The sequence below is a fragment of the Tachysurus vachellii genome, chromosome 3 (genome assembly GCF_030014155.1).
Source record: "Tachysurus vachellii isolate PV-2020 chromosome 3, HZAU_Pvac_v1, whole genome shotgun sequence".
Taxonomy (NCBI): Eukaryota; Metazoa; Chordata; class Actinopteri; order Siluriformes; family Bagridae; genus Tachysurus; species Tachysurus vachellii.
Window position 1 is genome coordinate 23,637,020 of NC_083462.1, and position 288,358 is coordinate 23,925,377.

General features: G+C 37.4%; 1 protein-coding gene across 1 annotated transcript; it reads right to left on the minus strand.

Moving 5' to 3' along the window:
* Positions 1-33,584: 33,584 nt before the first annotated feature.
* On the minus strand, positions 33,585-223,990 carry mdga2a (MAM domain containing glycosylphosphatidylinositol anchor 2a). The gene is made up of 17 exons (XM_060866341.1): positions 223,043-223,990; positions 166,112-166,251; positions 143,435-143,609; positions 120,537-120,733; positions 116,282-116,414; positions 115,053-115,322; positions 98,135-98,464; positions 89,332-89,625; positions 77,038-77,307; positions 66,448-66,596; positions 57,717-57,894; positions 47,584-47,604; positions 46,903-47,058; positions 46,010-46,171; positions 42,455-42,588; positions 38,045-38,144; positions 33,585-37,535 (listed from the first exon to the last, which is right to left on the minus strand). The coding sequence occupies exons 1-17, from the start codon at positions 223,125-223,127 to the stop codon at positions 37,447-37,449; spliced, it is 2,883 nt and encodes a 960-aa protein (XP_060722324.1). The 5' UTR covers positions 223,128-223,990; the 3' UTR covers positions 33,585-37,446.
* Positions 223,991-288,358: the final 64,368 nt, after the last annotated feature.

Genomic DNA, 288,358 nt, shown 5'->3' on the forward strand with positions numbered 1-288,358 from the left:
AAACAGACAAAAAAACACAGCACATATGTATACATGTCATGTAGGTCTGTTTACTAAAGAATCTGTTTATATTCCCTGTAAGTATAAAATATTAAAGAAAGAGACATAGAAAGTAAGGTGCGACATATGAAGCAGAGCCATGTGTTGTAAGGACTTCTGAAGTGAAACAGGGAGACGGAATGACAGCCATGGCGAAGCCGTGAGCCATAACGGTGTCCTTTGCTGGGGACAAATCTTGAACTTTTGCAAGGAATGTTATGCTTGGATGAATAGTCACTGCACATTAATACTCAAAAAACATCATTCCAGCTGTGAAGCATGGTGGTGGGAGCATCGAGGTTGGCTCGCAGCTTGCAATTAATGAAATCCAAGGGTTACTTTATAATATGCTTAAGTAATTGTGATGCAACCCCTCCAATATCATTTTAATTGCATAACCTATTAAGATGCTGCTGGATTTCAATTATGTACATAAATTAGTGTCCCAATCAAACCCTAGGAGAAATATAGGAGAAGTTAAATTTTATTTAATGACATGTAATTCATGTACATCAACTTGACATTGTCCCTTAAAAAAATAATTAGCAGGAATCTCAGTCCATCTCTTGATGTGTTGCCAAACTATGTATGTATGTATGTATGTATGTATGTATGTATGTATGTATGTATGTATGTGTGTGTGTGTGTGTGTGTGTATGTATGTATGTATGTATGTATGTATGTATGTATGTATGTATGTATGTATTTATGTATGTATGTATGTATGTATGTATGTATGTATGTATGTATGTATGTATGTATGTATGTATGTATGTATATGTTCCACTCATTAGGATAGGTTTATCTGCTGTGTGCAGTGCTGAGGAATAAGAAGATGTAAGCATTATATACAGTAAAATCGCTTAAATCAACATGATCCATGTAATGAAAGCATGTGTACAGGGAAATGAATCAAGTACTGTGTTGAGAAAATGTTTTACAGCTGTAAGGTTTGTATATTTTATTTTACTCACCAAACTCAATTTGTATTCTTGATTTTTCATTCAACTTTCATTGAAAAACCCAAAGATAAAATATAATTTAACCACAAACTGATGAGAAATGTCCTGCTTATCTTGACTGGCCCATAGCATGGTTCACTTAGCATGCAGTAATTGACTTTTCATGGTAAATTCATATCCTGTCAAGCAGTGCGGATTCAGGAGATTAATGCAACGTGGATAAAAATACCTTTAGCACCTTAAATGACTCAAATAAACCTTCAAGCTGCAAGTTACTTCTCATATCAGGATGCCAGTATACGTAGTTCCCATGAAGTGAGTTATGCTTTCTGCCTTGAAGACATTTGGATAGATTTGTACTGTTTTGTTTGCAATCAGAAATCTACTATGTGCCAAGGAGACCATGGATCCCTAGCTTCCATGCATGGATTTCATCTCATAACAAGCTCAAATATGTGTCTCATCAGCGATGGCTCATGCCACTCTGAGGATCTGCTGATTCTGCTGGGCAAAGATGAGCTCCCTTTCCTAAATCAGGAGACACAGTAGCTTCATAATTAGATTTGCTTTCCATGCAGCTTAGGCACATTCAATCTAATCTATTTATGCATTCCTTTTTCCAGGCTTCATTGAGATTCTATTGCTTCATATTTGCACATGGGCTGTCAAAAACGCCTTTTTTTCCCTAACAATTTTAAGCTCATTCTGCAGGCCAAGATGGGCAATGATTACCCAATAGCCTCATCCTGAATGCAGTGTCCTGGAACTTCACGTGCTCTTCATTTAATGTAATTCTTGGATAGAAGGGGTTTAGAGGAAGCACACATAATCATACATATGACATCTAATGTGGCTAATATTTTACTCCGATATTCCTTTTTAAATTGTTTAACAGTGTGAGTATATTTAAAACTACTGCACTAATCAATGTTTAATGTGTTTTTAATAGCTTACCAAACAATATAATAACATATGCCTTTGAAAATGTCTGGAGATATGCTGATGTTGGACCAGTTTTTAAGGTTTGTAAATTTTAGAGTTAAATACCCTGAAATTAAAGCTAACAATCTGCAGCCTTCACACATTTTCTGTAAGAACATTGAAGTGTGCTGCTACAGACGAGTGATTTTACGGACTAGACTAAGTGATTTGTGAACGTGTGATGGTTTGAGAAATACAGCTTTAAACACAACCCAAATGACAAACTGCATATTTCCATTTTATCAGATCTGAGAAGAGCAGGCACACTGAGGCTAAAATGATGGTTTGCTCTAAATTGTTATGTATCGCTCATGCTGTTCAGGATGTCATCCTTGTTTTACTAAAAAAAAAAAATCATTTTTATACATGAACAGATACTTACTATATTATTACAATTACAACCAAAAGCAGTGTTACATTCTGTCTTTAGATCAGTTTATAATTTTCTATTATAAGTTCATTTAGAAACTACACTGATTATTAAATATAAACTGAATCCAGTTCCTCAACCCCACTTTACTTAAGATAATATAAAGATTTGCTTCATAAACTCTTTTCTTTCCACTATATTACTGCTAGATGAACTGCCATTAGTGACATTAATCTTTTGACTGTAATAGAACCAGATTAAAAGGTTCTTGAGGAGTGAGATCATTTTTAATAACTGAATAAATCAAATCTAGCCTAAATTACACAATTCAACACCAATAATGGATAAAAAAAAGAGAGAATAGTGAAAGAAGTGTAACTTTATTTCTTATATGTATATTTATATAAAGAAACAAATTAATTTAAACTGTCTAATAAATGGTGTGCAAATACGTATTAGACAGATGACCAAAATACTGTAGCATTGCTTTTACAATTTCTAATTCTATTGGCTTGCAAATTTTTCCTGACTAAATCCTTATTCCAAGATGAAATGAAGCAGCCCAGTAGCTTAATGCTTCATGATGAGTATGTTATTTTGTCTTGTTTTTGTGCCACCTTGGTTTCACACGGTAACATGGTTTGGCAAAATGGCCTAGATTTGTGAAAAATACATGAGAGATTGTTATCAGCTGCAGTGAGTCAACAGTGACTGCCAGATATTCCTGCAGTTCCTTTAATGTTGCTGTAAGTCTCTTAGCAGCTGGGTAAATTTTCATCTTGTCCTTTTGTCTATTTTGGGATGTCCTGTTATTGGTAATGTCACCCTCGTGCCTTATTTTCTCCACTTGTTCATAATAGCCTTCATAGTATTTCAAAGTACAGCTGATGTTTTGAAATTTCTTTTGTACCTCTCTCCTGATTGAAACCTTTTCACTGTAAGATCCTGTAACTGCTTTTTAAGCTCTTTGTGGATCATGGCTTCAGTAGTCAGTAGAAACTAAGACCCTAATCTTGGGGTGTTAATTAGAATCATTTCACTGAAAACAAGTTTGTTTTTTCAAGCTATTAGAAATACTTTCAGCTCCAGTACTCAGTATTAGTAAATTTAGATTTTTTAGCTAGGTAGCTCAGCTCAGTGAAATGCATCTTACATTTCCTATATGTTAGATTACACCAAGTTAATTATACAGGAGGCAGGTCTAATAAAAGAGTTTAATTACTCATGAAATACAGGGCAAAGTGTGAGTGGCAAGGAAACTGTCTAATTAACCTGCGTAGCTTTGACTGTAAGAGTGCTGCTTGTGATTGCTATTGGGTTTGTTGTTTTCGAGACCTTCAGTGTCTTGACCTTGTCCACTGCGCTCAAATTCTCATCTAGTTAGGGAACTGGCAGGACTCATTAGGTGAAGCATGTTAAGTGCCAAGTTCTCATGTGACTAACCTTCTTTTATGATAAAGGAAACATTCCACCAGCCAAAGGTCTCCAGTTACTTTTTATCAACTCTATTAACTGTGGGTTATTGTGAATTCAGTAAAATGCTACAATAACTTATTCCTTCTTTAAGATGATACAGATCATTCACATTTTGCTGATCACAAAAAAATGTTCACCCAAGTGATATATTTTCATAGGTCCATCCTGTTCATTATACTGGATGGCAAGACTAAAACATTTTAATGAACTGCACTTACATGCCAGAGATGTTCTAGTTGTTTAGAAAAAAAAAAAAAACACACATGGAAAGTTAATCTGAATAAATCAAAGGCAAGAGAAGTTAACAAAATTGCAAAGAAATATGATCATTTATAGGCATTAAGACAAAAATAAAACTAGGTATGATAGTTATTATAGATAGTAACTAGATATTTGAAGGGATGTGGTGGCCCTGGGGTACTGGTTAAAGTGTTGGAATACTGACCGGAAGGTAAAGAGTTCGAATCCCAGGTCCACCAAGCTGCCACTGCTGGGCCCCTGAGCAAGGCCCTTAACCCTCAATTGCTCAGTTGTATAAATTGAAATAAATTGTAAGTCACTCTGGATAAGGGTGTCTGCTAAATGATGTAAATGTAAATGATGTAAATATAAGGAATAAATAGAAACACTCACTAAATGACTCTGTAATAGCACATATATCAGCAGGAAAGTAAGTTTACACTGTACTATGTTCATAAGTGATTGGTTTATGGAATGGTATGCTTTACTGAAGCACATGATAGGAACCCAGTAATCCATAGCAAGAATCATCAGCATTTCTTTCACAGCCCAGGTTCAGTTATACTTCATAGTAATAGACCAGTGCATACTATATTCATCTCCAGTAACCATTTAATCCTGGTCAGGATTGTATTGGATCCAGAGCCTATCCTGGGAATACTCAGTGTGTGGTGGGGAGCCTGGAAGGGATGCCTGTCCGTTATAGGGCACTACACACACACACACACACACACACACACACACACACACACACACACATTCACACCTAGGAGCAATTTAGCATAGCCAATTTACCTACCAGTATGTTTTGGGAGGTAGGAGGAAGCCAAAGGAAACCCATGTGGACACGAGGAGAACAACTGAGAATCAGCACAGACAGTAACCCAAGCTCAAGAGCGAATTAAGGACTCTGAAGCTGTGAGGTGGCAGCAATACCTGCTGTGCCCTATATAATACAAGAAAAACAGTGAAAACTAATGTAAAAGGATACTGCCATTATGAGTATAACAAAATGAATAAAATTGCACAGTTACCAATTGAATATGGGGAAAAAAACAGCATAAATGTATTTTCAATTGTACTGAAATAATCTAGGTTATCTATTGTAGGAAGCATACATTTTCTTCTATATAATTTTCAGTTTTCCTAAAAATGTTAAATTCCTATAAATATAGGCAGTAGAGTTACAGTTATTTGCTGTGAATGGCATTTTTCCATGTGATTATATGTACAATATGTGATCACACCTGAAAAATAATTATTAGTGTGAATAATTTGGTTTTTGAGCTTAGAACTTTATTTGGTTTGTCTATAAGCCATATATATATCCTGTTGTTTCTTTCCAGAGTAACTGCAGCAGGCTGTACAATAGTCACGTGTTACTGCAGTCTTTCCAGTAGGAGCCATTTTGTATTGGCACACGCTCCTGGCTTACAAACACTCCAGTGACACCTGCTGAGGAAACTGAAGCCACTGGCAAATTGCTAGTCCTCATCAGTCAGAGAAGAAGCTAACACGGACTCCAGGCTAAACCCTAGAGCTTAGTTCTTTATCTTCTAAGCTTCCCTCTACTTTACTTTCAAGAGGAAAAAAATGCAATAAACTCTCATGTCTCATACTTGACATCCCAAACCCTGGACAGATGGTGTTCTGGCGTCCTAACGTCCTAACGCTAGTCTGAGGAATTGTGTCTGGGACTAGATTCCTGCTAAAAGCTAAAGTAAAGATTATTCCCAAAGTGAATGGTGTGGAACAAGGCTTTTGCATTATCACATCCTCTGTTGTGACCTCAGACTTTTCTTACCTGTGGACTGAATAGCAATTATGCTGCCTTGTCCCCACATATGACCCTTTCTTGGTTTGCTGCCTCATTAGTAATATCTTCTCTTCTCTCTCTCTCTCTCTCTCTCTCTCTCTCTCTCTCTCTCTCTCTCTCTCTCTCCTGCTTTTGTTTTAGGTCTCTCATATCTTTCTCGGTTCTTTCACTCTGCCTCTTCCGACATTAAACCTTTTTTTCTTTATCTTGCCCTCTGGATATACACATACTCATGCAGGCAGCCTACACATTGTATATTCCATGCGGTTTAGCCTAGGCTAGAAGATATCCCTTCACTGCTGAGCCAATTTGGATTTAAATTGGATATCCTTCTCCCAAGGTCTTCCAGAATGCCCTTAGTAAAATTGCTAAAGAAAAAGGTGAGACCAGAGTAGCAATACCATATATAGTGGTTTTCTGAAGAGGCATAAAATGTGTCTTAGTAATAATGTAGCATGGTAATGCAGTAATACAGCACTGAATGTTTATTCATCATTAGACCACGTTTATTCTATTCTCTGATACAAATGTGTACAATATATGATAGTATACCCATCTTTTGTTTTGTATTTCTACGCAATCATCTTTTAATGCTATTTCTTTTGTAAAGCATATTGTATATTGTATATGTAACAATTTCTTTCTCACACACTATGTGCCCATTCATGATAAGGACAAGTCTAAGACAGATATTCACAATGACTCGATACAACACCTCCTTCACCTCCTTATAGTCTGTTTCCTTTTCATCAGGTCTCATTCAAAACAGGGTCTCCAAACTCGGATCTACAATTATCCCATTCAGATACAACCAACTGAACAATTGCACAATTAATCTAAATGCTACCTGTGACACCCCAAGCTACATGATGCAATTTAAAACAAATTACACCAGTTAGAGGCAGGTGACAGTGCTTGCAATGCTTACTCAGTCTTCCTCCTCTAATTACGTATTTTTGGCATGTAATTTGTTGTAATTGGAAATGTCATGGATAAATGTGACCCACAAACAAAGTGTGGCTAATTATTGTTGCATCATACAATGGCTGCCATGAGAAAGAAATTAGACATGGATGAAGTGCTTACCCAACACAACATTACACTGAAGAAATACTGGGAGTGGGATCATGGAGATTTAAAAATATTAGTTGAAAAATAAGTGTCACATTTAAAATTTCAGTCGATAATTTCTGTCTTTTACAAAAGCTAAACAAGTTATTATTATTATTATGTATATAATATGTTTGACGTTAAATATGTTTGACGTTACATTGTACTTTCCTCCAGGTTCCAACAGCAGTGAAGTAAGCCAGCTGGAACCATGTGATTGAGGACAAGTAAAACAGCTGCTGGCCCATTTTTTCAATATATTTACAGTAGCACAATGTCACATCCACAGATGGTCTCATCTCTCTTCAGTCATTCTGCAGGTAAATGTAGATGCCCATTATTCAATCCAGTGCTCCAACAGGCATGTAATTACCGCAGGGTCTGCCGAGAGCCACAGTGAACTTGACAACACGCAGAGTAGATAAAGACACAGTACTCAAGCAGAAAACTGCAGGACTGTATGCAGAATACATTGCACCAGTACGATGGTAATGTATACACAGACCTCATTACATGGTAGAGATGAAATGATAGTTGAGAGATGAGTGTAGGATCATGTGTGTCTGGAAATGGTGCTTCATTTGACTCTTTATGGATGGAATTGCAAAGACTCCAATTTGTTCGCTCATCAATTTCCCAGGACTCTGACATTCATTCGAATAGATTTCTTATACATGTCCTAGATGAATTTGTGTGGAAAGACTACAAGAGTGGATATACATTTTAAATACAATGTAATCACTTCTGTAGACACTCTTTTGTCTCACCTTCTATTTCTTTAGCAAACTGAATTTTGTCAGTGCCATAAGCTTGTGTTTTTGTCCTCTCCAATACCTTCTCAAGAACAATACAGAGCTGCCAACATCGTTAGCAAGAACATTAACGTTAACAACAACAAGCAGGCAGAAAAAAACAACAAAAAATTATCCCAAAAACACTACAACAAACTGTACAACCCTGAACAAATATTTCTGTTATTTAGTTGCACAGCATATTAAACTGTTTACAAGTCTAGTGGAATTTATGTTTGTTAGAATTATTTATTTCTAATTATTATTATTATTATTATTATTATTATTATTATTATTATTATTATTATTGTTATAACTACTGGTTTAATCAAACAAAACAGCAAATGTTAATATACAGTATTGTGTATGTAACAGCATTAAAGTATGTATATATATATATATATATATATATATATATATATATATATATATATATATATATATATATTTATATATTCATTCATCAGTACAGCGTTTATCCTACACAGGGTCACAGGAATATCAGAAGTACATCCAAGCGGACTCCAGGCACAAGGCAGGGGGCACACTGGACTGGGTGCCAAACTATCAGGGTTCAATTGCACACACGCTCACACCCATTCATACACTTCAAAGAATTTAGAGATGCCAATCAAGCTACTGTGCCGACCTTTGGACTGGGGAGGAAACTGGACTAGCCAGATTAAACCCCAGAAGCACTCGGAAAACATACAAACTCCACACCTACAGAGCAGAGGCAGGAATCAAACCCTAGAGGTGTGAGTTAAACATGCTAACCACTAAGCCACCCTAGCAACTGTGTTACTAAATGAAAATATTTAATAGAAATGCATTCATTATTGAACAACCTTGCTATTGACAAAGATTTTGTTAAAAAAAACCCACAAAACAGACTTTCAGACGTCTTGCATAAGTAACTAATTGCAGTTTCTGCTTCTTCGTTTCATCCAATACTTTTGACTAAATGATCACAGAGCAGGATTATACTGGTTTTGGTGTTTTATTATAGAGAGAATGCAAGAGTTTTTTTTCCCCAGATGTACACCAAACTGCAGTAAAAATACCGCAGTCCAAATATCTAATGTGACCCCTACTTAATGATTTGCTCCTCAATTATTTTAATCACCACTACCAATAGAAAATGTCTTTCATTTTTCACAGCTTTTCTTCAGTGACTTGGCTTTTTCACTGGACAAATTTTATTCACATTAAGTCTGACAGCTGCTGTAGATAAAAGGTAGAAAAATATAGTTTTAAGTCCTGCCATAGTAAGAAGTCAAAATCTATAAATTGTAGATTTTCACAGGTCTGGCATGGGAAAATGTTTACCCCATTTTCTTTCAATTTATTTTCTGCAGTACACAAGAATAGCTTGTGCTCCACTACCACATAGCTATTGAGCAGGTAAAATGTACTTCAATCAAGACAGGTGAAGCCACCACCATCATAGACCGGCTAAACATGCTTGGAGGAGAGCTCTAACTGCCCTCTTCAGCAGATAGGAGCATGTAGATATCTGTGATTATTCTTCTGATTTTGTTTGAGAGAAACTAGTCAATACTTTTCACCCAGAAATTAGAACGTTTTGCTATTTTGGACTCCCAGGCACAGAAATTCATCCTATTGGTGAAAAAAATAATTATGTGTTTAAAATATATGAATTTTTATTTCAGCATGTTATAAACACTTAACACTTGAACAGTCCTGAACACTTAACTTTATTTTAATTACACGTGATAATGTAAATAAAAATTATGAATCATGTAAGAAATATATGAAAAATAAAATCACATGCACTACTTGTGAAAAATAGTGAAGAAATCACATGTGGAAATAAATGAATCATATTGTTATTGTTTTTTTTATTGCTTTATTGGTTTAAGTGTGTTGACAAACAACGAATTTGGTTCCAGTTGTTTGTGACTCTCAAAAGTACAGACATAAATAACACAATACTATACATATAGCTTGGACTATACAAGACAAGACAAAACAGACTATACAAGACAATACAGATGATGTGAGACAATATAGAAGACAGTACGAGTATTAAATATAAAATATATAAATATAGAGAAATTACAAATAATAAATGAACAAGTGAACCAACCATATGTGAAAAACTCACTCACTCACTCTCACTCATTTTCTACCGCTTATCCGAACTACCTCGGGTCACGGGGTGAAAAACTGCGGTATGTAAAAATATAAGGTGTAAAATTTAAAAGTGAATCGTGATTATTCGACTGTAAAGTTCATTTGACTTTTATGGACATTGCACTGATTTACACATGCTCTTTCAGTGACGAGGTGAATGTTGTGTCCTGTGGGCCTATAAGCTTTAAAATATGTATGTATGTATGAAGAATATATACCCTTGTCCAGTTTCTGTGAGTATGTGTCCACTGTAGCCTCAGATTCCTGCTCTTGGCTGACAGAAATAAACCTGATGTGCCTTTATGCTGCTGTAGCTTCTCTGCCTCAAGGTTTCTTGTGTTGTGCATTCTGAAAGTCTTTTCTACTTATCATTGCTATAAAGAGCAGTTAGTTGAGTTACTGTAGCCTTTCTGTCAGCTTGAACCAGTCTGGCAATTCTCCTCTGCCCTCTCTCATCATCAAGGTGTTTTTCCTTCCAACAGAACTGATGCTCACTGGATGTTTTTTACTTTTTGCATTCATCCGTGTAAACTTTAGAGATTGTTGTGCATGAAAACTGCAGAAGATCAGCAGTTTCTGAAATATTCAAACCAGCCTGTCTGGCACCCTCAGCCATGCTACTTTCAAAGTCACAGAGTTCACAATTTTCCCTTCTTTCTGAATGGTTGATTCCTATGGAAGTGAATGGTTGGTGTGCTTATCTACAGCATGCATTATATAATTAGAAATATAGTATTAAATCTATTTCTGTGCGACTGCATTCTTGCGCTTTACTTTTTTTTTTATCTCTGAATTGTCTGTTTTTTTGTTCAGAGCTGTTTTTAAAGCATATGTGTTGGCATCCACCGCTGTGGTATTGCCGAACAAGGTGTGAATATACGACACATCTGGATTCCAGTGCTGTGATCTCAGAGGACAAACACAGTCATCTGTGCTGATGAGGAGAACAGTCCCTCTAGTGTTGAGCAGCATATGGCCTCTTACACAGACGAATCTTCACCTTTGGGGTGGAGATTATAACCTCTTCTGTGATCTCTGCCTGAAGCACTCTTCTTCTAGTGTTGCAGATTTGCAGGTGGATCCCGTCCTTTGTATTCTAGATAAACACTTTCTTTCCTGTGGTCACCTTTACACTGATAGTATACAGGCGAGTATGGTTCATGAATTTTGTAAAAGCAGTGTTCTAGGGTCAAACAGAATGTCAAATGTTTTTGGTAGCACTTTATTTTTTTAAGTAGTTCAGCGGTAAATCATTATCATAATCTGCTATTGTGTTTTCCTTGGTGAACTTAAGCTACGGTAGATTTGCTTTTTTTAAAGCCATAGACCTCACCAGATCTCTCGCGGTCAAACAGACCAAACAGACAATTTTTAATTGATCTTGCTATCACAAAGGGACTGTTTCTGATGTAACCAAGACAACAATTCTTATGATACTTTTACTCTAGATATAAAAGGAAAACAAGAAGGGATTGTCTAGCTTTCATATCTGACATGATAGTGCCTTCCTTTTATATCCGCTCTCCCCATGTGACTGATGATTCTCTTGATAAGATGCATTGGTGCCATAGAGGAAATGTAGAGGGATAGTGAGAGCGAGAGAGAAATAAGAGAGAGAGAAAGGTGCATGCTGATTTCTCTTTCATTGATGTGCTATGATTCTCTCTCTGAATACCCACTAGGCTCAAGATGAGGAAAAAATGGCAGAATTTTATGGATTATCAATATCTTACTCTACTACAATATGTACTCTACCTACATATGTGGTGTTTCTACTCCTCTGTGTATAGAATTGTCTGCATACTGCCATGTAACAATAAAACATTAGCTGCTGTTGCGAGCGACTACACATAAGTTACGTACTGTAAATGTCATCCCTCGTGTTAAAAGTTCAAGAGTCCATGCCCGGTCACTTCCTCTTTTAGTCTCAGTGGCCACCGTAATTTTCGGTGCCGAGCCGAATAGCGATTTTAGTCTACTTTTTGATGTAGTGCTTTCACCATGGCTTTAAACACTCACTGCTAACCAGATCTTTTACGGATAACTGTTTATGATTTCAGTCGTATTGTGAGGTTGGTATAAGAAGGTAGGTAGGAAGAAAGAGACTAGCTGTGAATTGTATGTTTCGAGATATATCAAACAATTTTGAGTGTAAGTATGTGAAGATAACAAGCTAGGTATCTGAAGCTAACAAGCTAGCAGGCTTTATTTTTTATCTAGTTAACCTTTTTCAGAAATTTAGATTTTATACAGTAGTTTCACTACTGTTATAATGTTACTACAACACATGATTCTTTACGGCTATGACTGCAACGTATCAGGAGACCGGACAGATCTGCATGAGCATAGCTTGTTTCAGATCAGTGAAGATTCAGAGTTACATAGACTGGGTGACAAAACTAGAGAACTGAAGGATAAGGACACTGCTGAGGTGGAATACCTGAAGGCGTGAAGGATGAGTACCTGAGGTATTTTATTTTTTGAGCTCAGGGATAATCATAATAATCTAAGCTAATATTATATAGTTTTATTATTTACTGGTTTATTGGAATTTACTGCTTTATTGGTGATCCAGCAGCAGGATCCTGCACTTTTATCGGGATTAATTCACAGACAGAAAACCAACTTAGCCACTGAGGGGTTAACAGTCCTTAGCCTGGATAAAATAGGAGGCTTGTGTCAAGAAGGACATCCAGCATAAAACATACAGTATACTGTACCAAAATTATATACAGGGATTGGAATGATAGTCTGTGCCGACCATGAACAGGGAGCAACAACATTATTTACTGCTTTATTCTTTGTTAATGAATTGATGTCATACCTGCTTTTTTATGAAACATGAACATGATGTAATGAGATTCTTTTTTTTTGCATTACATATGGGGATAAAATAGACCCCTCTGGAAAACCTACATTTTACTGCAATGTTGCATCTGTGTCCTTGTTTGTCTTATACATATGCAAGCATATGGAAAATGTATACTCTTATAACACTCACCATGCATCTCCACATGGATCACTTCAGATCATCCTGCAGGCTTTACCCCTACATATGTGCTACGTGCAACAGAATGGATTCTCTTGACCATCTTGCATGTTTGATGAATTGCTACTGTGAATCCCAGCACTCTTTCTACACACACTCCCGGGAGCTTTGGCATGACTACATGCTATAGCAGCAAGCCGCCTCCTCTCATCCATCCATATTACTGCAAGATGTACTTAAAGCCGTGGGACCTGCTGTATTGGAATGGACTAAAAAACATTACTGTATGTGTGCATCAGAAGAGCAGGGGATGGAATAGTTATGAGATGTGAATTTTTTATATGGAAATATTTATATGTACAAAATGATTTCATGATATAAACATGAAACAATGTAAAGATAAGATCAGGACAAATGGGCATGCATGGAAAGTTGTATTAAATAAGATGTATATACAGTACAGGTTCACTGCATGGACTATAATGTGTAGTCTATCTATATTTATAGGTGTAGATCTCATATCACTAATAAGAAGCAACAATGAAAGATGAAAGAAACAAAAATTCTTATACATCTTATACATTCTTAATACATATAAAGCATTATAACCGCACAGTTATACCACACTCTGGATCGTTATTTTCTGCTAAGTGGGTTAAATGTTCAGTTGTAAGTTAAACACCACACGTGAGATAACACAAGCACTTTATTAAAATAATATGTAGATTCCTGGTTTGAAAATATACTGTTGCACAATATATGAACAGGTAAAATTAATACTCATAAAAATATTAATACTAATTAAATTTGTCTAAAAATGTATTGGAATCAGCAGCTGAATATTTTTGATATAAAATCTAACTACATACTGTTTAGATAGAAATATTGGCTTTGTCATGTCTTTGCAATGAGGGTGGTTCTATTTGTTGTTGTTGTTGTTTCTTTCACATAAGTCCTTTACAACTGTACTGTACAAAGGTGTCGTTAATTTTCCTGCTAAATAATTGACTATTGAGCTAGATTACCGTAGATACTACTTCGTAGATGTCTGAAAATAGGCTTTCCGATTCAGTGATCATTATCATTTACAGCATTTTAATTATTTTTTATGTTTATTATTTATAAAAGCTGATTGTAATGCCAACTGAAATCAATAAAGGATGCGCATCCTCATATTTACATTTATGGCAATTAGCAGACACCCTTATTCAGAGCGATTTGAATTTTATCTCATTTTTATACAACTGAGCAATTAAGGGTTAAGGGCCTTGCTCAAAAGTGCCAGTTTGGAGTACCTGAGATTTGAACTCACAAAATTTTGAACAGAGGTTCAATGCCTTAACCACCCAAATACCCCCTAATCCTAAACCTGGGGGTAGTTATTGGCTAAGGTGTTGGACCAGGTGAAACCAGGTGTTGGACCCTACCTTTTCCTCCACAGAAACCTGAGTTTCTTCTGTTGTATGTGGAGATCCTGTTTTCCGGATCTAATTTACTTGGTACTGCTTTGATTGGCAGCTTTAGCTGGTTAACTGTTAATGAATCCTTGCTAATCTCTTTTAATCTGCCACAAACGATGAGAATTAATCAGTAATGAAAGCTTTTTGAAATGATCATTTAGGAGGTTTGTTGGTTAGTTTGTTCACAAAAATGATATTTGTGGATCTAATAAAATTAATAAATAAAAATAAATAAATAAATAAATAAATAAATAATCAAACAAACAAACAAACAAACAAACAAATAAATAAATAAATAAATAAATAAAGTCACCAGAACTGAATGTTTTGCAACAATAAAAAAATGCTTAGAAATGTTTAAATAGTTTTTTCCTCATTCTTGAGGGGTCTGTAATTCTGTACTGTAGCATTTGCATTTGGGGGTTATTCTTTAAACAAAATTTACCTAATTTAATCCCTAATTAATAGCATGAAATAGACTAATAGCATGAAAGCTTTGCCACTAGGTTATTTACCATGCTCAGGGTTTAAAACATCACAGTTAGTTTGATAAATTACTGTGCTGTGTGTTTTTAGGGAAAACATCAATGACACTGATAAATAGTCTCCTAACGTTTAGTCTATCTTCACAGTGAGGAACTTTCTCCAGGGCAGAGATATTCTACTCACGTTACATCTATGATCAATGGAGCACTCTGCATTGCACAGATTGAGAGACTAAACTGCCACTTTAAATTATGGGGTAGCCAAAGTTGTAATTATATTCTAATCACTAAATTCAACTAGACCATAACTAAAGATAATGAAGATGACTCGGAACAAATCTCCTGCAACAGAATAATTGTCAAAGATGAGTGATTTTTCATTTGAATTCAACTGAGTACAATTGCAGAAAACATGGAGGCTGCATTATATTTGCCATAAGGGATTGGTTTTGGATTCGAACCAGGGCACATTGTGAAACTGATTAGGTTTATTTTTTGTGTTGATCAAATTAAATCCATCTATAAATATGGATCCATTTATGAAAAACAATCCATTTATATAGAAAGAAAGAAAGAAAGAAAGAAAGAAAGAAAGAAAGAAAGAAAGAAAGAAAGAAAGAAGACATATCAAGAAAGAAAGAAAGAAAGAAAGAAAGAAGACCTATCAAGAAAGAAAAAAAGAAAGAAAAAAGAAAGAAAGATGACCTATCAAGAAAGAAAGAAAGAAAGAAAGAAAGACCAATCTTCTTATTACTGATTCATGAGAGAAACCTTTAACATGGAAGGTTTTGGAGACGTTGCTGTAATATTAGTGGTTTGTTTTCTGTGTAAAGTGGAACACAATCCCTCTAGCATAGTGGAGCATCTAAATAACAGAAGTGTTTGCAAGTAACTAATGTGCTAATGTGCTAATGAAGCCTTCTGATTCTCTTCTTTCTGTGCATTTAGACAGAGGAAAATATTAGAAAACATCTATAAGATAATAACTATAAGAGAAGTAATAACTATAAGAAACTATACTATATATACACGTACACACTCACTCACACACTAGCCACTTTAATAGGAACAACCACACAGCTGTTCATTCATGCAGTTATCCAGGAAGCCCCTCACCATCTTCTCTCCCTCTGTATCACACCTGTCTAGCCAGTTTTCAGTATTTCTTATTCGACAGTCCTAGTGTTAAACTGATAGCTACATATCTTCTGACTATTGATAAAAATGAAACGCACACATGATGCTATGACATGAGCACAATATGCATGAAAAATCACACGTAAGCATTGACTAAAGGTACAGTATGCATTGTATTTCTCTAAAGCAGCAAGGAACTCTACATTACGTTATCCACCGACATGTCATTTTTTTAACATTTGATCAAATTGCAGTAGCAAAACTTAAGCTTCGATACTGTTCAGTAGTCTAAATGTGTCTGAGCTTTTGTAGCTGTAACTATGACAAAAAGTGTTGTAGTAGTTCAGCACATGCTACATTTGGAAGAATTTAAATCTAACAAAAAACGAATTTATAGACACAGCTATAGTGTCAGGAAGAGCTTGGACTTTTTCCCTGCCTGGACACTTATGTTATCCCTTCATTTGGGTCTTTAAAATCTTTGTGAAGACACCCGTTTTTCTGACATACAGTATAGTGAATATCTGGTATCAACCTTTTCTTGTAAAACCCTTCAGGGAAAACATCTCTAACTTCCATAACAGATGTGTATCAGTGCAAACAACCTGATAAATCAGATTAAGCGTTACACTTTCAGGAAATGGTTCTCTATGGTTGTGTGAATAGAGTAGAAATAAAAACGGCACATTTATATCGTATATAGCTTTTTTCTGTGAGGACCTTGTTAACAAATGAATTCATTACGCGTGTAACACTTACAAGCAATTTACTTTTGGTTGTATACTTTTCTCTCCTATATTGATGCTGTAACTCACACCTAATTCTAAAACAAGACAACAAAATGACTTCATTTAAAAAAAATCAATAACTAACGTTGGTTAGATTGTAAGCATTGAAAATCAGTGTTGGCCATTATAAATATAATTTCTTTTTATTTCTTGTAGCCCCAGAAATGTTTGTACAGAACTGCAAATTGCTTTGCTCTCACTAATTTCTCAGCTCTTGCGTATCGTGTAGCTCGACTGTTCATCTAAAACATTACACAACGTAAGCTAGTGCCTCCAGAGGGCCTTGTCATACTTCATGGATCTCTTAACAATGTAGCTCGATATAAGTTTTGCGCACTGAGCTGATGTATTTATCTCAATACCCAGGAGAGTTGCATTACTTTTGAAATTATAGCAAAAAGTTTCAGCAGGCATTGCTTAGATTCTCAACATGTTCCCGTGAACTCCAGGGAAATGGAGACAAAGAAATGGAGGTACAGCTGAATTGTAGACAAACATGTTATAAATCAGAATGAAGTGAAATCATAATCATTATCGTTCACACTCTGTTATAAGGAAATATTTAATATTACCAGACTTTCCTTTTAATTGTTTATTACATTTCTACTTAATTTACTACAGTTTTTGTTTTTCCTACCACATCTGCCACTGCCATTACTTCTTTTCTGTCGAGCTACAAAAAGATCCTCTTCTTAACCTTTTGAAGAGAGAAAAAAACAACAACAGAAAAAAAAAACAACACAATTGTAATCCTAAAGCATGTGAAAAATGGGTGGTAGTGGGGTTCTCAGGAGGCCAGCTGATTATTGTGTCTGTGTTCCACTGGAGGTGGAGAAGAGAAATTAGAGACAGAGCTGTAGGCAGGTTTGGAGGACATGCTGTTCCTTCATAAAGTCGTCTTTTCACTTCCACACTGCCCACTGGTCAAGGGCAACCAGGAACTAGGGAGTATCTATCTCTTTCACGTCGGACGAGCACTCCTACGATGCCAAAAGCTATCAAAGCTTCCCCATCAGCCCTGTTCACCTCTTCACAATGTGTGAAATTTAATTGGACACCTGCATTGGGGAAAAGCACCTGAAATAGCACCAGAAACACACTGTGTAACCAAGAGTTGTGAATGTTTTGCTATTTATTTACTTATTTATTTATTTATTTATTTTATAAAACACAACTGGTGTGCTGGTGGTGGTGGTGGGATATGGCCAGAAGTGAAGTTATTTTTATGACGTTAAAACTGATTATTGTCCAATATCCACACACACAAAATGTTTGGTTTTTCATATAACACTAATTTGGCAATCATTACATCAAAAGAATGACTTACTTTACATTACATGTTATAGAACATCCATGAAACAATATCGTTCCTGTTAGTTCCTGCCATCTCCTGCTGTACAATTTACAGACTATTACAATGTTCTGACACCAGAATCTCCTTCCAGAAGAGATAAATAAATGTCTCTTTACATCAAAACACTGCATATCAGTGACTTTTTTGTTAAATAATTGCATTTTGTAAAGCAATTTATTATTAGGCTTAGATTATGTGGAGTGCTTTGATGTCCACGGATCAGCCCTAACATTAAAACCATATAAAATAACTTTGATTATCTTGTTACAAAGGAAATTGTTAAGGGGTGAGGTACAGTATATTAGGCAGCAAATGAACAAACAGCTATTAAATTTGATGGCAAAATGGGCAACTATAAGGATCTAATGGACAAGGGCCAATTGTGATGGGCCAAAAGTGCTCCAAAAATGGACAACCAGTGAACCAGTGACCGGGTCCAAGGCTCACGGATGTGTGTGGGGAGTAAGAGTTAAATTATCTGCTCCGATCCTACAGAATAGCTACTCTAGCCCAAATTGCTGAAAATGTTAATGCTGACTATGATTAAAAAAAAATGTGTTAAAGCACAAAGGGCATTACAGGCCCTGTCTGATGAATCATGTTTTCTTTATTTACATTATGTGAAATCCCAGGTGTGTGTGCGTGTGTGTTTGTGTCTCATACCTGGTGAAGAGATAGCACTGTAAGAAGAAGGCAAGCTAGGCATTCAGGTGGATATTACATTGACCCTTGCACCTAACATTGTGGCAGACCAGGTACACCACATCATGGCAACTGTATTCCCTTATGGCAGTGGCTATTTTCAGCAGTAAAGTACAATGCCACACTGCAAAAATTGTCCAGGAATGGTTTGAGATGAGAGAGTTCAAGGTGTTGACACGGCCTCCAAATTCCCCAGAACTCAATTTATTCAAACATCTGTGGGATGTGCTGAACAAACAAGTCCGATCCATAGAGAACCCACCTTGCAACTTACAAGACTTAAAGGATCTGCTGCTAACATCTCGGTTTCAGACACCACAGAACACCTCCAAAAGTTTTGTGGAGTCTATGCTCGAGGGGTCAGAGCTGTTTTGGTGGCACAAGGAAACCTACACAATATTAAGCTTGGTGCTCTTATGGTGATGTTTTGCCTGTTCGATGCTTCATGCTTTAGCTTTTACATTTCAGTATGTTTTTTTGATTTACCTCATCCAACAAAATGGAAAATAACAAATGCATGAATCAGTGATTACATACTTTAAGATTTAAAAGCTGAAAGCAATGAATCATACTGTACAAACACAGACCATTACGTTTAAAGCTATGACGATCATTTTATAAGTTTTGAATGTAAAACATATGCTTGTCTGAAACAGCTTTAGTGCTCCACATATTTTCTTTCGCCTTTTGACCCTTGAACAAGGTCTTTGATGATGAGATTCGAGACTGTGTTTGTAATTATACTCTCTTTTAATCGATTAGTTGTGGGAGTTCCTGACCTCGCCATTCTAGACACCAAAGTAGTTTAATTGAGCATAATTCAGCAAACAGTATGAGTGATCAGATTGTTTTGAGTTCAATCAGAGTGTCTTTATGCGTTCTCTTTTTTTTTTTAATTGGAGTGATGCAGTCAAGCACTTTTGATGCACATGCATCACACACAGTATCAGTGCCCAGCATTTGAGAAAATTCAAACTGAAATGTGCAACTGAACCGAACCGAACTTCTCCACGTTCAGACCCATTTTGCTGCCTTTTGAGACATATTCTTCTCACGGCCATGATGATGCTTTGTGAATTATACATTGGCTCTCACATGAGAGTGAAAACAACCTTACGGTAAGAATACAAATGCTACAGGCAGATGCATACCTTGCCTCTCCAGATGATCCACAATCATAATCATTCAGGCATGAAATATTCCCATGTCTACTGTAAACTTGTCTAACAATTAGAGGACATACTATATGAGTTTGACACAACCGGCAAAAGTAATAGTGTATATAAAATAAATAGAAATCTGGGAAAAGCCGGACAAAATAATGTGATTGTAATAAAAATCACGCTTGCCGCAAATGCAGAAATCCATACATAAGAAAGACAATGTGCCTCTGATAATATAAAGCAAAACTTTTCACACTAGCCAAAGACTCAAAAGAAATCAGTTCCTGGGATTCCATCAATGCAATTATTGAATAAATTTTATTAATAACATATTAGGCTCAAATCTCTACAATATTCTAAAGAGTGTTGTTTCTGAATGTTCAAAAAAGAAGACTTGCAAATGATTTATAGCGCCGACATTATTCAAAGGCTTATTTGTTTTCTAGTTGAGGTTTAGCTGAAACCCATTGATTTCCAGGAACCTGTCAAAGAGGCTAATAATTATTAGACCCTAATAATAAATAAAACTCTGGCAATGGTGGCATGTGATTTCTACCCCTGTAAAAAAGAGATCCCCTGACTATGCTTCACAGAAACCTGATTTTCCCCAGACAACCCACAGACACAAACTACTAATATTAGATGATAACATACAGATGAAAACATGCAACTGCAACTGGATATGGATCATAGAAATATAATAGACAATATAGATTATATAGATAAATATTATTAGAGCCCATGATGACATACATGATAGATACACTGTATATGAGTTTTTTTACAACACAAACAGTGTTCTGTTTGTGGCTAAAGACAGCAAGATTTAGGACTGCTGAATATACAGGAACCGCCAAGAGCCATGGAGCGGAACAGAAGACCAGCATCATTTGTCACACAATTGACAAAGGAATATTCTACGTATGACTGCCATCAAACTCACACTGATAAAACTGTGTGGCCTCAAGAATAGTACAGTCCCTGAAAAACCTCAAATCTTGAGGGCTTTTTCACATTAGAATGTGCATGCTAGGTTTTTAATCTATTTTGACGTTGATGTCCATAGAGAGAAGCGAGTCCTCTCTGTTCTCTTTTTCCTGCTTTCACTCTGATACTGTAACTTTGATGTAAGAGAACATGTTTATAGAAGTGAAGCAGTGTTCATAGCCTTTTAGAGACCTGCTCATAAGAAACTTTTAATCATTTGATTATGATGTTAACTTCAAAGGATGCAGGAGATGATGAATAATAAAAATTAAACAATAACGATCCCAGAGTCTGTCACTTCTTCCCGGTGAGCTTTAGATAAAACCAGACCCAAATGCAGGATGTTCTCCATGCTTTTTATAACATAACAAAACCAGAAACGTTACACAACATAATCCAAGTCAATGAAGCGTGACATACAACCCCTGGCAAAAAGTATGGAATCACCCCTCTAAGATGATGTTCATTCAAATGTTTAATTGTGTAGAAAAAAAAACAAGCACATATATGCCACAAAACAAATTTCACTCAACAATCCAAACGTCTGGCTGTATAAAACACTTAAAAAAAAAAAAACAAAGAAAGAACTATAGTCAATTACAACTGTTTTTACAGATCAAACAGAGGAAGAAAAAAATATGGAATCACACAAATCTGAGGAAAATTATATGGAAATCACCAAATAAAAACACTACTAGTACTTTGTTGCACCACCTCTGGCTTTTATAACAGCTTGAATTCTCTGAGGCATGGATTTAACTAATGACAAACAGTATACTTCATCAATCTGTCCCCAGCTTTGTCTTATTGCAGTTGCCAGATCAGCTTTGCAGGTTGGAGCCTTGTCATGGACCATTTTCTTTAATTTCCACCACAGATTTTCAATTGGATTGAGGTCTGGACTATTTGCAGGCCATGCCATTGACATATGTCTTTCCTGTAGGAATGTTTTCACAGATTTTGCCCTATGGCACGATGCATTATCATCCTGAAAAATGATGCTACCATGTAAATCCCATTTCTTTTAGGCGATTTCTTACAGTCCGGTCACAGACATTGACTCCACTTTTTGCCCATTTGTTCCTCATTTGTTTTGTTGTGCATTTTCTGTTTTCAAGGCATATTGCTTTAAGTTTTCTGTCTTGGCGCTTTGATGTCTTTCTTGGTCTACCAGTACGCTTCCCTTTTACAACCTTTCCATTTGATTTGTACTTGGTCCAGATTTTAGACACAGCTGATTAGGAACAACCAACATCTTTTGCAAAGTTCCGTGAATATCCGAGAAGTTTGATAATCCTCTCCTTTGTTTCAACTGACATCACTCGTGTTGGAGCCATGAGTTATGTCAATCTTCTTGGTTCAACACATCACTAATGTGTGCAAGCACTCTTTTTTAACTGCAGACTAATTAGCAGTTGTAATCAGATACAGGTGTTTGTTTTACAAATGCAAAGTGAATGGTGATTCCATATCATTTTCCTCAGATTTGTGTGATTCCATATTTTTTTCTCTGTTTGATCTGTAAAAACAGTTGTAATTGACTATAGTTATCTTTCTTTGTTTTTTTTTTTAAGTGTTTAATACAGCCAGAAGCAGTTTGGATTGTTGAGTGAAAATTGAGTTGAGTACACGATTAAACATTTGAATGAACATCTTCTGAGAGGGGTGATTCCATACTTTTTGCCAGGGGTTGTACAACAATGAGAAACAAAGTCTGATACAACAAGCAGGTATAACTAGAGGAACACATTAGGGATAACAAGACACAGGTGGTAAAACCCATGACCTTGAAGGAGCAGAAAGACCTACCAGCACACCCTCTGGTGGTCTGGCCAGGAATAATCCCAGAAGTTCCTGACACTATCCCAGAAACTGAGATCCCAGGCTTGTTTTAAAGCAGACATAAATAACTTTTGGGGAATGTGAAATTAAATGTGAAAATGCTCACAACCTTTTTTCATTTCTCTAGTGTTTTTGTTTTTGCTTCATGAGCTGTGACCCAGGGAAGAGTAATAGGAATTGGCATTTGCAGGCATCCCGCATGGTTAACCTCCATTTACAATGCCACTTGTATGACATTGCCTTCACAAAGCACTGCCTAAGGTTTTGACATCATGACATGTGACATGTGTGTACGCACATCACTGTATGATGTACAAGACTGTAAAATTCACCTCAAATACAACCTGACAGCTTTGACTCGGAATCACTATTCCAGGAATTTCATGGAAGCTTACGCTTTTAGCTTTTAGTGTAAAAACATCAAGAGTGATTTCTCCCTGCAGATTTATTTTCTCTATTGCCATTTTTAACAGATAACAAAAAAAAAAAATACGATTTTATTTTAAGTTTCTTGCACATTATTATTCATTCTCAAAATGAAACTGGATGCCATTGGTCTATGTAATCCTATACAACTAAAAAATATAACAAGAGGAAGATGATGTATATGAGTGACCTGCTTCTGCTTATCAGTGCAATTGTGACTTGTGAATTTGAATCTAATTCTCCATAGTCCTGTACATTTTATTTGTGATTTCACACGTGAATGAATGGAAAGATCACATTCCTGCCTTTTATTTATTGTTTGTTTCTCATAACACTGATAGGAACAAATTCTTCATTAAGTACATTCTTTTTCTAATAAGCACAAAAGCTGTTCCACATACAGCACTATGAGTGCATAAAAAACACACACTCTACAGTATATGCATCTGCATATGTCATGGGATCCTGTAAATGAATATGTCAGGCATAGCAGGAAACCATTTTTATAACCCAGAATGCAGGCACTGCTTTTTTGCCTGTCAGTATAATTGGACAAGAGAAGTCACCAAGTCATATTATAGCCTTTTTTTTGTTGTTCTTATCAAGTTTCCGCTGCAACAAATTGACTTCCTCTTTCAGTCTGGGATGAGTTTATCACCAAAGGAACAATAAGTATTAAGCAGAGTTAAAGCACCGAAATATATCAGTTCAGCCTGTCACTGCATTGTAATTTCCTGTCATGCCATTGCCAAGAGTGTTGTGGCTCACAGGGTTCTGCATACATCTGAGGCACATACACATGCTGTGAGAGCAAAGCTGGCTAACATCAGAGAGGACTGGCTTACAGACAAGTTACTAAGGTGCTCTCAATGGTGCCTCCCTATGCCAGCTGTGTGCTATTATTTGTGCTAGTGTTGCATGTATTAAGCAATTCATCTAAGAAAAGACTTCATGTGCCATGAAAAAGCCTCTACTGGTGGCAAATTTTTTACAGCATCGTTGGAGCTTACTACTTAAATAAACGTTCTTTGAATAAATTTCAGACATTGTGATTTTCTGACTAAAATTAGATTTATTTTTACAAGTGTTCAAGTACTTACTATCATCTTAGTGGTTGGCATGTGTGCCTCGCACCTCTGGAGTTTGGGGTTTTGATTCATGCCTCTGCCCTGTGTGAAGAGAGTTTTCATGTTCTTCCTGCTTTGGGGGTTTCCTCTGGTACAGATTCCTCCCTCATTCCAAAGACATGTGTTATATGCTGATTGGCATCTCTATTTTTTTTTATAATGTGTACAGGAGTTTGTGTGTGATTGTGCCCTGCAATGGATTGGCCACAAGTTAGACTCCAGGTTCCCAGTGACCTTGTACATGAAAAATAGTAAAAAAAAAAATGAAAGAATGAATGAATGAATGAATGAATGAGTTAATGAACATCTAACTCTATTTAATGGGAATGTTTAAGCCTTAATGTCTCCTACATAAACCCTTTATGAGAACTGCACCTATAGTAAATATCTTCCTCTACTTTTGGCTTTTCCTGTTAGGGGTCACCACAGTGAATCATCTGTTTTCACCTAACTCTATCCTCAGCATCTTCTACTCTCGCACCAATTAACTTCATGTCCTCTTTTAACACATCCATAGCTCTCCTCTTTGGCCTTCCTCTTGACCTCTTACCTGGCAGCTCCATCTCCAACATCCTTCTACCAATATAACCATCACCCTCCTCTGTACATGTCCAAACCATCTCAATCTAGGCAAGTTTGACAAGGCAAGTTTATTTGTATAGCAAATTTCATACACAGAGGTCATTCAAAGTGCTTTACATAGAAATTAGAAAACAGTTTATAAGAGAGAAAAAAAATATATGTAAAATAAGAGACACACAATAAAATCATAATAAAAACAAAGAACAATTAAAAAAAATAAATGTGATTTTGATAAAAATATTTTAAAATATGTTAAAAAGAATAAAACAGGAGTAAAAGTGATTTGGATAAAAAGTGCAGTCAGTGTGAAGCAGCACAGTGCTCAGTGATCTATCCTCTCTGACCTTGTCCCCAAAACAGCCAACCCGAGTCGTCCCTCTGATCTGCTCGTTCCTAATCCTGTCCATCCTCGTCACTCCTAAAGAGAACCTCAACATCCTCATCTCTAATACCTCCATCTCTGCCTCCTGTCTTTTCCTCACTGCTACAGTCTCTAACCCATACAGCATAGCTGGTCTCACTGCTGTCTTGTACACCTTTCCTTTAAACCCAAGTAAATTTTTATAATGACATAAATATTCATACCTGTCAAGCTTCACAGTTTACACACATTGCCCACAAAGACTCAAATTTTTATTGCCATTAATTGCAAACCAACAAAACAAATTGTTTCACAAAAATATTGGCACTCACTGGACTCGGTGAACCTTTTAGCTCCACCAAGTATAACTGGTCAATTCTGCTCACAAGCTACACAGCTTTACAATACAGAATACAGTACAACGTGAAATGATTGACAAATACTCACTCACTCACTCACTCACTCACTCACTCACTCATTCACTCACTCACATCTGTATGTCTAATGACGTAGGTATTAGAAACAAATTCTATAAATATATTTACCATTCTCTCTTGCATCCTGAGTAGCTATTACATAAAATTTCATTTCATGCAGTGTAAAATTCACTACTCATTTATCTTTATTATGATAGAAAGCCTGAATAACTGAAGTAGAGGAGTAAAATTAAATAAACTTCAGTTTTTCTTATTTAATATACCTTTAGTACATACTGTATGTTCACATATGTATTTGTAATTATAATCAAAGTTTTTGAATACAAAATTAAAAAAAGAGGAAAAAAGTTTATGAAAAATACATATTAATGTACACTGTCACCTGCTGACTTTATTAAGAAATAAATGACTTTGTTTGGAAAGACAGCAATCATGGTAAAGGTGAAAGAGTTTCCAGACGTTATCAGGAACAACATTATAAAAATATGCTGGAAGGAACTAGTTGCAGAGCCATAGCAACAACCATAAACATCCCTGTCTGTACAACTAAGTCGATAACATGTAGGTGGAAAGTTCATAGAAACACAACTAAGAGAGGAAGGAGAGCAGTCAGTTGAAGAGATGCAGTATGACCTGAAGCAACATGAACAACAGTTACACAGAAAACATATGCAGTGAACTGAACATCTTCATTCCTGCATCCAACATAAAACAGAGGTACAGTCATGCATGAAATATAGCTGAGTTACACATACACATACATAAAATATGAAAGTGGATACATCATGATATTGTGCTGCTTCTCTGCTAACGGCACTGGGTTATTACTGGGAGAACAACCCTAAAAAAAAACCCAGCCAAAAAAAAAAAATACAAGATTGGTTTCTATTGTGTTTTCAAAACATGGCCAAACATTTTTTTGGAGGATTTTAGAATTGCGAGTCCACCAGAATTATTCTACTAATATCTGAATAATGCAAAACAATTTTACAAAGAGGAATGTTCTAGAACTGAACCACAATGCTGTTAAAAATTAAATTACTTGTAACCTTAGATGACTCAAAGCTTTAATTGCCAATGGTTTGTAGCAAAGTAATAATGTTGTTGATTTGTGATGTTTAAATACTTTTTCCCCACTTAAGTTCTGAGTTTTTACACCAGACTTTGTGTAAGCTTATGAACACATACTTTTCTGTTCACATTTATAAATACAAAGTCAAAAGACTTATACAAAAGACCTAGAAATATTCACAGAAAGTATGTAAAATATTATCTTTTTCAGAGGTCAGTGGACCGGAACATCTGGTAAGAAGATCTTCATTGTGATTATATGGCCAACTGGGAGAGATTGTGAGTGAGCGTAATTCTAAATGTCAAAACAAGGAAAAAAAGGCCTCCAAAAGTAGCTGTATCTGTGTCCCTTCTGTGGGCTCAAATCAACCCAGCAAGTAGAGCCAAGAGGAGTGTGATTCCACAAAACCAGGAGTCCAGGAATCATCATATTTAGACATTTCCTAACTGCAACCCCTTTCCTAGGCCTATCTTGTCGGCTGAGATCCAGGCTGTACCTGTTCCATCCCTAAGCTCTAGGCCTGATCGCCCATGAAAACCCTGCACAAGCACTTGCTGGGTCACCAGCTCCTCTGGTTACATGTGACCCTAGAAACTGGCTCCAGCTGAGTCTCTTGGCCTTAAAATGATTTCTTTAGGTGTGGCGTCTCTCTTCATACTGTTAACCCTAAAATCATATTTTCTTCTGCCTGGCAGCACACCAAATAACCCGTAGTGCCTCTGCTTCTGCCAGCTTCTGCGCCTAGCTTTGAATGATGTCATTATTAATTTTAGTAACCTTGTTTGAACCATTTTTTTTGTTCTGGGTCTGAGATAGTTTTGCTTCTGTGCCTGTTTCTGAAGATGCTTCTGAATGTCTAGCTCTGTCTTTCTGGTGCTTCTAGTTTGAACTCACTTGCCTGCTTCAATCTGACTTTGAGATTTAGACATTTTCCAGTGGGTAAGTTCTATAGCTTGTCTCAGTGCTACTTAATCACATATTTTATCCTTTGTGACTGTTTAAGCCCATTCTGAAACAGCCCTATATGCAATATTGATTGATGCCTTTGATTATGAACCTAAGTGAGATTATATACTGTATGTAGATCATAAGCTTCAGCTTTAGGCTTTGATTACAGCTGGAATTACCTCAGACTTCATTTTTCTCTTTATCTTACATCACAATTATAGTTCATTACTTATTTTTTAATTATATAACTCAGTCTTGGTCTGTGCTCATATATCCAGCACAGGCTCTGACATAAGCAACCCAAAGCAGTGTCTGACCATGTCCCTATCTCATCTCCTGTCTCTAATCCTGTATCACATATCTTATAACATTCCAGTGTCAGATGCATCCCCTAGCCTTTCTTTGTGTCAAGTTTACCCTCTAAGTCTACATTTAATTTGGTTCCTGACATCTCTGAGCTATTCCCAGTGTCAGTACCAGCTACAGGATTTCCATAGCAGCAGTCCCTGAGTCTTCCTCATTTCAGTCTAGGTCCCTCAGTACCTATAGCCACCCCGATTGCAAGCACCAGCATCAGCCCCTGTGTTAACCCCAGCAGTAACCCCCAGTTTTTATGACTGTCCTTGCAACATTCCCTGTCCCTGCTACCAGCTCCAATCCCCAAGATTTCCCTGGCATCAGCACCAGCTGGAGGTTTACCAAGGCATTAGCCAAAGGAACAGGGTTATCCGTAGCATCAGCCCTGGTTACCAGCATCAGTCCAGTCCTTGAGTCTTTCAAAACATCAGCCCTGGAATAATCTGAGATCAAATATAGATGGGAACATTGTTATTCTCATCAGTCCTATCTGTTGCTCACATCACATTTAGCATCTTTAAACACACATTCATTCTCAGAGACGAAGGAGAACAGCAGATTTTTAAATCTGCTCAAAAATCCCTTTATTGAAACATCTCATTTAATGTGACTGACTGTATCTCAATTCATCAATATACAATCATGAAATCTTCCGAAACACTAAAAGAAAATCCTCTTACATTTAATCTAAATTAACACAGCTAACAAGATCATCAGTTCGCTCAGCAGCCACAGGCCTATCATTAGGCAAATTCTCTGATCTGCTACCAAACAGATGTAATGGCACTTACATAGCAACATGAGCTGGCACAAAAGTGCTCCTCTGATGATCCTCTAACGAGCTGCTGTTCAACGTGGGTTGAGGGTGCAAGTGACCAGCAAGAATTTACTGATTTGATACATATGAGAAATGTATTTTCCACTCATCTGCACAGAAAATACTTTATTTATTATTAAAGCCGGACAAAAAATGTTTCCCTTTTTTATTTTGATGCTGAACTTGCTCTGGCTATACAGTACCTTGTAGAATCAATCCTAATGTGTGGCTATGAATGCATATTATTTTGAAAATTGCTTGGTGGATTTTGGGCACAAAATATTCTAGATGCATTATTGGTGACAATTGTCTGTGGGCCTTTGACAGACATTTTGTATGGTATATGGATTAGCTTTGATTGACAGTGCACGCTGTTCAGATGGGCATTGAGATGCATTAGCATTCAGTGACATTTTCTCATGTGCTTAGGAAACAGGATCCGCCGTGTAAATGGAACGCCATCACCAACCACAGCAAGGGAAAAAAGGGGACAAAATGCAAGAGAAAATGACATTGCATACTGGATAGGCTACTACAAGTGCATGTTAATGGGGCTCAGGAGGTCAGCTTTAGATCAACTTAAATACGAACTGAGCGAGATAAGAGAGAAGGGTGTGAAGAGGTGACAAAGAGTGAGGACTTTAAAGTAAAGTTTAAGGAAAGCAGTTATCAGTGGGATAACTGATAACTTCTCACAATGTATAGAAACTGAAACCAAAAACGTTTAGTCAAAGGCAAAAGGATTTAATGATGCTGTAGTCCTTCGATGTAAGAACCAACAGAAATACTCACATAAACACTCAGAAAAAAAATCCAGGCCTGTAAGCGTAGAAATACTTACTTTTTCCCCAAAATGGAGATAGAAAGGATTTTCATGCTTACCTGCACAGATTTTTAGGGTCTCATATTCATTCATGGGGGCACGGTGGCTTAGTGGTTAGCACGTTCGCCTCACACCTCCAGGGTCGGGGTTCGATTCCCGCCTCCACCTTGTGTGTGTGGAGTTTGCATGTTCTCCCCGTGCCTCGGGGGTTTCCTCCGGGTACTCCGGAGTGCCAACCCATCGCATTGGCATCTCTGATAAATTGTCCCTTGTGTGATTGCGTGAGTGAATGAGAGTGTGTGTGTGCCCTGCGATGGGTTGGCACTCCGTCCAGGGTGTATCCTGCCTTGATGCCTGATGACGCCTGAGATAGGCACAGGCTCCCCGTGACCCGAGATAGTTCGGATAAGTGGTAGAAGATGAATGAATGAATTTTCATTCACACACACACACACTCTCATTCACTCACGCAATCACACACTAGGGACAATTTTCCAGAGATGCCAATCAACCTACTATGCATGTCTTTGGACTGGGGGAGGAAACCGGAGTACCCGGAGGAAACCCCCGAGGCACGGGGAGAACATGCAAACTCCACACACACAAGGTGGAGGCGGGAATCGAACCCCGACCCTGGAGGTGTGAGGCAAACGTGCTAACCACTAAGCCACCGTGCCCCCTAGGGTCTCATATTGATTATTAAAATTCATTAAAATGCAAATGAACTTTAAAATTACACAGGCATACAAAACCTCAAGGTGTCTGTAGGAAGAAGGAAGACAGACCTGCATCTTATGAAACAAAGCAAATCTCATGATTCTTGAGGCTTTTGCAACTAACAACAAGAAGCACTAACTCACTCACTCAGTCTGTCTGTCTTTCTGTCTGTCTGTGATATATAAAAGTCTACACACCCCTATTAAAATGGCAGATTTTTGTAAAGAATATGAAAATAAGAACAAATCATTTCATACCTTTTTGCTCACTTAATATGATATTACATCATGTGAAAACAAATTTATTTTTTACAATAACCTGTTTGCGTAAATGTGCACACCTATTTATAACTAGGGTTGTGGCTGATGAATGCTCCAGACACATTCAATTTTCTGTTCAAAAGCATACATTTCTGTGGGATTTCTTCACATTTTCTTGGTTTCATCTGACATGGACCGCAAAGAGTTTTTGAGGCATGCATGCATGGTTTTTCACAATGAAAAACCATATTAAGAGGCATATGAAAATCTTAACACTATAAAGGCCACATCATAAAAGGAGCTGTAGGAATATCTGAAGTACTGCTTACTCTGCATTTAACACCAGTCTCTGTTGGCCAAGTTCACAGAAAACATTGAATCTCACCAGAAACTATATGCCAAAATGTGCTATGGTCTGATGAAGCCTATTCTCAAAGGTATAATGATTTTATCATTCCAAAAGGTATGCTTGGTGCTCATCATACGCATAGTGGTGGTAGCATCATGCTTTAGGGCTGCTTTTCTTCAGTCAGACCGAGGCTTTTGTTTTTATTTTAGTGGTGTACACACTTATGCAACTGCACTGCTGTAAGTTTTTTCCTTTTTCTACTTAAAAAGGTGGTTTGTCTTTCACATTTATTTAGGTTGAAATTTCACCCAGAGTGGGGGAAAGGTTCTGACAAATTTACAGCATTTGGTAGACGACCTTATCCATAGAGACCGACATTTTTATACAGCTGAGCCATTGAGGGTTAAAGGCCTTGCTCAAAGGCCCAAAAGTGGCAGCTTGGTGGACCTGGGAGTCAAACACTCTGACCTTCCAATCGGTAGTCCAACACCTTAAACACTAGGCTACCACATCCTACATATTTCATCTATCATCATGTCAAGTGTTTTAATTTATCTTCTCTTCAAATATAATGGGCAACCGAATGAACGTGCAGGCGATGTAGCGATGTTCCTATTTAAAGGTCCAGACTTCATATAAAAGCAGTCTTCATTTTTGTTTGTAATATTTTCACACATACATAAACTGCAGTTGTAAAATGTCTATACACTATTAAATATCTAATCTCACAGCTTTTAAGCAAACATAATGCAACACTCTACAGAAACCCCAAGACGCTTAGCTTTTCTAAAAATGAGAACAGGATATTTGCCATAAACCATTAGCACGTCAGTGTCTCACCAGCATGAGTCCATATAACACCAGTAGCACCCAATATATGGGCTGTTTCTCACCTGAACAGACATGGTGCATATCTGTGAAAAGATGGAACTATGGAACAAATACCACTGAGCCACAGGGACTTGCAGTTCATCACCACACAGAGGAGAATAAAAGAGTTTGTACAAAAGTAGCCTTCTTTTTTCCTGAAAAACAGTCACTAGGACAGAAAATAGTTCAGTAACCTGAACAGAATATGATCTGGTCTCTGGTGTTAAGCAGGAAAGCACATACACTCACAAGAGCACTTCAGTATATCATTCATATATCAGACAGGACTTATTAGCTTGCATATAAGTAGTAAATTATGCAGTTATTAGGCAACATTATCAGCTTATAATTGTTTCATTTAGCATTTGTATAGATTTTCTTACTTTATATAGTTACGTGGTTATCCTTAAGTCTGGGAATATATATTATCCTTTAATCCAATGTATTACCGGTACATTTTTCACCCTAAAAGTTTATACACAATGTTTATACACCATGTGGTTTAATTTTTTGGTGGCGTCTTCTGCAACACACAAAATTATCTGGAAATGTATTAATTTATTTATTTTGTATAACTGATTATAGCCATCCTAGTATCTTCCAAATATCTATGCATCCATCCATGCATCTATCCATCCATGCATATCCATCTTCTACACTGCTTATACAGTACTACTGGGTCTTAGGGAGCCTGGAGTCTATCCCAGAAGAGTCAAGGTACTAAGGAGGGTATATACTGTACAGTATGCCAGTCTATTGCAGGGCACACTCACACACACACACACACCCACACACACACCCACACACACACACTCACACACGCACACGCACACGCACACATACACACACACCCACACGCACACGCACACGCACACACACACACACCCACACACACACACACGCACACGCACATGCACACGCACACACACACACACACAGACAATTTAGAGATGCCAATCAGCCTACAATGCAGGTGTTTGGACTGGGAAAGGAAACCAGAGTATGTGGAAGAAACCCTTATAGCATGGGGATAACTCTATATGCAAACTCAACACATACATGGTAGAGGTGTGCTCAGATATTTTTTAACCTGATATAAATTTTTTAAATACCGAATGTGTTGCACTATAAAATATATTTTGTTCTAAACATATCCAAACATGAAAACATGACCAGTATCAATATGTGTATAAGTATAAATACAAGCCTGGATGTGCTGTTATAGAAAAATAATCAATTTCTGGTGTTCTTCTCACATCCTGAAGTGTTTTATTACCTACATTTACCTTGTTTTTATTTCATGAATTAAAGCACATTCAGCCTGCACGGTTCTAGAAACAACAGTTATTAAAGATAAGCACTAATATAGGGAAATAATATCATTAAACAAAACACTTTTAATCTGTTGCCAAGTAACTGCTGAATGCACTACTTTAATGCACACGTATCACTTATAAATTAGTCTGATTTTGACACACTAAAGTTTCTCTTTTACAAACAGCATCAAGCACAGGAACAAACACACGGATAAACGTCCGAGGTTCACCAACACAAGTCATCAACACAAACAAAAACAACATTTTTTTTTTTTGTGAAAGAACATTTTTCAAACGCTGATGTAAAATACCTGCTTTTTTTTATTATTGTTTTATCATTAGTTGTAGGGATGGCACAAAGAATCAGTGATAAATCCAAAGAAATACAGTGAAAGGAAGCCTAAACAGAGCACAAAGCAGAGTACAATGATGGTGTGTCAGTACAGGAATTGGACTAGACTCATACACTCATTCATGGAAACTTTTCATTTAATCATTTGTAATATGTTCAGAGAGGCTACCAAAGTGGAAGCAATAGAGGACCAGCTTCTACTATCAATATTAATTGCTGTGAAATAGCATTATTTACTAGATGTGAGCCACAGAATTGAAATCATATTATTTTTAAAAGCCCTTGTGTTAATGACAGATATATTAAGCTATTAACACACCTTGGTATCCTTAGGTGAAGTAATGCGCTACATACTGTACAGTGTTTTGTAACCAGGTGTTCAGGGGAAAAAAGCAAGCTACTGTATGAAGTGATGAGCTGAGATAAATCAGTGAAGGCCAAAAAGGCAAAATATCTCATCTCGAATCTAAATTAAATACATAAGGAGAAAAGCTTAAGAACCTCGCAAACATTTCAACTCTGGTGCGGTACAAATTAGCCAATGGAGTTCCTGTAGCTACTGGGTGCATTTTGCATAATTATGAAGATCAACTGTGAATCTGGACCATAATTTGAAGTGTATTTTAAATGGGATTGTGCAAGCAACATTGAGGTAACAGGTGTCTGGACTACAGTCTTGGATCAGATTTGAGCTTGAGGTTTTACAAGCAATAACTAATCCATATCTTGGCAAACTTCTTCTTCCATATGCTCTGGCTTTTACACTTCATTAGACCGGTATGGCCCATAACACTTTTTCTTTCCTCCATGAATTTTGAAATGGACTTTTATTCATAAAATTAAACAATCTGTAATTTTTACATTTATTTGTACACATATATACATCAAACACCATACCAAATAGGTAGCTGATAGTAGACATGATTAAGCTCTTTAATTATTAAATGTATGTATGGATTATAGAAAGGAAAGGCCATGTAGGAAAGCTGTTTATACAATGAATACAATTAAAATGAGCAAAGGAGTAACACGTTGCCAAAATACTGCAGAAATACTGAGAGCTAAGAGGTTTAGATTATAGTAAGGAATTAAAACCAATTACTCAATTCATTTCAATCTGTAGTTAACACAACTGTTTGTTTTGTCATTTGCTTGGCTATAAAAAGGCTAAGTACATTTTATTGCCTTGAAAGCATATGTTATTAGGGTGTCATTTTGTCAGTTAAGTGGTTCTACATTTTAATAGTTTTTATCTGATGCTTAAAAAAAAGTGCAAATTGACCTGAGCTCTAAAATGGCCTGCACAAGCCATCAGCTAAAGGTTATAGCTTAATATTATTCTTAGTCCCTGATCTATTTGTATGAGTATGAGGATATTTATTTTGATTTAGACTACAGAGCACTACTGTAAGTTGCTCTGGATAAGGGCATCTGTCGAATTGTGTAAAAGTAAATAAAATCCTGTGTCCTGTAATGACAGTCAGTCATTGTGCTCTGGTTTGGTCACATTATCAACATGTATTGTATCTGGTTCCTAGCACACCTATATTACACTGCATATACCAGGACATATATGTGACCGACAACTAACAAAACCAAGACTATGAAGGTCTCAAGTGATCTCAGAACCTTTTGTCCAGTAGTTTGTCTCTGCATTCGAATCCTCCCTCTGTACCGATGGACAATGAAAGCCAAGATGGAAGGTTTAAAACAGGCCTCTTTTAAGACATACCGATGACCAAATACTAGTAATATTTTGAATGTGAGTAATAAAAAGGGTTCTTCTGGTAAGACAAGAGGAAATTCAATTAGAAAATTACATCCTCAAATTTCATATTCTTGGCTTTGCAAATAGAAAGTCACATACATGAATTAAAACTGCCTTTTTAATGTGGAACCTTAAATATTGTGCTTCCTGTATTCATACATAAACATTTCATATAAACCTTGATTAACAGAGCTTCTTTACATATACAGGTTTGTTTACATTTACCAAACCAACTTATTCAATAAGTTCCAACCATTTTGATATTTTCAGCAATGCAAGGGAGACAACAAGAATTAAAGAAAGCTAAAAGTCATAACAGCATTAACAGAAAAATAAGAAACAAGACACAGCTCCTCAAAACATTATTCATAACCAACAATATACGGAAATGTTCTTTTCTTTCTTTCATCCTGTCTTTCTCTTTCTTTCCTTTTTTTTTTTTAGAATGTTTTTAAAAACCAGCTGGTTATGGTTACTTTCAGGTAAATTTCTTCCACAGTTTTTTTTTCACAGTTTGTGTAAAATCAGAGAAACATTCTTGCTAGTGTAATAAAATATTTTATTATTAATATCATCTTTTTTTTTCTTTCAGAATGCACACTGTTCAATAGAAATGGCAGAGGTGTGGGTAGGGATAGTAGGCCTTAACCTGCGCAGGCTCTGCCACCTGCTTTCACCTCCATGGTGTTGTGTTTATTTCTTACTGTTCTAAGGCCCACTTGATGAGAGTCTGTGTAAAGCAATGACATGGCAGGCTGACTATGTCTCCATGTACCTTTCCAACCAGCATCGCAGTAGCCTTCCAGTTCTGAAGACAGCAGAACAGCAAAGTGACACTGAGCACAGTCAAAGATGTTTTTGCTCTTCTGGTAGAGAACATAGTTACCTGTGTTTCGTATGGAACTTTGCTAAATCTGCAAATTACAGGCAGGTCTTTGTGCTGACTTCTGGGACCATCTTCTACCTCCACCGCCATTCAAATCAGCACTTGAAGGAGCAAAATAATCATACAAAATAGCCCAACGGTGACGTTAGAAATTTTGCTTCTTCTGAAGCATTTCTGAAATTCTAGAAATTCTGCTTATTGACGCGTTTGGTGTTAACGGCCAGGATCGCAATTCTGCTCATAATCTGAAGGCACTTTGTATTTCATGGCAGAAAGTGGCTCCAATGTTGTTAATGTTCTTGCCAAAGAGAAAATCTGAGCATTTTCTTAACCTGTTCTTGTATTCCTCCATGGCCTTCCACCTCAGGCATATGCACTTCTTCTTCTCTTCACTCTCTTCTGCCCTCCTTCATCAGGTGCTCATTAGCTCCTTTGTCCTGGTCTCCTACCCTTGGCCTGCCACTAGGGGATGTGAGCACAGTGTTGAAAATCAAAACAGGCCGCTACCCAGGTTGGGATATAAAGCAGATATGAGTATATTTTTTTCCCCCATAGTTTTTCATATGTATTCTAAAGCACCAAGCCAAAAGAAGGTTAAATCATGTGTGTGTACTGTATGAGGGCTGAATGTGGAGAAAAAAAGCTTATAAGATCTAAATATACAATGAAGGACAGGGAGGATGAGACACTGAAAGGTGTTCATAGTAAAGAGCTGGTGGAGACTGCCATCACTTGTCATTTCCCCACCTTTATAATGAGTTTTTTTTTAACTGCCAGCTGGCAAAGTTGTCCTTGTGCTTTACAAACTGTCCTTAGATCTGCGTGGGAGCCCCTCACATGAGCCCTGACTCATGCTACTCCATCAGTAAGCTGCTCTCCTCCAAGTCCTTGGGAGCATCTTACAGCAAAATAGTTTGCAGATTGTAGATAGATACATCAAATCCTTATTACTTTTTTTGTCTTTTTTTTGTTTGTTTTTCCATTTTTCATGATTTTATGTCTGATAATCCATATTGAGACAGTGCTGTTTCCCTCTCAGTCATCTGAAAATGTGAATCTTTGGTGATTATATTGAGGGTACGGGATTGCGGCCTCAGACAGTGCCACCAGTCTCCACCTAGCGAGGTGGTCACCTAAGACCTGGAAACAGTGTAAAAGCCAGGGCGGGGCATAGCGGCCATATATGTGTCACTTGGAACGAAGCCTTAGATCTGATATCTGATGAAAAGAGAAGAAAGCAGGAGAAGGAAGAGGTTAACACTTTTTTTTTTTAAAGGAGATTTAAAAGGACTTAAATAGAGAAATATATTTTTCTTGAACAATTTCAAATTCTAAAACATATATTTAGAGATATTCATGACATTCATTATGTCCTGTATTATTATAAACATTTCCTGCTATGACAAGTATATCGATGAAATGATAAAGATTCCTCTTCCAGCAAATACATAAATGAGGCAGATTTGTCTGGGTTTTTTTTTTAAGAAAAGAAAAGACATTTAGCCACATGGATTTCAGAAAAAGTTCAAACTGAGAAGAACAAAATCCTAATTTCCCTTTCAATAGCTTAATCAATTCCAGACCATTACTTTGTCTCGTCTTCCATTTTATTGCTCCGTTTGTCTGCAAGTGCAATTACAGATCTTCAACAGCTACGACTAATTCTATCATTCACACACTAAAGCAATTCTAAACCATCACTAAAGCAATGTCTCTTTCATACGTACGATTAGATGGAGGGTCAGGACACTCCCCCTCTTCTAGAGTGACATCATCAATTGCAATGTCCCCCTCGATCCCTGGACCTCGGATGCCTTCAAAGATCACCTTTGTAAAGGCAAAAACAAGATGCAGCAAACTGATGTACCTTATAAAGTAACATTTATTAAAAATAAAGTAGGGTTTAAGTTAGAGATGCACTGATACTAGTACTCTGATTCCTGGCATCTGCTTCCATGTGATACTGTGTACAGTAAGCTTTATTTGCTCTTATAGTAAGGAAGAGAGACAAAACAATATGATCTGGTTGTAATGTATTTCATGGCATCGATTCAAATCAAAGCAGACTGTGAACTATGCTCTAAAAAATCTCAAGAGATAGAAGTACAGCATCTTCCTACAGGTGAACTGATTACATGAGAACAATCCTAGCAGCCTAATGTATGAACACACAAGCATGCGCTTTTCAGAGGCACCATTAAAACCAGGGAAACATATACAGAGCAAATAAATATTATTATCACCCATGATTGTTTCATAATAAGCAATGTACCAACTTATGCACCATTATCAGTGTGGATGAGTACCAAAAAACTGAACTAGTACTCAGACTGGAACAAATATCCCAGCAAAGTTTCAATGCATCTGTAGATCTCTTTCGATGTAAATCTAATTCTTTTTATTATAAATTTAAATAATAATTGATGTTTTTTTAAAAATATATTCCATTCACTTTAATTCATGCTAGAAAGAATGCACACAATCCACAATTGCAAAATTCCAGTGTATATCAAAATATCTACCTGCAGATAACTAACTTTATATAGTCATACATAGCACCATGTTGTAGATTTCATTGCATTAGTTATACCAAGGCATTAACATGGAAGTTAGCATTATCAGGAGAACTAGCAGCTAAGCAGCAATTTACTTGACTTCTATTACTGTTTCTATTATTTAACCTGAACCAGGATCCTAAGGCAGGTTTTTCCTGAATATATTAGCGTGAAACTCATACTGATGTAAAACATTTGCAGTGTGTTCATTATGTTCATAATAATTTTATGAAATATAAAATATGTATATGGCTTGAAATATGACCTTGAATGGCTTGAATGACAAAATTAAATTTAATTCTATTTTATTTGTTTAGTGCTTCTAACAATACAACTGTAACAAAGCAGCTTTACAGACATATCTAAATCCAGGATATCTATTTTACATGTGTATATCTGTGACCACTGTACATCATACATATCTACAGCTTTAATCTATCAACATTTAATCGTGTTCATATAGTTAATCTGTACAGAATTTTCAGTTTGAGTCTGTAAATAATTTGAGTTACATGTATGTAAATTTGTTCTTTCCTATTTGTGAAATTTGTAAGTTTATTGTCATGTTATGCTTGTGCTGCTATTTAAGCCTTAGATCTAATCCTCCCTGTTTCTACTGTTAGGGATTTATAAAGAACTCTCTACTCATTGAAAAAACTCTCTACACTACTACTCTACTCTACTCTACTCTACTGTACCATAGTGGACTACCTCTACTCTATTCTACTGTACTAAACTGTACCATACTTTTCTCTATTCTACTTCACCATACTGTACTACACTCTACTCTATTCTACTAGACCATACTGGACTACACTCTACTCTATTCTACTTCACCATACTGTACTATACGCTACTATATTCTATTGGACCATACTGTACTCTACACTATGCTATTCTACTGTACAATACTGTGCTATACTCTATTCTACTGGACCATACTCTACTATACTCTACTCTATTTTACTAGACCATACTGTACTACACTCTACTCTATTCTACTAGACCATACTGTACTACACTCTACTCTATTCTACTAGACCATACTGGACTACACTCTACTCTATACTACTTCACCATACTGTACTATATGCTACTCTATTTTACTAGACCATACTGGACTACACTCTACTCTATTCTACTAGACCATACTGGACTACACTCTACTCTATTCTACTTCACCATACTGTACTATACGCTACTATATTCTATTGGACCATACTGTACTCTACACTATGCTATTGTACTGTACAATACTGTGCTATACTCTATTCTACTGGACCATACTCTACTATACTCTACTCTATTCTACTGCACCATAGTGGACTACACTCTACTTTATACTTATACATGATACTGTGTTACGCTCTACTCTTTTCTACTGTACCATACTGTAATATATTTTACTCTATTCTGCTAGACCATACTGGACTACACACTACGCTATTCTACTGTACAATACTGTGCTCTACACTATTCTACAGGAATACTATACAATACTATACTATACAATACTCTAATCCTATACTCTAATCTATTCTACTTTACCATACTGTAATATACTTTACTCTATTTTACTGGCCCATACTGTACTCTACACTACTCTATTCTACTTTACCATACTGTACTCTACACTACTCTATGCTACTTTACCATACTGTACTCTACACTACTCTATGCTACTTTACCATACTGTACTCTACTCTATGCTACTTTACCATACTGTACTCTACTCTATTCTACTTTACCATACTGAACTCTACACTACTCTATTCTACTTTACCATACTGAACTCTACACTACTCTATTCTACTTTACCATACTGAACTCTACACTACTCTATTCTACTTTACCATACTGAACTCTACACTACTCTATTCTACTTTACCATACTGAACTCTACACTACTCTATTCTACTTTACCATACTGAACTCTACACTACTCTATTCTACTTTACCATACTGAACTCTACACTACTCTTTGCTACTTTACCATACTGTACTCTACACTACTCTATTCTACTTTACCATACTGTACTCTACACTACTCTATTCTACTTTACCATACTGTACTCTACACTACTCTATGCTACTTTACCATACTGTACTCTACTCTATGCTACTTTACCATACTGTACGCTACACTACTCTATGCTACTTTACCATACTGTACTCTACACTCCTATTCTACTCTACTTTATGATACTCTATTCTACTCTATTTTGCACTATTCTTCCTGACATTACTTTCAAATCTGTATTAATAAATGTATCCCTAATGAAGTAGAGGTGCGACCCCTGCGATGATACTGTATAAGGAAGAAACCTTGAGAGGAATCAGACACAAAAAGAAACCCATCCTCATCCTCAAAATAAATAAATCCACACTCCATTGCTGTGCATATCCAAAAGAAAAGCTTTCCGCAAGCTCTGTTAGAATCATGTTCTCATTGAATTTATGTATGTTAAACATGAAATCAGTTTTAATATTGTTATTGTAGCAACAGAAATGATGGCTACTTGCGAGCTTCAGAGCTTGCGAAGCCATAACGCCAAACAAATGCCAAAAATAGTGATTACGTCTGCAGTAACCTGTGCAAAAAACATCTTGAGTACAGTATATCTCACTCAAACCTAAAGGCTTATTGTCCCTGCCTTTGCTTGACACTTCTGCCAGTCTGAGCTTTACTGTCCCTGTGGGCACAACATTGCATTTACAGTGCTGTTTTTTTGGACAGCTTGTAGGATCCTGTGACTTGATCGCCAGGATTGTTGAAGTAGATACAGCCTGGAGTTGCACTAATGGCCACAATTTCATTATAGATTAATGGAAACGGTGAAGTATTTATAAATAAGGTAATACAGACAGTTTTCTTAGTTTGAATTAAATTGAATTAAAGTGGTGTCCAAATAAACTCATAGCAAGCATCAGAAGGATGAAAACATCATATATAACAAAGCAACATGCGATTGAACACTTTGTGTATCTGCACTGTGACAAACACAAAAATACAACATGAAGACCTTGTTGTCTTGCTAAATCTTTGCTGAAGCTACAGAAAATTAAGTTAGGACACTTTTCATTAGGAACTAGGATTTTCTCAAGTTAGAATGCTAGCTTGCACTTCCACATTTATTATGCAGAGTTAAAATAATAACTTTTATTATTATATTTATATATTATAATAACAGTTATTGTCCTAACTTATAGATTGTTACTGAAACAATCATGGTTAATAAATATATAAGATAGAATTTCAAAGTTACATAATCAGGATGTTTCTGTAATAAGGGTTCTGAGGACCAAAACCACAAAATATTTCAGTTACTGATGTGCTGTAGTAATCAAAAATATGATGATAGGATGATCAGAGTGACATTTTGACACTGATCACACAGAAAAATAATCTTTCACTACTGGATACATTGCATTAAACAAGCAAACATGAATGTTTTAAACCTGATGTGCTTCTGGTACATTTAAGAAATATGGAACATGAGCACCCTAGGAATCTTACCCCATGATTTTAGTTAATATAAATTAAATGAAGCTGCTCATGCTGCTGATCAGTCAGTGTGTTACCTGAAAGGAGGAGGTGGGGTGGATGCTGATTTTGGCCTGTTTCCACCGATCGCCCTGATTCCCACTGAGTGACCAGACTGGACCAGCATCCGAGGTAGCTTGACCTTTCTGCTTCATAAACGCATTCAGAGTGCCTGAAGAGAGGTAGATACAATGCAAGTCATTTAAAAAGTATAATGTCACACACAATCTGCATAATTAAGTCCCTAGCCATTAACTGACAATGACAAATGACATTAGTCTTAATCTAACAATATAAAATATAAAAAAAACAAAAAAAAAAACACAACCTTATGCAATATTCATCATTGCACTTTGCAGTGTTATGCACTGTGGAATACACAATGATGCACTATAGAATTTCTATACATCTCACTTCCTACAAAGTGCTCTTCTTTTCATTCTGCAAACACCTCCGTTCTCATTACTTTGCATTTGCAATGAGTGAGAGAGAGAGAAAGTGAGAGAGAGAGAGAGAGAGAGAGAGAGAGAGAGAGAGTGAGAGAGAGAGAGAGAGAGAGAGAGAGAAACTGACAGAGAGAGCAAAAGAGTGAGACAGAGAGTGAAAGACAGAGACAGAGAAAGTGTGTGTGTGTGTGTGAGAGAGAGAGAGATAGAGAGAGAGAGAGAGAGAACAAGAACGAGAATGAGAACAAAAACGAGAGAACGAAAGAGAGCAAGACAGAAAAAGTTAAAGACAGAGTGAAAGACAGAGAGCCTTGTAAGCTTTATCTGTGCTCACACTTGGATGTGACTCACTGTAACACCACGGAGGATGAGCTCCAGAAGACGAATAGCATTAACCGTCCCCTCTAATGGAAGTGCTGTGATCCTTTTGCCTCGTAGGGACAGGCATGCAGTAGTGAGTGTTTGCTTAGATTTAATCGCATAAACAAACTGAGAGAGAGAAAAAGGTCTCCTACAGCAAACTTTGAAGTGTCTCATTAATTAGTTTCAACCTCTTCCAACCTCGGGTAGCATGGTCAACACATTAAAACTATCTCTTCTTCAAGTTACTTCAAGATACTCCAGCCCTTAAGGATAGTTCACTGTGTGTTTATATGCCTGGATGATTCTGGCACACACTAATAACACATTTTCCTGACTTCATTTCCAGAGTGCTTTGGGGATTATAGGTTAACAATAACAAACAACAATAAAAGCGATTACACAAGTGCAAGAGCATGGAATCGGGTAGAAATTTTTCAAACCAGGTCAGGAGACATCAAAAAGAATAGGAAACAGCTCCAAGGTGCAAATTCTTTCAAATTCCATCGCAAAGAAGGAAATTCTTCTGAAAGCACAGAGCAGAATGGGTAGAGAATTGATAGATTTTCCATTCAGTCCAGCAGGACAAATGTGAACGTGTGAGTCTCCAAAATTGGAAATGTCAACCTCAGAAGCCACCACAGCTCTCACTTCAGCCAGGCTGGAGTGCCGTACTTGTGTGTTAAAAAGGTGAATGTTAACTGTTTAAATATTTAACTGAACAAGGTAAGTGTGTATTAAAAATTCATGAAGGTTATAAAATTCCACACACCTCCACACTGGCCCAGTACTTCAGAGTTACACTTGACGCTCACCAAGGCATTGAGTTTTGTACCAGTTAAAGTTTGTAGCTCATTACCTTTCTGTGGTTAATGTTACCACATGTGCATATGTGTTAAAGCAACAATCAAACTTAATTTGCACTGTTCATACATGATACCATTTATGTCCAATTTCTATCTTTACAAGCAAAAATATGTACAATTGAAGGCCGACTCTAAGCACTCATCACTAGGATATGTTATGGTGAACTACAAAGCAAGTCCCTACATACTGCAGTTCTGGACATGAGATTTTGGTAAACAGTGTAAAATTCCTGACCTTATTCCAAAAGAAAAGATGGATGGACCCAAGGTAAGCAGTTCATGTGAGAAAACCCACCAAAATCCCAGTGTTGAAGCTCTTCTGTCATGAAGAATGGGTAAAGTTCTTCCAAGCTGTTATGCAAGACTGATAAAAAGTTCCCGCTAACTTTACTTGCAGTTATTGCTGCTTAGGGGATCACAACAGATACTCAAATCAAAGGTTCCCATACTTTTCCAGTTACAGATTTGTAATGCCGGATCATTTTTCTCAATAATTAAATGAAGAAGTATAATATCTTTGGCTCATCCGTTTGATTGCCTTCACTTTGTTTACTTTTAGGACTTGTGAAAATCTGAGGTTTTGGGTCATATTTATGCAGAAATGTAGGAATTTCCACAGGTTTCACAAATTTTCAAGTGACACTTTATACATTACATCCCAGTTTGTTAGGAAGTCGGGGCGAGAGCATATGGTCATCCTCAATAATGCACCTCTGGAGGAGAGAGGCTTAAGGGCCTTGCTCACAGGCCCAACAGTGGGCGTTTGGCAGTGCTGGGGTTTGAAGCTCTGATGTTTTGTTCAGTAACCCATAGCCTTAACCATGGAGCCACTACTCCTCATGTGTGGCAGCCTGTGAACACCCACTGTCAAAATGTTTGACACACCTATTTTTAGAAACTTCACCCCAGTTAAAAGTCACTCTTAAAATGGTTGTGAAGTTTGCAGAAAGCCACCAAGCCAAGGTTAGAAAAAAAAAACCTAAATAATACAAACAATTCAGAGATGTCAAAGTATTTATTGTCAGAAAAACTAATTTGGCATAACCTGATTTCTCATGTTCAAAATCTAATACGAACACAGACACAACAGCAAGGCTTGTTACTGATTACTATCCCGTTCATATCCTGAGATCACTCTGTGCTGCCTCGGAGTTTAGCATACACCTCGGTTCTTCATGTCTGATGGAGGTCTTCATCACACTAGTGCTTAAGGAGAAATGTTAGAGCTGAAGTACAAGGACACAAGAAAAGGCAATGGCACCACAGACAGCATCGTATACATCACTATTGAAAATTCCCCTAGGACACAACAACATAACAGACATCACAGCAGGTCAGAATCCAGCTACACCTGTTTGATATGTGATGTGTTTCCTCCCTGCCGGGAACACATCTTTCCTTTCAGTACGGAAGAAAGAATGGCAGCAAGGAACGCTTGCGAAAGTGCACTTAGCACTTAAAACAGCCCGGTGGTAAAGGACAATAACAAGCCGCAGTAAGACAGCAACAATTTTGGCATGAAAGAGAAAGACAAGCTGCATTCGCTTCGTTACAACTTTAGTCTATGCGCTTTGACACAATGGCATTACGGCTCTATTAGGAAACACATGTGTCTGCTGTGTTTCTACACATGAGACAGGATTGGATCCAGTGATGTTATCCAGAGTGATTTAGGTCAAGCACGTTGGCTAAAGAATGTGCTGCTACTCCCCCCATTACATGGCATGCCAGAAGCTGACAGAAACTGTCCAGTCCAGCAACTTGTCACAGTAATGGTGCAGTCATGTGGGGATGCTTCAAAAGCCTGTCACTAAATATGTGTCTTTGGTGTCATTCACTTCACCACTCTTTCGCTGGTTAAGCAAATGTTACCTAAACCAGTCAGGGTCGTGTTATAAGAGAGAGCTCTGCTCTGACTTACCGATGTGTTTCCCGTACATGTGGTAATAAAAGCCAAAGCAGTATGCAGGAGGGTTGGTGATGCCGTAAGGATTTTTAGGTGCCACGTTGAAGGTGGGGCTCAGCAATCGGGCCTTGTCCCCTTCTTTACGGGGTCTGGAAGTCTCGATGTACATATAGAATCCTGCCAAATACACAAAACAAGTCACAATTTGCTATTTAACATGCAAAACACCACAGAGACAGTGTGTTACCAGAGCTCAGGAGCAAACCCTAGAGGCACCAATGCTACCAGCTGCACCACCAGGCAACCCCTATTTCCAGTGAAAAAGGAAACAGATTTTTTTTCTATTCCTATATTAATACAGGATAATTAAAAGGCCAGGAAGTCTCTTGAGGGTAATGTACTTTTATATAGTTTTATGTCTGCCACCAGGATGATTAAAGCAAATGTATTATTTATAACATCAGCTGCTACTGCATTCCCATAAAAGCCACAATCACCAGCGTGCCTCCCTCCAGACCTCCTCCTCCTCCTTCTCCCTCCTCTTCTTCCTCTTTCTATCAAAAGCCTCTTTGTGGAAGTGTCAATAAAGGGAGGTCAGACTGAATCTCTGTTGTAACTGGCAAGCCTTTCTCTCTTTGAAGTCACTTTCAAAACCATTATTGCCTGTTAGGGAAATTTTCATTTCAACTTGGAAATTACGCAGTCTAATCTGTGAAGCTGAATTTATGTCCAAATTAAACTGCTGAATCTGGCATTTAGGACTTAACAGAAAGCGGCTGATTGCTTCATTTAAATGCACCGCACCTTACCAGCAAAATAAAAGATGAGGCTTTAATGGCTGCCAAGCCGATGCTTGCTGCACATGTACTGAGGGGTGAATCTTTCCCATGTTCGGTGGTCATACAAACCTTGTTTTGAGCCGCTGCGGTCTCCACTGGGTCCTGTGTTGGGAGTGTATTTAGTGTCCCGTGTGGCGGCGCTATGTCTTGTCCAATCAAAGTTGTCATTCTTGTCCTGAGTGAACATGCAAATGGGTTCCTCCTCAAAGCTGCAGTGGAATTCCCCTAAGCAACGAGAGAAGTGATCAGTCTCATTCGATTCAAAACACACCTGACCAGACATGCTTAAGAAGCTTAAAAGGACTTCAGTGTTGATGATCAGGAGCTTACTTAATCTTGTATAACCTCCTTAACACACTGTCAGCCCCAAATGAAGCACTAAAAGGCCTGTCTCGCCTTTTTTAGGGGCATCGCTATGCTGCTATTGATATTCCGCTTGAGTGGTTTATGATAAATATTCATTGATTTTATTCAAACATAGCTTCGAGCAATGTGGACTGGTGACCTTCAGAGAGGCAGGGGCAGAGCTGTATTTTTATTTATTTATCTATTTTTAAAACCAAGGTATCTCTCAGCACAGATCACTTTGGGCTTTCGGTTAAAAGCAGTCCAAAAGGCCAGGCTGTTGGCCCTTCCCTAATTTCATGCCTGAAGACTTAAACAGGGGAATCATTTCAAATTATTGAAAGAAATTCTTTTAAAAGAATCTACAATATATAAAAAAATAAAAATGGAGAGAGGGATACTTACTCAGATGTGGGTTAATGGGAGCTGTGAAGAAATAAATGGGAAAGGGTTTTAAAAACTGGCATAAAAATAACACGGGAAACTGCTCAATGAAAATCATATACATACAGTACTACATGTCAATCTGCCCGTCATTTTAGACTAATAATGACATTAATACTGGGAAATTATATACATGAAATTATGCAGGGAATAAGAAAATTTTGTCATTAAAGATAACGCTTGAGACATTTGACATTTATTACACCAAGTCTTCCTTATAGTTCACACACAATCGGGGCAACTGCACACTTGCACACTAAACCAACTCAATTAAAGCAACAAGATAAAAAATCAACTCAGCTTTAAATTGCTTGCATTTTTCATTCAAAGTTCAGAACATTATTGACATGCTAAATAACTACAATCATTAATTAATCAATAATGGTTTTTGAAAACCATATTACAAGGACCGTATTAGAAAAGCATATGGGATAAATTAAGAACCGAATTAAATGCAAATTCTATTAGGAACATACAGAACAGAGTACAGCAAGCAGTGTGATTAAAATAGAGCAAATTAAAAATAAAATTTAGAAGTGATATTAATTAAAATTCAATAAAATGGTATAACATTAGCTGTACAAAAAAAAAGTCATTTTTGATTAATATGTTGTTATTCACAAACATAGAATTCATCCCTTATCCCGAAGACCCTGAATTGATAATTCTAATGCTGAATTATACAAATATAATTTTTTTAATAACCTCATGATATTAGCCCCCATTAGCTATTCAGTGCACAAATGAGTAGACATACAGCAGAGAGTGCAGCGTTTGTGCTCTGTGCATTTACAAGGCCATATACTCATGCATTTCAAAGCAGCTGCTTCTTAATATGCAGTTCTCACTAGCAACATAAGAAGGATACATCCATTGAAAACAAGCTAAAGGTCAAGGGTACAAAAATGCAGTTTGTTTCAATAAGTCACTGTAATTTCTTTCGCGGAGTAAATACAATCTAAGCTGTCAAGAAGATGCATGGGCTTTTTCATGATCGATTTCTGCCACGCTGAATAAATGTGGAGCATCAGCTTAACCCCGAAACTTCGTTACCGTGGCATGATTTATGAAATGCTGTAGGTCATGGAAAGAATTGATTTTAATTCACTCGATTAAACTAGCTAATAAGAAATCATTCCTGCAAAGCAAACATGTGTAAAGGAATATTGGTTAAGATCTCTGAGCTGGTCTTGTAGAGCCACAAAACAGTGGAAAGAGAGAGAGAAAGAGAGAGATAGAGAGAGAGAGAGATAGAGAGAGAGAGAGCGAGAGAGAGAGAGAGAGAGAGAGAGAGAGAGAGAGAGAGAGAGAATTTTATGATTTTACTGTATGTGTGCTTTCATGATACAGTACCAAGATTCATGATAAATGATAAATATAATGCAGTCTTTAAAATGCAGATTATTACCATATCTTGAACTTTTCTTGAACACTTAGTAGTGATATGAATGAACTGTCCTGTCCCTACACACACTTTAAGAGCAGGGCAAAAAAAAAAAAAAAAAGAATACATGAAAGGAAATTTGTAAAAGATACTCTGAAAACTGACTACATTTACAGTGGTCGATTTGTTTCGGGTATAGAAATGCTTCCGTAAAATTGTTACAGTACATATCGTTTGATTCGACTTCCTCTATGTGACAATGTAGAGCATATGTACAGCTACCCACACAGACATCACTGCAAACGAACGCGTCTGCCACATTCGACGCAACACAGAACTTTTTCCCACACAGAGGACACATTGTGCATGTGTCACAACAGCAAACTCACACAAACCATAAGCTCAATTTCCTTTCTTTATATATATAAGGATAGACCTGGGAGGTCTGCTGCAGCAAGTCTTATATGTACAAGTTATTGTCTTATATGTTCCAGTTAGTCATTACATATTCATTTACACAGCTGTTTTTAACCAAAACGTAGAGAAACGTTTCGCACTGGTAATACAGAAGCAGGTTATTTAGACTTTTTAAATCCTGCCTTGAAGCAGCGTTAGCACCGTGTGTTAACTGTGTGTACAGTTAGAAATTATGCCTTGTTACAACGTCACTGCTTTTCTAGATTTTGTTCGTTTGTTCTTCCTTGTATAGCCAATACCTTTGTGTTAATTCCATTTTGTATTATTTTATTTTACTTTTAAGTTAAATCTTTGACTATTTTTATAAAGTGGACAGTTCATGCATTGTGTATGAAGAATAAAATTGTAATTTGAATTTGAGATGTTTAGCAACAGATAACCAATAAGAAATGTATGCTTTACAGTCATTACAGTCACAATTCATACTGTGTAAACTCTTTGATTTCTTGCACCTCTGAAGATTTTATATAACCAAAGAGGATTTACGTGGTTGCGTTTTTTTTTTTCTCACTGGTGCGAAAGCGCAAGACTAGCCGTTATTTAAATCAGTTGAACGCTGTATTTATCAAATCAAGGTTGTATTCATCCAAGCAGTTTTTAGGAACATACAGTGTGAACTGTCAGATTATAAATAGCCAGGGTTAACTGTTTAACCCTGGGTAAAATATGAGCAGTGTGAAACATGGAAGAAGATTCTGTTTACAACGACCCAGCGTTCACTACTTCAAGCGTGAGAAGCCCTATAGTTTAATTCAAAATATTTTCTTAGCATTATGTTACTGGTTTGAATCCTAAAAACAATTTATTAGGTGTAAAGACTATAAATATTCAACCATAGAGGAATTCCTGTCCCTGTTGCTAATATCCTGTACAATGTTCCAGTGGAGTTGTGTGCTGAATATAAGGGCCTTTCTCAAACTGGCACTGAATGACCCTTTTTATTCAGAAAAAAAAAAGGATGTAACTACTGAATACGGAAAAGGGCCTGTCGTTATGCAAATGCTTTTTTATGTTAGCAGCGAAAAGCATAGATAAGCAAGGACACAGACTGATAGTGTGACTTATTCTGAGTGTCAGATACGCTGCCTTTTAAAAAGACCATGTGCAAAATAATTTACTTCACATGGACATGGCCTACAGTCCAGTATAACCTTACTGTGATCACGAAAAATGCCGTATGAGCTTTATCTGATGTAGTAATAAGATCCTCAAAACCTCCATTTCATTCAAGCAGCCATCACTTTTGGAAAATTATTAAAAAACAAAAACCCTGTGTTTCAGTAATAACTGTTCCAGTAATCATCTGTATGATTAATCTTCTGAACATCCTTCATTACTGAGTGTAACAAGCTGAAATTATTTTTTACTCATCCTTTGCCTGTACACAAGAATCTCATCAGAATGAAGCTATCTTTGGCTTGCTGGCAGCATCAGAACATGCAATTCAGGCGTGAGTGTGAGACCGTGTGAAGATTATATTGTCCTAGTTATGCTGCAGTTTTTTTTTCAGCTTGTAGAAAGACAGAGGAACTGAATCTTCTTGTACTGTATGAACAGATCTCATAAGAACAGGTCTCCTGAGGCCTAACAGGCAAAGGAATAATGATCCCATAAGGCTGAAAGAAAGAATATTATCTTTATGTGTTTATTCATTGTTATTACACACTTAAAAATTCTTTCTCTTTAAGTACTGCATGCTTAATGGCAACCTGCTGTACATGTCAACAATCATTATAGTGCTTTAATTACTTTACATATTTGCAAGGTAGCGCTGTCTAGGGACAACGCACTTCTGTTTATGTATCTAGAGCATTTAGTAGAAAATGTTTAGCAATAACGTCCTCATGAGTACCTCGGAGTGTGGCTATAGTGTGTAGTGTGAGTGTGTATGTGTCTGCGTGTATGACGTGTTTTCCAATCAACGCACTGTCCTGATTTTATCAACGTGCCGGAAAGCTGCCATTTCATTTTTGTTTACTTCAGCTGTCATTTGAATAATCTGAATAATTAACCTTGGAGCCAGATTAGTGAAAGGTGCTATTTTTAGTAGAAATAATAATGGTAGTAAATACCATTAAGATAAGAGATAAGATAAATGCAAACATCCCAACCCACAACAGAAAGCCTCTGAAATGAAGTGTGACTGGAAATGACATGAGCTGAACATGTATAAGCCGATGTGTGAGGACTCGCAGTGATGTGCTGACTCTTATGTTAACGAACGTATGTGATGAGATGAGATGTTGGCCAGGATTTCTGCCACACAACACATTTCCATCAATGGCCATTATAAGGAGATTATTATGTTTTAAACATTATTATAATTAAAAAAAATAAAGAGATATGATAATCTAATGTTTGCAGCTGCACAGTGCATAGCTCCCTAATAGCATCGCTCTTTCAGCTCTCCCTGATCATATGACAGCTACAGAATGGAGAGGGTGAAGACTCACTGGTTACTCCAAAACATGTGACACCATTTATTCACACTGCTTGTCATGGAGCATCACAGGGATGTGTAACACACTCACAGGAAACTCACATCTCCCTCTTCCACATACATGAGCTCACAGACATAAATGTTCCGATAGTGATTGACAGGACAGACAGACAGACAGTTTGAGACAGAAAGAGAGACAGATAGACAGAGACAAAGATATAGAGAAAAACTGTCTGAGACAGAGTGAGGAAAAGGGGGGGGTACAGAAAGACAGGCAGACAGACAAACAGACAGAAGGAGAAACAGTTTGAGAGAGGGAAAGAGACCAATAAACAGACAGAACGTCTGGAGAGGGTTGACAGGCAGACAGAAGGAGAAAGAGTTTAAGACAGACAGACAGACAGACAGACAGACAGTCAGTATGAGAGAGAGAGCGAGAGAGAGACAGACAGACAGACAGACAGACAAAGTGACAGGGAAAGACAGACAGAATGACAGACAGACAGAGAAGCAGTCTGAGTTGGAGAGAGGGAGAGGGGGCAGACAGACAGACAGACAGACAGACAGAGAAGCAGTCTGAGACAGAGTGAGGGAGAGGGGGCAGACAGACAGACAGTTTGAGAGAGAGAGACAGACAGACAGAGAAACAGTTTAAGACAGACAGACAGACAGACAGTTGAGAGAGACAGACAGACAGACAGACAGACAGACAGACAGTTTGAGAGAGACAGACAGACAGACAGAAAAACAGTTTGAGACAGACAGACAGACAGACAGACAGACAGAGAAACAGTTTGAGAGAGACAGCAAGAGAGAGAGACAGACAGACAGACAGACAATGTGACAGGGAAAGACAGACAGGCAGATTGGACCAAATCCAACACTGCTCTCTTGGACTCCTGGCCATGGATTCAAGTCGCCAGCAATGGCTGGAAAATATCTCAAATGGAAACTGACACAACACCCAAACTGCATCAGACACAAACAAGAGTCTTCCACTGGCCATGGATCATAAATCAAGATAATAATCTAAAGTGCTAATTAGTTCTATCATGATATGCACCTGCATGCTTCCCTCACTGGCTTCGAAAGAGATATAACATAATTGACACCAGCTTCTTGGTTGAACAATAGTGAACAATAAGGTCCTTATCAGAAAGTAAACGAAGGATAATAACCAGCAGCTATCATAACGCTTGCCGTCACCTGGGTGTTAAATGCAAGCATAAACAGAACAATCCGATATGTGACACATTGTGGACATAGGTTTAGAAATTGCACGGTTTTGTTAACTTTTCTAATCTTCTGTGACAAAGGATACTTGTTTTTCTCTGACGTGCCTTTAGGGCACTTCAACCGTGCTATGATATCAGCTCTACTCTCAGCACTGGTCCTTGCTTTTCCCCTAATGTTTACATGAACATTTTACATTTACAGCATTTGGCAGATGCCCTTATCCAGAGTGAATTACAGCAATGCTCTCTAGCAAAAACACATCCTCGTGCTAGCACAAATAGGTCAGGGACTAACAATACGGGGAAAAAAAGGGAAATGTTGTGTTTAATTGCTTCATTAGCCCTGCAATTAATTACTGTGCATGACAACCAAATACAAAGTAAAGATGGACAACAACAGTAGTACTTATTTACTGCATTAAAAACACACACACACACACACACACACACACACAACACTTTTAATTTACATCATTTGGCGGACGCACTTATCCAGAGCGACTTACATTATCTCTTTTTTTTTTGTTTTATTAATTTTTGTATACAGCTGAGCAATTGAGGGTTAAGGGCCTTGCAAAACACACACCCTCACACACCTATTCAAACACTACAGTCATTTCAGAGATGGGAATCAGCCTGCATTTCTTTGGACCAAAGCACAGAGAGAACATACAAACACTCCGACCCCAGAGGTCTGAGGCCAACATGCTATTTACTAACACATGCCCCAAAATCCTCATCATAAACACCTGAAAAAACTGAAATCTTAAAAATAACAACACACTACAGATAGCATAAAGCTCATGCCCGAAAAACAGCATGAGCTCAGTTCACTGTGTGTCACTGCCAGTACAATCAACTGCAACTAATTGCAACCTCCATGTTGTCTCCGCTAATCCAAGCCTTTGTGAACAGCAAGCAGCTCTAACAGCTTCTGTTAGAGTAGTAACCTGTAAGAATGGCTGAGCTGGATAGCTGAGTGTTATCCCTTTGGCATGCAAGGTGCAGAATGGGTTTGCTTTGTATCGTGAGATGCTCATATATTTGCTCAGTGAGGAGTGATACAGAGCTTATTTACGTTATGAGCAAAATGTTAGTGAACATATTAGGGTCATTTAGAGGTGCTAGAAAACATCACTGGATAATGTTAGGTCATATACAGAGGCATAGAATTAGTCAGTCACTAAAATGGTAACAGACATTATTATAATTGTTATGATACAATTATCATATTTTCATTTTATTACCTGCATAGTGTTCCTAGCATCATTTTCATTTTGGATATAATTCATACTTATGGAAATAGTAACAATTGAAATGACATTTATTGAATAAATAGTAACAAGGAAACATGAATCACAACAAAAACAGATCTGGGCACCTTAAATCACATCAATATTTAGTAGGGGCTCCTTTTGCTAAAAATGCCTCTTATAGCCACTGATAAAGCCTTGAATTCTGGCTGCAGGCATTTTTGTCCATTCTTCATCGCAAAACATTTCCAGTTCAGTCAGGTTTCATGGCTGATGAGCATGCACAGCTTTCTTGAAATCAGTCCAAAGATTTTTAATTATGTTTTAGTCTGGGGACTGGGATGGCCATTTTAGAACATTGTATTTGTGTCTGTGCATGAATTACTTTGTAGATTTGGAACAATGCTTTGAATCATTGTCTTGCTGAAACAACCAACCCCTGATTGTTGAACGTTGTTCTTAAGAATCTGCTGATACTGAGTGTAATCCATGCAACCTGCCACCTGGCCTCACAGCCCCATAACAAGATGAACCCTACACCAGATTTTACAGTAAGAAGCAGATTCTTCTCATGAAAAGCTGTTCTTTTTCCACCATGCAAAGCACTTTTGGTTGTGTACAGTAACTCTATCTTAGTTTCATCTGTCCACAGCACATTATTATAAAATAATTCTGGCTTGTCCAGATGAGCTTGTGCATACCTCAAATGACTCTGTTTCTGGCAGTAAGCACAAACATCAGCAGCAAGATGTACAGTACATAAAGCTCTTTGGAGATGGTCTGTGGTTTGTGTGTCACCATTCCAACCGTTCTTCACCTCTGCCTTTTAGATATTCTCAGCCTACCACATATTTCCTTCTACATTTGCATTTCTGGCATTTAGCAGACACTCTTATCCAGAGTGATTTACATTATTTATTTCAATTTATACAACTGAGCAATTGAGGGTTAAGAGCCTTACTCAGGGGCCCAGCAATGGAAGCATTGTTGACCTGGGATTCGAACTCATGACCTGTGTTGTTCCTGTGGCCTTCCACTTTAACTAATATTTCAACTATACATCTAACTGTGGAGACAGAGTCCTTAAACGGAATTATCCTACTTCTTAGGTCATTAGTGAGTTCTTATGAAGTTCCCATTTTGCTACTTTCTATTAATCGGGGAAAAAATACTTACAACAAAACAAACTAACAATTTGCTAACAAATCTCATGATTCTTTGCACCTTAATTGAGCCAAACATATCAATTCTGTGTTGTTAGATAGCCTGAAGTTACTACAGGTATTCAAATTAGTTCAACTGAAAATGTGGCCAAACTTTTGCACAGCAATTATTACACTACACTAAAAATTTCTGTCATTTTTTTCTGAAAACATCCAGCTTTCTCTGGAAACAAAATGACATATCACCATGACCTTTCCTTATAAAGACGGAGCAAATTATTATGCAGCCTCAGAGGGGTGCCCAAACTTTTGCATAAAACTGTATGTGATACGCTAATAATACGCTACTTTCCTTACTAAGTACCATTAGATATTTATATTTCTATACACTCAAGCCACTCCAGTCATAGTGTGCTTTTTCTGTGTCTGTATATCAGTGTATTCTGACTTAACAGTTATAAATACTTCATTCAAAATAACTTCATTCAAAAAAACTATGAAACACCTTCTACAGTATATATACCTGAGAATGAAATAAAATGACAAAAATGATAATCTGCCTTTGGATCATTTCAACAAACATGTTAGACAATTTTTGTGTATTTTTAGATTAGATCCAAGCATATTTTACAGTGAATAATACGTAATAGCCTTAAAATTAGTTTTCCGTCCCGATGACCTGTCCACCCTGTTACTGTACATCAACATGATTTATTTTTCCTTTGAAATTCTTACGAATACGATTGTAATGTTCATTTCTACAATAGAGGAAAATCAATTTTCCCAATCTATTAGCCACAATAAAGCTGAATTAGCAGCACTCCATATTAGTAGCACCTGACAGTAGTGCTAATTACTTATTAATAAATAAATACTTATTGACTTATTGTTACTTATTGACAAATATTTTATTAAATTGTCCACAAATGGATTCCCAGAAAGATAATTATCTTTAGAGCCCACAGCCTGACTACTGTGTAATTTTTATTCCAGATTAACAATTTAGGACTCATATTCAGATTCAATGGCAGGCATATTTGTGTTTTTATTTATCTGAATAATCTTTCAAATAAATTTGGTAATTTACTTGAGGCTTGAGGAGCCAGTGGAGATAGATAGAAAGGATGGAGAAATGACTTCTCTAGTGTAGGATATCAGGACAGCAACAAACAACTTAAACTAGCATCTACTTTCTTTATTTAAATGTTGTTTTCTACACAGAAGTACACAAAATTTGTCATATCGTCGCTGTCGGGCGGAAACCTCGTATGTCCAAATTTTGTCAATTTCATATTTTTTCACATATCGATGCTATTGGTCAGTCCCCACGTGGGTCTATTATTTTTACAAGTTATTAACCAATCTAAAGTCTTGAAAATAGCTTGAGTGCAAATCTCATAACTCCATTGGACACTTCAACTGTCCACCTCTTCCTCACTCCGCGGGAGAGCTTTGCGGCATATTTCTCCTCAAGAAGACTCAACTCAACGAATCAACATGTCTTCTGAGGTAAATGTCTTCAAAACACTGGGCTCAAAGAAGAAAATATCTTGACCCCCGCTAGTTCTGGTGCTCGTCTGAGGACAGGAATTTAGCGCAAGACAATCCACTGCAACGCGGACTAAACCCTGTGCACTGCGTTTTTTTAATTTCCTGAAAAATAACGGTTTTGGAGATACGAGGATTCCGCCCCGCCTGACAGTGACGATATATAAAGCCAAATCTTCAATACAAGCAATTGTGAGTTTCTCCATGATCCCTTTAATAAATCAGATGATCTGACATGGGCTCACGATCTGTATTTTGGTAAAACTTGACTTAAGGTGTGTCTCAATCAGCTCCCTAGTTCAATAGTCAGGGATTCAATAATACAGATGTCTGCCATTTTAAACAAAAGTCCTTCAGTAAAAACAGCCACCAGTAAGATTAACATAATGCGAAAGATACTGTATATAACGAGAGAAACAAGAGACAAATTGTGTGAAATGAGACAGGGTCCACTGATTCACAAACTTAGGCACTAGGGAAACAACTTTAGCGATTCATAAAGATAACTGTCAAAAGACGAAATCCTGACATGTACATAATTTGTAAATGCATTAGTATTAATAGCTGCTTTAGTAACAGCTGTATAACACTCACCACTGTAGGTCACCATCCTGATGGCGGAGTCTCCCTCACCAAAGCGGGTGATAGGGGTCAGGCGCACTTCATAGGCTTCAGGTCTGATGAGCTCTGTCAGGTTATAAGTGATAAGCTCTCCTTTCTGAATGGGGCCTTCAACAGGTATTTCCTGCTCCCACCACCTCTGCTGCCCGATCTGTGAAGCAGCCCAAACATCCATTGATACACATTCTGGCTTTCTGGTGCAAGTCTAATCTAGCTTTAACACATAAAGGAACATAAATTGTGAAAAATGAGATATAAACCAAATACAAATACAAAAAGAAAAAAATCACTGAAGGATTGTCAGAAAAACCTGTAGAAGCCAAGGCACCATTATTACAGCAACTTTGTGCTCTATATAATCAGATGTGCTTCTACAACAAGGAGGATATAAGGTGTATTATTAGACTTTAGTACAACCCACATAAGGTATCCACAGGGACGTTCTTAGACACAGGCAGATTCCTAGGTATATAACTTAGACCTACAAACTCATAGCTCACTATATAAACATATACAGTATACGTGTATGATAATAAACTTCATGTACCCGGAAACACATTCATCATTCGTGACCTGATTAATAACTTTTACAAACTGGCCAGCAATACACTAGACAGAAAACATAAACCTAAAAGACACGTCAAGTGTTTTATGCTTATTAAAAGACGGGAAGACCGGTGAAGTGTGTAAAAGCAGAACAGAGCACTACTCCCTCTTTCTGGTCTCGCTTTAGCAAAGTATTCCTGAGCGTAGATTTGATTACTTAAGTGTTCTTTTTAATTGTAAACCCATTTAAACATATTCAATAATTTATTTTCACATCATTAAATTTAAATAATTATGCCTTTATCTAAATAATACAATTTGGTGGTTCAACAAAAGGGAAGCTTGTTTTATCCGTCAGAGAGCTGACTGAAAGTATTTTACACTGGCGCTAGGCTTGTGCTATAGAAATATTTAATCTTCCCTACACTATATTACACAATGTTCAGTGATGTTTATCTAATTACATTGACTTACTACAATATTTATTTTGAACTTTTTTAAAGCTCCGCTAACCTTTACACATTTTGTAAAGCAATTTAATATCAAGTTATCATTTAAAAATACACAAAAAGAGCTGTCTTCTTTCCGCAAGATGTTTCAATATAAATATAGAATCATTTCAGAGGTTTTTTAAAATGACCAAATATTAACTGAAACCACCTGGAAGCCCCACCCCCTCTATCTCGCCCCCTCTAGCGTAAACGTAAAATGTTGAGTTTACTAATATGAACTGAACTGTGTGGAGACTTTGTTTATCAAGACAGAATAATTTCTTGAATCTATGAACAAGTAACCTACAGATAAACAGACCTAGTAATATTGATACCTACACGTCTTGTTAGTTCTTGTATGTGTTAAAGTAACTTGTTCCTATCTTTATTTAAGATGAGAATATTTTTGAGAACCCCTAGTGGCCAATAGATTAGTTGCAATGATTTGAAGAAAAAAAAAACAGTTCGTCATTTTCTGTACTTATTATTGTTAGGCATACTAAGGACATACAGTACAGCAACACTCAGACATACAGCAACTCGCAGATACAAAGTAAGATGTGGGCGTGTCCAAGAACGTGACAAATTTCGGAAAAGTGGAGCGACTCAGTGCAGCGACCATCAATGAGAAGACAGTAGAGTGCATATGATCCGTATTCAAGAGCACACACTGCTTCTCTTTCGTCTCCTATACTGTACTGTATATGATCGCCAAATACACACTGCTGACTTATATATACAGCCTCCAACAAAACTGATGTGGAATTCTATGGAAGCGCTATAGCCAACCGCTGACAAATGTTATTCCTATAGCAACCATGTAGGACTTGCTTCAGGTGACTTGCACAGATAAAATCAATGCTTGTGTGAAATTTTAACATGTTTTCAGCCCTCAAACTAAAGACTTTATAACTGCAAACAGTTCATATGAGTGCCTGGTTTGGAATCTTTGCTCTAATAACAGTGGGATGAGCTCATGTGATGTAGTTCTTGCTTAAAAAAGTCTACAGACAACAATGTTTGGTACATTATTATATTTTTGTCATGCTTAAAATAAAAATGATAACAAACTTCTGCACGAATCAAACAAAAAGATTTCAAATTGAAACCTATGTATAGTAAGTGCACTAGATTGTATTTAGTATCAATACCTGCTTCCACGGTAATGGATTACAGGAAGCCAATTTGCATTTCAGCCTTTGGGTTAATTTCCTGCTGTTTAAACAGCTGTGCTACATTTGCTGGAGAATAAAACCCCAGACACAGCAGTAACAGAATATGTGTGTCTGAATTTCTACAGTAAAAATGGACATTGATGCCTTTTTGCATGTAAGTACCCACTGATTTACTTGAGATATACTGTACTCAACTGACACTATATTATCCTTAAAAACTATGATGTAAAAACAAGGCTGTCACGACAGCATGAGACCTGTCTCTAGCTAAAGGACATAAAAATACCACATCACTACAAGATCAATTGTTCTAATCAGGCATGGCATACAGTGGTTCATGACACAGCCTAGCAGAGCTCTAACCCTGTAGAGAAAACTCTTTCATTAGGCTACAGCATGCAATGCTGAATGTGACCTGCGGCCGAAGCTGAGCTGTGCCGAGCTGTGCTATCCCATCCCAAAGTTTCATTAACTTCACTTTACTCTCGATAGCAGTGATCTGAACTGACCAGGAAGTGAACATAAACACAGCAAAGTCTACAAGAAAAACAAAACAAAGAAGCACAAAAAGAAATAAGAAATCATTTTTGGAACTACTCTATGAGAAATTTCATGTAATTTAATCAGTGTCTGCGTATGTTTCATTCATTTTTGTTTTAAAACACACACACACAAAAAAAAACAAGGTAACAGCTTTTTTGATTTGATTGGATTGGATTTGATAAAATTTGATTTGATTTTAGCAGAAATTAAAGTAGAAAAATCGTTATTTTCTTTCTGGAATACTGACTCGTTTTAATTGTATCTTTTTGCTTCACCACACAAAGTCTACAAATCAAATATTCATGAATTTAAATATGAAAACATGCCCACTGCAGCACATTTCAGTGCGAAATGACTCAACCTAGAAGTACGAGAGAAGGCTATTTTAAAGGCTGTTCTCAATGTGTACTCTGCAACTTTATACTGCTTTCAAAAACAAAAATAAAAAATGGCATTAACATATGTAGAAATAAACTGTGGGTGATTCAAATATTTTTTTACATTTACAAAAATCATACTGTACAATCAGTACTGTACTATAATATTCAATAATAATAATAATAATAATAATAATAATAATAATAATAATAATAATAATAATAATAATAATAATAATGATATCTATCTACTAATAATGTTATCTTTTATCTTAATAATAAATCAGACTAGAGATTCACAAAGTTAGATTTAAATTCATATAAAGGCAATGTGATTGTGTCATTGTAATGTGATTAAATAAAATCCTAGGAATTAATAACTTTTGCTTAGTTGCATCATGATGAGCAGTTTCCCAGACAAATCTTACAGAACATAATCTCAAATCCCATTGGAAAAAAACTGATCTTTACAAAATGTGATACCAAATATTTGCTACAAACTTATGCCATTTTATGCCACTTATGCAGAACAAGTTACATTTTGTCTCACTCACTCACTCACTCACTCACTCACTCACTCACTCACTCACTCATTTTCTACCGCTTATCCGAACTACCTCCGGTCACGGGGAGCCTGTGCCTATCTCAGGTGTCATTGGGCATCAAGACAGGATACACCCTGGACGGAGTGCCAACCCATCACAGGGCACACACACTCTCATTCACTCACGCACTCACACATAACGGACAATTTTCCAGAGATGCCAATCAACCTACCATGCATGTCTTTGGACCGGGGGAGGAAACTGGAGTACCCGGAGGAAACCCCCGAGGCACGGGGAGAACATGCAAACTCCACACACACAAGGCGGAGGTGGGAATCTAACCCCCACCCCTGGAGGTGTGAGGCAAACGTGCTAACCACTAAGCCACCGTGCCCCCTACATTTTGTCTCATTGTATATAAATGAGCAATTGAGGGTTAAAAGCCTTGTTCAGGGCCCCAGCAGTGGCAGCTTGTTGGACCTGGGATTTGAACTCGCAACCTTCCAATCAGCAATCCAACACCCGAGTTACACCCCCCAACTCACCTTAGGTTGAGTTACTGGGAATTAAATTGGTAATAAAGAGTAAACGTATTTCTCCAGCCAGCCTTAACTCCTGTAGGTCCTTCTTGTAATAAGAGAACATATAAAAGCTAATTTCTTGTTTTCTAAGTGTTTCTGGGTTTGCTTGAAGTTTCACCAAAATCCTAATGACTGTCCTGAATTCATTTAATCTGAATGGGGACAATTTAGATTACATCTTTAAAATGATTATAGGGATGAAGTAATGGATGGTCTGGTCAAAGCGTAATACTTTCCTCGCAGTTCGTAATTTGATCAGGCATGATGGCATCAGTCTGCTTGAGTTATTCCTGCAGTGTAGCACATAATTCAGGAGCCTTTTGCTCATTAGCTCGCTGCATCACTATTATAAGGCGCCGTCGGATTAAACTGAACGTTCTGACCTTTTCTACAGCAACATTCCAAAAACTAAAATAATGTCATATTTATTTTTATCTTTTCCTCTATTTATTAGGCTTGGCACTGAATAAACAGACATTCCAGAGCAGAAAGCTGGTCAGCTCGCAATAATCTACGCTGATACAGTGAAAGCTCTCTGAAATAAACCTCTAATTGAAGTTAAGATGCCAAGGCAGGAGGAGATAACAGCTTTTGTAAGGCTGGGCTCAGGTAAATGGAAAAAGTGTTGTTTTGTTATTGGTAATCGCCCACATAATTCAGTAGCTGCCCTTACCTTCACTTGCCACTCACATCCAATCATGCCTTCCTGCCTGGAATGAGAATTAATTGGATCAGAGTGTTTAAGTGTGTGCACAGCAGTTGGGAGCAGATGGTTGTGTTAAACGCCAAGCTTGGTGCAAGAGCAACACACCATCAAATTTAAATTAAGCCAAATTTTCTATTCCATGTGATTGCAATGGTTTCCTAATACATTCTATTAGTTATCCTACAAATGTTAATCATGCACAAACAGTGCGACATTTAGCCGTAATTAGTCTTAGTGAGATTTATAGGAGCTTATTATTTGGCTCGGTTTCTATCTTCAGATAGCATCTAAGTCATCTCTTTAACTGTCCTAATGACGAAGCGAGTCATTTTTTCCCCAGACTGTCATCCTGTTTTCTTGATGAGCTAGTTCGTAAGAACTTTATAAGAACTCAGAAAAGAGGAATCCGATCAAAGGGAGTGCCAGAGGAATTGGAAAAAAAAGAAAAAAAGAGGAAACTCTAATCAAAGTGCCTTCGCGGAAATGACAGTGCCTGCACCAAACAACTGGTATGTAATTACCGTGGCACATATCGATCCCACTCTCTGAACCTTGCATGTTGACATCCACTAGAGATTGATCAGCGAAAGAGGACGAGAAAGAGGAATGCAAACATTGAGAGGGGCGTGGCCAATGCTGTCAGGAGGAACAGAAAGAAGGAGGTTAAAGCATCAGATAGTCAAGGTGAATCTCACTTTATGAGATCTGCGTCCAAGTCTTTTGAGCGATTTCCTCTTCACGCCTGACTCACGAAAGGAAAGTGGCAGATAACACAAAATCATCCATTACAGAGCTGCAAAGCCCAGCAGCCTTCACTATTAATTCAACGGCTGTGGTGAGGGCAAAATGATAATGATTCTGGGGGAACGGTGAGGAACAGGCTGCACTGGGCTATAAATAGCAGCACATCCCTCCACGTGCAATGCGAGGCTTCTGGTTGCCGTGCTACAGCACAGTGTTGAGTATTGGGGAGTTGGAGACATTTATTTATTTACGAAGCTCCTTCCACTGCACCAGCCCTGCGTTCTCATTCATGTTTAATCATTCCAGCCTGTTAGTGAGGGATGGAGTTAGATTTTTGCTTAAAAGAAAAGGCTTCAATTTCACTTCACATGAACAAAAACATGAAAAAGAGCTCATCTGACATGATGAATTTCTTTACATAAAAAAAGGCTTGCACTGCGTTATAAACAACTACTGACTCAGATGCCTTTGCAACAGCCTGATTATAATTGTCCATTGGCTAAAATCACAGCTTTGACTCACTATTAACTCACCGCAATACTTGTGTTTTGATGTCTCTGCCCCTAAGGTACAACTTCCCTCTTATCTGTTTCACACTACACAATTCTTTCTGGTGCATTACACTGGCGAACAAAACTAAATTTCATGCCAACTATACTTGTAATATTACAGCTTAATGAACACAAATATTTACCTCATGATTATTGCCACCCCGAGAGAACGACAAAGTGTGAGAACTGCAGGAAATTTTTCACACAGAAGTACTTACATAATATCTTGGGTATTCAGCATGTTGAATAAATTAAAAAAAGCAATTTAAAAGATCATTCACGTAAAATAATATTAGATGAAGTAATTATTGCCAAAGGACAAAATTAGATTCATATTTTCATGTCCCTCTGAGATACCAAACCCAATGCATCCGCTCTCCTAACAGAATTAATGCTTATTACTCAAAGCGTTCAATGTTTTATGAGTCGCGTCTACTGCATTAGGATAAATGATTAATAATGCTATTTTGTTGTACTTTCTAAACATTCAGATCCAGACTCCATGTAAAAAAGGGTCTGTTATTATTTGGGTTCCATGAACAGGGTTTGTCAAAAATTTCAGACATGTAATTAATTAAATGTATCAATCTTTCTGGATTGTTACAAGCTCATTATTTTTCATTATTTTTCATTAATAAAATTATTTTGATTTGATTATTTAAATAAACCCAAAGATAAAAAAGCTTTCTACACATATGGTAGATTGGAAGATTGAAGATCTATAACTCATGGTTCAACATTTTTTGTGTGGATAGTTTCTTTGAATTCCTCGCCTGGCCACCTCGGACTGGGGAGTAGCCAGTCACTGAAGCTGGACGTAGACAGCTTTCAGGCAATGCTAAGACACACTTGAGTGCATCTCTCTGATAGATTGTACAATCAAGAGTGCAAAGGGCCCAGAGATCCTTACAGCTTACTGATTACAAGAACTATTTTCACATTTACATTTCATACTAAATAGATAGATAGATAGATAGATAGATAGATAGATAGATAGATAGATAGATAGATAGATAGATAGATAGATAGATAGATAGATAGATATGAAAAGCACATTTCATATAGAGTTTTAAATTATGCTGCCACTTTTCTTTTTCTATATAAGAAATGTTCACTATCGCTCAAGTGTCACTGAGGGATGACAAATATAGCTAGAGAGACAGTCCTCAAACTCAGGACTTCAATCACTGTCATGAGCATATCACAAAGAGAGACAGAGAATGAGAGAAAATTATATATATATATATATATATATATATATATATATATATATATATATATAGAGATATATATATATATAGAGAGAGAGAGAGAGAGAGAGAGAGAGAGAGAGAGAGAGAGAGAAATAGAGAAATAGAGAGGAAAAAATTGTAATTACAGCTATGTTCACTAGGTCAATAGCAGAAGAATGGGATAGATTCATGGGTTTGAAGATTTCTCACTTCTGCTATTCCTGAAAAACTTATTTTTTTTTTTTTTCCAAGCAAAACCATGACTAGTCTAGTATCCTGCAAAAGTAAAACATTCTATTTCTATTACTTTACATGTCAATCAATGTAAATGTTACAGAATCTCTACTATTTACTCACTTCTATGCCAAATATATATTAAAAAAATCTAATAACATGAATTTACTCTCTGATCAATAAAGTATCTGTCTGTCTGTCTGTCTGTGGCACTGTTTCTTTTGTCATAATTGAATGATTATGGGATTATATTTTACATTTCATTCAATTAATTAATGGCAATAAAATAAAATGATCGGTTCTTACAAACGCTATGTTTCTCAATGCTAATGTTAATAGCTGACCTGATGACCCAGCATGACCATGTTTTTTTTTTTATTAGAGACTACAAAGCATTTCTAGAAGTCGCTCGGGATAAAGATGTTTGATAAATACGGTAAACATAATAAAAATATTCAACAGTAAATAATAATAATAATAATAATAATAATAATAATAATAATAATAATAACAACAACAATAACAACAATAATAATAATAATAAACAGTACATATCATATATAATACACCTCATCATATAAGTGTAATCCATGCAAATGCAAGTTATATGATTTGAACTCATTCAAGCCAATGTTTATGTTATATTATGTTTATCTTCTTACATTCACATGTTCACAGAATATTTTTCTGAACTTATGTGATTTTCATGGATACAAAATTTCTTTAGCACATGCGTGTCCTTGTGCAAATGATTTACCAACCAAACGGTTTGTATTCAGCTTGATAAACGAGGCCCATTAATCGTAGCCTGTTCCATGTTTAAAGTGCGTGGCATATGATTAGTGCTCATGAATTAAGCTTGGTTGCTCCTTTTTACCGCTGTTGTGTCTAATTTGCTCACTACATATCAAAACCAGGAGGTTTTATAAAGCATATGAAAATACATCTTCAGCTGTTAATATGATATACAACTGTTTACCTGCCGTATGCCGAGACGATAAGCCATGATACGGTCCACTGTATCAGGGTTCATCTGTGTCCACTGCAGCTTATAGCCATAAACACGAGGCCGGTTCTGCCACAGTGGACTGTAGGTGTCATAGTAGAACTCTGGAGCATAAGCTTTTCCTGTACAAGGACAACAGACAAAGTTTTTTTCATGAACATCCATAGAGCCTTTTGTAACATAATCGCATAAATATTAAGCAATGCAATGTTTATGATAAGCCACTGTAGATTCAGAAAAAACATCTTCAACCAAGCGAGCTCCCAAAGCTTGGACTTTTCTGGTGTCATAACGCCTACTAACTCAACCAGATGTTTTTGCACAGCTCAGTAATCAAAATGCACTAAAAATTGCATTAAGCTTCAATACACTTTTTATCCATTTTTGTTTACTTATTTAATACTGCATTTTGTACCGCAATACATTTCTATCATTCATATCACTATATCAGGTTAGCACGTTCGCCTCACACCTCCAGGGTCGGGGTTCGATTCCCGCCTCCACCTTGTGTGTGTGGAGTTTGCATGTTCTCCCCGTGCCTCGGGGGTTTCCTCCCCGGTCCAAAGACATGCATGGTAAGTTGATTGGCATCTCTGGAAAATTGCCCGTAGTGTGTGATTGGGTGAGTGAATGAGCGTGTGTGTGTGTGCCCTGCGATGGGTTGGCACTCCGTCCAGGGTGTATCCTGCCTTGATGCCCCATGACGCCTGAGATAGGCACAGGCTCCCCGTGACCCGAGGTAGTTCGGATAAGCGGTAGAAGATGAATGAATGAATGAATGAATATCACTATATCATACACACTATTCCTAAGCTATATGTTTGCTTGTTTCTCTGGAAAGCACCTTGTGCTCCTTTTGGCTGTTGTAAGGTGCTCTATAAATAAAATTTGATTGATTGATTGATTGATATGTTTCTCAATTTTGTGTATTTATTTAATTATTGTAATTATTATTGTAATAATTATATTATTATTGTAATTATTCCTTGTACAGCTCCCATTTTATGGCACTACAAATTCCATTTAATTTCCTTATTACTTTATTTTATTTTAATTTAAATTCCATTTTTTACCATTTTTATTTGACTATAAAATAAAACATTTTCACTGCTGTGCATGATTGTGTGACCAATTAAATTATATAATAAATATCTAATTTTATATATTTATAAAATATATACATTTTATATATTTTATAATTTATATCATAAAAAATAATATATAGAAACTTTCATGAAGATAGTAACGACCTATCATCTAACCTTTTAAAAAGGGAAACAGTATTTATTATAGAATGAATCTGCTGTATATATTAGCAGGGAATGAAGTGAAAGTTTCTATGATATGAAGTACTTAATTTATTTAAGTCCATATTTTTATTTAAGTCCATATGCAAGCCCAGTGAATGACGTAATGGTCCTAAGGCTAAAATGGTAATCATATTTTCATTTATTTTAAAAAACTTTGTACCTTCCCAGTGTCATGAATGTACTGTCTGAAAAAACAAACAACCTGTAAATAAGCAGAGGAAACATGGGAGATTTGATTGCTGACTAAACATTTGGTTAGTTTGTGAACCGACAACTTCAAATATTACCACTGATAAACCATTGGCTTCAGTGGGACTTAGCATCGTCAAGCATCTCAGCCTTAGCTGTTAATATCCAGAATCTGACAGCTGATGACTTGGTCAGAGCTTTCAGAGAGTTATTGTGTTCATGACAGGTGCTGACAAAACCACAGACAGAGCTGTAAGGGAAGCGAGTGTGGCCACTGACATGGAGGGATGTGAAGTTGCTGATCTCTGCAAGCAGCCTCATAAACCTGCCAGCGGTGTTTATGTCAGCCATGACTTATTAAGAGTTTGTGGTGGCACTTTTTAATGATCTGCAGATTTAGCCCTACAGCCTGGGAGAAGGGCCATGGCAATCCCATAAGGAACCAGCGTAAACACATCCCAAATGGCACAACAAAACAGTGAGTGAATAAGTGAGTACATAAGTGAGTAAAAGAAATAGAGAAAATTAAAGGAAGAGAAAGAACACAAAATGAGAAAAGATTTATTAAGCTATGACTTTTATTGTGCCTCTTGAAGTACAGCAAAACAGCAGATTTCTGTATTCATGCTTGATGCATTGAGATCTACACTATGCTGTTCTTTTACTGTACAGAATACTGTAAAATAATGACTTTTCTACCACTCGAAATTAACAACTTGTTCAGATCTCAGTTCTACTTGTGAAGGCACTTTGATGATACGTGAGGTACTGTATGAGGAGAACGGCCAGACAGGCGCTTTTCAGTTTGAACTCTCTACAGCCGTGTTGAGCAGAAAAGCATCTCAGAATGTATCAAACAACAAACCTTGCTTTAGATGGGCTACAACAGCTGAAGACCACAAGAAGTTCCTCTCCTGTCAGCTAAGGACAGAGATCTGAAGCTACAGAGTTCACAGGCTGAAAGCAGACAGATGAAGAATGGATTTCTGCTACAACGTACAGACCTTAGGGTCCAAATTTGATCCTGTGGACCCGATCTGCCTTGTGTCAACAGTTCAGGTTGGTGCTGATGGTGGTATAATGTATGCTGTGTGAACTGTATGCCACAGCCAATCTAAATATTGTTGCTGACCATGTGCATCCCTTTATGAGCACAATGTCCCCATGTCATAACGTTTAAATCCAGCAGGTTACTGTGTGTTGACTCAAAGCACAACTCACCTGCTTCTATAAACATGATGATGACCTTAATCCCTAATTTTGTTAATGTCTGTCTGTGTAATCAATTTTGAGCTGCACATGATTTGTACTTTGCTCCAAGTCTACTGTAATGAATAAAGGGATTCTAAAGAAATTCAAGCTGGATTTGTTTGTCTTAGTGGTGAAAAACCATACATAAATCCACAACTGCATACAAAAATCCACAACTAAAATTCCACTACTAATTAGTACAGCTTTCAGCCCTGAGGAACACAAGACCTGAGCGGATCTGGAACAATTGGTATTTTTTAATGATCTGTGTTTTATTCTGTCTGTATAGTGCATCACCACATCTGACCTCAGCCTAACTGTACACTTGTGCATTAACACAGTCAGAAGCAAAGTTACGCTGGCTTTTTAATCTTAACAAACTTGTTAAAACCTCTTTAGTGCGTATGTGCGTATGATATTATTGTTTAATACAATATATCCTGTTAATGAAATGTGAAATGTTTAGAAACATTATTTCCCTTTCAACATTGTGTGTGTGTGTGTGTGTGTGTGTGTGTGTGTGTGGGTTGGGGGGTAGGTGGGTTAATGGACCATGAATTTGAAATGAAAAGATTGTTTTAAAAAGATTAATTGCATTTTTTAGTTCTTAGTAAATGCTTCATTTGTTGTAAAAATTTGTCAGGGAAAACGAATTAATCAAATTCTCAAAAAGCTTATCATTTCTTAAGGCATTGAATGCATCAGTAAGTTACAATAGCATGTTTATCTTTTAGAGCAGACAGTATCATTTCAGATCTCACAGCTTTTGGGCTAAGGATTTTCACCATATCTGTAATAACTTATATATTTCCATCCAAATAATTTACAGTACTTCATACATAAAGTTATGAATATGATGCAACTCCGGGTAACTGAGCTGTCTGCTATAACATAGGTTAAGCCAGAAACCAGTCAAATAAGGACCTGAACAGAAACAGAAATTCAAGTGTGGTTTGTGGCAGGATTAAATAAGAATTTAACAACAACAACAAAAAAAAAATCACTAATATTTAAAGACAACACAGAGTAACACTAAAGTAAGGTGATTAGTGTTAGCCTGGCAGAGCAAAAAGATCGAGAGACTGCGCCTTAAAAGCTTCGTAACGATTTTGGCTCGATCTCAGGCCTGTGTATACCTGAGTCTGGCCTTTCACATGGTCCGCTAATCAGATTCACAGAGTTCTTTTTGATCTTAGATTAAGCAACTGACTGTGGCACATCTCATACATGTTGTCTCATACAAAATCTCATACATATCATACATCTTACTGTTCCTGATGTCAAAGGAGGACAGAGGAAGGAAAGAAGCAGAGGATTTAAAGTTACTGTCCTGATAAGGCGATTTATCATGAAATCAAGGTGAATTATTATTTGCAGAAGAATTGCTGCAAATTTGCTTGTGAGCAATATAAAATACAGTGGGTCTGAGAATTGCACTGTGCTTTATTTTAAATGGAAACGAACAGACGGTTTTAGCATTTAAAAATATTTAAAACACAAAAAAAGGAAATGTTATATATTAAATATCTTTAATATATATTCAATATTTTATCTTAAAATGTATGTCAGCAAATTTGTGATATTGAACATTGAACTGGTTAACAGCTTTGTACAGAAGGTTAGATTTTCCTCATGTCTAATCTCTAATCAAGCATGTGATCAGATGAATTTCAGATAAGGTTTTATTTATTTTTTTTACAAACTTTTGGGGTCCTTGCCAGCTCCAGTATGATTAAAGCAAAAAAGGAGACATAGAAAATATGAAAAAAAAAAAATATTTGAGTTGTCATGCCATTTGTAATGAAAACTGTTCAATTTACATTTAAAAGCAAAATAGAAACATTTGCACCATCTGTCTCAGTCTTATGGACCCTATTAAAATATCAATGTAAGAATTAGTTTTTTCTTAAGTTCTACTTAAGTTCTACTATAGATATCTGATATATCTTTTTTTAATTAAATGTCCACACCCAGCAAAACTTTGCATTGTTTTAAAACTACATCTTCCCCTCAGCTCACTTACTGCGAGTACAAAACAGGAGCCATTATACCTACAGTGAACAGGAGCGGAGCACCTCTTGGGAAGCATTGCCTACAAACTGGGCCAGTTTTTAGGGCTAATCAGTAGCTGGAGTAGACTTCCCTCCCTGGAGTTTGCAGGCTCTGCTAACTCTGGCAGCTGCCTTTGTGTCCAGATGGCAGGGAAGGCAGAGCATGGGGAGAGGAGAGAGCTGCTGAACGGTGGCAAGTCAGCTCTCCACCTTTCCATGGCAAGAAAATAAATGCAGGCTGCTGAGATGGGCTTCAGGCTTTACCTACAGCTTGTAGGAAGGCAGCTCTAAATTATGCCAAGCAGTGCAGAGAGGTCCATGTATTCGGCCCTTAAAGCCAAACACTACTGGAGGAGATGAGGCTTCAGTGGCGCCAGGATCATGTAACAAATGCAGGCCAGCACTGACTCTCGGCTCCTTTGAGCTCTCAGATGACTGCTGTGGACATCAATCCATATCTCTTTCTGTCATGTGGAGCTAGTGTGGAAGACGTGATGGACTCTAAACGGCTGTGATTCTACTCCTTCTTTCTGCCCAGTGTGCTTCATATCAGGACCATTGGCTATGGGGTTTTAAAATGAATTAATTTTCCAATGACCCAGCTATTTCTCCTGCCTAACCATCATGCGTCATTTGGCATTAAGCAATGCACACACAGCTGATGTGAATCTTATTGAAAATATTCTCCATTCATTCATTGCTGTGTGGCTGGATGTGTTTTTTTTTCCATTTCCTTCTATCAATTACCTGGTCCTTGATATAAGGGACGCAAAATGACAAAACTAATTTGTGAGTCTGAATAAAATGGAAAATTGAATAACTTGGCTTGAGGACAGATTAGTGTGTTTGAAAGGGCAATCCGGAGAGAAAGGCTGAAAAGTGCTGTTCCTTGTACTTGTGCCTAGTTTTAGAAACCACATACATATTATTCATCATTCATCCTACATTTCATAAACTAGATTTATTAAACGGCAGAAATGCCGTGCTTTGTGAAACATCTTGATGATCCTTATAAGTTTTACAGATCTACTTTAGCATAGATCTGTGATTGTGACAGTACAAGAAGAGCTGCCTCAGAGTGAAGCATCTTATCATCTTAATCTTAAACTTTCCTCGACTGTCCCAGTTTCCTAAATGTCCTCTGCTTGGAATCTTATCTTCAAATCTGAAAGCTAAAACATCTATTCTCACGTTCTACATAAAAACATTAAAGATTCCCTTTAAGGGACAAACCAAAGATCCAGCCAGAATGCTAGATTTACAAACCAATATCACAGTCTTAATATTTGATGATATTAATATCCAGCCCAGGAACAACAAACACTGAGACAGCTGGCTGCTCAGCTCTTTCAGATTCTCTATTGTTAGTTAAACAGCTTTGTTTGAAAATATTTTTAAATGTTAGCCAGCTTTTGTTTGGGAATTTTCTCTGACATTAGACGGCGAGATCGGAATAACTTTTAGCTAGCTGGCCCAGTAAGATTGTTGTGGGGTGCTGATCATTTTCTACCAGTTTGTGATGTATTTTAATTGAATTTAAACAAATCTGAGACTTGTGAATTTTTTTAACTCCAAAAAAAACAAAAAAAAACTGAATCTGTGCCTGTTCTGAAGTGTCCATGTTCAGCACTGAATTACTTTGTCATGTCTCTTTCAACAGTGGTGATAAATACAGATATAAGAACAGACCTATATGAAAACTGACACTCAGAGCTTTAAGAATTTGTAGCTTTTCATAAATATTCCTGTTTCTGCCAAAACTATTAGGAGATACTATTACTATTACTACTCATAGAGAAGTAAAAGACAAACAAACAAAAAACAGATCTTTTCTTCACACAAATGTTTCCATCTCCAAAGTAAATAGTGATATCGAACCCATTTTTTAGAAGATGTACATGTTTATAAATATCTAAAATTTGAAGCCGTTATATTCAACCAATAAAATTCTGTGTAAGGTTATCCCAACTGAGGTGCAAACGTCTCTCACTGAAAGCCAAAGGTGTCCCGAGATATTTTATGTCAGACCGGCGGCCATAAAATAATTCATTTGTTTATACTGAGCGAAAATGGCCGATAAGCAGATTGAATTAACATTGATTTATTTGATGGAGTTAAAAAAGAATTACGCAAAAATGTGTCAAGATCAGGTCTCTAGCATTTAAGTGGGTAGAATCAAGTATATTTAAACTCTTTGACACCTCCCCTATTACTCGATGTACACAAAACCCCACCCTAGATCCTGCCCCATCCAGAGTTCTTGAGTTAACATTAGCAAGGTCTCTTATAATTACATCACTTTCAAGCTTATTTGAAGCTTTTGAAGCTACATGATAAACCATTCAGCTGCAGGAAAGTCAAGTTAATTCACAATAAAGACACAATATTTGTCTCATATTGACTTAGAATGATCAAGAGTACCTATCCTCTCCTTTGTTTCTTTATAGGTTTGTATCTACTTGATTCCACACCAAGTGTTTTAAACCATTCCAGGCTTTATATTAATTGCATAATTTAGCAGTAGCGATGTAGCTAATTCTGCCTCCTTGATTCCCTTCATCAGTAATAAACTACTCTGTCTTACAAAAGCACTGACAATGCTGACAATATTTATTCCAGGTTGGAAGGAAGTTATTACGGAAATGGTTTCTATTAAGATGGTGACCACTGAGGATCAGTTATGTGTCTTATGCTGGGGACAAACAGTCCACTCCAACACCAAGAACCCATACATACTAAATCACCTATGGGCTTTTACATTTGAAAGCTTCTTGTGGCAAGTTGCAGCTTTGTACCTGCATTATAGCACATTTTATGCAACATTTTAAGCAAATATACTATCATTTAAAATTGCTCTCAGGACAGACACAAACAACAGGATAACTACAGAGAAAACCCTCTGCACCAAGCATCAATTCCCATCACTCCATAGTGATTTTTGCCAATTAGTTTTCTTCTTAAGCTAACTGGTTATCAGGCAATACTCTATTTTATTAGCAAACCTTTGAAGCTTATGCTTCCCAGCTACAATCACATAGAGAAAATAGCATACTGCCGCAAATACATGGCAGCAAGCCGAAACAGCTCATCGTATAATTTAAGGGAACTGTACAACATTCTGGACAATGAAATATAAAAGAAGGACTTTAGTACAGATCTACAACACAATGAAAAGCCACTGAAAGCAGACACAGAAGTGATTGCAAAAGTTGCATTTAGTTAGCAGTTGAAAAGCTGCTGATTTCTAATAAAGTAGGATGACGTTAATAGTGTACATTTAAAAAACAAGAGAGTAAGAAATGAGACAGGACTTTAAAGCCTTGCAGCCTGACAGGGATTAAAGTCAGAAAAATTTTGAAACATAATTGGTTAGAGGAAAAAAAAAAAAAATCCCTGCACAGCAGATTTCAAATGTCACAACTACTGCTGTGCTGTGCTATAGACGTCATTGCAGGAAAGTGTGTTTCTGAATATGAGTAAAAAGGGAAGTGGCTTAAACCCAACCATTAAAAATATGCTGCTTGTTATACCACTAAATTACGCTTCCAAGTAAATAAATGCAGAGATTTTATATATAAAGACATCATTACAGCATGGCAGAATCTGTTAACGTGTAGGTGTTTCTAAAATACAAGTTTTTATAAAGTGTCTCATAATGCACTTTTTATGCAGATAGGCTTTAAATTTTATTATACTACTGGTTTGCATTACATCTGGTAAACATCACTGAACTACACATTAGATACTTTCAATCTGGTTATACATACAGTATATTGTCACAAACACACAGAAAATTAATTATCCTTCTGCACACACTTATTTAAGAAGATCAGTTTCCTGTTGTAATTCATCAAAGCTATGGATAAAAACTGTACAGACATTTCACATGACAGCATCACCAATGCTAGTATAATTTTACTGTATAAACTATAACTGCATAAACTGGATTATTCACTTGCTAAGACAACAAGAAATGTAAATGCATCCTAATATTTCCTATTATGACACAAACGTAACACCTTATGATACATACAACTATTAAAGTGATTAATCTCAAGCTTGAAATTGTTTTGTTCTATTGCCTGCTTAAATCAACTAATTTGGTTTAATACATTTATATTTCTTTGATAATAACGTCCTGGTGAGATGTTTTAGATACATTTACGTTGACGAAAACTGGACATTTTTGAGTTTACGTCTGTTTACTTACATACTTTGTAAGCTTACATTTGGATGGCTGACAGTGTTGGACTCAGGCAAGACCCAGAATACCTGAATTGAAATGTTGTAGTGCATCATTTGACAGCATGCTGGAGGAATAACATACCAGCTTACTGAGTATCCTTATTCTTCTCATTTCTCTGTAATAAAGTGTGAAAATTATTATAACAGCTTCTTTAAGATATTTGCATATCTCCTTAGCTTAGTTTACTTTTTATGCACGTAGTATTCCTGCGTACTTCAGTATTTGCACCTGATTTGCATTAATTAGAACTGCAGCTTGGACAAGTTGATTGCCCAAGTGTCCAAGAAATAAGGGCTTTTCACACTTGAAATTGTGAACCTGGAGTCATTGTAATACTTATAGATGGGGTTAACACTTAGTCCTGGCTATTCATATTCTGACGATTCACACTGTACAGTCCTAAACCTTGGGTTATTTGCATATTTGTGTTGTCAACATCCATGATTGAATAAGTACAGCATAGAGCCAGTTTAAATAACACCTTGTCTCATACTTTCACGTCAAAAAGTAAAAAAACGTCACAATGTACATCCTCCTTGGCTGTTTTAAGCAAGACAAGTTTAGCGGTGTAACACAATGAGGGTCAGGGGTTTTCACACTGGAGTTTGTTGTTAAGCAGCTTACCATAACATTTTAACACCACATTGTTCCATACTTAACATTTTTGGCAGTGCAATGTGGAGTTAACACAGCAACGGCAGGGTTTCATTGTTTCAGGTAAATTATCATCGCTAATCCTGCTTCTAAATTACAAGTGTCAAAAAGTTGTATACAATGTCAGTACAAAACATCATCAGTTCCTAAAATGTATTTAGCATGTATACCGTATGCTGGTAAATGGGACGATGAGAAGGTTCTCACGTTCTCTGACCTGAAAGCATGTGCTATGTATGTGGGCAAACTTATTAAGATATAAAGATATGAGCGCTGTTACAGTACTACTGAAATCACGTCACTGTCTGTGTGAAGTTTATGTGGGTTTCGTCCAGGTTCTTTTCGTTCCTCCCTTCTTCCAAAAAAATAGCAGTAGTTGGCTTAGCTATGTGTGTGTGTGTATGGTGCCGTGCAATGGACTGGCATCCCAGAGTGTATTCTCACCTAATGTCCACCTAAATAGGACCTGATCCACTGCGACATTCATCAGGATAAAGTGTTTACTGATAGTCAGTGAATGAACAGTGGGTGGAGATGATGACTGTTGTGCTGCTTCTCATCATTATTTCACAGACCTATATGATTTCTTGCTGCTGACTGAGAAAGGTACAGTAAATGTTTCTTTAAACCATTTAAACAATGTATGTATTATTTTGAGAGACCTAAAAGAAAAAGCATTTTCTTGATAAAGTTTTGATTTTCTTCTAAAGGCTGGCTAAATCAATTAGACATCTAAATGCTCCTCAAATACACATTTAAAGGTTCAGTTACACACCAATGAAGATCATATGCACAATGAAATTATAGCTCATGAATATACTGTATTCAAGTGTGCACTAAAGAGACAGAAACGTGCTCTTACCAGTGACCAGGAAGGTGCAGCGGCCAGCTCCAGCCTCATTGATGATGTCACAGGTATACTCTCCGTAGCCGTCACGGGTGAGGCTACGCACTGAATACTCAGTTTCATCGCTTGTGTCAAAGTGGCCTGCGTGCAGAAGGCGTGAGCCCAGACGCCACTCGTACCGCAACACTCGTGAAGGGTGAGCACGCAGAACACGGCAGGTCATCGGTACAGGCCGGCTCAGACCCTGACGAACCTCCAAAGACACAGGCTCTACAGCCGGAGGATCTGCGTACAGCCACAGGAAGAGGACTCAGGATGTGACAGCATATGAATAGTGCATCATCACTCCATTTGCACAACACTGAGAGAAATTAGCTGAAGTCTCTGATTTCAGTATCTTTCTTTATAGCGTTTGAATGATCAATGTCTTCTAAACCCATTTAATCAAAAAATTCATAAGTCATCAAACGAGGAAATAACTGAAATGTCATCTGTTTGACCTGTCTGGAAGAATAAAATGACATATGTCATGATTTGTGATGCTTGTCTGCTTAGCAGCACCAGAATAATGCAGGCCATGAAAGAACTCAAAGAGCTTTAGCTAATTAACTTGCCTTTCATGTGCCAATCTGACTTGGACAGAAGTCACAGTGGGAAAAATAATGCAGCTAAAACATTGAAGGGAAGAAGCAACAAATAAGCCGAGCCTTAAATTGTCTGAAATTAATTGCTTCACATCAACATAAGGCGAGACAGAGAGAGTCACTTAAACACTGCTGGAGGACAGTGTAATGCTGATGAGCACAGGACCAAATGCATCTGGAGGGCCATATTTATTTTGCCCCCTATAGTTCAGTTTGGTATATTAATCAATACTCTTTGTGGGGGACGACAATTTGTGAAAGACTGAACAGAGTAAGTGTGTTGTCTTTAATGAAAGCCTCACTGATATCATAATAAACTGGAAAATGCTGGGTGAGTCAAAAATGGTATAAATAATAGATACACATCATAAAGTGCATATTAAAAAAGACCCATATATTTCAAGTAAACTTCTCAATCTACAGATTGAAGTGCTCTAATCATCACATCGAACTGAGAATAGCACTGAAAAATAGCTAAATTAGTTTTAATACCACTGCATAGACATCACACTGAAACCGTAGAAAAGCTGTGACTAAATAAGGACAAATTTTTAACAAGAGTACATGCGAGCCATCTGTTCTTCTGATTATGATGATGCGAAAATATTGACCCTGAGAGAAAAAATGCTTCAAACAACAACATTTCAGAGATGCTGAGAGGCAGAAGTGGAGTTTTGTCACCAGTTTGTGACAAAAAAAAACAGTGTTACTGTGCTTACTATTAGAGAACATTGCGGGATTCATGAATAATAACAATAAGGAAGAATAATAATAGGGAAATGATTTAACAGAAAAGCACACAAGGGTCTTCAACAGTAAGTGTGAAATCTGTAATTATTTGCATGGCTAAAATCTGATTAAAAATGAAAATAGTGTATTTTATAATTTCAATACTGTTTGCAACCTAATAATTACTAATAATAAGGGCAAACAGTTCCAAAAACATTAGATAAAATCAAAAACAGACAGAAAGTCTATAAAACCAGAGAAGACAGTCAGCATACAGTAGCAAACCATTCCAAAACATAAATCCAAAAAATATTTTTTTTTTATTATTGGAGAATTCGGTGTGGGCCGGTTTGAGAAGTGAGGCACGACATGTATGTGAGCTGTGGTAATTGGGGGTAACTGTAGCTAGCAGGAGACCAGGGACCAAGTTTTCTACAAGGGAGCTTGTGTTGAAGATTTTTTGTAGACAGCTGTACCATTTGGCCAGGTCGATACTGTGGATGGGGCCTCTTTCTTATGATTTGAGTGAAATGTAGGTAGGTATGATGTTACAATGGCCAAATGTTTCTGGACACCTGACAATCACACATATACATGGTTCTTCCACAAACTCTTGCAACAAAGCTGGAAACATACAATTGTATAGAATGTCTTTATATGATGTAGCTTTACGTTTCCCTTCAATGGAACTGGGAAGCTCAAACCTGTTCCATCATAATGGAAAAGCCTTCCGAGATGGCAGAGAACGCACTCTGTTTATTTTCTTTATTCTACAAAAGCACAGTGTTTTGTTGTTATTATGTGTGTATACAAATAAAAGTAGATCCTTTACAGATTCGATTGATGTATTGCTCTTGTCTGTACGATCGAAACTGAAAGAGTAATTTAAGTTCTTTTCGGCCTTAACAGGAGATTATGCCACAAAACGCATATATCATTGACTCCAGAGGGTTAAAGAGTGGAGCTTTTTTTTAGATAAGCACTAAGGGGGAATAATCTTCAACAAAATCACATGTTATGATGGTCAGATTCTGACAAACATTTGGCCATATAGTGTACAGTATATACAGTTTATAATGGTGTAAAAAAAATCTATTCATACACACTGCTCAAACTACACTAATAATAAGCGCTTGGTGCAAACCACTTATTTAATTCAATCAGTTTGTGATCATTTCGGTAACACAAGGCACCTTATTTTATTGTGCATAAGTTATTTTTTCACATGATGAACGACACAAATTCATTTTACAATTTGTCGGTTTTACCACAAGTCAGTTCATAATCTTAAATACAACCTTAAATACAACTTAAATGCATAACCTGTAACTCTAATTTAATATTACACCTCAATAAAATATAAACAATTCAGTCCAAGGCTAGCTCCTGACTTTGTTTACAGCACACACATATGCTGACCTTTTCAGCCATTCGACATGGTTGATCATTTCAATATTGCTCTATAAAAATAAAGTCATTAAAATTTACTACACTGGAGCTAATATATTATTTCATACACGTCCAAGGCCATAATGCAAGTCTTGGGAAAGGCACTGAATCTATTCTGCTTTTTTTAATAGATGCTTGGGAGAAAAAATAATTAAAAACAATAATCTTTTAATTCCACTCATTATTTGTTAACAATATGTGATTGGGTCTTTTGATGCGAGTAATTTAGGGTTGTTCACACCTTCAAGCCAAGTCATGCAGTAGATTTTTGACAAAAACAACTAAATAAAAGATATGCTCTTGGCTCAATAAACAGAGAAAAAATTGTAAGAATTTGAATAAGTAATGATTAATGGAACAAGGTGGGGATAATGAATGGGTTGTTCATTGGTTGGTTATCATTTTTTTTAATTGAATCCATCAGCCTTAATCTTTTTGGGCTTCATTATATTTGGCTAATTGGCTAATTCTCTGCAAATCCATAATTGCCCTCATGTAAATCTGCACAGCACTGTGTCTGAGTCTGTGTGTCTGGATTACATGCAAGTAAGCGGCGTGTCAGAACGTGGCCTGTATGGCTGTTGGTGGGTCTGCAATACAAAATACCACAGGTTAAGTTTACTCAAATAGTCGTAGGACACAAATTTCCTTGATTTGTTTAAGCCGTTCATGCTTCATTTTCTGCCAAGTACAAAATGCACAAACAAATTTGCCAAGAGTGGTTTACTTAAAATATTATAGGACTTTCTCTCTCCTGTTTCACAGCATAGGCTTATCTGATTCACAGCATGTTCCAAAGAAGAGAACAGAATGAAGCACTGCAAACAACTGAACTGCTTCGCACTGATGAGCCTCAAATTGGATCCTGGCAGACAAAAAAAAAATACTTCAGCACTCAGGCTTCTTTTAGGAAAAATATTCTCAGCTGGACTGTGTCTATGTTTTATAAAAGTGACTTTTCTTTCCTCAACAAAATGCACTACACCTTGCTGTCTGGGCAGAAAGGATTTTTTTTTCTTTCACATCAAAGCCGTTGACTCGCCGAAGCCATTTCTACATGCCTGTAATGTTTTTTACTTCAGAAAGCTGCGTTTTGGCCCTTGATCGAGTTACTAAAGGCGGCTTTGTGACGTGGCGAGCGTCTGCTTCCCCCGCTGAGCTCACACTACACAGCCAGGGAAAGCAGACTCAGTGGACTGGCACTGAGAGATTCACGGACTGGGGAAGTTTGCCAGCTGAGAAAGTCTCCACTTATTTAGTGGGAAGCTCTGGGTGATGAGCAGAAACAAGGGAGCTGCTCACACGTCTCTGGCGGTGACTCAATCCCATTGCCTGCTAAACAAAACCTGAAAAATTGAAACCTCAGAAGGTTGGCGCAGGTAACCACATACTGTATCCTTTCACATAAGGTTTTCTGTTGTACCTGAAATTGCTGTCTGTCCCTCTTGCACTTTAGATAAATGCTCGCTGAAAAAAAAAGGTGATGGCCACAGCCACAGTAAAATTGTAGGCTTTTGTGCAAACAAAGATAAATCCTGCCAACTCATTTTCCTCTTTTAATGTGATATGGATATAGAGATTGTTTACACTCGCAGGGAGTGACCCGTACTTGCCAGATATTCCTGCAGCTTGTTTAATGTTGCTGTAAGTCTCTTGGCAGCCTCAATGATATTTTGGAGGAACATCCTGTTTTTGGCTCATTTCTCCGCTTGTTGATGACAGTCCTCACAGTTTTCCATTGTACTTAGTAATCTTTCAGAAATGCTTCAGTCCTTAGGTTTGTACCTCTCTCCTAACTGATACCTTTCTACAGTTAGGTCCTGTACATGACTGTTACTGTTTATGGACCACAACTTCAGTAGTCAGATGCAACCAAGAATATCAATCTGAAACAGCTTAACCTTATTTGGGCTTAATCAAAATGGCTTAATCGATGACAGGTCCATCATAGGGGCTTTTTATACCTGGTCACTTCATGCATTTTCTGTAATCGGATAGCTATCCGATCGTAAAAAGACCAGGTCTAAATGCCCTCCGAAACATTTTCGAGACAGATATAAATCCGATCGTTCAAACCACTTCAGGAGGTGGTCTGGGACGCATTTCAGATGAAACTAGACAGGTGTAAATGAATGTGGTTGTTCAAGCCACATACGTCAGCGCTATACAGTACTCCTCCCAAACGGAAGTACGTCACTCGCAAGTGACTCACGAGTTGGGCATCGTGCCAGAAACAGAAATGCGGTAAAATATATTTGCATTTTGGGTGGGAGTAGAAAGATCGGATTGATATCCGATTCGCCAAGACGCATTTATGTGGTCTAATGTAAATGGAACAGTTTTAACAAATCAGATACAGTAGCTATCGGATCAGAGAAAACACATGAAGTGACCAGGTGTAAAAAGGCCCATAATTGCTTCTGAAATTGAGGTTAAATGTGATCGGTTCATTTTGAGCAGTCACGTTCAGTTATTAAAGGTGTGTGCAACCAGGTTTCTGTACCTTTCCTAAAATGTTTCAATTTAATATGCACTTTACTTTACTTTGTCGGTTGCTATATCACATTAAAAGTGGAAAAAGAGCTGAAGTGAAGCAGGTTGGTTTCACCAAAAACCTGTAATGGTAACAGACTTTTTATACCCATTGTATAAAATAATGCCTGGCTATATCAAAAGGAGACAAATCTACATATAAAACAGTTTTTTCACAATAACACAAATGCTTTTATGTCATTTTAATCCAGAAATCTCACTGTGTTCTCACCTGGATGAAACTGTAACTGGATGAAAAATGGGGCCCTTATTTCAAAGGTGTTAATTAAGCCACTCTTTTATAGAGCAACTGGGTCTTGTGAAATCTTTCCTCTTTTATTTTATTGCCCTCTTTAGTTCCCAGGCACTCATTTGGTGTGTGCTTTAGGGCAATCGGTTATTGAATTTGCACAGATACAGGTAAAAAAAGGTCTTTTGTCTTTTCCTTTAGTCAATCAAACTTGCTCAAATACAAGAATGTGAAGCCGTTGAGAGACTGAAGTGACTGCAAGAAGAAAGGTGTTATGTTATGTGTTAAGTTTTTGATTGAATTAGTGAGATTCAACATTCAGACTAGCGTCGACTTGCTACAAGAGTTATAGTGTAAAAATCCGTAAAAATAAAAATGGCAGAATGAAATGCACACATGACTCAAGTTCTACTACAACTTAAATCAGGACAGGATGGGAATAATGACACCATATAAACATAAATTAGAAGAAAAAAATACATATAAAAATGATGTTTAAAGCAAAAATGAAATTAGATTATCAAAGCTCGTCCACATACCTATCTATACAGATACAAATCAGGAAAGGGAGGATAAACAGTAAGCATATTGACCACACACAGAAAGATATACATCAGGTATAACTAATATTACGTGTAATTCTACATAGCTAACCTGTGTGTCTCAAACCTACTCCTCTTACTTGTTACACTAGAGGTCAGATACCGTGTTTTAGAATATATACACTACTATAGAATATATATACTACTCTTATAGAAATTATACTACAAGCAAAGTCAGATCAGGGATTTATCCAATCAGGTTCTTTTGTTTCTGTGAGACTGCAGTGCGATACAAAGGAGTCAGCTGAAGGAGACATTAAAAAATCATTTAAAAGTCATTTGAAACTTGCATCCGTAGACAGTAGGGCTTCGTGTGCATCATGTTAATGACATGAAAATAAAGAAATTTCTAATTTAATCAGCCATTTAGGAAATTCCCAAAACATGTGGTATTTTTAGGATTTAACCAATAAAAAGTATGCTGTATGAGTATTTTCTTGACAACTGAATTCCGTCAACAGTATATAATCAGATTAAATTGAGAGAAAATGCATTGGAGTCACTCTTGAGTGCCAATCAAAATGTCATTAATTTTGCTTAGAGCGCAGTCATTAGTGGCTTAGTAAATATGCGAGGATAATTCGACAGAAATGGAATGGGGTGAAGGATAAAGGGAAAAACCTACCTACCAACCTGAATCATACTGGAAGAGAGAAAGACACTCCATACTGTACACTCTTTCTTAAACAATCACTTAAGTTGGTGCTTAAGGTGTTGGACTTATGATTCAAAGGTTGTGAGTTTGAATTCCCAGGCCAACAAGCTGACATTCCTGGGCCCCTGAGCAAGACCCTTAACCCTCAATTGCTCAGGTGTATAAATATAAAAGTAATTCTGGATAAGGGTGTCTGTCAAATCTCGTAAATCTAGAGTTTTGAAGGTTCGAAGGGGGGCACAGTGGCTTAGTGGTTAGCACGTTTGCCTCACACCTCCAGGGTTGGGGGTTCGATTCCCGCCTCTGCCTTGTGTGTGTGGAGTTTGCATGTTCTCCCCGTGCCTCGGGGGTTTCCTCCGGGTACTCCGGTTTCCTCCCCCGGTCCAAAGACATGCATGGTAGGTTGATTGGCATCTCTGGAAAAATTGTCCGTAGTGCGTGATTGCGTGAGTGAATGAGTGTGTGTCTGCCCTGTGATGGGTTGGCACTCCGTCCAGGGTGTATCCTGTCTTGATGCCCAATGACACCTGAGATAGGTACAGGCTTTTCATTGTTCTTTATATAGATAAAAATATCTCTGATATAATATGCAATTATCTGAAAGTCAAAGTATATGACAAAATCATGATGACAGAAAGACCTTAGAGACATAATACATTTAGGTTGAGTTACAAAAAGCACACTCTTCAACTTGGAGACATAAGAGACTTATTCGCTGATAATTTATAAATCCTTATCTCACCCATCACATTCCCTTAAACTCCTTTATAGCCCATCAAGTCCATATTGCTTTGTATTTTTTCTTTATATTCTTTTCAGGTGACCTCTACATTAATGAATGTACAATAAGCACTGCTTAGAATAAATTAGCTGGCTGTTAATTAGGCGTTAAGCCATGTTTTAAAATGACATCTTAAAATAGGGAAGTGAGGAAATGAATAAGGTCATCGAGGGGCTGCATATGCAAAGCGCACAGAAGACCACCACTTTCTCCTTTCCAAGCATGTGCCTTTGCTGTAGTGTAGTTTTAGTGCGGCTGTTTGGTGCCCTTAGTGGAAATGTAACTCATGGATGAATGTGTAAGACATTCATTCTTTGACTTTAGACAGGAGAATTCAAGTGGAGCTCTCAGTGCCTAGCAGGGCAGCTCTTGAGCTCTTCTCTCTACAAATGCACTCATTTTTTTTTAAATTGTACTTATACCGTGAAGCATCCTACTCCTCTCTGTAGCTATAAAACATGGACGACGAAGAGACGAAGCCTTGGAAGAAGAATGTTATACAAGTCACGTGTGTGTTTCCCTTTAATAGTATAATAAAAATAACTAAAAATAGATTAGATAACCATAGTAATAGTTCCTGAACACTCCTGTGGAAGCCTGTTTCCGTTATGCAGATCAAAATTGACGTCGTGTCTCAGAATTGTGAGTTCGTTTCTCGTAATAATTACATTTTATCTCATAATTCTTGACTTTTTTCTTTCTTTTTTTTTTTTTTACATTTTTGGAACTAACATTTCACGAGTCCATTTTTTTCTCACGACTGTGTATCATATAACACAACTTTATTTTACTTGCAATTATGAGTTTGTATCTCACAATTCTTTTCTCTCTCACTCACTCACTCACTTAATCATTCATCTTCTACCGCTTATCCGAACTACCTCGGGTCAAGGGGAGCCTGTGCCTATCTCAGGCGTCATCGGGCATCAAGGCAGGATACACCCTGGACGGAGTGCCAACCCATCGCAAGGCACACACACACACACTCATTCACACACACATTCACTCACACAATCACACACTACGGACAATTTTCCAGAGATGCCAATCAACCTACCATGCATGTCTTTGTACCGGGGGAGGAAACCGGAGTATCTGGAGGAAACCCCCGAGGCACGGGGAGAACATGCAAACTCCACACACACAAGGCGGAGGCGGGAATCGAACCCCCAACCCTGGAGGTGTGAGGCGAACGTGCTAACCACTAAGCCACCGTGCCCCCAATTCTTTTCTTGATTTATTAATTTATTTTATTTTATTGATTGACTTTTTTCTCACAGTTTAGATTTCCACTACATACTAACAACGTAACTAACTTCAAATAACAAGTGCATGCTAACATCTGCTTTTCCTTGTCTTTACTAGCTGATGCATTTTGTTCTTATATCTTCTTCTTCTACTTTCGGCTTTTTCCGTTAGGGGCGCCACGGCAAATCTCGTCACGTGTTGTTCTTAGCGTATTTATATAGAACAAATGTTTATTGCTGCAGTGCTTTAACCAAAATTCCAGTGGCATATGCGAGGAAAAGAATTTCAGTGTGCTGTATTGTATTGTAGGCTGCCACAATTACACTTAATATGTTTTTCTGCTTGGTAGAAACAGGTTTCCATAATTCTCTTTTGCTCGTCTCTTTGTTGAGTTCTAATTCAAAGTCATCATCTTGAGGCACCTTGACTGTGACCCCACATGGGTAGCCAATTAAAACTCCCTGTTACATTACATTCATATTCTTTCTCATTTTTCTCTTGTTGAGAAAGGTGGAAACAGTAGAAAAAAGGGGATTCCAAGACACTGTGAATAAACACCATGTATAATCACTCATTTCAACCTAATAAGCCTCATTTTGTTATTGGTAATTCTGCACTGGGTGATGAGAGAACCTTTGGGTGATGGTGATTCAAATATCGAGTTTTTACCATTTTTGTCACATTTCACCATTATTAGAAAATAACATTGTTGATGTTCTGGATGCACAGTATCTCATGATTTTTCAAGTTCAAAATAAAAATGGAGATTGATGACGGATTTGTCTAATGCCCAAACTGTTTGCGACCAGGACATCTTGGGAAAGCACTTGATGAGTCTTGCCCTAACAGCAGCATGATGTCTACACCCTGTTGGCACAGTAGGAAATGAAGTGAGCAGCAGACGTGGCTGCTTCGTCTAGGTAGTAGACAGAAAACTCTGCCAGTGCTGGTAGTGACAATGCATCAGCATAATGAAGTGCAGTGAGGAGAGAGATCTGGATGTACTTCAGGCAGATGCATGCCGTTTTCCAAGCTTGAGGTCTGCCATGACAGAAAGTGCTAGTAGCCTGCCATTAAATTATTGTGAATATCACGGACAAAACATACTTTGCATATCTATATGAATACAAATGCAAAAATTTGCTAACACAAATTCTGACCTTCCACCTTTTTTTGACATTTTCTTTGCACCAGAACATGAATTTAACATTGGCAGTGTATACACTGTGGGATGGTGTTAACCGTACGGTTGTTGTGCAATTTTTTTTTATGTTTTATTTGTTTCATTATTCATTTTTTTTCTTCAGAAGGAGGAGGGGGGTTAAGATGTTAATTGTTGTTGACAACCAGATATTCCAGAAAGTCCTCTGTCTTGAGGTGAAAAAAAAAATCTACATTTTTCACATTTTCACAAAAATTCACATTTTTTTTGGTACTTGGTGCTCCTGTTTATTATACCATTTGCCTCGCTGAGGCATTTCCATATGTGCTACTGGCACTTTCATTTTGCTCTGTTTTGGCAACAATATCAGTTATAAGGATAGGAATCTTGTTTTATGAGATTGTTTAATTGTTTAATTAAAAGAAGCCTAGTTTGAGATCTATAAACTCTTGTACAGAGGACATAATTTACATAGGATGCGGTTCCCTTCTGAGTCTGGTTCCTGTCAAGGTTTCTTCCTCATATCATCTCAGGTAGTTTTTCCTTGCCACCGTCACCTCCGGCTTGCTCATTAGGGATAGATGTTAGAGCAATTTTATTTTAAACTTTAAACTTTTTTTTTATTCTGTTTCATTTCTTATGTAAAGCTGCTTTGGCACAATGTGAATTAATTGTTATTAGTGCTATAGAAATAAATGTAATTGAATCAACCAAATACCTCAATGATCACCAAGGCTTGGCCAATCCAGACAAGCAGACTTACATCTGCCTTTATTAATTATCAAAACTCATTACCAAATTGTCATGAAATTGTTGCTAACATCACTGACCAGATGTATAGCAGGAGGTAAAGCAGAGGCAGGTCACTTTGTACTCAACCACTCAGCAAGTATTGTGTGTAGAGATCTGCCGACGTAATTACAGTATAAAACTGTTCAGCTATTTGAACAGCTACTGTTCAAATAAACAGTTTTCCCCATGATGATTTAAAGTGAGTGTAACAGCATTTGCTATTAAAAGTGCACTAATGTTGTCATGCACATAGTCTACACAGCTTGCTCCTTATAATGTAGCATGTTTTAAATGAGGTGCATCAGCAGGCGGTATTAGTTATCTTTGATGGAGTAGGGATGCAGTAGAGAATGGGTTTTGCTCCAGACAATGCATCTGTGCAGCTATAAGTAAAGTCATTTTTTGATGTCATTGCATCAGAATCTCTGTTCTCTGTTGTCAATGGCTGTTATACAATATACTGGGAAACTGCTGTTAGATTCACTCAGCTGCTGTCCTCTGTGGACTATATTTCTGACCTAGCTTGCACCATTGTTCTGGTGTGCCACTAATAAAGAATGAAAATACCGGGACATACTTCTCGATCACTATTGCTTCATGCTGGATGTTCATTAGCTTAACAACATTCATTAGCATTATTATGAGTATCATCTGAGATCTGATGCTGGTATCTGGGGATCTTTTATGAATATGTTGTGTGAGCCGTGTTTTGGGCCAATAGCAGTATCAATATCAAAATCAATGCTTCACTAATTATGAGACTTCAATGTAATTCAATTCAACTTCCCTGTATAGCGGTTTTAAAAATCGACATTTTCTCAAAACAGCTTTACAGAAGCACAAAAACAGAATAAAAATTGTAAAGTTTAAAATTAAGTTACTATTTTATTTCGAAAATTTGTGCCTAATAAGCAAGCCAGTGGCGATGGTGGCAAGGACAAACACCATGAGATAATATGAGGAAGAAACCATATAGAAACCAGGAGAGGAACCAGACTCATAATGAAACCTCATCCTCATTTTGGTGACACTGGACAGTAAATAATGTAACTGCAAATAATATACTTTTTACAACGGTTTATAGTCTAGTTGAATTGTGCAACCAAGAAACCTGCAGAACTAATATGTCAGGGCAATTTCTAAGTTCATAACAGACTTAACACTAATTACTTCCTGCCAAAGTCTTCATATGTTCACTGATGAAGACCTGAACACATACATTATGCAAATCATCCACTGTTTAAGACCCTGTGAATGAGTTTGTTATTATACATGTGAATATACTAGAACAAGCTCATTAATATAAACCTATGATTTAAATTACATCCAGCACTTCTGTCAGAGACAGGACACTTACAGAACATTAATCAACACCTTCAAGCCAATTAGACTCCACAATTCAACAGTGCTGTTTTGTCATAATTAATTTCCTTCAAATGAAATACAATGAAGTCAGGGCACTTACACTGCACTATGAGCTCCACCAAGGCTTCCCGAGGTTTGACGTTGAAGCCGTTATATTGGCTGGTCTGACAGCGGTAGGAGCCACTCATCTCACGAGACACGTTGATGATGCGCAGCACACCATCGTAGCTTTCCATCTGCATGCTTCCGTCTGGCATCGGCACCTCTTTATCAGCCCGTGACCACAGGATGATGGGCTTGGGCTTTCCTGAAACAAGGCATTCCAGCTCCACTGTCTCACCTTCCCGCACCACCAGTGGGGACTTGCCCCTTGGCACGGTCAAATTGGGAGGAACTAAGGAAGAGAACCAGACAGGATGGACTGATACAGGGCTTGAGAAAGCAGACAGGGTGTACATAATAGTCTTTAGCTGATGTGTGGCTGTTTTTTTGTGCAAGACTCAGCAATGCACTAGTGTAAAATTTACGTTCAAAAATGTGTACGATTTAACGCCTTGAGCAGATGAATGCAAAATGACATAAACCACAACAATCTGAACAATATAATAATAACAAAAATATCTGTCATTGATTAACATAAGTTAACATCATTAACATGAAGTGGCATTTGGACAAAGTAAAACTGATCATTTCACAAAAGCAGAAACTCCTATGTAAGATTTAATAAGCATTTAAATAATGTTTCATTTACCATTTAATGATTCAGGAACAAACATGCTGTTTAAAGCTGTATTGGTGTGTTGGATCATGAAGCAAAAGCAAAAGACTAAAGCTAATCTCAGGCTACTTCCAGAGACAAACAGGTGACAGAAGATTAAAAAGAAATTAAAATGTATGTCTGCTGAATTGGTTAAGTGATATTGCTAATAAAAAAATACAACATATAGGTGAGGAAAAATACAAGGGTCAGAAAAAAAATGTTAATAATGAGAAATAAGCAATTTCATAACAGATGTCTACAAAACAATACTGAAAAGAACTGAATTTACACAAACAAACCAGTTTCCATATCCCTGATATTTAATACTGTGTCTTGTTACCTGGATGACCAGCGAGTGTTTTATGTTTTATGATAGTTCTTCATAAGTTCCTTGTTTGCCCTGAGCAGTTAGCCAGCCAGCTGTTCTTCAGAAACATTGCCCAACTCCTGCACATTGTTGTTCAGCATATTTATCCCCTTTACAACAGTCCGCAACTATTATATAAGTTGCAAACATTCACTGATGCTCAGGAAGGAAACATGATACATTAAGATGTAGGGGGTGTAAACTTTTGAAAAGGATAATCAGTGTAAATTATTATTAATGTCTTCTGGGAAACATGTAAATATCTTGTAGCTTCTGAGGGGCAGAAATAAATGAAAAAAATAAGATATTTAAACAAAATAATAATTATTGAAACTAAAACTAAAAATGATTATCTTTAGATTTAGAACAATTACTAAATAAAAACAAAAGATAATTTTTGATCTGTTTATTTCTTACTTTGCAGATTTTTCAAGTGGTATGTAAATGGGGTAAATGGGTAACTTTACTGATAAAGAGCTGTCACATTTTAAGATCTTTTCTTCAGTTCCTTTTGTATTGTTCTCAAATAGCTCTCACTCAAATCTGAAGGACTGGACACTCTCTACTTCTCCATTATCCTGCAAGTCTTGCAAAACAAGAAGAGAATATCTGTGAAATGATCGAAAATTAGCATGAGGCATTGTTACATATGCTGTATTTTTGTGAATATAATTATTCTTTGTTCCTTTACATACTAGATTTAAAAAGTGGAGGAGAACAACATAGAACTGTTTAATGATGGCTATTCCAATTTATTAGCAATGTCCTGAAAACAAGCTGCAATGTACAGCTGTTACACTAATGGAGAACGGCCTGACCTAAGCTCAGCACTAGGCCATTAAGCACTGGCCACCTTTTCTACCAAAAGGCTGTAAATGCATCAACACCGGCTAGCAATTAGGGCTGTTTGGGCTAGCGGCTGCTCTCTCTGGCCCACAGTAATGAAATCCTGCTCCATAACAGCTATTACGAGAAGCCCGAAGGAACCATCATCACTGTAGAGAAGGCTGCTGAAATAGTACCTGAGAGAAAATACAGTAACATATAACTGCATTTCTTCTTTTAGCCAGCATAAACCCTACACCACTGGTGCTCTTCATGCCCTCTTATTACAACCAAATGAGTTTCCAGTTTCTTATCACTTGTTTAGCTTTGCTCTGTTTATCCGTTATGCCCTGGATAAAGTTGTATTCCGATGATTCATTCGTGATCTGTCCTTGGCTAAGGCTACAAAGCAGAGCTCAGAGACAAGAATTTCTTACAAAGTCACACAGTCATACAACAGAACTGCTTATCTTTCTTGGATGTGACTGGAAACTAACCACATTTCTAAAACGTGAAGTTCTTCCAACCGGAAGCAGTTTGCAAGATACAAATTGTTTAAAAGCATAAAACATCACTCAGCTTTCAGCTTCTCTGACAAGCAGAGCCAAGCGGTTTGGATTCAGACCAGCCAAGGAACGCTGTGACAAAGACAATTAAATAAATAAACCTGACATAGGCCTTTGAAATAAGTGGAATGACATCATTTGCTCATTGCCATAGCAACACCGCCTGGCAGTATCTGTCTCTCTACATGCGTGTACTGTACGTGTGTAGGTCTTTGCACTATAAGCTGTACATTGTGTCTTTGTACGTTTTTATGATAATGAGTCTTTCCACTAAAATGCAAGCTTGGATGTATGTGAGCCTGTTTTTAAATGACAATGCAGAGCGACAAACCTTTCTTACAAACATTGTTTAGAAAGAGCTGCAACCCTTGACAGGCTACCAGTGGGGTGGAAAGTGGAAGAATTTGAATTGTGTCAGTAAATAAAAGCTGCCGGCTGAGACATTCGTTCTCAGTGTAACCGTTTGGGTTAATATATGCACACCTCCTGCTTCCCATTTTAATCTTGGATGAGGGTAAACTCAGGGACGCACTGTAAAGGGCATCAGGTTTCTATCTGAAAAATATACCTTATTAAAAATCTTTACCTGCACAAAGCTGCAATAAGCAAATACTGAAGAGAGAGAGAGAGAGAGAGAGAGAGAGAGAGAGAGAGAGAGAGAGAGAGCAATAAAAAAAATGCAGACAGCCTAGAGGAAAATGTATAAAGCAGAAGAAAAATTGATAAACCGTATATTCCTATTGATCTTCTTCTAATATCATGCCTTCAGAATTTCATGAACTCAGCAAAGCCTTAAACAGCTTTATCACTCACCAACCTGTTTGCGTTGGAACAGATTGTACTTTTCTTTCCTTTTTTTTTTTAATTCTATCTGGGTTGCCTGCTAGCCAGAGACTCTGAATAAATAGGATGCTATGGGACACAAGAATAGAACACAACTGATGGTTCAATTATAAGATATAGCATGAATTTGAGGTCTAAAATGCTAGTAACACAACAACTTCCTCTTTTAAGAAGTGTTTCGGGGAAACAGAAACTCTGTGTCGAAAGAAGTTAGCCTCAATTTATAAGACTTAAAAAAAATCATTTAGACTTTGTTTATAATTTCCTTGCTAATTTATCTCTTAGTTAGAGCTTCCAAACATGTGCTCAGGATTCAAAGCAATCAGTAAGAAGCACAGGAATACGCAGCATTACAGCAACAGTGAAAAGAAGTTGTGAGTGAAATCTACAAAGCAGAAAGCCAGCTTAGAGGAATTGATAAAACAGCATACTAAAACGAGAATGACTTTTCCAAGAAGCAATGCTAGAACACACAGACATCTTCATAACCATGTCCTAGCTGAACTGCACAGAACAGAGCGAGTACAGCAGCAGCTCCCTTCCCTAGCTAATTGGACTGCTTGATCAGGACCAGGCTTCACCCTACAGCACTTTATTCCAAGAAAACCTAGTGATGCAGTTCCCTGAACTTACTGCCTAACATTGAGAAAGAGGGTGTAATGGGTAAAAATCAGAGTTCTGTCATGTTGCTGAATAGCACAATAGCCAGCTATGTTCCAGACAGTCATTTAAAAAGGGTACAGCAATTTCTCTTCAGTACTTTGGCGTTCCTTTCTTCCTGTACTTCCTTTAAAGGGCTAAAGTTTCCATTAAAAATAAGATTATGGTTTGTAGTGGACTTTCCCCCTAATACTGATATAAAAAAAGACCAGTGTGGACAGATTCGTGTTTTTTTTGTGTGTCAGGAGAGAAAATGGTGGATAAACTGAGATAAGAACGTTGTTTAAATTATTAGGTTTAAAAAAAGCAAACAGATTGTTTAACTACTGACTTGGATTTTGTTATTAAATTATTAACTTTATTGAACTTAGGTGTTATTGAAGACATATTTAAAAGCTAAAAATCTACCATGTAGTAATGTTGAGCTGGCTTTTGATGCAGACTAGCATTAGTTACTGAAGACTTCACCTCAGACACTGGAGTCATGTTAATGCACTAGAAATAAAGACACGTTTACTGTAGTACAGTATACTGTTAAGAACCTGCAGGATTTCATGATTTTGCTGTTGCAAAAATGAACGCAATATCAAACTCCCAATATATGGAAAAACTTTCAATTTTCTAAAACGACACCAGGTTTCCAGAGATTTGGACAAATTCTCATATGATATCATCGCAATATGAATTGAGCCAAAGCCCTTTTCGATTCATGTGTGCTGAACATGACTACAGACTGCAGAAAATAATTACAAAATAATCGTAGGTTCAGTTTCTCATTCACTGGTAGGAGTTTAAAAGAATAATCCAGTGCTTATAATTTTGTCAATTCAAGTTTTCAAATTTCCAAAAAACACTGAGGACTAAATGTATAACTCATCACATTTCCTGCATGGGTTATCTGTTAATGTGCTGCTGCTGCTGCTGCTGCTGGTGTGTGTCAGACCAGTAAGACATAACAGTTTCTCAGTTAGCAGGTTTCTGCTACAAGTATTCTATTTGGTAAAACTAAAAATAATTAGATAGAATGTTATTCATGAAAGTAAATAAATAAATACATTAATTCATACAAATAATAAATAAATAACTCCGTCCAGGGTGTATCCTGCCTTGATGCCCGATGACGCCTGAGATAGGCACAGGCTCCCCGTGACCCGAGGTAGTTCGGATAAGCGGTAGAAGATGAATGAATGAATGAATGAATGAATAAATAAATAAACAAACAAACAAATAAATAAATAATGTGAATTCATAAGCTTTTGTTACAACACACACTCACCGGCCACTTTATTAGGTACACCTGTCCAACTGCACGTTAACGCAAATTTCTAATCAGCCAATCACATGGCAGCAACTTAATGCATTTAGGCATGTAGAGTGTACGAGTGTCATAATGGGGAAGAAAGGTGATTTAATTGAACATGGCATAGTTGTTGGTGCCAGACGGGCTGGTCTGAGTATTTCAGAAACTGCTGATCTACTGGGATTTTCACGCACAACCATCTCTATGGTTTACAGAGAATGGTCCGAAAAAGAGAAAATATCCAGTGAGCGGCAGTTCTGTGGGCGCAAATGTCTTGTTGATGCCAGAGGTCAGAGGAGAATGGCCAGACTGGTTCGAGCTGATAGAAAGGCAACAGTAACTCAAATAACCACTCGTTACAACCAAGGTATGCAGAAGAGCATCTCTGAACACACAACACGTCGAACCTTGAGGTGGATGGGCTACAGCAGAAGAAGACCACACCGGTACTAGTAAGGTGTACCTAATAAAGTGGCCGGTGAGTGTATGTATGCTTTTTTTATTATTAATATTATCATTCTGGTTATATTGATTTTTATGAGGCTGAATTAGGATATAATTACAATCATAAGGCATGAGAAATCCTGTAACATGCTCAAACCGACCCTATTTATTTAAATTCATTTTTAAAATGAAACAAAAAGATTACTTAGCCTTGCCACTTTTCTGTCTCACCTGTGACAAGTCCTTTGTAACTACTTTCTACTTGCAGATAAATGGAAACAAAACCCAAAGACCTTCAGCTTAATGGCTTTGATTACGACTCTGATGGATTTTGTATTCACTCTAAAGAACGACGGAACCATCATGTTGATTGAACATATAAACGGAGCACGATCTCGGACAGCCTCAATGTCTTTCCTGATCCTTCCTAAGGGCTGCATGTTTAAATATACAGACTCACGCAAAGATTAATTGCCTGGTGGCCAGAAGAAACATGCAGTCTGCTCTCTACAGCTTCATTAAAGCCAGAGAGTAGAATGAAGATTGATTACATTTTACTCCATTCTATAAAAATTGAGCCAACTCTCCCTTTCCATGGGTTTCATCACTCTTTTTTACCATTCTGCTACTCAAGGGGGAAAATCCTCACTACTTGTTTGGATACTTTTCATGAATAAATCATACTGTTCAAATTGAAATTGGATTCACTCCCATATGCATAGGAAATATATTTGCATATATTTTCAAAAAATGTGTTGATAGAATTTGTGCAATATATTAACATATATTTCTATTGAAATATATGTAAACAGTACATTACGGAAAAATGACAGACACACATCTTAACCATAAACAATTTTCAACTAATTTCCAACATCACCACTCAGCCTCTGTCTTTCCTTACCACTTATGAGCAGGCATGGACTAGCGTCGTTAGGATGTGTTCAAACACTGATTATCCTGGGCTCAATCTCACTGCAAACATTTCCACAGCATGAAACCCTGGCAGACCTGCTGCTTAATCGCTGACAAATGCTTTTATTAAGACTCTACTTGGCCCTTCAGTTGCGCCGCTTCAGAAATCCAACATCCAACGCAAAATGGTTTATCCGAAACAGGCTGCAGGGTAAAAACACATAGACTAACAGTTAATACTGTCCTTGGCTCACCCATGATAAACCGAGAACAAACAAATAAGCATCTTAACAGAAACGAAGCATATATATACTTAAAGATTTTAGAGTGTAGAAAATTCTATCATAATTATATAATTTCATTATACCTTTCAATAATCAACGCATTACACTTATGTGCAATCTTGTGTATGTATTTGACAACATAATCTGATTATTTAATCTTAATTCTTCATCTTTAAACTCTTAATGAAAATTTGTTATGTTTGTTATTTGTAGTTTTATGTTTAAATGTCCTGGATGCTGCCTGATGATTCCAATATAAATTGTATACACTGACCTTTCCTTATGCTTATTTATTGTGTATTGTGTTAAATATTTCTTAAATATTTTCGCATATCCCAGTTTATCGCTAACATGAAAAGCTGTATATTTTTATTCCGTTACATATAAGCAGGAGAAGAAAAATAGGCTGGTGAGGGAAGAAGTGTTTACTGATGCTTTATCATAAGTAATAAGAGTTTCACTTATGTTTCCACGCAGCTGTTACACATTTTCCTGTAACACCATAACTCCATCGTGTCACAGAAAACACCTCACGTTCATCTTCACAGCTATATTGTATTGCAAAAACCCCTGTGATTCTATTTATTTTTTAAGCTTGCCAGCATATAATATTGCATGTAGAATTGTGTTCGGGACTGTGTTTAAATCCCTCTCACGTATCCAAACACACAGTCTGTAACTATTTAAATGATAACAGGAACACAAACATGGCAGCTGTGGTTAATAGTGTAGTTTTAGCGAATGGGGGATTATCAAAGGATTACACTCTTTCTGTTACGCAATTATGCTAGAAGGTCAAGACACTGCTGGTGTAAATATGGCATCAAATATGGTGATGTGGATTTGCTTCAGCAAGCAGATAGCTGGTAATGAACAAGAGACTCGTGTATCCTTGTGCATTTCTGAACAGTTGTAAACCATCAGTTCACATTTTTTGTGAGAATATAACTATCTAGGCTTTAGGATGGGTGATTATTAATACTACATATGGCAGCTGAATGCCTTTCTTAAAAACTAATAATATTTGATTAGGTGGCTTCATGTAAGTAAGGTTTCTAATATCATTATTTTACACAGGAATAAAGCAGGAATTGAACCCCAGAGGTGTGTAAGCACCAAGTCACTGCCCCACACCAACAGGTTCTTCAGTTTGTTTCTTTGTAGAATTCAACAACAGAGAATTTTTCTTTCAGAAAGTACTTCAAGTTAAAGCCATTTAGATATCTAGATCCCAAGGAAACATCCAAAGAACCCTTGAGAAGCCCTTTCTCTAAACTTTTCCTGGACTCTGGATATTCTTTTAAGATTTTTTTATATTTTTGAAAACGAGAAAAAGTTAAATCCCTACAAACCAGCTGTAACAATTCACTGAACTGAAGCAGACAGACAACCAGCTGAAGATGGGTGATGAAATTCTGGCTTTCTGGTGGGATTCTTGTAGGTCAGGTAACGCTTCCTTAGCCTGGCTATTGATCTGGTTCACCTCGCACTATTCCAAGATTAGCTTATCAATAATGAACGGAGATACAGTACTTATAGATGGAAGCTTATTGATGGCTTTAAGGAGAGCTAATTAGAGGAAGAAGCTTATTTCTCCTGTCTTTCTTTCTTCCACTTCCTCCATCTCAATACACTTCCTTAATGGTGCACTGCATAAATGGATAAAACTTAAAAAAGTACACAAATGTTCACACTGAAAATATCAGGATGTTAAAAATGCAGTGAATGTATATGAAAATGTATGGAAAAATTTTCTGTCATACCAGAGTACAGCAAAGGACTAAGCGAAGTGCTCTCAGAGAACTTAGCACATATTGGCACAGCAGTTATCCCTTACAGCCTGGAGACGTTAATTACTCTGACATGTGAAGTGCAGTACTAAACGTGTGGGTGGTGATCCAGCAGCTCAAGCCAGCATGTGTGTGTATGTGAGGCTCACCAGTGGTGGAAGAGATGTTGACGTCGATGCTGATCTCGGGGATGCCCCCGCCTCTGAGCGACGCCACACAGGTGTAGGTGCCAAAGTCAGTGAACTTCAGATCGATGATGTCCAGGTTGGTGGTTCCTGGGGAGATGTCAGGGTCAGTCTGGGTAATGACCATGCGCTCAGAGCTGCGCAGAGCTCGGCCGTTCTTCAGCCAGCTGAACTGCAACTCCTCAGGGGGTGTCGCCTCAACCTGGCACGAGATCTTCACTTCACGGCCGATCTGGATGTTATCGTCATTGTGGTACGGGTCAGGCGTGATCCAAAAGCGGCCCTTTTTCAGCGCTGGAAAGAAAACAGAAAGTAAACAGTAATTAGCATGTGAAAGAGTCTCCTGGGTAATATCTGTTTTCTTTTTATTTTGAGCTTAAACGCTTTACAAACTACATGTCTCAACACCACAGGGTTTCTTGAATTGCAGGTGGTGGCAAGAATCTCCAGTTTAAAGACTTTGTACATTTACTGCCAAAGTATTTGACTATTCTGGGACTATCTGTGCCAATTAGCACATGAATATGTACTTCATTAAAAAAAAAAAAAAATTGGATTACGGATCCAACCAAAAGTAAACAACACATCACAAACACATGAACTATTTCAAACTGATTTTGAGATTTGTGGGTTTGTTTTGAATTCATGCTAATCTACAGATATTAATCAATACAGATACATTCAGATACCAATCTAAATTAATTTCCTATGCAGGATGTTTGTGTAGCTTGGATTGTGTGCTTGCCATTTAACACGCAAACAAAAGAACAATCAGAACCTCTGAATCTTTTCATCTGCTCTCCTCTGGCATTATCAGGTAGAAACAAGAAGGAGTGAAAAAGAGGAAAAGTGAACATAAAAACGAGGCGTCAAAGAGAGGAAATTAAAAAAGCAAAGCACAACAGAAGCGAATGACAACTCAAATGCTCAATCTAATGTAATGAGGAGATCTAATGCCTTTGTTTCAAATCGATTCCATCCTGAAAACAGATCTGCTCTCTAATTCATGTTGTAATAATGTTGACATGTCCCTACAGTAGACTTCAATTTGTGTGAGTAATTAATTTCCACCCTGGTCCCATGACACAAAACGATGTCAATGAACCTTAATACAATGAGTGACAATGACCTTTTTCAAATTAAATAAAAGGAATTTGAGACCCTTGTCAGTTGTGTTGTTGGCTGTAGCAGGAAGAGAGCAAAAAAAAATAATCTTTTCAGAACCAACCAGGATTGTGCAATCAGATTAATTCCACTCTGAATTAATAGATACATTATAGTGATATGATGCTGAGATTATTGTCTTTTGTATGTTCAGATAAACCATATTAATTTTGAAAATTGCTGCAAAACTGGTGCAAGTAGAACAAGCACAAAAACGTGCTTTCAAAGAATTTTATATTAAATAAATGTTCAACTTTAATGTTCAAATGTTCACTTGAAGGTTACTGTGCTAGAATGGTATTCACAAAGGCAAGGACACGGTGCTGAAGATATGCAATAAGGTTTTCCACACACTTGCTGTATGCCATGGTAAATTTTGAATGTGAAATGTACAAGATGCTGGCACGCTGGTGTAGAAGGTAGTACCGCTGTCTCAGGGTCCCTAGTTTGCTCCTGAGCTCAATTGACTGCCTACAGTACTGTATGTGGAGTTATTGTGCATGTTTTCATTATGTTTCCTCTGGTACCTTCATTTAACAGGGGCTTTTTATCCGAAGCGCTTAACAAATGGGGAAGTACATTACGAGCAAAGGGGAATGTCAAGCAGTGGACAATACAAGTAGTTCTACAATACAAGATTTTAATTGAATGTAGAGGAGCAAAGTGCACAGAGCTGAGCTAGCGTAAGTGTAGATTATTAGAGGATAGTTAGTTAAGTGTTCACAGAATAGGTGGGTCTTTAACCCCATTTTTAAAGATATTGATAGATTCTGCTGTCTGGATTGAGGTTAGAAGCTCATTCCACCACTGAGAGACAGTCAGTTTGATGCCCCTGCAAAGGGATCTCATGCTTTGCTTAGCAAGTGCTAAGTTAACTGATTGCAGGTTGCAGAAGAGAACATAAACCTTATGGAGAGTGTTGAGGTAGGAGGGAGTTCTTCTAGACTAGGAAGAACTATACTACTGTTTATATTAACGGCATTTGTCAGACACCATTATCCTTACATTCATTCATTCATTTTCTATCGCTTATCCGAACTACCTCGGGTCACGGGGAGCCTGTAATCTCAGGCGTCATCGGGCATCAAGGCAGGATACACCCTGGACGGAGTGCCAACCCATCACAGGGCACACACACACTCTCATTCACTCACGCAATCACACACTACGGACAATTTTCCAGAGATGCCAATCAACCTACCATGCATGTCTTTGGACCGGGGGAGGAAACCGGAGTACCCGGAGGAAACCCCCGAGGCACGGGGAGAACATGCAAACTCCACACACACAAGGCGGAGGCGGGAATCGAACCCCCAACCCTGGAGGTGTGAGGTGAACATGCTAACCACTAAGCCACCGTGCTCTCGACTTACATTTATCTCATATATACTGCTGAGCAATTGAGGGTTAAGGGCCTTGCTCAGGGGCCCAGGAGTGACAGCTTGGTGGCCCTGGGATTCAAACTCACAACCATCTGATCAGTAGTCCAATATATTAACCACCATGTTACCACATCCCACAAGGCTTCATGTACAACATGTAAAACATGTACAGTATGTTGTTTTATTGACTACTCTAAATGTATGTAAATGAGTGTGTCTGGTGTCCTGCTATAGACTGGCATCCCATCCTGACATTATTCCCATCTCAGTGTTCCCAGAAGAAACTCTGGATCTACCACAGCCCAGAAAAACCTGAGATATAGCAGTCACTGAAAATGAAAAAATGAATAAAAATGTGCAAAACAAGAAAAACCAGGAATATTCAACTTAAATTTGTGAAGGTCCACGTAAGCTTAGAATGATTTGTTCTTGTCTGGCACTGCCATTTAACATTACCACTTTTGACTTTGAGCTCCACAGACTCTGAATAGATGAGACATCTGCTTTGAACTTGAAGCAGAGATTGCAGTGCTTCTGTGTTTAATCACCTGTAAAAATTCGCTTTCATTGTTAAAACTTTTTTCATCAGTTTGCTAGAAAAAGAGAGTATATGGGAAAAAAAAGATCTATGAATATCTATGAAAATTCGTCCCTTTCTTGATGAGATGTAAATTTAGGTCATTTTTTCACATAAATGCATATGACTGGCACGGTAGGAAAGTTCTGCTAGTGTTTTTTGAGTACTTGGTTAGATTCACTGAAACACATCACATCCAGACCAATTCAGCATATAACCAGAGACTCTGATCAAAGCACAAGACTGGACGATTGTCAAGACTCCACCATTGTTGATGGCATGGCGGATTGAGTACAGTTGCACCCCACCCAGGGTGCCTCCAACATTGTGCCCCAAGGAAATACAGAAAAGGGATGAATGGATGGATGGATGGATGGATGAATGGATGGATGGATGGATGGATGGATGGATGGATGGATGGATGGATAAATGGTACGAGTTTGATGGATGCATAGGACCATCTCTAGCAGAATTACACCATTCCATTTAGAACACACATTTGCACTCTGACATACAAAAAGCTCTCTGTGCATATAACCTAATAACAAAAGGAATTGTCTGAGTTTGTCTGTTTTGTGCATTACCCTTAATAGATAAACTTAGATGAGCAAAATACAGGATCAAGAAAATAGTTTCATTTAACACCTGCAGTGTCACTGACCACAGCAAGTCACCTTGTGGTTGGGGAACGTGTGCTCAAATTCAATACAGCTAAAGAGAACGCAACAGCAAAGACAGCTGAAAAAAACTCAGAAGTCTCAAACTTATGAAACAAAAAGTTTTTTCTTTTAAAATCTGACTTAATATTACTAGTGGAATTTGATTCATACTAGATATTTTCTACATGTTTGCACCTCTGATCCCAAGTAGCTTTAAACAAAGCTTGTGTAAACACATTTTTTTTGGAAGGAGATCACACTCTGCTTAAACTAATTAACCACAAATGACTGTGGTCGGGGTCTGGAACATACTTAACACTAATCCTATGCTGAAATACTCTTAACAAGCAAGCCAACTATGTGCAAGCTGCTCTGGCTAAATTATGTTAAAGAATAATAAAGTCTAATGAAATCCTGGATTAGGACAAGTTAAAGTATGCCTTTGCTTATAGAAGGATTCTCAATCAAAACCAAACATAACTAATACTTCCTGATTTGGATCCAGTGTTTGTTTCAGGGCAGTATCATCTCTAATCCTGAAATTTAGTGCAAGATTGATGAATCCACAGTCTCTAGTGTTAACACAAATACACAGGGGATTTACTGTTGCTCAAGTAGTGACAAACTTCAAGAAGCAAGACAGCAAAGGGCAAGTACAGGCCTGAATCTATAAGGTAACAGAGAAGTGTAACGCCATCCATCTTTGCAAACATGGAGTCATCGTATCTCATTAAATTTCCATGAATACAGTGAAAAACAGCTCTTTTCTATTTAGTACATTCATACTGTATGTTGTTGCTGTCAAGATGATACACTGGCTTTGCATTTTTTTTAAGCACAAACTCAGAAAGCTTTGAAATGTTTTCAATATTAATGAGTTTATACTGAAATCAATTTTTAACCTTCAATTTTTAACCCACGTAAGCAAATGTTAACACTGATGTTATTCTTAGTCTGTGACCATCACAAAATCAGAATATATATATATATATATATATATATATATATATATATATATATATATATATATATATATATATATATATATACATCAAATGTTTTTGATGTAATTATCAGTTCTGATGTTAATTTGCTGGTTGGTGATTTTTTTTCTGCCACACTCACATTACGAGGTTTGTTACTACTGTGACATTCAACAGAAGAAAATCATTAGAGATAACAGTAAAGTTTCATTGTTTAGCTCCTAAAAAGGAGTCAGAGCTTCTTTTCTCCCTTGCCATTTTCTAGTAACATAAAATGTCCAGTTAATGAGGAAGACCAGTATAGTAGAAGAGCAAACTCTGGCATTAAATTTCCACAGTGCAAGTCAGCTACAGTACATAACACAGGAGTGCTGAGTTACATTCATATATACATTTATTCATTCATTCATTCATCTTCTGCCGCTTATCCTATCTCAGGCATCATCGGGCATCAAGGCAGGATACACCCTGGACGGAGTGCCAACCCATCGCAGGGCACACACACACTCTCATTCACTCACGCAATCACACACTAGGGACAATTTTTCCAGAGATGCCAATCAACCTACCATGCATGTCTTTGGACCAGGGGAGGAAACCGGAGTACCCGGAGGAAACCCCCGAGGCACGGGGAGAACATGCAAACTCCACACACACAAGGCGGAGGCGGGAATCGAACCCCCAACCCTGGAGGTGTGAGACAAACGTGCTAACCACTGAGCCACCGTGGTGCCCCCCTTTCATATATACATTTTATACATTTTTATATTTTTCGAATTACTTTCTTCCCTTTTTCCCAGCTGTATTGAAAACGCAAGTTCTTATTGTTGTTTTATTAAAATTCTATTCTATTATATATTTTTCTTATATTCTATATATACAGTATAGTTTTCTTCTTTTTTTCTTATTGATTCTGGCAACTGACAACAATCATGAAAGGACTAAAGTAGAGTGTGCGATAGAGATGGAATGAGGTACCACTATCAATAAACATAGCATTGTGGCTAATGTAGGAAACTGTAAGTGAAATTAAAAAAAAAAAAAAAAAAAAAAAAAAAAAAAAATAAAATGAGAATATCATTATAATACATTTTGAACATCTGTTATAAGTACATATGTTTTTTAGTTTCAGACTGCATTTAAACCCTTTTTACCAGTACACTGGCGTTCCGTTCTGCTGGTGGAAAGAAACTTTTGGGACATTTTTTATATTTATAACAAATGAATTATTTTCTGGAGACTAAAATAAAATTAGGTCTAATATAAAACAAGTAAGGTCTCCTTTGGTTTTCAGAGTGAGACGGTTGTTTTTCCCCTCTGTTGATAACCTTGCACAGAATTTTAGAGGTTGAATTTAACGCCTTCAAATTTTAGATCTGGGCCGGTGGCAGCAGATTTGGGCTTTTCTCACCAAATCAAAGTTTGATGTTTTTATTTTAGCCAAAGGGAAAATAAAACAGAAAATACTAGCATGATTTCTAACTTCTGATTGGGTGATCTGCCTACAGCCAATGATCTGTTTGCAGCAGCTCCACACAAAAAAATAGCCCCGCCCCCAAAGCACAGAATAGTTTTAACCTATTATACTACAGTCCTCAGCAAATGCCCCAAAGCAGACCAATCTCTCGGCTATTTCAGCCTCTGTCCAGACGGATAGCGGTTTTTGAATAACGTTCGTTCAGTAATATAATCCTCTCATTTAATCATTCCAGGTATCGCACACAACCAAGGCTGCAGTACTTTGTCCTGTGGGATGCATGCTTCTGTTTCCCATGTGGGACATATGCTATGAACAAGCAATAATGTCATCTCAGAGAGCAGAAATGCGTTTGAGATTACCGTTTACTTTTATGTGAGAATATTTTTTAAAATAGAAACCCTTTTCTATAAATATAGTGACACTAGTAAGCTAGGTTTAAGCTCTGAGTCTACTATTATATAAGCCATTGAGATGGTGGCACTGTGGAGTGTGACATGACAAAGAAATTTAATCCTGAACATGGGCAACAGAAAACAGGCTACATTTTTTGGCCTTTTGTTAAAAGAGTTAAATCCCAAATCACAAAAAGAGATGATCAGAACCAGGATTATTAGTCTATAGAAAATCCAACAATAGCATAAATATTAGCATCCAATTGAATCAGCAAATGCTGACTATTACTCTACACACAAAAGAGTTTTGTAAAAGAATCAACAGACTGTATGTACTTAAGTATGAAAAACAACATGGTCGCTATATATTATTGATGACATAGCTTTTGCTGTGTAGACGTTCTTTATTGGTCTGCCTGTAAACTTTCTCAGAAGCTCTGATCTTAACTGAAATATACGCTGCTGCTGAGTCTGCAGAAACGACCTTTAATCTAAACCGCTGGTGACGGCTACGTATAAAAACACCTAGATAAAAAGCATGTGATTAAAAAAAACATGTTCTCAGAATGCATGCAAATGTACCAGTTATCTGCTGATGTGCATAATGTAGTTTAGTTTATGTAGCAGAGATTTAAGTGCTGGGGGCCTGATGAATGAGTCTCATTACCACAGTCCAGTGGTTTGTAACTTAGAAGTGACCTATAAGATAAGCAGAGACTATTTACTAGCATTCATAGAGATAAACACGGCCATATTTTTTGACATGTTGTCGGTGTCAGGTCATTGTTTTATTTTTTTTTACTTTTTTAATATTTCTTGCGCAATTCAAACCATACATCATGAAACCCCTGTGCAGACAGTGGATAATGCATTGAGGCAATTATTTAAGGGTTGTGTGCTCAAATCCTAATACTGGGTTCTTTGTTCAAGAAAATTCACCTGCTCAGTTTGTGTCCAGTCTCAACTGTAAGCCGTAAAGAATACCATTGAAAGTTGATTATTAAATAAAAAGAATATAAAGAAACATTTTGTTGAACCATTGTGTAAAATATGCTGGATTCAATTCAAACTGTGAACTCTGAATTTACAATCTAAAATGATGAAAACACAAGAAAACACCCCCTCAACTCAAGAATTCTACTCAAACTTAGAAAGGTCTCTTCAACCCAGAGTTCATCAAGTGACTTAAAAATCAATAGAGATGCTCAGAGCATCAGCAGTAAACAACGTCTTATACTGTTTGTGCATGTATTTGTTTTAAAAACATTCACTTGTTAAATCTATAACACTTACTATGCAGCTCGATTATTAGCGGAGGTAAATATATGTCTGTCAGTCAGTTAGCTGATGTGCTTGTTGCAGGCATAACAAAAGACAAGCACAGAGGTATTTGGTATATGGCCTTTTTTTTAAATGGCATAATGGTACGTTAGGAATAAATATGATCGTAATAAATAAAAAAATAAATAAACAATAACAACAACAATTATAATAATAATAAACAATAATAACAACAATAATAATAACAGTAATAACAATAACAACAATAATAACAATAATTCTTCTTCTTCTTCTTCTTCTTCTTCTTCTTATTATTATTATTATTATTATTATTATTATTATTATTAATGATTCAATTGGTCTGAACAGAATATTGTTTGCATTGGAGGTGTAAATTAGTGGAGAGTATTGACTATGAAACCATTGTTAACTCCATAATATACTAAATTTAATAAACTTCATAATTCATTACAGTACTCATCTTTAAGTGATTAGTTCTGCCTGCCTTTGGGTCATGGTAAATTACACTCCAAACTGTCATTCCTATGTGACTTTAGGTACATGCACCTTTAGCTAATGAATAATAATTAAGATTATACACACACATATCCGCACAAACACACACACACACACACACACACACACACACACACACACACACACACACACACACACACACACCATCATCATTACAACATGCTAATTATCTCATCTGAAAATGCATCTATCTATAAATTCTCCTGAATTTCTGAGTTAACCGCCAATGTGTTTGAACTTTTGCTTATTCTGAAAATTGCAAAATAAAAATGGAAATAATGTCATTCCTATTAATGTGAAAAGTTTGTCTTTATTATTTTCCCAATTTCAAACCCCTGTTTGAAAATAAGTCCTTTTTTTTTAATCCTGCCTGACACGAGTGCATTGTTTTCTTACATTAAGACAACTCTAACTTACTTTTAATCACAGTCCTAAATCATCACCCCGTTTCTATAGGACCACTTTAAAAATCACTTTAAAAATGTAAGCAGCTGCAGTGCAGTGTTTGGAGTAGAATTGATAGAACACACAGTGATTTTATACCTTCTATATAATCTCTATATAAAAACCTAATCTATAATATAGAAACAAGCCACTCGAGGCTGTATCTAACAGTGATTTAGGGCCTCATTCAGAGCTGGGTTTTGCACACAGAGCTAAGATTTAATACAGAATTTGCACGTGTCAGTATTCAGATTTAAGAACTTGAAGTATTCAGGACATAACTCTGCGTGTCAGTTCTGCTTGATTCGTTACTTCTTTGAACGCAGAGTTTAAGTGCATTATTTTGTGTGATACTGACTTGAACAAAGAGCATTAAGTCCAGCACCACTGTCTGACAGGCTGATGTAACTGCAGTATGTCACACTGATTTATCGCTGTAAACACACACACACACACACACACACACACAAAACCTGGAAATGCATTTGAGGCCGATATTAAATACAAAAATATGACAATTAATTAATAGTATAGATCCTTCAGTGAGTCAGCGCTTGACATATTATTTAGTCTTTTTTATTTTTCATTTCTCACTTCATGTTGCAGCACATCACACCTGATAGCAAAGAAATGCAGTTTCCTTCTTCAGTCCATATTTTCTATTTTTTTCTTCCCCTAGACTTAAACGTGAGAGCTTGTGTGTGCCAGCTATTAAAGCTACAGTACGTTCTCAAATGTCCCTGTTTCAAATGCTTGATCTCAGGAAAAATCTGCCAACCTCAAACTTGTGAACTCACAGGCAGGTAATCTTCTGCCTACTTTGAAGAGAAGTCGACATACATTTGAACATTTGCGTACACGCAAATATCCCTGAATACGTTCGGATGTAACATTTGGAGTCTGAATAGCGTTTGTTGTGATGTGCACTGAATTAAAAGGAAGTTAGTATTGCTTACATATCATTTTGGCCGACGAGTCCTAAGAGAAAATCTGTTGGTGTTAGGGATGGTATAGTCAAACTCTGCTCATCAGACTCATGAGAATAAAGATGGCATGAGTTCACACAGCATGAGAAGTTTTTATTTATAGTGAAAATGATCACTGCATCAATAATAGGACAAACTGTTACTCCATATTTTAGGTGGAGAGAGATGATTTGCTGCGGCGACCCCTTAAGGGAGAAGCCGAAAGAAGAAGATATATATATATATATATATATATATATATATATATATATATATATATATATATATATATATAGTGATACCTCGAGATACGAGTTTAATTCGTTCCTTGACCTTGCTCGTATCTCAAATTGCTTGTATCTCAAAGCAATTTTCCCCATTTAAATGAATTGAAATCCCATTAATCCGTTCCAGCTCGCAAAATTCCACTCCAGTTGTTTTGTTTATGTGTTTTGAATATGAACAATGTACAGTACCTGTATTTATAAATGACAAATATTGTATAAAAACATACAGTAATAAAAGAGAATGTTAAAAAAAAAAAAAAAACTGGTTTTACTTTACGGAAGATGCGCACGGCGGTGTTGAGGGAGGAGTAAACAGGCGGAGGAGGTGTTAGGAGGAATTACACTTTCACTTTCGTTCACTTACTCGCACTCTTAATGCTACTTTACACTTAAATGGAACTTAACTAAACTTCACTTAGAGCGGGGAGAGCAGCAACTAGAAAATAGAATAGACCCCCGTATAACAGAACCATTAATCATGCATAGAGTTAAAAATAGGAAAGAAAAATAATAAATCAATAAATATTTAAATAATTAGAGGGAGAGAAAGAGAAAAATATGTGGAGATTTATGACGTAAACTGGTACAACGAACACAGGTTCCGGCATGGTGGAGTCGGGGTTTTAGGAGGGAGTTTAAATCGCAGCACTAAAAGCGCTAGAGCGGCTCAATGAATGGGAATTTAAATGGTCGGGTAATATGGATGTCGTAACCGGATTGGTGCGCGTCGTGGACAGCTGATTAACAGCACGCTTGATGACGTGGCCTGCCAGAACTAACGCGAAGCTTGATTTCTCTTAACTTAACTGAACTTAATTGCTACAATTTCTGTTTTCTTTACATTAATTTTGCTTAATTTTCTTCATCGCTTTTCTCTTCACTTGTTTTTGCCTTTTTTGTCACTCTTTCCTCACTAACATCTGCCGGTCGTTTTAATAAAAACCTGTCCGGTCGGCATATCAAATGCAGTGTAGTCGCACAAGTTCAAATTTTTTTACGGATCCAACGCTTAAAATGAATCCGAAAATTACAGATCCGCAGATGGTCGGCACCTCACGCAGCCCCTTTGCGACTCTCCATAGGAAATGAATGACTTCCTGTTTATCGGCTGACTGTTGTGTGCAGTGGAAAGGCGGCTTTAACCGAGTGAGACGCGGGAAGCTGAGGCGGGGGAAACAGCACACGTGGTTGTTGGGGATCTTTGTTTCGGCAGCCGCGGCTCGGATGCTCGTATCTCAAAAATTTGCTCGTATCTCAAGCCAAAAATCTGGTCGAATCACAGCTCGTATCTCAAAAAATTAGTATGTCAAAGCACTCGTATCTCGAGGTATCACTGTGTATTAAAATATTTTTTAAAATCATTATTTAAAATATTTTTTTAGTTTTGTTTCTTACGTTAAATGAAACTTTTCTATATTCATACACTCACTCATTTATTTCTTCATTTATTTACTCATTCATTCACTTATTTTCATTAACAGCTTAATCTTGGTGAGGATCGCTGTGGTTCTGAATCATATCCCAGAAAAAACTGTGAAAAGTTAAGATTACACCCTGGATGGGTTGCCAAGGGCACCACGAGACAACTTCTCAGCAAATATGATTAAATGTGCACCCTGAGTAGCAAACTGGCCTGTTTACCTGTTAAAAAGAAATGGATCAACTAGTCTGTCAATGTATTACATAAATAAGAAGAGATAATGCTAATGGACAGAGCTCATTCCATTACAGTGACACAGTAACAGTAATCTAATTTTTTTTAATGGCAAGCCAGTGACGTATCAGTAACTGCAAATTTTCTATTACCCACACTTGCTTTCTCTCTCTTTTTTGATAACCCTAGATTAAGGCAAAGCCATTCTCCTCACGTGACCTTGCATTTTTTCAGCAGGAGCATTTGTGTGTTGACCCCTGGGCTCCCCCTCTTATAATCAGTATGTACAGCTTAGCACACTCCACAGGGACAGATGGCTGTCTCTACTTTACGTGTGACATTAGTCAAGGGTATTCGATGAAAAAAAAAGGAGAAACACTGCTCAACTGCTTCATGTGACCTCAGTCGTTCTGTTGCATCTTTAAGTGTATTGACTAAATGGTATGTACACTGGTCCATGTTGCTTTTGTGTATTGTCTTTTGTGTCATGTCTTGTATTGTTTGTTTGCACTGTCTTTTTGTCTTGCACTGTTTGCACCGGGTTGCACAGATGTACTTTATGTAGCTGGGACTAACTTACTTTAAGTCCTTAGCTTTGTGTTTGTTCTGTCTAGCACCGTGATCCTGGAGAAACGTCTCATTTCACTGTGTACTGTGTCAGCTATATATGGTTGAAATGACAATAGAAGCTTCTTGATTTGTTTCTTGACTAAAAGGCTTTACAGGTCCTTTCTTATCACGTGATTCAAAAAAAAATATCCTTAATTTTTGGAAAAAAGTAAAAAGTAAGGGAGGGTGGGTGGAGCGCAAGGTCTAACCCTATTCCCAGTACAAATAAAATGACAGACGTTCACATACTGATTTCCAAGCTGGACACATTATTTAAACAAATTGATTTCTGGAAGAAAAATTAGGGTTGCTGTTTGTTTTGTCCATTTACTCACAAATCCAAATATACGCAGCAGGAGGCGTCGGCTGTGTTCACTACCATAAATAACAGAGAGTCTCTTCATGGAGACAGCCTGCTGAGTGAGAGACAATCACTGCATTCAATCTGCCTGAAATGACTGATATTCACTTAAAACACGCACCTTACATCTCGTCGAGTCTCCTCGAGGAATCGTTACTCAAGACATGAGCTGAATGTGACTTTGATACAGAACCTTTGATTCCAACTCCGTGGCTCATTTCCCAATATTAGAAAAGAAGAGGGGAAAAAGCCTGTGCTACATTTAAAGGTGTTAAACGAAGCGAGCGATGTTGATAGATCAAACGCATGAATTTTGTGTTTCAGAGACATGATGTACGCCATTTCCAGAACTTTTGATTCTGCGAGCACGAAAATGGTGTGTGCTCCATTTCCTCAAAAGACTGCTGGCACTGGCTGCTGTTTTTTTTTTACTTGAGCTAATTTTATTTGCAAAGGAAAAAAAAAATAGAAAGGCAGAGAAATAGAGAGAGAAGTGAAGAGAAAGCCAAAAATGGCTGTCTGAGATGCCCTCAACTAGCCGAAAATTGCACCAAATTTAACCTGCTTATGGAAGGGAGACTGCCTCCCCTCATCCATGATGGATCATGATGGAGGGACTTTTTGCAAGCCAGAATCATGCTGAGACACTGGAGGAGGGGGCCAAGCTGAAAGTCATCCCAGGCTGTGGGGAAGTGTGCACAGAAAAGCCACCATCTGCTGAGGCGAGATCTGCCCAAACACACACACTCTTGGCAGCTATGCTCCAAGAGGGCTTTTCAAGGGCTGGTGTGATAAACAAGAGAAATAGACATGCACACATATCATATACACATATGGGTGTACGCACACACACACACACACACACACACACACACACACACACAAACACACATGTACACCCATACTATAAACAGAAGTGTAAAGAACACGAGTGTCTGTCCCTTTGAAAGAAATCTCAAACAAAGACCAGTAAACACAGGTTGTGAAGGTTGTGAAGAATTCATACTATGGCCAATTTTGGGCTGCCTCAGTTTGTGGAAAGCGACTGACAAATATTTTACAAATCCCAAGATTTTTTGTTGACAAAAGAACAAGAAAACAAGTTCTTTGTAGCTTATGCATGGTTGAAAATGTTGAGGTGCCATTTAGCACCGCTTGAAACTGCTGAACTGAAATGTGTGTGTGTGTGTGTGTGTGTGTGTGTGTGTATTGTGACAATATATTTATTTCATGAAAATTTCATGTCAATAGCTCCTTTAGAAATAAATGTACTAAGAAAAATGGTGACGTGTTCAATACTTATTTTACCCGCTGTATATATTACAAGCTAGCCTTTGCTCCGCAGACCCATCATCAGTGAGGCCAACAGTGAGAGGGTTCCCATGACCACCCTGTTGCTCGTTGTTCTTCCTTGGAGCACATTTAGTAGGTACTCACTACAGCTCACTGGGAAAACATTAAACAACCTGCTGTTTTGGAGATGCTCTGACCCAGTCTTCATCACAATTTGTTTCTTTATCGCTAATAATAATTATGCTTCTCCATTGTTCCTGCCATCAAGGTTCACTTGCTGCCTAATTTATCCCACTCTGTGATAGGTGCCATTGTAATGAGATAATAAACGTTATTCACTACTTCATCCGTCTGAGATCATCAGTGTGTGTGAGTATGTGTGTGTGTGTGTGTGTGTGTGTGTGTGTGTGTGTGTGTGTGTGTGTGTGTGTATCCCAAATTTTAAGGCTATCAAGTTTCAAACCAAACATGCTCCACCCTCTAAGATAAAATGTGTAATCTTTTCTCTTTTAGTCCATCGGTGGTAGTTTAGTATAATACTTTCCACATGCAAAAAATCTGTCAGCACTGCTGGCCATTATGTAAATCAGATATGTTTGAAAATATCAGAAGATTATTCTGAAAGTAGATTAAGGAATCGTAAGGTCGACTTATTTACATAACCAGATCATCGGTTCTCATCGGGCTCCAGGAAATTCTAAAAAGAGTAAATCTCGGATTGAGGAATAAGAAAGAGAAAGAGTGTGGAGCATCTGCTTTGAAATCTGTACACATCAGTTTAATCTGATTAGATATGTAGCAGAATGAAGTCTTTTTTCTCCTGTAGTGAAGCAAGAGCTAGTCTTCTACTAGTGACTAGAACACAGGTCTCCAGTTCAGTGATTATGCTGACTGACTTCACTTAATTGCTGTAATTGGCCATTTAATAAGTACTTACACAGTAATATGCCACAGGGCTTGCCTTTCCCAGAAATATGAGAGCTATGAAAAGAGCGGTGATACACACAGAATGCATACGATGAGATGCAATATAAAGCCTGCTGCGGCAGACGATTTCCTTCTTTTCATATTTTATGCAAGATTGGATTGTTACAAGATTTGACTCACAATCAGTGCAGACTTCAGGTTGGTTCTGCAGTCACTCTGACTAGCTGAGCTAAAGAATAAGTAAGGTGTCAAGGCAGAGAAAAGGCAATAATTAGATGGCTTGTTGAAGCTAAAAGGAATAAGGAGTAACTTCATATATGGTGCAATGAAATAAAATGGATGAAAGCAAAACGGGTGGTTTTAGATTTGCTTAATCATGGATCGTACTTATCGGACAATATTCAAGATGGCTGCCGCGCATAAGCTGCAGCTGTTCCGAGTGTCCTCAGAAATGCAAGAGCCAATGCAATAACAATGTAAAAAGCAAAGGCAGAACAAAATCAAGTGATGCTGTTCACAACTAACTAAACAAATGAAGCTTTGTATCTCAAATCACATATTATACACTAGCTCTCATGTAGCCTCCAATCCTTCAGAATGCTCTGTGCTCAGTCCTTACAGGATTATGTGATCTCAAAAATGAGCAACATCAAGGAAGCGCTGTGAAATTCAGAGACGCTTGCAATTTCTCAAAATTACCAGACATTGTATGCAGATTTAGGCCAAGGCGCATCACGTGACGTCACATTCAGCCAAACCTCTATTCGATTCATGAGTACAGCTCTCACAGAAAAAGATTACCTGTGTTTTCACTAGTAGGGGACAAAAAAGGAAAATCCTGTGCTTGCAATTTTGTCAATTCAATAATATTCTGACAAAAAAATAAATAAATTACTGCAAATTTTAAAAACAGCAGCAGCAAAAACCAAGCATTTATGGCTGCAAAAAAAATGGTCATCCTGAAAGGCCTGCATCTTGCATCCAGTACCAGTACTTTTCAGTTTAAAGTAAAGAGTTGTCGATTCAGGCCCAGATCCTGACAACAACCACAAAGATGGCAAAAAGTTTTGAACAGTGTCAGACCTCATCATTTCAGACCTCCTCATATTGTTTTACATGAAATTATTTAAAATGGTACAGTTTGTCTTGGGAACCTGATAGGGAGGGATGTTTTAGCATTTGGTGAATGATTTAGTAAATGTCACTTCTAATCCTCCAGATTTACAAATGCTGAGTGTGCAGCTACAGCAGTTCCATATTGGAAACACTACATCATGGATGGATTACAATCATTTCTAAATCTGTGCAGTGAGAAACATTTCTGCACTGGCAATAATCATGTATTTGTGACACGTTATATTTCAGCATGCACTAAATAATCAGTAGGTCACTGAGTAGGTCAGTAAGAGGTCAGTGCTGTATGATTGATCAAACGTGTAGGTTGAAGCCACATCTTTATGTCATCACTGAGTGTATAGAAAATGAGAATGTTTTAATGTTACATTACACAGCGCAGTGAACAGTGTCGATGAGCTGCTAACATTTCTTAATGACAAAGTGCGAGACTCTAGTGATACAATCCTGAGGTTTTTACACAGCTCCAGAAACCGGCATAGATGTGAAGCGTCAGTTTTCTGGATATATTCCATTTTTAAGTTTTCATAATTAACAACATAAAAAAGGACTTGTTAAGAAGTATTTCTTAATTGCCTAAGAATAAAATTTGTTATACAGAGATGAATGCTTCTCTAAATTAAGTAATGCATTATATGGATATTAGCTATAGACTGTCATGTCATGCCTTCTCATGATTTATTGTGGCATGTATTACTATTGTAAAGTAAACGGGTGTGTGTCTATGTACATGCAATTGTTGCAAACCTTTACCTCGCACAATAATGGTGGTTGACTTTTTTGCCGGGTTTCCTACGTTGTTGCTGGCAATGCAGCTATAGATGCCGGCTTCTTCAGAAGAGATGGCTGGTAACGTTAGAGTACCGTCCTTCAAAACACTTTTCTCCGGTAGGTGCTCAGAGACGCTGGTCCACGTCAACGTGGGTGGAGGTTCACCTCCCGTGGCGATACACACCAGAGACACTGTCTGTCCAGGATTCACTACAATCGGATCTTCCACCAGCAGCTTGATGGATGGGGAGGCTGCAGAGGCCAAGAGAAGATGAGCAGTTTACTTAGCTTTCTCAAATAAAGATGCTTTTAATAGCTTAATATTTAGCCCAAATTTGGCCAGAATAACAAATTCTCACGGGTCCAAAAACACGATTTTAAATGTAAATGGATTCAGTGCATAATCCCTGCATTTAGTATGTCCATTTTTAATTTTTTATATAGTGATAAAAAATATAATCCAATCGTGGCACCTGCATGTATTGTCTGTTGTATTTAAATGTGCTCTTTAGATGCAATGTGGGGTCTCAGTAGGGTTGTAACAGGCTATGTTTTCATAAGGCCTTTTTATTATGGCTAATGAATGAAAAGGTCACAACTGTCGGGACAGAACCAGTCAGAGTAAAGCTGATGAATTTGTTTAACTATGTAAAATATGTAAATATAAAGCACAAGCTATTACATAAGCTGTTATTGAATAATTTCAATGACTGACTGTTTGATCTGTTCAATTTTAACCATTTAATAAATAAAGTGAAACAATCTATGTGATACATTCCATAATATATTTCACCAACATAAAGTGGTGTATGTTCTAAATAAAAATAAACAACCAGCTCTACTGCTTTAGGTGGTTTTCACACCGGCACTTTTGCTGTGGTCCAAATCCGAGTGTGATTACTGAGTGTGATCTGCATCCCACAACGTTACACATGTGTTGAGGAAACTAATGATGTTGTCATCGGCTAAACAAACGCACAAGTTATTTTACCTCCTGACTCTCATACGAGCTGTGTTTACATTATTTGGACTCACAGCACAGTTCCAGTGCAACAGAACTCCTTATTATACTCCTTAGCAATTATTCATGCGAACTGTCCTCTGTTTTAGACTAACCTGCCATAAAAATCTTTTGACGCAGCTACATGCCGAGATCATGTCTTTTATCATATCTTGAGATATGTTTTGAGAGACGTGTTAAAGTATCTGACCTGTTTTATTGGTGAGCCTGAAGATGACCCTACGGTCAGGAATGCCGCAGACGTTCCTGACGGAGGCAATGCAGCTGTAGTTGGCATAGTCTTTGGGCCTCAGGTTCTTCAGCTTCAGGATCTTTGTTTCCCCCTGCAGCTCATAGTAAGAGGCAGAAAACAGTGTGCAAATGTGTGTTCCAGTGCAGTCCCTCCCAGAATGCATTGCAGTATGATGAGGCTCAGCAAGTGAAACACAACTCCCTGATTCTGTCACTATTTCTACAAAAACACCCCCCTAAAGTAAAAACAAAGTTAGTTGCAGTTTATTTCACCATTGATAGCAAGTAATAAAATAAATTCAGTTCACACCATTAATTTTTACTCCAATTCTTAACATCGTCACTGGTTACACATACAGTACAGGACTAAACATTTTTTGAAAAATACAAGTGAGTTCATGTTCAGATGTTAATTACCTCATGTCTCCACTTGCAGACGTTTCAAAGATCATTAACTGAATTACAGGAATTGTTTATTTTTAGACAGTCTAATTTAATCTTGAAAAATATGAAAGTGCCACTGATTTTTAATAGCTTTTTCTTCCTCCGCCTTAATGTTATGGACACCAATACAATAATATATCTTGGGGGTTGAAAACAAATTCCTTCTGAGATATTCTTGTTTTACAGTTTATTACTTCTTGGAAAAACATCTGATAATTTATATCTAGGCACAAATCAAGGCAAAAGAGCATCTCTATATCCGTATTCAGTACTGTGCACAAGTCTTAGGCCTTCTGTTTGGGGTATATTGAAGATATTTATATTATGCCTTCTGCATTACTGAATAACTACTGTAAATAATCGCATATATGTGGGTAAATACTCTATTAAATAATATACTGAAGGTCCCTTGGTTTTTGAGCAAAAAAGGTAACTAAAGTATCTTTAAGAAACTGCCATTTTTATTCTGGAGATTTAAGTCACTTCTTAAATCTCCAGAATAAAAATGGCAGTTTCTTAAAGATACTCAATAAGCCTTACCAACCAATTTCCTTATAAACTTTACAAACTGTACCTGAGAGTACTAATGTTAGTTTTTTAAAAGCAGAGAGCTGTCAGGGCAAATATTGAATTTATTTAATTTGGTACCATGTACTTTTTGTTCTAGGTTTTTTTTTTGTATATAGAAAATATTTACTTCACAGCATTTCTTCACATGTGCAAGATTTGTAAGACTTTTGCACAGCACATTATGTCCCACGCCCATAGGCAGGAATTGCTCTAAATTCTAAGAGGTAGATGTGATTAGCAGACTAACTTGAGGCTGTTCAGTGCTGTAATAGACTGAGCAAGAATCTTTATATACTGTCAGAGCTTTTCCATCAGCAAGAGTAAGCAACGTAATCTAGCCGCTGTTCTTTATATTTATCTTTTCACACCCCGAACTGCACCACAATTCCTCTTCTAGCACCTCTCGAAAGGTGCCACCACTTCTCTGGGTACACGAAAGGTATGCATCAAGACTGTTCTATGTTTTAGCCTCTAACTGAGGGAATGAACTGCCTACCAATGTCCAAATAGCTGAATCACTGTCAGACTTTAAATGGCGTCCAAAGACATACCTCTTCATGAAGTACAGAAATTAGAATTAAGTTAAACTAAACTTAAACAAAAAAATTAACAAACTTGTGTTGTGTATGTGCTTTCATGATATATTACCTCTCCAACAGAGTATCTAGACTGATGGTATTCTTAGTGCATGACCTAGTGAACCAGTATCAGGATGAATTTATTGATCGAGAATTTAAAGCACTTCTGTAAGTCACTCTGGATAAAAGCATCTGCCAAATGCCATAAATGTAAATCTAAATCTAAATGTATCGAGTTCACTAAGATCCTGTCAGGCTTTTTTTTTTCACCTCAATTTGACTTTCTATTTCAGAAGAAAATGCGTTAACACATGTGAAATCACAGCCAAAAAGTAATTTCAAAGGAACTTAGCAAAACTTTCTATGTATTCCACATATAAAACATAGTATGTACTATTGCTCTACTCTCCTTTACGCACATTCACTTTTGAAACGTTTTTAAAATGTCAACTTTACAAAAAGGAATGACATTTGCGTACGTGCCAGATTACCAGGTTCATGACACTAAAACACTTGTTCATATTTATCTAAAATTTGAAGAATATCACAATAAATAAGGAAAAACTGGAGAAACCTTATGAATTTTGTGCCTTATTATTAGGTGCTGTGATGAACAGCTAAGACATGCTCACATTCAGGCCCAACCCCTTACACACAGCACACTAATTACACCAGCACACAGTTCTGTGCTGATAGCGTTTAGAGGAAATTAAGCAAACAGAAAACCTTACTAAGAAACTGGAAATCTTTTAATACCATTAATATCACACATTAAACTAACAAATGACTACATGGAAAATAGAAATCTCTCTCCCTCATTCGAAAATAAGACTACTAACTACACTAGTCATCAGCTATCTGTACATACACCAGGGAATCACTTTGCACTAGTTAAGAATACAAACCCTACAGGAGCACATGCACCACATAATCAAAGCCACACCACATGTCTTAGAAATAATGCAAAAAAAAAGCTAAACAACATTAAACTTAACACTCATTCACTGCATGATTCACAAAAAAACAAAGTTCGGTATTATATCTTATACTAATTAATTCAACCAGCATTACAACTACTACACTTCAACCATAATCCCCCCCACCACCACCACCAGCCCAATCCCCCATTCCTGTTAATACAAAGGAATTATTGTTATTGTTGTGTCTAATGTCTCATCTTGTTTATTGTTTTGTCTCATCAACTACCCTGATTGTTACGTCCTACACCCCCCACTAACCACTTAATATACAGTATAAAGTCTCAGTGGCACCCCAAAAAGGGGAATTGGTGAAAAAAGAAATCTAAGCACAACTCAATTTTTTTGCTTTCAAAGCCAATGTCTCTATCAGGCTTTGCCACCGTTTCATGCTTGATGAATGGTCGAGTCTATATTTCAGTTGACTGTAAATGCCTTATGAGCATCACAACAATCAAACCAGTCTGATTTGGAAGCAGGTTTGTGGGAGGTGTCTCTCATCTGCCATCCAACTCATCAGCATAGATTAAAATATCAGACAGATAAGAATGCACCAGGCTTCAGAAATAAGATTATTCATCACTTTCAATTTCCAGTCATCATTCAAGCCTCCAGTGTAATTCTGTTAAAAGAGTATAGCAGCTTTCTTCCAGAAGGCTGCTTGTGGCTGATATCAGAGCATAGTGTCTTTGGCATGCAGACACCAAGCCCCTTATAGGAACCTGACTGTAAAAAAAATATGTTTCCCACAAGATCAGGTGAATGAGAGAGAGAGAGAGAGAGAGAGAGAGAGAGAGAGAGAGAGAGAGAAAGGCAAGGGAAGGGGATGAAAAATGGACAGACACAGACTGATCGCAAAACAGAAAGGTTCGGATTTTAGTTCCAACTGATAGATGGTAAAAGGTCTTCCGATAGGCAGATTAGGGAATATTGGGTAATGCTTAGTACAATTATATTAGGTGGATAGATAATATCACAGGCATGACTCTGGATATTACAATATCCAGCTGTTTGACTCTTCAAGCAGTGCCAGTAAAGCTTTTAGCAATGCCCTAGATGCAGCATTGAGGCCTCTAGTGCTAAATGTCGCCCGTAGTCTCTCATCCCTTTGGCTCTCTCTATGGGTGAAATGGTAAGCTGGCATTTAACGACACAAAAAAAACAACACATGCACAAATGTGCTCTGTTAATCTTTTTTTGTTGTTTTTGGAAAACTCTCAGCAGGGAGGAGGGGTAGAGTTAGCACAGGTACATATGAGAGCTTTCTAATGGAAGTGGCCTGCTACATTTTGCTAATTACCAGTGCTATTCCCATGCTGGGTCCGATATGCCACCTCTAAGTTTCCACAGGTCTTTTTGAAAGCAATGCAAGAGAAGCTCATGGCATGCTGCTCTGTTTCTCCCTTTATCTCTGCCTTATTATCAGCGTTCTTTAATTCTTTGCAGTGAATCTTAATAAGCTGTATGACACCAGTCATACAGTAATGTGGCAAAACAGCATTTTCTGCTGATCTTTGCCAATTCATATATATTTCGATATTATTTAACAGCACGGCCAATAAAACTTTACTTATACTTTTTTAGTTGCAGTTGTCATAAGTTAAGTCTTACTAGCATGTTGAAAGGCCATAAAAAGTTCTCTTACCTGTGTAAAGAAGGGTTCGTATATCTCCACACCCTTATCTGAGCCTTGAGACAGAACATCTCGGCCCCTGTGCCAGCTGTAACGCACTGGAGGGTTGGAGTTGGCCACGCAGCGGAGGAAAACTGTCCTCTCATAGTAGAACTGTTCTTTGGCTTCACCTATACTCTGATGAACCGTCACGACTGGGTCATCTAGATCTGAGGACACATTTAAAAATTTACACTGTGAAAAATAGCATACAAACATATTCTATTTGCATACATTATTATCAGTTGTATTTAAAAAGGTGATAGTTATAATTAGGGTTAAAAATACTGTATAATTACAACATAGAAACGGATAATTACCAGGGCTTCCTGCACTAACAGAAATTAAACAAAAGCATTTTCACAGATTTGGCAAATTAGTTTAAGCCTCAATGTTACTTTTTGAAATAAACATGTTAAAACCAACCAGCTTATTATATATAACATACACCCAAAAATACAAGATTATTTTAGCTTGGCAGAGATAGGATGTTTTATACCCATTTCAGTCCTAGAGACTTTGCATTATAAACAGGATATTCTAGAGGTTCTTATGATTTGAATAAGAAACATTTATGAAAAGTTCCTACAATGGTTCTACGACATATTTAGTTGCACACTGACTATAGTTAACTATTCCATAACTTTTCCTAACTGGAAATATTGTGTGAGCAACATAAGAGATGCCAGTCAAAAAAAAACTAATAATTAAGGGCTCATAATACTTTGTCAGACAACAGAAATGAATATCATTCATATTTCATAGTCTTTTACAACAGTAGGAGGATCTCAGCTGTCCATTAGACAAGGGGGCAGGAAGTAAACTGCAAGTCATGATATGAGAAAGTACACATTTCTTTGTTGTCCGTTCATGGAGGCGCTTCAACCGAGATGAAACGCGGCTATTTCTGCTTCTGCTTCGTCTGAAGAAGATTATAGACTTGCACTATCTAATGGAAAACATTTATCTGAAAACATGAATCAAAGCTTTTAAAATGTACTCAGAGCTTGATTAAAACAGAAAGCTTGGCTTTTCTCCAACTTATTCCCATTACAATTTAAACCTGAATGGGCAACAGAGTTTTCAAATGTAGTCATTGGAAGCCCTTGAAAGAGAAAAGAGGCTCAAACTTGTCAAACTATTTTAATGACTGAGTAGCAGAGATAAACACAAATTCGAGAAAAGTTTCTACTTTCAAGTTGAGGCTTCTTGGTTAAAAACATGGTTTCAAGATTTAGAGGCAACTTGCTTTAAAAGAACAAATGTTCCACCTGGGAAATAATGTAAGACTGTGTATTCTTTGACCATAGTTTGAATGTAGTTTTGATTTAAATTTAAAAAAAGAATTTACTACTACCAAACTCAATTCTGTGGCCAAAGACATGGACGTTAGATTTGCACTGGGTGAAATGGTGAAAGGTAAAATGTTGTAATGGAGCAGATCACTCAGCACTTTCATTGTTTTTTCCGGTGTAGGAAGAAAAAAAAAACATTATAGAAGCTGCCAGATTGCAATTCCATTTTACTTACTCCACCACCACACAAGGACACGGCGCCTTTCTCAATCAGTGACCTGCAATGCTGATGCCTCCAGCTAGGACACTAAGCATTACAGCAGACCTACTATAGTATATTACATCTTCCACAAACAGTCATTCTGCTTCTCAGCACAATTCGATATAACATTTAGTCTGCCTTTAGGCTACATTCACACTGCAGACTTAAATGCTATATTCTGATTTACTGCTCAGATATGTTTTTTATTTTATTTTTATGAAATAATTTTTTATATGGCCTCTATTCCACACTAGCCTGAACATCTTGCGTGACCTGCATGCACAAGAGAATAAAGTTCCAGCTGGACAAAACTGTACCGAAGATGGAAGTTGTATATATTCCAGAGTCACTTACAGAGGTGCTTTGTAGTGGATCTAAAACATATCCTCGTGCTAGTACACATAAGTCTGGGTCTAAAAATTTTGTGTTTTATTTGTTAATGACTGAAATACTGAAACAATACACCTCTTTTTTTGCAAGAACTGCGGCACAAGGTTCAGTGCACCCTGAAGATACGATCGAACTGATACTTGTCGTTCATGTCATTCATCCATTCAGTTCAAGTGTGAGTCTCACTGGTTCAACAAGAGGAAAAGTGGGTGGAGCCATGCAATAAAAAGAATGTAGGAGTTGAGCAATGGAAAATTTTTTTTTTAATCTTCCCAATTTAATCCCAAATTATTTACGTCAAGATGACCTTACACAAAAAAAAAAAAAAAAAAACAAGAAAAAAAAACTACCGAATGTTACTGCAAATGTAGTGATTTTTCCCCTTAAATGTCTTCATTTTTTTTCTTCTTCAGTTCACAAAATATAGGGAAATATATCTGCTCTTGTTATTTGTGATAAAAAGAGAACACTATTTTTCAAGTCTCTGTACATTTGTAGAAGGGCACATTTTATAAAAACAGCAAGGGCTACTGAACAAATAAGTGAACAAATCTAAATAAATAATTTTTGGTGAATGGCACTTAAAGGTGGGGTGCACAATGTTTGAAAAATGCTTCAGAAAACTGAGTCGGGCCGACAAACAAAACAAACGTGTAGCCAATTAGCAGAAAGGGGTGTCTTGTCAATATGCGGCAGAGAGAGTGTTCAGTGCGCATGTCTGACATTAGCCGAAAGCGATTGAAACATTGACATGGCAGATACCTGCCGTTACCTCTGCCTCAGGTTCTAGGTGTTGAACGTCTTCTTCCGCATGAAACGGAGCTAAACCTTTACAGTACAATACACAGTACTACAAAAACACATTTGTATTACCATAGTATTACTCATTGTGTTCATTTATTGATAAAAATATCCCTTCGGCCAGCTGCCCCAGCAGGTTCCGCCATAATAGTTGCCTGGGTTACACATGTATGTGTGGGGGCGGAGCTATCAAAACAGGGGTGACACCCATTTGGGTTAGGGGCGTGTTTGTTTTGGTGATTTCAAATGTCAACATTGGCTTTCAAACATCGTGCACCCCACTTTTAATGAAGGTGTAGATTTTAGTTATATTTTATTTAATGTTGCATATCTCAGTAACATTTATGCAGAATTAAAAAGATCAGATTTCAATGTGATTTTTTTCTGCATACTTTCAGGACTGGAATACATTCATATAAGAAAGAGATGAATACAAGTGTAAGACTAAGACTAAGTGAAACTAAAACTTAATTGTCTTTATTGTCTTGTTATTACCAACACATTTGTTTATTTAGATATTAGTTAGATGTTATTCTACTTATTCTAACACTCATCTTATGGTCATGTTTTTTTTTTTTTTTTTACATTTGCTCATTTGAGCAGTGAATTAACTGAGCAAAATCCTTCATTTACACTCTGCAAAAGACACAATCGATTCCCCCGGCATCGTAACCGTGCTTTAACAAGTCAGAAAAGCAGAGAATATGCGACATTCTGAAATGGAATCAGAAATGATTAGTGTTGACCTTTTCCCCAGTCATGGAGTCCATAACCATCTTAATAAATGTTCTCCAATCATGCCATTACAATTTAGAGAGGAAATACAGAACACGTGGAAAATGTTAATCAGTAAAGGCACCCTTTAATTTAGCATCCCCTTTCAATCCTCCTCAGGGTGAATGAAGATTCCAGCCTAATCAAAGAGCGCAGGGTGCCCACCAGAATGCTGATTCCTCACTTTCATTAAGACACGTTCTGCCCAACAGCCCCTTAATCAAAATCTAGAGGCGGTCAATACTTCATCCAGGATCCATTACAGCTACGCAGGTAGGAGCAATTACCTTTAAGACGAAGGCAACACACAGGGCCGAGCAATTGAGTGGGGCCGTTTTGGCAGAGACGATTGCTTTAAATAAATACACAGATTCAAAGAAAGGAGGAGCTGCAAAGCTTATTGGCACATTTTGTACCATTCCTATCTGCCCTACTGTGTTTGACTGCACAGCCGTCATATGAACAAGTTCTGCCAGAGACAAATTCACACATCCTTATGTGTTGAACATGCCTGCCAATCGGAAAAGTGGACTACATGTACTGTAGGATTTAGAATGTAATCACTGTATTTGAGAGTTTGTAGGAATTGGCCTGCCCTTTAAATATAACCTTTAAATGTTACCATGTGAACAGCTGTGAGGCAACATGCAGTTTGTCAGATGGTTATTTATAGGTCAGCATATGTAAAAGTAATTAAATAGGCCCTGGTAGCTATGAAAATTATGTAAATGTGCAGCATGGTTTACAAAATGCTAGGAATTTCAAACAAAACCCAACCTCCAGAATACATTAGTTTTGCTTATGGAGTCTCCCACAATAGTGTAGTGCAATTATCTATCACGCAAAGCTGTGGTCACACTTGATAGATTTCTGTGCTTAAATTCTGAAGCTGTAAGCAAAGAAGCATGCTTACTTTACTCATAATACCCACACAACAGTAAAAACGCAGGCCACAAATGCCCTTTAATCTACTGTACAGTTTGTGCTAAATATTAAATATACTGTATAGTTACCAAGTAACCAAATACATGTTGACAAATGATGTTTACATACAATAAAACAAATGAAAATAAAACACTACAAATAATTTCTATTGATAATTATAATTTCTAATTCTAATTCTATAACTGTATAAAAATTCTATATTGTCATGACTGTAAATCCTTTGTTCTGCAATCATAATGCTAATATTAATATATATCTTCTACATATATATTCTATATATACTATATCTTCTACTATCACAACTGTAATTCACTTTGCCAATCAAAACTGCCACTGCAAAGAGGCTTGTTAATATATTGACCATTAATGATGGTTTTACTCATTCATTCATTCGTCTTCCTGGTCTGGGTCATGTGGATCTGGAGACTACCTTCTGTCCCTTACTGTTATTTTTGGGAGGTAAACCCTAGCTCAGGACCATCCAAGGACTCTGAAGCTGTGAGACAATAACACTGTGGCAGTAGTGGCTCAAACAGTTTAGGCTCTGTTTCTTTACTCAGAAGGTTGGGGTTCACACTCCAGCACTGCCAACTGATGTGACCTTGATCAAGTTCCTTGACCCTTTCTGCTACAGGAACATCATATCATGACTGATGCTGTGCTCTGACCACAACTTCCTATGCTGGGATATGCAATGAAACTAATTTCACTGTGCTGTAGTGTATATATGACTAAATAAAGACTTAATAACTTTAGATCAACTTACTGACTTTTTAATTATATAGTGTTGTTTAATTATCTGTTTTTTATATCTTTTTTTTTCATTCTTAATAACAGATTCATTATCATTACTGAATGATACATACGTTAAAAGGCTGATTATGAAATGCATGATAGAGCAAATTTAATTTAGGCATATTTAATTTCTGCCCACTGGCTAGTTCTCCCCTGTTGCACAACAGCCAAACTGTGAAGGTGGAGGCTAACACATGATCCTGCTGAGACACTTGAAGCCAGGCACACCATTACTTCAACATCACAGGGCAGTCGAACATGCTTAGAGGAGAGCACTTACTGTCTTTTTTTATTTATTTATATATTTTAAATATGCATGACTGCACAGTTGGATAGTGTCACTCTGATCAACAGGACACAGAGAAAAGACTCTTCCTCCCACCCACAGAGCACAGCAATTATATGTTCTTTGCTTTCTGTCTATGGATGGCTATTAATAAGTGCATCTCATAAATAAAAAGGAAAAATAGTGAAGGTGATTTTTTTTCTTCCTCCTTCACAACAATGAAAAAAAAATTCATTACCACACTGTAAGATAGAGGACATTTTTTTCCCACTATTTTTCATATATTCCAACGCACCACACCGAGCAGGCTGGGGTCTTAATCAAATGCAGTATTCTCTCCCAGTGAATCTACAACAGTCATTATGGAGATAACCCCCATCAAGCTGTCACAGGACTGGAATTAAATTCACCCTGACTGGGTGGCACTAATCACTGTCCCAGCTTGATTACATAAGACACCAGCGACCTGCGTGACATCTGCATTGCAACTTTCCATGTACAAATATTCCCATTAGGCCAAAGATGAGCAATTTGTCTCCAACTCTGAAATGTGGGAATGAACAAATTGTCAATTTCCAGATGTACAGTTAATGAGGCAGCAGATAAGACTGTTTGCGACGATCATAGACCTGCAAAAGGCAGACCGACCTAATTCCCCAGGAGCTATTTACATTGAGATATGGAGGTTAGAGGAAAAGGCTATTACCAGGCACAGTGCTCTGATAGGCAAAACTATGTCATCAGCCCCTCAGCTCAGAGATGTAAAAACAACCCCGCAGCATCGTCTGTGTTCCAAGTGAGGAGCCAAGCTGCAAACATGCCTTTCTCTCAGGGCTAGATGGATGATTTCACATATTAAGACTGGCTGCTGAAATTGTGATTCGGGCAAAGGCAAGATTAAGTGTCTGTTCGCAGCAAGGTTTCGTCGAGCAAGAGCGACTTTTCTAACTTTCAGATACTGCACACCTATCAGTTTGCAAATTAAAGCTGCCACTGCAAAGAGACTTATCATCACGGAAATAGAAAGTTTTATATGGGAACTCGACAGGCTGAAATTCTATAATTCCTTTTGTAATTATGAATCCGGTAAAACGCGAGAACAGAGACAGCGTATCAATATCAATGGTCACCTCAGCATATAATGTAACACCTTGATGTCTGCAATAATACTTCAACACTCTTATCAAAAAACTGTCAAAAGACTGCCAAAAAAAACAAAAAAAAAACAGAAGCTCTGCCCTTAATTCTAGATGTTATTGCATGCGGACGTTTTGTTCCATTATTCATTTGAACAGATTTTCAATTGAATCTTGCTCTTTGATAATTGAAAAATTCTTTAGAAGTTTTCCTCTTCTGCTTTATTCACCTGTGCATGAATTCATCTCTCACAGGACTATGATTCAGAGATATATTGATAAATAGTGATAAAGTGAACAGTGGTAGAGCGAACCAAAGGATATATTACACACAGAGAGAAAACATGAACCTCTGAGTGATCGTGTAAACAGAGTTGATGATATTGGCTGCTGATAAGTTGATCTTAGACCTGCCATGTGGTACAGTCTGATGATAGACAATGCAGCTTTTCAGTATGCATTTATGATGTCTTCTTTTATACATAATACTATAAAAGCGATCTGACCTTAGACTCTGAAACTTGCAGACACTGCACTCTGTCTTTATATAACCTTCAGGTCAAGGAACAGTAGCTGCTGAATGAATCATTGCACTGAAGTAACCTTTGCTATTTAACCAAAGAACAAAAGAAAAAACGATGCTTGCTATAATTCACTTTATCTATAGCTAAATTGTGCTATTGTTTACTGTATACGTTTTTGTGTTTTGAAAGCTGAAATAGATCAAATAATGGAATTTTTTGCTAAAAAAAAAAAAAAACATGCAAGTGAGTAAATTATACTAAACTGTGGTTGGTTAGATAGACACTTTTCATTATTGAAGTCTTTACTTCTAACTAGCCAGCTAGCTAACACGTACAAAATGGGCTGAACATCATAGAACAAAATGTGTATAAAATATGTTTAATTTAGTTTTATAACTAGAGCACTTTTGCCACAAAGAAGCTTTACGGAAATATTTAAATTTTAAATATTTTAATTCCCTAATGAGCAAGCCAGAGGCAACTGTGCTAAGAAAGAATGTACTGCACACACACACACACACACACACACACACTCACACACAGTTCAAGCCACTATGCTGTGAGTAATACTGTAGGCTTTGACCTGTGCTCTTTACAACACATTTACTGCTGCAACCCACATCGCTATAATGATACATAAACATACAGTTAATGGTGCAGCCCTAATTTCCAAGTAGATTTGTAATCCATATTTAAACATGTTCACAAGATGTTTACATAACTGCACTAATTTCCTCAAGCCAGCAGCCAAGAAAGCTTTCAGGTTTTTTTTTTTTTGATATTTCGAATACTGTCTGAAGAAGAGGGGGCACGGTGGCTTAGTGGTTAGCACGTTCGCCTCACACCTCCAGGGTTGGGGGTTCGATTCCCGCCTCCACCTTGTGTGTGTGGAGTTTGCATGTTCTCCCCGTGCCTCGGGGGTTTCCTCCGGGTACTCCGGTTTCCTCCCCCGGTCCAAAGACATGCATGGTAGGTTGATTGGCATCTCTGGAAAATTGTCCGTAGTGTGTGATTGCGTGAGTGAATGAGAGTGTGTGTGTGCCCTGCGACGGGTTGGCACTCCGTCCAGGGTGTATCCTGCCTTGATGCCTGATGACGCCTGAGATAGGCACAGGCTCCCCGTGACCCGAGGTAGTTCGGATAAGCAGTAGAAAATGAGTGAGTGAGTGAGAGTGTCTGAAGAAGAAGGATGTAGCTACATTCTGGATTATGAAGAAATCAATGTGACTTCACTAGATTAACTGTGGTCTATAAGGACTGCAGTGCAATTCTGTTCATTTTTTTAGTTATAATCAAAATTATAGCTACTTATCTGTTCAGTGGTATGTAGGTTTTAGGGCCAAAATATGTGAACACTTGACCGTACACACAAATTTGCATCTTCCCCAAAGTGGTGCCAAAAAGCACACTTTAATGTCTTTGTGTGCATTAATATTACAACTTCCCTTTACATAAACTCAAACCCCATGAACACATTTGGAATGAACTGGAACAATAGCTGCAACCCAGGTCGACTCAACCATCATCAGTGTCTGATTTTAATAAAAAAGCTCATTTAGCTGAATTATCACAAATCCCTACAGCCACACTCCAAAAGCCTTCCCAGAAGTGTGCAGGGTGCAATGGGTCCATCACATCACACACAAAAAAAAATTAAATTGGCAGAAAATGTTTGCCAATGTAATTTATGTGAAAGTGCTTCATATTACATGAACTCGTGGAAAAGCATCACTATATTTCAGAAACAGCAGAAGGCATATTCTACAGAAAGTGGGCAGAAATTATCCCATCTATTTTTCTGATGAAATCTCAAAGCAACATATTATTGCTGTTTTCCTTAGTCTTTTTTTCACTGAAATAAGAGTTCACATCAAAGTTCAGACCTGGCCCAATCATAATATGGTCAATAATGGAGTTTAATATTGTTTTAAAAATCTGTCCTTTCGTGACATACTGTACACACAGAAGAAGTCAATCTATCCTTAAGAACGTGTAGAATACGCGTCTGGTCTTGAATGATGCATATGTTATTTGAAGCAATCTTTACTTCAGTTGGATGTTTTCATTACTCTACTTATTTACTGTAATTATTTTTATTTGAAAAATGCAAATTACTCACTTGCAGATGTTGAGATGAAGGTCAAACCAGCCCTAGTGCATTCGCTTCTCTACGATGTAGTCACTTTTGAATTATAATAAAAATGGCTCTTCCAACGAAAACTTCAAAAGCATTCCGGCTCTGTCACGGACAGAATTAACATTTGCCTTACAGTGGGGTTCCTTAAGCCTGGATTAAGTGTTAATCCAAAATCCTTCGCAGAAAATATCAACAAGGTGGATGCGAGTTAAATTTCCTACACAGTGACTGTGATGAACAGTGAGGAGTGTTGCTATGTTATGCAGGTGAACTTTTTCCAGTCACGACTGGGATGAAGCATTGTTTCCGGAATTACAGGATTGTTTTCAGTCTACTAAGACTGCTCAAAAATAAAATTTCACAAGGTTTTTACAAACATTTTCTAAAAGAATTTTTGTAAAAACCTTGTGAAATTTTATTTTGATTTGTTTACCACATATGCAAATACAGTACTTATTTACTGTGAATACAGTTGGTATAAAGTTACACCACACATTATACCACAGCACAGGGGTATGGCTCTAGGACACCCCGCCACTATATCACTAGGCCCTTTTACTTCTGCCCATCCCCCCTAAAAAATTATTTGATTAATTATTTTTTGATCGCTTCAGTCCCATTTAAAAACGCATTTGAAGCGACAAGCTGCGTCATGTTTCGGCTCCTCCCCTGAACTGAGTCTGCGTGGATTCAGCGCGTTTTTCAATCCGCAGGGACACCGAGCAGAGCGAACATCAGAGAGTACAAGGTGTGTGTGCTTTTATTGATGAATTGCTATGATATTACATCTGCATTGGTGCAGTTCTTGTCATTGCAGTTTACTGGACCAATACACAGTTCGGTTTCTCATCCAATGCGTCTTCGCTGAGTTCAACTTCAGCCCTTATCACAGTGTGATAGTTGTTTTTTCTTCCAACAAAAATGAAGCGATTAACACCCATGAAAACATACTTTAGAAAACGACCATGATTTATTTTAATTGACCTTTTAAAATGTAAAACATTATTGTGTATTTCGGCATTACAAATATGCAGCCATGCACAGAAATGATTAGACACTCATCATTATATTGTCTGAAAGCACTAAATGGCAGAGAGAGAAACATCATTCATTTTTTTACAGTGAAATACAGTACAGGGAATACAATGGAATAGTGGATTGCAATAAGGTTAGCAGTATACAACCCTACCCTGGGGGCTGAGCCCCCCTAAAATGAAAATTCTAGAATCGCCCCTGCCACAGCATGATTAAATTCTCAAATCTGACTAGTCAGTTGGTATACAGTACATTATTTTGTACATTTTGTCTACCTTCCTGGCTCAGAACAATAATCTAATATTTTTAAGTACTTCCTGGTGTAACATTTACAGTATGAAATGGTGTCAGTGCTTTGTAACACTCTAATTTTCCCAACAGGGGCAGGTTTCCTGACAGAAGACTACGCTTTTAGGTTTTTTAGGTACAGGACAGGCTGGTGAGTAACTATTAAGTGTTTTAGTTACTGTAACGAAGTATTCACAAAAATTAACTTGTCTCACAGATGTTTCAAAACATTAAATGTAACTATAGAGTGTAAAAAATTTTTTGAAGGGAATTCACTAATAAAATAAAAATTGGAATTACTGGTATAGGCACATTGCCACAGTCTGTGCTGTTATACACACAGTATCCACTTCAGTGAGGTAGTATTACTGTATACCCTGGTGTCTACCTTCACCACCGAAAGTTTTCTTAAAGGGAAAATTCTACTAAATTCTCATTATCATTTAGGGCACTAGATTATTTAAAACATTTTTCAGATGTATGGAAGAATTAAAAAAAAGAGCCTAATCCTTGAAAGACAGTTGCAGCTGACCAACAAAACAGCTTAAAATGGCAATGATAGACAAAAATGCCTGTATCGATTAAGGTACATTTTGACCAGCAGAGTTGTACACTTAACAATAGTTAGTCAATAGGAAGCAAGATGTTGGTCTGTTGTATCTTTGGCATTCCGGAATATAAATGCAGAGCTGTTTTTTTCAGCAAGACCTATGAAAAGCAGTACACCTGTCATACCTATGACATATGCTGTCATAAGTTGATGCCCGGTAACGTCACAGTAATGTCACAACTGTCATTTATGTTAGTATCATAAGTGTGCTTTGGTTATAATATGACTTAAGGAAGATGTTATTCAATTGTGTTAATGTACTAGAAACATCATGACACATTATGACAATTTGTGACTGAGGCATCATCGGCATTGTACCTTACACTGCTGCACAGTAGGTGTACAGTACCTTCTGCCTACTTGAGTAATAGTATGGATATTAGCCAAGAGATATATTATTAGTGACACGAGATAAGTAACTCCTAATTTAACATTGTATAAAAGACACATGACTCAGATCTAACACAAGCCTGTATTAACCCTGTACCTCTATTAAGCTCCACACTCAGCAGCATACCCATGACACAATAATAACATTTTCCATAGCTAAATTAAAGCAATTCCCTTTTTTTAAGCTATCTTGACAATCTCTGGCAGACACGTGACAAAACAATGAGGTTTTTTTTTCACTGTAGCTAAATTAAATCAAGCCCCTTTTTAATTATCTTGACACTGTATGAAAGACAAATGACACTTTAATAACATTTAGTAGTACAGGATTTTAATTGGACTTCAAACTGTAATTGGATTTCAAATGACACGTAATTGTATATCAGCAAATATAGAACTGGTGCTTATCCTTCATAGACTTTGCTATTGCTTATTTCGGGAAGAAAAACGTATAAAAATGGAGCAAATTACTGAAAATAATATGTGAATTTTATTTAGTAAAAAGTAATGACATCTTCCCAACCATCTAGAATCATGAGTCTTGTACTTGCCACTGGCTATAAATAAATTAACATAAGCAGAAGGCAGCTATAAGCTTCTCGGTAAGTGATCCGATATCAGAGAAAAAAAGATTAGATGCATGATGCACTGATATTAAGCCTACTCAATTTTATGCACTTTGTGTAGAAATATTTTCACTCAAAAACCTGTAAAAACTGCACATATGAATCTAGAATGACTGACAGGTACATGTGTGTTTTGAAACAACTTTACAGTTTTTTTTTCTTTTCAATTGCTAACAAGCATACCTTCAAACAGTCAGCATTACTGACATGAATCTTGGACAAACGGTTCATCTCGTCTCCAAAGCTAACTCAACCCAAAAAACACTTCATCCATGTCTCAAAATAAGCTGATTTGACCATATCACTGGCAACATTTATAACTCAGAAAGCGTAAACTGTTATAACACACTGACCTAAAAACACACTAACAGGAAGCATTACAGAAAAAATGAACTTTTGCTTTCTTTGAAGTTTGAATGATTTTTCACATAAATCGGTATTTCATTATCATATCAGAATAACAGCTTTTTACTTTACTGAATGTACTAAAGTACACGTACTGCATCAAGAACAAATCAGAAAAGCAGCAATTTGCTCGACTATCCTTTATAAAACCTTATCATTCTCTTTGTCTGTGTTTTCAACAGCTTTGAAAGCAGTGTGTTAGCAGTTTGAAAAATGTTTTGCAAGTGGTGGAGTGTGAATGACAAAAGAGTTCATGGGTTTTGCACAATTTGGCCATTGAATGCATTTTTTGTGTAAGCAATGAGAAATGGTTCACAGTTTGCTCGACTTAGATGATGCAACTAACTCCAGCGAACTTACTAACACACTTCCGTTCTCTAATCTCAAAGACAGTAAAGTTGAATCTAATCTAATCTAATTTATCCTTTCCACTGTATTTTGAGTGAAGGAAGCGACTATATTGATGGTCAAATAGACAATAGATAGATGGGTGATACTGTACAGTACTGTATATTAACACCCAAATGAGGATGAGGTTCTCTTCTGATCCTAGTTCCTCTCAAGGTTTCTTACTCATATCATCTCAGTTTTTTCTTTGCCGTTTGTCGTCTCCTCCGCCTAGCTCATTAGGGATATATGTTAGAGATAAATAGTAACTTAATTTTAAACTTGAAAAAAATATTCTGTTTCCATACTTCTGTAAAGCTGCTTTGAGACAATGTAAACATTATATTCACAGAGACATCACTACCTAGAGAAACTTTCACTCTTGTTTGGTGGAGCTAAAGGAGCTTAAAAAACCACAACAGAGTATTAGATATTCTAAATCCAGTCTGTCAGTTAGGTTGTTAAGAAACCAGTGTCAAAGTGTAAACACACCATTCCCTCACTGTTCACTCCTTGTGCCCTGTGACTCCTTGTGACTCTTATTCTCTAGTGGCTTAGCTCCTATCTTCTTCAGTAACAGGTGCCGCTCATTTTTTGATTGGACCGTCTGCAAAGGTTGGCGGGTGCAAAGGGGGGTTGATGGATAGACAGCGCCAATGCAAGCCATCTCCACTCTTCCTCATAGTGATGGAGATGAGGAAATAATGAGGCCCAATAGGCAAGGCAAGTCAGGGGAGTAATGAATCTCTTCTTTTTCCTGAGACAGTGGCGTCTGCCTGGCCTCATCTCCCATACAATTTATCTCGGAGGAAAACAAGCTGGAGCCACAGTGCCCACCGTCCATTAAAGCCAGACAAAATAAATGTCTCACTTCACCTATACCTGACAGTGGAGTATCTGAAAATGAACTTCTTGAACTTCCTATTTGTGGACACTCTTCTTTTTAAAATATTAATGGAGTGGGGAAAAATAAAATTACAAAGAAAAAAACAAATTTCTTTAAGCAGATATAGCATTATTCCACTATGCTGGGTTTATTACATACACCAGATTGCATCAAATTATAATCCATTTTCTCTACCACTACAAACAATGTCACAGGAAGCCTGGATTCCATCCTAGAGGACTTGGGACACAAGGCAGGGAACACCCTGGACAGGGTGCCAACCCATTGCAGGGCATGTTAGTATGCCAGTCAGCCTTGGAGAAAACTCCCAAAGCACAGGGAGAACATGCACCCTCCATGCCCACAGTTAGGAAACAGGAATCAAACCCCTAACTTGTATGTGTGAGGCAAATTTCCTAAACACTAAGCCACTGTTGTCTACCCACTGGTACATCTGATTCTAAAACCTACACACAGAACGCTAAATAAACTTATTTTATTTTGATAACATTACTTACCATTTTGTTCATGGCTCTTTGGGTTTAACCTAAATTAACCCCATAGATAGATTCAGATCCTGGCCCACAGCTCCATGTGTATAAGCTACTATGTGCAAGAAGTTTTGAGATGAGCTGATCAAACACTGGAACACATTACAAAAACAATTAGAGACTCAGGAACATACAGTGCTCCAGGCCTGCTGGGTTCTGCCTCTGACACGTGTGTTTTGCTTGCCATCCTAGAATTGCTGCTTAGGTCCTTGCTGACTTGGAGTGTGTTTATGCATAAAGTCAGTTCTGACTCATTCCACATGAGCTCACTCTAAATAATTGCTGCTAGAATCTCCTAAGGATGAGACTGACACAAAAGCACAAAACTCCAATCTTGTAAATAGTTATGATCAATAGGAGAACCTAAATGAATAAAAATCAAGAATAATCAGGCCAGGAAATGTGACAACTCTGACAAAGCTTTCCTCATTCATTTAAGGAAATTTTACCTTTTGAATAACTGAATAATCCAAGCATTTATGTTAGATTGTTAGGAAATGGTAGTAGGAGATGGATTCCAGTTCGAGTAAAAATGTATTTTTAGTGATGAAATAGATGAAACATTACTAGGAAACAAAGAGCAAGAAATAATGAGGCTAAACAACCACATGTATACGGTACTCATACAGGTGACAACGACTAAAGATCAACCAAGAGTGTTATTCAATATGAGACTTAAATACCTGGGATAATTAGACAACAACATGATTAAGGTGCTCGTGGTCATGTAATATGATAATAATGTGCAGTGAGCATGTGACGTGCAGTGGCTTCCTTGACATTGCAAACAGTGATACTGCCAAAGACTAACGACAGTAAGCATTAAAGCATTTAATTAAAACTGTCTACAGGTAATTATTTTATTTATTATATATATATATATATATATATATATATATATATATATATATATATATATATAAAATTCACCCTTTGTCAATGTGAAAGAAAAAAAAAAGTCATTGTTATTGTCAATTGTCATTTTCTAATCTATCAAGTTTTATACACTACCAAAGTTCCTGAGATGAAACTGCTGTCTCTCAATAACAAGTAAAGTTACTGTGTGCTTTCCTACAGAATTGAAACAGTCAAGAACAATTTAAAATTCAATTCCAGGTCCACTGAATGACTATGAAAAACTGATCATCTAAAAGAACTGCTACTATTCACTGATTTTATTTGCATTTCTTTTAATAATCAGGAAATAAGCCTTTATTCATGGTTTACAAATTGATAAAGGTTTAAGAAGCACAGACCAGAAAGCAGTCTTTCCATGATTAATAATACAAATTACTTCACTTACAATAATAATAAAATAAAATAAAATAATAATCGTTATTGGTCATAAGAATCTCATATGTTTACATTATAAACTATACAGGGGGTCTGTATTATCTCATTTGGAATGATCTTTGACCTCCAATTTAATATTATTGCTACCTATTTTCTGTCATTTCTGTAAAAAACACCATTAGTGACACATTATCAAAGATTGTATGTTTACAATGGAAAACAATGCATCACTTTCACTCTCTCTAGTGTCATTTCCAAAGGTACATGTCAGCCCTGTGTCTGTTACAGATGGTCAATTAAAATAACACTAAGGAAAGACTCCAGAAAATTTGCTTCTTTTTATGACTTCAAAAGATGAATATTTACAAGTACACAATAAAAAGTTGTCGGTCCTGTGTCTCTCAGTCCTGACTTGACTGATCAATGTCCTATATTACCTTAATGATGAAATAAAGTCTGTGATTTTGAATAGCATGTAAAAATAACTAGCTTCATTATGAAGAATTGGACCAACGAGCCTGAGGAGAGTAGCCTGGAGTATACTGTATACTCAGTATACTGAGATCTAGGCTTTGTGAAGCACATAGTGAGGAATACTGAAAGACTGCATTACTGTATATATGTTTGTTTGGATAACACTACTCCCAGCTCTATAACAATCCATGGATCACAAAGGATCTAAAGAAAAAGAGGGTCTCCAGGTCAGCAGATAAGGAAGAGATCAAACAGGTAGAGATTAAACAGGTTACAAGGAAACAAAGATAGTACAGGAAGAAGCTGGTATGCAGAAGGTGCCTCGGCTCTGATAGGCCTTTTGTATTGTTGCAGCACATCTCAGCACACCTAAAGGCTACAGACCTGATGCAATGACATGAAGAAGACCTTTAAGAGGTTGGTCCTCGAGCATTTCTGTTTAGTAGGCACACATTCTGAAGGTATGGAGGTTGCTCTGATCTACATGCTCCACAGAGCTTTCTCATACCTGAACATTGCCAGAACCAATGTCTGGATCATATTCTAGGATTTCAGGTCTCTGTGATTGGTAAACAAATTCCATGCAACAATTGTTGATGCCCCAAGCATCTTCTGGATCACAGACTGTAAGGTTCTGGCCTCAGTTTGTAAAGGCTCCTCACTTTGTGTGTTGGGAGTGGTGGTCAGCAGCCCTGGGTAAGCACCTCAATAAACCAGTCAGGAAAGCCTATAGCATCTCCAGAGTGCTAAATCGCTCAAGGCTGTGACAGAGAAGAAAATATTAACAATTTTAAGAACATTCTGAGCAATTTTACCCTTTCTACTCCATTGCCTGATCTCCACCAGCTCGTTATATCGTGGTGTATGAAGTAGCAGTATTAAGGATCGTGGACAAGCCCACGTTTTGATGGAATGGTGGTGTCTCAGGGTTACTGATCAGAAGGATGTGGTTTTAAGTCACAGCACCACCAGTCCTTTAACCTCATCTGCTCCAGGGGAACTATATCATAGCTGACCCTGTGCTCAGCTTCCTAACAAGCTGAGATATGTGAAGAAAAGTATTTTACTGTGCTATAATGTATATGTGAACAATAAAGGCTTGCTTTTATTTCTGACTGGTATCAGGTCCCACGTGTGTTTTCTATTGTGCCACCCTACTTTAGAATATACAGTAGATAATAGATAATAGCACAGAATGTCTCTACAAAAATAATGATCCAGATGCAATGCACCATTCAACATTTTTATTTCATTTTCTGCTTAATTTTAGGCGCATTATTATTTTTTATTTTTTACAAGGCAATTGTATAATAATCTCATGGCATGCATTCATGGTTCCCAGCATGACAAGCACTGCTTATATGCTATTTTTTCCTCAGTTCTTAATGTGTTTTATTGTGTATTTCCCTACTTTTCCAGTTCTGTATTACTATTTAATTCAAACCTTTTTGAAGATTCAGTTTCCAAATATGTCCATGTTTCACAGCACTGTTTCTGAAAATGTAAACCAAAATCTGGCTTAATGTGAACATGGCAATTATTGTTATGATGTTCTGTGTCTGCACTGTGTATAGGGAAATATGTGAGGTATGTGAAATGAGGTGTGTTAATACTGGGTATTTTATGTTCTGTGTTCTTTTGTCATCCATCCATCCATTTCTATCGAGCTACTGTATGCAGGGTAGCTGAGTCTACTGCACATTAGTGAATATTTTTCCTGTGCAGAGCTCTTGATGTGTTGTATGGGTTATTTTTTTATGTGTTTAGGTGCTGATTAATTTTCTATAACAGTATGCCTCTAATACTCAACCAAGCTGAAAGACATTTCACAGGCAGGTATGAATGTGCTCACTGAAACATCGTTTCTATAGCAACAACTAACTCAAAAGGACTTGTATACCGACTTAAACGCTTTAATTCCAAGAAAAACTAATATTTTTTAAAAGTGCTATTTAACAAAGAGATATGAATGATCCACAACAGCGCTTTGAGGTCAAGCTGTTTCTGCTGACTGCAATGGCTACAGTATGTATTATTTAATCAAAGACTACAATTTATATTAAAACCATAAAGGATTCTTTCAGAAAGGATTTAAATGTGAACTAATAGAAATGGGTGGCTGAGTAGTCGATTGCTGCCTTTGTTTGCGTGCACAGAGTTTGAGAGGACACTGGATATCCTCTGGGCACTCCGGTTTCCTTCCCTAGGCTAAAGGCTCAATGGCGGTTGTTGGCTGATTTGCATCTCATTTTAATTGTCTGTAGTGTGTGAATGGATGTGTGTGCAATTGTGCCCTATAATGGGTTGACACCCCATCCATGGTGTCTTACAGCTTGTGCCCTTTGTCCCCTGGGAGAGACTCTGGGCTGTTCTTGGCCCTGTGTTGGATAAGCGGTACAGAGAATGGATGGATGGACTAAATGTTTATTAAATGTCTTTTAAGGCTTCAATTATGCATAAAATTGTCCATTTGTCTTTAATAAAATTGTCCATTTGTCTTAATGTATTTAATTCTGTATCTATTACAAAAACAATAATAAAAAATAAATTGCTATTTAAACTGATTTGATTATTTTCTGTGTGTGCTCTAGTTATGTCATACTGGTCAACACACTGGTCTATGCTACGGTGAGACCAGAATTTCATCATATTACACATCCGGTTCTGCAAAAAAACGAAGAGCCGAAAGTGCAACCATGTAGATAGTCAATTAAAATGACGCTAGGGAAAGACTGTGGATGTTCATGACCGCAAAAGATTAATCTATATAAATGTGCCATTTCTTTTTTCCACTACTTTAATTTCTAAAGTTTGTGCACAACAACACGGATAAGATGTTAAAACATTGGTCCCCAACTTTTTTTTTTTTTAAATCGAACAGATTGAGTTGCTGCTGTTAGAAGATGTACATCCTGCAGAAATCCTATAGTGTATAGTTGAAGTGGGCTGAACACAGGGCTTCTGTTATTTTCTCTCCGCTGTGCAGGTTTAATGATGGAACATATACCAGGAAAACCATTAAATTTCAAAGATGTTGCTTACACTAGTGAAACCACTTCAATGAATTCGCTGGTCCACTGAAGGAGGAGAGGAGAAATTACCTAGATTAATGTTGTTTACATAAATAACCATTCTGTGAAAATGTCCTACAGTGCAATTGCGCACTGCTTATCTACAAACAGACAGAAGCTGTTTATCTTGAATCTTATAAAAGACTTAAAGACACTTAAGGCGTTGAGTATAAAAAGTAAAAGAAAAAAAAAGAAAAGTGTTCAAGATGGTCTGAAAGTGTATCAGTGAAAGTGTAGGCGATATCAGCACTCCTGCGCCACTGAGAAGAGCAATTCTCATTAATTACTGAGGATTCAGAGATTTTGCACTCACCAGGGCAGCTCTGGGCTCAGAGGCCACTTGGGCAAAGTGTCCAGGGAAATTACCTCAAAAATTCATTCTATTGCGCAATCCATATCCCACCACCAAGCTGCTATAGCAGATCGGGTAGAGCTGGATCAGCAGTGTGCCGATTACTCCCCGGCGGCTTTGCCTGACTGGCTTCAAGGAGCTTCAGTCATAATGCTCATGCTTATCTTGTTCTCTCAGATCTATGAGAAAGGCCCTAGGGCTGGTTTCATTTCGGGTATGAATTCTATTTAGGATGACTTCTTTGTCCTCTTATTCCATAGAATTTGAGCACATAAATCCTTTGGAACAGAAAAAGTTAGCCAATCACATGATGTGAGCAGGAGAAGAAGTGAGAAGATTTTCCATACTGGTTATTTATTAATTTTTGTATTTCTGCTCTGATGACTGCCTCCTCTTGCGCATCTGCACCTAATCTGGTGTCTCACTATCTGTCTATCTAGAAGAGCTTTCACCTAATGGAACTGTCCATCCAACACTGGTAGATTGCACTCACATTTTAGGCACGTTCACAAAGACAGTAAGAGTGCCATAGCAACAAAGGGAAGGTTCAGCAACATTAATGTTTCCAAGCCGTAAATGTTATGTGCTCCAGTGTCCAAAGTAGCAATTACAATGCTAATTAGCAATCAAGGCTTTGCAGCACTAAAGCACTAAAAATAGTGGGAACTAGTAAAGGCCCATCAATTACCTTCACCACTGGGTGACTGCTTCAATGCATCTCTGGGGGGAAAGCTGCATTTCTGCAAGATGTTCAACATAAACCCATAACTAGTGAAAAATACATGGTGTACGAATGCCAAGGTCAAAGGCAAGGCTGAAGTGTAAGTTTAAAACAACAACTTTATCTATTTCTTCAAACTTTTCTATTGCTTCTTCCCAGAAATCTAAAAATAAGCAATACTAGGTGCTGGATCACCATGTGATTGAAATATTGAAACTCGGCTTTCTCAAAACTGATACTTTTGCAAAACAGGCAAGAGGGTGAAAATGGAAGGTGCAATTTTTGCTCTATGACTTCTGTTGCCTATTGTTGCCTGGATATCAATGGAAAAAGATAACAGTTGTTAGACTAAACTAGCAAAAAAGGGGACTGAACTGTTATTTTTACACCCCCATTCCAACAAGTTTATTCTGACCTACTGCACAGCACATTTTCAAAATTGTTTTTCACAACTGACTTGCTAAGTTAGAAACTTCAGTGTGCCTATACACAGGGTTTTATGGTAACCAGTCTTCTGTTAAGTTAGACAAATTCGTTATACGCTAAGGAAAAGATGCTAAATACAGCAATTAATAGGATCATGTAAACCTGTCTAAATCGTATCATTACCTTAAAAATTATTTGTGAAGTGTAAAATTTGACTGGTATTCCTGTCATTTTTATAGTCAAGTTCTTTTACATTTTAGTGTCTTTTTTTATGATTCCTATTATAATGCATTGTACATTAAAATAATATTATTATTTTCATTACAGATTAACAGTGCAACCTGTAAAAGTGCACTACATCAGGTGTATACAGTATCCGTGAGACATGTGTTAATGCATTCACTTCTCTTAGTGGAGATTTTAGCATCAACTTGTACATCAGATTAAATCAGTAGTTTCTTTATTACACAAATAAACCTTAAAACTTAAGAGTGAGCAACTCACAAGAAAAGTTTGTAATAAACATTACAGCTATAAAATTGATGTTCTTCATCCATGTATAGTGTTTTCAGTGATGATTCACTTCTTCAAAGGAACAACTACAGACCAAAAACAAAGTGTATTGGAAAACTGAGTGCCATGGAAATGAAAAGAGGCTGCTGAATTGCATCAGAAGCAAGAAACATGATATTTTGAATGCACTCAGTTCTCAACCACTTAACTGGAGGTGATGTATTTAGGGTCCTGATATTCATCCACAGAAATGCTACTCCACTGGTTCTTGATGATTGGCTTTCAGAGAGTTATTAAGTGCAGTCCAAACATCCACCAAAGCTTCAATTCTAAGTGATTATCCTGAGGATATTTTTTTCTTCTCTCAGTAGTTGATGACAGAAAGCATCACACAGCATGAACGGGTTTGAGTGAAGATTTCACAGAAGCAACTGAATGTAACAAATGCATCGTTTCAGATTTTTTTTACCTGCTTATAATATGCATATAATGTATCATCCCATCATGCCAGCTATAAACATATCAAATATAACACAGCTATAAATAGATAAATCCCTGCCTTCCATAGCATACAGTATGATTTACTTTATTTTTCTAAGCCCATGCCCTGAGGATGGGATTGCAGTCATCCTACAAAAGACCATTCCCATGGGGAGAGAAATGTTTCACCGTAAGATAAAAGTGATCAATCTCTGTGATCAAACTCTATAATGATGCTTCCCTCTAAGGACACTTTAATATATAAGGTGTACATATCATATACTATATATCTTACTAAAACCATATATTTAAAATGTGAAGTGCTGTAATGACTTTTACTGCTTTGTTATCAGCTAAAATCTCATCCATGTGAGAATTAAGCACATATAAAGAAAGACCCTTAACAGCTACAGAGACTACTCAAGATTTTTTAACTTATTTTTATGACACCATCTTATGCTGATTTTTTTGTGCTATAGTACTTTTGGGAAACTTACTGCACTGCAGGCTCTGCACTAGTTTAGTATACCTTTAAATAAAGAATACGACAGAAAAATGCATTGATAAACTGTTTTAAACAGTCTGTTAATGATTCTCACAAGTATAACATACTATAATACACTTAGCTTTTGAATTTATTTGTTGTTCAAACTTTTTTCCCTGACAAATACAATCAACTGTTTCACTGATGGCACCGATGTAGCAAATAAACAAATCGATATGAATTGCAGATGTCGAGAAGTAAGGGCAAAGCCTTTGAGGAAGTGCAATGTGTAACCTAAAGAAGTCAATCAGTAATCAATGCCAGAATAAATGCATGGCTAATGAATATTGCTGCTGTCCATGTTAAGTGCTGTCTTATATGGCTGAAATCCTGAATATACACATACACTAATATATATATATATATATATATATATATATATATATATATATATATATATATATATATATATATATATACACACACACACACACACACACACATACATACTGTAGTCATTGAACGAATACTCACAGTAGACATCCACTCTGATCGACTTAATTGCTGGCGAGCCGAGGCCGTTTTCAGCCTTGCAGTAATAGCGACCACCTTGGTGCCGCTGGATCTTAGCGATGTGAAGTGTCTCATTAAAGACACTTGAATCCTGAAAACGGTCTGAAACACTGCCTGCTGTCTTAGTCCATCGAATCTACCAGAAAAACAGAAATATAAAAACAAATCATCAGACAAACTGAAATCAAGTTTTGCAGTGGTTTCTTTCAAAAATAACCAAGTACCAAGAAGCATTTTACTACAAAGTGGGATATGTGTGCATTGAGTAGGTTTCAGCAAAGCTTCACAATTTTATTTTAATGTAACAGGAGGTAACATGAACCTTGGGGTAAAATGTCCTCTGCTCAACAATTTTAATACAATTCAATAAATGCAGCTAAATGTTAAATTTTAATATTCATATTTTATTAATACCAATGCTATAAAGAAGATTTGTATAGCAATGGGAACCATAAAAAAATGAATATGATTTTTTTCTCAAAGAAATTGTCACCTGTGATTTATTTTAAAATTCATAAAAATAAAAAAAAACAGGTCTGTATGGTGGCATTTTAAGTATGTGGCTAAAATTGGATTTATTTGTTCATATTCATGTTATTCATGTTATGACTTACATGTCATGTAAGTTACAGAAACAACAAATACAGTAACAAACATCTTCCGAGATAGTAACTGCTTTGACAGAAAGCATTCATTATGTAAGGAATCCAAATTTCACCTTAATGTAAACATTCTCACAGCAACTCACTACAAGAGTAACTGTGCGGATGCTACTGCTGTGGCGTCGGTTTTCAAAAGCTTTGTTTTCAGCATTTGAATGTCTCAACAAGCATTCTGAACTTGACCTGTATTCATTATGACAGGAATGTTAGCAGCAGTTCAAGAATATGTCTTTCATACACCAGCTAAAGAAACCGATTGTCTGATCTACTCAGTTTATATACAGTACGGTTATATAAGCTTCGTATGTCAGATGAGATGACATACTAAGTCTTTAACTGACTTTCCATCATTTATTTTTTTCTAGTGCCCCGGTAGTTTTCTTGGTTTGTTAAACATTCAGCTGTCACCTATGTCACAAATTCTGTGCTTCTTACTTACAGCTTGACATGAAAGTTGCAGTGAATGAAGATATATGAATGTGGATGAATGAACTGCCAAAAATTGTTCTGCATCCTGGTGAATTGCTTACACTTTTGTATTGTATAGAGATCAGTATTATCCCATCATCTTTGTTGGTCATAGCTTGCAAAGAGTCAACACTTGTGTTAAACTTAATGTCTTGCTGTAAAGTATAAAATCCACATGTGATTTTATCTAGTAGTGACCCCAAATGGACCCTAGTGACTTCTGACCATCAGGAGGAAATCATTCTGCTTTATTTTGGTAAGATAATCCATCTGCAACTTAAACAGTTCTCAGGTGAATCCCTCCACTCAGTTCATGTCACGGTTCCAAGTTTATTAGAAGCACTGCATGTGTTGTTATTTTGAATCAAGTCCATGTTCTTTGTTTACATTTATATTGTATATATCATTGTCATCTGCCTTGAATTCTGATGATGATTGTTTGATTTCTTCTAATATTCTCACCTTACGCACCTTCTCCCTGCCCCATATAAGCACACCAAAAAAGAGGTCAGGCCAAATATTACTGGCTAATTGGCTAAGCACAGCAGTCAGGTGTCTATCTTCCAGCCTCTAATTAATAGTTAGTACCTTGTGACTACCCAGAAGGTATACAGTACATATGTCTAGCCAATTCCTGGGCCATCTGTTTTCATTTCAACAATGTCATGAGGTTGCTTTTGGATCATTGTTAATGGATGTAATTATTATCCCACTTTTTGGCTTTAAACAAATATTTATTCCGATTGTTGTCAATTGTGTGTTGTGTAGCTAAACAATGCCCTATGGAGGTTTTTTTAAACCACATTTTACCCCACTAAAATGGTTTTAAATCCATTTTATTGTTGAACTGTCAGAAATTGTTTGTGTATAAATAGTCATATAGTCCTCATTTCTCTGTTACTGCACTTCTCCTTTCTTATAGATTGCTTTTTTCTTTTTAGTTCCTTGCTTAGGTCAGTGATTTGCAAAGTGCATCAACCCCTAACCATAACCTTAAACTTAAATTATTCAGACATACTGAGCTATGCATATTTCATATACTTTCAGTCATGAAACTCTCTTCACCCACCACGTTTACGAACATATTTTATTATGCATTTCATTACTTTTCACATCATAGCAGCTTTTATATGTAATCAGAGGAAAGCAAAATTAAAAGAGTAAGAACAAAACAAAAAGGTCTGAGCATTACTGATACCATACTATAGGAGGAAAAAACATTCACCAGTGTTGCAATATTATTTATTATTTCCTTTCTAGCTGAATGGGAAAAGCATGTATTTGTTCTATAAGTTGGTATGAAGCTATTGAACGATAGTCATCCACTTTACTAGCTATTGTTTAGCTAGGGAACTCATAAAAGCTGGCTAGTAAGGATCATGAGGTGTTGGCTTGTTTTTCTGTATTTCTGTATTTGAGACTTAATAACAGTATATCAAACTAGAGTGAGTCATACTGTGATGACTAGCATGCTAACACAGACTGGAGAAAAGCAACAACATCATTTTAGGTACTAAAATACCCAGAGAACAAACAATAAAATACATATTTCATGTAAATCATGTGTAAATCATGTGGTAGCTCAGTGGTTAAGGTGTTCGACTACTGATCGGAAGGTCACTTGTTCGAATCCCAGATCCACCTAGCTGCCACTGCTGGGCCCCTGAGCAAGGCCCTTAACCCTCAATTGCTCAGATGTATAAACTGAAATAAAAATAAAAAAAAAGTAAGTCACTCTGGATAAGAGTGCCTGCTAAATGCTGTAAATGTAAATGTAAAAAAAATCTGAAGTGACCAGACGTGATAATTTTCTTCTTTTCTATATTATCTAGCTAGTTACAGTTATCAGGCTAGTTCATGTAGGTGCATAATATCATCATATATGCACAGAGCCATCTCTGAAGTTTAGCCAGCAGAGTGCTGTGAGATTGCATCGGTTAATGTGATGAAGCCTGTACTAAACAGTGCTTTGTGCGAAACAGGGTGCAGTCCTGAATTCTCTCTGAATGGCACTCACAACTGTGAGATTAAACTGTGCAGTGGAGAACGATGCAGCATAACCCACATTATGAAAATCTTCTTCCGGAAGTAGCTTGGATTTTTTTTCCCCCAGAAAACCTAAAATTTCACAAGATTACATGCTGTGAATTACATGTATGTTAATTATATTCGATGCTGTGAATTTCCAGTTTTTCCAAATTTCTATCATTAATTTGAAAAAGAATGTTGTGTGGCATGCCCATGCTGCCAGTGATCAGGTGAGTGTTGCTCCGATGTCAAACAAGAGTCCTTTAAGCATGCACTTATCTCGACACCACCACAATGGCATGCTAAGCCTTTTGTAGTCTGATGTACAGAATTACAGTGACTGGACTTAATATTTATAAACAATATGCTGTTTGACTGCACACTTCTCTATGTCATTGGGGTTTTTTTCAAGGCATTCTACCTAAGGTTTGCGGAATGAATGGAGCTGCCCGTCCTGAACAGAGGGGAGGATGGGCGGAAAAGCAGAGGCTTGAAATGGTCTGGGGGAAAGACTAAACAAGTGGAGGGTGGGCCTGCATGCCCCCTAGCCAATAAGAGCTTTCACATCTACAGGCACTTTGGAGTCCGCCCAAGTCATTAGTCCCATCTCTCTGGACTTAACAAATTCATGCCCTGCTCAGCAACTGCTGGGCGTTTTGACTGTTTTTCTATTGGAGCAACCTTGGTCATGATGCAGTCTGCACAAATGCCAACATAGTAATCACAGATACGAAAGTAAAAGGCCAAATCGAGTCATAGTCAGACTTCTGTCCAGCTGGTCTCGATGGAAGCATGCATGCATGCGTTTCTGTCCATCTGCTTCAAGTCACACTTGTGCATCTGATTCGCTACAGGAAAATGACAGCCTCGTGATATCTACTCACCTCCATCAAAAAGCGAGGCTGATACCATTTTGGTGCTGCAGTCTGTCCAGCTACTATGAATTCCTGGAATTGTAGTATATCATGGGATGAGGTTAGCAGCCCATGAAATGGAAATTACATTATGTTTTATGTGATTATTACATTCTCATATATCCAGTACCAAATTAGATAGAAATATCACCTTGGATGAAGATACAAAAAAGATGGCTGCAGATGGAAGAGGATGATATTCTGCTCACAAATGTGTGAATCTTTCAGCATTTTTAAGTATATCATGTTGCAGTGTAAAGCAGTGTACAAGAGGCTGAGAGAATGCCAAATCATGCTCTTGACTTGTTTCTTAATAGACTAACATTCATTAATCCTGCCGTCTTGTTTTGATTGAAAAAACTATAAACAACTATTAAGCAATAAACAGAAATGAAACATTGCTCATATCACTGCTTCTTCATATTGTAATCTCCTGAGCACTCAGAAATTATGGATTGTCTGTGCTGCAAATTGCTGAACATCCGTTACATTTGACTTGTGTTTACCACTGTTTTTTTTTTTTTGTTAGTTTTTTTTTTGTTTTGTTTTTAATTTCCAGAATACACTAAGACCCAGCTCGGCAAGTGATCGATTTCCAGCCATAGGGGAGTCAATTACTGTACATTTGAGCCTTATAACATCCTCTATGGAGAACACTATTTCTCTGAATGTGCAGCCTAAATAAATTATGAAATGGAAAGTTTATTGACTTATGTTTGCTGTTTGACTGAACTGTAACCCATCTCCACACAATCACAAAAAAGACTGCTATACTGATTTATATTTTCCATCCATTTCCACTTCCTTTGTGTAAAGTGAGGTGATATATCAAGCAAATATACTTTGGCTATGCCATTAGGTGAATCCTAATACACTGTGATTTTTTAAATGGATATTCAGTTTTTTCCCTCTGTCTACACCAAAATAGGTTTCAAGTCATATTCAGAACACGTCTGGAAAGTAACAAAACTCCATGTGCTCTCTTTACAGTACAGGTTCATTCTAACAGTTCTTTTCTGAGTATAATTAATTAATTTAACAAAAAAAGACCACTAAAAGACAATATATGCAAATTGTCATCCCAATCATAATGTATGTTTCTGCCAAAAGTCTACAATTCAGGTGCCAAATGCTTTTGATAGCAGCTGCTTCTCTATATTCTTTGATGGCTGATGAAAGCCCATCTCCCACCATCCAACCTGACCACGTTTTTAAAAGGGACCATTGAGAGAATCCAGAGTAGCTGCATCACTGGCTGGTGTAATGATGACGTATTATTGTGGGGACAGAGGGGTTGCCATCCCAGTTCCCTCTCTCTCTGGCTTTTTCCCCGCATTAATATGTGTACAGTCCCACAATGCTAAGTCCCACGCTTTTGGGGTTGTGTGTGTACAAGGAATATTAAACATTCTTCCTTTAATGCCTGTATGGATTATTCACATTTTCCTTCTTATCTTCTTTGGGGAAAACTTGCGAGGAATTAATCTAACTCAATTAGCCAGATCCTTACACCGGATTGGGAATTGCACCATCTAGGGCCACAATATCCAGCAGAAGGATATTGATGACAGCTGAACAGATCATCGGAATCTCTCTTCCCTCTATCAGCAAAAGCCAAAAGCTTTGTGGATGACCCAACACACCCATCACATAAACTCTTCACCCACATGCTGTCTGGAAAAAGGTACTGAAGCCTTTGTGCCCTCACAACCAGACTGAGTAACAGTTTCTTTTCTCAAGCCAACAGATTAATTCCCAGAACTAGACTGAACTGGACTGAACACACACAAACTTAACAATCTTAATACTCAATATGCATCTCTGTTTACAACATCGCTTTTTCAGCGCTGTTTATGCTTTATGCACATTACATTTTAACATTTTTTAATGCCTTTTTTTTTCTGCACATCACACTTTAATGCAGCTAACAACTATTTTTTTATAAACAAGAATCCTTTTTTTGCTCAATGGTCCACACAGACTACATCCAGACTATATCCTATATCTGTCCTGTACTGTATTGTATTTTCTGTTTGCACTCTGTCTCTTGTCTTGCTCTGTTTGCACACAATACACTTTATGTGGCTAGGATTACTTACTTTTTAGTCCTTAGCTCTGTGTTGTTTTATGTAGCTTTGTGTTTTTTATCGCATCTTTGCATCTTCAGTTTTAAATACGTTAAAGAAATCAGCGTGCTAATCAAGTCAAAACATGTAACACTATCAGCATTTCAACATCAGCTCAACATTCATCCTGCGGAAATGTATTCAGGTTTAGCCATTAGCTAGCTAAACATACTGAGCTAAACATAGTGCCAGATATTTAGACCATTTTACAATATGCAAACTCTGTTTTGAACTTTTTGATTTTTTGATGGTAATGACAAGTTTTTGCTACAGTCTATATGATAATACTGTATTAAGTGGTACTGTATGTTTCTGAAATAGAATTACTATGAGCTGGCTAACAAGCTAACAAACCTAGCAAGCTTCTAAATCCCTAACTGGTTTTGGCTAAACTAGCTCTCCAGCTAATTTGACAACTTTTTAGCGACTCTTGTACACTTTGGCCCAAACAGTGGAGGGTCCAAGACAGACACAAGTCAGTAAGATGAATAAATCAGTTCTTATTTGGTGTTCATCACATCTTCAGTCATGTAAACAACACTTCCTACACACAGCTAACTATGGAACTTTAATGTCAATTGACTTTAGAATTTTGTTTGTTTAAAATGCCTTCAAATCAGTTTGAGCCAAGAGACAAACAGATGTGTCTGTGAATCACAGTATGCAGATGTCTTGCAAATAGCATCTGCAAGCAAACAGCTTTAACATCTAGTTTGATTTTGAGTAATTCAAAGGTCCATTATCAACTGCTGGTGCTTTTATCACCTAACAGACCTGCCTGATTCATCATGATGCTCCTTCTATACTTGTGACTCAATTTTCTTCTGGTGCAGATGTTCCCACATGAATACTACTGTATATTAACATTTCCCAGAAGGAGCCTATGTCCAAGGTTCACCATTGCTTCAGTGTATTATATCACCTGGATGATAGCTGGTGGTAGCCATAACAGCTGCACTCTAATCATAAAGACCTTCTTGTGTTTATTCCAGTCCTCTCTGTTAACTGGATTTCAGAGTTCAGCCAAGTCTGCATGGTGCGGATTTCATTCTCTCAGGTATAACTCGACACTATGCAGAGAGCTCAGCAAAAGTTACACAAGCACAGTGGAGTTTGTAGAAAATAAATGTCTCTCAGTCACCAGCATTTTCGACCTTGAATTTAAAAAGCATTTTTCTTGTGCGATATCAAGCAAGGAGCATTTTTAAGTCCAGTGCCAGTGTCTGTTTATTGTAGCATACTGAAGCTTCTTTTGAGGGCATACAGCTTGTTGTAGGAGAATCAACAGAAAGAAAAATAAACTTCAAAATAATAGGATGTGCAGGACAAAATGCTATTTTATAAGCTGCTCAATAACGGAAGACTGGCAACATTTTAACAGCATTTTTTTGTTAAACCATTTGTTCTTGTTTTAAATATGATCCATTACAACTATGGCTATTCATTCAGTAAGAAACTGGGAATATACTAAACTCTTATTAGGTGTATTATTTCAATGCTTGCTATCTTATCGTATTCTTTTCTTTTTGTTTTATGTTTCTTTTTTCTTTTGCTTAAAGCATTATATTATGTTTAACACAATTTCTTCTTCATTTTCTTCTTAATTTTGCATCTCTGATATTTTTTTGTCTTAAAGGCAAGTGCTTGTGTTTAAAGGCATTTGACTAAATGCGCGATAGAAAACCTGGCATAGGGGAAATTAACTTCACTTAATAATTGTGAAGGGAAACTAATTGTGATGACATAAGCATGTGCGTAATCAGACTCTGAACGTGTTACACTTTCCCCACATACATATTGCTGGAACCTTTCTATTTAAGTCACCAGTACATTTGTACTGAACAACCTTTCAACACACTTAGTACTACTAGACGTCGCGTGTCACCCAGAAGAGGATGTGTTTCCATTTGATTCTGATTTCCCCTCACGATTTCTTCCCCATATAATCTCCAGTTTCCTCTGGCTTGCTCGTTATAGATCTAAAGCTACATCTGGGTTATGTAATGCTACTTTGTGGCACTGTATACAAATACAGAAAATAAAATACAGTATAATGCTAAAAAGAAATATCAACCACTCTTCCTGTATCATTCACACCCAGAGGTATCTAAAAGTTTAACTTCAAAGATGAAAACGTTGTCAGTAGGACAGCTAATTGAAATGCTGTGCGTGGCTGCATTGATGTTGCCTACACATGCCAAGACACGAACTGTGAGTAAATCTCTTCCACAGCCCACTGAGATTACTCCACACCAAAGGTCACACATTGCTTTTCAAACTACAACTCGGTCCAACCCGCACAAAGAAGGTTTGTGAAACAAAGTGAAGCCAAGAACGCTATAGCAAAACCAAGTAATCAGCGTAACTCAAATTTTCTAAAAGAGTTAAACTAAACAAACAGTCCATCCTTAAATATGCATTAACTGATCCAGGGTTGATTTCTAGATAGAGTGATATCAGGTGAGTACATTAGATAAGAGGAGTAAAATCTAATATATTGATAAACTGTCAAAAAAAAAAAAAAAAGGCTGAGCAATGCATTATATCAGTGGCTCACCAGTGGCATAATATTTTTGAATACACACACTTAGAGGCAGATAGGCTGCTGTATAAATGATAATGTTTTAAATGTTTCCAAAATGCTCTACTGAGTTCATATTGTGTTTACTCCTAATACCGAATAGAAAAAGAATGTGGTTTTTTTTTTGTTTGTTTGTTTTTTTTTTGTATTTGGGAAGTGTGTTTATTTTTAGTTTTTTCATTCTCACTGGAAATAAAGGACAATCACTGCTTACGGATATGTCAGTAGGCTGAAAACGGGTGGAAAAATAGTCCATGAGCCCATGTAAAGATCAAATCTAGGTGGTTTCACTCTCTGTAATAACCTGATGACTAGAATCTAGAAAGAAATCAGCTACAGCCTCACTTCTTCATACCATACTGCCATATGTCTTACAACCACTGGTGGTGCTGTTGGTCTTTATTACACAAAAGATATGGAACCTTAAATTCACTGCTAATTTAATTTTGAGTGTTAGCACTGCTAGCGCATTTATAAGAGCTCCAGCTGTCTGGAACACTGTGTGCAAAGCAAGAACAAAAAAGTGACCATTCACCTATTGGCATGTTGGTTGTTTTTTTTTTATTATTATTATTTTTGTAAATCAGAATACACACCAACACGGAGACAGCATGCAAAACTTCACACAGGCAGTAACCCTATCTCAGGACTGAACCCCAAACCTTGCAGCTCTGAGGCACTTATGCTACCTGATACACCACTGCACCTTAATCAAAGAACAGAGGTTACTACCATTATAAAGTAAAGCTTTATTTCCATTTCCCCCACTATTTTAAGTCTTAATTTGACTGCATATTACCGTATTCAACTGTTTAAAATAAAATAACTGCAATTAACATACTTTAGGAACGCCAAATTGAAACTTGTTAAACAAAACACAGACAAATTAAAAATAGAGACAAAAACAAGGCCAAAAAAAAAAAAAGCATTTCTGGCCAAGCTGCAATTATCAGAGAATAAACACTGACTCTCACACCATTGCCTGCTATTAGTGGGAACATGGCATGGGATTTCACACATTCTTGTCATCAAGAGCCTCAGCATAACTTTGGCTGGCTGAATGTGTTTATAATGAGTGTTTGAAAAGGAGACCATCTGAAAAATTCCAAAATGGCTGTGATGGTCCAGAGAGTGAAAGAGGGAGAAAGAAAGGAGTGTTCGTTCACTGCATAGGCAGCTGCAGAGACTGACTCAACGGCTTTGTAGCCTTGTTTGCTCTTGAGCCAGCAGCACTGAGCTGTGTGAGCTCTACCCTCTGTGTCCACTAATTGCTGTCCGCTGACCCGCTGCTCTCCACTGCTTGAACCTGGCTGACAATTGAAACAGGGACGCAGGGTGTTTACCCAGAGTGCCGCAGTGTTGTTACACTATGCCCTCAAACATTCCATGTAGGGTAGTTGAAGAGAGAAAGAGAGTGAGTGAGTGAGAGAGAGAGAGAGAGAGAGAGAGAGAGAGAGAGAGAGAGAGAGAGAAAACACACAAATGGCCCTTATTCTATCTTCCTTTTCCCTTATTATATGAGTATAGATATGAGTGCCAGGGCTCACATATAAGCTGTTCTGTGCATGCTTTCTGAAATTGCTGTACACATAGAAAACAGAGCCAGTTGGATGATTAATGATTTAAAATTGCTATTTAAAAAAGCCTTGTAAGTGTGTGTGCAATGTGCCATCGTCCTATTGTGCACAGTACATATCTCAGATGGATGATAGTATCGCCGGTGGCTTTAGAGAGATGTAGGCTGTAGCCAGCATGTGAGCAGGGCATTGCTGCAGTCATGCTGAGAGGGAAATAAAGGTGCGTGGGCCAGACATACCTAACACTATTACAGCAGAAAAAATCCAGGAAGCTGGTTACAAGCCAGCTTACTTTTTTTTCCAATTCAGTTTACTTTTTAGCCCTTAGTTCTGTGTTGTCTTATGTAGCTCTGTGTCTTTATATAGCACCGTGTTCCTGGAGGAGCATTTTTTTTCATTTCACTGTTTACCGTATCAGCTATATATTATCAAAATGACAATAAAAACTAACTAAAATTGTCCATTAATAAGGTCAGAAAGTTTTGAAAATGTGAATCTGAAACTGTCTAATGAATACGCTGATCATTATAAAATGTAAATAATGATTTAATGATATAATGTGCATGTGCTCTGTGGTAAACAGCATTAGAGGTAATTGCTGAATTATTTTATAGTGAAGTAGCCCTGGTAAACAGTGTGGCTTTATTAACTAATAATTAGACAGCATTAGCTATTATATGTATATGACTAAAAATAGGTGAAAAGAAAACAAGATACAATATTATTTACATTTAAATATTGATTTATGTATATCATAAAGTTGCAAACACCAATTTTTAAAAATAGTCATTTAAACTGTCTTACTGTATCTGGATATCTAATGGCCAAGATTTTGTGAGAGGTCCCACCTCCTAAAAACATACCAGCAGGTGGATTAATAGCTCTTGGGATGGATTAAAGTTGCTCTTGGGTGTGAACGCTTGTGTGAATGTGTGCAAGTATCGAGCCCTGTGACTGACTATTGCCCTATGCAAGGTCTATTCTCACCTCATGAACAGTGTTCCCAGGAAAGACTCCAGGTCCGGCATGAACATGACCACGGTGAAGCAATTTTATGTTGTTTTCAATTGCTTTTCATGAAATATTTTTTTTAGAATTGTTCAGTCCAACAATTAGAGTTTCAGGACACTAAATAATAAGACTATACCAAACCAAAGTGTTTTTATGCATACAATAGTAAAGATCGTAACGTTGTGTTCAAATGGTGTAAGAATTTTCGTTCTTGTCAGTTACACTCAAACAGCTCTATATAGTTGAAATTACAATAAAAGCTTCTTGACTTGAGAAGACTACAGGGATTCCACTTCTGTCAGCCAAGAACAGGGATCTGTGGCTACAGTGGGTAAAGACTCAGAGTAACTATACTGTACATGGAAAAACATGAACTGTTTTAATGAATCTTGATCCTTGCTATAAAACGCAAGGTCAGAATTTGGCATCAACATGGACCCAACCTGCCGTGTGTAAACACCTTAGGATGGCGGTAGTGGTACAATAATATTTTCTTGGCAAAGATACTAATCAATACTAAACAATACTAATCAAGTATTTCAGTGCCACGGCCTTTGTATAGTTTTTGACCATTTATTTATGACTACAAAGGACACATCTTATAATGGCTACTTCCAGCATGATAATGCATTGTGTCACAAATCGCAAATCTGCTTGTTCCACAAACATGACAATGAGTTTAGTGTACTTCAGTCTTGATCTTTCCCAGTCACCAGATCGGAATTGAGCTCCTGGTTTAGAATTCTAAAAGATTCACATGAATGTGCAGCTGATGAACTTGCAGCAATGATGTGATGCAGTCATGACAACATGGACCAGAATGTCAAAAGAATGCTTTCAACACTGTGTGGAATCCATGTCAAGATGATCTGAGGTTGTTCTTAAAATAAAGTGAAAAACTTTATTTAGTATTAACTGGCTGATAAGGGTCTCTGCACTAGTGTCTGTACTCTGAATATCTTTTGATTGCATGAAGTTCAGGTGAAAATAAATACATTGTACAGACACACACACTGTGGGTGTGTGGGTTGCTGAGATCATGAGGTTCATCTGGTTTCTGAATATAGCAACCACCTTCACAGTGTTTCTTGTCAGTCTGGTCATTGGAAAAAGAGTTTAAATCTCTAAATCTAGCCACTTAAATAAACCCATTTCACCATGCTGTGATCATTTTATCTGGATATTTTAATTTTATAGCATGCTTAATGAAAGATACAGCTATGAAGAAAAAAAAAATGTAAAATTGTAAACTGATACTGTATATCCTTATGGAGCCATGTACTATTTGCAGGAAGAACAAAACCTTTCTGTGGCCAACTTGTCAAATTTGAGCCCAGCAAAACTGAGCTAGACTAGCTCCTACTGTGATTCTAATCAACACCCCTAGCTCTAACTCTATCTGTCCTCAGGAGACCCATAGTTCCTTCCTCTGACCTGCTGCTGGAGTAGTAACATGTCTTCTGATGCCTCGCTGAGCACAACAGAGGACATCTTATAAGAGTTACAGTGTAACCAGGTAATGCAAGGATCATATAATAAAACATGTGACCTGATTAAAAAAGTGTACATATATATAGCGTACAATATATAAACATTTAACATTATTATGTAAGTTATTTTCTTTAAAAAATTAAATTGTTCAATGCAATTTATCCTTCAATTTTTGGTAAAGGGTTTTATTTTATTTATTTATTTATTTTTTTCGGTGTATTGAGGAAAATTCAGTGTATTGAGGAAGGCCACAGCTTGCAGTGAAAGCTGCCACAGGCATTGGCCAAGATCCAGAAGCTCCATCTAAGAGTGACCACCCAAGGGAGTCTGGCTAATTGTGTCAGCATATTGAAATACATGAAAAGAATTAAATGCTGGTAAAAGTGCCAACCACAGCTCTATTTAGAGCACAAATGACCCATGTGCTGATCATGCTACTGATGCTATTATACACGTGTATTCAGTAAAATGGGTCTGTTCCCTCACTACACATAAGAGTGGGAGCACAGGGCAGTCTGAAGAGCTAATTCACTGAGGTTTGATGGATATAATGCATGAATCCCTACTGCATTATTCACTGGCCCAAAAACTACATCTTACCAAATCTGGTTCTATCTTTGGTAATATTCTTCAACATGGGCCTTTTTACTAGACAGGCATTAAAATGGCCCACGGTTATCTGAAGGTGACAAAGTTTGGAGATGTTTCTAAAATTGTTTCTCCATACTAGCTAGATCCATATCTAGATTTATGTTTGACCATTTATGTAGAACAAGTTCCCCAAAGGCAGGAGGTCATTTATGAGTTATGAACTGTTCTGGAAATTATTCCTGTGCCCTACTAACTACAGACCCAACTGTAAAAAGAATCATTTAAAAGTGCCAAGGCTACTAAGTGCCAAGGCTACCAAGGCTTGCAGTCATGTGCCATTTCTTTGCCATCCCACTACATTGAAAGGGCTCTGTCCTGCTGTTGTGCTGTACTGATGAACACTGTCACCATTTCAAGTGCCAGAAAAAAATGAGCAAGACTAGCTCCTACTGTGGTTCTAATCAACTCCAGGAGTGCCCTTGTGGAAGCACCGACTTACTGGTATACAGCAGTAACATGCCTTCTTCTGCCCTGCTAAACACATTAGAGAAAATCAAAAAACCTAATAACCGCAGTCTAACTTTGGAATACCTATGATTTTGAGTATGTCAGAATCATAATCCTCACTTGAGAATTTCTTTACTCAACAGACTGTACCAAGAAATACTTTGGAGATTTGGTCTTTCTTCAGATGGAGATGGCCAATTATAAATAGAAGGTACAGTATGGGCTGATCTATAATTCTGAAAGTAAATGTGTGGCTTTCATACTGACCTCAACACTGGTTGATTAATTTATTACAGTCTTGATTTACAGACATTTTAGTACACATTTTGTTTTGCTCTGTTCTACACATCACTGTTTTATTATTAATGAAACAATAACAAGCAACCTTTAAAAAAAAACACTGTGCTCTATAAAAGGTACTACCTTTTATGCTATGGACTTTGTCTATATTATAATACTGGTATTAAATTTTTGCAAATGAAAAAAAAAACAAAAACACATTACACATAATCTGTATAGAGATTCATAAATGAGAGATGGTTCACCTGCTTTGGTGCAAATGAAACTGTCAAGTTCACTGGAGAGGCAACAGCAAGACCCCCAAAAAGGGAATGGTTCTGCAGGTGGTGGCCACAGACAATTGCTCTCTCATTGATGGGTTTTATAGTACGACAGTAATGGTCTGGGAAGGAATATCTTTGGAGGGTCGCATAGATCTCCATACGCAGTACCCTTACTGCTGTTAGGTACAGGGATAAAATCCTCAGAGCCATCATTAGATCTTACATTGGTGCAGTGGGCCCAGGGTTCCACTTGGTGCATGACAATGCATGGCCTCATGTGGCCAGAGTGTATAGGAGGTTACTAGATGACGAAGGCACTGATGCCATTGTCTGGCCATAATGTTCCCCAGACCTGAATCCAACTGAGAAACTCTGGGACATTATGTAGCACCAGAGATTGTCTAGGATCTCAGTGAAGCCCTGCTCCAGGTCTGGGAGGAGATCCCTAGGACAACATCCACCATCTTGTCAGGAGCATGCCCAGACCTCGTCAAGAGTGCATACAGGCACATGGGGGCCATACACATTACTGACCTACTTAATGAGCTGCCATAATGAAATTTATTTAGGTTGGATCAGCCTTTAAAAAAAAAAAAATTAATTACTTTAATTTTTGGTTTGATTTTGAATTTAGCCCTCCACAGGACGATGTCACTTTGTTCTCAAAGTTTTAGTACATAATGATTTAATGTACAGAAGTAAAGATTTTCTTTATTTGAATATTCAAGATTAAATCTGTGATTTTAGTGATCCCTTAATTTTTTTGAGCAGTGTACACTCAGAACAATACTTTCCTGTAACATCCACACTGTTTAAAAGAATATATTTATAACAAGCTGTATTCAGATTGCAAAGCAACATTCCATGTTTGTTCAGAAATTAATGAAAAAGCACAGTAGTGCAGCTGTTCTCTATGACGTGACTGACTCATGCACTGATCCTTTTTGATTAAACAATGGAACTCATTTTGCCTGCTCATGGCATGTGGGGAGCAAAACATATTTTTTTTCTATGTATTAAAATAAAGGGGGCACGGTGGCTTAGTGGTTAGCACGTTCGCCTCACACCTCCAGGGTCGGGGTTCGATTCCCGCCTCCACCTTGTGTGTGTGGAGTCTGTATGTTCTCCCCGTGCCTCGGGGGTTTCCTCCGGGTACTCCGGTTTCCTCCCCCGGTCCAAAGACATGCATGGTAGGTTGATTGGCATCTCTGGAAAAAATTGTCCGTAGTGTGTGATTGCGTGAGTGAATGAGAGTGTGTGTGTGTGTGTGTGTGCCCTGCGATGGGTTGGCACTCCGTCCAGGGTGTATCCTGCCTTGATGCCCGATGACACCTGAGATAGGCACAGGCTCCCCGTGACCCGAGGTAGTTCGGATAAGCGGTAGAAGATGAATGAATGAATGAATGAATGTATTAAAATAAAACCCAGCATTTATTTTTACTGCAGTACTCATTCAATATTGGAGTGGTGTCCTGAACCGGAAAAAGGTTGTTTCTTTATGCATGTTCAAAAAGAATTGGATTCAAAAGACAATCTAAATGCTTAAAAGAATAATGTTTCATTTTCATATTTAGTGAACAGAGAACAAATACCTAAAATATCCAACTCATACAATTCATTCAATACACCATGGATAGGACACCAGTCCAATATAGGGCACCGTGAACAAACACACACAGAGCAAACATGACAGTGTGTGATAATATAAGTCTAAATTAAATATAGTCAGATGTATTTACTATTTATTATTATAAAATATGTATTTTAACTTCTTATATTAAGTATAATAAATACACATAAAATTATTTATTTTTCATGGCATCATTTACTTTTAAAGCTTTAATGGCAGATCATTTCTAGAAATTATTGCTTAAAATTACCTAAATAATCTGACTATATATTATAGATAATAGATAATAGTCTTAGAATTGGTTTCTTGTAATCTTTTAATAGGAGATCAATATGATTATATTCAAGATATTTCAGCTTGCTGTCATTTTGAGTAGTACACACAGACACACACACACCAATCCACCTACTGGCATGATTTTGTAAGGAAATCAGAGATCCCTCTAGATAACCCACGTAAAACACATAAACCTCTGTACAGACAGTAACCTGAGCTCAGCACTGAACTGGGAATCCTGGAGCTTTGAGCCAGCAATGTTACACAATTCATGCAGCCCTTGTGAAATTAGACAGTCATTGCATGGCCTTGCTATCCATTGCTACTGTCAATTAAAAAAGCAGCCTGCATGCACTGGAAATATGTGCCAGAATGCCATTTTGTTTTAGGAAAACTAGAGAGAAACTTCTGATTTCTGAAGACCATTGACAAAATTTGAAATGAGGACTTCAACACAAACAGCTCAGTGTGTATATGTGTTAAAATAGCAAGTGAAGTGGCACCCATGAATAGAGACTAATGAAAACAACATTGCAATCCCATTAAGCCAAAAACATAACAAGGCTGGCAAAACATGTTAACATGAATTCGCACTTCTTCTAAATGACAAGCCACAAACACAATGTATGATACAGTATATGAAATATATCTTTTTGCCAATAAACGGTGCCTCCCAGTGGAACACCAAGATGTGATCAGTATCACTTCCTAACTGCATTGCTGGTATTGCAGTGAAGAGCCAGAAGCATCTTCTTCTTGCTAATATATCTTCATAATTTGGTTTCCTAAAAAAAAATACTCTTGATCCCACCTACAACCCCTTCTTCAACTTGTAATTAACAGTAGAGATATAAAAACAATAAGCCACCACCATGTGGACTGGAGGAGATAAATCATGTCAAAAATGAAAACAGTGTAGCATCGAAACTAATTCAAAAGGTTTCATCTTTTTTAAATGAAATATGAGTCGATATCTTTAATGCACAAGAAACCAGGGTAAGTGTGTACAAATGAATGGGGTGTATGTTAATTAAAGGCATATTAAATATTAATTAAGGTAAATGGGCAGAGTCAATTCCCAAGACATCATCAGGTCTCATTTCATTTATCTAATCCAACCAATTAAGCTCTGTAGAAAAACAGCCTGTTGGTCAAGTTTGAAAAAGCTTTTTCTCCTGTCTGAACATGCTCTAAATGAATGCATATTTGAGACAGCAGTGTTTGTTTAAAGTTCACTCAGGAATACAGAGTCCACCCAGGGTTGTGGTGTTGGAGTGACGCAGGTTTGCTCCTTGATGCTTGAATGCTGAATGCTTGTTAGAGCAAAAGAAAAGAAATTTGTTTGCAAGATTCAATAAAATGCTATACAGCGTTAATCCGTGTACTGAGGAGTGCAGTTGAATTAGGTCATTTTTCAGATGTTTATTATGATGTTTTGTACCAACACAATATTCACATGATGATACACATTGTGAACTATATATATATCTAATAATAATCTTGAATTTTTTTTATTATATTCATTCTTTATATTATTCCTTATGTTTACCTTCTGCTCTATGTTTATGTTCTGTAAAGCTGCTTTGAGACAATGTCTATTGTAAAAAGCGCTATACAAATAAACATGAATTGAATTGAATGATACAGTCAATAATTTACACTTAAACAACTGTAAAAATATATTGAATTTATATTTAATTAATATTTCTATTATTTTTAAAATAATACGCTGCTATGTTCAAATGCTATGTTAATAACTACAAATATTTTGAAGAAGGATTCTGAAACAAGTTCATTTAATATTAATCTTTAAATTAGATTAATGTTTTTAAACAAATAGAAGGCTATTTCCTTATTTTTGACTCAATTAACCCAAGCTTAAAAGAATCTTATTCTATTGGAAGCTAATATAATTTTGCTTACTTTGAATCATTATTTCTAGAAAGAAGCAAAATTATCTGCAATTTTAAGCTTCTAATTAGCCATTATGTCAAGAAATAGGCTTAATGATCTTATCCTTGTTATAATCTCATAATGAAGAAATCATTGAAAAAAATAATGTTCCTTTGTTCATTACGTCTTTCTTTACTAAGATACATTTGCTGCATGCATTTTTTTCCTGAAAATATTTATATATCAATATTCTTGACTAGGGTTAATATAAGCAAATTGAAATGAATGAATTAGCATCACAAAAAAGTCAAGTATTTTTAGTCTCCAGAAACACCACTGTGTTTAAATTTCTATTTTTTTTTTTCTCAAAGGTTAAATTTACTTTCATCTGACCACAACACAGGGTCAGATGCTGGTGTCTAATAGGTGCCTTTCAAACTTGACAACCAAAAACAACTTGATTAGCTAGATCCATTAGCTACTGAGCCTATTGGTTGATCAAATGAGACCAAATGATTGAAAATTTGAAGAAAAGCATTAATATAGATGGGTTTTAACAGTCTCAGTCTCAGATTTGAACCTGTGGTCAGAAGTGAAGAGGGAGTCTGTATGCACAACCTCAGTAATAAATGAGCTAACAGAGTTGTGTCTGAGCAATTGTCCCAACTCTTTTATAGACATGAGGATCATGAGGATCATGTCTATAAGATAGTTTTACCCTAAAATTACCCCGCATATACATTTACACTCAAAAAATGCCCTTCATTTTATATATACATTTTTATTGAAAAAAAAAAACAATTATAGATTTTTATTTGTAAAGCAATAGCACTATCTTTATTAGGATTTGATTCTGTTGAGTATCCATCAGACATGTCTCTGTAAATGAGCTACTACAGAAACAATGATGTTTTTGGAACCAGCACATTTATATCAACCTATATTCCATGCTACATCAGGAACTACCATCTGAGCTGTGTGTTTATTTAAGATTGGTTTGTGCTGGTTTGTGTAATATACTGCCATAATGCCTCTAATGTGTCTTTCATTGCAGTGAGGACCAGTAATAAAAATAGAAGCACACATGCATGATTCAGGCACTTCAACACAAGACAGAGCTCTGCAGCTTGTGTGATTAGTCACCTGCAGCACCGTTCAGTAGAGGGCAAAAAGAAATAGTAGCATGTGTTATAGCTGTATGATATTGTTGTGATACAGGACAAAGGCAAGCGAGGATCCAAATGCAGTCTATAGTTTAATTATCCAAAACACAAGAAACAGACAAACAGGCAGACAGAACAAGGCAGAACACCGAGCTAACAGGGACATATAAACAAACTTCCAACATGTACAGTAATAACGACCAACACCAGGGAAGTGGACAAACAGAGTATATATAGCTGACAGGAACCAATGACAAAGCAGAGACAATCAGGGACAAAGACAACACACCTGAGGAGATGAATGAGTTCAATCAGTGTCCGTGGGAACAAACGAGTGGGCGGAGCAAACAATTAACAACATGGAAAGACAGCAGACAGAAACGGGGCAAAAACACACAGACTCATCACAGATATATAATTATTTATGTTTAATATATACAGCAGGTAAAATAAGTATTGAACACGTCACCATTTTTCTCAGTAAATTTATTTCTAAAGGTGCTATTGACATGAAAATTTCACCAGATGTTGGTAACAACCCATTCAATCCACACATGCAAAGAAATCCAACCATAGATGTCTGTAAATTAAGTTGTTTAATAATGTTAAATGACACAGGGAAAAAAGTATTGAACACGCTTACTGAAACATATTTAATACTTGACAGCTTCAAGACACCTCCTGTATGGAGAAACAAGTTGCATGCATTGCTGAGGTGTGATTTTGGCCCATTCTTCCACACAGTCAGTCTTCAAATCTTGAAGGTTCCATGGGCCTCTTCTATAAACTCTGATCTTTAGTTCTTTCCATAGATTTTCAATGGGATTCAAGTCAGGTGATTGGCTGGGCCATTCTAGCAGCTTTATTTTCTCTCTCTTAAACCAGTTGAGTGTTTCCTTGGCTGTGTGTTTGGGATCATTGTCTTGCTGAAATGTCCACCCTCATTTCATCGTCATCATCCTGGTAGATGGCAGCAGATTTTAATCAAGAATGTCTCTGTATGCTGAAAAACAGCCCCACACCATGATGTTCCCACCTCCAGACTTTACTGTTGGTATGGTGTTTTTGGGGTGATGTGCAGTGCCATTTCTCCTCCAAACATGGTGTGTATTATGGCATCCAATGAGTTCAATTTTGGTCTCATCTGACCAGACTATATTCTCCCAGTATTTCACAGGCTTGTCCAAGTGTTGTGCAGCAAACTTTAAACGAGCTTCAGCATGTCTTTTCTTCAGCAGTGGAGTCTTGCGTGGTGAGGGTGCATACAGGCCATGGCGGTTGAGCGCATTTCTTATTGATTTCTTTGAAACAACTGTACCTGCTGATTCCAAGTATTTCTGAAGCTGTCCACAAGTGATCCTTGGCTCTTTTACAGCACGTCTGATAATTCTTTTCACTCCTCTGTCATAAATCTTGCGAGGAGCACCTGGTCGTGGCCTGTTTATGGTGAAATGATGTTCTTTCCACTTATGGATTATGGCCCCAACAGTGCTCATTGGAACATTCAAAAGTTTTAAATCCTTCTGTAACCAATGCCATCAGAATGTTTTGCAACAATAAGGTTGCGAAGGTCTTGAGAGAGTTCTTTGCTTTTACCCATCATGAGATGTTTCTTGTGTGATACCTTGGTAATGAGACCCTTTTGTAGGCCATCAGTTTGGACAGAACCAGCTGATATTAATTTGCATTGACAAGGGGCAGGATTGCTTTCTAATTACTGATTGTCTTGGCTTTCCATGCCTTTTTGCACCTCCCTTTCTTCATGTGTTCAATACTTTTTCCCTGTGTCATTTAACATTATTAAACATAACTTAATTTACAGACATCTATGGTTTGATTTCTTTGCATGTGTGGATTGAATGGGTTGTTACCAACATCTGGTGAAAATTTCATGTCAATAACACCTTTAGAAATAAATTTACTGAGAAAAATGGTGACGTGTTCAATACTTATTTGACCCGCTGTAAGTATACATATACATTACCGTATATACATGTAGTCTTCTACACACATACACTTTTCACAGGGAATCTGTAGCCTTGGGGCACAAGATTGGGTGGGGTGTCATACCATTGCTGGGCACAATTGTAAATACACACACACTCTTTCACACTACGGTAAGTTTAGAGATGCAAATCAGCCTACATAGATAGGGGGAAGAAACCAGAGTACCTAGAGGAAAGCCCTGAAGCACAGGGAGAAGATGTAAACTTTACACATGCAGGACAGAGAAGGGAATCAAACCCCCAACCCCAAAGGTGTGGCAAATGGGCCAACCACTAAGTCACTGTTCCCCCATATATATATATATATATACATATATATATATATATATATATATATATATATATATATATATATATATATATATGTATATATATATATATATATATATATATATATACCAGATAGATAGATAGATAGATAGATAGACAGACAAATAGATAGATAGAGAGATAGAGAGATAGATAGATAGATAGATAGATAGATAGATAGATAGATAGATGTGTGTGTGTATTTAATATTTAAATTAGTAAGCAACAACATGATCTGTAAAGACTGTTCCCTCTAACAATGATGTATACCTGTCAACTAGGCTACAGAGGAAGAAACTCTTCTGCTTGACTTAGCTCCAGCAAATGGATTTATTCTGGGTTAGTGGTGTTTATCCGGTTCGTTTTGTGGACACGGTCAACTGGGAAATATGTGAGGAGCCAACCCATTGCACCAGAATGGATTAGAGAATAGAGCTGTTTCTCCCAGCAGCACTCCACATCCCCTGTGGAAACTCAGGAGATGATGAGTACTACGACTATGCCTGGCACATTTAAAACATTCATAAATTAAACTGACACCTCCATTTACCTTAAAGTTTTAATTGCTCCAATTTGGCAATGGGTGGAGATGTGGAAGGGGACAGCTGGGGAAGATTGAGTGCAGATTTACATCCAGAGATTGATTTTGCAGAGCAGAACAGTAAAGACCCTCTAGCACTTGGGTATGTGTTTAGTGTTTTGGAAATGGGGACAAGACAGATACTGTGAGCTGTTTGAGATAAAATATCAAAATATTGCAGACATTACATCCAGAGGGACAGTAACAATTAGAATATCACTAAAGAAAGATGATATGTGTCTGATGAGTAAAGGGGGTTCACCTGTGGCCTCGGGTGTCCAGTCACCAGGCACGTGAGCTCCAGGGTCTCACCCTCCCGGATAGTGTACACTCTCTCTGTGTAGCGCTCCTCCTCCACGTTACATGCATGGCCTGAGTGCACGATCCGGACAGTAGGGGGTGCTAATTACAAAACACAAGCAAAGGGCAAAATGTCAGTAGCGAAATTCCATAAAAATAAAAAAGAGAAATACACAGTAGAGTTAAGCCTGTATGGTTATTACTGGTAAAAGTGTGAGATAGCAAAACAACCACTATAAGCACACATAAGGACACTCAAACCTAATTGAGGCTTATTTTACTCTGATAAATGTCTGAAATTAAATAATCTGGGTTTGTTTGCTATTTTGTAACTTCAACCTGTGTACATACTGTATATTCAGTGCTACTCAAGCCTGTCCTGCAGAAGGAGCCCTTAAAGGTTCTATATAAACAGCATATGTAAGATTTCTATAATCAGATTCTAGATAAAGCCTTCAACAGCATGTATACTTTTCAGAAACATATTCAAGTACACTGTTTTTTTTCTAGTGTACTTGAATATGTTTCTGAAACGTAGACAAGCTAACTGAACCAGCTTAATTCACATGCTAACATCAGTTGATTATATTAAGTTATATTAACACAGTGTTTGTTCCTCCAATATGATCTCAGCATGTATTTTCAGTCCCGAACAAAATCGGACACCAAGCTCACACCTAAGCTGAGAATCATATCCTATCAGTGGTACCATCCTGATGTGATTTCAAAATGTAAACAGTTTACATAAAAAATACATAAATTGATCACGCTTACGCTCCATAATTTAACTGAGAAATTTTCTGGCAAGTCATTTTTGCTTTTAATTTAATTTTTACATTCAAATTAGAATGTTTAAATTAAGCTTAGTGTAAGCCATGAAATCACAGTTTGTTGAGAAACTTAATATTTCTGTGAAACTATATGTACTAGTAAGAAAGTAAGAACCAGCAGTTTCAAGCAAATCCTTAAAGAACCATTAAAAGAAGGTTCTTTCAAAACCAAGGATAACGTTAAAAAAGCATGATTATAACCATTCTTAGATATATGCTGCTATAATATGTAAAAAGAATAAAAAATGAAACTCTTTTCACTGTATTATGCTAATACTAACAGTGCTTTCACATCATGCTGAAATTACAGTAATTACAAGATGACAACTTAAAGCTGTTAATCTCCTTAGACACAGAAATGAGTTTCTATGGAAACCCAAACACCAGGCTTGTCTTATGGATAGAAGCCTAGACAACAATGTGCTATTTTTTATAGGGTTAATACTAGGAAATCATAATTCATGTCTGACACATACAGTTCAAGACCTTATGCACCTAGCTGTCTTCATCTGTGAAAGCCTCGAGCCATTTTTCATGTCAAGTCAGACATATCAGAAAATTCAGTGGCCCCATTCTGATAATTATGAGTTTAACAAAAATGTTAGAAATGTATACAAATCAGTAGCTTGTAAGCACTGTAATTCCAACATAACACAAACACGCTCTTGTCTTCAGATGATACTGAAAGATAACTGTAGAACTGCACTTGGCTTGTTTTCATCCTTAAATATGAAAGACAAAGTTCATGAATATGTAGTAAACATAATTTTACTTCATTTGCACACTGCCTTGTCATGAAATTTCATGGTAATGAATGAAACTGAGAAAAAACTAAAACAAGAAAACATATGCGCAGTGCAGAGAAAAATAAGCTGAACATAAAGTAGATCAAATTCAGAAACAATAAAGACCTGTGATGGATGATAAACAGTCATATTGTGGAACTTAATTATAAAATAATTAATTAGTTAAAGCAGAGGTTCACCAAAGAAATGCTTTACAGTCAAGTCATTGTACAAAAAAATGGACCCCATAATACAAACTTTTTTTTTAATTTTCAGTATGTTATTAACAGTGATGGTCGTTATGATGACAATGACTATGACAATGAAAATGACACATAGACGACAACAATGATGGCAATGACAATAGTGATAATTATCATGATCAAAATGTTAACAACAAGGATTGTAATCATGACAATGATCAGATGATTTTGAGGACAATCGAAAGAGATCTGGATTTGGACTTTATTAAGCTAGAGAGACAGATATGTAGAACAACAGCATGGTATCCCTCCATCACTTTGCCTGTCTGTCAGCTCATTAATTCAGAAAATCTCCAGGAGATGATTAGGGCTTGCTTGAGGTGTGAGAGAGAAACAGGCTGCCTCATGCTCAGGTATAAAAAGTGCTTGATGTGAGATCCATACCGAAGCCTCTTTACACATTCTTTCCGCTGCTGCTAATAAGAGGAACATGATCTTCCCCTTAGGTCTGACGAAGCCGTATGCGTCTTTAGTACAAAGTGACTATCGTACCTCTTAACACCTTTCGTTCTGTTTCCATTCCACGGCTGACTGAATGGAACGCTGCTTTGTTGGTTCACTTCGTTATTGCTACTTCTACAAACAAATAAAATATGAACTTATCCTAACTAACCAGTTCCCCGGGGATGAGGTTCTGCTATGCTTTCTGTGTATCGCACACTTGTATTATCATTTTTCTATTCTAAAGAGCATATAGCATTTAGAAAGAACTCTCGAGTAACGAGCTTCCTGAAGCACACACATAAAATAAAAAAAGATTCTGGGGATTCATATGAAGTCAAAAACATTTTACTGCACTAACCTTCTTAATATTAGTCTCAAGATGATGGCAAATCTGTCTGGGCAGATTGCAAAGCTGCTCGTTATTAATAATCTTTATATGAACCAATACAGGTTTTAGCATTCTCTTGTTTCACTTTATGGTTACGAGCACTCACTAGCCAATACCCTAGTAACCATTGCTATCACCTTAGCTAACTCTATTACTCAAAATTACAAAAAAGTTAGCTAATGTTACTACCTAATTTACCCCATCTGTCAGGGGAGGCTGGTTTGGACCAAAATGCAGCATGCAGACAGAAGTTCAAATTAAAAGTCTATAGTTAATATGAAAGGGCAGATTGAGTAGCAAGAGGCAGGCAGACAACATTTACGGCATTTAGCAGACGCCCTTAACCAGCGCGACTTACATTTTTATCTCACTAAGCAATTGAGGGTTAAGGGCCTTGCTCAGGGGCCCAGCAGTGGCAGCTTGGTGGACGTAGGAATTGAACTCACAACCTTCCGATTGGAATCCCGACACCTTAACCACTAGGCTTCCACATCCCAGCCCCATCCCAGACAACACAACAGTAGTCACAGACAGTAATCCAGCAGCAGGCATAAATCAAAGTCAAACAGTCTAATAACTGTAACCAACAGGCAAACACAGTAACACAGGGCAGGCAGAAATCAAGGTCAAATAACAGTCCAATAATCCAAACCGACTGGAAAACAAAGCAATGCAAAGCAGGCAAAAATCCAGTTCAGAACACAGTCCTATAATCTCTAACCATCAGGTAAACGAACGACATAACTAGGTACTTGTAGTGGCCTGTGGGGGTGTTGAATGCCATCCTGCATTCGTCCCCCTCCCAGAGGAGCACAGGGTTGTAGGCATTGTGCAGGTCCAACTTGGAGAAGATGGTGGCTGCGTGGAGAAGTTTGAAAATGGAAGAAATAAAAGGCAAAGTTTACGAATTCTTGATGGTAATCTATTCAGCCTCTTGACTCCTTTATGGTCAATGCAAGGATGGAGGGTCTTGTCCTTCTTTTGTACAAAGAAGACGGCCCCTGACAGGAGAGGATGATGGGCAGAAGATTCCCGGCAGTGAGGGATTCTTATATGTAGCTGGTCACCTCTTCCATTTTCGGGCCTTGAAGAGGTATGGTTCCAGGCAGAAGGTCAATGGCACAGTCATATGGCCCATAAGGAGGCCGGAAAGAAGCTCTGGCTTTGTTGAAGACCTTCCCAAGTCATGGTAGATCAAGAGAACAGAGCTTAGGATAATAGGAGATCTGTTGGGGGCTGGAACTGGTGTGAAAGGTGTGGGGGTAAGGCAGTGGGTTCTTCAGTCATGTACTCAATCGCTGGTCCAGTCTATGTGAGGGCTGTGCTTCTTGAGCCAGAGCGTGGGGGGACGGGATGACCAAGAAGCTGGCAAGCTAGTTCCTCATCCATGTTCTATAAATAGCTGAGTGTTAAACCAAGTGTCAGAGCAGTAAATTAGTGTGTCTGTCTTCAGGAAATCACATGATCACAAACTGATGGATGTCCCAGTGACAACTTTTACCTTCCCAGATTTTTAGCCTTTGTGTATTTAACAATAAGTACTCAGACAGTATTTCCAGGTGTGGGTTACTTTCAGCTAAGGTACTTATGATGAATACAATGAAAGGCATTTACTTTTCTCCTGCCGGTATAGACGATATACATGGACACTTCTATACTTTACATAAAGTAATAAAATCAGTGTGTTCTTTGAGTGTATTATTTATACTATAGCATGACTGAACGCTCAACTCAGAAGGTGTGCAATTATTTTCTAGAATGACATGGCTCTGCTAGCAGTTCTAGCTGGAACATGTCATTTGGATTGACAGACAACTGCAATTGTTATAAACAGTTTACACTCAACTCTCCATCACAGTTCGGTACAATAGACTTAAAGTTAATAATGCTCATACTCAAGTTCAAACATGGCATTATGTGACTAGAAAAAGAAATTAATAATCTCCCTATCCAGTGTCACACGGATGAGAATATGTTCCTTTTTAAATCTTGTTACTCTCAAGGTTTTTTCCTCATGTTTTCTCATATAGTTTTTCCTTGCCATAGCTGCCCTGGCTTGCTTATTAAGATACATTTCTAAATGTAATTGAAATTTTATATCCAGATTTCTGTAAAACTGCTTTGTCCATTGGGAAAAAGAACAATAGGAATAAAAATATCATGAAATTGAGTGTAAAAGGTTTATATTAACGGCAAAGTTCTAATGTTATCATTCCTATAATAACAGATCGGTTACAATGACTTATACTGAGGATGCTGAACAAAATCTAAACCTAAGAATTATATTTAAAAAAATAAATAATAATAATAATAATAAATAAAATACAAATAAAAAAGTGTTTATTAAACTTTGCAAAGGAAAAAGGCATAACCAATGAAATTGTGACAATATTTATATATATATTTTTATGAAGGAATATTTATGGAGTTGTCAACTGTTTCCAATGTTTATACTATAGCATGGCCAAACTGTCTTTGTGCCACAATAAACTCTCTCTCTCTGACTTTACCCTGGCTCTTAGCATGACTCTCTTTCTTCTTGTGGAACTGCACTAATTGCAATCATCCAGTAGGATTTAATAAGTTGTTCATAAATAAATTAAAGCATGTAACCTAGCAAGTCATGTTGTCAGTTCCCTCATCAGACAAGCAAGATAAGTAGAATACAATACTGTCATGCCAATGCTGGAATCGGCATCCAACTGCACTTTCTAGAACATGCAGTCTACCAACATGGTCACCAAAGACATCTCCATTCTTGAATGTTCTAACTCACCTGATTACTAATCACAGATACTTGGATTACAGTAGTGATCCTATTCGATCTGCAGTATGCACACCAATCATTACCTATGTTTTTAAAGCGTCTGAACAGGTTTCTGAATCTAGTTCTGTATTCTTGTTCCTGAATGTTTTTCCTTTTCATGATGTTTGTACATCACCTTCTTTCATGCAGTTTTCTTCACCTTCTCCACTCGTGTATTGAAACTGGTTGAAGGCTTTCTAAATAAAGTAGTTTTGTACCTGTATTTGCATGCTGACTGACATATAGATCTATAAAAGTCTGTAGAAACACTTCCGTTTGTCAATGAACTGCTTTCAGGTAAATAATTTACACAAAAGTTGGAGTTTGACTGCAAAGGAGAATCTGCTACTGAACCCACGATCGTTCATGTTCAGAAAACTAAAGTCACTAAAGACTAAAGTCAGTTCTGTCTTTTTATATACGCTGATCGGATATGCTGCAGAAATTTTTTTAAGTGCTCACTGCATCTACTGAAATACCTTGCCACCAGTTACCAAGCCCTGCACTAGAGTATTCTCCATTTTCATCATGGTGATGGTGAAACTCTGTCAGAAACTGATGTTAAGTACTGTATACTTTCCTGCATCTCTAAGACATCTCGGGTACACATAATGCATCTGACTTATTTTCTTGTGCTCAAACCCACGCTGGCATTTCCTGATGCAATTGGAAAGTTGTGTCTCTATAGTTTGAAGCATAAAATGGAGTTGAAGAGGTCAATAGAAAATAGGTTACTAATTTCTGCTACATTTTCACACACTTTGTTACTTGGCAATGAGAAAAAATCATCTAAAGCACACAGTGTTGATCCAACGTAGCATAGTTAATAATGGATAATATTTTGTTTTTCTATTTTTAATTTTATGAGATGCAAGCAAACACTACATTACATACCACTTAAAGCTGCCTGAACACCGTAGTCTTGCACACAGGGCATACACATAGAGCGTTATTTTTGTAATCTTGGAATTCTGTGGTCTTTATAAAAATATTTGGTTTTATGCCATTTGTCAATTCTAATCAAACCGTTTCTTCAAAGCATTATAAGCCAAACAACTGCATTTTACTTACAAACAAGGAAAAGTGTTGCCTCTGTGTAGTAGATCCCATCCTTTAAAGAGCCAAAGACACCATGAATCTAAAAAGGAGTTGTTTGAGCCTCATTGAGGCTCGATGTTTGCTCTTGTCTCAATTCACTCTTTAGCATTTCAAGTAAAAGCTGTCAGTTTATTTAGCCATATACATGTTTGGTGGCTTTATTTTTTTTTTCAGTACAGCTATAGGATTAGGCATCTGTTTTAACAACATCGCCCGTTCACTATAGAGAAACCTGTAGAGACCAGAGCCACTAACACAAGTGCACTACACTGTTATGAATAGGAGGTGTGCTGTGAAGTTCACAAATTATAATTAGCATAATTATTTGAAGTCAAACTGAGGTCTTAAATGGTTATAAATCAACAAGAATTATTAGATAAAAATTAGGCTTTGTCACAAAAACACAAAGAAACTTTGATATGTTTAACCCAGTTGATTAATTTGCTTTTTTTTGCTATACATTCTTCATCCTTTAAAAATGGACAAGGATGAATATATACAATAATTGGAATGATAATATCATATTAGCAACCAAAGGCTTTTTAGTATGTGAAATAAAGTCAGAAGTAATTGCAGGCTACAAGGGTCATCAGTCATATTACAAATGCTCACTTTGTTATTTGTTATTCACATACAGATAAATGCCGTATACTGCAATTACAAAAAAGAAGTTAGAGCCAAGGCAATTCATAAGCATTATGAAGAGACAATGGAGACAGCAGAGCCGTGAAAATCAAAGAAAAATGCAATCAACCGAGTGTGACTGAAAGACATACAAACAAAAAAAAAAAATGAACACGAAGAAAGGCTTTAGGAATTAAATGTTTACTGCAGGGTACAGACTTTCTCTGAGGTCTAGGCATAGCCATTTATCTGATAAGGTACTCTAAGGTACGCACTCGTTTTCCTCAAAGTAAACGAGACAGATCACTTAAAATGCAGTGAGATGGAAGATCTGAAGTGTTTCAAATGCTTCTTTATCTTAAAACATACTCAGCAACTGCTATGAATTATTCAGTAAATACAATGAAACTAATAGGAATATGTACTGTAGCTGTGAGAGAAATCTGTACCCACCATTGGCTAGAGGATGTTTAAGGGATTAAGAAGGGGTACAGGAAAAACATTGGAAACTCTCCTTGCTGTTAGTCTGGCAGTGGTCAGGGGAAGAAAGATGTTATTGCCAATACACTAGTCATACCAAGTCAATATACTGATTGCCAGGAGCTACTTAATTTAATGTTATAAAAATAGCAGGCTTTATTGCATTATGATGGCATCCTGCCCAATAAAGTGCTGAAGATTTCCAAAACTCTCCCACCTCTGTGCCAAATTCTTCATTATCTAGTTTGTGGTAGATAGCAAGCTGATAAATAAAAAATATGGGTGTTAGATATACCCATATTAATATACTGTATATATAAATGATTCAATTAGCAAACTGCACACCTGAAACATTTACATATATGATTCCATTTTTAAAAATATATGAAACAAGTGGAAGGTTGATAATTGCATTCCAAAAAGTAAACAGCAGCAAAATGTCTGGCATTATTGTCAGAATGTACAAAGCATAATATCAGCTGTGCGGTCGGAAACTGCTGGCTGGCAGCAGCAATTAAACAAAGCCACCGGTTGGTGGGTATTCTTGTTAATCTGCTGCTGAAAATCCTGAGCTCATCAGAGCAGGAGAGCAAAAACAATTTAATTGCTTTTAAATTAGTATTAGTAGTAATATCTGTGTCGTGTTAGATTCAAAAATTTGTTTTAAGGATATTTTATCTTTTGGGTTCTGAATTTTCATCCTTTTCGCTATGTCAGTGGACATGTTTACCTGGTTCTGACCATTTTTTGATGAAATTATTTGGTGAGAAAGCTCATGTTAAATAATGTCAAACACGCACTGACAGATTTCACAGTAGTTCAGTCAAGAGTTTGTATGCAAAATATGTTAAAGGTGACAGGTTTTGTAATATAATATAATTGGTTTAAATGTTACTGGACATTGTGGCAATGGAATATCATGTAGAAATGATGAAACTGTTATATCACGCAATCCTAGGACACTCATGAAATCATACAATGCTCTGCTTAGAGCTGGTGTCTAAATGATATACTCTGGAACAGGGCATCCAATCTTATCTGCAAAAGGGCTGGTTTGGCTGCAGGTTTTCATATCAACCAAGCAGAAGCCACACATAGTTAGTTAAAGGCCGAGATCAGTTGATTAGACGGATAGAATTAGGTGTGACTCCTGCTTCGATGAAATGAAAACCTGCAGCCACACAAGATTGGACACGTGCCCCGGAAAGAAAATTACATCAACAATGCCCTTTTCTGTTTGTAGGAAATAGACAGCAGGCCACTGGGAGCTAGGAGTGTGCATGGGTATAACCAGATAAAAATTGCCACTCAAACTCTCAAATCACTGTTTGGGTATTTTCACGACGATGAGAAAAAGAAAAGCTAAATATGACAGTAATTTAATATTGTGTCGATAAATGAGGGATGCAGGAGCCACCGTCCTACCTGCGTTTCAATTTTTTTTCTTATTTTATTTTATTAATGTAATGAATTGCAGTGAGAAAATTATATTGCATTACACCTCATTAAAGGCTCTCCTTACCATGACTCTCACAGGACTCCAGCATATGTATGATTAATAAAACCAGGCATTAGGTTGTTAAAATTAATTGACAGCCAACCTCAAAAAACATGTCACACAGCTAGTGGCTAGTGGATACACTTTACTGCCAAATGTTTTTGGACTCATGACTGTCACTTTTCAGAAACATACCACACACATTTGTGTAAAATGTCTTTGCATACTGAAGCATTTCCCTTTACTGGACCTAAGATGCTAGAACCTGTTCCAGCTTGACAGTGCTGCTGTGCACAAATCAAGCTCCATGAATACATGGTTTGCAAAGTTTAGACTGGAAGAACCTGAGCGTCCTGCACAGAGCCCTGACCTCAATCCCACCGAAAACCTTTGAAATTAATATATTACAGAACGATTACATCACAGATCCCCTCACCCAACATCAGACCCTGATCTTACTAACGCTCATGTAGCTGAATGAACTCAAATCCTCACGGCCATACTTCAAAGTCTAGTGAAACCTTCCCAGAAAAGTACGAATCTGGAATGGGATGTTTAAAAATCTCTGCGATTATCAGGTTTGCAAATGAATTTTAGTGTTTATGAAGCTAATATTAACAGATTAAAAATGAAATTGTAATTTATTCTCATTACAAAATTAGCATGGACGATAATGCGAAACAGAACAATCCAAACATTTGCACTGTCGGTATGTAAATCATTTATTGGACGAGGCATACTATCTGTGTGTAACAGTACAATGTATTGGGGACGAGGTGAGAATGGCCCAGGGCATGCAGGGAAGAAGTGAGAATGGTGTCAAGACATGTGAAGACAGGGTGGGGTGGTGTTAGGAATAAATTTAGGACACGCTGGGGCATGGTTGGGATGGTGTCGGGGCACATGGGATGCTCAGGGGTCACATATGTACCATGCTGCTTTGTGTTTTATTTCATGTAAGACAGTCTGTCTTTGTTTATTTGAAGATTATATCCCTTAATTAAAGACAAATTTCTTAAATCTACATAATTGAAAGCTGGGAAAATAGACAGACTGTGTTTAGTAAAATCACATAATGCAGCTTTATTTCAACTAACAAAAATGTTTCAACAGTACTGGAGTCTTGCACTTAGACTAAAATCAATGTCTGATAGTGATTAATGCCTCTTGCACTGGTTAGATTTTATGAAGAAATGCACTTGACCAACCATACTGCTGCTGCAACAATACTCTATCACTTACAAATATTCCCGAGAGCACATCAATCTGACTCAGGACCCAAAATATCCTACTCTCTTAACCGTGTGGGGAAAAAACATGTAGCAAATGGTTAAAATGTTAACGTGAGTGGTGTTTAAATTGGATTTTAAGGAGGTAAAAAGGCATCATTTGTTGTTTCATTTTTCATTATCATTGCTGTCATATGCACGGTTTCTCTGTATGCTCACTTCACTGCTCCACTGCTCATGAATACTTTGTCTGCCTGCACTTCATAGAGTAATGCCAAAACTTACTGATACTGCCCTGTGCATTCAAGTCAGCTAGTCTTGCAAACTTTATTTAAGATACCGTTTATAAGCTATAACGAAAGCATTAAGAATTGACATAAATTATGCACAGTTGGGTTTTTTCTTTGCATTTCTCTACACAAGACCATGGGATACCATTTGTATAGGTTGACATATGTATACCTACCAAAGTGACAGACTGCCCCAATCATACCCAGCAGAGCTCAAGAGCAGTGTTTCTAGAATAATCTACAGTATGCTTACAAAGGTAGGATATGACATAACCCAACATGTTTAAAACTTCTATTTATGCGTGGGAATACGATGTATCTTCCTTTGAATTTCATGAACAATGTTTATTTTACTGTCACTGGGGGCTAACAGTTAATATGGTAACCTGGCTTAACCATCACTAGGCACCAGCCTACACTTTATTATGTACAGTACAACTCAAGCCTATAAATATTCTACACACACACACACACACATTTATCTTACTATCCATGTGACAACCTTTTATTGTCATCAATATTAATGCTTTATTGTGGGTAATGTATGCTCTGTTTCCACAAAACGTAACCCCAACACTGACTTTAGTACCCAATGGGAAACCATTTGGCTCTTTTTCTTTTTTAGACTACAAAGAAATGTCCTCACAAGGTCAGAACTGTCAGATAATACTATCTCTGTGGAGACATTTGGTTCCCACCAAGATATAAACCATGCAACCCTCCAAAATCCACCACATACACACACACACACATACACACACAAACAGCTATCTGCATTTGACTAAGCCATGTGGCTCTTTTGTCCTGCAGAACGTATTTATGTCGCAACACTGACACCAGTAGTCCTGGGTTTATGTTCCTAAAAAAAATTAATTGAACATCTGTAAAGGCGGATAAGATCCTTTTTTGCTTGTCTGAGGTATTAACTACCCTGCCGATAGGCTGAAACTGGCCAGGTCTTTAACAAATGACTGAATACTGATCTAAAAATGTGAATTAACACTGGGAATAGGCTGTCTGTTTCCCCACCGAGATTTGCATGTACTACTGAGTGCCAAGCAACTCTCCAATGACTATCTGGCAAATGTCAGATGCTGAGTGATCATCCCATCAGCGGCTGTACTGCATGCAAGAGGGCTGGATTTGCCCACTGGCTTAGCTTGAGCTATCCATAACCACAGCAGGGGCCAGTGAGGGTGCAATTACTGCCAATACCCCAAGCTCATCATTACTCGTCCCTGGAAAAGGTGGAGATAAATGGAAATGTTTCCATCAAACCAACACTGCACATTCATTCAAACTGAGTCTTATTCCTGGTCTACTCTTGACATGTTTCTCAAACTCATCTAGAAATAGTTTAAAATGATTGTTCAGGTTGCTATAAAGGGGGGCACGGTGGCTTAGTGGTTAGCATGTTCGCATGTTAGCATGTTCGCACGTGGTTAGCATGTTCGATTCCCGCCTCCACCTTGTGTGTGTGGGGGTTTCCTCCGGGTACTCCGGTTTCCTCCCCCGGTCCAAAGACATGCATGGTAGGTTCATTGGCATCTCTGGAAAATTGTCCCTAGTGTGTGATTGCGTGAGTGAATGAGAGTGTGTGTGTGTGTGCCCTGTGATGGGTTGGCACTCTGTATGTATCCTGCCTTGATGCCCAATGACGCCTGAGATATGCACAGGCTCCCCGTGACCTGAGAAGTTCGAATAAGTGGTAGAAAATGAATGAATGAAGGTTGCTATAAAAATGTCATAGATTAACAATAATAAGCCAATAAAACTAATGGCGGCACCTCTATAGAATGTATCACTGTTAAAGTTGTATCAAATCAATCTACATAACATTTTGAAAATAATCTGCTTACCACTAAACCTACAGTATGGGCCAGATTTATAAGATCCTAAAGAAATACTTCTTATTTACATATGCAGTCTAATCAATTGTGCGAGCAGTTAGTGAACATGCTGTGGCTCAATGACTAATAGAGTAAATGTTGTCAAGTACAGTAGGGAGGAATATTTAAAGGTTTGTCCAAAGCTGTAATAAGCTCAGATCTCAAAGAGACTGATAAAAGATTAAAACGAAACTTGCCATACGTGTGCATTATAACATGCCATTTTAAAAGCTAATTAAAGAGAAGATTCATAAACATTAAAATGTATTGTTCATGGTTTTTCTTTGTCTTGGAGGGTTTATTTTTGATTACTGCTTACTTCTGAACTGAATTCCGAATAAACACAAAAGTAACCAAGAAAACTCTTTATATGGTATTTTTTCTCACAGTTGGTTGAAGTATTGTCATAAATCAAATTACTTGAAATCCTGAATTCTTCCACAAAACAGGTTATAGAACAAGACGCGTGTCCTTCAGCAGAAAAAAACATTATATAAAGTCACTTAATACTGGTTGTGGTCTGTATTTTTTTCTGCTGCTGTGAGATTGTATCAAGCTACTTAACCACAATTAATTATTAAACAAGATTTTCTAGTCCAGGATCATTAAAAAAGGTCAGCTACAAATTTTCAAAAGCATTTAGATGATAAACTAGATAAACTACACTGCTTTATTTGGTATTGTATGTATACATTTAATATTTCTCTTGGCAAATGGCTTCAAAATCCCGTTCAGATTAATGCTAAATAAAAAAGTCTTATAAATAATCATTAATTAATGAACCACAACTCAAAGGTTTTGCACTAGTGTGGTTTTACATGGTGACATCGCGGTTCAGGGGATAACACTGCTGCCACACAGCTCTCAAATCCTGACCTCGGGTAACTGTACAGAAAGCTAAAAGTGTGTAAACCCTTACAATTCCCTGTAATTCTGCATACATTTAGATATAATTCTTCCCAAATCTAGATAACGAGAGTGTAATTAAACATTTTACATTTATTTACTGAGCAAAAGTATCCAAAATGAAATATCTGTTTCAGAAAAAGTGTGTGAATATAAATAGTTTTAAGATCGGAGTATTTGGTGATAGGATATTTGAAGTCAGGTGTTTGAATCAATGAGATGGCCTCCTGTGAAGTGGAAGATATACAAATGGAAAAAATCAGCACCACAGTTACTTTGGCAAGGAGTCATCATCCAGTAATAATCACTCCAAAGGCGCAGCAAAGTGGTAGCCCAGGGTAACATTTAAGAGCCTACATGCTGCTTCTGTATAGAGTAGTGTCATAATGTTCAAGAGTCTACCATCAGACAAATACTGAAAAAGAACAGCATTAATGTCAGGATAGCAAGGAGGATGGCACTACTCTTCAAAAAGAGTTTTTTAAACTGCATTTGTACATAATGTAAGAATCCTATCCCAACCATGAAGCATGAGGGTGGTGGTATCATGGTTTGAGAGCTGCTTGGCTGCCTCAAGTCCAGGACAGCTTACATTATTAATGAATATGAATTCTGGATTGTACCAGCAAATTCTACAGGAGAATGTCAGGGTATCTGCCTGTGAACTGAAGCTTAGCCATAAGTAGGTCATGTCGCAAGACATCCTCCCTTAGCAAGTCATAAGCAAGTCTACAAGAATCTGTGGTCAAGAAACAAAGTCCAGACCTTAACCCAATAGAAATGTTGTTGAAGGACCTAAAGAGAGCTGTCTGTGCAAGTCAGCCCACCAAATGTCATTGAGTTGAAACAGTTTTATAAGGATGAATGTGCCAAATCCCTCCAACACATGGTACAGGATTAATCAGGATTGAAGTTGTTGCTGTTCAGTGGGGTGACACCAGTCACTAGAAACAAAGGTTCTTGCAATTTTTCAAAGATATATCATTTTGGATCATTAGTAACAATAATGGTTTGTATCATGTCTTTAACTGAGTTCTCTGGTTTAGTTTTAGGACTTAGATGAAAACCTAATCATATTTCAAGTCACATTTATACAAGAATGCAGAAAATACACAAACCTTCTAGTTCACTGTATGTACAGTATGGAGTTTCTGTTCATGTTCTTTCCAGATTCTCTGGTTTCCTCTCACCTCCCCAAAACTTGCCAGTTGGTGGACTGACTGAGATCAATTGCAAATAAGTACGTGAATGAGTGTGCGCATAGTATAATGCAGCATGAAGGATTCCATTCAGTTATAAATTTTGTAGAGTTTTGTAATTGTTATAGTTTTCACTATATTTTGATCCTGCCTAACATTTAAGAATGTAGGTTATATCCAAAATGGTACAAATCACTGACACAAAATGTGTGTACAAATATGGTTTGTGTAGTACATGTTTTCCTCTGCTTATTCAAATTGGCGTTATTATTTGACAATCTAAAAACGAAAGCCTAAGAAAATACAGAAGAAAAGATTTTCCATTATTTCATGTTTCAGAAGAGAAATGGAGGTGCAGGTGGGAAATTCTACCATTGCCACTGCTGGAATCACAACAACTCTGCCTGGTGATGGACTTTGAGGTCATTCCGCAGTAATGAGCAGTAAACAGTAAAAAAATCAGAATGCTGACATTTTCCATTTCTGTTATTTTGCTGCTACACAAAGTGCTTGAATGCTTCTGCAGTGACCAGCAGAGAGCTTTTTCTTTTCAGCCGGAAAACCAATCGTACCGCTTTTGACTGTTTTTGTGCCTGAAATAATTCTGCTGTCTTTACAAAACCGTCCACCTATAAAACCAATGTAAGAAAGTGAGACAGTAAACAACTTTTAGATTTTTGTTTGTTTCCCCATGTCGATATAAAAATTAGCATCCTGCAGTACAAACACCTTGCTGTGCAGCTACAGGCTAACACTTTTTAGATTGTGTTTTTTAATAAAGTGCACAGCTTGTGGTTTTGTGATTTCAATGAGTATCTCTGGAATTTACGCTTCACTCGTGCACACAAAAAAAATACACAGAGTGTCAAGCAGGGTAGCGTAGCATGCAAGAGCAAATTTGACACTTCACTGACTCTGCTCTGATACAGCAGGTGTGGGGTGAAATGCTTTTTAAAATGGAACTGCGTGAGGTGTTGACATGACCCGTGATGTCAGGCTACATGTGACACCGGGAAGCGACACAGTCGATATAAAATGGCCTTTAAAGGATTTTTTTCATCATACACAGTAATGGCCATAAATGTTTAGCTAACACCAAACACTTGAAATGAGATCACAACCAATAATGCACCTTAGTTTCGATCCTCATATCATCATAAACTGCATCTACAAGCTAAAAACAAAATAACGTGTAATATATGGAGATTATATTCTGCTCTGTCAAGCATGATGACAGAATGATAAGTGTATGTTTACTGATAGAATTAACAGCATTATGGCTCCTGAAGGAAAGCATCAAGTGTCTCTCAAGTTTCTATCCCTTAGTTCATTAAGTTAAGTTCATGCTGTTGGGCATTTTGATATCCTGCACCATAGTCTATCCTGTCCTCATGAGACTCAGCAGGACTGCTGGATATGCAAGATGAGTCTGTGTGTCACTGGCAATATATAAAGAGTCCAAACAGCAGCAGAACCAGTGAGATAAATCACACCCAGTGTTCAAGTATAACATCATGTGATGCAACATTCTATTCAGGATATTAATTCAAGCCATCAAAATGAGTGTCAATTATTTAAAAAAAGGATATCTCATACCCAAAAACCTTTACTCTAACTAATCCCAGTGGTAGGTTGTGCAAATTCTGTTGTCCGCCTTCATCTAGTCCCTGTAGGATTTTACAAAATGAATGCAAAATCAAGCAACTCCATTATATCTGGAGTAGTTTCTGATTTTTCTTTATTTTTCTGCAGATTTGAGCATGCATGAGAATGCAATGAGCCAAACGCAATCAGCCAAAGCTTTCTTCAGTTCACATGCATCAGACATGAGTACAGCTGTCATAGAGAGTAATTACATATGTGTATTCACTTTAAAAGCAGTTTAAAAAAAGAATTCCGTTCTTGCAATTTCACCAAGTTCATCAAGTAGTTTTCTACATGAAAAAGTACAAAAACTCTGCAGGTTCTGTCAAAAGTTTTCAAAAGCTCAACAATCAAGCATTTTCAGCCACAAAAAGCTTCCAGATGGATTGATCGTTTTGGGTCTAAAATATGAAATTATATACATCTGAATTCCGTTAGGATTAAAAATGGGAGGATTTCATCAGGAATGGCATCCGGCATAAAACCTGTGCCAAATCTAATATGCGGACCACGTGATCCGCTGTGGAGACCCCGAACAGGGAGCAGCAAAATGAATGTAAAAGAATGTGGACAAAACAGGCCACAAAGTTCAACACAAGTGAACTTATTAAAAACCTAATATCTAAACAAAACATGATCTGAAATGGCATTTTATTTGGATCATGTCCAAGTCTAGACACAAGTAATGTTTCTTTATCAGCATATCTGCCAAAAAGGTTATGAGTTGACATTACATGTGTCACGTACCACGATCCCAGCACGAACCAGCAGCGTGGCTTATTTATTTGACGAACTGTCAAAATGGATTATTGTGCTCATCTATCTGATACTATCCAGCCAAAAGAAGAGAAAAATACATGCTTTGTAAATGTTTTAGGCTGCCTGGCAATAAAAAGAGCTTATATAAGAAACCAGAAGAAATCTGTGATGGAGGAATTTTCAAATGCCATTTCTATCAAGGTACAGAAACAAGCATGACAGTAGTATTAAGTTTTAATTCATAGGCTGCTGAAGTTAAATACAGATGGGAAAATTGTTAAGGCTCTATTATAATTTGCCTTTAGTCTTTCCTTTGCATAGAAGGTTTTATATGTTTTCTGTAATGCAGTACAGAGAAGCAGATAGAAAAAGAATCAATCGAAGGCACTGTCTGTATTTTTTTCTTCAGTTATAGCTACACATTATTTTGATAATTAATTTTCGGTTATTAGTTTTTAGTTATTTTATTTCAACATCAATTAAAATACCAAACAAAAGGTAAAAAGTAAATTCGTCCAGATATGGACCCATAATCTTAATTATTTGAGCAGTGTGTGTCATCAGAAAAGTATGTTCTTCATTATCTTCATTTCTGTGTTAATCTCATCATGATCGAGTAAATAAAGCACGGGCATGCAAAAGAAATAGAAAATAAATACAATGTCTTATGCCTTTGATTACAGTCAGTCTGCATCCATTAACAGATGTCTACTGCAGTTCCATAATCTGTTTAATAAGCTATTAACACCACTACTTGGGCATTATATTGCAATCACCCCACATTAAAACATCAACGTCAATGAAAGCAAAAAAAAAAAAAACGTTAGCAAGACAGCATAGCTAATGGCTAGCAATCAAGTATGTGAAAGTCAGCCTGATTCATACTACTGCTTAACGGTAGAAATAACTAACTGTCCAACTAATATACATTTTCTACAAATACCTATTCTCGCTTCTCTCACTGTTTGAGGGATATTTTGTCACAAAGACTGTGATACAAGGACAAACAATGCTAACAGTCCAAAATCCAACATCTTAAGATTATCTCTCCAATACAAAGATTCAATGGTAAAAAGGAGGGACAAACGATCAAGGTTTTTTTTTTTCAAACTGATAGTCTGACAATGACAAATATAGACAGTAGAGCAGAGAATAAGGCTCATAATGTGCACTGAGACAATAACACAGTTGCCATGGGAAGCACGGGTGAGGAGGATAAGACTGTGACAGATGGAAATAAGCGGCTGGCTGACATAAATTACGACATATGTGTTTTTTCTTCTGCCTCGATTGTACGTTTGTCTGAATAGAAGAGTAATATATACATGTGAAGCGACAAGGGCTGCCATGCTGGAACGTGATGCAAGTCTATTGTCTGATTAAAAAAGTCATTATATTTAAAAAAAACAAACAAATATAAAATGAAATCTAATCTAAGCATACGTTTGTATCAAAACAGTAACGATAAACTGCAGTGCCTTAATCAGTAAGAGCAAAATAATCATCTTTGATGATGGATACATTTGATGAATCCGAGTAAAACACAACAATTAAAGCAATTCAGTTCTTTCTGCCGATGTTGAAAGTTGTTTGAGCTTCAGTTTACACAGCAGGGATGATTGCAGTGTTGAAAGAATGTAATATTACTGACAAACACAATAATAGTGAGATCCCATGTGTTAATCCATATGACTATGACTGAAAATGTACCATTATAGGCTTTAATGTCAGGGAATAAAGAAATAAAGCAGTGAGAACAAAATCATCCATTTTGTTCTAATCCCCTCTACACTATGATGAATGTGCTCTGGGAAAAGGAAAGCTGTGTGAAATGTTTCTATGACAAAGAATTGTCGTGAGGCTTTAAACGTGTGTAAATCAAACAGAAGGTATTAGCCACTGGCTCACGCAGTCCGTTTTCAGCAAATGCGTGTCACTTTGGAGAAAAGGTCTCTGTAGAGAATGATGGGAGGCCATTATTCAAACATCACTGAGGGGAAAAACAGTGATGGAGAAAAAAAGTACCTGCCAGGACAAATGATAACAAGGAGCTAATTTGAAGGGTGAGAAATGTTGTTTGCAGCTTTTTTCCTAGTGGGGAGTCTTTAGGAGAGGAAGAGTGAGGGGAAGAGAATGTCCCAGAGAAGTAAAAACACCTAAGAAAACATATAGAGAAATCAGAACAATATAATGAGAAAGGAGTAAGCTTTAAATAAATAAGTATGGATGTTGAAAAGAACTGCAGATGACTGAGACATAGAAAAAAAATTACCTTTTTAAACTCAAAACTCACAATCCAGTGCAGGAGTAAAACATCGGTGTGTATTTACACCACCTATATCTGCAGCAGTAGCATCGTACCATTCAGTATCACCATTATTGCTCCCAAAAGTCATAAATAATCAAAGCACTTCAGCCTCCAACAAGAGTTCAATTAAAATGAAAGGTGATGTTGATCAAAAAAAGCAGTTTACAGGGAGTTTAGATTAAGGGAACCTCACCATGCCAACATGCCATTAAAAACAGATTAATGCTGTAATTGCCATGACATTAATTTGCATTTTATAAACAGGTTTAGATACCTCATGTTTGTTTGTTTTTTGAGGTTTTTTCTTTTTGGTGTCTAAACAAGGAAGCAGCGATGGTGCTCTGCTCAACACACGGTGCATCGGTGTCAGAACAACAAAGGTGTGATTGCATAATGACATCTTTTGAGAAATAATTACATCCTCACATACCCAACATAATTACTCAGGTATAATCACAGATGTTGACGAGAACAGTCAAATGGAATAAGGGCGGCGGAGGGAAGACAGAGCGATGCCTAAACAGATTCCGTTTCCTGTTCACAAGCAGCATTTTAAATAATCGAGCTTTTAGTTTAAGTGACCATTAACTGTGACAGCACACTGATGAACTGATGAAATTTCTCTTTAAGATACACATATTTCTCATATCACATTGTGCCAAGCTCAGATCTTGGCAAGCAAGGTACGAATACAATGCAAGGGGATGAATTATGCTTTAGTGCAAAAAAAAAAATCAAGATTGTGCACCCAGTTTGGCACAGGAACAGGATGTAATTTCAGTTAAGATCCATTTTAAGAAGCATTACGGTGAATTATTTCAACACAGTCCTTCAGATTAGAAATGGATAAGTAATACATTAGTGGTACTGAAATCCCAAAGGTGTTATTAATTCCCGTATTGTGTGAAACAGCAAACATTACTTGAACGTAGATTAAATTTTTTGACACGCTTTAGAACATCAGTGTGAACAAACGCTGTGTCTTTCATTCTAAATGATTCTGTTTTGTTTGTTAACTGCAGTAGTCCTAGAAGGACACCGTGTCCCAACGGCAATGTGTTGTGCCTGAAGATATTTTTAACTTATCATAACATAGTATATTGCTCAATTAAGGACAAAAATATTTCAGCTTTATAATTGCAGTAAACATAATTTTGGAAAGACACATGCACAATAAATCAGTGGCTGTTTTGGTGCATTAACAATAGATTTATAAAATCTAGAAGAACTTACAGCATGTGGCCAAAAAAAGCAGATCATAGACTTAATTCATTATTGTGACTGAAGCTGACAAGAGGTTTTTTTTTTTTACCAGTAATATATGAAATGAAATTGTCTGCATCTTCTCAGCCTTGTACTGTAGGTTCATGTACTGTACAGTCACCACAGAACAAATGTCAATATTAACTCCAACACCTTCTTTCCAACCATCTGCACTCTGACGTCTCCAAACTAAAGAGATGAAAGAAAAATCACCTGGTCACCTGGTGGGTGAGTTTGCGCCAATGATGGCTTCAGATTACTTTTCTTGGTTGACATGAGTAGAACTTGATGTGGTGTTCTACTGTTGTAGCTCAACTACCACAATGTTTGATGTGTTGTGTGTTCTGAGAAGCTATTCTGCTCACGATGGTTGTGTTTATTTGAGTTGATATAGACTTCCTGTCAGCTCAAACCAGTCTGGTCATTCTTTTCTGATCTCTCTCATCAACAGTGTAGAACCGTGTTTGAACTTCTGCTCACAGGATGTTTTTTTTTACACATTCTGTCTAAACGCTGCATTATTATTATTATTATTATTAATATTATTATTATTATTATTATTATTATTATTATTATTATGGTCAAAGTCTGTTAAGTAATTAACATGAATAATATTATATATTAGTTGTCATTAGTTTTAATAATCGGCAAATTGATTAAACACAGTAAACAGTTTTTTAGGCAGTTTATTTCTGTCAAAACTAACTAATACGTTGAAATTCTGGAGAATATATTAGTGATCCTCTCGCTTATTTTTGTGTCCTTTGCTTCTTTGTCTTTCTGAAGCAGAAACAATATTACGATGTACCTGCTTTTCAAGAAAAAAAAAAAAACATATTGCATTTCAAGTAAGTATTGGAAACCCAATTCAGGGATACAAAAGAGTGACCAAAATACATTTCATGGGCAATCATAACCAACCTGGTATGGAGTTTGTGACAATATGCACTCTCAAGCAATGAGGTGAGCATGAAAGCATGAAATTGAGTAGCGGGACATTATATAGTTATGCGGTATTGAGAGAGAGAGAAAGAGAGAGAGAGAGAGAGAGAGAGAGAGAGAGAGAGAGAGGATGTACTATTGTCATTATTGTGTCAAATAGTCTGGTTATACGTAATATCGTTATAAATCACATGCCATATTAACAAATGGAGAGAATAGTCTGTTTAAAGCTGGCAGTTCAGCATATCAGTGACTGGTTACAAATGAAAGCTATTAACCATAACAGCAACCAAGAGGAGAAGATAAGTCATCATCATGCTACCACCACCATGCTTGCAGTGGAAATGGGTTTCTTAGGGTCATAATCAGTGTGCAGTGGATTTCTCCTAAAGATATCACTTTTTGAGAATAATAAAATTAAACAACATAAGATAAATTATATTAAAAATCAATCATTGAATTTTCACCTGACTTAAAAACTGAACCCAGGGTTATTCCAGATCTATTAGTCTCTCTTCTGTCTCGCTTGTTTCACCAAGCCTGGTTCTTCTCAGCTAGCAGTTCTTCCATAATATCTGTTAATACACTTGCATGTGCCTATAGCTTGCAAACTGTGTTGAGTTACAGTATGTTTGCATGTTTATGTACTATGATCAATCAGACAATGCACTGTGTTCCTGTAATAAAAAATAATTCTTATCATCAAGCATGATGAACATATTTCTTTATTCCTGGACTATAGAACATATTTCTTTATTCCTGGGTCACTCGTTCTCCTTGTCTGATCTGTGCTTCGCACGCACAATACACAGTCCTAATAAAATTGCACGATTTATTACCGAAATGTTATAAACAGCATTGGCTGAATAAGGACTTTAGAGACAATTTGCTGTTTTAGCATGTCAGAAATGTGAAATTGATCACATGACATAATGACAATTGATCATTATGTCTAAACACAAGACAGATTTACCTTTTAAAGCAGTGCTATGGTAGCAGGTAGCAATGGATTGGTGCCTTATACAAAAAGAACACAGTTTGGTACTGGAAAATAAGGCTATATCTAGAGAAAGGCTAATATGATCCTACTAGAAAGCCTTTGTTCTGAGTGGGGTGCAGTTGAAGCACCAGGAGTTTGGACATGCTGCTGTGGGTCACTGGGCTAATTCAGCTCTGATCCCTGCATGGGAGCTGTGAAGCTGAAAGAAGCAGGCTAATGCATCAAAGGTCTGAGCCTCTGTCGAGTGTGTTCTCGTATGACTGATCACCACATACCTCACTTTAATTTAAAGTCAATGGCATCTATAGATACCTGTCACAACAGAAGAGCTACTAATGCATTTCTACTCCAGTGGAGCCTCTTCAGATACTAGGTTTACTCCTTAAACGTCAGGCTAGTGGAGAAACAAGGAAGAAAGAAAAGAGCTCAGCAATCTTTCAAAAGGCTTTTCCTCCTGTCTAGTATGACAGAAGGGCTATGGATTCATGGACCATTTATTTTTAAGATGAATCAGAACTGTAAAAGTCCACACTGAGCTTTTTCAGAGCGATCCACAGGAGTCATAGTGAACCCCTGAGCCATTCTCTTTTAAGAGAAATAAATTTTTATCTTGAGACTAAAGGTTTCTCAGTGAGGAATTATGCATATCATAAAGAAAGGTGTGAAAATTTAAAGCACTGAAGCTAATTCCTACTTTTTTTTGTGAGGCATAGTGACAGATAGTGGTACAGATATTTATTTTATACAGCAGTTTACAGTTCAACCTAAGCATGAGGAATGATCCAAGATAAATTTATTAGAAAAAAACAGAGTGATTCTCTCACCATCTACTACATGTAGATGTAGATGTAATTTAGATGTAATTTGTCTTTCAGGAAAAAAAGGAAAAAATGAATAATTCATTAAAACATCAGGAATGGCAAAAAGTGTTCAAAATAAGCAGAACAGGAGGCTCTGGGACCCAGAGGGTAGCAATGCTGCCTCACATCTTCCCTGCATCAATCATGAAGGTTTCAGTCTGTGGCAGCAGACAGCTTCACCTGTTCTCCGGGTCCATATGGATTTTCCTCAAAGTTCTCTGGTTTTCTTACATAAACATGGCAGTACTCAAATTTTCCCACAGGTGTGAAAAAGGCTGTAAATTTGTGTGTACATGGTACTGTGTGATGGACTGCCGTCTCATTCAGGATGCATTAATAAAGGATTCCTGCAATAGGCTCTAAATCTAATGTGACCCTTAAGGCTATAAAGCAGTCAGTGTAAATGAATGAATAAACAGAAGATATTTCGATCAAAATCATGCAATCATACAGTTACATGTCAGTGCTTGGATAAAATTGTACTTGTATTTGCTTCATTTGGGAAAATCTTTTATTGAGCACTGCTTACAGAAGTGAATGTTGAAAATATTGAAAAACATGATACTAAAAACATGCTAATGCTGATCGACCTTATTCTAAAAGATACCAAAAAAAAGATACTTCCTTTTTATGTCAAGTGCACACTTAATCTTCAGTCTGTATTTGACGACAGCAAGGACGCCGCTATTCAGACAACCAAGGGAGGTTTATTTCACCATCTGTGCAGCGGCACAGAAAATAAGCCTGTCTGTCTTGTCTCTTGATGGATGGAAGGTCAAGGTTTGCATTGTGTATCACGAAAAATAACTAGACTATCCAGCATTTTATCCATTTCTGGACAGAGTGATCAAGGAGTTGACATGATCAAGGCATGGGCATGTATTCCCTTACATGGCATCCCAGCTGCCAAAATATGGCAGCTCAGTTTTTAGCAGTTGTTAGCTCAGTGATTTAGCTTTAGAGAATATCCTCCATGATGAGATGCCTGCCAGACATGTCAAGGTACAAGATGATGGGAATCTCTGGGTGGGAAAAAAAGAATGAGTTAGCTGTCATCAGCATAAATAAAGTAGGAAAATCCATGTATCACATCACCAAGAGAACAGGTATAGAAAGAAACGATCAGAGGAGCAAGTACTAGGCCTTGAGGGACAGATAGGCTGATTTAAAGATGTAGAGAATGCCACATACGTAGAAGCCAGACCAGTCTGGAGAAAGACAACTGATTGAAAAAAGCGTGCTCAATAGTTATGAAAAAGATACCAGTGGGTACCTACTGATGCCAGAGAGGTTTGGTCTGAGTGTTCTGATAATGTGTAACCTGAAAGTGTTTAGTATACTGGCTGATTTTATGGAACCATTTATGATGCATGTAATGAAGAAGAAGAGGTTATGGAAGACCTCATGCATCGTTAATGGGATGAGGTCCTGCAGATATTAGATGGGATTACTGTGTGCTACTAAAGAGAAATATATTATAAAGCTAAGAGGAGGAATATGGCTTAAGGGAAAGTTAAGGCAGGGGAAATATTGCTAACATTCACTTTGAAGAAAGTGACAAGATCTTTATATTTTAGGGTTGTTGTTAGTGAGAATGGAAAGAGTTCAGAGAGGGAGTTGCTCTTCTAACTTGTATAAGGTCTGTACCTTTGGGATTCCTTTTGCTTCCTATTACAGGCCTTAATTAGCACTGACACAAGCAAAATGGACACGCCAATCCCCAGTGGACATGAATGCAAATGCATGTGAATGCATGTTGTGCCAAGGTATCTCTAGAGCCTTAAAGTTGTGTATGTGTAAGCTTTTTTAGGTCCGTCAGTAACAACTAATCAAGCAAAACTGCAAGGTAGGAGCTGATGCAACACTTCCTGGGTTTATCTGGGATTTATTGTTGTTGTTCTACATTGTGAAATTATGTTACCAATAACACTGAACAGAATACAGCACCTGAATATCTGAATATTCATTAGCCTTAAGTGTTAAACATTTCTAACATAAAATGCTGTAGTGCAAAATTAAATGGTGACCCAATTATCCAGATCAGCATGCAATGATGATAACCTATTGCTACAATAAGTCAAAGACTAGACCAAAATAGCTTTCAAGCTGAGCTGAGATTACACATACTTTACTGATACACACTCTACCATTAATAATCACCTGGATCCATGTTATGTAGGACTTCCTAGCCTTGCAATATATCAGTGTTAAAGAGGGTCATAGATGCTCAACACGTTCAAAATTAAGCCCAACATCAAAGCCTAGTGCAAAAGGATCTTTTGATCTATATTGTATGACTCAGTTGCACTTTCATGTCAGTCCAAAGACAATTATAGCATACATAGTGAAAATGAGTGTAACACAACAAAAGCATGAGCAGAGATACAAAAACCCTGGAACACTCTTGCTGTTCTTGTACTAAGTCATTGTACTAAAACCTTTCTAACATATATATTGTTTCTTCAAATCTGACCTTTATTGATATGCACTAGCTTGAGAATATCATTCATTCAGTCATTCATTTTCTACCGCTTATCCGAACTACCTCGGGTCATGCGGAGCCTGTGCCTATCTCAGGCGTCATAGGGCATCAAGGCAGGATACACCCTGGACGGAGTGCCAACCCATCGCAGGGCACACACACACACACACTCATTCACTCACGCAATCACACACTACGGACAATTTTCCAGAGATGCCAATCAACCTACCATGCATGTCTTTGGACCGGGGGAGGAAACCGGAGTACCCGGAGGAAACCCCCGAGGCACGGGGAGAACATGCAAACTCCACACACACAAGGTAGAGGTGGGAATCGAACCCCGACCCTGGAGGTGTGAGGCGAACGTGCTAACCACTAAGCCACCGTGCCCCCCAGCTTGAGAATATGTTTCTGTTAAAGACTACCAAGAATCTCTGAATGCCTCTCTGGAAACGAACATCTGCTACATTTAAAGTTTTAAATGTAAAATTTCAATTAAATATATTCTATGCCTAGGAAGCCTTTGGATAAACCTTACACAAATCAGAAATGCCAAGTGTCTTTCGGAACAAATATTTCATCATATAATCACATGATATAGAAAAAAAATCTCATTCTTTAACATTGATTGCATTGATGCCAATGGAGCTGAGCAAATCCACAGCAGAGAAGCTGAGTGATTAAGTGGGCTACTGAGAAGCTCTTTGTTTGCAGATTCCATCAGTGCTGCAGCGTGTTTTTCAATGAGTCCTTTTTAACCAGGACACACAGCAGGAGCTAGCTCAATAATAGCCAGCAGACTAGCCCTGAACAGGTTGCAGAGCAGTACCACTGATCTTCAGCATGCAGCTGAGCTCTGCACTTACACAGAAAAATGATCATATGATTAAAAAGTGAAGTGATAATAAAAAGACTGTCAAACAAAATGTGTATGCTACTGTTATAGTTTTATTTAAATTAAATTTTTTTATATCACATTTAAACCAAATTAGAATTTTAGTGGTTCTTGACCCTGTTCCTGAAGAACCCCTGACCTGCACATGCTCCAAACAGACCTGTTTCAATGCATCAGCTAATTAACAGTCCTGAACTAGGTTGAATTGGGTGAGCTAGAGAACAGAAGAATGAGGAAATATGGAAGATAGTGGTACTCCACAATTTAAAAAAAGCTATTCCAGACCATTTCAGAAAAAGACAAATTTGCATGAATTGAAAATAAGAGCATTCTTAGGGCCACTGAAATTCCTCAGTGAAAAACCTCAATGCAGCTTTAGAAGTGATCCTCTATAGACTAAGGGTTAAATGCCTTGCTCAATGGCACAAAAGTGGCTCTTTGGTAGTCCTGGGATTTAAACCCAACATCCCAATCACTAGCACAGTACCTTAACTGCTGAGCTACACCAGTGTAAGTGATTTGCTGTAAGCACCAGGAAAGAGGAATTAATGTCTGGAAACTCTCTATGGAGCTCTGTTCCAGCTTCCCAGATCACAGACGTCTTGTCTAAATAAGCCACCATAATAAATGTGGAATAATATCATACACTGATCATTCAAGGTTCTGCTACATTCAGAGAATTCCTCAACGGCACAAAGTAATGAATCACCAGGAGAGTCTCAATAGCACTATTACTGAAATCATACAAGAACAATGACACATGAGCCAGCATTGTGCCCTGTCACATACTATCACTGAAACATCGCTGTGCAACCTGAGTGTGATAGCACATGGAATTTGCACCACTCGGATTTAAACACCGCATAGCTTAGTCAATGTGTGGCTGTTAATGATACACAAAAAAGGCAGGCATCCTTGAAATGTGAAAATGTGAAAATCAATCAGGGATGACAGCTCATTTAATTAGCTAAGGGAGGGAAAGCTGAAATTTCAATTACTGAGTAAACAACCATTGCCTCGCTTAGATATATTTAACCCCTACAGCCATGCTTGATACTGATACATTTTTTTAATGAGCTATGCATCTGTTGGACAAAGTCTGCTAATCAATGCTATAATGATAGGATTTTAGGCATTTTACTCAAACATACACTACAGTGTTCCCAATGCTTTCATTTGTGAATATTGCCAAGTGCTGGGATAAAAATTTGTAAATAATTGGCTGTTAGAGTAACAAAATCCACTATTCCTCTCAAGCATACCTAGCCAAAATGGCACAAGATGAAGAGTAATAAATACTGAATTAACATAACAATAATTGAAAATAGCAACCATGCAATTCTGTGCACCCTGTGGGATATTTTATTGTGAACATGTGCTTAGATGGTCAAAATGATATTTATGTCACAGAAGAAATCAATTAAAACTTTGTTTATATCATTGATATTGTGTCCCTGTCTCCATTTGGTAACACTAAAAGTAATAATTAAAAATAATTACAGATGCCTAAAGAATGCAGCGAAGTGGCAAAAAGTTTAATAATAATTGTGCCTGTGCAAATGCAGGAATTATAAGTTACAATTAATTATAGTACCTTGGAGGAAAACCAAGGCATTAGTCATACAAATATGGTTAGGTCCACATCCACCTATAATATATTTAATTCAATTACTGTAGCTCAGTAGCATTTTAAACCAGAAGCAGAACTGTGCAGCTTGTACAATGTTGCAGCAACATGCTAATCTGTGCAGTTTTTTTTTAGATTTATAAGAAATAAGTAGACAAATAACAACAGTTTGCGCACAAACCATGATTTTACCTTATTTACATATATGTAACTTGCCGAGAGCAACAGGTCTTTATACTGTACATATAAACAAAATACGACCTTGTAATAATGTGGTTTGAGACGTGTGTATGCACAATAACAGAAATGTTTCTCTTTTCCACCACAGTCATTGTGTTGCCATGGAAACAGATGCCACTGATGATTGCTATGTATTGACACACCCACACTGTTTTGATTTCTCTTTCTCTAACATATATATATATATATATATATATATATATATATATATATATATATATATATATATATATATACTGTATATACTCTCCCCACATCAGATCTCGACCAAAAAGTCTGATCCATGGATGCTCCACCTCGTACCTTAAATGGGTCAGAGCTGTTTTGGGAGCAAAGGATGGAGCTACACAGTATTAGGCAGAACATTATACCATCTGCCTAATATTGTGTACATTTACATTAACGGCATTTGGCAGATACTGTTATCCAGAGCGACTTATATTTATCTCATTTAAACAACTGAGCTCCTGAGGGTGAAAGCGGTTAAGTAAGAAGGTTGTGTAGGTCTCCCTTGTGCTGCCAAACTGCTTTAACCCATCGATGCTCCACAAGACCTCTGAAGGTGTGTTGTTATTCCAGCACATCCCACACATGCTCAACTAGATTGAGATCTGGAGTTTTCCTACACAGCTTACATTAACATTCTGCATTAAATGAAAAGCAGAAGATGATTATTGCTCATTGGTTGCTGTTCTTGCTCAAATGTTGCCATAAGCCTGCATGTCCAAATACGATATGACAAATTGACAGAGAAAATGCAGAAGTACATTTAAAATATACACATGTTAGAAGAAAGTTCAAAACCAAAACAGAGATTTCACTTTACTGTTAGCTCATTTCACAGTCATTTACAAAGTAGAAAATTAATTCTAAGGAGTGTCATTAGCTGACAGGCACATTTTAGTAATAAATGTGGGAAATGTACCGACCGGGTGGACTGTGAATCAATCATCTCTGCTTTCTTCACCATGTCCCGGAGGAATCACACACCTATTTACAGACCACACGAACCAGAAAATCAGTCCATTTGCTCTCTCAAACTCAAAAGAGAGTGATACCACCAGCCAGATAGTGAAGTTGTTCAATATCAGTATAATTTTTTTCTTGGCCAATATAATAAAGACAGTTTTTATTCTAATAATGGAAAGGCTGTGATTTATAACGGAGGTGCAGGAACTGTTCTCAATATGTGATGTGCAAAAAGGCACCTTGGGGAATTTTATGATCCATGACAAGACATCTAGGATCATTTCAGAAGTATGCATGTGTCACTGCATATTAACAATAGCCTCAGTCCAGTGAAGACACCAGTACTCCTACCGGGAAAGATAATTTAATCTTCTCTCTGTTGGGGCTCCCTCTGCTGCAGTGTCTGCCAATGCTAAATACAGAGCACCTCTGAAAGACATGGGAGTGCACAAGCAACTATGTGGATCTCCAAGACTCAAATTCAGTTGTGAGAATTGTGTACAATGTGGGTACAGACATTAGTATTTTAGTAATATACTTTCAGAAATAAGTAAATGGGAAATAAGTATCTTTAGTAGGGGTTTTGTCATTTAATATGCATCCAGTGCATTTGTGTATTTTAAATTAAATACACATAATGTCTTTCGACTTGAATATTTGTATTCATAAGCATAACCATTTATAAGCATAACACACACACACACATTATATATACTGTATGTCTGTGTAAGTATAAAGGTTGCATACACTTAAATCAAGTTCTACATCGAAATGCTGCAAAAAATTTCCTAATAAGACATTATAAAAGATTTTAGCAATGCAGTCACGGTTAGATTTGTCACAGACAACATTATTAATATTATTAAACAACACTTGAGCAGATAATGATACTGAACTGTACAGTAGCTAACACCTTTAACATCCTTGTCAACTGGTTGCATAATATGCAAATGCAAATGTTTATAGAACCACAATTAATTATCAGATACAACAATTCACAATATGGTCACAGAGGTACGAGAGGAGCCAGGAGTCTATGAAATAGTTGCAGGATGACCTGAAAGCAGTAGGATTTACAATTTCCGTGAACACTAAGCACCAAACTACTCTGAAATCATCTCCATTCCAACACATCCTGCACAAATCCATCTGCTCGTATCAAAGCACGAGGATTGTGTGTCTAAAAAAAGAAATAAAACTATATAACTCAATACTTCTGCTGACATTTAGATATAGAAGACTTGCACGGATGATCCTAACACCAATGTACGGAGGTAGGAGTGTCATGATATGGAGTTGCAAAAGGTACTGGGACATCAATAAAGGAAATCAATGCGTGATAAACTGAGGCAGGCTAGAATTTAATCTCATCAGCCAAAAAAATAATTAAACTGTGGCAAAGACTGAGGTTCTAACAAGACAATGACCTTAAACCTACAGCCAAAATAACTGAGGAAAGTCTTGCGCAGCCTAGCCAATCCCCTGAATCCCATTGAAGATTTATAGATGATTTTGAAACTTTGAGTCCATCAGAGGGATTTTATAACTTTGTGGAAGTGAGGATGATTTGGCAAGAGGATAAAACTATCATAATGCAGCAAAAACCTAATTGCTCACTTAACTTACTGTAGACGTCTCTAGACTGCAATTGCCAATAACAGCTTTGAAACAAAGTACTGTATTAAAATTTCTTTATGCTTGAGAAAACAAACTTTTTAGATTACATTTATATACCGAAGGTTAAGGAGAAGGCATTAAGTTTGTAAATTTTAAACAGATATACACATTAGAAGTATATTATACATGAAAAGTCAAAGTGTCCTCATACTTATATCTCTCAGTGTATCTCTATTATAAATACTGAATCATGAAAACATGATTTTGTTTAATTTTGCTTATTTTCTAATGTTACAGTAAGCCTTGTTGCTTTTTTCACAGCACCACTCCAATTAAGCGAGCTGCTGTGTGCCATGAGACTGAAAATGCATCCATTTTTGAAAAGCACCTGTTTTATGGACAACCAGGTCATGCATGACAACACCGCAGTGCTCAGAGAAGAAGTCAGGTTCCTCATTAGCCTGGCTGGCTACAGACACTCACGTTCAAATTAATCCTGCTACAAGAAGTTGATGAGGTGATCTCATGTTAAGGCCATGCCTCATGACTCTCTCTCTCTCTCTCTCTCTCTCTCTCTCTCTCTCACACACACACACACACCCCTTACACCACCATATATTGTTATAAACTGCAGCAATAAAAGCTTGTATGAGCAACTGTGCGTGAAACATACAATGTGATTTGCTTCACTGATGTTTTCATATTAATACCCATGATTCACCTATGGAAATAAAGGCTGTCTGAAAAAGAGTGCTACGTTGGTGACAAACCATTTTCAAGGACTTTGTGCACAGCAGCATTGTCATGCTGGAACGGATTTAAGGGAAACTGTAATGCTACACTATACAAAAACATGCTGTACAATAATGTTCCTTTCCACTTTGTTGAAACAGTTTGGGGAAGAAACACATATGGGTGTGATGGGCAGGTGACCACAGGCCTCTGGCCGTATGCATTACATTATAATATTTGGAATTTGCTCTTACCCATTAGTTCCTCAGGAGCTCTCGGTTGCTTAATTCTACTCAACTACAAAGTGTTGTAGAAATTACACTATTTATGGTTATATCATTTCCTGTCCAGTGTCACAAAAATGACAATGGTTTCCCTTCTGAGTCTGGTTCCTCTCAAGGTTTCTTCCTCATATCATCTCAGAGAGTTTTTCCTTTCTACCATTGCCTCCAGCGTGCTCATTAGAGATAGATAGTTAGAGATATACAGTAACTTAATTTGAGACTTTAAATTTTAACTTTTTTTGTTTCTATACTTTTGTAAAACTGTTGGAGACAATGTGAATTGCTATACAAATAAATTGAATTGAATATATAATGTATATGATTAGAAAGGTATCCTTCTGATCCTTCTGTGTCTCGAGCGTCCGAGGTGTACCACTTGCTCGAGTTGGCTGGAACTAAAACTATGTGGTTAGAATAGTAAATATTAGAAAGGCATGGCATTTTAGCTTTATTTATTTAATTGAAAATTAATGAAAGTGTTATTTAAGGCAAACAGTTCTCCAAGAAAGAAGTATCTCCTTGAGTCAAAATGAATGAAGAACAGGATTCTTCTCCTACCACTGAAGACACATACAGTATGTGATTACTGTCTATGATGCATGTGATTTGATGACAGCTTTGGCTGAATGAGAGTTGTGATCATGTCACTCGACATGTCTTGGCCCAAATCTGTGGAAAATCTGACGTAATTTTCAAACATATTGAGTTTTGCGTCAGAAAATCACGATTTCCCAGAAGGACTAATTAATACACTACCTCCTCTGAGCTCCTCCATGTGGAGAAAATAAGAAAACTCATGGTCCAAAGCTTTATGTAGACAAGTGTCATTCATTCCTTCATCTTTAGTTACCCTGGCTATGTGAGTCCTGATCTATGGGAACATGTGCATGAGGCGGGATTATACCCTTAATTGGACAGCAGAACAACACAGGGCACAATTCACACACATTCATTCACTCATTCACACATTAAGCATAAACCACTATACCTACTAGCATGACGTTGGAATTGTGTGGAAACCAGAAAACATGATAGAACTGGAGACACAGACGTGAAGAACAGGTGAAAAATTGAAACACATAAACAGTAACCCGAGCTCAGGATCAAACCAGGGACTGTGGTTTTCATAGTGAAATTCATATGACTATCACCATCAATACCATATTGTTTCATGTATAATAATTCATTAAATTGCCTAAGCAGTGTTGCTGTTAATACTGAGGGCTAAATACTGATATAGCACATTAATCAAGTCTTTGATATTAACTCCTCACTACACACTCTAAAAAGTGAAAGATAAACATTCTTTTAAAAAGTCCAGAATGCCTGTGATGACACTTGCAAATTCAATCCGGAAACATTTATCACAATCACCTTGGGTTTTCTTAATGATGTTGATACAGTACAATTTTAAAAGGTTCATAAACTGCAGACTGCATGTTGCATGGAAATCTCTGAAACTCTCTGGAAGTAATGAGTCCTTGGAGTGCACTGAAGGTTAAAATCCCTTTTTTTTTCACTGCACTATAAGACTTAAGTAATTTTATTGCTTGGTCTGTCCTCCAAGGAACAGCCATAGATCTGCTAACGCCACAGACTTATAACCTAAGGAGCTCTGGCAAGAAAAGTAACGGCTGGATTGAGCCAGAGTGAGTCACAATACCGAGGACTAATAGCTGACTATCAACTATGTTAAGCTTGTTTGATTTCTATCCACTGTTCTGGCTGTACGGTTGCTCTTAACGTATTCATTGGTGATATTTTGGATGAGGTACACACTCTGTGTTAACCCCAGACCTATGAAACTAACAGACGCAGAGCAGCAGAGGAGAGGAGTGGTGTCGAGAATCCCAACGCTTTCTCACCCACACACTGCTGCCGTCTGAGGTTAATTCAGAAATCAGAAAGCCTTCAATACCACCCACCATTCGACTATGTAATCGACTAATCCCAAAAAAAACAAGGCTATGCCACATTTCCTCTATGTTGCGTAATCTAAAAGAGACGCAAGGAACGAGAAAAGGTAAAGGGTGAAAGTAGGAAGCAAAAGAAAATCCTGCTGAAAAGGTACTCGCTGGATGGCCGTCCACCATCCGTGGCAGACAGCCCATGGTTCTGTCTCTTTCATTCTCTCCCATTGCATGCTGGGAAAAATAAGGCTGAGACAGACTTACAGTGTGCATAGGGAGAAATACTTTCCTAGGTTATGACTGGAGGTGGATGGGGTATTTCTGGAGCACAAAGCTATAAAAAGAAAACAGTAATAATGCCAAGTTCTGATCAAAGCATGACAACCCCCCCACCCCTCACCTGAACAACACACATATATACACACACACAGTACAAACACGCTCACACATGCACACAGAAAGAGACAGCACTCTCATACATACCCAATGAGACAAGCTCAGATGTTTCTAACCTTTTCTTATGCTTGTTTGTCATTCATAATTAAAGTAATTCGTATTGAAGAGGGGAAAAGCGCAGTGAAGTGTGGACATCACTGGTACAGAGAATTAAGGATTAAAGCCCACTAGTGCACAGTGCAACACAGAGCCTCCCATTTACACAGGCAGAATGTTGGCAAATGTAAGAGCCAAAGGTTAAGCCTGGTTGCACACCAGGTCCTGAAGGAAATGAAATTCTGATTTCTCAATTTTATCGTACATTATTACAAAAAGGAATTAAAAGGCACACGGTACGGTAAAGATAACCATGTATATGTATATACAAAAGTACCACTGCTGTACAACTTTAATATATTGAAGCTGCAGTCATTTGAAACGAGGCTAGAAGTACACTCGGTTTTTGATTATTTTGGAGGAAGGCCCGCTGAAGCTGTTTTTTATTTCTAGCCCCACCTCTCTCTCTCTCTCTCTCTCTCTCTCTCTCTCTCTCTTTAATTAACTTATTTATTTTATTACTGCTGTTCCCTACCTGTGCTGCCCTAAAATATTCTGTGTGCTCTCAGTAGTATGGCAAGCGCTTTCAGGTACAATCCATTCACCAGGAGCATTTTCATATTTGTGAGTTAAAATAAGGTGTCTCTCTGTTAGTCTGTTCTCTCCACGGAGACAGACGGGGATTAAAATCAGAGTTTGCCTAGGGCTACAGGGGATTTTGGGACAGCACACACATCTAATTATTACAACAGCATCAAAAGAGAAAGAGAGCGAGAGAGAGAGAGAGAGAGAGAGAGAGAGAGAGAGAGAGAGAGAGAGAGAGAGAGAGAGAGAGAGAAATTAAAATGGCAAGTAAAGTTTGTCGGTAGAGATCCATTCTAATATGTTATTGAGGCATATATAAGCATGCTTTGGTGATGATTCTCAAAAATATTTACAAAAAATATACAAAAAAAGGAGCCTTGGGATTTTGCAGGTATTAGAGCTTTGATGCCTCTCATTCCAATTACACCCTGAATGTGTTCCTATTTTCCACGCTAATTTATCAGATACTTTTAACCGCAAATAAATGTAACGGTATGTTTAGCTTAGCAGCGGCTCATGACCATAGATGTTAGTGTGGCAAGACAACATTAATAACCACACAGTCTCAAACTAAATGTTATAATACTTATGATCTGTAGTAAATTTTCTAGTGAGACTAACAACATACTCAAATAGCATACAGTTAAGCAGCTCATTTAGAACAGTAGGAGATGGTTTTTACATGTCATGCTTGTGACAGTATAAGAAATAAGTCCATTCATCCAAAAAAGTCATTTCTACTTGAATCTCCATGCATAAAGAATACTGCAATTTGAAAATAAACCTACTTCATATGTAATATTAAATATACATTAAATATAATAATACTGATATTACTATCATGGGTTTTTACCAAGTTAGTAAAATAAATGGATTACTATGAGCATTGCTAATATAATAAAACATCAATAGAGTTGTATTGGTGTATTTTCAGGTATCTGCCGTTATGAATTTGAAGCAGGATTTGGAAGCTGACTTGTAGAAGAAAAGATGCTCCGCCAGGCTTTGCTGAGAGAAGTGTAAAGCTGCATGGTGGAGCTGAAGTGCTGAGCCTCGGGGATCTTTACAGGAGCAAAGTCAAGAGCTCAGCCTTTGCTTTGTGGTGAGAAGGCAATAAAGGAGGAAATCAAGACTCTGTGTGTCAGCTGCTGCCTCTCACTGTGCTTGCCTGCTCAAGCAGGAGAAGAGGAGAGAGATTGGCTGAGGGCAACCTTCAGCAGCTCTCTGATCTCCATGATGACATGCAGGCCTCTACTCACAGCAAAACGTGCTGCCAATCTTGTGAACGCGCCGGTCTATTTTTCTCTCTATCTTAGTTTTATTTAAAAATGTCAAACAACTGACATCACAAGGAATGCTTACCTGCAACTGGATTACCCTGAAATTACCTGGATTATAGTACTTTATTATATTAATGGCATTAACATTTCATTAGATTCATCAGCATTTCATTAAGCTGTGACACCTTTACAATCCCTGAATGACAACCAGGGGTGTAACATAACATATGAATTATTTTCATTACTTTAATTGCCTATTTTGAAATGTCCTTAATTAAGTACTTTAAAATGGGTGGACTTTATTTTTTTTACTTGAGTACATTTTAAGCACTGTAAGAGTGCTCTGCTAATTTCCCTTCAAGTGTGACCTCATTATATTTGTTTGTTCATTGTTTTCTATTTTGCAAAGAAAACAAGCATTAACTGCTAGTAATCATAGAGGACACACTGCTGAGGAGATGTGAAGGATGCCACAATCAGTGACATTAATCATTAATGTTATAACACTGGAACATCCATGACTTGACCCGCAAGAGATTTCCAAAGTCAAAGCCAGAAGGGCAATACTGTGCTTAGTGCTTAGAAATGTCTGGTCTGCCGTTATTTCAGTGGCCCTTTGAATGTAAAGCGTTCAGGAATTCATCCTGCCATGAATTGGAAAATCATATAGATGATTCTGATTTATTCTATTTTAGAAAGTGTTTAAAAAATTACTCTGAATACATTCAAACCAGTTGTTTTAGGATTAACATACTTCCACCGTACTCACAGTACATTTGTGGATGTAACGTTGTTTTTAAGTACTTTGTTGATGACTAAGATAAACCTATGTAAACATGTACAAAGGTTTATTATATCAGATATTTTGTCATGGCCATAAGATCATGTCAGTTCATATAGCACCTAATACAAATTACTCTTGCTTTTTTATACAAGAGTTTTTCTTATTATTATAGATGGATGGATGGATGGATGGAGGGATAGACATACTTCTGATATGTCAATGTATAACGATGGTATAATTGTAATTATGTGACACAGCAAGCCATACAAAGCAAGTAATGTAAGTTTAATATTTAATTTCATTCATTTCTCTGGCTATCAGGTAAGGTCAAATTAATAGTTCTGCTTCTAAGATTTTTATATCATGATGCTCTGTGTGCACACGCCAATTTAATGGCTCGGAAAGGACACGTGACAAAGTGATTAAGCGCAAGTAATCTACGTCACATTACTCCAGCTTCTTTGTCTTCAGGAAGTGCTCTGTGTATGTTTGTGTCGATTGTCTGTCCTGTCTGTTTAATGCACGATAAAAATATATATACACATTTCAAGAGCTAGGCACGGAGAATTATGTTGCCATCAAAGCATTTTAAGAGGTGCGTGCATCCTTGCCCCTGCTATATCACGGGGGATGGCATGCACTCTTATTGATATGTTTGTTAGGGAAAGGAGCATGCCCAGTCAGTCTCGAGGGAGCAGGCTGCCTGCATTGCAAGGGATTCCCTCTGCGGAATCTCCGATCCCGCTTGGCTGTATTTTCAGCTTCGGGCTGCACTTCGTGGTTTGGTTTCAATAATGGGGTTTGCAGGTTGAGTTAGCGCGAAGCGGAGGAAGAGACGGGTATTCCCCTTTCTCTTGCCCTTTCCCCTGACTCCGTTCACTCGGGTTTGGTTTTGAGAGCTCGTGCTGCGATTTCTCCCAACCCAGAAGAAAGCATGCTGCTTTCCGTGTCGGGCTCTGAGGAGCTTGTTGCCGGTGGGGAGGGGCTTATCCCCTTTGATCTGCTGCCGCAAGCAGTGGCGTTCGCCTGCGCTTCCATTCAAGCCATGTAGAGCTACTTCAGCCTTTGTGGGTAAGTCCTATATGGCAGCAGGCCGATGCGGCCCTGCCCACTATGGCAGTTTTGCAGGCCTACCAGGCTGACCAGATGAGAAAGAGCTCGACGGTGGTGAGGGTTTGGACCCTCAGGTGGTAGCACGGACCTCACGCTTCCCGTCAGGAAGGATCTCCTCTCTCCTCTCTTTTCAGGAAGGCTGCCCCTAATTCCCGCCTGCCCTGTCTGTGCCTGCTCCTCTTCCTAGCACAGATCTCCCTGGAATTGCATCTGCCAGTGCACTGTTTCAGGGCATCTGGTAGATCTGCGTGAGGTTGACGCCACTCTCAGACAACCAAGCAATGTGGAAACTTCTGCTAGGTGTGTCTCAAAGGGATACCGTAGAAAAGGGTACAGGATGTTTTTCATTTTCAGGGTGTGTTGCCTACAATCGTTGCAGGCACCAGGCAGTGTTCCTCCAAGAGGAACTTCTATTACTCCTGAGAAAAGGGACCATGGAACATGTTCCCCTCCCAGAGCGGGACAGCGGCTTTTACAGATGATATTTTGTTGTTCACAAGAAGGACAAGGGGCTGCGGCTGGTTTTGGGCGTACGGGCTCTGAACTGTACTCTGAGGACTGGTTTGTTAAGCTAGACCTCAAAGACGCTTATTTTCACATAGGCATTTTTCCAAAGCACAGGAAATTCCTTAGGTTTGCTTTTGGGGGCAAAGCATACTGGTATTGTGTTCTTCCTTTTGGCCTAGCCCTTTCACCCGCACATCTACAAAGTGCATGGATGCTGCCCTGGCACCGTTGCATCTCCATGGCATCCATGTACTGAATTACCTGGATGACTGGCTCATTCTGGCTCAGTCAAAGGCTATGGCGGCCAGTCATCAAGATGCTGTGCTTGCGCATATGAGGCTTCACGTTGAACCCAGAAAAGTTTCTGCTTTCTCCTTCTCGGAGAACCACTTTTTTGGGGTATTTCGGGACTCCAGCATGATGCAGGCACGTCTGTATCCAACTCAGGTGGCTTCCATCTTGTCAGCAATGGAAGCTATTCGGCTAGCCCGATGTCTCTCTGTTGCCGAGGCACAGAGGTGCTCTGCCTCATGTCGGTAGCAGCCAACGTTATCGATTTGGGTCTGCTTCACATGAGGCCATTCCAGCTCTGGTTCAGGGGTACAGGCTTTATACTTGCAGACATCCCCTCAGGTTTAGAAGTGTCACATGCCGTAAGCGTTGTAACCTTCTTATGTGGAAAAAACCCTGTTCCCTGCCTTGGGTTCCACTCTAGGGGCGTCTCACCATCGCAGGACTCTTTTGATGGACGCCTCGCTTTCAGGCTGGGGAGCAGCCTTGGATGGCAGCCCTGCCCAGGGTCTATGGGAGGGTCCTTATCTCTCATGGCACATAAATTACCTAGAGATGAGGGCCATGTTTCTAGCATTGAGACACTTTCTCCTACACCTCAGGTGCTGCCATGTCTTAGTGTAGACAGACAGCACTGCGGTAGTGTCCTATATAAATTACCAGGCCGGTCTGCTTTCTGTTCAGGTTGGTGCAGCAGATTCTGCTCTGTGCAGAGACCAGGCTTCTTTCTGGTAGCTCTGCTCCGCAAGTCCTAGCCAGAGTTCACCACGCCCAAGTCAACCTTCTCCTAGTTGTACCTCGTTGGTCCTCTTGTGGGCATTCCATGGGAGGTTCCCGTCAGGAAGGATCTCCTCTCTCAGGTGCAGGGGGCAATCCTACACCCCCGCCCCGAGATGTGGAAGCTCTGGGTCTGGCTCCTGAGGGGGACCAGTTCCTAGAGGCAGGCCTCTCATCTGAGGTGACAGAGACTCTAATAAATGCTAGGGCTCCCTCCACAAGGAATCTATATTCTCTAAAGTGGAGGCTTTTTTGCCTCTGGTGCAATGAACGCTGTCGGGATCCAGTAAATTGCCACTGGTACAGTGCTGGACTTTAAAGGTGTATGTGGCCACCATCGCTGCAAGCCACGAACCTGTCCTAGGCACCCTCTGGTCTCTTGCTTTCTGTGTGGTGTCGGGCGGCTGAGGCCTTCCTGCAGGCCACGCCTTCCTTCCTGGGACCTCTCTGTGGTCCTGGAGGGGCTGCTGGAAGCCCCCTTTGAACCCATGGAGTAAGCCTCTGACAAGTTTCTGACCCTGAAGTTGGCTCTGCTCCTAGCCTTGGCCTCTCTCAAAAGAGTGGGAGATTTGCAGACCCTGTCAATCGCCCCCGCCTGCCTAGAATTTGCCTCTGGAATGTCCAAGGCTATTCTGCACCCCAGGGCAGGATAGGTCCCTAAGGTGCCCAGGATGGCGGGTTGTCCAGTTATCCTGCAGGCCTATTGTCCCCCACCCCATGAGTTGACGGAACAGGAGAGGCTACATTTGCTTTGCCCAGTAAGGGCCTTGAGGACTTATGTCCACCGCTCAAGCACGTGGCGTAAGTCCTCCACCCTTTTTGTCTGTTTTGGGAGCCAGAACAGGGGTAATGCACCTGTGCACTGGGTAGTGGAGGCCATTACTCAGGCCTGTGAAGCGCATGGTCTAGCCTCTCAGCATCAGTGCTCACTCCACTAGGGGTATTGCCTAGTCTGGTGCCTTAGCCAGGGGTCTTCCCCTTGAGGATATTTGTTCTGCGGTGGTTTGGTCGCCTTGGTCGTGGTTTGCACACCTTTATCAGGTTATATAACCTAGACTTGGACCCCACTCTAGGGTCCCAGGTCCTGCAGGGCTACTGATGTTCTGTTCCCAGTCTGCTCCTGCTCTCTCACGGCCTCTGGCACAGTCATCGAAAGGTGCATGGCAGCGTGGGTATTGGCATTCCCATAGCATCAGCAGCTTCCCTGACAGAGCGTTGAGTTCCCTCGAAAGGGAACTACACCAGGTTACAAATGTAACCAGGTTCCCTGAGAAGGGAACGAGATGCTGTGTTGCTGGCCATGCCCCAGGTGTCCTCTCGCGCTTCCTTCAGACTAATAGAAGCTGGAGTAATGTGACATAGATGCCCTTATATGGACTTACTGGCGCAGAATCACTTCATCACGTGTCCTTCCCGAGGAATTAAATTGAGAGTTTCAGACACAAGTTCATCATAGAAGCATTCCCATACTGACACAGAGTCTCATTCCCTTTTTAGGGAACCTGGTTACATACATAACCTGGTGTAGTTTTTCACATTTGTCACATGCAGTTTTCCAACTAAAATCAACTCATAAAATCGGCCCGTTATGATTTCTATTCTATTTTAATCAGCATATAATGAGCATTAAATTTGTATGCTGTATTATTTAGTGTAGCTTAGCATGCTATTAAATAAATATCTAAACTCTGTCCAGCCTATAATCCTGCCCTGCACTTAGTGTTCCTGTGATCCGCTCAGATCTACCATCACCCTGACCTGCATCAAGGAGATCCTGAAAATTATTAAAGGACTGAATTTAAACATGCTTTAATTTCCTAGATTCGGATATCCTGTGTTAAGCCAGCCCAGTAGCACTGACCAATCAGAAATAAGCACTGATGTCTGTTTATTCCCAGAAACATGCACAAATGAACTTAAAAATAGGTTATAGGTGTAGCTCAATACTGTATGAGCCCAAACTGTACTGTTGTTAAGCTAAAAATAGCAGCACTCCCAAGCATTGAGTAATTAGAGACAATCTTGTCTTCTTTTTCCATGCACTTTTGTGCGTCTCGCCCGTCAGAGTCTAATTAGCATGTGCAGTTTGTAGGCAAATTAAGTCAGGTGTCAGTATTGAGCTATTTACACGCACCATCAAATGTATAACGATATAGAAATCAATCACTTACTATACTGCAGTAAATAAGGTATTGATACTTAATGCACTTCTATTCAATCCTTTTGGAATCAGCCTTTATACGTGTCAATGCAGGTTTACGTTAATGTGAAGTATAAAAATACGATTAAGTTTAAAAGGAGAGAAGAAGAAGGTAATGCTTTGCAATGATTTCAGATACACAACCCACAATGTCTGAGCTATAGTGCAGCTCCCCTCTTCCCCTCTCTCGTGATAGTGTGTGGGACTCAGAGCACAGGCTTTGACCTGGTTTATCACTCTGCATCTGCTCAGAGGACATGTGCATTTGTCTTACAGCAGTGTGAAACATAAACAATAAGGGCATTTCAGTATTCACGATACATCACTGACACTCTATTGTATCGCCACCGATGGATGCCAGCTGACTCCAAAATGATAAACCGCATATTTACACGAGCGCCAACAGCTTGTTATGAATATTCAAATCTATCAAAAGCACACACTAAAAGATTTCCATCCTTATATTCACTAAACAATAGTTCAACTGTTGCAGCTTGTTAAATTTAAATAATGACTTCACAATTTAAATACAGAGAAAGTACGCAGTATCCTCATTCTGGGCTTTATTTTTAATTATTTATGTATTTTTTTTAACAGGAATTTTAACGTGGAAAGTCGGAGGATGTAAATTTGAATGTAAAATGAAAAATGTATTAAAAATATCAGTTTAGTGATCACTTCCTGTTTCTGATAGACATAATATATTTAGACCACGTTAGTAAGAACTGAACAGTTTTTGATAGTCGTTATCATTAGGAAGTAAAAACAAATTGCAATATGTTGCAGATTTCCTCAGGAATTACTGATTATTTAATTAAAGTCCAGAATGTTTTTTAACTGACAAATAACATATGATCCATTGATTTTGCAGTACTAGCCAAATTACAGCCATCTTTCTACAAATTGCTTTTGCCTTTAAAGTAAAAGCTGAAATAGCATTCCATCCAGGCTTTTCACATTTTAACCCCCTCATTTTCAAATATCCAATATTTGATACCATTTTTTACGTTACGTTAATTAGCCCATTTTGCTGCAAATTTCTAACCATCTATGATTGCTTAGTGGTATACTGAAAATGATGAGAAATTACAGAAGGCAATATTTTAACTGTGACTAAAGGAAATATATAGATTATTTTGATGAATAATGTATTATTTATGTTTTCAATTGATTATTTTCCTAACATTAGTGTTTTCCTTCTCTTATACTACACTCAATCCTGTGGGATATTTCTGAAACGGTTTGATTTGTGAGATCCTGGTACAGCAACTGTAAGGTATAGTTCACTATTTTTTCCTCTGCCTTGTGAATAATATATTTCTGAGGCAAATCTCATTTGTAGTAAGGCATAAAGTCTATACTAAACATTTTCATTTAAATGAACAGTTTTAGCTCAGCGTGGGGATTAGTCTCCTTCCAAAAATGCTAAATAAATGTTTTCTTTACAAAAAGCTTTACTCTTGTGACAATTATACACTCAGACCTAAGTGTATACTTATCCCACTCCAGATACTGTATGGTCTTCTTTTTGCTGTTATACTAACCTCCACTCTTCAGGGAATGCTTTTCTCTGTATTTTGGAGCATGTATGTGGTGATTTGTGATCATTCAGCCACAATTAGTGAGATTATTACTGAGAACAGTTGCTTAAAGTTTTTCATGGTTTTTCAAGGTTGGAGTGGAAGAACTCGAGCGTCCTGATGAGGTCAGGGCTCTGTGTAGGACAACCTTGAAAAAACATGTCTTCATAGACTATGCTTTGTGTCATGCTTTGTGAACAAGTTTGAACCTCTTAGTTCCAGTGAAGTAAAATTGTAATGCTAGAATACATAGAAGACATTCTATACAGTTGTGTGTTTCCAATTGCGTGGCAACAGTTGACCATCAACATTTGATCAAAAAAATTTGTTAATTGTAAAACATAGACGACATCAGTGTCAAATCCCTGAGAGTTTGTCACTATACTAAGAATAAAAGAGTAAAACAAGTGTATTAATATAAATTGTGATTCAGCCGTTAGTAATGACAGAGCTATGCTGTTACAGAAAACTATTCAACACCTTCTGAGCAACATGCTAATGTGGGAGCAATTGGAATAAATGTCAATATTAACTATTCCTGCTATGACACTTATTTCTATCCTATACATTAAAAATGGTTGGATTAAAAAAGTATTTATTGTGAAAACCTGAGTGTATAGCCTGGTTGATCTGTATTATACAATGTGCTGTGCTATTTATTATGTTCAAATAAACATAATTTTAAAGTTTGCAACCTCTGGTTTGGAGCTGAATTTTGTAAAATTCATCTCCAAGAGTGAAATCAGAAATAATATATATAAATATATACATGAATGTCTATAAGTTTGTTTTGGCCCAGAGAACCCAGAGACATTCTACATAGACACAGGGACAATATGTAAAACTCCATGCAGACAGACAACTGGAGCTCAGACTGTGAGGAACCAGCACTACCTGCTGTGCCACTGTGACAGCTGCATGCTTTCATGCAGTTAGAAAATAAACTCTAATGTTACGTGAAGTTTCTAAGTGGATATGGTAGATTAACTGTGGAGATTTAGTGGGTCATAATTGGTTCTTAGCAGCAGGGTCAAATAATATTACATAGCTCTGCCATTCCCCTCCTACTAGCACAGTAGAAGAAAATGTGGAGCAAAAGGTTCTTAGAATGTCAAGAACGAGGACAGCGGAAAAGATGAGTTTACTTGTAGTGGCTTTACTTTGGTAAATGTAGAATCATTTTACATTTTAATACAGTGAGAGAGAGAGAGAGAGAGAGAGAGAGAGAGAGAGCTTATGACATTTAGCTTATCATTTATTTATCATTAGCTTATCATTTTTATCATTTAGCTTATGACATTAGATTTAGTATAAAAACATGAGCTAAATAATTAACACAGGTCTCTACTATCCACTCTGCTCTTATCTATTAAAAAAATTGTGCTACATGTCATGCGTTTATTTAATTTAATCCAAAACTTTCCTTCTTTTATTTTTGAATAATTAAATATTATGAAATATGGTTAGAACAGTGAAATGCATTCTTATAGCCATAAAAGAAAAACAACTCTTTTAGCATGAAAAAGGGCCTTCATTACATTAGTATGGTTTAACCAGCAGCAAGTGGTCATTCAAGCAAAAAAAAAAAAAAAGAGCGAAAAGAAAAACATGTACTAACGTAGGTGAAAATGAAAATAAAATGCATAAACAATCAGTACATCAAAACTGAATCATGAGGTTTCTCTAGCTTTAGTAAGTGCATTGTATTAATGACATATAATACTCTTTCTTTGTGATAATTAATTCATTAGGCATTATGCATGACAGTAAATAATGATATAAAATGATAAATATATTGTTTGTGTATAATGTATATTAGATTCTGGAGAAATGTTATATATAAGTGAAATATTCACTATATGGCCAAACATTTGTGGTCACCTGATTATCACACATATACTTGGTTCTTCCCCAATATTTTACAACAAAGTTAGAAACATATAATTATATAGAATATCTGTATGATGTAGCTTTACAGTTTTCCTTCACTGGAACCAGAAGCTTAAACCTGTTCCATCATGACAATGCTGCTTTGCACAAAGCGATCTCCATGAAGACATAGTTTGTAAGTAATGGAGTAGAAGATCTCAGGTGTCCTGCACAGAGCCCTGAACTTAACCCCTTTTATATTAAGTGGAACACCGACTGTACCCCAGATCTACTCTAATCTAAGCCTTCCCAGAAAAGTCGAGGTTATTATAACGGCAAATAGGTGCCCCGGTGGCTTAGTGGTTAGCACGTTCGCCTCACACCTCCAGGGTCAGGGTTCGATTCCCGCCTCCACCTTGTGTGTGTGGAGTTTACATGTTCTCCCCGTGCCTCGGGGGTTTCCTCCGGGTACTCCGGTTTCCTCCCCCGGTCCAAAGACATGCATGGTAGGTTGATTGGCATCTCTGGAAAATTGTCCCTAGTGTGTGATTGCGTGAGTGAATGAGAGTGTGTGTGTGCCCTGCGATGGGTTGGCACTCTGTCCAAAGTGTATCCTGCCTTGATGCCCAATGACGCCTGAGATAGGCACAGGCTCCCCGTGACCCGAGGTAGTTCGGATAAGCGGTAGAAAATGAATGAATGAATGAATAGGTGCCCACAGACTTCTGGCCATATAGTGTAGTTTAAATCAGATCCTGTACTGAGCTTTTGGGGGGAAAAATGCTGTTTGAAACTGTAAGTGCAATCACTTCACTGGTCTGATGATATAATTGTTCATCAGTAAAGTTTCTGAAAATTAAATGTAACTCTGCCTTCTTGTTGTTTGCCTACTGAGCCCAATTACACTGTGCATTTTCCACACAATGAATCTGACGTTTGATGGCCTTAAAGAGCTTGCAAGTGTTTGGAAGTTTAATCACATGCATAATCACACTGTCACATGTGCACTAATGGAGTCCCTTCTATGCCTTGATGAATCTGCTTGCGTTTATTTGATGTACCAGACTACGGACACTTGCACAAAACCCATTACACTGTGTCTCTTCGTCTCGCCTGGCCTACATACAAGCTGAAACACTGTAGTTCTCTAGAGTGAAAGGAAGCAGCAAAGCCAAGCTTGTTGTTGTCTAACTCCCTAGAGCAGATGAGCGAGAGGAAGAACGGAAATATGGGAGACAGAAGCGGGAGTAAAAGGAAAGATATGTTCACAGCTTATCTCGTCTCAGTTGTTTATCATTGACATTTGAAATTTTAAGGTTTTTCAAGGCATCACTGTCAACAGGCTTGGCTCAGCCTTGCCCCGTGCTTGTCAGAGCTGCTTAAAAGCCTGATTGCTGGTGAGATAAGTATCCCCTTCGAGTTGCCTGGGAGATTATTATTGTTTTTTTTTGTTTTGTTTTTTCTCGTTGTTTTTTTCATGCAAGTCTTCTAACTCTCTTGCGCAATGCTTGCGTGGGGTGATGAGGACTCTCAGGTTGCAATCACTTCACATTCTCTTCAGCGATTTATTCCCTGCCATGTATAAAGCAGGAAAAACAAGGAAGTTGGAGTCTGAGTAGGAGTGTGCTGTGGATTTTGTCACCATGACAACAGACATCACTTCAGACAGGAGCTGCACATGCAATGGATGTGTAGGATGTGTGGGAGCGACACAACGGAAGTGTAGCCTGAGACTGCCAATGAGTCTCATGCCAAACGCTCACACACCCGTGTCATCAGCACAATCTTAATCAACGAGAGGCCAAATCTACAACATCACAGTCGACTGTGGGCCATTTTTCGTAAGACAAACATTTTTTCCTTGGCAGAAGCTGTAAATAAAACATAAGAATGACCAAAATCCTATGTGTCATGCTGCATACTGAAATCCTGGGTAAATGAAGTGCTCGTGCTGAATATTGATATCTCTAAATGTTGGTGCTAAATATTCATAGAATTTATACCTCATTTCTAATTTGATTCAAAAGGGTTGTTTTTTTTTTGCCCATCTGTAAAATTGTATACTTTTGTTAAGTTCAATAACAAAAGAAGGTCAACGATAGCAGATTTTGGTAGATGACAGGATATACAAAGTACCAAAGACTTTTGTCACCTTATTGATTTTAGAGACAAGATGTGTCCATTGATCCTATCCAGTGCACCTGTGGGTCCTAACCTTCAAACAAACCAGCACATCACACACAGTCATCTTGCACAAATGCGCTAACATCCATCAAGCTGGAACTAAGGCTATTTGTCTGAAACATTTATGAGAAATATTTTGGACTAAAATCCTCATTACACGATTAAGTAGCAGCAAGCCACATAAAACTCGTATTCATTACTGAGTAATTTCCGCATAAATCCTCAACAGAAATGTCCACATAATCAGGACAAAGCCATCTGACGTCGGCCGCCAGCAAAAGAACCCTGATCAGTCTTTTGAATGGCTCTGCGTGCTCCAGTAGTCTGCTCAGTAAAGTTCAAGCAGGCAAAATAATTTTCGTCTTTCGTTTCTTCTCATTACTGTAGGAAATGTGAGGGTTTCGATCCTAAGGAACGGATGAAGGAGGCTCTGGAGGAGGCTCTGGAAAGCAACAAAGGCTGCTTTAGTTTCAGCTGTCGAATACATTTGCATAGCTTAGAAGTCCAGCATCTGAAGCAGCTCATGAAAAGATATCCAAGAAGCTGCAATGGGTTCAGAAGTAACTAATGAAAAAAGGGGGAAAGTAAATGGTCTGAATTTACTGTGCTAACAAGAACATCTCATCAACTTGTTCATCAAAACATCAAAAATAATAAATAAAAAAATTGCATTAAAAAAATAAGAAAGAAAGAAAGAAAGAAAGAAAGAAAGAAAGAAAGAAAGAAAGAACTATAGAGTTTGTTATCAGCTTTTTGCTGAAGTGTTTTTATACACAGCATCTGCACAACTGGTTTATGCTTTGTTAGAAGCCTCTCTGTGAACAAACCTCTGAACACCTCAGCACAACCAGCAACGTTCATGGAACAGCAGGAGGTCCATCAAATAAGAAGCGTGCTGCTGTAAACAGCACGTATAAATAGGTGAAGGCATGTGCTTTGTTGTTGTCTGTTAAAACATAAAAGGGTGCATGCTTCAGCAGCTGATATAATGTACCATCGCAGAAGTTCAAGATATATATAAATTGTTGTTTTTGGGTTTTTTTAAACAGCCTCACACTGTGGAAGGTACTTTGCTGGGGTGTTTTTTCCTTACCGGGAAAAGTGCAGACCGATCACATTAATGCTATAATAAAACATTACTAGCCATCACCAGGTCTCAAAACGTGTTAGACAGTGCTCTCCATTACAGTCATCAAACCTGAGGGAAAATGTTTTGGAACAATGGTGTGCCAATGCTTCAGTGCAGTTCCAGAGACATAGAGTAGAACCAATGGCAATATGCCGTGAACATATTCTGGCAGCTCACGTTGTGTCACAGCACTTTAACAACGCTTGGAATTTATATAGTTTTTATTCATTATAGTTTTATTAATAACTCACCATTCTTTCAGGGGTTGACCAATACACATAATAATGTAATACAGTGGTGTCTGGATACGGTACATTTTTCAATACAGCAGAAAGTGATAGCCCTGATATGTGTGTCGTAGGTTTCCATTATGGTTTTGAAAAAATTTACCATAATTAAAATACAATAGCTAAAACTTTTTAATGACATTGTAGTTTTGCTTGATCTATTCTGACTCATAGAATAGCTCATGTATTCACACAAAAGTTGTGCTTTGGAATGTAATCTAATTAAAATTGGCTAATTAAATAACTGCTGTCTGGCCAAGCTTGCACTGGAGATCACAGGTTTTTTAATTTCCTGTTCTGCTCTTAGTATATGTTCTGTCAGTTATGAAGCACTGTGTAGTACTAGATGGGATGTGTGTGTGTGTGTGTGTGTGTGTGTTCCCTTCTTCATGTTTTCATCTTTGTTCTAACAAAAAAGGTAATGTCAAAGCATATGCATGAATGTGTTTGTTATTTTAGTGTTGTAACTTACCTGGAGGCCAAAATATTCCCTTATACCGTATACGATACAGTTACACCAATACTGTCTTTATATATAGTATATGTTTCTTTTTGTGAGTGTGAATCCCATTTAAGTAAACAATGTTTTGCAACCAGCACCCCACCCACCTCTAATGTTAGATGGATAAACATGAATAACAACTTCACTGTTTCAATGCTTCATACTACTGACTCAGTGGGATGGATGGCCTTGGAGAGAGGAGGTGAGGCAGTCCAGCCATGGCTGAGTGGGGCTGAAGAAAAGATGCAAATTATTGCATCAAAGTATCTGTCTTTGGCTCTGTACTTGTTCTTGACATGATATCGCTCCATGTCTAATCAGCAGTCCCAGCCGTTAATTAGGTATATCGTGTTGCAGGTAGATGGTGCTATTGTGCAAGTACTGTATACACTTGTTCAAAATAAATGGTTTCCTGCAACCCCCCTGCTACTTGCTTGGACCCCCCAGGTTAAGAACCGCTGGTATAAATTTTACTAATTAATAAAGCAATAAAATAAACTAATTTCTAAGTGATAAAAAATGAAAGATGTAGTTAATAGATGTAGTCATGTAATGAAACTGTATATTAAATAACTGCTGCTCATCATAGAGTCAAGAGCTAGTTCCTTTTTCTACACTGCACACATTTTACAAAGCCGGATAAGGCACACGTGATAAAATGCATAATTAACATGAAATGTAAATGTATATTACCAACTGAAAATGTTGGTAATGGAAGAAAGATCAATGGAAATTGCACAATGATTCATTGAAATCCCCAGAGTTGCTAACAGCAACAAGGCACAATTATAAACCTGCCACCTGTAAACAAGTAGCTATGTAATTATCACTTCTGTATACTATCTACAATTATCTACAAAGTTTGTAATGTTAATAACCAACCAAGTATTTTGTTTATACATTCAACTAGCATGCTATTTACATGTTGGTGCCAAGTTGATCACAATTAAAGTGTCCTACAACAAATTGTTTATCATTTTTTCCCTCCTGTATTAACCAACACACATACGTGGACATACAAGGAAAAACAGAGAGAGCAAATCAACTGCAACCATAAAGATTCTGAAGCACTGGGCCAGAAAAGTGTGGCTGGGGCATTTAAAGCTGTATGCTGTTGCTTTCACTGTAGGTTCTAAGTGCCAGGGTTCTACACTCCAGTACTGCAGACCTTCAGAATAATTTGATCAGATACATTAGATAAAAAAAAGCAGACTCATAGCTTTTAGCCACACTGTGAGAGTGTAAAGAGCCGATAACTGTTTAGGTGAAGTAAAGAATGCATTAAATGAACACCTAATTTTATGCTGTCTTGAGTGTTTAAAAAATTATTAAACTATTATTATTAACATTGTGAACGTCCTGCCACTCTTTAAATGATAATACATTGAAACTGCTTTTCTAAAACTTATCTGAAATTGAAAAATCCCATTGCTAGCATCTTCAATTGAACTGAAACGATTCTCTAGTAAATACTTCATCACCAGAGCTATTCACAGGTAACAAAGCCTGTTTCAAGCAAAGAAAAATCTTTTTGTGGCTTCAAATTATGTCATTTGTCGATTCCAGTCCAAACTCATTAGTGTTAGTGATTGAAAATCTGCCTAAAATGTGTTTATGCTATGCAGCTGGCTTCAAGTGGGACAGCAAGGCCAGAATGAATTGTTTAAAACACATGCACACACACACACACACACACACACACACACACACACACACACACAAATTACCAAATGAATGTTGCAAGAGCAGTCAGGCTTTGGATAGGACTGTAAACAGGAAAGACAATCATGCATGTAATGCCATATTAAATCAGCTAGGGGCTGCAATCTAGCTGTATTCACTTGTTCTTCTGTGTGATTTCAGTGCTGTGACCCACAAGAAAGAGCAAAGTGACAGAGCAGAGGGGTAGCAGCATAAACTAATGACAGAGAGGAACAAGGAGGAGGAGGTAAAAAATTCTATTTTACCATTAACGCTATTCCTATCCACGCTATTTCTCTATTACTACACTAAGAGTTTGATTTCTTGCCAATGCTGTCCAATGGTAAAGAAGCCAACAAAGTGCTGCATTAATAGTCACAGTACATATACAGTCTGGCAGAGGTGCTCCTAATATCCACACTCTCATTATACACATATTTTGTGGCAATAGTGGGGCATATAACCATGACCAGAAATCACCAATAAAGAGGACAGTCCACTGGAATACATTAATGTTGTTTATACAGTGGTATTTTCAAATATTTATAACTGAACATACTTCACTAGCTGGCGAGGAGAAGCTCAAGCTTATGTAGCTCACTGTTCTGTTTATTGGGAGCTGAAAACATGATTTTAACACAAAGCAGCTAAGCAATTAGCAGTGTTTTTAGTCTCACATGGGTGCCAAACGCCACTCCCTGTATGTGTTTAGCACACCAACTCCAAATATCAGTATCTGTACATACATTTTCACTTCTTTACAGTTTTGTTGTGTTGTTTCTCCATTTTTCTCCAATTATACATACCACTATGCTCCTGGAAAGACTGGAATTCATTCATTCATCTTCTACCGCTTATCCGAACTACCCCGGGTCACGGGGAGCCTGTGCCTATCTCAGGCGTCATTGGGCATCAAGACAGAATACACCCTGGATGGAGTGCCAACCCATCGCAGGGCACACACACACACTCATTCACTCACGCAATCACACACTAGGGACAATTTTCCAGAGATACCAATCAACCTACCATGCATGTCTTTGGACCGAGGGAGGAAACCGGAGTACCCGGAGGAAACCCCCGAGGCACGGGGAGAACATGCAAACTCCACACACACAAGGCGGAGGCGGGAATCAAACTCTGACCCTGGAGGTGTGAGGCGAACATGCTAACCACTAAGCCACCGTGCCCCCCAGACTGGAATTCAACTAGAGTTATATAAATATAAATTATATATATATATATATATATATATATATATAACCAAACCAAACACAAAGCACATACTTGCATGTTAATGATTGTCAATCACTCAAATCAGTAGGTGGGCAATTTGCATTTGGTGACAGCACAAAACTTCATAAAAGGTTAACCTCACAAAGCAGAAAGAACTAAATGAATACTAAACTGACATAAATGAAGAATTTCTAAGAGGCAGAAGTGGGAGTATTTGTGACTCATGTCTATGAGAATAATAAATGATTATATAGCAGCATAGACACCTGAAAAGGCCCAAATACAGAGAGTACAAGAGTCCTGTCCTGTGCTGTCTTGGTAAAGCAGGGCGCTATGCTCAGTGGTGAAGGACATTGCAGCAACACTAAGGGAAATTAGTTCAAGTTTAAAACAAATATGTCAGTCAGTGAAAAGGTTAAAAGCTGAAAATAAAAGCTTGCTATGTAAATTAAAGGGATAGGTCAATTGCTCCCATTTATGCCAGAAGCCTTTGCTTTACAGAGAGACGTGATGAGGCGAAGACTGACAGTAAGCACGTCCTCACTACGGTCTTCGTTTAAGGATGGAGGAGGAATGTGCTCTGATGTATCCAGGCATGCAGCACACTAGAGAGTATATGGCTCATTGTAGGTTGAGACAGTCTGCATCAGTCACTTACCTCTCATTGAAATATGCCAGTAGCGAGCAATCCAAGCATAGACAAAACGGACATTTACAAGAATGGCACAGTATCTTTTTTGACAACTGAATTAGTGCTGGCTCAGGATGGAAAAAAAAAAGATGGAATGGGAAACAAAACTGATTTATAAGCTAGCTTCCTTTGGGAAGAAAAGAAAAATCATATTGATCTCTAAATAATCATTCCTTCCTAAGGTCTGCATGTGCTAACTCCTCCAGTAATATCCTTTGTACTCTTTGCACCTCTTTGGCTTACAGCTACCATATGCAACATTTTGTCTATGTTTTTTTAGATACGTTTTTCTAAAAATCCATAACTAACAAATGACTAGTTTAACTATTAAAAGACTTAAAAGGTTTGTAACTGAAATAAATAAGTAATTAATGTACTGCATTAAAATGCAGTAACTCCTTTGCAAATTGAGATAAAGATGATCATTTGAGATTTACATTAGTTATGCATCTTCTTATGCATATTTCTACAACACTAAATAGCAAAATTATGATATGAATATTGTAGTGAATTTATGGGATTTGCATTCATTTCTTGTATAGATGCCAATTTGCAGATTAATCCATTCGTATCTAGCTTGATTGATGAGGCACAAGGTATATGAGCTCTAAGAGCTCCTAAACCTCACCTCCACACCTAATCCAGCTTGCACATTTGTTTTTGTTTGCACCAACCCTTGATATTTTCTCATGAATTTAGTTGGTCTGTTCTAAAATATAAACAACATAGTCACATAATTGAAACCACCTCAACCCTGACCAGGCAGCACTGCATGTCCATAGTAATGAATGTGATCTTTCTTCATCCTTTGGGGTGAACAGTCACTCACACCTGCATGAAAGTTAAAAAAACAGAGCAGCTAATGTTTTCTCAGTCTACAACAGCCCAGTTGTAGGGCCTGTGCCCAATGTGGCTTTAGATTTCTGTTCTTGGCTGTGAGGAAAGTGGATATGGTCTTCTGCTGTTGTAGCCCATCCACCTCAAGCTTTAACGTGCTGTCCGCTCTTAGATGTTTTTAATTTTATCATGGTTGTAAAGAGTGGTTATTTAAGTAAACCCTTCAATCAGCTCAATCTAGTCTGGTCATTCACTCAACAAGGTGCCACCTCATGTATCTGCCACATGTTTGGCTGATTGGATGATTACATACCTATAAATCAGTGGAAAATTCTGAGTAGCCTATTGTATTTATCAAAGTGCTGTAACCTGTAAATATCATACATATCTGTGCACTGTTGTGGTGGAACAATCCTAAAACCCCTTTAAAAGCCCTTTAATAGAAAAGTATGCATCTTCAAGTTTCAAGAAATTGGACCATTCAGTGGACAATGCTTTCCATGTATTTGTATGCAGTTGTGCCTTGATATGTGCTTTTCATTAAACTGAGTTCAAAACAACATGGTATATTTAATCTTGCTCATGTGCAATGTGTCATCTGTAGCTAACCACTGGTTGTTTGAGTTTTGACAAATTCCTACATTAAGATAGCAAAGATAGATAAATTAACTATTCTTAACAACCTAATATTCTGAACATCAAAAATAAGCTAATTGCAAATTAAGAAACTGGTGTTACATAAAAGTTACAACAGTTGAATTTTACTCAACATGCTCAGTGATAGACAGAGACTTGAGTGTTTTGGTCTAAAGGTAGATTATTGCTCTCTAGGTTGAATAAGTCATCAGTAACTGGAACAGAATAATGAACATTCATTCATTCATTCATCTTCTACCGCTTATCCGAACTACCTCGGGTCACGGGGAGCCTGTGCCTATCTCAGGCGTCATCGGGCATCAAGGCAGGATACACCCTGGACGGAGTGCCAACCCATCGCAGGGCACACACACTCTCATTCACTCGCACAATCACACAATTTTCCAAATAGGGACAATTTTCCAGAGATGCCAATCAACCTACCATGCATGTCTTTGGACCGGGGGAGGAAACCGGAGTACCCGGAGGAAACCCCCGAGGCACGGGGAGAACATGCAAACTCCACACACACAAGGTGGAGGCGGGAATCGAACCCCGACCCTGGAGGTGTGATGCGAACGTGCTAACCACTAAGCCACCGTGCCCCCTAGAATAATGAACATATTTGGGCAAAATACTAAGCTTTACTCAAAAATGAATGAGCATCTGTGCTCCAATTTGGTGCAGTTCTAGTCTATTAAGTAAGCTAATACAACCATTTTCTGATAATTAATAGACAATAATTATAATACCTATAGAACACTGGCTCTTTGGACCAATGAACTGAGTTAAATTAAATTTTATCAGTGGTTCCCATACCTCAGGCTCATTTAAATGAATTGCTTCTGCTCATAAGCGGCACACCTTGGCTATAATGAATAGGCTACTCAGTTTTCACACAGCCTCCTGTTACAATAGCTCCACCATTGGTGTAATGGACATCTTGCATGCTTTCACTTATGATTGATAACTGACTCATTATGGCTTACCAGTCAAAACCTATTTACCAGTCATCCAAGTTAATCCTGTCTATATTAACTCCAATAATGATAACCGCTAAAATTCAGTTTTGTTCATATGGTTTTGTTATTTCAGTAGTTGCAACATAACTAAAATCCATCTCACATGGGCACTATGTTTTCCTGCTATTGCTTAGGTTTAAAATCTCCTCACATGGTTCAGCAGAAGAGCTGCTGCTTCAACGAAGCGTTCTGCAACACCTGAATTGATATGGGAGAAACGTCGAGTCGATCTGTTGCTATTCCTAGCATTTCAACGTGTGACCTATCATCTGACCAGATCTGCCATGATTTCCATTTGCTGCCCCAAGCAACAGCAGCTTGGAGCAAACGGTGCTTAGATGTTTTCCCCTGTGACATTTGCACAGTGCCCATTATGATTCATAGCGATGCAAGACTCACTTAGCTCTCCCTGTGAGAACTCACACTAGCAGAATGACACTAGTTGCATTATCTGTGCACTACAGAAGAGGGGGCAGTCCGCGTTTCAGAGATGGCCACTACTTCTGAATTTTCACTTTGCCTCTACACTACTACTGAACACACCTATTAACGGGCCACTGTTCAGGCTTTAATACACTGTTTGTTTGGGGTTTTTTTTTTAAATCAAAACTCAATTTTCATGCCAGCATGCATGATGCTGAAACAGGTTCAATGAACTGATGGAGCCAATACTTTATTTATGGCCTGTATTGACGAAACGGTCAATAAAGCACGCGTAATGAACGTTCATTACCTAACAGATTGCATGCATCATTATGTTATTTATCATTTAAGATCTTAATCGCGTCGGTGACCCGGTGTTCCAGTGTGAATCAGCTCTCCTAAAAAAACAGAGATCAACTATAGCTTTAAAGCATCAGGAAGACGTAATATCCAAATTATTTATGTTTAGCATTTCTCCAAGGTCACGATCGAGCCGATCGACTTACCGTACACTCCCTCAGAGGAAATGCCGTCCAGGATCAGCGTAATAAGCCCCAAAATGCTGATAATCCCATCCATTTTTAGTTGCATCTCCGCATATCTAGTCGACACCAGAGAAAGTGTTTCCTGATGGAGATGAGCTCGTAAAGAAAGACAGGAATCACACAGGAACCTTAGAGAGATCACGCGCCGATTGATTTGCGCTCTGAACACGGAGACGGGTTTAATAAACAGCGCGCACTGATTACGGCGCCAGGTTTCCGCTTGGTCTCCAAACGAGTCCAAAAATCAATCGGTCCGATTTTTAGCTCATGTGACCCAAACCGAACCTCACACAAACGTATGCAGCCATATGTAGTAGCGTTAGGATGTCGAGGCTAGCTCAGATCTGTTGTGATGCCAGTTGATGACAAGCTGTACGAGTAACCTAGTTCAGCGTCGAATAACGGCGGAACGCATCTGCTTTACAAACAGTAGCGTCGTGATCCTGATCACAGCTCGGCGGGCAGATCGCCGATCACGGACCTGTGAATGCAATTCCGTGCGTCAGTGTGTTATTCCTTGGCCAGCACGCAGCCGCGGTGTCTATCTGTCCGTCTGCCTGCAGCTCGCCCCCTCGCCGATCACCGGTGGACTCGCAACGCCGAAGTTGTCCTCTGCTCCTTCTTTCACGCAATCTCACATCCAGAGAGCGACTTTCCTCCGGCTGGAATGACGGAGACGGTTCAGCTCGTGACGCGACAGAAAGGCGCGTGCACCGCAAATGTATTTTTTTCGACGGCGTGTGTTACGGCACAAACGAATGGGGGAGATAAAAGTCCTTTTATCCGTTCCTAGCAACAGAAGCATCCACTTCACGACGCGGCGGGGATTCTGATCGCGCGGACCGCCAATCCGTCACATTGCGCAAGACGGTGCGCTATGGAAACGGAGTGGCGACGCACGCGGCCGCGCTTTTTTTCTCGTTACGTCAACGAGAGCGCGCGCATGACATTCGCGGCTCTCATCAGTATGGAAGACTACGCACACACACACGCACACGCGGAAGGAACCATGAGAAATGTAGCATGGACACGAAGGGGTGAAAACTGAAGCAGTGCATCATCAGTAAAACCTGAAAAACCAAATCGCAGGTTTCCTCTTCTCATTGTCTCATAATACAGCCAGAATCCAATAAAACGCAATCAGAACACGTCGCACACGTTATTACAGCATCCACAGAGCGACTAGTAAACACAGAACAGGACTAAGGTGGAAAGGAAGACATCTATATTTCTGATATTATATATAATTGGCATGGAATCATTGTTGCCGGACACATTGGGCCGTTCAAAACAGTGTACTGAAATATCTTAATATACATAACAAGAAAGTGTATAGTTCTAATAATATTATATAATAATTTTCCTGCAAATTGAAGGTCCCCTTTCGGCTCTGCTTTCTCTCGTGATACCTACAGTAAATACTGTTTATTTAGCTCTTATTAAACATGAGTTATGGTTTACTCTCAGATGACCAATAGTTGATCATTCGGAAAGGTTAATAAGTATTACCAATTTGAGCTAATGGGTATAACAGCGCCCCCCTTTGACGGTTGTGCATTTTCCTATGAGGAAGCTGTATCCAATTTGTGTCTATATTGTTATACTAATATAACCAAAATAATTTCTTCTTCTTCTTCTTCTTCTTCTTCTTATTATTATTATTATTATTATTATTATTATTATTATTATTATTACTAGTAGTTTATTAAGTAGTGTATAAATTAACACTCACCAATACTCACAAGGGGCATAATTCTCTCTCTCTCTCTCTCTCTCTCTCTCTCACACACACACACACACACACACACCATGACATGCTCATGTTATATGTGATACATGGTAAATGTTCACGTGTGCACTTGAGAGTGTAGGCTATTGAGCTAGTTTAGGAATTAAATGCCCATCTGTCTTTTGCTGATCATTCGCTCTTTGTTTGTCCTTTACAGTGATCCATCCTATATAGACAGAAGCAGCTCTGCATGCAGGAGGATCAGATTTAAAGCTCCATCTGTCTAACACAGATTATCTTCTTCTTCAATTTCCTTTCCTGTGCTCTCATTCCATCAAAGAACTATGTAGCAGGCACACAGTATATTCATTTATCCTTTTATTATTATATGTCACAGGTGTACAAGTGATACATTAATTTTGATCATATGAAATGATAAGTTATTTACACAAAGCCCCACTCAGTTAGACTATATTGTGCTTAGGTCACAAGGTATTATATTTAATGAGGCAATGTAATTAAAAAAAAGACTAGCTTTAATTGTAAGGCGCCCATGTGACCAATTCCATAGAAGAAGTCTTGCTATGTTTGAATGTCGGAGGCATTTTCTAAACTGTCAATGCTAAAATAATGAGCATTAGCCCGCCTCGTTTTCACTGCTAAGCTTCCTGTTCCTCTATGTCTACTGTCGACATCACTGCACAAATGTGGCATTTGAGGCGAATGATTACTTTGAACTTCTATCTGTACAACAAGAGAGTCTTTGTTCACTCTCACCAGGGAGTTGTTCAAATTGGAATGACACAGCCCTGAAACACAACCTCAAAGCACTCTATGCAATTACCTTTTCTCCTCAGGAATACCGGTGAGTGTTTTTATATGGATGGTACAACAAAGAAAAGCACTGGAAAAGGCTACAAAGGGGTCAGTGCTTTACTTGTTTCAAACAATTACAGATCATTTGTAATGAGTTCACTGGCCAAACACATTTATTCCAGAGAAAAGTAGGGCAGCCACTAAGATGTGCAGGCTGAGTGAGTGTGTGTGTGTGCTCACCTTTATAAAGAAGTCACTTACACTGGTATCTAATCACACACATGTGCACGCAGTAAAGGTACGACTAACTGGTTTGAAGCCAGTGGTTCCTACATGCTTCCCTACTGAGGTACTGTCATTATAAAATATAGTAGATGTTAAGAAGCTAGGAAATGTTCGCTCAGACATTTTCCATTTCCAAGATAGAGGTCTTTTAACATTTTAACTAAATCCCAAATTCACGCCTAGGGCTTTACTGGCAATATTCTAATGTTACTAAGGTGAAAATAGGCACAGCACTACATTACAATGAAGGGATATGGCCCATGGCTGTAAATATGACAGCTAAAGAAAAGTAGTTGGTTGGGAAAATGTGTCTTGTCCAAGTTCTAATCTGTTTCATGAAGAAACTGTAAATGAATCAGTGAACTGTGGAATGAGGTGAAAGATTTTAATCAAGTTAACAGGACCTAGGAGATTTTTTTTTTTTTATAAATGTGTGGGGTAAAGCAAAAAACATACACTGGCTATAACGTTGCCTTGATTACATAGCACTTCCAAATGATCAATATACAGTATATGACTTTGATCAATAAAGCACAAAATCAGTTCACTTATCAGAAGTAGAGTGAGACTCAGCAACCTGTGCCTTTCTGACTTTGTCATAAATTACATCTAAGACACGATATGAGGTGGTGGAATGATATCCAAATAGCTCATCACTCCTGACATTTGAATTCTCAACCATCTCATCACTAGAAAAGAAATACGGAGCTTTCAATTAGAATGCATATTACACCCTACAGCTGATATTTAGGTTTGAATGGCTGTTTGTTGTGTGACACGGAGAGGAAAGATTCTTAAATATTTGTGCCCCTAAATGATGAAACATAGAGAGTGGTTTGAAGAAATAAACTGCCAGTGTGACGGTCTGCAAAAAAGTGTCAGACGTTTTAATAATGTTGAAATGCCAGAATAAAAACATCAGTAACAAGAAATTTAGTCAACAAAACAGAAATGACTGAAGTAATCAGCGGTTATTTCTCCACTGATGTAGGAGCAGACAGAAATCAGTCGAGTGAAGAGACAACAAAGAAGCTCATGTTTAAATGCCACGAGTGTCTTTTACCTCAGGTGATAGGACTGATATGGATGATGCTGATTATCACAGATAACTCCTTTCCCATTGGCAATGTGGAAAATTTGGCAGTAATGTAGTTTATAGATTATAAATGTAGACTGTACTTAAAAATCATAGAATTAGAAAAATCATAAAATCCTAGAACCTCCGGGTAAATTACAGTACATGCAAAAGAGAAAACTAATGCAATGTAAGATAAGCATGAACAAACTGGGAGGTTGAAGACTGGAAATATGTTGTCTAGTTTTTTCCAATCCTCAGCTTCAGTTACAGTGATCCTGTGTCTCAGATTCCCGTTGTTGGTTGACAGGAATGGAATCACATGTGGTGTGATAGTGTTATAGAGTTGGTTAGTTGGTGAGTTGTTGTTGGTGTTGGGGTGGTTTGTTGGTGGTTAGTTGGTGCTTTGATGTTAGTGTGATGGTGGTTAGTTGGTGGGATGTTGTTTGTCATAGAGGTTAGTTGGTGAGTTGTTGTTGGTGGTGGACATGGTGGTTAGTTGGTGGGTTGTTATTGGTTGTCATAGTGGTTAGTTGGTGGGTTGTTGTTGGTTGTCATGGTGGTTAGTTGGTGGGTTGTTGTTTGTAATGGTGGTTAGTTGGTGGTGATGGGGTGGGGGTGGTTAGTTGGTGGGTTGTTTGTTGGTGGTGGACATGGTGGTTAGTTGGTGGGTTGTTATTGGTTGTCATAGTGGTTAGTTGGTGGGTTGTTGTTGGTTGTCATGGTGGTTAGTTGGTGGGTTGTTGTTTGTAATGGTGGTTAGTTGGTGGTGATGGGGTGGGGGTGGTTAGTTGGTGGGTTGTTTGTTGGTGGTGGACATGGTGGTTAGTTGGTGGGTTGTTATTGGTTGTCATAGTGGTTAGTTGGTGGGTTGTTGTTGGTTGTCATGGTGGTTAGTTGGTGGGTTGTTGTTTGTAATGGTGGTTAGTTGGTGGTGATGGGGTGGGGGTGGTTAGTTGGTGGGTTGTTTGTTGGTGGTGGACATGGTGGTTAGTTGATGGGATGTTGTTGATTGTCATAGTGGTTAGTTGTTGGGCTGTTGTTTTTGGCTGTCATGGTGGTTAGTGGTTGTTGGTAGTGGCGGTTATGGTTAGTTAGTGGGTTGTTTTTTGGTGGTGGACATGGTAGTTAGTTGGCGGGTTTTTGTTGGTTGTCATAGAGGTTAGTTGGTGGGTTGTTGTTGGTTGTCATGGTGGTTAGTTGGTGGTGGTGGTGGTTAGTCAGTGGGAGTAGTTGTTTGGGATACTTCACCATTTTGTGTACGCTGCAAAAATCACTGTAATTGAACATTCAAGGTTAGTAGTTTCTGAAATACTCAAACCAATATCCATCCCAATGTCAAAGTCACTGAGATGACATTTCTGATAATTGATGTGAAGGTAATTTGACCTCTATCTGCATGTCTTTATGCAATGCAATGCTGCCACATGATTGAGACATGAGATAATTGCATAAATGTGCAGCTATACCAGTGTTTCCTAATAGAGCAGTTGGTGAGTGTATGGGAGAGAAATCTGAATACATCAGTAAATAAAAATGTAACCCATCTTTTAAAGTATTCTGAGAATATGTCATTAAAATAAACATTTTAGAATAGTACATGTGCTTCACTCTGACATTCAGTAAGAAATAATTTGCTGTATTCTATTCAGCTCTTAGCAGTATTGTAGCTCCTTTATTGTGCATTTTAATTTCTTTGACTCAAATCACCTGCTGCATTTTTTGTACCTCTCTGTAAGTCAAGCATGATATAAAACTTGCTTGAACGATTCAAATTCATTTGTGTTGTGATTTTTTTTCTTACCTTAGATGTTGTGTTATGATTCTACGTATATGAATAAGTTCAGCCACCCCCCCCCCCAACCACTATCACACACAAAGAAAAAAAACTTCCTAAACCAAAAAAAGAATGCAAAGAAGTATGCTGAATTTAAGCAACACTCCTGAAATGTAACCATGAAGAAATGTTTGTTCTATGACAATGGATAGGAAATGTTACTTTTAACAAAAATTTGCATAAATGTCTTTTTTTATGAGTAGCACAAATTATAGCAGGACCACAGATTACTGTATGTGGTTAGATTCACATAAAAATAAGTTATACCCAGAGAAACTTAGTTCATAATGTTTGCAATATGGTTAAAATAAGGTAAAGGCCCAGAAAACTATATAGCCGCTGTAGGTAATAGTGAGAGTCCAATTGAATTAAACCTAATTATATTCTAAACTTTATGGTTTTAATATTGCACACCAATCCAATTTGTATTCAATCTCAAAGTGCATACGAGAGGTAGTCATTCATGGTCCTTGAGCAACAGGGCAGCTCTGTACTCACAAATGCATCCACTAATATAGCAAGATGTTGAAATGGATGTTAAGATAAAATTAAAGATTAAAATAATCCAAGCACCAATGTTACTCAGAATATGCTTTGCAAGTAAAGCGGTAAGGAATGTACTTGTTTTCCGTAACCTGGAAAAGGCATTTATGTAAAGGAGATGTTGATATCTTAATACAGGGGATTTTCTCATATGAATGATTATTGTGTTATTGATCAAAGAGAAGGAATGGTATTTTTACTCTCCAGCATACTCACTCCTCAAGGTACTCAAAGAATACATAATTCAGCACCCAAATAGAAAGGTTTTAGCAAGGCATGCACATATTTCTACAGCAATATCAAATTGCAGTTTTTAACATTATTATTTTAAGATTTCTTTCGAATAGGCATGTATGTTTCCATACAATCAGACCGTCCAAAGATGTCTAAAACCTTGCTTTGGTCCAATTGTGTTATTAGTTAAAAGATTTAAAACAAATATAAGCCTAATATAATTATGTACTTCATGTGGTGTGTTTGGGGTCATTATCAAATTGGAATACTGCCCTGTGGCCCAGTCTCCGAAGGGAGGGTTTCATGCTCTGTATGTCACAGTACATGTTGGCATTCGTGGTTCCCTCAATGAACTGTAGCTCCCCAGTGCCTGTAGCACTCATGCAGTCCCAGACCATGATACTCCCACCACCATGCTTGACTGTAGGCAAGACACACTTGTCTTTGTACCCCTCACTTGGTTGCCGCCACACACGCTTGACACCATCTGAACCAAGTAAGTTTATGTTGGTCTCATCAGACCACAGGACATAGTTCCAGAAATCCATGTCCTTAGTCTGCTTGTCTTCAGCAAACTGTTTGCAGGCTTTCTTGTGCATCATCTTTAGAAGAGGCTTCCTATTGGGACGACAGCCATGCAGATCAATTTGATGCAGTGTGCTGTGTATAGTCTGAGCACTGACTGGGTGACCCCCCACCCCTTAAACCTCTGCAGAAATGCTGGCAGCATTCATACGTCTATTTCCCAAACACAACCTCTGGATATGACGCTGACCACGTGCACTCAACTTCTTTGGTCGACCACGGCGAGGCCTGTTCTGAGTGGAACCTGTCCTGTTAAACCACTGTATGGTCTTGGTAACCGTGCTGCAGCTCAGTTTCAGGATCTTGGTAATCTTCTTATAGTCTAATCCATCTTTATGTAGAGCAACAATTCTTTTTTTTCAGATCCTCAGAGAGTTCTTTGCCATGAGGAGCCATGTTGAACTTCCAGTGACCAGTATGAGAGAGTGAGAGCGATAACACCAAATTTAACACACCTACTCCACATTCACACCTGAGACCTTGTAACACTAACGAGTCACATAACACCAGGGAGAGAAAATGGCTAATTGGACCCAATTTGGACATTTTCATTAGGGGTGTACTCACTTTTGTGTTGAGTTATTTTGAGAGGACAGCAAATTTACACTGTAATATAAGCCATACACTCAATACTTCTACGTTCTACTATAACTAAAGGTTTAGAAATACAAGTGTAAATATAAATATGAAGTACACTAATCTGTATTTTTACAAAGCTCGTCAGAAGAGTTCAGAGGGCCTCTGGCTGAGACTAGGGGTTTAAGTTTCTCCCGTGTTTAGGCTACATCCACTTTTGGTAAAATTTGCATATAGATTAAGATATTTGGAAAACTAAACATATTCAGAATGTGTTACTCTACTAAGCTGACAGCTGCCTTTGTCAAAATGCCTTTGATACTCATAGATAATATTTTATTTATTATTTTATTTCTAAAATGTATTTTCACATTTTATATAAATATTTAAGATTCTATGGTGATATATAAAAAGTACCTGCCCCGCCAAATCCTATACATACCCGCATCATGGTGAATCATCCTGGTTAAACTTACCTCAGGAACACTTGAGGAACACAACATGATGTGGAAACACATCCTGAATGGGACACTGGTCTATAGATCTATTTATATTAATATCTAATATTCTATTAATGATGTCTTAACTGCTTTAGTGATCAAGTTCATACATTCTCTATTTTTTAGTGATTAAAAACACACTGGTCTCTTTGCAGCAGGAAAATGTGCATTACTTGTTCGATTTAAATAAACCTCTGGTTCTAAACACAGAACATTATGTTATATTATTGTGTGACCTTCAAACAAGTTCTAGGTGTCTACTGCTAAATTTTGAGGTCTTGTTTAGTTTGCTTTAGCTTTGTGAGAAGGGCAAAGATAACCAAGTGGAGATTGTTTTGCTCTCACTTTGAAACTTCAACTCATGACTACTCCTTTTTGTTTATTTTCCATTACTTTCTTTTTCCTCTAACCTTGAGTGAGAGTACCCGTATATACTGGAAACTGTCTGTGAAGTCATTAAATTAGAGAAATTCTGATTGAACATTGTGTGAGTGTGTTAACATGTGTTCTGTCTTGTAGAAGAACAAATTTCTGATCCAATGTCACCTGAGAAAATTTTCAACATGTACATATTAAACTAATAACTACTTGGTCAAATTTTTTACTTTTCAATCAAAATTCATACATTCTAAAGGGTGACATTCTCTATAGCGTTCAGGGTTTTTCTGCCCTTGCTAAATGATGGCTTTTCCATTTTCTCAACTAAAGCTGCAGTCAGAACGCTCTCTCTCTCTGTATATATACTGTTTGTTGTACTCATTTTATGAAATTGGTTAAAAATACAGAAATTCAACAAACAATTTACTCTTCACTCAACAACAGAAAATATTTGTTCAACTTGTGGAAGTGAGTTTCGACTGTGTATCGTTGAAACACTAAAGACAAGGCCAGACTTACGTGAACTTTCCAAAAAAAAGATGCCTACAACAAGAGCATGGAGAGAAGAGAGGTGGACTGAACTGAACTTGTTTTATTCATGACAACAACAACTGTACCAACACCTATATTTTCACATACAGTAGGAAGAAATTCAATCAGAATTTTTACTTTATACTGTAGCAAACACATAAAATCACTAATATGGAACAAAAAAGGTTTTGTTCAGTAGCTATGAAACATGCCTCAAAAAAATTCACTGACATATTTTTTCATTAATGGAATGTCTTTTTCCGGATCACATATAGGAGTTTAACATTTTTTGAAGCACTCAGTGTTGAGGAAACAACTATCATGTTGTTTCATGTTTTGAGTTCCATTTCTAAAACAAATACCAGGACAAGTCTAAAAATACCTGGCTAATTGTTTGGACATGGCTAATTGAAAGGAAACATGGTTCCACCGAATGAGTTGTCATTTGGAACAGTCGAAAGGGTTATATAACTTATTCAACAAGGAATTTACAGTAAACATGAAGTGTGGCCAAAGAAGTTGGTTGCTCCAGTCAGCTGTGTCTAATATTTGGTGCAAGTATAAACTGAATGGGAAGATTATAAAAGGCAAATGTTTATTTAAACGTTATTCCACCATAATTTATGGTGGAAATTGAAAAAAATGGTCCATGATTAGGCTCCATCCTGCAAAGGTGATCTGTCAGCTGCTATTCGAGAAGGTTGAAACCAGATTGATGAGGAATATTGTTTTTCATTAGTGAAGTCTATGCCTCAAAGAATTCAGGCAGACGTAAAACCAGATGAGGAGCAACGATGTACTAATTGTAATTTTTTTTTTTTTAGCTGAGGATACCATTTTTTTTCCCTCATCTTTGAGTGATTCCATAATTTTTTACTCTACTTAATCTGGAAATATACATGCCATTAATAAAAAAAAAAAGTGAAGGCGTTTTGTGTGTTTGTTTTAATTTTATTTTACTTGTTTTACTTAGTAGTTTATTTTTAAATCAATATTTTGCATACTTCAGATTTTTCTCAGATTTTACACTTGTAATCTTTTTCAGTCATGCACTGTAACCCATTATTGTGTCCAAGATCACAATCGAAGGAACAGGTGTCTTGGAGGACCATGATGTACCTAAATCCTGTGCCTTGCTAATGTGTCTATTATATGCACTTAATCTCAGCTACCCAAAACATCCGAAGCACACATTTTTGAGGTATTTTAAAAGCTAATCCTGGAACTAGATGATCTGAAATCTAGCCCAATAGTAATGTCTAAATAATAAATAAACTGCTGTCAATAGATTAAACACATACATAGCAGAGCAGTGTACTTGTTCTGTAACTTACTTCAATTGTAGTCATGTCAGTAAGTTCTTAGTATAATAGATATCTCTGACTAAAACTAATGAAATCATAAATCTTATGTCTATTTGTGTTAAAGTCCTGTATGTTTGAAACAATTCTGACATGCGATAATTTGACTTCATGGTGATTTGGAGGGTGCATAATAAGCTGTATTGTGTTGTACTCAGATGTTTATGTACCATCACTGTTAGAAATTACATAAATACCTAGAAGTACATAGAGGTACAGTATATAAGTATAATTATATTACATTATGCTCAACAGAAAAGGATTAATAAACTTTTGTGAGAAACTGCACTAATTTGTGCCAAGTGGGGCCAAAAAAAAAAAAACTCTGGCAAACGAATGTTTTGTTGTAAAACCAGAGTTTTGCCCAGAAGCCTAAAACCTAAGAATATTTGTGTATATTTAAATCTCCTGAACACATTTCTTTTGGTTATTGTGATAGTGTTAGGCCAGGAAATTTAGGAATGAGAAACAGGCACAGTGGGAGTGTTTATTTTGTTCACTGATTGGTATAGAAATGGTTCATGGTTGGAGAAAACTTTTTGGCAAAACTTGAATGGCTTTGTGTGATTTATTGTGACTCTTAAGTTACAACTACTTGATAAATTTATTGTAACAATTTGCATGGATATTCTTGAGTAGGATGAATGTTAAAAAAGGAGTTAGAGTAACTTGAATGAAGTAATTTGGCAAGTTAATATCATGAGAACTTCTGAATTAATATTAAGTTGGGTGAACTTAATTAAACATTAATAGGTTAAAGTAAATCATGTTGGTTGCACTAAAGCTCTTATTATTTTATGAGCTAATGTCTTTTAAAAAGAAATTGTGAAGATTAAAAAAAAAGGATACAGCTGAGCACAACACAGAGTATACATTAAACTTATTAGGTGGTACAAATTGAACTGGAGAGAGAGAGAGAGAGAGAGAGAGAGAGAGAGAGAGAGAGAGAGAGAACGGTACTGTATGACTACTCTGAAGTATTGAAGTATATTAACTCCACTTATTGTATATAATTAAAGCATATTAACTCCATTTAGATAACTGCTCGGACACATCATTTAAAAAAAAAAGAGCTGGGTCTGTCTGGTACAATTGTTATTAACAGCACAGGTCTCGTACATTACAGGTTACTGCAGTAGAGCACAAGAGCACAGGGCTTTTCAGTTCTTGACAGAGGATATTACTTCAAAATACACAATAAATTACATGGTGTTAATATCGGAGAAACTCATGATGTCCTGCGCCAGGGGTTATCATGGTGCAGGTGGTTCAAGCAGCTCGTCATTGCTGTGTCATAGTAGTTTTCCATAACAACATAAAGCCAGAGAACATCCTTATCAACACGGAAACCCTGCAAGTAAATTTGATTGACTTTGCTTGCAGTAAACTACTATAATACTGTATATATGGCTTTGAATGAAAGAAAATACAGTAGAGAGTCAGTTTTTTGAGGGTGCTGTCGGTTGTTGCTCAGGTACTCAGAAGTACTTCCCACCAGAGTAGTGCCAAAAAAAAACAGTACATTGGACTTCCTACTATGATCTGAAATCTGGGCATTGTACTCTATGAAATGCTCTGCGGAGACGTGCTGTTCACCTGCACTTTCCTCCTGATATGTCTAAATGTAAGAAAATGCAGAAGCATCATATTTAGACCTATACAATAAAGTTGTACACAACTTTTATTTTGGCAGGTGCAGATGACCACAAAACCTGTCATCATCTTTCATCTCTCGGTCATCTTCTATCTCACATACAGACTGCCGAAAGCTGATATCAAAGGGCCTTGCACAAGAGCTTAAATCTTAACCATCCTTTAGGCAGATAAGAAAAACATGGGTGGTTGAAGGGCAGGTCAACAGAATTAAAAAAGAACAGAATAAACCTAATTTAAATGAATATTTTAAAGACAATTTCAGTCTAAATTACGCTGCTACTACTCAATTAGTATTAAGTCCTGTAAAAGACAACTAAGAACACTATAATTACAGGAAAAACGATCAACTAAGGAAATTCTTAGATCCTAGCGTATTTTAATGTTTAACTGAATGTTATTCTTACGCTGGTGCACAAATCTTGGAAAGCTGACTCTTCACTATAGGGTATAATGTATTATAAAGTATCCAGTGTCAAATTCTGGACTGGGGTGAAGAGTGGCACAAGCCAATACAAAGTCAAAGTAAAAAAAACAACGTGATATAATGATTTCTCATGATGCCTGATAGCACACATACACACACAGTATATAAAGGTTTATAAAAAACACTCATGTCTTTCACACTAGAATACTAGTACCTGAACTTTTCTCCTGTTCTGTTTTGTTTTTAAGTTTATGCCTAATGGTCTTGAGTTTTGCAACTCAATATTTTTCACGCTTTCTCCTTTTCCTTGCTATTGTATCGTTCTTCACTGCAAGGCAACAACTAGTAATGTATAATGAAACCTTAAGTGAATTTAACTTATTTAATTATTTTATGTTCAGTACATTAAATTCCAAGTTTATTCTTTAACTTGAAAGCTTTTAAAGTATATTTCTTTGCCAAATTATTCCACTAAGAATCATAAAGTTCAATGTACTAAATTCCAAGTTGATTTGACTTAAAATCATTTGTAAAATCAATTACTTTACCCAATCACTCCATTAATATCTCAAGTAAATGTAAGAAAAATTGTATTTCTGTTCATTTCCATTTCCTTTTAAATCATTAAACTACAACTTTTAAATTATGAAAACAATAATGCAAAAGTAATGTACTTTTTTAGTTTTATTTCAATTATTAAAAAAATGTAAAAAGTTGTCATTCATGTCCTAAGAATGTATATCAAATAAACAACATGAAAGTCTAGCAACATCATGCCTTAGCTATTTTAAGAAATGCACTTATTTGTGCTTCAGCATGTAAATATTATTACAGTCAGTATGTCTGAATCACAACAAATCACATCCAAACCCCTCGAGAAAAATAACCACAACAACAAAAGTTAGAGGTGAAAAATGTTTAAAACAATATTTTTCACTGCAAACAAACAGCCCATGGAGTGATAAGGTGTAAGTGGGCAAACATGTCTCCCCCATCCTCATCCTCAGCACCTGCTGTACTCAGTGTACATCTATGACTGTGTGACCAACCCAGCTGCACCACCGTTGTTAAGTTTGCTGACGACACTGTTGGGCTAGGCCTGAACTCTAACAATGATTTTGAGTTTAATAATCTGGAGATATGGTGCCAGAAGAACAATCTCCTCCTGAACATCAGCAAGACAAAGGAGTTAATAGTGGACTTCAGAATAGAGAAGTAGAGGAACTACCAAGGACTTACGATCAGCAGGACAGTGGATAGAGTGGAAAGTTTCCGGTATCTAGGTGTTCACATCACGTTCACATAACGTCATTGTCCTGTCACAACAACACCCTGGGGAAGAAGGCACAGCACTGTCTTGACCATCTTAGACACTACCCCTCCAGGTGCTAAGGACCTTTTACACCTCCACCACTGAGCATCCTGATGAGAAGCATCGCAGCCTAGTTTAGGAACAGCCATAAGAAGGAAAGACCAGCTCTCCCAAGGGTGATGCGATCAGCTGAGCAAACCATCTGCACTTAGCTCCCTGACCTGCAGTCGATCGACAGCAACAGGTGCTGGAACAAGGCGAGGAAGATAGTGAAGAACCTTAGGACAGGGAGCTTATGTTAAACGCACAATGTAAAAAAGTGAAAATGAAAACAATGAAAAAGCATCAGGTCCTTACTTCTCACCTCCACTGCCACCTATGCCACTGCCGACTATTCACTAACATTAAAGCAGCATTTTTTTTGTTTCCATCACGTTTGCCTTAAGAAACAGCCAATCACCGAGCTCCAAATTCTGTCTCTATGGAGATAGATGGAGATGGAGAGGGGTGGTCATTACTAAAGCTTACTATTTTTAAGTGATTTAACGTATTCACGCATTGCATTACTATCAAATGCCAGTCTATTCTACTACAAATTAGTGAAATTAATTGTCTCGTCGTCTTTGTATTGTCTTTGTGTGCTCTTTTTCTTTGTTCTGTCGAGTGTCGGTTTTCTTTTTTCCAGTGTTTCCCGGTTTTGTTTATTTATTTATTTTTGATTAATTAAATCATGTTTTTTTTTTAGCTATCCCCACATTTGGGTCTGAATTTTATCCACGAAGACACCCACATTTTCTGACACAATATTACATTATTAGTAAAATATACTTTCTATTATTATTTAAATCAAGAATACATTATTAGTAAAATTTTATATTAGTAATATATCTTTTATATTTATATATTAGTAATACTATCCAACTTAAATCATTTGTGTACATTGTAACCGATTGTTTGATTAGATGTTTAGATCTGAAATCCGGGCTTAAAGTGTGTCACCATCATCGATGCAGAGATGAGCCCTTACACAGGGACAAAGTTTAAAGTGAAGAGACGACAACAACAAGGCTTAAGCTTTAATCTCAGACATGCCACACAATTTCCATGCTATTTGAGTGGAAAAAATATGGATTGTGCAAAAGATGAGATCAGTTATCTATGCTTAGCACTCAAAAGAGCACTAATGTAACTCCATCTAACCTTTCATAAAGAATCTCTTTATGATTCTGTTGGATACTGATAATCCTACTGAAAACTACAAAAATACAGCAATAGGTGCAACGACTAAGGTGGTATGATTCAGAGTTTCTGTTTAATTTATACATTATAGTTCGACAATCCCATTTCCTGTACCCCTGCAGCTGATACTAGGCAATTGCAATCTAATGGCGGTCATGAAAGCCTTTTTTGTAATGAGTGCGGGTATTTGTATTTATGTGTCAGCTCTTCTCTAATTCCAGAAGCTTCCAGCCAGTAAATGTGCCGAGGCTAATGCATTGTTAATGGTTGAAATTAATGCTTTGTTCTAACAATAATGCTAATGTTTAGTAAATGTAAATACTACTGTTTTAAAATGGTTGTTTCTGAGCATATTTACAAAGGCAGGCTTGACATATATTTTAGTGTTGTAAGCATTGATGTCAGCATTAATGCTACAGGGTCCATACCACAGCACTAGCAAGGTGTTTCAGGAGCAGTCAGAGTGTGTTCTTATTGATATTATTGGTTTCCTTCGAAAGCTAAGAAAAACTCTGGCCTTTAAACCAGGATTTTAAAGATGCAATGCAGGGTACATGAGGTGCAGAAAGTGAAGAAGCCTGATGGTGAAAATGTTCATAAGTGTAGAAAGATGGCAAGCCAGCTGAAATCTGGCTTGCATTCTTCAAAGCTATCAGGTCTGACTTTCCTCTGCAGCATATAAGCTCATAGATATTGGCTCGTTAAAAAACATCCCATGATTCCATAGAGCTGCTGTAGTATTGAAACCCTGAGGTGCACAGTAGAATCTAGATATTTTATAATAACAAGACTAATACCAAATCTGTTTATTTGAAATGATGTGGCATGCCCATTCTATTGTGTCTGTAGTGTCCAACGAGGCACGTTTAAAGCCACAGACAAAGAAATTCCAGATTCTTTGTCCTCAGCCAGATTTCCTGTTGCGGTGTTGAGCTCTAAAGCTAAGAGTGGAGACAGTAACCAGGATCTAACGTGGAAAAGTCTTAAGTGAATCCCAGAGGAACTCAGACAAACAGAAACTCTGAGCTAAGAGTCATAATTATAGCTCTCTCTTTGCTGGACTCAGCACTGTTTACAAATCGTGACTGTGTGTGAGTGTTTTATTTCTTAATGGGGACCAAATGTAGTATAGGAAATTTTCCTGATCCATTATGATGTGATAGAAATGGGTGATGAATGATTTATATATCACATGCAGAAGCCATGTGTATATGCAATATAATATTTATCTAGCACATAACTACCATCTGTTAATAATTGAAAAATCTTCAATTAAAATATAGGCTTATGTTCAGTCTTCTACAAGAATCATAGTAAATGTCCCTAGCATTAGTCAAAAAATGCCTAAGCAAGAGCTAAGACATTGGAACAAATATACAAATACATAGCAAAAACATGGCTTGCACAAAAATCCATATTATGATTTTGAAATTAGCCAAAGTTAGCTAAGTTAGATATCTAATTAGCCATTAGTTTCTTTATCTCAATACTAAAAAAAATGCTTCTTTATATAACAAATGATAAGGCTTTATATTACAATGTCATTATGCCAGTGAAATAATCAACAATACCACACTGTGCCAATGAGTAGAAAGTCAAGAAAATCAGCTTAAAAACATGTGTAAACATTAATGCAAAATAATCAACTCTAAATACAGAGTAATCATTTGTTTACATTTCTTTCAAGGTCAGTGAATACTGTATATTCTATATTAGCCCATGATAAACATGTACCCAAATGCACAAATAGCATAGAACATGAAAGGAGAAACAGACAAGCTGATGAATGACAAGAGAACAGAGTTAGAGGAAATAGAGAGCGGATAATGAACTAGCTATTTTCTCAATGAACTCAAGTTCATTAACTGTTCTCTTGGAACATTAACTGTTCTCTTGGAGGCAGAGAGGGGTGAGATCCAGGGCTCATATGGTTTAAATAGTTTGAAAATAAAAGAACAGTGCATACAGTATATGATCCTCAAGCAATTTAGTAAACATATTTATAGTCACGTTTTCAAAAAACACTGCGAATCAGGCTCAAATGCAGGATGATTTTCCTTGTTTTTATTCACACTTGGCGCATCGTAACCTGATCACAATAAGAAGTAAACCACACATGAACACCTGGAAAACAAAATGCAACATGCAACAATGACTTGACAAAGATGGATACTAAAGAGCATGTATAAATAGAGCAACGCATTAGGGATAATAAGAAACATTTGACAACGCACACGGAGAAATACCTGACATAAACACAGAGGGAGAGTGAAAAACACAAAGCCCCAAGGGAGACTGATGGTCACAGCGAGGCCACATTGGGGGAGCAAGGAGATGGCAGTAGGGGTCCATAATGAGATCTATAGCCAAACTAGGTAACCAAGAAACGCCCTTAGATGAGCCCTTAGTGTCAGGACTCTGCCTGGACTTTGGCCATGTGCCTTTTGTTTATGTTTCATGTTCACGTGTCTGCCCTGCCCTGCCCTTGTCTTTTCCGCCCCGCCTCTGCACACCTGTCCCTTGTGTATAATGATTATTTGTATTATTTAATTGAGCCGCGTTGCTTCGTGCAGCGCGGAATCCTATTGTCGCCTGTCGTCGTGAGGCGCCGGAATCCAGGCCCGAACTTTTTATGGCATGTTGATTCATATGATAAACTCAAACCATATGGGATCTGCATGAATGGTGCAATCGACGGGTTTTCACGAATGGTGATACGGCTACCGTGAAGCATACCATATCGGTTCAACTGATATTGAAACACAGCAACGTCAAGCAGATCAGAATGTTCTTTTCGTCTGAACAGGCGCAAAGTCTTGAGGTGTCTGCGCAAAGTTGATGCACTAATAACAATACCATTTATATTACTTAAAGACAGCAGTATCTCCCAATGTCTCAAACCCAAAGTAAAATAAAACAACCGGATTAAACTTGAAAGGCGGGACATATTTACTTCCATGCAATCCACATTAAGTCGTTAATTCAGAAAAACAGAGAAAATTTTTTTTTTTTTCCTGAAAAATTATCTCATAATTTTGAGATAAGTAAGTCGTTAATTCAGAAAAACAGAGCAAAAATTTTTTTTCCTGAAAAATTAAGATGTCTGTGTCCTGTTTCGTGTTTCTTTAATTTATTAAATCCCCGTTTTTGTTAAGCTGTCCTGCGTTTGGGTCCGTTTTTATCCCGCGTTCATTGACAGAAGGATTCCGCCAGATCAGGACCCAGCAGGACAGCTTCAGCCTGGACCGGCCGCTTGGGAGCATTTTTTTTTTTTTTTTTTTGGATTTTTTTTTTCTTTCCCCTGGACTTTGCGGGTTTTGGTGACATCGGTCCGCATTTTTCCGGTGGGGTCGCCGCTCCGCTTCCGGCTTTTCCGCGGGGGGCGCCGCCTCACTTCCTGGTTGCGGGCCGTGTCACCAGCCCGAGTTTTGTTTTGTTTTTTCGGTGTCCTGTGACATCGCCCCGCATCTGTCCGGTGGGGGGCGTCGCTTCACATCCGGTTTCCGTGGAGGACGCCGCCCCACTTCCTGTCCGCGGGGGGTGTTGCAGGCCCGTGTTTTACCCCCTGGATTTTTTTTTTCTGTTCCACCCCCCCCTTCCTGGTTCTGAGTGGTGGGTTTGACCGTGGTGCGTCGGGGGATGTGCTCGGCCCTCCTGTTCGGCTGTGGACGTCGCTCGGCCCTCCTGTTCGGCTGTGGACGTCGCTCGGCCACTCTGGCTGCGCCGCCGTGTGCCTTGCTCCCCCCACCTGCCTCGCCGTGTGCCTTGCTCCCCCCACCTGCCTCGCCGTGTGCCTTGCTCCCCCCTCCTGGACCCGTCGGGACTGTCAGGACGGTTTGGCGCGTCGGGAGCCGCGCCTTGAGGGGGGGGTTCTGTCAGGACTCTGCCTGGACTTTGGCCATGTGCCTTTTGTTTATGTTTCATGTTCACGTGTCTGCCCTGCCCTTGTCTTTTCTGCCCCACCTCTGCACACCTGTCCCTTGTGTATAATGATTATTTAAATTTAATTGAGCCGCGTTGCTTAGTGCAGCGCTGAATCCTATTGTCTCCTGTCGTTGTCATGGCTGTGTCCTGTTTCGTGTTTTTTAAGTTATTAAACCCCGTTTTTGTTAAGCTGTCCTGCGTTTGGGTCCGTTTTTAATCCCGCGTTCATTGACACTTAGGGAAAGAACAACTTCATGAAGGTGCTGGGGAGCTGGGTAGGAGCACCCCCTGCATAACAGGTTGCCGAGCGTCCCAAAATGGAGCAACGTCCTCGGCATGGGACAAGTAAGTTCATACAGACAGGGCAAGGAAGTTCACACAGAAAGAATTGGATGGTCTTAAAGGATGTTCTCTACAATAAAATAAGATCTAAAACAGATCTTAGAAAGAGAAAACTAACTAACTCAGCGATCCTTCTGGGTCTGCCAAAGATCAAGTCTTCAGTCACATTTTTGAAGAACCTTCATAAATCAGGTCCATATACATATTCTGCTGTCCCTTCAGATAGTTAATATCTACATACATTTTAGCATATCTGGAATTAATTAGCTGTACCTTTTATCAGCTATATTCAAGATTCGGTAAGATATCAAATATTAAAACATTAGGTTGCCAGAATTTTCCAAAGGTAAGATATAAAGATCACAGGAAAAAAAACGTAAACATGTATCTACGTCAGTCCATCATTCATCTTGAGTCTTGTCAGGGTCACACTGTTGTAAATTGTTTATATTTTGGGAAATAAAATCAACTATATTCGTTAGAAAATGTTGCAGGCGGGTACAAATAAAAAAATAATAACTGTTTGAGTAGTATTTAAAAAGCAGTCATCACATGCTGAGACTAATTATGAACTGTCAGAGCTGAACTGCTGACAGTTCTGGCATTTCTCGCTTTATTTTTGTTTCCTGTGTTTCCAACTTGGGGATGGTTCATTAAAACAGAAAAAAAATTATAAGCCAATTTATATTTATATATTTACAACCCAATTCATTTTAAAAGATTTAATACAGCTACAGGTACTGATATTTGGGGAATTACATAGATAAATATTTACAGTATATACTGTAAGTCATTACACACCTAATCAAAACACTTAATTCACTAGAGCAGATTGTGACTGGGGTTATGTGTTTTTTTTTATATTCAGAAAAATAAACTAAATCACAATCTCTCAAAAAAAATGAAGAAAAAATACAGAATACTGATATTTAATATTCAATATATTGAGAATTTACATTGTTTCATTTAAATATTTCAAAAGTCTACAGAATTCTATTTATTTTAAATTTTAAATAGAAAAAAAATCACTTTTTTTTGACCCTATAATACAATCATGATTAATTAAGTAATCATTTAAAGTTAATGATAAGGTAAATTGGCGTGATTGAGTACTTTGTGAAGCGAGCAGCAGTTGTGATACTCACTCGTAATCCTATACTCTTAATCCCATACAATAAATTAAACCTCTGAAATGTAAAAAAATACTAAAGAATGAGAAATCTTTATGCAGAAACTGACAATCGGGCTTGTTAAGATACAGGCAATAAATGAATGTAAAGACATTCAGCCAGTTTTCTCACTTCCACTGTGAAAGTGTGTTTCGACTGGTGGGAGTGGATGAAAGGTGATAGGAGTCCTGACCCTCTTTATCCACCATATCGATCTCTACACTCTGACTACCTCCTAAAGCTGAGCACACACACATGTAATCCAGTTTACAACTTATCAGATGATCCCACTGCTTGCCTTTTGTAATGGCTTTGGCTTTGTCCAAAAAGCTTATCATCTAGTAATTTATCGTCTGTGACCAGTAAACAGAGACATCTGCTTTGTGAGCTTTAACTTCTGTTTTACTCTTGCACTCACACTTACACTGTTATTCAGTCAATAGTTACTTTTATTCAGCACAACATGCCATGCATCTAGCTGTTCAAGGACTCCACAGCAATACAAGTTGTACCGAAATAGTTTTCACCCTCTCATCAAAAACCTTCAGGTTCTGTATAGATTCCTACAACAGATGGTTTCCTTTTAAAAGAGGTTTCCAAGTACTTTTTTCCCCAAGTGTGCAGAGTGTTATGAATAACCATGAGGAACACGATCACATAAAAAATACTTTATTCTGAACATACCTGGATAAACATTCAGAAACACATGCTGAAAAGGTTTTTGTGCCAATGTTCAGGTTAATCTCCCACAGCTCCTTGAAGATAATGACAGAATCTGCTGAGAAAATTAAATTAGATCATTCTAGAACCATGAATGAGAATGAGCTGAGTGTAAATCAATCATTACCTGATGTGACTTGCTCCGTTCCATGATACCCTGTAGAATCTGCCCAAGAGATCAGAGTCCAATCATCTGAGAACATATTCTGTAGTGCTAAGATTAGAGAGGTTGGCCAGGAGAATGGAATGGTTCATACTATAACCATCTCTCTCTCTCTCTCTCTCTCTCTCTCTCTCTCTCTCTCTCTCTCTCTCTCGCTCTCTCTCTCACCTCATGTTATCTCAAGGAGTTTTTCTTTGCCAGCATTGCCTCTGGCTTGCTAATTAGAGACAAACTAAAAAAAGTTTAATTTATACCTGAATTGATATATTTTTATAAAACTGCTTTGTGTGCAGCACTATTCAAATTGAACTGAATTTAATATATAATATTTTATGAATATGAACTGGGTAATAGATAGATAATGTCTTGCAAACGTCTAGAAAAATTGAGTCGGGTGGTCTTGGTGTAGTAGTCAATCCGAAGGCCATTTGCGGTCCAGCAGGAAACATCGTTTCCACGTAATATTAATTACTAATCAAATTTAATAATCCTCTCTTAAGTTAACTTCTTGGTTTCATAACTGCTCTTGTTCACTTTGAGAACTATATTATAATGACCATTTATTTTTCATTGGAATTTTGATTGTTGTCAAATGACATCTTAATGGAGGAATAAAAGAGCAAAGAAAAACATAAAGACGTATATGACCATTTGCTTATAATCAAATAGAGTATAACAGTATAGTATATTGTATTGCACTGTTTGTCAATAGGTTATTTTTTACTCTTTAGCCTATAGTTCTGTTTTGTCTTATGTAGCTTAGTGTCTTTATGTAGCAGCAGGGTGCTGGAGGAACCTTGTTTCATTTCACTGTGTACCTCATCAGCTATATATGGTTGAAATAACAATAAAAGCTTCTTGACTCTTGAATAAAATATATATTGTATTATAATTGACATATCTTTATTTCCAGTCTGTGCTTCTATTTCGTTGCCCTATAAACATGCTATAAAAATCACTTAAACAAAAAAGGATATGTAAATGGAGGTTTTGCAATAAACATGATGGGACCGCATAAAGATGCATTGCACACGGCTTAACACAGAACTTTTTAATTTCCTTGTGAATGAATATTTGTGAATGTGTGCAACAGGAAGCACTGAAGCCTATTCATCAGTAGGAATATATATAATATTTTCTTTTCAAATGATAGTAGTATCTTTTAAGAATTTGCAGACTGTGGTCATGACAACAAGGTTATAAGAGGCACAGCAAGGCATAGCATTATTTCCTACTCATATTCTCTAATGTTCTTTAGGTAATTGATGACTACTGATGACCAAGGACAGTAGTACTTATGTATGATAAAGTTTATTGAGCTATCTATAGAACATATAGCTCCGACATCAATCCTGAGCAGATATAATATAAATATATCAGACATCAGAAATATCAGACATGGTCAAAGAAGTGAGCATAAGCACAGCAGTTCAAAATACACAACAAGGTAAGATTGATAACAAGGCTTACATAATGCTATGTTATATCACAGTAGAAAACACCTAAAGGTGATGACGGCAAAAGGAAACTAATCCTGTGCTCTTTTCAAAGCCTGGTTAAGCTCTGTCACTGCTCAGGTACAGCTCAGAAAAATAAAAAGGTTCAATTGCAGACTTTTTCTTTGCTTTTACACTAATTACTGTGCAGCTGTGTGCTGCATATTTGCACGCTGACCACAGCCAATAATCTCCACTTGTTTTGCAGAGACAAATCAGTGTTTAAATGAATGAAATGCATGAGATGAGATGAGGTTATTGTAGATGAGATGATGTTATTGTAGTGCCCACTGTTCTAACGTTCCTCTCCATAGTTTATCTTTGACCTCTTAAACACACATACAGTACTTACACAAATTGGGTTACAGAAAATCGAGCTCTGTCCATAAGCACCTGAGAAATGGAGGAAATGGAGCTCCTTCACAATTAGTCTTTCACAAGCAATGACTGCACTCCAACTCAATTAAAATGAAGTCAAACAACTAAGGGCAACAATATAAATGATCTATTCATGAATTGTTAAATTAATTCAATTAACAGCCATTTACATCGTCTAACATTCGATTCAATGCAAATAATACTAATAATGATAAGCATATTTAGGTAGAATGGAAAAAAATCCTAGTGAAAAAAAAAACTGGCCGGTGCTCTGAAACTGATCGGTTGAAAATTGAAAATAAATATTGCCTCATCTTTTTCCAATCTATGAGTACTATTTCCAAAGAGTCCTGTTCTTATGACTCTTCCGCTGCTGTAACCAATTTACCTCCATCTTAATACTTGATGTGTTTTGTGTCCTGATAACCTTTTCTGCTCATCATGACTGTCAAGAGTTACTGTACTCTTTCTGTGAGCTCTAACCAGTCTAGCTATTCTCTTCTGACCTTCCCACCTTAAAACGGATACGAAATGTATTAAGTCAACATTACAATATTGTTTTAAAGTCTGTGATTCAGTGATAGGTTAGTTTCAACTCAGTCTAGCCACTGTGTTAGTCAGATATCTGAGATTTTTCTGAATGGCTTTTATATGCAGACAGTTTATCTGTCAAAGAATGTTTATAATTTAACAAGCCATCCTCCATGCATTTCAAAATACAGCCAGATATGTCTTCAGTCAGCTTTGTTCTGCTTTTCCTGCAGCTCACTGGAGAGCATGCTTATGGTGAATACGGCATGAGGTACTGTAATTTCTTTCTCCCTAATCAGTTTTTTAGAAGACCTACAACAATATCCATAGTAGTGGTGTGCTATCAATCTGCTCCAAAATAAAAGTCAATCAGGTAAAGACATGTGTGAGATCAATATTTTTTTACAGATTAGATTATTGTCTCCCAGTTCCTATAATGAGCAGCAGCATAACAAATATTATTGACCACAGGCAGTTTGTATGGAAAAAGATTGTCTGATGTACAGTACCTTCACCCAGCAACAAATAGATATAATTAACATCAGTACATCATTAACATCAGGTCCAAGAGAAGTTGGAACAAGACAATGACATTGGCACGGTGTGTTCAATATACAAGTAAATTAACAAGTGTCACTATTCATATAAAACTAATTATCCTCTCTTTCAATATTAAAGTCACTTACAAACAACTTGATCTAATGTAACTATCTAAAAGATTCAACACAGACTCAACCAGGACATGGAAATAGTAATAAGATTAAAAGACTAAATGGATGTTACTGGTGCTCAGAACAAGAGCTTCTAATGATCTCTGAGACATCACCTTTCCTTGCTGTGAAGGCTCTACTGTCAGCGCTCAGAGTTATTATGCTAATTGCGTCCACAGCAGCAAACAGTGATTCATACACAGACTTCTGAATATCATTAATCTCACTTAATTTCCTGATGAGCAAGTCTAACTTGTCAACCTGGCTACATGTAAAAGTCTGTATAAAAAGCGTAGCTTACACGCTACACCCAACGGCACAGATTAGCGAAGGATCCACAACAGTCTGCTTGGCTGGCAGAATTCTGTTGCATTAACCAAATGTAGCAAGCAAGAAAAGAAAGCCAAAGAAAACAAGTGCGTCATTGTGAAATTTGTTCAATTTTCTGCCCAGTTTATGGAGTGACATCAAATCAACATGGCTGTGTACAGAATCAGAAGTAAAAAGTGTTGGCTTCTTACCATTTAAATGGGTAATGCATGAGTTACGCTACATGTACGAGTATGTTCTTTAGATCAATCATCACACAGACATGCACTTGTTAAATCTATATCATTGACTATGTAGTTCACTGATTGAGGAGGAAAATGTACATCACTCATCAAACTAAACTGACTAGTTTATTGCTAAATAGCATCATTCATGTAAGGACTCTGCCCGGACTCTGGCCACGTGCGTTTGTTTACGTTTCTCATCACGTGTCTGCCCCGCCTTCGTCTGCTCCTCCCTGTCATCACACCTGATCCTTATTGTGTCATTGTCCTTTTTTGTATTTAACAGCGCGGCATCTACTGTGGTCTTAGTTCTGTTTAGTCCCGCCTCGAGTCTGTGTTCCTGTTTTGTGTTCTGTCATTAAACCCTGTTTATTTATGCTATCCTGCGTTTGGGTCCGCTCTGTTCCGTGTTCATTACAATTCAAGTCTACAATTTACCACTTATGTGGTAAGTCGAACACAGCATTAGCATGCAACCTGCACAGCCTAAATGAGTCTAATAACCCCAAATGAGTCTAGCTCATTTGTGTAAGTTGAGAAACTAAACAGTCCCCAAAGCTGTAGATGGCATCCTCTAACCTTATGAGTGTATTTATTTTTTTTAATTCCTAGCCCATTTTTTTCTATGCAACACTATGAAACTCAGTGCTACCCATTTCCTTTGAGAGCCTCCCCTCTTTATCATTGTTAGCTTTATTAGATAGAGTAGGAGGCCAAATTTATGTTCTCTATGAACTTGCACTGTGTTGTTTTTCCTGTGGTTTATTGTTCAGGATTGTGCTCATCTAATTCTTTAAGGTGCCTTAAGGGTAGATTATTCAAAATTTGTCAAGATTAGTCCTCGAGTGGTTAAGTGGTTACATTTCACCATCTTGGAAAAACCAAAGGATTAAGCATAAACTAGCTATCCTAGCTGTCAAAAAAATCAAGCTAACTACAATAGGCTAGCAAGAAATATAAGAGGTGGTACCCATCATCTAACCTAGTGTGTCTAGAAATTTCAATGCACCTACATGATGTAGATACACACACAATCTTACTTGTGAAAAAAACAAGGAAGCCAGTATAAGGGTAGAAGTGAGAATAAAGCAACGATCAAAACAGCTGCTAAGCAAGCAAGCATACTAGCTAATATATCAGTGAATTAAGGGGATGCTTCATTGTGCTACTTTTAAACCAATAGCTTTGACCAGTTTTGGTTGAATTCCTGTCTTTGCATTTGTCAGAACTTGTCAACCAGTTACCAGTTGGGGGTGTGGTAACCTAGTGATAAAGGTGACTGATTGGAAGGTTGCTACTGCCAGTCCTCTGAGCAAGGACCTTAACGCTCATTTTTGTAAAATGTAAGTCCCTCTGGATAAGTGCATCTGCCAAATGCTGTAACTGTTACCGGTGATTGCTCAGGGATTCACCTATTGGAGGACAACCATAGACATAGAGCAAAAAAAAAAAAGGAAAAAAGTGAAACAAGAAAAGAGTGGGGAAAAAACTTATAGAAAGCATTCAGCTCCAAACACACTGACATGTAACAAGCGCTGTACTGTATGGGCTGAAATAGAAGAAGAATACATTCAATTCAGTGCTAATAAACAGTATTTCACTTTTATAAGGTATCTAGCCAGTACAAACATTTTGATTGACATATTCTGACCTGAGGTAACCTGATTTCATCAAAGTTTTTGTTTGCTTGCAGTATAAATCCCAGTAAAAAAAATTAATCTCTTTCAACTGCCATGGGGTGTGGAAAGGAATAATCACAGAGAAATGATTAAAATTAAGTCTTTCACATACAATGGAAATTAATCAAAGCTTTAAACTAATACAACTCGTGTACTACCAAATCTATATTTCTTCTTTTCCAAAAAAAAAAAAGTTTTCATATTCTCAGATCAGCTGTGTGTCATATTGTATATAACAGATGTTTTTGTGCACCTTTTCCATGTGATGATCAATAATAAAGAAATAAACTAGGATGAATACCAAAATGACTTTACAATACACTAGAGATATTCTGTGCTCAAACTCTCCAGTCAACCTCCTTCTTACAAATCCACCTTCTGTCTGTACTGTAAACTTTACTATCATTCCCCAGTGAGCGATCAATCAAAACTTCAATAGTGTTTCCAAGCAAACAGCCGATCCTAGCCAATTAAAGCCTGAAGGAGTTGATAGGAGAGACATGTGTGGTCCTAGTGGCCAATTGGCTGTCATTCGCTGCATGCTCCAGAGAATGGCTAATTGCACCTCTTGCACTCCTGTGATTCCCCATGGTGTGATGGGATGCCGATGCAGACCAGGGCTCACTCAGCTGATTGATGATAAGGTCTGTTGAAAGGCGTGTGCCATTGTCAGGCTGTTGTATCTCCACAGCCTTTCCTCTCCACTGCTGGCTTACACTGGACCACCAGAGATGTTTGCACAGAGAACACATAGTCAAAAATACAAACCATTACTCAGATATTGCTCTAAATTTGAAATGGTTTAAAACTTTCTTATATAATTTTTTTTTTTTTTTTTTTTTTATAATCCAGAGTATTTAACGTTGAAGTTTAAAGTTTAATGAACCAGTGTCCGTGGTTCAGAGCTTGTGGAACATGCAGTTGAAGACAACTGATGGCAAATTTTATCACATTGCTAATTTATTTAGGATTATTCAGGCAATGTACAATGTATGTTATTCAGGATGAGTTATTGATAGACTCATGGACTGAAGGTTAAAAGTTAGTGTTCGCACTCAGAATGTTCTCTGAATTCAGAGTTGGCTCATGCAACAGGTTAAGTATAATTTCTAAACGGTGTACTTAGTGTATTAAAATAACCATGTAGTTATTTCTTATATTGAGCTCTCAGTATGTTTACAGTTGCCTGTAGATTACTGCCTTTAAAACATGCATTATTTATTTATTTATTTATTAGTTTATTTATTGGTTCATTTATTAATTTTAGAATACAGTTTGGATAATTTGAGATAATGATGAAAAGATTTAAATATCTATGATTAATGTTTTTCTATGTCACATAAAAGCATCATAGATGCTTCCGTCGAGTTAATCATGGAGTTAGAGCAGATTTCAACACATTGAACTAGAAATTATCTATTTTTTTTTTTTTACTGTCAGTGGCAGAAATCATGAAGCTAAGGACAATATAGTAAACTGGATTTGTATCTTTAGATACAAGTTTGAGTTTGTAATGTGTACACATTGCTAATTTTTTCATGCTTTCATTATGCTAGTTTGAACTGTAATTTGAATCGTTCCCATTCGTGTGCCATTTTACGCAAAAGCTGAACAAACCGCCATCTGCTATAGTTCAGCTCACTTTAAGTATGCCAGGATGAAGTTCCTACGTTTACTGTATTATTCAGTGTGCCACAGAGAGGACTTGGCTGCAACTTATGATAAGGACATTTAGACAAAAATGTACCGTGTAAGAGTCACAAACAGGAGACATTTTCAGAAGTACTTGTCTCTAGACATTTTTCCACTTGATGATACTTGGCAGCATATGTCACATCACCATTATATGATTCTGATCTACACTAAGCTGCAGAGTCAATAGTCATGATTTTCTAACACAGAAAGTAACATAATATAACTTTATGTCACTTCATGCATACATAATATCAACTCTAGGAGGCTATTTCCAACAAGCATTGTTCCAACATACCTCATGTAATAATGTGTCAGTTGTCTTGTAAAGGCTTATAGAGGTGTCATGTAACCGTATAAACCTTATAGCTTCCCACATGCAGTTATGGCATACCAGAAGGTTTATCTCTATTGTACAGCCACCTAGAAATAGTCTTTGCTCATAAAATATTTTGTCTTTTACTTACAATCCTGATAGTACACAACTGCAGTAATACAAGACAGACATAAGAACTTGGATAAATAGAACATTTGTTCTGACAAATTCTGATAAAAGAGCAGAGTTGTGGTTCATGTATTGGAAGCTTTTTTTATATGTTGTGTTCCTAAATTAGGCAATCATTCTCCAGACAAACTAGCTCAATTCCACACTTTGGTAGCATCTGTTTGGTGATTATTGGCAAAGTGGACATTAAAGAAAGATCACATTTCAGATGTGCATGTTGTGTTGCGTCAAGTGCATGTCTTGCTTTTCAGTGGTACTGACAGGAAGGGAAATAATTAGAATTAATTAGCTAACATGTCATGACTTGTAACAACTTACCCTCCATTTTCCATTTGGAGATTAATTAATCTTATAATCAGTTTGTTAATCCTTACATCATAATTGCATCTTATTTACAGTAGATCTTACAGACCATGGTGAAATTAGCTGGCTACACACAATATTGCAATATAAAATCATTTTCAGGTAGTCTACTGACATTAATTTATCATACTTGGTTTAATAAAATATCTTAGTAGACTTAATTAACCTTAATACTACTTAATGATAAGCTAAATTAATAATGTAAGACACTGTTGGACTCTTAAACTTGTCTGAGGATTTCTATCTCTGTTTTTGTTTGCCTAACAAGTAAAGTAGGACTATGGTAAGAGGCTACAGCTAAGTTTTTGATATAAGCTTCTAAAAAAGAAGTCCATGATACAAATGAGAGCTGCAAGACTGGATCATGGACACCATAAGGAAAAGAGCAAACGTAGAAGACATAGAAGAAGACAAGTGGTAGAAAATGGGTTTTTTATGTACAAGAAATGCATATGCCGTGAATATTAAATGATAATCTGCAAGGAAAAAGAATAAGACATAAGACAATTCATTATACACCATTAATTTACCATGAAATTATTGTAGGTTATTCCATGTATTCATTTGTTTGTGTTCTGCAATGTTTAGTTTCTCATCTCAACTAACCTGGCATGCCACTGGATCAGACACAGCCTTGTGGATTTAAAACATCTCACATTGTGAAAGAACTGTCATATATTATCTGAGAATGTGATGTCAAAACACTGGGCCAGATATCAAAAGAAATGGGGAATGTAGATGTACAAGAAAAAAAAGAGGTATTTGCAGTCAATATGTATCTTCACAGTCATATATTTGGCTGGTATAGAAAAGCACAAATATCTGTACTGTTTTTTTCCCCACTAATGCTGTGGTTTAGAGAAAGTTTTCTAAAGCAGGGGCTGAGCAGGAACACTCTCCAGCCCAGTTCAGTCTTTTTTTAGCCAAACCAATAAGCTATCATTATTGATGGCTAATTAAGCTTTTAGCTCTTTGTCAGGCACAAACCCAATCAGGAGGAAAATGAATACATAATACACTTTATATTTAAATTTATCAAGAAGTAGCTGTCATTGCTAAATCTACAGTATTTTATGCGCATTAATTTTTTTGGAGAAGAATCACATCTACTTTGTTTTTAGTTGGATTCAAAAGACTAGGGGTGCAAGATTATATATGGTGTGTTACAAATGGCAAAAAGAAGCAGAATAATTAGTCGTTAGTTTATGATTCGTTTTTTAATGTAGATAGATAGATAGATAGATAGATAGATAGATAGATAGATAGATAGATAGATAGATAGATAGATCAGTTCTTTCAGGAAATTGCGCTTTTGTGATTGTAGAAATTTACACAATATTTGATATTTGAAGGAACTTATGATTTTTAAAAATCACAGCAGACTTTTAACAGGTTTGGGCTAATGACAACACATTAAGCAAGAAATTCTATATGTGTCTTCGTGGGTGTTAGTTTTTAAAGAAGAATTTTTTGTGAATTCAAGTCATTTTTTGGGGAAAAAAGCTGCAAGTTCCAACCCAAATTTTGAAGAAAATTTGCAGCAAAAAAAAAAAAGCTGCAGCAAAAACAAGCGTTTACATGCAATTAACAAAATCTATGCAAAATCCTGGAGGGACAGACAGACAGACAGACAGATAGACAGACAGACAGACAGACAGATAGATAGTTAGATAGATAGATAGATAGATAGATAGATAGATAGATAGATAGATAGATCAGTTCTTTCAGGAAATTGCGCTTTTGTGATTGTAGAAATTTACACAATATTTGATATTTGAAGGAACTTATGATTTTTAAAAATCACAGCAGACTTTTAACAGGTTTGGGCTAATGACAACACATTAAGCAAGAAATTCTATATGTGTCTTCATGGGTGTTAGTTTTTAAAGAAGAATTTTTTGTGAATTCAAGTAATTTTTTGGGGAAAAAAGCTGCAAGTTCCAACCCAAATTTTGAAGAAAATTTGCAGCAAAAAAAAAAAGCTGCAGCAAAAACAAGCGTTTACATGCAATTAACAAAATCTATGCAAAATCCTGGAGGGACAGACAGACAGACAGACAGATAGACAGACAGATAGTTAGATAGATAGATAGATAGATAGATAGATAGATAGATAGATAGATAGATAGATAGATAGATAGATAGACCTAGATAAATAGACTTTTTAATAAAAATGGTCTATAGCGTGAAAGGAAGCATTTGAGTTGCTTAGCGTGCAATATATTTATTCACCACATGGCACCACAAGCATTGCGATGAGATGGATTGCAGAGGAAAGAGATTCTCGGTATAAAATTGTGTGATAAAGCACAAGCATTTACTTTATGGTCAGGTTAAAAATGTAAAGCTTGCTATTTCTTCTCAGTTTGGATGCTGGAGAATGATAACATTGACATGCACCTCCCAACTCCACTCCTCTCATGCTAATTAGATAATGCTTCACTTCTACTTGCATCACACACTTGATGAACGCAGTCTTCAGAGATTGCTTCTCCAATGCAGCTGACAGCCTGGATTACCTAGACAAATTAATGGTTCTATAATTTGATTTTCCAAGGATTGTGATGTCTAAGTGACTCCTACCGGGTAGAAGGAAGGAGGTGCGGGGGGGAGTGTTTGAATGAGTCCATTTCACACCGCCAGCTGATAATCAAATCTGCATGCTAAAGATTGCCAGGGCCAAGGATACAAGCTTCCACAGTTTAGACCCAGAAAAGGCTGGTCCATGGATATACAACATGCAACAATCTAAGGATGTACAGTATATGTAGTATTTAGTTTGAAGGTTTTTCAATTAATAGACAACACAGTATATTATAAGCTCCTTTTATGTTAAATCCAATGACTGAATGAGTGCATGGGCGTGTACATGGTACTGTAATTTAAAGTTTGCGCTCAATGATCTGTTGAGCGGGTCCTTGGCCATATAAATGCATATTGCAGCATGGAGCAAGAATTTCCAGGGAGCCTTGCTGCTGTCAGCTGTTTCTGTCAATAGCCATTGACTTCATTAGCAGAGCAGACGCTCCCTACTGAGATGAAGTCAGCTCCCTTGCCAGTTAGCATTGAATTAAAGCCTCATCATTCTTAGCTACACACCAGAGGGACCCAGACACCACTGGCTTATGTGTGGCTATCCATGTCTCTCTTTCTCTGCCTAAAAGTTTCCTATATTTCAGGCAAACGAAGTTCGATATCATGAAAAGATTCTCGTAGCCTTTACGAAAGGAAAGGAAAGCCCATGAACAAATTTGCAAAAATAACATTTCTGCTCTAAATCTATTTCACAAAACAACATCAAAATATGCACTGAAAGTACTGTACATAATAGACAATAAGATCTAATCTTCTATTTTGCCCTAAAGCCATTTCCAAACGATGATTTAACTAATTGGAAAAATCTATTTGGATAAATTGATAAAAGAAGGGAAGTTAAGATGCATCTCTTTTGACAATGGCCATTTTCTCTCACAACCTACACTTAGCATGCACAGTGGCTTGTTGGGTTTGTGTGGCTTTTATTTGATTGACAGAAAGACTTTATGTAAGTGACAACTAATGAGAGTGCTCCAGGCAGTGCTGACTACAGGAATGTATATTCTGTTCCACTTCCTTTTCCTGAACATCCAGTCGACCAGAAATTGTAACCATCCATTTCTATTCGTATTCTACTGACATTTAGACCACAACATTTCTTAAAATTGCAAATCATTTTAGATTTATAAAACAAAAATTTTGTACAACAACTAAAATAAACCTCAATTGTCTTAAAGGGCTGAACGTAATACAATTAATCCACCAATAAGTTTACATATTATGATTCACCAAAGTCTCATTTTATATAGTCACATGTGGGAACTTAGAGCCCGTCTCCAAGTCGACATATCGCAGGGTGTTTTGTACTTATATACTTTTAGCCAAATATCAACCATTTTAATTTTAGCACTAACATTAATACAAATAAAACAATGATAGAACTCCTCAGACCTGGATGAGAATGCGCACACTTCTTTATTGCAGTCAATTAGCCACCAGTTCTCTAAGAGAAATTGCCAAGTTGAAAGTAACAAAGGAAAACCCCAAAAAGAGCATCTTCATGAAGAGCATCTGCATGCAATCAAAAACAAAACTCTCAAGACGTTCTTGCAAAGTAAAGTTTTTACACACCCTATCCCAAGAAAATCTCCTCAATATATACCCTCTAGGCGCCTCCTCTTTGATTCCCATCGTCTCAGGCAAGTTCCCAGTATTTCTCAAAGTCCCACGGTGAAGTTCCACCTGGTGACCTTCCTCATATCTCCTTATTTACCGGAATTACCTCCTACGTTTTCTAAATAACCTAACATCCTGTTCACTAAATTCCCCTTATTTCCCAGCACCAAGGTCTGCCTTTTACCCATATGCCCATTTATGGATTTTCCTCCCCTTAGTTCCCAGAGCCCAGGTCTGGGAACCAAGGTCTTCTTCATTCCTCATAACATATATAAAATAGCCATCAGCAATCTGTTTGACTACTGCAATAATAGATTCTCATTTATCCATTTTCTTATTCATCTATTATCTCATTTATCCTACATGTGGTAGGATAAATGAGTAATTTGGAGTCTTTCCCAGGGGAACAAGGCAGGGGACACCCCAACCCATTGCAGGGTACAATCACACACACACACACACACACACACACACACACACACACACACACACACACACACACACACACACACACACACACACACACACACACACACACACACACACAGTCATTTACACTATATAAACAACATTACAGCGATAGCAATCAGCCTACCGTGCATGCCTTTGGACTTGGGATTAAAAAACAGAGTACCTGAAGGAAACCCCTAAAATACAAGGAGGACCTGTATCTCTATAAAACTCTATAAAGACAGAGTTTATTACACATTTCCATATGATGTTTTTGAACACTTTTTCTGATATAAGTAGATATCAATTTGTGCAAAATACATTTTAGTAGAATATATATTAATGTATATTTACAGTTTTTGTCAAAAACATAAATTAATACAATTTAATTTTAAACACAGTATTAAATATACTTTTGATGTAAGCACAGTTCCTCACAGCATTGCTGTAGTGTAACTTTATCACTAGACATCATGCCATTTTGGCTAAATTCATAATTTTTTATCGCATTTATTTTATTACACGCACCCAGGAAGAATTGTACAAATCTCATTGGCAAATCCCCACCAATAGCAACTAGTGGTTTAACACAAACCAGTCACCCAAAGTGCAGGTAGTAGAATTTATCAGAGAATAAAATAAATAAAGTCAGAGTACAAAAATATTGTTTCATTATTCAGGTCATATATTATATCCATATATTATATATAAGATTTTAAAGATTCCTACATTACAAAAACAACAACAACAATAATAATAATAATAATAATAATAATAATAATAATTATTATTATTATTATTATTATTATTATTATTATTATTATTATTATTACAAGCCTTTGAATTAAAGCTCAATTTCTGTATGTTACACTGGTTCTGTGAGTATAGTGTGTAGATATTCAGGTCAGTATTTTCATTACAGTTTGAAAAAAATACTTATATAAGATAAATACAAAGCATTATCCATCCACGTTGAACTCTGAAAGCAGACTCACACTAATTATAAAACCTCCATCTTTCTAATTGTTGTTATATTCATTGAGTTAGATTATCAGTATAATTACTGATCTTATATGACATTTTCATTCTTCATAAATTATCTTTCCTGATATGATTAATGCATTTATTCCCAAATGCCACACAGTCCTATTACTCTGCTATATTATTCTGCCACTTCTCACTTACATCCTATGAGTGAATGTTAAAATCGACAGTGTAGCAGGTCAAACTGTTGATACCTGACAGTGTCACTGTCTGAGATTACAATGTGGCACCTTCTCTTAGAAGTGCCATGGGCATATGCCCTTTTGCACCTCATGTCACTATAAATCACTGCTGATTACTGCTGAGGCATGTACACACCCACAAACAAACACACACTCAAACACAAGCTAACAGAAAAGACAGTAATGGAAGCACATGCCCACTTGCAAAATCTCTTTCGCTCGGAATCGTTGTCTAGCTGTGAATAGCTGGGCTGGCATTTAGCACAAGATCAGAGCATAGAGGTTACTGAAAGAGGAAAGAGAGTGATGATGTAAGTCTGCAAGAGTCAGTCAAAACAAAGCTCAGTGAGTGATGAGTGCAGAGTCCTGCTGCCTTCCTTTGCACATCAAGAGCACAACAGGCCTCTCATCATTATCATTATCCTCCAACAGATTAGCCTGGCATACACCCAGCTTACACAAGCTTCAAGCTGCACACACACCGGGGGTCAATGAGGAAATGGCACTGAAGTTGCTACTTTGGGGAAGGCTTTGATCCTGACTAAGCATAGGGGAGAAAAATGGGTTCAAGACAGCCAGAGTTATGATCGTGGATAAATCCGATTTGATTCGCAGCTCAAATAATGCTGCAAAAGTCAGAGCAGCATTTATTCATTGCTCACACCCCCACCTAGATCCACAGCAAGAACGGCTTAAGCTCTATGTGTCATACTGCTCCATCTAGGAGTTTTAAAACAGGAACACTTGCTCCTTGAAGTTTACATACATTAACTTCTTACAATTAACATTCTCAGTGTCATCTGTCAGTTTTAGGGTTTTTCCCCATGGGTTTAATGTCACACTAGTCAACACTGTGATACACAGAAACTCCTCCGTTTTAGATATAAAAAAACCTCCAATTCAAATAAAAAATAAACTGCATTTGAACATCATAGTTAGGTCACGTGGCTACTGAACCTGAAATGCCCTCAGCATTGTCTGCTACAACATATGATCAATTTCAAAAATATTTGCCCTTCGAGTGAGTAGTAGAAAAATTATTGTGCAAAATAAACTTGTAGAAATTTGTAACTCAAACGACTGGGGAGTATATTCACATGTTCCCTAACAAATTCTTAAAATAGTTATTGAGCTACACCTGTGAGTTAATGGTTATAAACAAATAATCGCAACGTATCATAATCACATGGCCACAGTGTAAAAGTTTAAAAAGTCTGAGCCTGTTGAAAATATGCCAAAATATATATATATAGAGAGAGCAGAAATTTTCAAAACCCCAAATCAGCGTTTGGGAAGGTCATCTCAGACTCTGAGCTCTTTTCATATTGTCATATTAAATTAACTCACACTCTGACTCCAGCTTGCTTTTTTCTCTTACACATATACTCTCTTTTTTCTGATGGGCTGCAGCCTCCTGTCTGTCACACTGTAATCAGCCTTCTTTTGTGTTTAAAGGTGGGATTTGTATGGGCTTCATGCATATGGCTTAATCTGAACTGACATGAAGCATGTGTAGAAATTTTCCGTCCTATCTGACCCAACACTGGTACAGCGCTGACTGTGACTTACTGTTACAGGACTGTCAGGGAAACTCACTGCAGCTCTGAAACATCTCATTATTTTGTATTACATTCCTCTTGTCTCTGTCTTCTTGTTTAATTAGTTGTTAATTTATTGTCACTCGCTAAGCTCTAAAATCAGTTTCGCATCCATTCAAACAGGGTGGACAGATAAAATTGTAACTTTTTAAACTGGCACATTGCAAATCATTCAATTAGAAGAGTCTTCAATTTACATATAATATGTTATTTTTATTTATTTCTTTATTTAATTAATTTTACTATTTTATCTCATTTATTTTGGCTTGCGCTGCCAAGAACGCCCCCGTCATCACATTACTCTTAGTCTAGCTATCCTTTAAGCCTCATTAGCAATGAAGTGAGAGTACCATGTTCTAAGGTTTTTCACAAATATATCCCTTGGGTATTCCCATATTAATCAATGCAAAACCCTCGTGTTGTAGGGCACGATGAAGGTGTGTGCTGGCCATGCTCCACTGACGCAGTGGCACTGGAGCTAACAGGCACCAGTCAAGCGGAACGAAGACAGCAGGGATTAGCTACCGCCAAAGTGATAGCACACAAGCACCTCATTAAGAAATACTCAGGTCTCCTTCTCAGCATGTATTCTGCATCCTTCCTCATCTCATACTTCTGCATGCAAGCACATTTATGCCCTTCCATCCCACGGCACTAATGCTGACACCAACATTTTTCTCCACTCCTAATCACACACATCTCAGGTGAATTATATAAAGCAGTGGACATTCTGTATATATTTACACCACATCGCTTTAGCGTAGGGGGTTCTCATGAGTCATTTTGTTCCGCAAAGGATCTTATATGAAAAGCTATACATGAGTCAGTTTAGTGTTGGGGTGGGATTAGTATTCATAGCTTTTCCTATGGTATCCTTGGTCCTTTACACAAATAAATCAGCTCATTTTTTATTTTAAATGAGGTCAGATTGGGCTTGGTGGTATTTTTTCTTTCCTCTTTAATACCAACTTGACCTCATGTCCTGTCATAATGAATCTAAAGCCTATTCCAGGAACAAAGGCTGCCAAGTGAGAATACACCCTAGATGGTATGTCAGTCCATCACAGAGCACCTCTACATTTTTCTGAAGAGATTTTACCTGAACATGGGGAGAAATTACAAAATGTCACAAAAAAAAAAAAAACCTGAGCTGAGGATTAAACTGGAGACCCTGAAGCTCTGAGACAGCAATGCTATCTACTGCACTATTGTTCCACCTTCAGTAAATGAATAAAATTAATTATTAAAAGGTCTCTGAATTTTCGAATGTCCCCTTGACCTAAGCTATAGTACAGCACTACAGTGGCATTACGCACAACCCGTGTTTGTGTCTGTCACCCTTTTAGACAGACTCTACTTCATGAAATTTATATTCCCCTGTTTGAAAAAAACTGCAGCTAGAAACTGATGAGCAGTTGCTTTTGTAAAATGATTATAGGCAGACAGCCTAATGGCAAAGAAAGCAGTAGAGTGAGCATGTATATAAGAGGAGCAATCTCTCCATTTGTCTTCCCTGTCGACATAGCCATTCTGACATTACAAAGTCCTCCACAGAAAGTTAATGACAACTAATCAGGCTGTGCGTGTCACAGTGGTGCATCAGAGGGCCCTCTTCCTGTCAGAAATGAGCTTCAAAAGCCATCCATGTGGCAGATGAGAGATAAAGTTGCTTTAATGTTTGAGATAACTGCTTTATCCTGTTGTGATGAGGAGTGTTTTAGGACACATAACACATTAGTGCCTCATCAGAATACCAAAGTGAGATTTATTGCGGCTAGAAACTGATATAACTCATCATGACTGGTGGATAGGTTACTGGGAAGAATATTGGGAGTGCTGTTAAGCGGTTGAACTGGGGCATGGTGTTCAATAAATTGCAATTAAATCTAGTCCTGACATGCACAATGTTGATGCAGCAGTGAAGTGTGTCATTTTCTTTTGTGTTTTGGTTTCTAAACCAATTGCATATCATGAAGGCTGGATGATTTTACACGTTTTAAAATCTTAGAAATATTCACATATGCTTAACCAATGATTGCAGGAAGCAGTCAAATGCAGTAGTTCATTTATTCATCATAGTAGCCATTTTATTCGGGTCATCCAGATCCTATAAACTTCAGTGTGTGGAATGCCAGTCTATTGTGGCACCATGCACACACTCTTGTGTTTCCTCACATATTTAGTGTAGCTAATCCAACTACTGATTTAAAAGGTGCAAGGAAAGTAGATAATCTAGAGGAAAGCTATACAGGCAGAAGAAGAACATTTGAGATCCCACAAAGACGGTAACTTGACCTTAGGATCGAACCAGGGACCCATTAGCTGTGAATCAGCAACCTAGCTGTGCTGCCATCAAAAGTAATAAATACAGATTATTTTTGATTGGTGGCTATTTTTGATGACTGAGCATTAGTAATACGCATTACTAATACATACTGCATTAGCTATATTTATACACAGCCCAGTAGCCTGGTAATAATGCAAATGTGTTGTTGTTTGTTGAGAAAGTTTAAGATATAAAACAATAGTCTTGGAATCAGAATTTTGATCAAAAACATAACCTTGAGGATTGATTTCTTTTGAGATTTGTTTTCTTTCATCTACTCGTAATTGCAAGTTATAGAGTAGAGGAGTTTCATGCATTTAAAATTGTTCCCATTGCATTTCTTTAGCTTCTTTCCCATCCTATTAAAATGTAGACATAATATTAAAGGATCCTCTTTATTGAAGGATAAGTACTGATATGTCAAATGTACAATTTGCCAATTTAAAAAATTCATAGCAGTTCTTTATACCACACCAGACTTTGTAAACTACATTACTAATAATTGATATATTGCGTAATTGTGTATTATTTATTTAGATGTTTTTAACATTGGTCTTGTACATTTTCAGCACCACTAAAAGTTGTGGTCCGTTAATAGATACAAGCCACAGAAGAGTGAGTCGATTGACATTGCAGATGGAAAGACGCTAAGAATACTTATTTTAAACTCAGCTATCAAGATAGATTAGAACCATCATCTCAGGTTACCTTCTAACATAACATGTACAGTATTTCTTAGACTAAAAAAAAAATTTTACGGAAACATAAATATATTTATATGTAAAAAAAAAGTTTTTTATGCTTTTTTCTTTCCAATTTTGTCTTAGCTTTCAGCATGCAGAGATCACATTTAGTAATGAGCCAGTTTTAACAAATGCAGTGTTAAATGTGGCCAGTCTGCTTAAAGTTTTTTGCTTTTAGTTTCATGCCATATAGAAAACAGACATGACTCTTATCCCTTCAGTTTGCAAACAGTTCCTGGCTGTCAGAATGTCTGATATACGCCCTCTCTGTCACATCGTCCTCAAAACAATGAAGAGCATTTACACACTGTGTAGAAATAACAGCAGAGTTTTGTAAATTCATAAGAAAATTTCTCAATCGTGACAGCAATTAAATCAGCAATTTGTCTTCCCTTCTCTAAGAACGAACAGAGATTGTTTGAGTGAAGAGTCAGCAACGAGGCTTGTGTTTTTAAATGCCGCAAGCGAATTTAAACGCAGGTGATAAGACAGAGACTGATGAGGATGATGCAGATAATCAATGGGATAACTCATTTTATTTTGTAAACTTATAATTCCTTCTAATTTAATGCACTAATGTTTTATTTAATAAGTAAATCAATGGGGGGGGGGCACGACAGCTTTCTGGAGGGTAACTGCAATTTAAAATGCTTTAAAATCTTCTTTTTTAGGACTGTATATAATAGAAAATAGTTCAATATATAGTTTTCTCAAGCTAACACATATATGTATAAATCTTTCTTACTCATTCTTTCTTCTGCAGGGGGAATTTCTGCTTCAAACTGCCATGCTTCACACCAATCCCAAGGCACAGGCAGTCACTTAGTATCATTAGACACCAAATTTGCAACTGCTTTTTGAAGAGAAGTGCTAACAGAATAGCTTTCGTGTAAGTAAGTTCAGCACCCATTAAATAAAATAGCCGCAAATTTCCCAAGGTGATTACACAGTCTCTAGTAGCTAGAAGAAAGAAATAGTACCACACAATCTGGACTATTGTCCAGGCAGTAATCTATGACACAAGTATAGACAGAGACAGAGAAAAAAAATGTTCAATTTTGTGACTGATGATAGAAGACTGCATTATTTTATATATCTCACTCTCACTCATTTTCTACCGCTTATCCGAACTACCTCGGGTCACAGGGAGCCTGTGCCTATCTCAGACGTCATCGGGCATCAAGGCAGGATACACCCTGGACGGAGTGCCAACCCGTCGCAGGGCACACACACACTCTCATTCACTCACGCAATTACACACTACAGACAATTTTTCCAGAGATGCCAATCAACCTACTATGCATGTCTTTGGACCGGGGGAGGAAACCGGAGTACCCGGAGGAAACCCCCAAGGCACGGGGAGAACATGCAAACTCCACACACACAAGGCGGAGGCGGGAATCGAACCCCCAACCCTGTTATATATATATATATATATATATATATATATATATATATATATATATATATATATACGTATATATATATATATATATATATATATATATATATATACATATATATATATATATATATATGTATATATATATATATATATATATATATATATATATATATATATATATATATATATATATATATATATATATATATATATACACATATATATATATATATATATATATAATGCAGTCTTCTATCATCAGCAGTTATGGGTTGAGAATTAAGTCCTGAAGCAGCGTTGTGTGTTATAATATGTATACGTGTGTGTGTATATATATATACATATAATACACACACATAGACACACACACACGTATACATATTAGAACACACTACGCTGCTTCAGGACTTAATTCTCAACCCATAACTGCTGATGACTAACAACAGATCAGAAAGTAACTGCTACAGGGAAAGTTGCTCTATCATGCTGCAGGGCTTAAAAGTGTTAATAGAGCATGGTACAGGATTTATTTCTATGGTTTGGGGTGAAATGTGCACAGAATGACAATGGCATCATCCAAACAACCCAAGGCTCTATAAGTGCATCTCACTTTTGCAGCTGGTATGCCCCACACATTTGTATAATTTTTTTTCCTCGCTATAGAAAATGCACAGAAAAGCTCTTCAGAGAGGTTATATAAACTGGTTGAGCAAGAACCTTCTCTATTCCCATCCCACTACAATATGAATAGGGAGCTATGCATCAGAGATAGACACTTTTTCCAGGCGTATGATGGAGCGTGTGTGAGGTGGAGGGAGTGTCTGTATTCCGAATTGCCGGCCTGACTGAGCTGATGGGCACCATGAGTAGCATTTTTCTTAGTGGATCATTTGCATAATGGGAAAGTGGTTTGAGTTGGAGCCAATTGCTGCTCTGGCGTGAGGACAATCAGTGGAGTGGAAGAGCACAATCAGATAAAGGCCAGGCAGCACTGGAAGAAGATCTCCAGCTGCAGTACATTTCACTTCTCTCTTTCACCTGCTTTTCTCATCAACCAAACAATTTGAGAAGCAGCAAGGAGGGGTCATTTGGTTATGCAGGTTTTTATCAGTTTTGGATTTACTGTAAGTGTTCCAAAAAAAACAGAGCATCACAGAAAAGGTGATTGTCTGTGAATTCAGTCTGATTGCTCAGAAGGGGCAATTCTTCTTATATATACACCCATGGACAACCTGAAGATTCTTTACTGACACTTTAAAAGAAAGGGACTTTGGATTTATACAATAATATATCCTGCATTGTGAGGCAGTCTGAACATTTACAGTGCAAATAATACAGTTTCTTTCTTGAAAATGTCAAGAGCAGTAGAAAGTATCTTAGCAGAGGCAGGGTCAGGAATTACAAACAAAAAGGAACAAGCTCCATTTGAAATATGTACAGATGGCACAGAGGAGGTGAGTTTCCAGTAGGCAAAAAAACAAAAAACAAATAGATATTCATAAGATGCCAGATTCTTAAGCTGTATAAATATTCAATAAATATATCCAACCACCATTTCTGTAAAGAAGATATTAAGATGGCATACAAACTGAGCAAATAGGCTTAATGTTTTTAAATTATTCATATTTGAAATCGGATAAAAATTGACAAGATGAAATTTAAAACAATAAGTAAGGTAGTGTTCATAAAGCTAGTTATGGTGGTATGTTGGTCTTGCATACCTCTAATGGAAGGACATTTGCTTCCGTCCTTCTTTTTATTACCTTACATGAGATACATTAAGTGAGACGGTGTTTGCTGACCTAAAGGATTAATATAGAACATAGAGAGGTTCCAGCAACATTACATTAATTCACAAAAAGTGCCACTTTTCCTGGACAATTGCTGGCAGACAATGTTTTTTAATTAACATCAAATGAAGAGTGCATATACTATAACTGTAACAGTGCAGTGCACCCATATTACACACTGACACCAATAACTATTCATGTTCAGTACAAAATCAAAAACAGCTTACAGTCATTTGCATTCAATTATTTATTCATTCTTTCCCTTCAAACAAAACCGGCAAGATTAAGATGGAAAAAACAGACCTAGTCAGAGAGGTGTGAAAAAGAATTGTTTCACAATAGTATTTTTAAATGTAGATTCACTTGTGTGTATAGTCTGATCTGATCTTGTTTAAACACCTGGACATAACTGAAATACTTAATGCATGTTAGTACAATAGAACAAAGCTGATGAGTGACAACCAAATGCTTGTTGGAGAATAGACAACTTGGTAATTGTAGAGATTGGAAAGGGCAAGATTTAATTTGTCTACTTAACAATGAACATGGGAACATATCCCATTGAACATATTGCAACAAGTAAATGTTTTCCAATCACCATTAATAATTTGGACAGTATTGATTAAAGGACAAACATGGCTAACATGTTTAAAGGCAGATTCTCAGACGTTTTTGCAGCTAAGAATCATTCATTCATTCATTCATTCATTCATTTTCTACTGCTTATCCGTACTACCTCGGGTCACGGGGAGCCGTCATCGGGCTCAGGCGTCATCGGGCATCAAGGCAGGATACACCCTGGGAGGAGTGCCAACCTATCGCAGGGCACGCACACACACTCATTCACTCACGCAATCACACACTACGGACAATTTTTTTCAGAGATGCCAATCAACCTACCATGCATGTCTTTGGACCGGGGGAGGAAACCGGAGTACCTGGATGAAACCCGCGAGGCACGGGGAGAACATTCAAACTCCACACACACAAGGCGGAGGCGGGAATCGAACCCCCAACCCAGCTAAGAATCATTTTAAATTAAAATAAATAATATTAATGTTGGTAATGGTGGGTAATCACCACTGTAATGAAATAAATAAATAAATAAATAACAACAGCCATGGTAAATGTTTCATGAATTATGATTTCTAAAATCAAATCAAATCAAATAAAATCAAATAAAGAACAAGAAGTATAATACATGTTTCTTTATCACGTTCATAGTAGTTCAAAGTGCAAAATAATAAAAAATAATAAATGTCAGTTAAAACAGGGAGAGGATGGAGTAGGACATAAGAATTGAGATTGCAGCCTGCTGCTGACTTTCAGCCCTTATACACTGCTGCAAAATTCTTTTCTTCTCTCATTCATCTTCAGTAGCCACTTTATCCTGGTCACAGTTGCAGTAGATCCAAAGTCTATCCCAGGAACAGTTGGCATGAGGCAGTCAATATTCTCTGGGTGGTATGCCATCACAAGACACCATGTGTACACACACACACACATTCACACACTCCTTCCCACTTTCGAGCTACAGTATTAGTTCGCCTACTCCCATGTCTTTGGATGGTGGAAGGACACGACAGAATTCAGAGGGAACCCCTACGGACACAGGGAGAACTAAACTCTAAAATACAGACTAGATCCTGTGTTAAACGAGAGCCTAATTCTGTTCTTATTGCTTTCAATCAAATTTGTTAAGTAAGCTGTTCTGGCTGAAACAGTGTCCAGATGGTAGTTATTGAGAGAGTCCCTCAGTGCTGTTCAAAAGATCTTCTGCCATCCTCATTCACATTTTTAGGAGTTACTGTATGTTTGAGTCCACTTGATCACTGTACCAAGGAACTGATCTAATTATTGATTTATTAACCATTTATAATAATAATAACAATAATAATAATAATAATAATAATAATAATAATAATAATAATAATAATAATAATAATAAGCTGCATAGTTTACTTAGTACTGGGAGGTTACTAAAAAAACTACTGTAGCTATTAGCAAATGAACAATAACTTGCTTGTTTATTATTATTGCAAATTAAAAAAACATATTAAAATTTATTAAAATTGGGGTCTAGGTCACTCTGAGTAACATTGATGGAGTCAGAATGAAAACAAATGCTATTCATCGTGGGCCACCTTTTATTTATTTAAATAAACATGAAAATTGAAGAATTCAAGAATTCAGAAAATTCTCTTAGAAAGTAACTGAAAGGTGCAGTTCAATTCTGCTTTACTTGAGTAGTATTTTTAACTATGGACACATTTACTGTACAGAAGCCCAGACATTCAAAATTAAATGTATACATTATGAAAAAGTCATCAGTAACAAATAAAGAAAATGTGTTTTCATAAACTGTACCATTTCTTCCACATCGAAGTTATATCCAAGTGGTTTACACTTGTTTTTTTTTTTTATATTTTCATCAAAGATCTTATGTTTAGTAAACCTAGCTGTCAAGTCACTCAATTTACTGAGGAACACATTCATTTTATTTCCAGTTTCCAAGGTGAAGTGCAGATTTGGCTTGTTACTCAAGTTGGAATAGGAAAAGGATTGTGTGGGTAGTCTCCAAAACAGAGATAAAAGTTGGACTGTGCTCATGTAAAACCATGACAACACTACTATTGTCTACGCTGGTATTATCAGCACATTTACAATCATGACTGTTACTCTTAAAAATATCCAAGCTTAACCCAACCCTGTTTCTACCAGTTTTTGTAATAAATAAATAAATAAAAGCTTCCATTTACTTCCATTTATGTACCTATTTAAACATTTGTTCTATGCTGACCAGAAGATTAATTTATTATTACGTTAATATATTTTATTCTTTTATATTTTTTATCCCAAAACATGCTCAAGTTATCTATACAGCCCATTTTATCATACTGTAGATGCACAAAGAAAGCAAGGTATCTAAGTCTCTAAATGCACTATAGCTGCAAGTAATATGACCTTAGAATTCAAATGTGCTCCCACCAAAGATCCATCAAAAAAACTAAGATAAGCTGCTATTGAATTCATTTCCTTAGCAGTGTCTCTTTGTGACCTAGTCAGATAGGTACTCTAACCCAAGGTCTAGTATAGCACAGACATAGGCTTATAGGAATGAGTTATTAAATGTAATTTGTACATTTCCAGATTTGTAATACCTGCCCCAGAAAGGAAACATTCTCATACCGTCTTCTAACCACATGATGCAATATGTATCAGCTTGAATTACCATGATACTTCTGAAGCCTGACTTGCCCAGATGACTCATGAATTGCATGCAACCTCTTCAGGAAGTTGTGCAGGAAGTTATAAATTGCACTCAGAATCCCAAATTTTGGAAAGGATTCAAATATTTTACTGTCTGATGGAATTTATCCTCTATGCAAATTGATTTGGTTTTCAAATTTAACCATGGGATCTTGTCTCTAAGCTCTCGACATGGCTGGTGGCCAGAGGAATTTCAGGCTTGGCTTTTTACTTCATTGAATCTTCCTGTATCATCCGCTCTGTCTGAGTCACCATGGACATCACTGGCCTGCACACATTGCTGCAGAGCTCACTGCGAAATAAGCATTATGAGACACTTGATCTTTAGTAATTTCCCTGCCAGTGTGATCAAGGGTAATTGGAGTCCAAATTAATGAAACTGATGTGCAAACAAAAGTGAACCTGTTAGTATGTTCATTTTAAAATTCCAAGGCCAGAATTCATACTATTTTTAAAATTTTGTCTTTTAACAAGGAAATTTATCAAAAAAATTAAGTGTCATAAATATGGTAATGTTAGGCCTGTAATGCTTAAGTAATGGTACAAATCTGCAAACCAAAAGGGCAATCAGCACATATAAGGAAAAGAGGAAAACCATCAGCTTAGAATTTACATAATACAAATATTGAAATAAACAGAAAATGAACAAATTATAACTCTGGACATTGACCTCTGCTGGCAGGGAGGAGTGACGTCCAGAGTTATAAGTTGTTTGTTTTCTGTTTACTTCCTTATTTGGTTTGTGATGCATGCATTTTCTCTAAAGGATATTAAACTATAACAAACAGAAAAGCGATTATGTGTTTAAAAGATGCATATAGGCCTCATATAACCACTTGAGACAACAGCTCCATAACTGGAGACAGGTGAATATCCATTAGGTGTGAAGATTCTGGCAGTTTATTAGTACACAAGCAGACTGTGCATCCCACAATTATTAAAGTGAGTATGTGCTTTGATTTTGAAGGAAGATTGCCACAATACTCTGACAGAAGGTACAGCTGCATAATAACTGATTGTTTTGGCTATGTTGCCCTGTGATAGACACTGTGGGGAGTGATTGCTATTCTCTGCAACACTATCACACAGTCACTCAAGCAATATCGCTTGTATTTTCAGTATATGAGTGTAAATAGGATTTTAGAATTTTGCATTGTAAATTCCTTTGTATCCATCAGCATGTGCAAAACCAAGTGCTGAAGGTAAAGCCAAACCTAGGAAGCTAAAAACTGAAAAAATAAAGGTGATTTTTAAATTTTTTTTCCACTTTGGGTGAGAAGTAGAACTAATTTTGGTGATCTGTGTTTTGTGCATACTTGAGATGCTTTTCTGTTCAACAAAGATGTAAAGAGTAATTATATGAGTTACTATATCCTTCCTTGCAGCTAAAACAATTGACTATTTTTCTCTATTATCAAGAAGATCAAGAGATGAACAAGAAAGTGTTAAGTGTGCAAAAAAACTAGTAGATCAGCAGTATCTGAATATACTTAAACCAGTACATCTGGCACCAACATATTCCAATGATCAAAGCCAAAGACCACACTTTTTCCCCATATCATATGTGTATGCATCTGCCATACAATTAACTTACTATCTATTTGGCTGCCAGGATCTTCTTGTTTTTCCATCAGTTCAAAAGAATCTTTTTCCCACTTGAAATGATATTCCACTTTCAATAGAGAACAAAAGACATGCCCATACTACCATGACCCCTGCTTTATGTAACAGACAGAATTAGACCATGAAAACAGAACCCATTATCTCCCCTAAACCTCCATAAAGAACAGGGCCATTAGTCTCAGTGTGAAATCAGGTGTTAGCCTCAGCTTCTCTGTCTGTTTGGCTCCAGGTGCAGTATGTTCAGCTGCTGGTCCTCAAACTGGACCATCTATACATTTTGATTCCCATGCATCATTACGTTCTGCTCTGAGAGACTGTCACTTTGCAGACAGAATATTACAGTCACTTCTGCTAAATTACTTTCTCTAGGGTTTTTTTTTTTTCTTTTTTTGTGCACAGACATTTACCGCTCATTTCTGACAAAGGTCATTTGAATATGCATAGTATTTCAACGAAGACAATTTGTACCACTACTACTACTACTAGTACTAAAAGGAAGTAGAAGAAGGAGAATTGAATATGTAAGGGATAAAACATGAGAGGGTATGCTGTTATATGGAAATAAAACTGTGGTGCTGTGATGTTACTATACCGAAGCTGATTATTTTCCATTAATCGCATGTTCCAAAGTGTTTTATTCCTCTTATACCGGAGCAATTTGCTAATTATAAGTCCTCCAGCAACCCATAGCAAATTATACTCTCTTTAATAAACATAGACCTTCTTTAGACCTTCTCAAGGTATCTTTGCATGTACAGCATAATACAGCATATTGGCATATTTCGCTATCCAGAGCACCATAGACATCATAAACACATACAAAACTAAGAAGCTTTAAACATAAATGTAAATAAATAAAAATAATAATGAACACTCATCATGCTTTTTAACCAGTTTCTGTTATCACTAATGTTATAATGTTTTTCACGAGCCTTTAGTTTGATAATAAATATACAAAAAATCCTCAGATGTTACTAAGAAATCAGAAAATATATTTTCTCTATACAGAGTACTTTAGTACAGATTAAATTGAATACCTGGCCTCTTACATATTTATAAGAAAAAACACATTTATCCCTTACATTTTTATTCACACATTTAAAGTGTTTTTTTTACGTTTTTTTTTTTTTTATATTGAAGGTCATCGCTGCCTTTTAGTTAATGAATGTATGTTATACATCAATCGAATCCCAACAGTTCAGTGTAGAATCCAATCAGGCCAAATTAGATAGGAAAATATTATAAATAATGTCAATTTGTCTGCAGTAATTATCTTCTTGTGCTTCACAATGTAGGTAGTGGTATAGCTATCTGTGTGTGTCTCAAGTTGTGTAAGCCACCAGATCGTAGAGTGTAACTATAATTGTGTTTCCTCATTTGTAAGTTGCTTTGGATAAAAGTAAACGTAAAACGTAAATGTAAACTTTAGGATAAACGACTCGCCCCTGAACTCACTCACTCACTCACTCACTCATTTTCTACCGCTTATTCGAACTACCTGGTCACAGGGTGCCTGTGCCTATTGACGCCCCTGAACTTACTTCAGCAAATAGTTTCCAATATGCTGATGTAAAAAAAGCAGAGTGAGGTAAGTTTTGCTAATCTGCTATATTAACTGTCTATATTTAATTAAGTTAGTTTATGTTTTTTGTTTTGTTTTGTTTTGTTTGTTTTATGCTAAAAATGGTTAGAATAGCATCGATTCTTGTAGCTATAACATCATTAGCTAGACAGCAATACTAATTCTAGCTAGCAATTTTAATAAAATATTGATATTGATTCAAGTTTTCAGGCAAAATGTTGTAGCTTTACATATATAGCTGTAGTTCCTTTTTTTTATATATGTAAACATAAAAAGTTAGTTCATTTGAGTAAACGTGCTATATTTTGCCAGTATATTTTCAAACCTATTATCTCTACAATAGCTTAAGTATCATTTCTCAGTGTTCATCCATATGTAGATGTTTCACTCTGAATGAGCTGTTACCATAGAAACGATAAAGTATTAAGATGAGCACAGAAATATAAACCTCAGATTTAAATGACAGTTGGCACTACTGTCTGAGCCATGCTGTTAAAGGAAAAAAAATGACCTGGTATAAAACACATCATTGAATAGAATAAAGGTTGATAAAAAAATGTTTAATGGATCATAACAATATTGAGCATTCTGAGTAAAGCATACAATAGGTATAAGTGTGCGCTTCATCATTACTCCTGAATATATTAATATATCAGCTCATATGGGAAGGCACCTGTGCTAAGAAGATAAAACCTATGCATGTACATGAAGTCGCTATTGTGGAAAGGCAGATTGTTCCCAATTGTTAGCTTGACAGAATTTACTGAACAGTACTACTCAGTATTTCCGGATCATAAGATTCCAAATCTACTGCAAATTGTTCGGCCGCTGCTGACCCAGGTCCACCCACTCTCATCCCAAAGCCGTAACCCTGCGCTAGTTCAGTGAGCACGTTTTATTTATTTATTTATTTATTTATTAGCCAGCTCCAAAAGATCAAGGCCACTTCAATTGCATAGGGACATTTTTAATCAAACCAATGTGCACAGACTGAGTGATGCTCAGCGATGCATGTTTGTTTATCCAGGGCGCAGCTGCTGGAGGCCAAGGTGACGAGGGAATTTCTCTCCATGCCAGAGAAGGATGCAGAGTACTTTGCAGAAAAAAAAGAGAGAGAAAGAAACAAGAGGAAGGTTTTTTCTCCCATAACGAGATCCAAAGCACTTGATGTAATTAGAAGGCGTCTAGAATCAGGACAATTAAGGGTGGTTTGGCATCACAGAGAGTTGTCTCAGTGGGGTGAATTATAGGATAGAGGGGAAAGAATTGGGGCCCAAAAGATTGATGAGTTCAGTGTTTTCCAAATGGTGCCCTTATACACATAATTACACTGTGGAAATGAATGAATCATCATGATACAAACCCAGACTAGGATACAGTAATTGCTCATCAAATAAGAAGCCTGCAATGTCAGCCCTAAAACTGCAGCATGAAGACTCTTTGTAATGTATTAATGTGATCCATCTTATTCCTGCTCTGCACATTAATCTTTATTTTACACTGCATGCCTTGTTAACTTTTTCAGGTTCTGCTAAAAAAAAAAATGTATACTATATGCAAAAGATATTACATCTACTGTACAGTTTGTTCAGATCTGTGAGAAAAAATAATGTGATTTGCCACTTTCAGTTTAGCACAACATTTTTAGTTGTCTTTGTACCATTTTTAGTCTTAAATGTTTTTAGGAGCCTGTGTGACCATCATGGAGAAACCCTTTATCTGATTCAAATCTATAATTTAACTTCAAAAGTAAGAAATGATGGTGTATGTGGGAGGTGGTGTACTTCAGTGCAAAAAACATGTATCATTAGCATCTACTTGAGATAACAATGCTAGAAAATCTACTCTGGTTAAAGCAGAGCAGTTCCCAAGAAGCAGTGGAAAATCAAGGCTTTCAGAGACTACTGTATGAATGACATGCGCCTGGAAGCACTTCATAACAGTGTTGGCCATTTTGTTGTGTGCTCTACACCACTCAAAAGAATGAGCTGGGTCACTGGTGGGTTCACTGAACATTCACAAGCTCAACATCCATTAACCACTGTCCTAGAGCTGAGGAAGTGATTGTCTCTTCTCTGTGAAGTGGAAAGAGGACAGACGATAGAACTCAATGACACAATGACAACTTCTTTCTAAAAATCTCAATCGAATAATAGATCTTTTATAGCATCTAACTCTCTATTCCATACAGGGATATACTGTAGAACACTGATAAATTTACATGTATTTATGATGCATGTAATTATCTAAAGGAATTTAAGTCTTTGGTAAAATGCTGGACTTCATGCTTCAGCAGGAATAAGATTTTTTTTAGCCGTCTGTTGATTTTAAACTGTTGGCTAAGTGTCTAGTACAACGGAATATGTTTCATCAATAACATCTTGACTAAGATCTGGATTTTTTTAACAGCGATGGCTTGTGTCCAAAGAGAAGTGAAACCTTTATGGATTCAGCTAACACTGAAACAGTATGCAGGAATATCTGACTGCAAACCTTGAGTAGGCCCATTCATAACAGAGGACTGGTTAGACAATATAAATGAAAACGTTTCAGATAAAAAAAAACCTGCTCAATGGAACAAAATACTTCATTAAAGACTTTCACTACTCCTAATCTAAGCATGCCTTTTTACATAATACTAATAATAAATATTAATAATGAGCATAAAATAAAAAAAATCTGGAGTACTGATGATTTAATCGTATTATGTTATATCTTAATAAATCCAGGATGTTTTAGCGGCACAGCCACTCAACTTTGAGGCTTCTGTACCTAATTATTACTTCCCATATGCTGTGAAACAGAGAAAGAGGGATGGTGGTGCTATGTGTTTATACTGAGATGTTTTTGGCTGCCAAAATGTCATGCAGGGTGATTTTTTGGTCTCAAAGAACATTTTCAACGTCAAAATTCCGCTTCTATATTTGTTATTACCGTAATTATAAGCAATGTCAAAACAGCTCTGACTTTCTTTGTGAATGTTCTGAACTATTGTCAGGTTTGTCCACAAGATGTATTTTTATTTACCTCGTCATCAAGATTTATACATTGATGACTCTTGTAGCATGAAGCTGGTTGACTTTAATGTTTGTTCAGTCAATTCACTACCCAGAAGATGTAAAATGTAAACAGAGGATATTAAGAATTAAAAGTCTTTGGGATGTTGAATCCATACTGGATATAGAAAATGTGAAAACCTCAAATAACCAAATTTTGGTTTGTAATACTAATCATTAGGGAAATGGTGGAAGCAACATTTATATAATTAATCAATGCAATGTCGCTCCCAAAGTACTATGAAGTTGTATGCCATTGGAGTAACTGTGTAAGATATTTTAGTGTTTTCTTCTCGTAAATTGCGCAAATTGTATCTGCTGTCTATATAAAATATTTCAAGCAATCCTGAAGTTATCAGGGACAGCATCAGTAAACGACACTCAAATCAATAAAGTTTTAGGACCATAGCAAATACCTTAAACTTCCCTGTCCATACAATATGGAATGTTCATGAACACACAAAAATTTTCATTAGTCAGGTATGTCACTCAAGATTTCACAGATTTCTTAGATTAATGATAAGCAAGGTAAAAGAGAAGCAATCAGCTACTTGAAAAGAGTTGCTAGATGACCTAAAAGCAGCAGGAACAACAGGTACACAAAGAACAATAAGTAACAAACTGCACGGCAATGATCTCCATTATTTGGCAATAATTCAGCTCTTCATATTTGGAGAAGATGATCCTATGATGTATGTAGGTGCTAACGTACTGATATGGGGCTGCTTCTCTTTAAATGGTACTGGAGCCATTAAAATAATTCAAGAAGGCCTAGCCATTCTCCTAACTTGAATCCCATTCAAAATTTATGGAGCTTTTTGAGATCCTCTGGTACTCTAGAACCCCTAGGGAATTTGCCAAGAGGAATGGGCCAGTGGGAATGGATATTTATTTGTGGTTTTTGAATTATCCCTACCCTTTATATGTCTGTATGGAATTGCTCCTGGGGCCACCTTTAAAGTGTCAATCTGTTGGACAACAGATTGGCTGCTGTGTAGAAATCTAGTTTTTAAAGCACTGGGTCTGAGGTTAGGGTCTCCTTCAGAGGTCAGAAGACAGGCTCAGTGTAATTGGAAAAGAAACTATATGGTTAAACAGCAGTGGAAAAAATCTACATACAATATACAAGCCATGCTCCAGAGAATTATTTGTAAGGATACAAACAGACAGAGATTTTTGTGGCTAAATTATTGTGCATCTACCAAAGACCTCCAGAGTGTAAAATAAACATGAGAAACAGAAGAATGATTATGATAAGTGACAAAAAGATTATGGTGCTTCTGTTGGGGGAGGATTTTGCTGGATCTGACTGTCCCCTTAGAGGGAAGAGTTACTGCAAATCAATACAAACTTCTTCTGACTGATTTCTTTTCTTCGCCTTTATCCTATGGTAAAACATGTCTGGACTGCTGGGTATGTTTTTTTTTCCAGAATCAGGATACTTCCAACCACATGGGCCAAAATAAAGTGTTTAATATGTAAATTACATGCTATGACATTCACAGATGACAAATGTCTGTTTTTATTAATATCTTACACAAATGTAGTCTTTTTCTGTGTGCTATTGTGATATACTTGTGATGCCTAGTAGAAGGTTAGCCAGTTATGTTTATTAAAAAAAAATGTAATGCTTTGAATTTCATAATTTGATATTAAAATTTTATGTTAAAAGCCTCACATACTTGTTTGCTTGCATGCTATATAATGATTATTTTCCCAGCTGTAAAGACCGAGTTATCTGTATGGATTTCTCAAATTCATTGGACTTGGAGCTGCAGACTGATGTGAAGACGGTGCAGTATCTTCCTTCAGCTCAGGACTATATTAAGCAAGGCTTATTGTTGCCTTCTGCCTCTCCTTACCAAGTACATCTTATATCCAGATTTCCTATATGACCATATTTTATGCGATGAAATGTATAGCATAAACAAACTGCTTGTGTTTGACAAGTACGGATGTTACACTTCAGATACCTATGGAGTTAATAAAATGGTTTTAAGTCACACTCCATCGCTTTCTAATTTTGCATCTTTCCTGTTTTCTTGAGTGTTCTTACTTCATAAAGTACCAAATGATAACAAAATATGTGGTACTTAATAGTTCTGGAAATAATAATAATAATAATAATAATAATAATAATAATAATAATCCAAACAGAAAAATACGCCATTCTGTATAGGCTTTCTATGGCACACGTTTCTTAAATCTATTTTTGTAAAATCTTGTTACAAATTCCTGTGTAGAAGACAAAAATTTAGGTATAGATTTGCAAATGCCAAAGAAAAAAATGCAAAGGTACCATTTATGTCTGCCCTTTTTCTCAGATCCTAAAGGTTTTATATATATTTTGGCTACCATTTGTCTGTAGTCATTTTTCCACAGCAACTTGTATACTGTACTAAATGTAAGATGTAAATACTGCGTGTAATCTGCATATGAATGAAACTGATTCTCTTTGAAAATAAATGCAAATGAGTGATTTTAAAAATACTAGTGATTATTTAATAAATACTAATTAGCCTAATTAAGTCTTATTTACATATGTTACAATCATTAGCAATTACTGTAACAAAACCAAGGTCACGACAGAATAGTCAATAATCTTTGCATTTTTGTGATATAGTTTCAGTCAGCAATACTTCTCTGGTCACAGGAAGTGTGCTTTCTTAAACATGCTCATCCAAATAAACCCCTGGAATTGCAAAAGACATAGACGGCATGACTAATATTTCCAGAACTTCTGCTGTAAAAATGTTACCGCTTGTCTCTGAAATGTGAGACATGTACTCAACTCCAATTCCTTTCATGTCTGCTTTCAAAAAGCTCATGAATAAAGATGAGCTACCTTTAATTATTGCTCGAATTGGAGGATTTCTGCAGGAGTCGAGCCATAATCTGCAGAGAAGCGGATTATCTTACTGCACCTGGAAGATGACACACTGTATCTCAAGTTCCAGCCAAAGCTCTCCAGCAATTTAATAGGGGAAAATGTGGTCATACAGTTGTCTCTGCGGTAAAAAACTTAAGAAATGATATGCAGGGATTCCCTTTCTAGATGCAGTAGAGCACATTTATGCAGGAGCGCCATTCAGGCTTGTTCATCTCTATCATAGCACTGGAGAGGAGTCACAACATGACACTGAATTGTTTGTGTTTACCTCACAGCTTATCAGAAGTTCCCAGAAGCATTTTTGTGTAAAGGACCAGTGAGGTAGGTAACAAAAAGAAAAGAAGGAATCTGATCTAAGGTGTAGTGTGAACATGGGGAAAGAGAGAAGCTTAGGTGTGCATATTTTGTACAGCAATGCTCTAGAAAGTGCTCTTCATTCCCAAAATGCTTTTTGGTGAATAACATTATTTGTGGTAAAGTTATACAGTATATGATTCTGTAAAACACTAAAAATGCGTCCAAAATAAATTTAAACTGTAGTGTCAGCTTTTAAAAAAGTTATATGTTTTTTGGGGACATTATAGTGAAAGAATATGGCCATTTTTATTATGGAGTCACTCACTGTAAAAGGGAAAACAGTCACAGTCATGCTGCAGCTGAAGCCTATCCTAGTAATTGTGTGCACAAGGTTATACAATTTAGCATAACCAATTGAACTACATGCATGTTTTTGGGCAGTGGGATGGAACCTTAGAACACAGAAGAAGCTTCAAAGAGACTATTAAACCAAGTTCAGGATCAAATCTGGAACCCTGAAGCTGGGAGGCTACAATGCTACCCACTACGCCATCCTTTAAAGACAAATAAAATGGATGCCATGTCAAAAGGTGTACATTTAAAAGAATACCAAGTCTAAACTGCTGAAGGCGATGCTATAATAAGCAAGTTTTTCTTTTACTGTAGCAATCATGAGGCAAAATAATTGCATAGATGACATGACATGACATGACAGATGAATAGAACAGGAGAGCAGCACGCTGGTGATGATCTCAGTTTTAATTGACAGTTATGTTTTTCCATGCATGTGTAATGTGCTTGAGAGAAGCATTGCATCCAATCATTCATTGTGTTGACTTGTCATAGTGACAAACCTGTAATCTCCCTAAGATATCTGGTTCATCTTACACTCATCTGAAAATCAGTACTAGAGTGCTTGTACACAGCAAAAATTGTGTTGAGAAAGATATTCTATCAATTTTAATCTTGTATCTTGTCAATGTATTTATTATTGAATATATTATTTAGATGGGGGGGATGGTGGCTTAGTGGTAGCATGTTCGCCTCACACCTCCAGGGTTGGGGGTTCGATTCCTGCCTCCGCCTTGTGTGTGTGGAGTTTGCATGTTCTCCCCGTGCCTCAGGGGTTTCCTCCGGGTACTCCGGTTTCCTCCCCCGGTCCAAAGACATGCATGGTAGGTTGATTGGCATCTCTGGAAAATTGTCCCTAGTGTGTGATTGCGTGAGTGAATGAGTGGGTGTGTGTGTGCCCTGTGATGGGTTGGCACTCCGTCCAGGGTGTATCCTGCCTTGATGCCCAATGACGCCTGAGATAAGCACAGGCTCCCCGTGACCCGAGGTAGTTTGGATAAGCGGTAGAAGATGAATGAATGAATGAATGAATATTATTTAGATGCATATTATTATTATTATTATTGTTGTTTTTGTTGTTGTTGTTGTTGTTGCACCTGACAGTCGTATGTGCTCATAGGTAATTTCGCTTCTTATTAGAAATTAATGTCTAAATTAGCAATTTACCAAAACAGGAAAAAATATGAAGCTGAAAAATAGTAAATTTATGCCAAGAAATAGTAATCTTATATTGGGTTTATTGTATATATATGATTGATTGATTTCTTATTTCTTATGAAATATTTTAATATTTTATATTACTCAGAGGGAATTTTTTTAAATAAACAAACCCTTATTTTACCCAGTTGGAAGGATATGGTTTCATGAGTTAAAGTGCTTTCTTAAAAATAAAATGTAAAAAAGGTTACAATCACTGAAAACACCACAATACTTTTGAGGTTTAAAAAAGCCTTTCTATGATCATATACATGAATAAAAGTGTAAGTGTGTGTTTACTTATATCGTACATAATAGAAGGCATGGTTTTTCAAACCTAGTTGACGTTAGCTTTAAAATGTGGCATACAACGATCTATAAGCTAAATTATTAACTATTATTATATTAACTAAAGCCTACAAAGGAGTAAGCCTTTCTGAGCCAGCTACATTTTTCGTTACATTAAGGAGTTTTGTTTCAAGACATTAATTAAATGAAGGAGAAATAAGAAATGCCAAAATAAAATATGTGATGACTATAATTTGCACAGCAATAAAGTACTGGAACAAGACTTTATATTTTGCATAAAAAATTAGTCTAGCCAGAGAGTCAGACTGCCACTGTGCCATTGCTGCCTTACACAGCAATGTGCCAAGCAGTCTAAGTTGCCAGCTCTGCCCTTTGAGGAATACTAAGTACGAGTGGTGCAGCCCTGGGGATCCTACACACAGATGCCTCTGTGTTTGTGCTAAGCCTGCAGATCCTATCATGATCAATGCAACATTAGCCAAACAATGAGTACACATCTTGGTGATCAGACAAAAACATGCCTTCTGTTCTAATTGGCCCCGGTACCTGTTCCTCTCCTTGAATAATGTGGACAGGTTGCAATATAAAATCAAAGAAACACACAGATCGCACATATAGACAGGTACTGAATATTATAGTGTCTAATGTAGTATTATAGTGCCACATGGATGTATACTTGTATGAATAATCACCAGCGGTGATGTGAAAAGGTGGAAAATTACTTTTTGTGCGCATACCCACACGTTCCAAGCTCTTCCAACATCATAGTAATATATGATGAAGCAATAAATACTGCCATCATACAATCATCTGTTCCTAGACATCCTCTTACCAAGCACAGTAAGAAGGTAAGCCCTACTGCATTCCTTGAAATTTCATTAAAATGTGACAATGAAACAACTACCAAGGTGTCCATTATTTATTACTCTTGGTGAAATTTAATATTTTAGCTTAACAAATATAAAATATCTTACTGCAATATTGTGCACTTTATTCATTCAATGCAAGCTGTTTGTGGTGGATAGAAGCATCCTGCATGAAAATCTCCAGAGAAGCCCTAGATGTTCCAATAACAGAACTGACATTGACACACTTCTTCTATAGGATCCTATGTCACACAAGGAACAAAAATAATCTATAACTGGACAAGAGACTTTTAATATGTAGATGCACAGGTTCACAGGGAGTCAAAAAGTGCTTCATCAGTGGGTTTTCCACAGAAAAAAAATCTCAGATATTATTGGACATTGCGCTCTTCGCTCGTCACGCCGGGACACACAGCTTCTCCATATGATATTAAAGAAGCCGAATCTCATAACCAACACAACTTGTACAGCTTGTTATTTTATCTTTGTTACTGGTAAAAAAAATAAAAAAATAATGAATGTTTGATTGTGTTCATTTTGGAATTTTGTTAATTTTGTTAAATACCTTCTAGAATTTTTAGAACAAAATTGCAAGCACTTCTACATTGTTCTGTCAGATTTTGTCGAACACAGGTATATATATGATGGGGTCGGTCATCACAGCCAGCTGTCTATATATATATTTTTCCCCTTTCGTACTTACCTTATCTATACGTAAGGACAGTGGTTTTGTTGTCATTCTAACTCATGACTATGGTGCATCATCCCCATCACAGAAATTAGAAAGCATTTCTTTTCAACATGAAATAACTCAGCATTGGATGCACCAGTGCACTGAGTTTGATCCCAGCTACAAAAAATATCAACTTTCAAATGATTTTATGAACTCTAATTCAGCAGAATCTGAGGTGGTCTAGTTATACAGTATGTGCACTGTAATGTCACACCTCGTTTGAATACTTTTGCTCCACAGATCAGTTCCGCTTGGATTTCTGGTCTGAAAATTTTTCATCTGGTATATTAGAGCTCTCAGACACTCTCAGGTACTTTTCATTTTACATTTTAAGAAGGTCCCCTCTCTCAATTGCGTCTTAGGCAGATACTTATATTACCCCTGGCTCGGTTTTGTCAAATGTACAGTATATAATACCTGCCTTGACATTTCCTGATTTTTTTTTGGATATAGACTTATTCAGGATAGGATATTTTCCTAAGAAATGTAGACACCAAGGTTCTCCCACTTGTCATTTCAGCATGCAGGAAATTGAATGAAAGTTCACATGTGTCTACTTCAGATAAGAGAATTATGCTTTAAACGTATGGAGTAAATTGAGTTAAATTATAAGAAGGCCCTTCGAAAGAAAGCTTCTCTCTCCACTCTACACACCAGTCTGTGCACTGGTTTCATCTGTGTTGGTACATTTTACATGTTGGCTTCCAGCCAAACATTATGCCAAGTTAATGAATAAATTTCACTGTCAACTGGGAATCCTCAGATTTTCATGCAGAGGACATATGTGCACAGACTACTTTTACTTTATAGCTTATTCTCCCATGAATATGAAAATTGGGAAAGCAATAAGACTTCATGTATGAATGCTTCTGCTATTTTTTTACTGTTACGGTTGATATAATGCATAATAAAACTACATTGAGGATATTTACAAAGGTATATAGACATTCAGTCTATTTTTCAAATTATAATTTGGGAAAAGGGGAGGCACGGTGGCTTAGTGGTTAGCACGTTCGCCTCACACCTCCAGGGTTGGGGGTTTGATTCCCGCATCCGCCTTGTGTGTGTGGAGTTTGCATGTTCTCCCTGTGCCTCGGGGGTTTCCTCCGGGTACTCCGGTTTCCTCCCCGGTCCAAAGACATGCATGGTAGGTTGATTGGCATCTCTGGAAAATTGTCCGTAGTGTGTGATTGCGTGAGTGAATGAGAGTGTGTGTGTGTGCCCTGCGATGGGTTGGCACTCTGTCCAGGGTGTATCCTGCCTTGATGCCCGATGACGCCTGAGATAGGCACAGGCTCCGCGTGACCCGAGGTAGTTCGGATAAGCGGTAGAAGATGAATGAATGAATGAATGAATTTGGAAAAAGTGTTCATGTTTAGTCTTTATATTGTTTTTTCCCTTCAGGTGTATGTAAAATTATACTTCAAATATAAGTAAATATGACAGTAAGGTGGGGGGCATGGTGGCTTAGTGGTTAGCATGTTCGCCTCACACCTCCAGGGTTGGGGGTTCGATTCCCATCTCCGCCTTGTGTGTGTGGAGTTTACATGTTCTCCCCGTGCCTCGGGGGTTTCCTCCGGGTACTCCGGTTTCCTCCCCCGGTCCAAAGACATGCATGGTAGGTTAATTGGCATCTCTGGAAAATTGTCCCTAGTGTGTGATTGCGTGAGTGAATGAGTGGGTGTGTGTGTGTGTGCCCTGCGATGGGTTACCACTCCGTCCAGGGTGTATCCTGCCTTGATGCCCAATGACGCCTGAGATAGGCACAGGCTCCCCGTGACCCGAGAATGGTTCGGATAAGCGGTAGAGAATGAATGAATGAATGACAGAAAGAATTCAGTTTGTGTTTGTGTGTGTGTGCGCACTTCCGCGTGTGCGTGGGTGCGTGTGTGTGTGCTTGCATGCATAGTTTTGTACTCGAATGTTCAGCCCTGCACTATTCCAGTTCAGAGAGGTAGAGGGTGAACTTGCTCCCTAAAGCAGATGGCTGAGTTCTGTTATGCACAGACAAAACGTATCCCATTAGCTCCTGAAAATTAATGGGTTTTACATTTTAGTGAAGAGCCTTGAATAAACCTGACCAGCCTGCCGGGGATTTGGCATTACTCCGTCTTTAATCAGCACGCCATTCTGTCAAACATCTCCCAAATGCCATTGTAGGCTTGCACATACACACTACTTCTCTCCATCTCACTATACTCTCAGAACTCAAATTGGCCCAGAACAGATAAAATATTTAGACTGAGAAATAATTGGAAGAAAAAAGTAATTTTTTTCAGAAATTGACAATATTTTCAAGCAACCTCTGACTTTACTCCGGAATGATTATAATTATTGTCAGTCATGTGAAGCAAATAATGCAAATCAGTCTCCTGTATTTATAAAGGAGATTGGCATTGCCTATTGCATGATGTGTGCCTCATCTACCCAGTGTCAATTCGTGATTAAAGATGTATGTTCATAATTCATTCTGGAATAAGGGCTTGAATATGAATCTGTGTCAGAGAAGCCTTTCACACTCTCTGATATACAGTTCAGGTAAAACTTCACAACTTTTCATTCTAGCATCAGTTCCATGGTTAATCACACATACAGTACTGTACCTCAGCAGGCTGGTCATGAGATTAGCAGACATTAAATCCCTGTTAAGGCTCTGGTATGCAAATCAAATTTATTTCCTTGTCCTACTGTTTGAATAGCATTTAATTTCATTACAGGATAGCCAAAGCTGGCTCACTTGTACGAAATTTAATACCTTACTCTTCGATGCATAAATTAAAGAATTAATGGCACTGCTTTCAAGACATTGGTATATTATTACATTGCACTGGTTTCGCAAACCTATGAGGATTAGTTAGCACAGCAGTAGTAACAGAAAAAGAGGGCCTCAGATGGGATTACACTAAAATGCATTCATTCCATATTTTTACTCAAGCGGTGAATGAACCATGGAAATTCAATAAAGACATTTGATGCAGCTTTGATTATATTCTGTCTGAGGATTTTATACTACTCTAAATGTTACATATTTAATTTGGTATAAGAATTTTTATAAAAAGGCATGCACATGCCTATGTGTACTACAGTCTTATGTTATCAGTAAATGTGCGTTACGCATCACAGCACACTGGAGGCATGAAATCCTGATTGTATGTAGAGCGTCACTGCTTTCCAATGATGACTGACCACTGTATTAGATTGGAAGGCAATCTACAGTGAAGAAACTAGTATTCAGACATGTTTCCTTTTTTTTAATATACTTTACCTCCAACTGCAATAAAATTAAAACCACTGAAAAGTGAAGGGGATAACATGGGATATCTTGTTACAGTGGTACCTGTCAAGTGGTGCAATATATCAGGCAGCAAGGAAACAGGCAGTTCTTATAGTTGATGTGTTAGAAGCAGGAAAAATGGGTGTAAGGATCTGAGTGACTTTGACAAGGACTAAATGAATATTGCTAGACAACTTGGTCAGAGCATCTTCAGAACAGCAGGTCTTGGGGGGTGTTCCTGGTATGCAGTAGTTAGTACCTACTGCAAAAAAGGAAGGTCAAAGAAAGGTCAACCGTTGTGGAAGCAACAGAGTCATCAAAGACTCATTGATGCAATTGAGGAGTGAAGCCTAGTCCATCTGGTCCAATTCCACAGAAGAGCTACTTTAGCAAAAATTCCTAAATTGCTATGGCCTGTGTGCCCCTGCTGTGCCCCTGTGTGCCCCTGCTGTGCCCCTGCTGACCCCTGTTCACCACTAAGTGCCTACAATGGGCACAGAAGCATTAAAATTGGACAATGGTGCAATGGAAGTATATGGTCTTTTCTGATGAATTCTGTTTTCTTTCACATCAAGTGGATGGCCAGGTGCATGTGTGTCACCGGGTGAAGAGATGGGACCAGGATGCTCTATGGGGAGGCAGTGTGATGATCTGTACAATTTTCTACTGGGAAATCCTGGGTCCGCCAGATCCACCTGGTCCGTTCCTGTTGATATTATTTTAACACAACACCTACTTAAAAATTCTTGCAGAGCAAGTACACCCCTTCATGGCAGCTGTATTCCCTAATGGCAGTGGTTTCTTTCAGCAGGATAATGCTCCTTGCCACATTACATAAATTGTTCAGGGATAGTTTGAGCACCATGACAAAGAGTTCACGGTGTTAACTTGGCCCCCAAATTCAACAGAACTCAATCTGATTGCATCTGTGGGATGTGCTGGACAAACAACAGTCCAGTTCATGAATGCATACAAAATTATGCACATTAAAAAAGGCAAAGAAAATAAAACCTTACATTATTTTCTGTATATTTTAAAAAACAATGTAGTTAACTGAATTATACTAAACTCTTGAACTCTATTTTCTTACTGATGTTCTTTTAGTGAGGAGAAATGCAGTTTGAGCGTGATAAACAGAGCTATTGGGCCAACTAGCAATACCCACTTTATCGGTGTGGACCACAATAGATAGCTTGTTGTGTTGTTTTGCGAGCTCTCCAGACACAAAATGAGTCACATCCACCAGTTAATCCTTTTAAGTTAAGGGATTCTACCAAAGTGTTTAGTTTTTTCTTATTTAGCTCCTTCTTTCACTGAGTGGGTGGAAATTCAGCTAGAATTCACAAAGCCTATTTTAGTGTTTCACTTGTTGTAACTAATAATCCCACTAGTTTTCTATGGCATTGATGTGATTTTACAGGCTTATGAACAGACACACACCGAGCTGGCCCTATCCAGATTTGGTCCTTCCAGTTGTCTTCCTGGAATTATGTTCTGCTTGGACATGAAGCCGGAGTCAGTCCAACAACTGCAGATCCAGTTTTAATTATATTCATGCAGATTGCTTCCTATGGGTGGATGCAGCATGATTTTTGTCAGAGGAGCTTATACAGATCAGTTTTCAACCACCACCATCTTTGTTGGAGAAGTACTTGGTGAGCCAATAACACCTCATTCAGGTATGCCTCATTCAGAAGTGTGAAACCTGCAGGTGTATTTTATCTGTTCAGTAAGAGAGCACAGCGAATCGATTTATCTTCTGACTGACAGGGGGAACTGGTTGCCTCTGTAATGATATACTGTGTGTTCCACACATAACAAATACTGCCTACTCAGATAGTGTTGGGAGGCAGGAAGGCATTCAGTCATGTCCAAATAAATGATTGTATATAGTGGTGCCTGATAAGATACCTCCACCTGGCCAAATTATTTTAAAGGCAGTGTACATAGTAGTATACATGTAAGATGTGCAGTACACAATCTGGAGAAACATCTGGTTAAAAAAAGGCCTAGTCACAGAAAGAAAGCAGTTTGTATACAAATCCAACTTATCTGCAGTTTTGTATGGAAAAATAACTTGTTTAACCACAGAAATCTCTGAAAGTCATGGACCACACCATTTGGGTCTAACAAATGATTGATTATTTTAGTATCTTGGCAAGGTTTTGATGCATAAATCATTTGTTTAAACATATCTTTGTACGAGCTTACATAAAAAAAATGTAAACCTTAAGGTGTTAATATGTGAGTTAGTCTTTCTTATCTGTATTATAAAAGTTTTATTATAGAAAGACTGTTTAAGATTTTTATCCACAGCACAAATAGGAAAATATAAACCTGATTTGCATTGTGTATCGAGCAGCAATTTTCAGGATTGGAACATCTAAAAGATACATTCATTTTTGAAAAATACAGTTGCACACATAAATACTGAGTTTATCGAAACATATTGCAGGTAAGCAACTTTAGAGCCTTTAGCCTTGGGATGAACCAATTATTTCAGATTTTATTGATCAGTCAGCTTCACAGAGCTTAAGAGATGACATAAATATATGAAATATTTAATCTTCTATCACTGAGCCACTTATTCAGTATTAATTATATTCTCTAGTGGGCTAGTTCTACTCATTTTTGTGTTTAAATTTTAGCTTTAATTGCTCCTCCTCATTAATTTACATTTACATTTACATTTACAGCATTTGGCAGACGCCCTTATCCAGAGCGACGTACACAAGTGCTTAAATCTCTAACATTGAATCATTAATGCTGGCT

Coding starts and splice junctions, on each gene's coding strand:
- mdga2a (XM_060866341.1), bottom strand. CDS start 223,127: ATGCAACTAAAAATGGATGGGATTATCAGCATTTTGGGGCTTATTACG. Junction 115,323..116,281: donor CAGGCTCACCAATAAAACAG/GTCAGATACTTT, acceptor TGGCCTCTGCAG/CCTCCCCATCCATCAAGCTG. Junction 66,597..77,037: donor CTGCACCTTCCTGGTCACTG/GTAAGAGCACGT, acceptor GTCCTTGTACAG/GAAAAGCTTATGCTCCAGAG.